Here is a 243,793-nt window from a genome sequence, read left to right on the forward strand (position 1 = left end):
TTATGAAAGAGGAAATGTATCATTACTGTATACATCTTTGTTAATTGACATAATAGCATCTGTCATAAATATAAAGGGAAGGGTAAACCCCTTTGAAATCCCTCCTGGCCAGGGGAAAGCTCCTCTCACCTGTAAAGGGTTAAGAAGCTAAAGGTAACCTCGCTGGCACCAGACCAAAATGACCAATGAGGAGACAAGATACTTTCAAAAGCTGGGAGGAGGGAGAGAAACAAAGGGTCTGTGTCTGTCTGTATGCTGGTCTTTGCCAGGGACAGAACAGGAATGGAGTCTTAGAACTTTTAGTAAGTAATCTAGCTAGGTATGTGTTAGATTATGATTTCTTTAAATGGCTGAGAAAAGAATTGTGCTGAATAGAATAACTATTTCTGTCTGTGCATCTTTTTTGTAACTTAAGGTTTTGCCTAGAGGGGTTCTCTATGTTTTTGAATCTAATTACCCTGTAAGATATCTACCATCCTGATTTTACAGGGGGGATTTCTTTATTTCTATTTACTTCTATTTTTTATTAAAAGTCTTCTTGTAAAAACTGAATGCTTTTTCATTGTTCTCAGATCCAAGGGTTTGGGTCTGTGGTCACCTATGCAAATTGGTGAGGCTTTTTATCCAACATTTCCCAGGAAAGGGGGGGTGCAAGTGTTGGGAGGATTGTTCATTGCCCTTAAGATCCAAGGGTCTGGGTCTGTAGTCACCTAGGCAAATTGGTGAGGCTTTTTACCAAACCTTGTCCAGGAAGTGGGGTGCAAGGTTTTGGGAAGTATTTTGGGGGGAAGGACGCGTCCAAACAGCTCTTCCCCAGTAACCAGTATTAGTTTGGTGGTGGTAGCGGCCATTCCAAGGATAACGGGTGTAATATTTTGTACCTTGGGGAAGTTTTGACCTAAGCTGGTAAAGATAAGCTTAGGAGGTTTTTCATGCAGGTCCCCACATCTGTACCCTAGAGTTCAGAGTGGGGGAGGAACCTTGACAGCATCTCTATTGTTTTGAGAAATAAAATTTTCAGAAATTTTCAAATTTTAAAAATTTTGGCATAGAATTTTTAATTTTTAGTGCAGAATTCTCTCACGAGTACCAGGGTTCTGTGTGGCACAATCTGGGTGCAGGCAGCTCAGTGGGGAGGCCTGGGGGGGGAGGTGATCTGGATGTACAGTGGTTCATTGGGGGATTCTGGGGGTAGGGGGAATGGGACTCTGCAGTGGAGTCTACGTCAGCAGAGCGTTTGGGTGCAGCTGGTGAAGTGGGGGTAAGGGTGCAGATGGTTGGGGGTCTGGGTGTGGGGGGCTCCCAATGCAGGGGGTGAGGCCTCGGTGTTTCAGGGGGCTTGGTGGGGGGTTCTGGGTGCGGAGAGGTGAGGTGAGGCAGGGGGGATAGGTGCGGGGGGTCCACATGGACAGGGGAAACAGCTCCCCATACAGTGACCCCTCCCCCTGTGGCTGAGGAGCAATGGGACCAGGAAGTGGGGGGAAGGGGTCACTATGCAGGGAGCTGCTCCCCTTGTCTGCCCAACCCCTGTGCCTCTGGACCCCCCTCCCACCACCTCACCGCCCCTGCACCCAGAACCCCCACACCAGCAAGCCTCACCCCCTGTACTCAGACCCCTTGTCAAACTTGCTCCATCCACGGTTCAGAGCTTCCTGTAGCCAGGGGAGGTTTCTGGGGATTTCATCACATGATATAATCTTTAATTAAAGATTAAACTTTAATTCCTGGAGACTGCAGGACAATCCTGGAGGGATGGCAATGCTACCAGGTGCCCAGACATGAGTGAGCACTGGTGCAGCTTCTGTTTCCTCATGGAAACCATTTTTCTGCAGGAAAGCAAAGAGAATCTGCGGGGGGATATGTTTCTGCACACATGCAGTGGTGGAAAATTCTTCCAGGAGTAAAATCCAGCTGAAAATCCAGCCTAAAGTAAAAAGCAATCCAGAGACAGACAAAAAGCCAAAAGGCTTAGAGACAAATGTGATGACCCCCAGGGAATAAACTGGAAGTATCCCAGGAAGAGGAGGTTGGCTACATAAGAAAAAGAATCAGTGGGACACCAAGCTATGCCAGTCAGCTGAGGACAAGGGCAGCATGACTGTGGCTGAAGAAACACCAAGTCATCAAGAATCGGAATGTGTAAAAGAGAAGGTAATAGAAAAGCCCTTGCTAACTGGAGACTTCCAAGAGACTGTGCAAAGCCACAGGCAGGACACACAGGCGTGGAAGAGATCTACCTCAAAGAAAAAAATGACTATCCCTGCTGAGCTGAACATCATTCACAAAGTAGTGGAGGTACAAAAGGAACCAAAATGGGGTTGCTGTGTGAGCTACTACCAGCTGTAGGCAACACCATAGAGTCATTAGTCTTTGGGGATCCTGTAAGGAAATGGAACAGAGATAATGACATCCTTAATTCAGAGGGATGCATATTCGTGTGCCTACCAGGGAGATCTTCTCACAAGATCAGAAAGTAGCCTTAAAGTTTAAGCAGGGTGAAATCCTAGTTTTGTTAACTACTGTAGATGTGGCTATAGTACTAGATGGTCTGGAGGCCCTCCACATATTGTAAATTATGATTATGACACTGCACCCCATATTCTTCATAGTCATATTATGGTGATATGGTTATAGCATAATTATGATGCATTTTATACAAGACAGGTTATGTGAGATGTCATTCAAAACGAAAAGGAGTACTTGTGGCACCTTAGAGACTAACCAATTTATTTGAGCATGAGCTTTCGTAAGCTACAGCTCACTTCATCGGATGCAAGCTCATGCTCAAATAAATTGGTTAGTCTCTAAGATGCCACGAGTACTCCTTTTCTTTTTGCGAATACAGACTAACACGGCTGTTGCTCTGAAACCTGTCATTCAAAACGTTATGATTTGCTGAATATGATTATCCTATTTGTATGCATGTATCATTTTTGTAACTGAAGTTATAAATACTATGTATCTATACTTCAAAAAGAAAAGGAGTACTTGTGGCACCTGAGAGACTAACCAATTTATTTGAGCATAAGCTTTCGTGTGCTACAGCTCACTTCATTGGATGCACCCGATGAAGTGATGCTCAAATAAATTGGTTAGTCTCTAAGGTGCCACAAGTACTCCTTTTCTTTTTGCGAATACAGACTAACACAGCTGCTACTCTGAAACCTATACTTGAAATGTAATTACACCTGGATAACACCCACCAAACAAGATGCTTTCTGTCTAAATAGCTGGTTGAAAAAGGCCTATTCAGGGTAATGGGCCATTAGAAAGAACAATAGGCCTCAGGAGAAGCTTATCTCCCACCTGGTGAGCCTTCCTGAGAACGCTACAGACAGCCTATGAGTGATGGCTACTATGACTCTACAAGGACATTTGACCAGGCCACATGATGCTTTACTTAATCTTGGGATGTCTGTATTTTTCCACAGACAGGTCTGGGAACTAAGATTTGGCACAAAGCGTTCCCACAATATGCAACAGCTATATAACATCATTTGGGGTTCTTCACTCCCCACACAAGAAGACTCCTGGAAACGCCTGAGGAACAAAGACTGGACTGGAGGAAGTGCTGACCCGGCTAAAGGGATTTCTACCCTGTGTATGAAATACTTGAGGATTCCAAGCTGTAAAGCAAGTGCAGTTTGCCCCTTAAGAATCTGCAGCCTGCTTGTATCATCTCTTCGGGTGAGAATCTGCTTATTCATATCCAATCTATCTAGTATAACAAGCATAGTTTGCATTTTTATTTATTTGCTAGGTAATCTGCTTTGATCTTCCCTTATAAAACTTAAAATCAATCTTCTGTAGTTTTAATAAATTTGTTTTTGTTTTAATCTAAACCAGTGAGCTTTGACTGGAGTGCTTGGGGAAAATCTCTGCTTGGTTACCACAAGTGTGCATTGTCCTCTTTGCATTGAGGGAGAGGCAAACCGGGTATTAAACCCACATACTAGCCAGATTTGACCAGGAGAGGACAGTACTGCTCTGGAGTCCTCCACTGGGAAGCTGGTGGTTAGACAGCCTGCGTGTAACTGCAGCTGGGTGTGTCCTTACCTGGTGTAAGTGCAGGCTGGAGGGCTTTGCAGCTTGTCACAGCAGTACAGTATGAGAGGGAGCCCAGGCTGCTGGGTCAGGGGGCTCAGTGGTACCCCAGTTCCAGGTGGCACCCCAGAGGGAACCTGTCACAATGGTGTGCCAAGAACTACCTGGGACTATATTCACAGGACTCTGTACTTGCAGTAGAGGAGAACCCAAGGCTTGGTTTTCTCATATTTTTGTGAAAGGCCCAAGAGATATAAATGTTAGGACCTAAGGGGGAATGTGCATAGAGAGGAAGCTGTCCTGGGAATGAATAGTGCTTGGAAGGAAATCCTGTTTCTGCATCTTTAAGGGCCTGGGGCCAGGAGTCTTGAAGAGAGGATAGGGCAAAACTCCCTTAACCTGCAGGTGTTATCTAAAAAAGAAAAGGAGTACTAGTGGCACCTTAGAAACTAACCAATTTATTTGAGCATAAGCTTTTGTGAGCTACAGCTCACTTCATCGGATGCATTCAGTGGAAAATACAGTGAGGAGATTTATATACACACAGAACATGAAAAAATGGTTGTTATCATACACATTTCAAGGAGAGTGATCACTTAAGATGAGCTATTACCAGCAGGAGAGTGGGGTGGGGGGAGAGAAAACCTTTTGAAGTGATAATCAAGGTGGGCCATTTCTAACAGTTAACTAGAACGTCCAAGGAGCAGTGGGATGGGGGGGGAGTCCTTTTCTTTTTGCGAATACAGACTAACACGGCTGCTACTCTGAAAGGTATCATCTAGTTTAACCCCCTACCAAGATGCAGGATTTGTTGTGTGTAAAGAATCCAGGACAGATGGCTATCCAGCCTCCTTTTGACAGCCTCCAGTGAAGAAGCTTCCACAACCTTCCTAGCCCAGCTGTTCCATTGTCCTACTGTTCTTACAATTAGCAAGTTTTTCCTGAAATTTAATCTAAATCTGCTATGCTGTAGTTTGAACCCACTGCCTCTTGTCCTGCCCTGTGTGGCAAAAGACAACAACTTTTGTCCATCTTTTTATGGCAGCTTTCAAGTATTTGAAGACCGCTACCATGTTCCCCCTTAATCTCCTCTTTTCCAAACTAAACATACCTAGTTCCTTCAGCCTTTGCTCATATGGCTTGCATTCCAACTCTTTGATCATCTTTATCTCTCGCCTCTGGATCCTTTCCAGTTTCTCCACATCCTCTCTATACATTAGTAACCACAATTGAACACCATACTCCAGCTGAGGCCTAAGCAGCCCTGAGCAGAGTGATACTGTCACCTCCTGGGACTTGCATACTATGCCTCTGTTAGTGCAACCTAAAACTGCATTTGCGTTTTTGGCTAGTTAAGGGAAAGGGGCTAGCTGAGGGAGAAGCTGGCAGAGGCTCTACAGCATCTGGCTCACCACAATTCAGCTCCAGAGAGGAGAGCAGAGGGCTGCTGCTTAAGAAGGACCAGAGAATCTGATTAATAGAATCCAGCTCCAGTGAGGGGCATTGAGGACTCCTGTTGAAGAGCATACAGGTACATCTACACTGCAATAAATATCCCAAAGCCCTGAGTCTCAGAGCCCCGGTCATCTGTGGTTGTCAGGTACCAGAGCATAGTCTGTCTGGCCTAGCAGTCACAGCTGGGCTGGAGCCCATACATCAAGGACTGAGTCAGTGAGCAGGGCGGGGTCACAGGAATCGTTAGAGCCAGGTTCAATAAGCAAGAGACAGGCCAGAGTCGCAAATCAGGGTTAGTTATGAGGCTGCAGGCAAGAATCAGGATGAGAGACCACAGATCAGAAGACAAGGTGAAGGCTGGAGTCACAGCAGACATAAGTTGTCCAGACAACTTTCCTGGAGCACCCTCCGGGGTTAAATAGTTTGCCTGGCTGCAGGATAGTGTCACTTTTGGTTCTTTGGGTGGTACTTCCTGTGGCACCCAGTCTCCACAGTGCTCTGTGGATGACTATGTAGCACTGTAGGGACATCAGCTATCCTAGACTCTGCTAAACCAGGTTCTAGTCCATATGTGGGGGTGAAAGATTACAGTGAAGATGTTCAGGCTCAAATTTGAGCCTAGACACTGAGACTGTCCCCCATTGTGGGGTCTCAGAGGCTGGGATCTTGCCTGAACATCTATGCTACAATTGTATAGCCCCCAAATCCCCATAAGCCTAAGTCAGCTGACCCAGGCCAGCTGCAGATCTTTTATTTCCTTGTAGACATACTCTGAAGGACTAACTAATACAGCCAAGTTCCAAAGAGGAGAACAGGGGACCCCTGCTTAAGGAAGGATTGAAAAGGATTAATCCAGAGATAGAGCTGGGAAGGGTTCCAGAGACAGACTGTTTCCAAGTGCAAGCAAGAGTCTCTGAAGGAAGGAGCCAGAGATTCTTACTTGAACTGAACCAGAGACAGTGAATGTCCCTGAGTATATCTGAGTAAGCTCCTATTTATGCTGACTGCTGCTGTTAATAAATGAGACCGTTGGAAGGGGAGGGGAGTCCTTTTTGATTAAAGAACAAGGTCTGTCTGGAGTTGTTTAAAACCCAGGGGGAAGCAAAGTGAGGCAGGACTCACTTGCATTGCCACACCTGATGGAAAGGGGGTGCACTGGTGTGATCTTCATGCCATCACAGTGAAGTAAAAATGGCAAGTAGAAGTTTAAAAATATACTTGTAATACAATACTAAGTCACTGAATTTAAATACACAAGTCATAAAAGAGATAAGGTTATTACAGCAACTCAGCCTATCTGGCACATATTGTACACTTCTATCCTTCCTCCAAACCTCCTCTCACCCTTCAAAATGTGTAGCAAAGAACCAGTATCCATATACACTTTTTTTCTTCAATACATCAAAAATATTTATACCACTCAAAATGATAAACCTTTTCAATGTCTGTATTGTCAGAAATGTACAGACTTGCTGAATTCCAGCATTCCCAACTTTGACTGTGCACTCCCTTAAATATCTCTGTGGCTGCCTCTGCCGCAGGGGACACCTGAATTCTGTGTCCTCCCAATGCAACACTGTGGCCAAAAGAGCCCAGAGTCTGCATTCTGTGTGTCCTCATGCTCTGGGCTCGTTTGGCTGAGAGCATTTAAAGGTCTGTCTACACTGGCACTTTACAGCGCTAAAACTTGCAGTGCTCGGGGGGGGGTGTTTTTTCACACCCCTAAGAGAGAAAGTTGCAGCGCTGTAAACTGCAAGTGTAGACAAGCCCCCAGGGACAATGACAGGGTTAAAGAGTGACAAAAGCATTACAGAGAAAACATATCTTAACAGAAACAGTTGATACACATGTCTGGCTTACCACATGTCACCCATCTTCCACGTGTAAACCAGGTTCCAAAGTATTTCATATCCCCTCACGGGGCCTGGGCTGCTTATTCACAATCTCATGTCAGTTCTTGGATCAAGGGTGAGTGACCCAATCTCCTCACATCAGGGTGGTCACAAAGTTCATACAGTTCTTTGTTTCCCAGACTTCTAGAAGCAGCTCAATCCAGTATATGCAATTTCCCCCAGCGGGTGAAACTTCTACTGACTTGTGACCCCTATAAGAAATTTGCATTAAATATCACCAGTGATTTTAGTTCTTCCATAAAGCCAGGAATGCAATCACTAGCCAGCCCATAAAAATTCATGTAACATTTATACATTTGATATAATAGTCATTGAATATTCTGTGTGTCCACAGCATCTCCCATATTTCAACAACAGTCTTTGAATGGTCCATATTTCCAAAGCATTGCATTTGTCACACTCCCACTGACTTGTATGAGAACAAGATCACGCCCTAAATACATCTCAGCTACACCCATAAGAAAGATGGCTACGCTTTGTTTGGCTGCACAATTAGCTTTGATGTCAGATTTGATAAAGAAAAATAAGTCAGCAGCTGTTGCTTACAATGCATCATAAAATTATTATAGCTGAAAGAATTTACAAGCTACAACAACTATTCCGTTCTCAATAACAAACATAAATAAAAAGGAGGGCAAGTTGGTACATGACGTAAAACTTTTTTTATGATGTATTGACCAATGGATAAAGATGATGGCTACAGATCAGAAAAGAGATGCATTCAAAGCTTCTGCCTGCTCCAATGTTGTTTGGGGAAAAACTACTGGAGGAAGAATTTAGTAGAAAACTGATTCAAGAACAAGATAAAATGTAATCAAATCAATTCAGGTTTCTTTAGCAATGGCAATGAAAACAACGGAGCTTTGTACCTCTGATAACAAGAAATATGTGGCAATCAGTATATCCATGAATTATATAATCTCTCAGTCCGTTTCTCTTCTATTGCCCCACTGATATAGTCCACAGACTTCAAAATCAGTCCATCAAACATACAGGGTGTTATCTTATTTAAGGATATCTTATCTTGTCCTGTTCCATCACTTCAGGGTGACAAAATCCCAGGTGTTAACATAAATGTCTAAACTGTGGATGTAAAGGTGCATCTCCTCTGTAGGGGCTCCCAGAAGCATTATGTTGCTGCTTTGCCTATTGCAAGAAAGTAGTAAACCCTCCCCTCTGTGTGCTGGCCACCTGTTTGAGGAGGCTAGTGCCACTGTCACCTTGGAACTGCCATTGCTCTCTCTGAGTGCCAGAGATGGAAATGAACTGGGCTCAGCATGGTGAAGTGGAGGCATGTCCTCCTCCACTCCTGTGCACCTGTTAAAGAGCTGGGCATGATCTAACTCAAAGCATTGGAAAGAAAAATAAAAGTACACAATAAATATACAGCAAAAAGGACACATGACAAAAAAGACCTATAACAAATACAGAAACCATTGAGAAAGACTAACATGTACTTAAAAGATACAAAGAAACTCTGAAAGAGGAGGAGAGAGGTATGAAAATAATCAGAAATAAGAACAGACACTAATAAGAACAGAAAGGAACAATGTGTTTTGAAATATACAGTAGACAAAAGGGACAAGCAGATAAGGTACCTTTGTCCACTTAAAGTCCAACTGGAGAGAAATCCAGTACTAGAAATAGTATTTTGCATTTTTTTTAAAGAAAAAGATTGCACTAAGGAGTGGTAGTCATTATTCTAGGAACTTGAGATGTTAAATAGTGTTCAAGTAATAGAAGAATTGGTTCCTAAAAAAAAGCCTGTATTTATAGAATTATAGATCTATATAAATGTATTTGAAAGGAACTAATTGAGGAAATCAGAAAATTTTAAAGTATTTTTGCCAATTCATTGGCTTTCGGAAAATTTCTGAGTGGAAGGTAGGAGATAACTTAATCCACAATTTATACAGAGTCACAAGAACAACATGGAAACTAGAGACCATTCATTTTTGTATTCAGTTGTCAGGAAAATCTGTGAAGCCATTTTAGAAGATATGGTGTGTGAACAGGTGTAAAAGTGCACATTCATTATTTCTAACCACAACGTATTCAGGCAAGGAGGTCCTGGAGAAAGGGAAGATCAATGGATGCTATATTTTTAGATTCTCACAGGTCTTAGACACGGTTTAGCATTAAAGTGATGGAGAAGAGAGAAAATTATGTAGTGGTGGTTTCAGGGTGTGTGTGAAGGAAATAGGATGTTGGGAGAAAAAATGGATTAAGAGAAGGAGACAAGAGTTGCCATACCCTGAGAGTTTTTAAACTGATTGAGTTAGCTATGTGCTTTGCATACTGTGCTTATCTTACTAAACAAAAGTATTAAAATATAGTCTAGAACTGAAGTTAACTACAACTCCATGACATGCTCTTTTCTTGTTGGCTAGAAATGCCTGGATTTATGCAAATTGAAAATTATTTTCATCCAAAATTCATGTATTAATTTATTAAAGCAAATAAGCACCTGTCTCATAGAAATGTAGGGCAGGGAGGGACCTTGAGAGATCATCTAGTTTACACCCCCACACACACTGAGGTAGGACAAAGTACACATACATCCTGATAGGTGTTTGTCTAACCTGTTCTTTAAAATCTCTGATGATGGTATTTTACAACATCCCTTGGTAACTTATCTCAGTACTTAACTATCTGAATAGTTTAAAAGTATTCCTCATATGTAACCTAAATCTCCCTTGCCACAGGTAAAGCCAATTACATTTTGTCCTATCTTCAATGGACATGGATAACGATTGACTCCAGGCCTCTTTCTAACAACACATTTGAAGACTGTTATCAAGTCCCACCTCAGTCTTTTTTTTTCAAAACTAAACAATACCCAGTTTTTTAAATCTTTCCTCATAGGTAATGTTCTCCAAAGCTTTTATCATTTTTGTCACTCTCCTCTAGTTTCACTCAAATTTCATAGATTCATATATTCCAAGGCCATAAGGGACTACTGTTATCATCTAGCTGACCTCTTGTATAACACAGGGAAGAGAACTTTCCACAAATAATTCATAGAGCAGATCTTTTAGAAAAACATTCAATCTTGATTTTAAAAAGGCAACTGTTGGAGAATCCACCACAACCCTCCCTAAATAGTTCCAGTGGTTAATTATCCTGTCTAAAATGGACACCTTATTTTCAGTCTGAATTTGTCTAGCTTCAGTGTCCAGCCATCTGATCATGTTATGCCTTTCTCTGCTAGACTGAAATCAAATATTTGTTCCCCACATAGATATTTATAGACTAATCAAGCCACCAATTAACCATCTCTTTGTTAAGCTAAATTGAGCTCTTTGAGTCTCTCACTATTAGACAAGTTTTCTAATCCTTTAATCCTTGTTGTGGCTCTTCTCTGAGCCCTCTTCAATTGATCAACACGATTTTTGAATTGTTGGCACCTGAACTGGACACAGTATTTCAACATCAGTCACATCAGTTCCAAATACAGTAATTCCTCACTTAATGTTGTAGTTATGTTCCTGAAAAATGCTACTTTAAGCAAAATGATGGTAAGTGAATCCAATTTCCCCATAAGAATTAAAGTAAATTGGGTTAGGTTCCAGGGAATTTTTTTTTGCCAGACACAAGACTATATATATATATACATACACACAAACATATAAACAGTATAATTTTAAACAAACAATTTAATACTGTACACAGCAATGATGATTGTGAAGCTCGGTTGAGGTGGTGAAGTCAGAGGGTGGAAGAGGGTGGGATATTTCCCAGGGAACACCTTACTGCTAGATGATGAACATGCACTCGGCTGAGCCCTTGAGGGTTAACATGTTGTTAATGTAGCCTCACACTCTACAAGGCAGCACAAATGGAGGGAGGGGAGACAGCATGGCAGAGAGAGAGAGACACACACGAGAGAGACATGCATTGCCCCTTTAAGAAAGCTGACCGCACTCTAAGTACATTGCCTTTTTAAGTAGATCAGCAAGTTGAGACAGCAGCTGCTGCCAGCAAGCTCCCTCCGTCCTGAGCCCTGTCATGTCCCCCACACTGCTCTGTGGACATGGCCCGATGGGGTAAAGGAGTGGGGTGGAGAGGGACACCTGGTTCCAAGCCCCCACCAGCTAGCTCCAACGGGCTGCTCTTTCTGCAAGCAGGGAACAAAGCAGGCAGCTGATGAACAACATTATAAGGGAGCATTGCGCAACTTTAAACGAGCATGTTCTCTAATTGATTAGCAACGTAACAACATTAACCAGGATGACTTTAAGTGAGGAGTTACTGTACAGAGGTAAAATGATCTCTCTGTTTCTACTCAAGACTCCCCTATTTATGGGGATTGCACTAGCTCTTTCGGCCACAGTGTTACATTGAGAGCTCACGTTCAGCTGATTATCTAACACTGGCCCCAAATCTCTTTCAGAATCACTGCTTCTCAGGCTAGAGTTCCCCATCGGGTAAGTCTGACCTAGATTCTTTGTCCACGTTTTTTAAACTGTGTTTCCCCAAAGCCATTCGCAATAAGTCCCAGATACTTGTACACAGTACTACTTGCCTAGCCAGTTATTCCTAATTTTGTATTGGTGCATTTGATTTTTCCTTCCTAAGTATAGTACTTTGCACATGGCTTTATTGAATTTCATCTTGTGGATTTCAGACTAATCCTCTAATTTATCAAGATCCTTTTGAATTATAATCTTGTGCTCCAAAATACTTGTTTTCTTTCCCCTCTTAGTATCCTCTGCAAATTTTATAAGCATACGTGCCACTCCAATATCCGAGTCATTAATGAAAAAATTGGATAGTACTGGGCCCAGGACACACCCTTGTGGGACCCCACTTAGATACGTCCTCCCAGTTTGATAGTGAACCATTGATAACTGCTCTTTGAGTACAGGTTTTCAACCAGTCATGCACCTACTTTATCGTAATCTAATCTAGACCACATTTCCTTCATTTGCTTATGACAACGTCAGGTAGGACTGTGTCAAAAGGTTTACTAAAATCAAAATATATCATGTCTACTGAGTACCCTCTGTCCATTAAGCCAGTAAAAGGGTAAATGGGATGCCAATTATAGGCCTGTCAGCCTGACATTGATCCTGGGCAAGATAATGGAATAGCTGATATGGGACTTGATTAATAATGAATTAAAGAAAGTAATGTAGTTCATGCCAATCAACATGGGCTTGTGGACAATAGATCCTGTCCCACTACCTTGACATCTTTTTTCTTTTTTTTTTTTTGGATGAGTTTACAAGTTTTGTTGATAAAGGTAATGCTGGTGTAATATAGTTAGCTCCTGTAAGGTGTCTGACTTGGTACTGCATGACATTTTGATTAAAATACTAGAATGATATAAAATTAACCTGATACATTAAATTTATTAAAAGTTGGTTAACTGATGGATCTGAAAATGTAACTGTAAATGGGGATTTGAGTGGGTGTGTTTCTAGCGAGGCCTGGCGGGGATCAGTTCTTGGCCATGTGCTATTTAACATTTTTATCACTGACCTGGAAGAAAACATAAAATCACCACAGACAGAGTTTTCAAGTAACACTGAAATTGGGGGAGTGGTAAATAATGAAGAGGAAATATTGCTGATACAGAGAAATCTGGATCACTTGGTAAACTGGGCGCAAGCAAACAATATGCTTTAATACAGCTAAATGTAAATGTATACATCTAGGAATATAAAATGTAGGCCATACTTACAGGATGGGGGACTCTATCCTGAGAAACTGTGACTCTGAGAAAGATGTGGGGGTTAATCAGCTGCATATGTGCTCCCAATGTGATGCTGTGGCCAAAAGGCTAATGCAAGCCTTGGATGCATAAAGAGGAGAATCTTGAATAGGAGTAGAGGTTATTTTATCTCTACATTTGGCATTAGTGTGACCGCTGCTAGAATACTCTCTTCAGTTCTGGTGTCCACAATTCAAGAAGGATGTCGATAAATTGGAGGGGGTTCGGAAAAGAGCCACAAGAATGATTAAAGGATTAGAAAACATACCTTACAGTTCTGTGACGAGTATAATGCAAGACGTCAGACTAGATCTTCAGAATGGTTTCTTCTGTCCTTGGAATCGATGAAAATGTGACCTGAGTGCAACCTAAAAGCTCTGAAAGCAGAAGTCAAAAAGAAAGGAAGTAAAAATGTATTATGTTTTTAAAATCTCATGGATTTTTAAGACAATTATGATTTTGGGATACCTGATTCGCTATTTTGAATGCTTGAGGTTAGGAATACAGGGGGTCAAGTTTTTATTTAAATAGTTTTTTGGCACATTTAAACAAAATCTAAAGAAAGGCACTTGGGTGTTAGAGGTCTCTTTTTACCCAATTGTATACAATTAAAAATCACACCAAATGAACAAAAAAAAATACAGTCATCCAGACCTTGGAGAATCATCCAGCCAAGGAAGCATTTCCCCAGTCAGGAGGGCCCTTTTGATAAATGTTCACCTACTCTCTGAGTCAAAACACAAATATCTCATTTTCTCTTGTGATCTGAGCAAAGGGAGAAAAGCAGTTGTGGCTGCTAAGCCAGTGGCTGGCTAATCCCTTCATTTTTGGGTTTTTATCAACTAAGTCAACAATGTTTCTTTCTAAGAATTTTACAGCATGGGAAGTTAATTTCTCCTATGCCATTTCTAGCAGAGGAATCCAGTTGGTCAAAGAACTCTGTCAGTGCTAAGTAACTTGTTTTCCTTTTTTTTTTTAAACCCTCTTCTCTGTGTTAATTGCACTGGCAAGGTTTTAGTAGTTCTAAGGCTTTCTCTAAAGAGAAGTAACATGTGTGACTATTTTCTTTCCTCTCCTTTCTTCATCTAGAGCTGTGCCCTAGAAGCAAGCTATCTTATGCTGCTATCAGAAACTAATGATGCAATGCAGGTTCTCTCATTCTGGGTAGGAGTGGAGTAGTGGTTGTAAGGAGCTGAGGCACCTTTCTGCGTGTGTGGGGTGGGGAGGAGAGAGAGGAGAGGAGAAGGGGACAGACCGAGACCCTTTTCCCAGTTCATGCTGGGGATGAAGGGGTTGTAAGTGTAAGGGAAATGAGGTTACTCTCCCAGTTCATGTTGTGGGCCAGGGACAGTGGGTGTGAGGGATTGTAACTAAATGCAAAGTGGGTTCTGTTCAGTTTCTAAATTTGTGACATGTCAGATAGAAAGTTCAACTGGTTTTTTTAAGTCAGATTTTTCTTACTACAGTAGAACCTCAGAGTTACAAATACCTTTGGAATGTTGCTTGTTTGTAACTCTGAAATGTTCATAACTCTGAACAAAATGTTATGGTTTCTCTTTCAAAAGTTTACAACTGAACTTCGACTTAATATAGCTTTGAAACTTTACTATCCAGAAGAAAAATGATGCTTTTGACCGTCTTAATGTAAATGAAACAAGCACAGAAACAGTTTTCTTACCTTGTCAAATCTCTTTTTAAAAGCTTTCCCTTTATTTTTTCGGTAGTTTACATTTTACATAATACCAAAAAAAAAAAAAAAAGAAAGAAAGAAAAGAAAAAAAAAGGGCAAATACAGTACAGTATCTGCTACTACCTGATTGTGTATTTTCGGTTCCAAATGAGGTGTGTGGTTGACCAGTCAGTTCCTAATTCTGGTGTTCGTAACTCTGAGGTTCTACTGTACACCAGGTACACCAGGTACAGCATGTACAGAAAGATGGTGCTCACCAACCAATTTGGAGGCCAGTCTGCAGCTCACCCTGACCCACATGGGTTATAAGGCTATATAAAAAAATCACTTTTTAAAAAAAAAAATCTCATTTTACCCTTGTGGTTAGTTACATACCTAACATCATCCAATCACTGTCACCTTTGCAGTCCAGATAGCATTGGTTCCAAGTTTCCAACTTAACGTATGTACAAAGGTACATATATTTTGGCCTGATTAACAAGACAATACTAGGTTATGTAGCTAGCTGCATAATACTTTTTAACCTGAAATAGAACCTCAGAGTTATGGACACCCCAGGAATGGAGATGTTCATAATTCTGAACAAAATGCAGTTTGGGCTCACGCTCCAGCTGCAGCTCCCTCCTCAGGACCAGCAGCTTCCTTGCAGGCAGCTTCTTTCCTGAGGTCAGTCGGACTGAGTTTGCAAGCTTATCCCCCTCCGGGCCAGGGGTGAGGTGGGGGGTGGAAACAGCGTATCCCCCTCTGGGGCAGAGGAGAGCAGGGTGGAAACAATGCATCCCCCTCCGGGCCATGGGGGAAGAGGGGGGGATGGAAACGGCGCCCACGGCTTACAGGAAAGCAGCGCAGACCTGAGTACTGCTCCTGTTCTACTGGCTTGGGCTCTCGTGGTCTGGCAATGCAGTACCTCCTAGCTGTAACTGGCTGCCCCGGGGGGGACAGGCAGCCCAGATGTGCCTACATTTAAGATCCACAATACAGTATTTGTTTTATTTATTTATTTTTTTGGTCTCCACTGCTGCCTGATTGTTTACTTCTGGTTCCAGATGATGCGTGGTTGACCTGTCAGTCCATAACTCTGGTATTTGTATCTTTGAGGTTCTACCGTATCATTTCATGTTGTGCTGAAACATCCTATGCATCATCCATTCTGTAATACAAAGCTCATCTGTTGATACTGTTCCACTATTTCTCTTTGTTGTGGCTTCCATTATCACTTCATAATAATAAATAGCAATAACAGTAGCTTCATATCCCCTTTGCTTATTTAGGCCCCCGTGAATACAGAGCCATGTTGGAGAATAGGGCCCTACTCCGGTGTCACCAGAAAGTCCCCTAAAAAGAGCCAGGTGTGATACAGCTATGTAGACTCCTGCGCTGCTGGGGACGACCATTTCCTCAGCTCATGCACCAGGTAGCACAGTTGATGTCGGGCTGTGGCCCCTTTCCTGGTTCATGCATGCATATGGGGGGGAGGTGTGTGTGTGTGTGTAGAGGGTTCAAGGGAGTTCAGCCCCCTTTCCCAGTTCATCGAGGGGAGCAATGAGTGGAAGGGGACAGAAGTCCCTTTTCTGGTTCCTAGGGGGAGGTTCCAGTTCATGGGAGCGGCAGAGATCAGGTGATCCCAGGGGATCAGGGGATTCCGGGGCTCAGGCCCCTGTCCAGTTCATGGGGGGGTGGGGGGGACCGGGGGTAAGCACTCGCTCCTAAGGCCTAGGAGGGCAGGGCCCGCGGTAGGGCGGGCTCCCGCTTGTGCCTCCGGGCGATTTTCACAAGCTCCCGAAACTGGCACCAGCCCTTCTGCCGGGTGCCGCCCCGCGCCCTGCTAACCCTGGCCGGGACCCAGCGGCGCTGGAGACAAAGCGGAGCGCGGAGCTCAGAGCCGGAGCCAGGTGAGCTGCAGGGATCCTTGAGCGCGGGGGACTCTCGGTCCCGGGGGACACGTGTGGGGACGGGCGGGCTCCACGCGGCGGCTGCTCCCCTGAGGCGAGCGCGCCCAACGCAGCGTGACAGCGGCCCGCGCAGCAGCCGCGGGCTTCCCGTTCCCCCGGCTGCGGCGCAGCCTCTGCCCTGCGCGGCCGCCTCCCTCCGCCTTGTGCCCTGCGCCGTGGTGCGGCTCGCGCCGCTACAGCAGTTCCTTTAGTTTAGTTTGTGCATTTGACAGAAGGGGGCTGAGCCAGGGGCAACAAACAAAACTGACGCTGAGAAGCAGGGGAAGCTTGTGTAGGAAGAGAGGTTGGGAAGATTGGGACTGTTAGAGATGGAGGCAAAAGAGGCGATAGTTTGCTAAGCTTCTGTCAACACGGACACACACAAGTTAGACGTTTATATAAATTCAGGGAACATCTGCAGGAAGATTAGGTAATATTTAAGAAAAATGGAAGTGATCAGCTCTTAGTCTTCAGGGATTAACTAACTTCTAATTGATGGGCACTAGATTACCGGAATGATGGGTGTTCTGTGTAGAGTTTAAAGAGAACAGAATAGGAGCAGGTATTTCATAAATGCCCACTTCAGCGTTTCTTGCATCTTGTAATGGCCACTGACAGAGACAGGTTTCAGAGTAACAGCCTGTTAGTCTGTATTCGCAAAAAGAAAAGGAGGACTTGTGGCACCTTAGAGACTAACCAATTTATTTGAGCATAAGCCTTCGTGAGCTACAGCTCATTTCATCGGATGCATACTGTGGAATTCCACCCAGCCCTTGAGGAATTCCACCATGATTTCAACAATTTCCATCCCACCATCAACCTCAGCCTGGTCCAGTCCACACAAGAGATCCACTTCCTGGACACTACGGTGCTAATAAACGATGGTCACATAAACATCACCCTATACCGGAAACCTACTGACCGCTATTCCTACCTACATGCCTCCAGCTTTCACCCTGACCACACCACACGATCCATTGTCTACAGCCAAGCTCTGTGATACAACCGCATTTGCTCCAACCCCTCAGACAGAGACAAACACCTACAAGATTTCTATCAAGCATTCTACAACTACAATACCCACCTGCAGAAGTGAAGAAACAGATTGATAGAGCCAGAAGAGTTCCCAGAAGTCACCTACTACAGGACAGGCCTAACAAAGAAAATAACAGAATAACGGCCACTACCCGTCACCTTCAGCCCCCCACTAAAACCCCTCCAACGCATTATCAAGGATCTACAAAACTATCCTGAAGGATGACCCAACACTCTCACAAATCTTGGGAGACAGGCCAGTCCTTGCCTACAGACAGCCCCCCAGCCTGAAGCGAATACTCACCAGCAACCACACACCACACAACAGAACCACTAACTCAGGAACCTATCCTTGCAACAAAGCCCGTTGCTAACTGTGCCCACATATCTATTCAGGGGACACCATCACAGTGTTGCCGGCACCCAGTGCCGAGAGGCTAAACAACAGCTTGAGTTGGTTCGTTACCCGGTGTGCTACACCCAATAATCACAACGGGGTGGAGAAGCAGAAAAGTTTATTTGCAGCTGCAAAAAGGTACAGGGAGAATAAAATCTCAAATCCTGCACAACAGAGCAGGAAGTTACCAGCATACTTATCCAATAGCAAGCTGCTCCAAGTATCCATATAGCCAGCCAATCCAGTTCCCAGCTAGTTCCCTGATTCTCTGTATCATTTGTTAAACTATACATAAAGCTGCTTTATTCAGCATTGTTCTTCCATATCTCCCCTGTTTGGCCTTGCTTAGTTTCAGGCAGTCTGACTCTGCAACATACTGTTGCAGATTCTCAGCATAACTGCTGTGTGTGCCTCTAGGCGGGGGGGGCCAAGGACACTTGGGCCTAGCACGCAGAGCTGCTGCGAGTGCCTCCAGGCAGGAGGAGGGGGGCCAAGGACACCGGGGCCTAGTGCGAGGGGGCTTCATCGACACTCGTGGTCTTCCATCCCCTCGAGTTACCTAGTGGCCATGCCCCAGTGTTCCCAACAACTCCCCCCTTTGAGAACACTCAACAGCCTTGGCTCTGAGTTTTCTCACTTGGGCTACTTATTTCTTTACAATATGACTTTGCATAAGCACTTTGTGATAGCCCTGAAGAGAATGACTTATTAACTTTCGCAAAAGGGCCCTAACACATGATACCGCACAGCATAATACCAGTAATACAAGCAATACAGGAAAAAGAAATTTCAATAGCAGGCTAAATAAACCACCAAGCCAAGATGACAAACCCCAACCTGAAAACAAGGTTTGCAACCAATCGTTCTCTGGGGCAGTATAGGCAACCTGTGCTCCGGCTCGGGCATGGGCCTCAGCCTGTACCACCTTTTCATAGATCTCATAACTGCTATCATTTACATATACACAACATCGGGGCCCGATGAGGGCACAAACCCCTCCTTGGGATGCCAAGAGATAGTCCAAAGCCAGCCTGTTTTGGAGGGAAAACGTCCTGAGCTGCTGTACCTCTTTATTTAATGTTTTTACTGCTGACCCTAAATCACTAACCGAGTCCTCTAACTCTAAGGCCACTTTCTCAAGTACCATCTGCAGCCTTACAGTATAGCGGCCTATGCATGCCAGGGCTGGCCCGGTAAACAGTGGCGCTATTCCCAGTACAGAGCACCCTACCAGCTTCTCGGTTGTGAGGGGATTCTTCATATTGCCCTCCAATGCCTTAGTCAGTCGCCGCAGGGTCTTTTCTCGTGACTCAACAGAGGTGTCTCGGGCATTTCTAATCTTTCCTTTGGGCAGTGTGGCAGTTATGGAAAGATGAGGAACTCCATGAGCTATATAACAGCTACCTGTCCAGTTGGCTGGCAGCACCTTGTAAGCCTTTCGGCCACATACAAAAGAGTGACCCTGTAGGGCCCAGTAAGGACTGTTTCTTAAGGGGATTCCTGGGATATTTAAGGCTGCTTTTTCAAACAGGTCATATGCCCCTAGGGGGGCATCCCATCCTCCTGATTGGGTACAAGTGGGGGCATTTCTAATTGTCCCGTTCAAATTACACTCGCCATAGGGACCACTACAAACCCACCATTGGCTTGCTACATTGGAGATATTAACTGTACGGCAAGTTACATTTCCAAACCCCTTTTTTGTGGTAGGATTATTTGTAAGTGTCTCCCTAAAAGGGGAGGAACCACTACACCCACACTGTTGGCCTCCCCTGTTGGTTTTTATCCAATACCCATCAGCCCACTGTGTAATAACACAGGAGCTCTTTCCCACAGGATGCCCATAGGGATCAGATTGGTTTCGGGTAAAACATAACACTCCCTCAGTGAGTACTGCAACTGAATACTCCTGGTCCTGATAGGTGGCTTGCTGTAAAGAGATCTTGTTCCAGAACGGTGAGTTCGTTCTTTCCTGCTTTCTGGTGGTGGCTAATTTTGCTAGGGTCAAGGGCAGCATGTCAAGGGGCATTCCCGTCTTGGGGGATAGTGGAGTTGGAGCACATACCCAGCAATCAGTCTGGTTTGTTAAAGTAGCAACATGGTGCGCAAGCAAAACAAAGGAGTTATGCTCCCGATATGCACAGTTTGGAAATACCAATACAAAGAATAACAATGTTACCCAATTAATTATTACCAAAGTCTTCCCAACCCAAGGTCTCCAATACCTGGGTGGGCCCATTTTAGCATTAAGGTGCCCGCTATTTGTGTCTTTTAAACAGTAGCTTTAGCCCGAGATCGTCACTAGATGAGGAGTCAGCAGGTTGGACGGTCCACTGTTCTGCTGACGAGGGGGCAGGTACTGCCTTCAGACGAGAGTGATGGATCCAGTTCTTGTGGCCCTCGATCTTTGCCGCTGTATGGGAGGTCAGCAGGACGGTATAGGGTCCTTTCCACTTTTCCTGGAGAGGCTCGTCTTTCCAGGTGCGAACAAGCACAGAGTCACCGGGCTGTAAGGAGTGAATGGGAGAGTCCAAGGGGAGAGGCTGGGAATCCTTGGTATACCTGTGAAGAGACAAGAGAACAGCAGACAGGGAACACATATACTGTGACAAAAAAACATTACCCAACTCCCATTCCCCTGACAGAACCAGGGTGCCATTCATAGGCCATGCCCTTCCAAACATAATTTCAAAGGGACTGAGCCCTAATCTACCCTTTGGGAGAACGCGGATACGGAGTAGGACGAGGGGCAAAGCATCAGGCCATCGCAGTGAGGCTTCTTGGCACACTTTTGAGAGATGCCGTTTAAGGGTCTGATTGGTACGCTCCACTACACCACTGGCTTGCGGTCTCCAGGGCGTATGGAGTTTCCAGGGGATCTGTAAGGCATGTGAGATGCTTTGAATGATTTTTGACGTGAAGTGTGTCCCATTGTCAGATTCCATCCACAGGGGGAGTCCAAAGCGAGGAATGAGCTCCTTAACAAACTTGAGGGCCACTATCCTGGCAGTGCAGTTACGGCATGGGAAGGCTTCTGGCCATCCGCTGAACCGATCCACTATAACAAGGAGATATTTGAACCCTTGGGTCCGGGGAAACTCAGTAAAGTCTATTTGCCACACTTGTCCGGGGCCCGGAGTGGGTTCTAGGGCAGCTGGTGGCACAGGATGTCCCGGTCAGGGGTTATTCTTTTGGCAGACTAAGCAGTCCGCTTGTACCTGGGCAGCCAGGGGTCGGAGTCCGGAAGTGATAAAGTATTTTCCCATTAGCTGGATAAGTGTTTCCCTGCCAGCATGAGTGGTTTGATGTAGTTTCTGCAGCACTGGCCGGATTAGGCCCTTTGGTAAGAGGACCTTCCCTTCTGGGGAATGGAGCCATCCCTCCTTTTCCCGGAGACAGAGTTTGTCAGTTAGCTGTCTCTCCTCCCCAGAGTACTGAGGGGTTGGAAGCTCCCCTACTGATGGGATAAGGGCATGCATATGGGCGTTCTCAGCCTGAGGGGATGGCAGGGTGGCAGCATGCTTAGCCTCTCTATCTGCCCGGGCGTTACCTCTGGCCACATCTTGATCCTCCCTTTGATGGGCTTTACAGTGTACCACCGCCACTTCCGAGGGGAGTTGTACGGCTTCTAGGAGCCGGAGGATTTGGGGCCCGTACTTGACTGGGGAGCCTTGGGCTGTCAGCATTCCCCTTTGCTTCCATAGGCCAGCATGAGCATGCAGCACACCAAAAGCATACTTTGAATCAGTAAAAATGTTGACCTGCTTTCCTTTTGACAGTTCAAGTGCGCGGGTCAGGGCTATTAGTTCGGCAAGCTGGGCAGAGGTCCCAGCAGGCAAACCTTCAGCTTCCACAGTGTCATGGAGGGTCACAACAGCATAACCCGCCCTCCTTTGCCCATCTATTACAGTACTGCTACCATCAGTGTACCACTCATGATCTGCATTTGGGAGAGGTACATCCTTTAAATCCGGACGGCTGGAGTACTGGACATCTATGATCTCTAAACAGTCATGTTTCTGTTCCTCTGTTTCTGGCAAGAGAGTGGCTGGGTTAAGGGAGGGGCAAGGCTGTAGGGTGACTTCAGAGTTCTCTAACAGCTTAGCCTGGTACCGAGCAATCCGAGCCTGGGTGAGCCAAAGCCCTCCCTTTGCATCCAATAAGGCTCGGACCATATGGGGAGTATAGATTTGCATAACCCCTCCCAATGTTAGCTTCTCGGCTTCCTCAAGCAATAGGGCAGTAGCTGCGACCGCCCGTAAACATGCCGGCCAACCCTTTGCAACCTGATCCAATTGCTTAGAAAAATAAGCCACAGGACGCTTCCATGCTCCTAACAGCTGTGTAAGCACTCCTAGGGCCACCCCCCTTCGTTCATGTACATACAACTGAAACGGCTTAGAGAGATCTGGCAGGCCCAGAGCCGGGGCTTCCATCAATTTTCTTTTCAGAATTTTAAATGCCCTGTCAGCCTCTGGGGTCCAATAGAAGGGGTCATGATCCGCTCCTTTTACACAGTCGTACAGGGGTTTAGCCCACAGTCCAAACTCTGGGATCCATATCCTGCAAAAGCCTGCCATACCCAGAAATGCCCTGAGCCGCTTACGGTTACTTGGGGTAGGAACTTGACAGATAGCTTCCTTTCTTTTTTTTTCGCTTGAACGCTGACGCTCCCCTTGCCTTAGCTGTAACCTGATCCCTCTCCACCTCAGACAACAGGGTTCTCAGGGGGATATTACAGTCGTCTCAATCGGCTTGTGACTACTGAGGCACCCTCAAAGACTGAAATAAACCTGCTTGCGTTCGTTGAGAATTCCCCAGCCTGTGTTTTAAAAGCTGCTAAGTCTATTGGATTGAATGGCACATGGGTGTAAACTTGCATAGTGGTAGCCTGACGTCCGTCTGCCCCTGGGCAAGCCAAAACCGTCTCGGTAAGCAAAGGATAGAGTACCACCGAGGGGGCAATCTCTGTAACCCGAGGCATCCTACCCTTATACGGTGGGGGTGTGGGGGCCGAAGGGGACACCGGCTCTGCCATTACAGTGGGGGTGGGGGTCTGGGGACTAACATTAGCTGCTACCGAACCAGTCGGAGTCAGATTACAGCGCTGTAAAATATCTGGTCGAGTACATAAAGTCAGAAACAAATGCTCATACATATGTTCATTCCATTTCCTTGTTCTCTGACAGAACAGGAGTAACTGAAGGATCGTGTTGTAATTAATCGACCCTCCTGGTGGCCACCACTCCTGGTCCTCTAGTTGATATTGAGGCCAGTCAACTGTACAGAATCGTTTTAATTGGCTCTTAGTCATCGGATCCACACCAAATACCTTCCAGTTTGCTAGAATGCACTCTAGGGGCGTACACCGTGCCCTAACCTCTGAGCTCTGTCCCTGTCCCATACCTACAGGGTAACTCTGGGCGTCCCCAGGTTCCAACAGAGCATATAATCCGGATTTTAATAGGTTCCTACCTTATCCAAGGGTCCGGTTCTTCACCGTGGCCTGCAGCTGCTCCTCCCCCACGTCTAAGGGACCGGTTCTTCACCGCCGTCCACAACAGCTTCTCCACTATATGAGTGCGTTGCACCGTTGTGCCCTCTGGGGTCGATCAAATCGCGTCTCCTCCAAGGCCCCCGATGAACTCACCGGTGCGCGCTGGGCGTCGGTTCTCGCTGCAATCCTCGACCTCCAGGAGGGGTCCGGGCAAGGCTAAATTGCAGCCTCGTCGCCCACCCAGGGACGCCAAAAGCTGTTGCCGGCACCCAGTGCCGAGAGGCTAAACAACAGCTTGAGTTGGTTCGTTACCCGGTGTGCTACACCCAATAATCACAACGGGGTGGAGAAGCAGAAAAGTTTATTTGCAGCTGCAAAAAGGTACAGGGAGAATAAAATCTCAAATCCTGCACAACAGAGCAGGAAGTTACACAGGCTTTTATACATCCTTTTTCCCAGCATACTTATCCAATAGCAAGCTGCTCCAAGTATCCATATAGCCAGCCAATCCAGTTCCCAGCTAGTTCCCTGATTCTCTGTATCATTTGTTAAACTATACATAAAGCTGCTTTATTCAGCATTGTTCTTCCATATCTCCCCTGTTTGGCCTTGCTTAGTTTCAGGCAGTCTGACTCTGCAACATACTGTTGCAGATTCTCAGCATAACTGCTGTGTGTGCCTCTAGGCGGGGGGGGCCAAGGACACTTGGGCCTAGCACGCAGAGCTGCTGCGAGTGCCTCCAGGCAGGAGGAGGGGGGTCAAGGACACCGGGGCCTAGTGCGAGGGGGCTTCATCGACACTCGTGGTCTTCCATCCCCTCGAGTTACCTAGTGGCCATGCCCCAGTGTTCCCAACAACAGGGCCTAATAACATCAGCCACACTATCAGAGGCTTGTTCACCTGCACATCTACCAATGTGATATATGCCATCATGTGCCAGCAATGCCCCTCTGCCATGTACATTGTTCAAACTGGACAGTCTCTACGTAAGAGAATAAATGGACACAAATCAGATGTCAAGAATTATTCATAAACCAGTCAGAGAACACTTCAATCTCTCTGGTCACTCGATTTCTGATCTCAAAGTGACTATCCTTCAACAAAAAAAACTTCAAAAACAGACTCCAACGAGAGACTGCTGAATTGGAATTAATTTGCAAATTGGATACAATTAACTTGGGCTTGAATAGAGACTGGAAATGGTTGATTCATTATAAAAAGTAACTATTTCCCCTTGTTTATTCCTCCCCCGCCCCCCCACTGTTCCTCAGACATTCTTGTTAAACACTGGATTTGTGCTGGAAATGGCCCACCTTGATTATCATACACATTGTAAGGAGAGTGATCACTTTAGATAAGCTATTACCAACAGGAGAGTGGGGTGGTGGTGGGGGAGAGAAAACCTGGATTTGTGCTGGAAATGGCCTACCTTGATTATCATACACATTGTAAGAGGAGAGATCACTTTAGATAAGCTATTACCAACAGGAGAGTGGGGTTGTGTGTGTGTGTGGGGGGAGAAAACCTGGATTTGTGCTGGAAATGGCCCACCTTGATTATCATACACATTGTAAGGAGAGTGATCACTTTGAATAAGCTATTACCAGCAGGAGAGTGGGTTGGGGGGGATAGAAAACCTTTTGTAGTGATAAACACCCATTTTTTCATGGTTTGTGTGTATAAAAACATCTTCTGTATTTTCCACAGTATGCATCCGATGAAGTGAGCCGTAGCTCACGAAAGCTTATGTTCAAATAAATTGACAGAGACACAACACTGGACCAAATTAAACACTGGCTCCTCTGGCAATTGCTAAGTTCACATGATTGCATGCTGTGTATAGACCATTTCACCAGTTCCCGTGTGCAGCGACTCAGGTTCTCTTGGTTGGGTTTTCTGTGGAGCAAAGGGAAGAAAATATAATTAAAAGAGTAAAATGTGGTTCAGGGGCACAGCTAGGAGCTGAAACTATTTCAAACGCACTATTTTTAAAATTGATTTTATTTAAAGTTGACAGTGTCCATATAAGGATATTTGTCAAATACGATGGCAGGTTTCCAATTTAAGAGTTGTGGGAGTTGCACTTTTATATCGGTTTATTTGGCTTATTTATCTTTCAGTCATTAGCTTCAGGATTTGTAGAAGCTTCTGACCATTGAATATTTGCTTTCCTGTAGTCTTAATTTTAGAAATATTTCCTATGACAAGACTATTAAATATTACCAGTTCAAAATTGCGGGGGGAGTCCTGCTCAGCCATATACGGGAACATGCTCAGTGCAGATATTATATTAGAGGAATTTGGCTCCTAAACTTGAAGTCTCTACTGAGAATGGATGAACTATGATTTTTCAAAGGCTTATAACTTCACCAAATTTGGGCGGATTTTCATGGGGACAGCAAAAGGCACCTTACTGACACAAAGGCCACACCCTGCCAAATTTTAATCCATAGCGCTAAAGTATGGAGGGGGTTGGATCACCAGAATATTTTTTTTATATGGGAAAAACATCTTCCCCTGAACTCATTCTGCCATGGCCGATAAATTGTGTTGGCTGAGATTTTCCCAGAACAATTTAGCCTGAGGCAGATACCTGGCATGGAAAATTTCATCTCAAACTGTTTAAGTCTGGCAAAGTTATAAACAACCTAAAACAGGGTTTTATCATAGGGAGTGTCAGGCAACCTTCATAGGTGATACTGCCAGCCCCACCTTAGTAAACCATAAACACCTGGGGTTCTAATCTGTCTCCACAATCATAGGTGTTTTCTTGAAATGCAGCTGCAAGCCACCTTGTTATTTATCCTATTCTTGTGTGTTACCGGTGTATTGAATTTTGGATAGTACCACTGCTGGCACAGGAGAAGGAGAGCAAAGTATTCAGGAAATTAGCTACCTTTTGGTGTGATAATTACTATAATACAGGGCATGGCTCTGAATCTAGGGTGTTGTTTTTTTTTAGTACCACTTCATATCAAAGTCCTTTGCAAAAATTTGCTAATCGGTCCTCACAATACCTAAAACAATTGTAGAACAACCTGATACCACTGAAAGTTGATGTGTTAAGCAAAGACTCAAAGATAGCTGTATTGATGCTAATATTTATTTCCTTTTATTATAGCAGCACCAAGCACTATAGTTAAGGTTTCATAATGGCTTCCGGTGGGAGGGAGAGAAGCAAGTGGGGAGAGGACCATCTAGGAAGGAGCAGGTTCCTTATTTTGGTATCTTGACCACCTTCCTCTCTGATTGCTAGTTTTCCCTCTGCTTCGATGCAGTCCTCCTTCATACTCTTTGAATACACCTTCCGTGTCCATGTCTCCTCTGACCCATTAGTTGCTGCCTCTTCAGCCTCATTTCCTCAGCCTCCCCTCATTTGTTCATCAGCCCTGGAACAGCTCTTTTGCTCACCAAGATTACCACTACTGAATCTTGTTCTGAATAAAAACTCTTGAATCTCAGGTCTATTCTTTCAGTGCTCCCTCTCTCTAACCATCACCTAATGCCCATCAATGTTGCTCCTTAGCCCCTTGCACGGGCCTTCCATGACACTTCAGTCCATCACTGGCCATTGCCAGGATTCCTCTGCTGCAGTCAGTCCCTTCTTCTGCTGATTTTCCTCTGGCACTACTGCAATGTGTTTAAAAATAGTTCTATCAAAGTCCTACTTCACATGAGAAAAACAGGATATTAAGAACATCATTTAAATACAATGAAAGCATGTCTGCAACTTCTCTGGTAGTAGTAGGAATAAATGAACAATGTGTTCTCTCTTTCTAGGGGCAAGATTAAAAAGCTGCTTTGATTACAAAGAGAGTTTGACTCCGTTTGCCTAATATTTTTAACAGAAGATGTTAAGTAAAAGTGAATCCCTTACTTCATGGCAGGAATCAGTGATGAGTTCGACCTGGCTGACTTACGTATTTGAACAATGGACTGGTGTGGAGTACCACTATTTATACTATATTGCTTTCATCTTGTGGGTGTTAAACATAATATTTTTTGCACCTCTTTTAATTTTCATAAGCGTTAGTTGCTTTTTAAATCTTCTCCTGCACATTTACAAGAGAAAGAATGGCCTAGATGAGGATTTCTCCAGTAAGTCGTGGGACAACGGAAGGTTCATGGTGGCATCCGTACTTAGTATGTGTGGAAAACTGTGGCACGGTAAGACATTTTTCTCTCTGAACACTATTGTACTGTGAGATGCTATCATTGGATTATTAAAAACTGGTATCCTGAACTATACTTACACTCAGATGGGGATCACTGATAGATATGAGAATTTGTTGACATTTCCTGGGCATTTTGAGCCGTCATAGATAATAGGAATGATGGAGGCTTTCAGCGAGGCCATTGGTTCTTCTCCAGCCCAAGTTGGTAGTAACAAAATGTACTTATTGTTTATGTGGTCCCCTTCTCGTAGCAGTGGTGGGAAATTATTAAGAAAAAACCTACTGTAGAAAAGGAACATAAGTACTGGTGTGGGTTTATAAATATTAGAACTGCCAGGCACATGATAGATTGTGGGTTTTTTGCTTAAATTAGAATCATAGGCATAGTGGATGAAGTTAATGCAGTAGATACAGAGCCTGAAAAACTCCCCCAATACAGAAAGTTTTAAATTTCTATGACTTCCCTTATCTAGAGGCTGATATAAAAGATGAAACCCACAAACAGAGACTACAGTCTACAAGCAGACCCAGCAGAAACCTCTGCATCCTCCCCTTTCCCAACAGCTTGGGGTTAGGGGGCCTGGCCTTCTCGGTAACACCTTACCTCTGCATCTCACATGCAGGGATTTAGCTAGTTGTTTATATTTATCTCTGGCTAGTGGGCAGCCAATAAACAATTTCAAGGCCTGCAATAGGTAAATTGGAACTAAATTCTGCAGTGGCAGCCCCTAAATTTGGTGCCAATATTAATAACTTATTCACTATTAGAAAATACTCTTCATTCTCCAGTCTTCCCCTGCTCTCCAAGGGTAGGACTTCACTACCCGCCGGATCAGCAGGTAGTGATCGATCCCTGAACGTGCTCCCTGTCGACTCCGGAAATCCAGCACACGAGAGGTAGAAGCGGAGTCGATGGGGGAAGCGGCAGTGGTCGACTCGCCGCCATCCTCACGGCCAGTTATGCCGACTTCAGCTATGCTATTCTCTTAGCTGAAGTTGCGTATCTTAGGTCAACACCCCACCCCCTTCCCCCCCGTGTAGACCAGGGCCAAGTGACCCAGCTTGATTCCCAGGATTTTGGCTCCTACAATGTTGGCAAGGCAGTCTGAGTCCGAATGTCCCTCTCCCACCCCCAGTGTGTATCAGGGAAAGTGGCGCACATAGCTGGCTTCGTTGGGCCTTGGCAGCCCAGCCCACCATCCTACACTTCTGTCTCCTTCCACTCCTGGGGATAGAAGGAGACAGAGTTCATGGGGCCCTGATTGAGATGAGCAGAGCAGGGATGAGATGAGCAGAGGCGAGAACACCTCTTACGGGTATTGTTTCAGACCCTCTATAGACTCAAGAAGACATTACTGCATTGATTTTCTCACTTCACATTGTCAAGGTTATCTCTGCAAACATAAAGGCTACAAACAATTAAACAAGAGAGCGCTGAGATTCTGGAGTACAATTATGTTACAAGGAGTAAATTCTGCATCAGATTCTCTAATCATGGAATACACTGGACCCTGCTTGGGAGTGAAAGGGGGCAGCATATTTTGGATGTAAGTTTGCGATACAATATGGCAGCACAAAAGACCAATGCATCAGGTCTGAAACAGGGAATTGTTAATATTCCTTTCCTGTATGGTTTGGAGGGACTACTTATCCTACTACTTGCTGCTCAAAGTGCACAGGTTTTGGTGGGGTGAGAGGGGAGTGTTGAAGCTTCCAAGAATTTCCAGACACACATTAATTTTGAGGGGTAAAACTAAGACACACAGGCATCAACACTTGGGCTCGGGCTCAGTGGCTGTTTAATTGCAGTGTAGACATTCGGGTTTGGGCCTAAGCCTGGGCTCTGGGACCCTGCGAGAGGGGAAGCCAGCACTTAGATTCTGTACAAATAGATGGTAAAGCCACTTATTCCTTTTTTCTAGTTTTAGTTTGTGAGTAAGATGCTACTTTTACATTAAAAAGAAAAGGAGTACTTGTGGCACCTTAGAGACTAACAAATTTATTTGAGCATAAGCTTTCGTGAGCTACAGCTCACTTCATCGGATGCATAAAGCTTATGCTCAAATAAATTTGTTAGTCTCTAAGGTGCCATAAGTATTCCTTTTCTTGTTGCGAATACAGACTAACACGGCTGCTACTCTGAAACCTGTATTTGTATAAAGTGGCTGCATCCTCTACTGGCAGTTGGGGTGAACTGCCTACATGTTATGTTATTGGAACTGTGTCTTTGTGGGCTGAGTGTCCCAGTCAGTCTGGGCAAGGCACTGAACCTATTATTATTTATTATGCACAGCCAGCTGGAACAGGATACAGAACAAACCAGATCTCTTATAAGCACCATGTAAAGTATTCAAGCCAGGGGACGCCAAAACAAATTAACAAAACAGATATGTCCTCTTCAAGAAGGTCACAGTGAAGAAGCCAACTTTTAAACAAAGTTCATAAGGCCCTTACCTTAGGGCCCTAATTCAGAGCTCCTAAGATTAGCATCAGACAAAATCTTTGTGCCCAGTCAGGCTAGTTTCCTGGTGCCTGAGAAACCTGCATGACTTCTGGTTTCCTGCTCAGTCTTTTTCCTATTTAAGTAGTCCAGGTCCAGGCCAGGGTAGGGGACTTCCTTGATTACACCTAGAGAATTTTGGTTGTAGGCGCCAGCCTGTTCCTTCAAGGCTGGTACAGTCCTTCAAATACCTTAAGCACTGAGTGATCACTGAATGCTATACTTGACCACCAAGATGATTTCTTTGATGGCAGCAGCAACAGATCCTTTCCAACAGTGCTGAGGAATTTTGGTTCCTTTCCTCCTCCTCCATCAACCCCTATCTTTTCATCCTTTTCCTCTTTCGTCCAGAAGAAAAGAGATCCCCCTGCTCCCAGGCAAGTTCAATAACTTAGCTATTAAAAAATATTGTCCCATTTGGCTGCATGAGTGTATTGTATCCACTCCATCTTGAACATGTCAAAACGCTCTTCTCCACACCTTCCCAAATAGCTTAATTTTGAAGGGGGTTGTCATAACCATATAGCTAAGGATAGTCTAGAATTCCTCCTTACTTGTAAGGGGTTAAGAAGCTCAGACAACCTGGTTGGCACCTGACCAAAAGGACCAATGGGGAAAGAAAATACTTTCAAATCTGGGGTGGCGGTGGGGGGAGGCTTTTTTGTGCTCTTTGTTTGGGTGTTCTCTTGGGAAGCAGAGAAGCACCAGGTCAGAAAACTCCTTCTCCTATAAACCATCCTAAAGTGAGTCTCAATATTGCAGAAAGAGTAAGTAAATAAGGCAGGGTGTGTTAGATTACATTTTGTTTTCAACTTGTGAATTTTCCTGCAGGAAATTAACTACCCTGCCCTCAGACAGAAAAAAAACAAAACTCCAGGTGCTCACAGCTTAAAAAAAAATCCTTAAAAAAACCCCCCAAAACCTCCCTGCTTTCCAAGCAGCCAAAAGGAAAAAAAAATTGTCCTTTTAAAATCCGACTGTGCTTTTGGTTCAAAATGATCCCACCGCTCTGCCACCATGTCAGGGTTCCCTCCCTACTCTGAACTCTAGGGTACAGATCTGGGGACTCGCATGAAAGCCCCCTAGGCTTATTTCTACCAGCTTAGGTAAAAACTTCCCCAAGGCACACATCCTTTGTCCTTGGACGGTATGCTGCCACCACCAAGTGATTTAGACAAAGAATCAGGGAAAAGACCACTTGGAATTCCTATTCCCCCAAAATATCCCCCCAAGCCCTACACCCCCTTCCTGGGAAGGCTTGAGAATAATATACCAACCAAATAGGTAAACCAGATTCTTAAAAAACAGAACTTTATTATAAAGGAAAAAAAGTAAAAGAAGCACCTCTGTAAAATCAGGATGGAAGGTAACTTTACAGGGTAATCAGATTCAAAACACAGAGGATTCCCCTCTAGGCAAAACTTTAAAGTTACAAAAAACACGGATAAACCTCCCTCTTAGCACAGGGAAAATTCACAAGTTGAAAACAAAAGGTAATCTAATGCGCCCTGCCTTATTTACTTACTCTTTCTACAATATTGAGACTCACTTTTGGATGGTTTATAGGAGAAGGAGTTTTCTTACCTGGTGCTTCTCTGCTTCCCAAGAGAACACCCAAACAAAGAGCACAAACAAAGCCTCCCCTACCCCCCAGATTTGAAAGTATCTTCTTTTCCCATTGGTCCTTTTGGTCAGGTACCAACCAGATCATCTGAGCTTCTTAACCCCTTACAAGTAAGGAGGAATTCTAGGCTACCCTTAGCTGTATGGTTACGACAGGGGTCTAAGAAGGTTTTCTCCTATTACAGCATCATTGGAGAAGACGTGGGTTAAATAAATCAAAGATCCATCAACTGAGAGTTACTAACGTGATACCAAGTCCAATAGGACTTGAAGCTTACACATTTTCTGCAGTTTCAAAGACCAACTTTTCCTTCCTACACCTCAGCTGATGTAGCAGGAAGTCTTTTGGAGTTCTCGATTTGTGGCTGTAAAATTTGAACGTGTGCTCACAAATGAGAGTTTGGATCCTCCTCTCTTGCTCTGAGAGCTACCATTGCACACATAGCCATGGTCTGAACTGCCCTCTGTCATTCCTCAGCCCCAGCCCCAGAAGAAGTCATCAGCTAGGAACCCCCACTGCAGAAAAACATCACAAGCCAATCAAAGACAACTCCCAGCATTGTTATACAGCTTGGCCTGTGTTGCTCCCAGTTTCTTGGCTAATTCCTATGCAAAATTCTGGAATCTAAGAACACAGGGCAGGCAGCACCAGATAAAGATCCTACCAGCAGAAACAACCTCATCCAAGCATCCTTTGATGACACTTCATTGTTTGGAGCATCTCTAGAGAGAGCTTTAAATGATTTGGACAGAGCTTTTAATGACTTCTTTGGATCTTAGTCAAAAATTGTCTCCATTTTCATCATCTAGAGCAGTGGTTCCCAAACTTGTTCCGCCGCTTGTGCAGGGAATGCCCCTGGTGGGCCACACCGGTTTGTTTACCTGCCACGTCTACAAGTTCAGCCGATCGGGGCTCCTGGTGGCTGCGGTTCGCTGCTCCAGGCCAATGGGAGCTGCTGGAAGCGGCGCAGGCCGAGGGACATATAGAAAAGGTACCAAGAAGGCTATTGAGGATGATTAGAGGCATAGAAAACTTCAGCATGATGAAAGATTTCTCAGATTATAGAATTCTTCAAGTGGCTCTGTATATTCCCACTTGTGGGTATTGCTCTGCCTAGTGGTATCTAAGTAGGACCCTCTCCTAGCAGTGTACCTTAGAGCACACTCACGTGTCCATCCCCCCCCCTCAACATATCCAAATGTTTTGAAAGTGAGGATATAAGGGGTGGGGTGACCTGAGCTCTTCACCACCTCAGTTCCTTCAAACCGCATGCCTGGATGGAAGTGAACCGCTCCAGTCTCTTTGGATCTGGAGTCCTTTCTGCCTGAAGTGTTCTTTCTTGTAGCTAGTTAGTGTTATATAGGTATAGTCAGTTAGTGCATAGCTCGGTTCCAGGTTATGGCAAAACTGAAGGAGAAGATGGGATTCAAGAGGTCCACTTCATGTCCCACTTCTTCCCTGTGTCTGATGACCACATGTGGTACCTCAAGTGCCTGGGAGAGGGCTTCTCTCCTTCTAGGTGTTCTATTTGCCAGACTTTTAGACTCAGAGTCTGCAAGGACAGACAGACTCAGTTATAGCTCCTTCTTCTCATCCCTCTGGATCTGGACAGTTGTTGGATCCAAAATCCAAGAGGCCAGTCTTGACTCCTGTGGCTTCTGGTAAGTCAAAACTGTTGAAGTGCTCCAGGAACTGGAGCCCCATCAGGTCCAGCTTTGGTTCCCTCTGCTACCTCTGAAGCTACCTATGTCAGAACCGAGGGCCACGTGGTTGGCTTCAGCTGTCTTGCATTCCAAAAAAAAGTCGAGGGCTAAGATGACCACTCTCAGCTGTGCTGTATCCCATGCATCAGACTTCTCGGATCCATCCAATTCCAACGGAGCCTCCACGGCTTCGAAATCCTGATTGTTTCCAGTCTCTTCTTCAGAAACTAGCAGGATGGATTTGAGTCTTGTATTGGATGTGATGCTGTCCATGTCTTTGGCTCTGACTGTTACTGTTATAAGCAAAAGAGGCCTAAGGACAAATCAGCCACTGTTAGCAGTGCCAGATCCCATGCCTCAGATTTATCAGATCCAGCCCATATGACAGAACTACTATGATTCTAAAATCTAGATTTTCACCTTCAGCTCTGGCAGCTAGGGAGATAGATGGTACCAGATCCAATGCAGGATACAAGTCTAAGTCTTTGGCTTTGGCAACAGTTCCATCAGTTTTGATTCCAGGTCCATCTTTGGTTCCAAAAGATTCAGTGATGGTGATAGCTGAAGTTCACTGTTTAGCTTCTGATTGTTCCTTGGATCCAACTGTGAAACAGAAGGTTTCCAGAAAGAGGCAAGAATCACTGGTCTTGAGATCTGCTTCTTCTTCATCTGAAAGAAAGAAAAGAACAGAGGACATTGTTACTGTTTCCCCAGAATGTGGCTAAGAACTCAGGGCTTCCTTTGGTGCCTCGGACTCTGCTGCTAGAACATTGGCTCCTGCTATGAGGAGACATGCTTGGGTTTGCTGCTCTTCTCTGGCCCTGGATACCAGACTTAAACTAGAGGATCTGTCCTTCAAAGGGGATGATCTCAGAGAAAAGACAGATGAGTTGCTGGAATAGCTAAAGGAGGCAAGATCAACAGCCCATTTTCTGGGCTTGATTTCTTCTGAGACGAGGAGACCTTCTACTCCTTCTTTTCGTTATCCTAGACAATTCTGTCCCAAGTCGTCGTTATCCTATTTTTCGCCTAATATAAGATGTCAGCAGTACCACTAATTGACATCCTTCCAGAGCCAACATTAAAAAAGGTCATTTTAGTCAAGGCCTAAATCTCAGCAACCTGCTGCCTCCATGACATCTTTGTCTTGAAACACTGGGCCTCAGAATTGATGGAACGATTGTTGGAATTATTTTTTAGGCAGCGTATTACAACACTAATTTAATCATAAATTCCTTTATTAAATTCAGAGGCCAAATGGTATTGATACAATTGCTCTAAACATGCCTAAAAAGTCTAAATAATAAGCAATTTACTACATCCAAACAGTAACACAACATTTGTAAGCACTTAATCAAGATACTTACAATTGGGCTAAACTCAGGGGTGCTTAGATCCATATTGGTCAGCTTCAACATGGTCAGGCAGGTATTGGCAATGCACCCTTTAAGAATTTACTTTTTTATATCCTTTCACAAACAAGGGATGTCATTGCCAATCACTGACTTAAGCTAAAATCCAGTTTGAGACAGTTCACCCTTATTTCCAGTTTTAATCCAGATAAGATTTACAATTTCCTTTCTCCCCAAAGGCCTTTCTTCCCTATCTCTTCCCCTCCTTCTTCCTGACCAACAGTTTTTCTGTTGCTCCTGGGTTCACATAGGCCCTAATTTCTGAGATAACACTGGTGTGTGGGGTGGGAAGGTCCATGCTGGCTCCTTCTACGACAGATTCTCTCTGTCTTGTTTAAAACCATCTGCAATCACCCCTATTGGTCAGAAGCTTCTTTTTAGAAACTTCCCTTTATTTTATTAGTTATTCTTTGAACCCTACTTCATTCTGTCTGGCCTTCTAACTCATTCTTTTCAAGGCCTTTCTTTTACATGCAAATTAGGGCCCTTCTTTACAAAATATTCCCTTAACCAAACTTAAGATGACTTTAATTTTATATTTATTCTACAGTGATTGAGTGTCAAGATCCAACTAGTCAGAACCATTTCCTCCCTCAGTTTAGAGAAAGGCTAGCCCATTTTATAGACACTTGAAGGCAAATTACATTAAGTTTCACAGACTATGCCCTGCCAACTTTTCATGAGGCTATTTTACTTTCAGAGGTGGAAAAATTGCTTCTGATAGGGGGCAGTCGAGGAGGTGCCCAAATACAAGAGAAATCAGGGGTGTTATTCCCAGTATTTTCTGGTTGTCTGGGCCGGGGCATGGGCACAAAGCTGGCACTAGGCATAAGCAGAGTAAACAATTTCTTAGGGTCTCAAGCAGCTCGAGGGAACCCCCATTTCCTCTTTATTATTAGAATTAGTCTGTTTCAGTATTATGGGGGGATGCCAAAAATATTCCTGCTTAGGGCCTCCAATGGACTAGCACCGGCAATGCATGGGTGACCTGTCCTAGGGGTTAGCATTGGGTGCAGGCCAAAGGTCCAGTGACCAGGAGGAAATTACCAGGAATCAGGCAAGGTTGGAATGCCAAGAGATCAGAACTGAGAAACAAACTGGAGGACAGGGATCAAGAGACAGTTACCAAGACTCAGGCCGAATCAAGATGCCAGGAAGTCAGGATCAGCTGAGAAACCAGAGGGCAGGAAACAGGTGGCAGTTACCAAGAGTCAGGCCAGATCAGGAGGTCAGGATCAGGAGGCAGGAAGAGGTAAATATCAGACCAGCATTCCATGGCAGGGTGAAGCTTAATTGTATGTCCTGTTTCCTTTTCTCCCTCTGAAATAGGGGCTATGGCCCAATCAGGAGCCTTGGAGCTCTCCTCATCAGAGTGTAGAGACGTGGCTTATGCTGCCGTTGGGCTTCATGGACTCCAGTTCCAGCTGTTGTCTGTGAGCTGCTAGGTGGAGGACTGGAGTGAGATAATTCCCAGGACTCCTGGTTTCAATACCCGTGGGGCCTGACACTGGTACAGAAAAAGGATGGGGGATTCTGTCCAATTTTTTATTTAAGGAACCTTAACAAATACATTCAGAAGTTTTGGTTCTGCATGTTAACTTTGGCTTCCATAATTCCTTCACTTTCAGTTATGGATTTGTTGACAGTTCTCCATTTAAAGAACATGTAATTGCATATATTGATTCATCACATTCATCGCAAATACCTTCATTTCATATCCATCAGAGAATTAATTTGCCGATATCTTTTCAAAAGTCACTTTCTAATAAGGAAGAATTTATTTTACATACTTTGGATGTGAGAAAGGCCCTTGCTGATTAGCTAGATAGAACTAAAAGTTTTTGAAAATCATGTATATTATTTGTGTCTTATTCTAAGAATCATATGGGTTTTACGGTTTCTTCTCAGATTATTGCTAGATAAATTAAACAATGTATTGTTGAATGTTACATATTAGCAGAAATTCCTGTACCTACTTCAGTACAATCACATTCCACTAGAGCTGTAGCAACTTCTTTTGCTTGCCATAAGCAGGTCCTTGTTGCTGAAATATGAAGAGCTGCAACCTGGAATTCTGTACACATTTTTACCAGGCATTATACCCTGGATTTGGTCAGTAGGGCTGATGCTACATTCAGGAGAGTCCTGCTTCAGTCACTGTTCAATGGGGATTCTGTTCATGCCCACAGATTATTATCAGCACTGCTTGTAAATTGAAACCATAAGTGAGAACATAGTAGAAATAAAATAGGTCCAAAAAAGGACACTGCAGATGATAAGCCATGGAAAAGCTTTGTGAAAGATATAGAATCATAGACTTTAAGATCAGAAGGGACCATTATGATCATCTAGTCTGACCTCCTGCACAACGCAGGCCACAGAATCTCACCCACCCACTCCTGTTACAAACCCCTAATCTATGTTTGAGCTATTGAAGTCCTCAAATCGTGGTTTAAAGACTTCCAGGTGCAGAGAATCCTCCAGCAAGTGACCTGTGCCCCACGCTGCAGCTGAAGGTGAAAAAGCCCCAGGGCCTCTGCCAGTCTGCCCTGGGGGAAAATTCCTTCCTGATGCCAAATATGGCCATCAGCTAAACTCTGAGCATGTGGGAAAGGCTCACCAGCCAGACACCCAGGAAAAAATGCTCTGTAGTAGCTCAGATCCCACCCCATATAACATCCCATCATGGGCCATTGGGCATATTTACTGCTAATAGTCAAAGATCAATTAGTTGCCAAAATTAGACTGTCCCATCATACCATCCCTTCCATAAATTTATCAAGCTTAATCTTGAAGCCAGATATGTCTTTTGCCCCCACTGCTCCCCTTGGAAGGCTGTTCCAGAACTTCACTCCTCTGATGGTTAGAAACCTTCATCTAATTTCAAGTCTAAACTTCCTGATGGCCAGTTTATATCCATTTGTTCTTGCATCCACATTGGTACTGAGCTTAAATACTTCCTCTCCCTCCCTGGTATTTATCCCTCTGATATATTTATAGAGACAATCATATCTTCCCTCAGCCTCTTTTGGTTAGGCTAAACAAGCCAAGATCTCTGAGTCTCCTTTCAGAAAACAGGTTTTCCATTCCTTGGATTATTCTAGTAGCCCTTCTCTCTACCTGTTCCAGTTTGAATTCATCCTTTTTAAACATGGGAGACAAGAACTGCACACAATATTCCAGATGAGGTCTCACCAGTGCCTTGTATAATGGTACTAACACCTCCTTATCCCTACTGGAAATACCTCACCTGATGTATCCCAAGTCCGCATTAGCTTTTTTCATGGCCATCTCACATTGGCGACTCATAGTCATCCTGTGATCAACCAATACGCCAAGGTCCTTCTCCTCCTCTGTTACTTCCAAGTTATGCGTCCCCAGTTTGTAACAAAAATTCTTGTTATTAATCCCTAAATGCATGACCTTGCACTTTTTGCTATTAAATTTCATACTATTACTATTACTCCAGTTTACAAGGTCATCCAGATCTTTCTGTATGATATCTTCCTGTATGATTTTATGAAAGATTAAAATTATTAAGAGTATATAGTTTAGAGAGAAACTATTGAACAGTATAAAGAAGGTAAATCGTGCTTCTGGGTACATTTTCACCACAATACAAGAAGGGAGACACAAATGAAATTAAAAGCAACAAATTTAAAATAGATAAAGAAAAAATATTTTTAAACAATGCATCATGAAACTGGGGAACTAAGTGGCACAGTATTATGAAAGCAAAAAGGATCAGACAGTTTTATCTGAATAAGTATATCCACAATTCTATGATGCTGAAAATGTGTTAAGCATATAAACTTGTGTGCTTCAGGACACAAGACAACTTTTAACTGCGTGGTTAGACAAAACCCTTTCTCCAGATATGCTTTTTGGTAATGGCTCATTGTGGAGGTTTGGAGCATCTTCTACTGATCACTGTTAGAAACAGGATACCGAACTAGATAGACCATTGGTGTAGTCCCATATGGCATTTTCTATGTTACCACTTTCCAGCAGCTCCACTCTTGGGATTAAGTTGTGCAAAAGGCTTGTGGAGGCCTTCCAAAATGAATTTCCCACTATGGGTACTGACATAAATGGGGCTTTTTATGTTGACTTCAAAGGCTATTGCATTAGGCCCCATGTGTGCAAAATTATCCTAAGAGTCATAATTTAGGAATAATGATCAGCCTAATGCAGCTATACTTCATGTTGCAGCAAGAAAAATAACTAGGATAGTACTTAATAAACTAAAGGATGTAAAAGAAAATCATTTTAGGTTTAGTTGTAAAAGTAAATTATTGGGGGAAAATTAGCCACTTCAGAGTATAGACAAATATAGTTTCAGGCTTCTAATGTGGAAAATACAATATAACTGTTCAACATAACTAATCAAAAAAGATATAGTAGTGAAAGCTAACAGGGAAACAATACCATAGTTTCTTTCTGATGCGGTAGATTTGATAAGCAATTTCCATGACAGCTCATTTTATTGCAACTGATCAGGATTAGCATCTGAGCCATCAACTGTGTTTCACTCAGTGACTGAAATTTATCATGTTAAACCATGATCTACCAAAAGCATTTTTTCCATCTATCCTCTCTATCTCTGAGTGAAGAAGGCCAGTTTCTAACTTGATGGATTTTCTGTTTACATCACACTTGAATAGGCACAAGTGACCAATGAGATTACTGAATTTTTGAAAGCCAATTGAGACTTTGATATCAAGCCTCTTCTTAGCTCTTTATTCTCACATTGCTTTCCAGCGAGTAGAATGTGCAAGTGCTGAGCTCTTCCCCAGTGTTCCAGACCTCCTGTAGTGTATTTTCGTAAGGCTTCTCTGCAGTCATGAAAATGGCTGAGAAACAACTGAGAAGGTTTAGAGGAAAACTATGGTCCTTCACATATCTCTGATTGTCACTGATCTCTAAGCTGTCATCCACCAGTCTGAAGCTGGAGGAAATAACCCAGCATCTCCAAAGCCAATACTTGTGCTGGTGCATTGTTAGGTCAAGTCGAACAGTTAAAGTTAGTTAATAGGACATGGTATTTTTCAGTTCACTAGGCCTTTCTTTGTACTTCCAGCCCTATAGTCATTCTAATTATGTGGTGATTTTTCTATTGTTTTATTACTGTTCTAGTCTTTGACATATCCTTTCAATGAACATTGGCTTCATGGTTATATTTTGTTTTGGGGGTTTGTTTTTACTCATGATTTCACTTTCAAGTTCTAGATATATTTTTTTCCCCACTTTAGATTTTCCTTAAGTGCAATTTTTTTTTTAATCCCATCCATATGTGTCTCATCTAGGTTTGAATTGTTTTTAGTTTTCCAGATTTGTGTATGCTAAAGCTCTAAAAACTAGCAGACCACTTATTCATTTGAATTGATGCTCAACATTCTGTAGTTTCATTGGTTGCTAATAACTATCTGTGATGTTCCCCTCTGGTGTTATCCGGACCGGTGATCTGCTAGGTCACTCCAATCCTTAACTCTGGGAATCAGCCTTACCCTGCTCTTGTTGTGAGAACCCCCACTCCTAGGCTGTTCATGCACAGCTTCTAGCATGTGAGCTGCTCCTTGGATTGTGCAATCGAATGACACTAGCCAATATCTCTGGTCCCAGACAACCCTAGGAACCTCCATCTTGCAATGTCCAATTATGTCCACTGGACATAATTGCAAGCTTATACGAGCTTGACAATTTAACAAAGACATTGATAAGTACCAGGCTTGTTATCTCAAGGGGAGTTTCTGACACACTTCAAACCAAACACACTACTTCAGGTAGAATAAATAAACATTTATTACCTATGAAGATAGATTTTAAGTGATTATAAATCAAAGCATAACAAGTCAGATTTGGTCAAATAAAATAAAAGCAACACTGTCAATGCCTTTACAAACTTAGATGCTTCTCACCACAGGCTGGCTGGTACCAAACCTTCAGCCAGGCTCTCCCCTTTGATCAGCACTTCAGTCACTTGGTGTGATGTCTGTAGATGTAGGTGGAAGGGGGACAGAGAGCGAGAGAGCATGGCAAATGTCTCTCCCTTTTATCCTGTTCTTTCTTCTCCCTTGGCTTTTCCCCCTCCCACTTCAGAGTCAGGTGAGCATTACCTCATCACAGTCCCATACTGACCAAAGGAAGGGAGGGGACTCACTTGAACAGATCCTTTTGTTGCTGCCTAGACCAGTGTCCTTTGTTCATGTGAGGCTGGGCTAGGTTTGTCTCATACCTTTCCTGATGAGGTGTGCACTGCCTCTCTGTTCTTGGACAGTTTTTGCTTGGACTTATTTTAAACCATGAGGATACATTTTCAGCCTCATAACAATTAGATGAAATTAAAACCTATAACATTATTGTAACAATTACTATAACAACAACGCTCAGTGCATCATTAACCTTCTGAAGACACCCAACATGACAAACTTTGCATTGGATACCACACAGTCATTTTACAAGGATGAACATGGGAGTGCTGGGTGTTACCCCGAAGTACAGAGCGTCACATTATCCAAGTGTGACATGAACAAAAAACCCATCAAGAAGGAGAATAGCCTGGATCTTTAGTTGAATACTGTGATGGACTGTACTCCTGTATTTACACTATTATAATAATCTTTGCACAAAGTATGCCTTGTGAGGTATCATTTGAAAACTCATAATTTGCTGGTCATTATTGTCCTGGTAAAATATGTGTGGTGATATTGTATGTGAAGTTATAAGATTCCACTGTACGATGTTACTAAAACATGTTCCAAGTCTGAGGAGTGGTAAAACCAGTTCCTCAGAACAAAGGTCAAGCTAACGCATCAGCCAGGTATAAACAAGGTCAATGGGCCATTACCGGCTAAGTGGCTATTCATTGGCAGTCAAAAGGGCATGGACAGAAAATTTACAGTTTAGCAAAGAAATAGCATGGGGTTCCTGTCTATGCAGTTTGCCTGGCAAAATGCTCCCATGTAAAAATGCTTCTCAAATGGAGGACAGGACTATAAAAAAGAAGGGGGCATACACCCCACAGGAGCCCACCCAACCTCCTCTCTCACCCACTCTGTCCATCAATTCACTGCATCAGAAGGAACAAAGGAAGCAACCATTACACAGAAGAAGGGGTCCTAGCCTTAGGAGTTTGGTCAGTAAGACTGTTAAGAACATGTGGTAACTTTGCTTTGAATTTAACAAAGTTTGTTAAATTAGGAACTATTTGCATTTTATTTTTCTTCTAACCATTTCTGACTGTTATGCCTTATTCCTTGTATTCACTTAAAATCTATCTCTTTGTAGTTAATAAACTTGTTTTATTGTTTTATCTTAACTAGTGTGTTTGAATTGAAGTGTTTGGGAAACTCCACTTGAGAGAACAAGATTTGTGCATATCATTTCTGTTAATAGAATGATGGACTTTCTATAAACCTGTATTGCCCAGAGAAGGGTTGGGCAGTAGAAGACATACATTTCTGGGGAAAATCTGGGACTGGAAGTATGCTGGCGTCACCCTGCAGTTTAATTCAGGCTGGCAAAAGCCTAGGTGTGACTGGGAGACTGCAAGTGCACACATACATCGCTGGGAGTGACTTACATGCTAGAGACTGTGAGCAGTCCTGATGGGAAGCTACAGCAGCAAAACAGTGTAAAGGAGGCTTGAGGGCAGGTGTAGCACAGCTATTCACCACTCTAGATTGTACTCTGGGTATGTCACAAATGCCATTTATAAGTAAGAATTTTTTTCCTTGATTTCTGACTCCTTTTAAATCAAGGTCACAATTACAAAAATAAGAACAATGACTCAAAACTGGACCAATACATTAGGCCTCTGTGGGCTGACATATGGTTCAGTGATGCAGGAAATCAAGAATAGGGTTGCCATTTTCTCACTATATTTTGACTATCAAGTGAAATGTTTGACTGTCAGATCCAAGAGTTAATTGTTATGCTAAAACTTACTCCTAGTGAAGTTTCCCCACATATCATCAAGAGTTTCCACAGCTCTAGTAAGGAGTTTTGTTTTTTTTTTTAAATCAAAGCTTGACTGGTATAAAGTTGGTATTGAAACTATTGTACTTTGTACTCTTGACAGGTTATGAGCTTCATGGTATGGAAAAAATTCCGGAAGGACCAGGGCTTATAGTTTATTACCATGGGGCCATTCCTGTAGACTACGGCTACTTTATCTGTAATCTTTATATACAGACGGGAAGACTCTGTTACTCAGCAGTTGATCGCTTCTTTGCTAAGTTACCAGGTAAAGTATTTTTATTATAAATGAGAGAGTTAGTCATATTTTGAATTCAGAGATTCTAATTCATGCCATGTTACAGATAAATACATTATTACAAATATTAAGACTTAAACAAAATGCTTTCCAGGTATGCACTACAGAAAATAGTATAATTTCAAGCATTTGAGAAACTCTGTGGTCTTTAGAATTTCATTATAGCTAAAGGTTTCTAGATTTCAAAAAACTTTGCATGTAGCTTTAACATAAAAATGAAATATGTTCTTTCTGTTCTCTTATTATTGGTATGATTGACTGTTATAAATTGGAAGAATGCATCATGTAACTAGTTTTATTATTAGCTCTTTTAGAGCCAATCCTAAAATATAAACTATTCTCACAAACTTATTTTCTCAGTGTGGTAAATTGCTGCATTATTCTTAAATAAAAATCCTATGGAGCATCCAATTCTCGTTAAGATTGTCATTAGGATCCAGTAACTTGCGTTGCACAAGCACATTTGGACTTGGAAGGCAAAATCTATCCTTGATGTAATTCTATTGAAGTTAATGAAGTTGTACCAAGGGTGAATTTTGCCTATAGTCTTCCAGGATGTTTTCTTAATAATTTTGTTTTCCTGTCTTCTTCCAATGGATGTTCTGAAAATGAAGACTGGTTACTTATAACTGAGATTCTTCAAGATGGACTCTGCATATTCACAGTCATGGGATGTGTGATAAATAGGGTAATTTCCTGAAATATCCTAGATGAACTTTACTGAATTAAGTTTTAAAATCTGTGGACTCTATTGTATTAAATGAATTGTTTATGTATCCTCGCTGGGCAGGGATTGCGTGTATTTCCATGGAAAGCGTAAATATAGCTCCCCCCAGAACTAAGAAAAATATGGAGTGATTAGTCAAAGTCACACAGGTTCCAAAATCTCTAGAGAAGCACCACCCGCAGGAGAGATTTGCCTAAACTAGTTCAAACTGAATTCTTCAGGGACCAAGAGACAAAGAAAGGGTTTTTGGTTAAATAGTCTGGTGGTAAACTGACTCAGGGCCTTCTTTCTGATCCAGCTGACGGACAGGATCTGTGGTCCACGGAAGGTCCCAATCCTTAGGGAAGGGTTGGAAGGACTTTGGCCTACTTAGGCCCCAAAAGACTCGGTTTTTGTTCTGAGCAAAGGGTGTTATGAACTTGAAACCATAGGGAAACTCCTGTGTGCGGTTTGAAGGACTGCTCCTTGCAGAGCCCTTATTGGATTTGGAGTGATGTCCAGTAAGCTTATAAGCACGTATGTAGGTCTTTTTCTGTTTTTAATGTGTTTTTTCTGTATCGCTTTTATGTTAAGACTAAAACAAGCTTGTTTAAAAAGGGATGTTTGGTAGATTAATAGTGGTAATTATGTAAGCGGGGAAATAGTCCCGCTATTGTGGGGAACTTTCCTGGCTTCTGCACTATCCCAGTGAAGTGGGCTAGCGAAAGGATCTGAGTCCTCGCTCCCACTTCCTTTACCCAGAGGCCTCCCTGCCCTTGAGGACTCACCTTCCACTCTCCTCTCTGGCAGAGTCCTCGTAACCCCAACAAGGCTGGGCCCAGGATTCCTAGGGGGCTCAACCCCCAACCCTGCTGTCGTCACCTAGGACAGGGGCTAGGGTGTTCCCACTCTCAGGTACTCTCTCTGCACTGGGCACTTCTCTGACCCACTGACCATTACATACAAGTTAAAAGAAAAGGAGTACTTGTGGCACCTTGAAGTGAGCTGTAGCTCACGAAAGCTTATGCTCAATTAAATTGGTTAGTCTCTAAGGTGCCACAAGTACTCCTTTTCTTTTTGCGAATACAGACTAACATGGCTGTTACTCTGATACAAGTTAAAGCAAATGCAAGTTATTTAATCAACAATTAATTTTAAAAAGAATAAGGAAAAATGGGAAAGGTTAAAGGAAACACATCAACCCGCTCTGTGGCAGGGAACATCACAAACAGTGTCTCTGGAACATCAGGGCAGTTCACAGTCTGTTCCTTGTAAGTCCCAGGCCGCCTTCTCAGGCCCTGGCTGTGCTGTAGGGATGCTGTGGGTTGGACACTTGCTCTGGTGGTGGCCACACGCTCTCAGGCTCTAAGTGGTAGGACCCTTCTTCCCAGTGTCGCCCCTGCCCTGTCGGGGTTATGATCCAAGCCTGGCCTGCAGAGCCTCTTGGTTGATGCGTCTCCCTGTGCTGGGCCTGCTGCCCAGGGTCCCCCCCCGGTCTCCCCAGCTGCTCACCGCACCCAGCTCCGGACTGCTCCAGCCCCAGCTCCACCACTCTGTCTCTGCCCTGCTGCTGCTGCTCTGCCTCCAGCTCCCTGGGCTGCTTCTCTGGCCCCTCTGGCTCTGGTTGCTGCAGCTCTGCTCCCAGGACAGGTCTGCTCTGCTGGCTGCTTCTGTGACTCTACTCCCAGCACTGACCTGCTTCCTGGGCTGCTTTTCTGGCCCCTCTGGCTCTGGTTGCTGCAGCTTTCTTCCCAGGGCAAGTCTGCTCTCTCTGGGCTGTGCCTCTGGCTTTGGGGCTGCAGCTCTGCTCCCAGCACAGGGTCTGCTCTCTCTGGGCTGCTTTTCTGGTCCCTCTGTATCTGGCACAGCTCTGCTCCCCAGCTTAGCTTGAGCCCCTGCTTTCTCCTTAGCTCGGCCCCACTCTGTCTGACCCAGGCAAATCCAGCTAACACTGAGGATGGGACCCCCTGGCCTCCTGACTCTCTGATTAGCCTGCCCACCCTGTCATTCATGCTGACTTGGAGCATTGGCCTCTCCCCATTGTTCCTGGGGACTATCAGTCTCAGGGTCCTGGTTTCCCATAGACCCTTCCCCTTTTTGTACTGGGAGCTAGCCAACCAAAACACCCCCACTGAATGTTAGTAAGGGGGCAACAGTCCCCTTACAATTACACTGTTAACCATCTCTGAAGAGAAGGCAAAACAAGCTGCTTAGGCTGCCTGTGTTTTGTCAGGGGTGATTACAGTAAAGACAAGGAAGGGTTCAGCCTGGAAATAACCTGATCAGAAAGGAGAGAGATGCATGTCTCCACCCAGTGGCTCAATCCAAGGGCAATGGCTGGGGAGCCGGAAGCTTGAGAGTGGGTGCCCTTGCTGGACCACTGAGGGGATATACAGGTGCCCTGAACTGTGACATATATGATGGCAGTGTGTGTGTGGGATCTGTATCAGTGTGCATAAGTTTCCATAGCAGTGGAAGTAGGTACCCTAGAAAGGAGAAGTACAGAGAAAAGTCTCAATCTTTTCAGGAAAGTCTTTGTGAAAAGAGGCAGGGGAAGATGATGATGAATTATGAACAGCTGAAGAGACATCGGCTGGTTGAGCTGTGCACAGAAAGGCAGCTCAGCATTGAGGACCTGATAAAAACACAGCTAGTAGGTTTGCTGTATTCTAATGAACGGAAGAGGAATAATGGTTCAGGTCTGCAGAGAACGTCCAGGCCACTGGCAGAGGGTACAGCTGGCAGGGTAAACCTTGGAGCCAGCTCTTGGAGGGAAGCAGGTAAGAGACTGGCAGAGGCACTACGTCTTTTCTATGCAGTCTGGGAGCATCACTGCAACTGGGATCAGAGACGGATTTACAAATAGATCAGGAGAATCTGCAGCTGGACAGGGAGAAACTGCATTTGGAAATGCAGCAGCTAGCAGCCCAGGAGCAAGAGAGAGAAGACCAGGAGAAACAGCAAAAGTGCAAGAGAGAAGAAAAGGAATAGTACCAGCATGAGGAGAGAGAGAAAGACAAACAGCTTCAAAGTCCTTATCCAGTAGGAAGAACTAGTCCTCAGGTACTTGTCCTGGTGGGTGGTATAGACTCCAAATTACTTCCTCATTTTAGGGAGGGGGATGACATAGATGTGTTTCTAAATGTTTTGGAAAGGGATTGTGAATTAATAGGTCTTAAAATGTAATTGTTAACAGGGATTGTCATTGAGTGGGTGTATTTCTAGTGGGGTCCCACAGGGATCGGATCTTGGTCCTATACTATTTAACATGTTTATCAGTGACCTGGAAGAAAACATAAAATCGTCCGTGATAAAGTTTGCAGATGACACAAATTGTGGGAGTGGTAAATAATGAAGAGGACAGGTCACTGACTGAGAGCAATGAGGACCACTTCATAAACTGGGCAGAAGCAAACAATATGTGTTTTAATATGGGTAAATGTATACTTCTAGGAACAAAGAACATAGGCTGTACTGACAGGATGGGAGATTCCATCCTGGGAAGCAGTGACTCTGAAAAAGATTTGGGGGTCATGGTGGATAATCTTCTGAACATGACCTCCCAGAGTGATGCTCTGGCCGAAAGGACTAATGCGATTCTTGGGTGAATAAACAGGGGAATGTCGAGTAGGAGTAGAGAGGCTATTTTATCTCTGTATTTGGCACTGCTGTGACTGCTGGTGGAGTACTGTGTCCAATTCTGGTGCTCACAATTCAAGAAGGATGTTGATAAATTGGAGAGAGTTCAGAGAAGAGCCACAAGAATGATTAAAGGATTAGACAACATGCCTTATAGTGAGAGACTCATAGCTCAATCTATTTAACTTAACAAAGAGAAGGTTAAGAGGTAACTTGATTATAGTCAATAAAAGTACCTAGATGGGGAACAAACATTTAATAATGGGCTTTTTAGTCTAGCAGAGAGGGGTATAATACAATCCAATAGCTGGAAGATGAACCTAGACAAATTCACACTGGAGATAAGGTGTAAATTTTTAACAATGAAGATAATTAACCATTAAAGCAATTTACCAAGTGTTGCAATGGAGTTTCCATCACTGAGAATTTTCATATCAAGATTGGGTGTTTTTCTATAGTATATGCTCTAGGAATTATTTTCGGGAAGTTTAGTGGTCTGTGACAGCTCGTGATGCCCCCAATATAATAACCTTGCGACCCCCCCAGGGGTCCCGACCCCCAGTTTGAGAGCCTCTGCTCTAGCAATTATTTTGGGGAAGTTAAGTGGTCTGTGTTTGGTGGCCTGGATCTGAATGTCTTGTATCCGAATATGTTCCTCCTCTTCAGACAAAATGTTTGCTGTCACAGAAGGCAACTGAGGGTGATAATTACCTTCCATAGTCAGATCTGAGAACCTCCGATTCAGAAAAGGTAGTTGTAGTGACAGGGGCATGGCCTCCCTCTGAGACTGATGGGAATGAACCACTCTCCATCCCATGGTGGGAAGAGCTAGGTAAGCCATACCCACCCCGCAGGAAGCAGAGGGGCAGTACAGAAAGTTTAAAAGGCAGGTCCTGCAGCTCAGTTGCATGAGAGCTGGAAAAGGAAGCAGACGTTGCTTGCCTGCTGCCGAGCCCTGTGCCTGAGATGGAGCTCTGCTGTGCTGAGGACCCAGAGGACGTACCAGGACTACTGACAGACCAGGACCTGGTGGAGCTACTGGGACTGCCATTGGCTGTGTACCCAGGAGAGATAAAGGAATCCCAGGAGATAGAGGTACACGCCAAAGGGGTAGTAGGAAGTAGCAGAGGGACACCAGATGATAGTCCAGTTTTGTTGGCAGAATTCAGGTCAGCGTGTTTTGGACGGATCCCTGCTGAACCAGTGGCAGAACCATGGCTTAGGACCTGGTGGAGTAGGGTGGGCCCAGGTCCCCCTACCCATGCAGCTGCCTCACCCTGGGGTGGCCGCCTACCCACTTTGGGCCAAGAGGGCAGTGTTTTCTCACTATCCTCCTGAGCCTGAGGGTAGGCAATAGACTACTTAGTGCTCTGCCCTGCCCAGAGGGCCAGAATCCTGAGACTGCTTTTTGCTCTGTCCCGTCCCAATGGCTAAAGCCCTGATACTATTAATTCCCCAATGAGCCTTGCCTTTATAGATATGTGGTAGTGTGGGGGCACATGGCATCCCTCCAAGACTGATGGGGACAGATGGCCACAGACCCCTACAGTAGTTATAGACATCCTTTATGTGGTCTCTTGAGTTACAGGTAATATAGAGCCAAGCAATAGGGCTCACTCAGTCAATGCCATTCTGGCCAGGATTCAGTCATTGGATCTGATTAATACCCTTGACCATAATGCTGAAAGGATTTAGGGTTCTGATATTTCTTGTTACGATCAGGCAGTCGAGAAGGGGATGGAGGTATCTGCTGATCTGCCTCTGATAGCTGTTCCGATTTTGTATCCGATGGTGAGCATAGAGGTGACTGTGGTGGACCTGGTAGAACTGATCATAGAGATAATACATTCAGAGACCTGAAGGGTGTCTTGAGGGGCAGAACCAGTGGTGAAAATAGCTGTTCCTCTCTTCTCTTCTTATCCTCTGGAGGTAAAGAAGGGAGCATTGGAGAAGAGATCCTCTTATTTGCTGTTTATCTTTTGCTGGATCCAAGAGTGATGAGGACTCAAGCAAGATGGATGTAAGCCATTACTGTGGGATAATGAGTAGGGGGGTGGATTCAGAATGTTGCACAAGAGCAGTTCTCATTGGCTGTGGTTGCGCTCCCTAAATCGCAGGTTTAAGAGTCAGTTCCAAAGTATTGGGAACCTGGTTATGCACTGTTCCTGAATGGTCTCATATATGTGTCTTAGCTCTGCTCACAGAACTTCTGTGTGCCATAATCTTATTGAGATTTGTAAGCCCTGGATCTGATAAAGTTCTCATTCTCGGAATGGTTCTGCAGCAGAGGCCATTTCCAAAGCACATTTTTCTCATCTTGATTCAGATCCACAGACTTGGAGAACTTCTTAGCCACATTCTTCCCTTTTTTTTGAAGGTAGCACAGCAGAGGCTGCTGGAGTTGAAGGTACCATCAGAATGGATGGAAGTCCATAAGGTTTCTATTTATCCTGACCCAAAGGACCTAGAACTGAGGATGGTCTCTGCTTATCCCCTGTATCTGATGTCTTTTCAGCTTCTGTGTTAGCTGGCTCTCCTTCTTAGCTCTTGGAGTAAACATGATACAGATTGAGCACTTCGATGAAGGGCATCCCTTCCCAAAGGAAGCAAGGCATCCAGAATGTGCAATTGATGTGGAAAACACCTCCAGACAGGAGACATGTTTGAATCTAGGTTTCCTCTTCAGAGCCACCATTTGAATTCTTCATTAAAGTTCTTACTTTAAAACTAAACTGTCCTAACTGACTACACTATAAATTAACTCCTATCCTTAGCTCCACCTGAAGAACTATGTGAGGGGTTTTAGTATCTGTATCAAATGTCCGGAGAGTCTGTTGTTGCATGTGTTGAAAGGAACTGAGGTGGCTGTGGCTCACCAAGCCCCTTTTATAGCCTGGCCCCTAGATTGTTCAGGAACCAGGGAAAGGAAGGGTAGGAAGGGATAATGTGAGCTGTCCAATGGGCACTGTTAGGGGGCTTATTCCTTCACCCACTTACTTCCCTGGTCCTTCTCGCATGAACAGAGAGCAACAATACCCAAAGTCCAAAGGTGCAAACAATTCGATGTTTATTGGGGTGAACTTCCAGCAAGCATGATTCCAGTTTCCTTCCTTAGTATCCTCCTTCCCAGCTCTGACACCACAAAGCCTTACACCTGTGTCCCTGTTCCCATTCCTGCCCTTAGCCAAACATGATTCCAATTTCCCCGGCCCCATTCCCTGTTCCCATTTCCCCTTTTAGCAAAACATGATTCCAATTTCTTTACCCCCATTTCCTGTTCCCATTTCCCTCACCCGCATGCCCACGCCCACCCCCACCAAAGCAACAATCTGATCCCCCAGAGCCATCCCAAGGCTCAGTGTTCCCATCAGGCACTGCTAGTTATTAAGGCTGGAACTCTGCCACACTTGGAAAGTGCAAGTACATTTCCATTCTACTGTGGGTTGAAGCTGTAACCCCTAATTATATCTGAGTATTTATACCGGATTTATTACTGATGACTTTGACATCTCCAGTTTGATCAGATATGTAATATGTAGACACACTTAAAATTGCTGAAGGGGTGGGTGGGCGTGTGTGTGTTGGAGAGTTTTTGACTGAGTTTTATTCTGAATATGTGTAAGTAATAATTGTGTAATGAGGTCTAATATACCATATTGATCTCTACTGATTATGTTTATTGCAGGAATACAACTGCTTTTTAACCTGTTACCTGCAGTGCATAGTGGAAGAAATGAAAGTGTTGAAATTCTGAAGAAAGGCAACTTATTGGGTGTCTCACCAGGTGGAAGTCGAGAAGCATTCTTTAGTGATGAAAACTACAACCTCCTGTGGGGTAATCGCAAAGGCTTTGCTCAAGTGGCCATAGATGCAAAAGTGGTGAGTGGTTTCTTATGTGTGTATATAAATATGTTTAACTCACTGATCATTGTGTGTTACATGCCCATCTCTGTGCCCAAACCATGAAGAATGTGAGTCTATTACAGCTGCTAGCTACAGAGACTAGCTCTTTAATTGAAGCTTTCAATACTCATGCTTTTCGCTCTAGAAGGAGGCCAGTGGCAGGCCAGGGGGTGAGGAGGCAGGTGCCGGGCCGGGGGTTGAGGAGGCAAGTGGTGGGCGCAGGACTGCGGAGGGATGCAGCGAGCCAGCAGCAGGTGAGGAGGTTTCACAGTGGTCGGGGGCGGGGGGTGTCTGGCAGTGGTCGGGGGAGTGAGGAGGGATGCAGCGAGCCAGCAGCAGGTGAGGAGGTTTCACAGTGGTCGGGGGCGGGGGGTGTCTGGCAGTGGTCGGGGGAGTGAGGAGGGATGCAGCGAGCCAGCAGCAGGTGAGGAGGTTTCACAGTGGTCGGGGGCGGGGGGTGTCTGGCAGTGGTCGGGGGAGTGAGGAGGGATGCAGCGAGCCAGCAGCAGGTGAGGAGGTTTCACAGTGGTCGGTGGGGGGGTCTGGCAGTGGGTGGGAGAGTGAGGAGGGACGCAGCAAGCCAGCAGCAGGTGAGGAGGTTTCACAGTGGTCGGTGGGGGTGTCTGGCAGTGGATGGGAGAGTGAGGAGGGACGCAGCGAGCCAGCAGCAGGTGAGGAGGTTTCACAGTGGTCAGGAAGGGTGTGTGTCTGGCGGTGGGTGGTAGTTGAGGAGGGATGTGGTGAGCGACAGGTGGGAGGGTGAGGAGGGACGGTGCAAGCGGCAGCAGGGGAGCCGGGCCTGGGGTCGAATAGCAGTGGGGCCTGGGGTGGAATGGGGGTGGAGTGTAGGCGTGGGTGAAGGTGGAAGAGGCAGGATAGACAGGTAGCGTTCCCCAGGAGAAGCTTCAGCCGCCACCAATGATTTTGCTGTGGTGTTAGGAATACCTTTACAAGACCCAAATAAGAGCTCTGTGTGGCTCAAAAGCTTGTCTCTCTCACCAACAGAAGTTGGCCCAATAAAAGATATTACCTCACCCTCCTTGTCTCCCCAATGGAATAAAACAGTTTGTTAATCTTCCCTTAGGTCTGGTCTACACTACTGACTTACATTAGTATAACTGTGTTGCTCAGGGGTGTGGAAAAATCCATCCTAACTCCCAGTGTAGACAGCGCTTTGTCAGTAGGAGAGCCTCTCCTGTCGACATAGCTACTGCCTCTTGGGCAGGTAGATTAACTATGCTGTCTCCCATTGGCATAGACTGTCTTCATTAAAGTGCTACCGTGGTGCAGCTGGCTTCACCAATGCAGCATTTTAATTGTTGACTTGCCCTTAGATCCTTACCCATGTGTAGTTTTTGATAGGGGTCTATAATTGGGTCCTTGAACTAAAGATAGCTTAACTATTTTTAAAAAGAATTAGAGAAATATGAAAAAGAATATGCAAAAGCTAGCACTAAACTGCAATTAATGATGTTATGGTTCAAGCTACATTCTAGAGAGAGATTATAATTTTACTCAAATAGTCTGTATTCATGCTCCAGAACAGAGTTTATGTATACAAACCATAAGAGCAAGTGTGTGCATTCTGTGTATAAAAATATGATGAATAAAGTTGGTATTGACAATATTATTGTATCAAAACATGCCCTTATGTGGGCTGTTGTAGAAGCAGTACAGATCTCCAATTTTGAGAATACTTGTTTTTCTATCTCAAAAATTTAAAGGGTTAGTACTAACAAATTTTTTAGTGGAAGGGACTAAAAAATAATTTCTTAAAGGGCCCATTTTTAATTAATTTCTCATTTTATAAATGATCAGATTGGGTTTTCTGAGTTTTCAAGTCAATCTTTAGTCACAGTTACATGCTGTAAATTTGGGAGTTCTTCCTACAAATCAAACAGGTTGAATCCTTGCTTTAAGTGGAAAACTGAGCAGATGTCCTAGTGTCTGTGTCTCCATAACATAGATTCTATCATGCCCCTACAGGACTGTTGTCCCTAAAATTACTGCCACATAAGTAGTGCAGTGTGGAAGGAGACTTTGAAAATATAATTTGGCATTATCTGAAAATACAGAATTATTGACAGAAAATTGTAAATGATACCAAAAACATTAATGGACCGAGAAAGGTAAGTTCTCCTTGCAGGAGGCAGTTTTAGGAATAAACAGTAACAACCTAAACGCAAAATCTCAAAACCTTTCTTAAAAATTTTGGCCCAGATCTTGGGCTGTATCTGATCTTTGCTCAGTGGATCTCAACATGGGAGGTGCAAAGGTAGATTTGTCACCTTTGCACTCTCCTGATCCTGGGGCTACAGGGCCTCAGTGTTGGTGAAGTTTTGAGGATACTCTATTTTAAGTAGGCTGCCCTTGGCCTCAAGGGACCAAAATGGCAACCATGGATCTCCAGGGTGTAGACACCCCTTGGTCATGCTTCCTTTTCCCCAGCTACCTCCCCCCTGCCCCCAGCGCCCCCATGCTGGGGGTTGGAGAAGAAGGTGTAATGAGAGCTAACTGTTGCAAAAGAGGATTGGGCCTGTTCTTTCTAGCAGGCAAATATACTATAGTAAGAACGTGGAAGTCGTGAGTCTCCCCACACCTTGTAGTGACTGGTTATGCAGTCCAGTTATGTGATGGAAATGGAGATCGGACTTCTAACTTTAAATTTTTGAAAAGATTGTAGATTCCATTCCCAAAAGAGCAAAGGGGACAGAGTGACTAAATTAGTCCAATTTCCAGTTTAAATAAATTCAATATTATATCAGTGGAGTAGAATGAAGAATTCTTTGGGTGCATAGTTGTACAATAGTAGGTTGTCACAAGGTGCCTCTTCAGCTACCCAGTGGGCAGTGCTGCCCAGCCCGTTTTCATGGTCTCTGTCAGAAACTCACTCATGCTGTTTCCCTTTCACCATGTGTACATTTATTATTCAGTTCCCAAGCAAAACAGAACATGACACAGGTATACAGCAGGAGGAGACTAACACACAGCCTTCTCTTCTCCCCACAGTCACCCTCTGAGCTCCCAGGCTTCCTGTTCCTCCCAGTTACTGAGCCAGTTGTCTCATCAGCCCAACAGTTAGCACCTGGGTGTCGTTAATCCTCCCACCAGAAACGAGTTATTTGCTTCCAGTTAAGTCAGAAGCCTTCTCTGTGCTGCAGAAACCTCCGTGGTCAGGGTGCTTCAGTAGCTTTTTGTCCCAAAGGTGTTACCGTATTCAGCAAATGGTATTCTGGCTTATATTTTTTACTGCAGCTTTGTTTGACCAATGAAGAGTAGAGCTGTTATGACAGAAGAAAGGCGAAGAGCAAGATTAATGCACAAATTCAATCTGTCTTGGAAATATGAAATGTGGTCCAGGGAACATCATCCTTCCCCTCTGTTTATTAGTCAAATTTCTATAAAGCTGTATAGATATGACTTGAAAGAGATACATTTTAAAGAAATAAAAGCAGAAGAAAAGAAGGAGAAGTCATCTTAGCTGTCTCCACTATGGGCTGCTGCTTCAGAAGAAGAGGAGAGGAAATGGGAGCTGCCTTTTGGGACCAGAACTACCAGCAGGAGTGGAACTGCTGGCAGGAGAGGACCTGGAAGCTGATAAATAGGAGTCCAGCCATCAGTGGTAGAACAGAGCCAAGCAATATTTGCAGGAGAGAGGGTGACAAGATGTTCCACAGTGTGAGAAAAGAAGGTGACCTAATGGCAGAAAAGCCTAATCAGGATAAGCGAGAGATTTGGAACAGATGGCATGATGATGAGATTAAATGAAAAGTTCAGATAGTGTGACTTTAAAAAAAATTAAATAGTTTAAATATAACTAATTTCCTGATGTTACTTTTCCCTCTGAACAGTTGTTGTAGGGATGTTGCACAAGAAATACACTCTCTGTTAAGATGTGGTCTACACTATAAAAAAATGTAAGAACCCTGCTCTAATTCATATCTCTGATAAACCTCTTGGCATGAGAACTAAAGGGGAAGCAAAATTCTGTGCCACGCCATGTACATGGTTGGCACTCGATCTATAATATCAATAATGAAGACACTGTCACAACATAAGGTTTAGGAAGAACCTCTACTGTGACTTGATGTGACCTATACTAGCTCAATATGTGCTTCAGAGAGACGATGATCTGTATCATATTTGAAGGAAAATAATTTTCTGAGAAATTACAGCTTCTTAAAGCTATTTAGTATTAAAGGCATAAGAAAGGAAACATTCAGTTATGCATGATCATCCTTTCTTGTCCTCTGCCCCAACATTTGCAGGCGTTTCATAGTAAAAGTGGGATTCTTAAATTGCATAGTCTGTTTTCTATAGGACTTTTGCAAGATTTTGTTACCAAAATAATACGTGTGGATAATTTTTTTGACTAATTCACTAGTACTCTGACTTCTTAGGCACTGAAAAAAATTGCTGAACAAACTCATGAAACTGATAATTCTGATATCTGTAGAATTATTTTTTCTGCTTCTAAATGTGATCCTGTCAGTGTTGTTTTGGTGTTCATCGTGATAACAGCAACATGTGATAGAGGTTCTAAGAGATCTCAGAAAATTGAGCCTCACCTGGTACATAACTAGCTGTAGGTTTTCCTGACAAACATGCAGCTCCTTTGGAGTTTCTAGTCATGATAACTTGTCAGTCCCATTTTTATTTAATGGGATGGTAAAGTGGACTATAACCATGTAATATTGATGCAGAAGGTCCCTCTACAGAGATGATGAAATATTTAAAACAAAAACGGAGGCTGAACTTAAAGTCTTTCCACTTCTTTTTCCTCATTTCTTAGCCCATCATCCCTTTGTTCACACAGAATATTCGGGAAGGATATAGGATGCTTGGAAAAATAGGTAAGATTTACTTCATATGCATCTTTTCAAATTCTTGGAGTTTTTCTTTTATTTATATTTTCAAAATCAGCTGTTTCTGGGAAATACTAGTCTTGTGAATTTCTTTCGAATCTGTTGTTCTCTTTTAACTCTAGTAACTGTTTCTTTGTCATGTAAACCAAAGTGCACATGGGTTATCTAATCTAAATATGCATTTATTGAACTAAGCATTAATTGTTCTGTACATGGTGAGCCATTTAACCTGATATTGAATATGCAAGAGGTAATGTAAGAGTAGATAATTATTTTCAAGATTATGTGTGCTGCATATTGTTTGACCTACTTCATGTAGCCTTTTATCAAACACCCATATCATTTAAAATTTGTTTGTTGCAATCCAGACACCATTGTGATTCAGGGACTCTGCTGACTTCTAAAGGTTCTCTCTCAAAATGTAAACCTCCCCTCCTCTTTTTCTAATTCACAGGGTTTTTTAGGTGGTTCTATGAATGTTCTCGATTGTTACTCGTTCCTGGATATGGAGGGTTCCCAGTCAAACTTCGCACATATATTGGAGATCCCATTCCATATGATCCAAATATAACAGCTACGGAACTAGTTGAAAAGGTAAGTTGGATGTTCTTTTTGTAATTTCAGGGAGTCTACGGTCTTAATTTAAATGATGTTAGTTAGGTCTGAAGTATTTGACATTAAATTCCATGTCTATTGTTTCTTATGAAGTAAAGCTTTCTTACAGTACATTGGCCATCTTACATAGTGTACTGTTATTCAATAACGTATCTCCGGCTGAAATATCATTTTATCCTGATAACATTATCTTATACTGTTAGATTCCTCCACAGATTTGTGCATTGTTCTAATCTCATCGCCATCCTCCCTGGCCTTCTCCGTCAATACTTTATACCAGAGGTTTCTGAACTGTGTTCTGTGGAGCACTTGCTGTTGGTCGGTGAAGAGTTGGCTAATCACAAGGTCCTGGCTGTGCTCCTTGTTTCCAGATGGGAAACTGTCTTAAAAGAAGCTAAAATACATTGCATTACATTACATTATTTAAACTGATGTAAATTAATAACTTTTATAAATGCCCACACAAGGCTCTGGTGCCTAACACATACTTAATATTACAACAAAACCCCAGCAGCATTAACACAATCTTTCAGAGAAGAACTCTCCCAGCCAGCCACCCACAGAAGAGCTTCTTTCGACACATTCCTAGTTTCAGACGGTATACTTCAGCCCCCTCCAAAAACCCATCTAACAGATGTCTGGCAGCTATTTAGAGCAAGTTCTAAAATCTTAGAGCTCTCACAGAGAGTGCCCGGCTATCCACTACTCTCTCCTTTCTAGTGAAGGGGATTCAGCTTGAGTGCCTCTGGTGACCACAGCTGTGGCATTATGGCACGGGAAGAGAGGCAATTTCTCAGGTAGGCAGGTCACAGGCTATTTAAGGCTTCCTAAGTCATAGCCAACACCTTAAATTCCACACAGAGACCATTACACAAATGCCAGAGCACTGATGTCATGTGTTCCAAGAATGATGCCTTACTCAACCAGAGTTCCACTGTTTTCTGCCCTAGTGTTCCTCTCTGAATGCTTTTAATGTGTAGCTCTAAAGAAAGCACATTGCAACAGTCTACTCTTGGATAATAAGGGTTCAAATGGCAGAGGTGCGTCTTTAAAGGATACAAGGTCCTAATCAGACAAAGAAGGTAAAAAGCTGACTGGGTTACTGCTGTCATATTATTGTCCAACAGCAGCTGAGTGTCTGCAATCACTCCTGAGTTGTGAACCCTGTGAAGATGCACTCCCTCAGTTAAAGAGATGGAAATACTTCTGTGAAGTTACTTTTGGATGTAAGCAATCAGCTGTGTTGCTAGTGGGATATTTTCTCAATCATCCCTGAAGGGGAAATGGTTTATGAAAAAAATTCTCTGCTAAGGTGTGTGTCCTATCTTAGGGAAAAGATTGGGAACCTATGTCTTGAATAAAAAAAAAAAAAAGTCCTGGGTGGCACAAAGTAGGTTGAATTTAGGTATCTTGATTATAATACGTCTCATTTTATTTTGATCTGAATGAAAGTACTTCTTAGGTTCTGTCAGGGTTCCCTCCCCACTCTGAACTCTAGGGTACAGATGTGGGGACCTGCATGAAAGACCCCCTAAGCTTATTCTTACCAGCTTAGGTTAAAAACTTTCCCAAGGCACAAACTCTGCCTTGTCCTTGAACAGTATGTTGCCACCACCAAGTGATTTAGACAAAGAACAGGGAAAGGACCACTTTGAGTTCCTATTTCCCCAAAATATCCCCCCAAGCCCTTACACCCCCTTTCCTGGGGAGGCTTGAGAATAAACAAGATGAGCACAAACCAGCCTTGGATTTTTCAGACCCAAAAAAACAAATCAGATTCTTAAAAAACAGAACTTTTATTAGAAGAACAAAAAAAGATAAGAGAACAACTCTGTAAGATCAGAACGGAAGATAATCTTACAGGCAGTCAGATTCAAAACAGAGAATCCCTCTAGGCAAAACCTTAAGTTACAAAAAGACACAAAACCAGGAATACACATTTCCTCCAGCACAGCAAATTTCACAAGCCAAATCAAAGAAAACCTAATGCATTTTCTAGCTAGATTACTTACTAACTTTACAGGCGTTGGAGGGCTTGCATCCTTGATCTGTTCCCGGCAAAGGTATCACACAGACAGACAAAAGCCTTTTCCCCCCCCTCCAGATTTGAAAGTATCTTGATCCCTCATTGGTCATTTTGGGTCAGGTGTCAGCCAGGTTACCTGAGTTTCTTAACCCTTTACAGGTAAAAGGACTTTGCCTCTGGCAGGAGGGATTTTATAGCACTGTATACAGAAAGATGGTTACCCTTCCCTTTATATTTACGACAGGTTCCAATATCAGACCCCAGTCCAAACACATCTATAGTCATCTGAGTTGTGCCGCTCCTGAACGACTGTGGGTCTGAACAACCCAGGAGAGACTCATCAAGTTAGGATGAAGTTCTTCCTCTGGGAGATCCAAAGGAGAGAAGAGAAAAGGATCTACTGCTGCAGACTGTGGAACACAGTGGGCAGTGGAGAGCTAACACAGGCTTCTTATCTCTAACCACCTGCTCTTACTCCCATTCAACTCCTCACCTCTGCTCTGCCACACACAGTGCTTCATCTCCAAATAGGAACAGCACGACTGTGTGGTCAGGGATAGGTAGACAAGCTCAGCAGATGGGTTTTAGTTTTGTGGTGATGTTAATATAAAAAACGCCTTACAGTGCTTTGGGGCATGAGAAAGGGCATAATTAATATGTGATTTATTTCTTTATTTTTTGGTTGCAAGTGGTTAAACTTGGAGGTCAGATACAGTTCCCTCACTGCACTTTCTTGGCTAGTCACTCATTCAGGAAGTCGTTTAGGACAAACATTAAGCATGATGTCCCCAGCAGTACTAAAGGGGTTTTTAATGGTCCATGGCTGCCAAGTCTCCTCTTTAACAGCTTAGAGAATGAGTGTAGAAGCCTGAAAAGAACAGTGCTCCTGTATTCTTCCCTCCCAGACTTTGCCTCTTCCAGCCCCCACCCCCGCCCAAATTATAATCCGTACAATAGGGAAGAAAAGACTAATCTGTTGGGTTGTCTGGAATCTGTAAACTATGTGGCAAGTGTATTAATGCAAGGAGGCAGTGTAGAATAGCTATATAGGCATTCCACAGCCATCAAGAAGGGATAAGCTTCCCTGTAGCCTACACCCCAAATCACAGATTACCTTGCAAAGGCTTTGTCTGCTTAGCTTCATCAGAGAGGCAGGTCCTCATCCACAAAGCATGGAGGCAGCAGAAGTGTTGTTTCAGGATGTCTTGCATCATAGCTCCTTGCCTTCAGGCAGCCTCTGTAATCTTTTTCTGTGGGGGCTAGAAGGACTGTACAATTATTGCCTCTTTCCTCCTAGTTTTTTTATTCCTTTTCTATTTTGTGGTATCTTTTTGATTCTATAGTGATAAGTGAAGCGTAAATGCTTATCTGGATAGAAGATGATTGAGGAACTTCACAAAGCCGTTTCTAAAACCAAAAATGACTTCAAATGCAGGGAAGCCTGACTTCCTGAAGGAGCAAAATACCTTTTTCTGCTCCCAGGAGCCATTCATTTGGATCTGGGAATACAGGAACAGTTAGATTCCCACACCAGCATAAACATGATTTCGACCACTTACAAATTCAGAGAAGCATTTGTTTTCCCTTAGATTCAGATCATCAACGTCCTGTCTCCCCTTTCCCCTCACCACCACCACAGAGGGGAAGGGCATCCTGAGTGTACAATGGGAAAATCCAGGGATAAGGGAAAAACACACATTTTGCGCTTTTAAAAATTTTCAAAGAACAAATAATCTAATCATCACCTTGTTCTGTTCTGTAAAATAGATCCAGAAGATCCAAAGAGAAGGTCTGAAAAGGAAAGGTGACTTCTTTTCAAAGGAACAAGGGGAAAGGGTAGAAGCCTTACTTAGACAAAATGACAAATCAGCCCCTGGACTTTAGGAGGTTTCCATGTTCTCCTCCTATATTTGCTTGGTAAAGGGGGACTCCTGCAGAAAGCTGAAGCAGCAGGCTTTCAGTGGTCTCTTCTTTGACGACAATGGGATTGCAAAGGTGTATCTGAGGGCATAATTTGACCTGCAAAATCTTTCATAGAATCTCAAGGTTGGAAGGGACCTCAGGAGGTCATCTAGTCCAACCCCCTGCTCAAAGCAGAGCCATAATGAGGATGCCTGAAAAAGGGACAGAGCTTGACTCTAAATCCAGGAGTTTGCAGGAGTGGCTATTAGTGAAATTTCATGCCATTTGTGACATGGGATTACTATTTATCCCAGATTAAGTTGTCCTGTGAATTTAAATTGCTGATGAATAGCTGACAGTACTATTTGATAAACATCACTTTGAACACGTAAGATCCTGCAGGCTCCTAATATTTGTAATACTTTAAGATTGGGCAGTGGCAGAGGAATATCTTAAAGGTTCTCTGCAGAGCAAAGGCAACTATTTGTTTTGCCCTGTACTTATTCCTCCTGCCTTGGAGGGATTACCTCACCGTTTTTTTCCAAAGATGCTTTTCAGTGGCTGTTAAATTTGTTTTGCAATAGAAATGACAATTGTCTATAGTCTTCTCTTCCCTTTTTTTGGTATAGGAACTGACTAATGATATCTCACAAGGCTGTATCCTAAACTGAAACTCTTCAGACACAATCCCTATTTATCTAAGAAAAAATCTAGCCTTTGTTTGATTTATGGGAGAGAGGAACAGAGGGAACAACAATTTGTGGGTAGTCTCAGGGACTGTTTGGAGGGAAAACAGAAATTTAGCTCAGGATATCACTTAAGGCTGCAATACTAATTTAATCTTCTAGTGATTTTATCAAAGTTCTCCTGTAAAGAATGGAAAAGTCTATTTCCAATGAAAAATATATGGAAATAAAATCCCAGAGTCTGGTTTATTTACTTATCATAGAGGAGCAATGTGTTAGGGCAATGCTCTGTTCCCATCCTGTGCTACCCCAGAAACTCTCACACCCACTTTCTTTTAGAGTTCACTCTGTATTTTATTACAAACCATTCTCCCAACACCAGTGTAGTGCAACATCACCGTTTTTAATTCCTACAGTTTTTAGTCCCTCTTTACCAGGACATTAGGAAATGAGATATCCCTTTTTGGGAACTGTTTCAATCTGGCTCAGCTAGTCCAGTCGTCTCCTCTTACAACACTTCCTTCCTGGTTTATCAGGTTAGCCATCTGAGGCCTAATTAGTTCCTTACCTCCCCAGCATCACTTTCTGATTAGCTGCTTACTCAATCAGCCATCAATGGGAAACAAATTCAGGCTACAGTGATCAGAGTGCTGATCCACCTGTCAGGCCTCAGCACTCTCTCACAAGAAACTAATAGCAAAAAGGTCTCGCTTTGCAGGTCATCTTGAAATATGTAAACTCAGAGGCAGTTTCTCTTGATTTTCCATTTAAAAAAAATCAAGAAAATATATTAATACAACATGAAATTAAAGACAGAAAAATCAGGAAAAGGTGAATGTTTTCACAGTGACTTGGGGAGATCTTCCAAGAGATAAAAGGGAATTAGATGCCAGTTCCCATTGACTTGCATTGACTGCCCTTTGTGCATTTTGAAAGTCTGCCCTGATCCTGTACTACTATTATAGTCAAATCCTACTCTTCAGCCTCCTAAACATGAAATACCTCGCAGAGCCCTTCAAAATGTGTAAGAAGGAACCACATTCCAGTCACTTTTTCCCTTGCATGGACACATGCAAGATAGCAACAAGGTGGGTGAGGTAATATCTTTTATTGGACCAACCTCTGCTGGTGAAAGAGACAAACTTTTGAGCTACACACAGCTCTTATTCAGGTCTGAGAAAGGTACTCAGAGTGTCACTGCCTAATAAAAGGTGGAGCAGATTGTTAAGCATAAGAAGTTAACATATGTTGCAAGAGACCATTGAAGATGAAGTGGACAGTTACCACATCTGCAGTCTTAGGACAAAGGAGAGTTAGTGGGTCATAGATTGTGGTAATGAGACATAAAACCAGCATCTCTATTGAGTCCACGATGTTTAGTGTCTAGCAAGGTTATGAATTTAAGCTCCATGTCTTGTCTTTTGATGATGTTATTCAGGTTTTCCTTTTATTACAAGGACAGAGAGGTCAGATATGGAGTTGATCATTTCAGGAAAAGTGTTTGTCCATGGGTGATAGGGTATTTTTGTCTTTTATTATTAGGACCAACACAGTTACAGCAACACTACATACAAGATATATAGTTAGACATCTGCAAATGATAAATGTTATGAGACAGATCCTCAATTGGCATGAATTGGCTGAGGTTCTGGCCTTACTGGAGCACAGTGGGGGTTAATGCCACTATCAGAAATGTTTTTCATTTCCTGACTCTCATCCATTTAAATAATTTAGAAAATTTTGGCCAATATATGTGCCTAATCTTAGGCTCACTAATCCATAGTTAGGTGCCTAAATAAATAGTCTGATTTTTTTCCACAAGTGTGGAGCACCCAAGAGCTCCCATTGACTTCTTTAACTAAAACATTTTTTTGATGCTGAGGGGAAGCCGTTGTATCACTTTGGGTGGAATAAATGGGCCCAGAGAACAGGAGGTGTTAACATGATTGTTGTTGTACAATATGAACCATTTTAAACAAGGTTTGGGGTCTTGAGTACAGAGACCTTAGGCTGCTTAGTTATTGTGGCAAACATAACGAGAAAATTCCTGGCAAAGGCTGAAATATATTGATTGATATACATGAAAGGAAAAGAATCAAAACAAGGCGAAAAGCATTGGAATTAAGTGATTATGCAAAACAAACAGTCCCTTTTTCAGAGATAGCAGATATGAGTTAGAGTCTCTTGGTCTGTCAAGCAGCCCATCTTGGTGGGGAAGAGTTAGTTTTGCTGTTCAGTTTTCAGTCCTGCTTTTGACAAAAACAGACACAGGAGAAGAGATGGAATAGTATAAGTAGGGGGAAATACAGCTTTTGTTGATGTGCTCAGGATACAAAGAGGCTAGTCAGGGATATCATCTGATTGGTCTGTTTGTTTCCAGGGGTTCTTTCAACCCAAAGCTCTTGGTAACTTTTACTCTGTGCAAGGTGGTGTCAGGAAATAAATCAGGGGAGACACAGCTGTCCGACCGATAGATGGCTGGCACAAACAGGACAACACAAGAGTGCTTTCACTTAAAGCTAAACTTTACTTAGTCTCAAGCACTTACACACGTCTGCAACAGGTTAGTAAAACACCCCCAACCCTTGATAATTACCAAAGCTGAGTGTGGCTCTCGAGTGGCACAAAGGCAGCCCGTCTGCCAGTGGGGAACACAAGATGCATTCAGAGGGAGAGTCCAGTCCTGGAGAGTCCCTCTACCTCAAACTTTTCCCCCTTATTTATATATTAGTAATAGAATGACATGTCCCGTAAAGCAAACTTGTTAAGTGTAAGCAGAGTCAGGATGAGCTCCACCCTGACATCTGGTGGTGAGCTGTGGCAAGTTGTGGAAAAATAAGATCAGGGGCCGATCTTTTCGCATAGGCACACCCACCCCGCCTAGAAATAGGCCATAGCTGCCCAAATGGTCACTTTGGCTGCTGTGGGATCCCCAGTGTCTCTGTTATTGGGGCAGGAAGAATAAATGGTTATTACCCTGATTATGGGAATCAAGGACAGTGGAACTGTACTTGGCCTTTTGTTATGATGGAGGGACTCGCCATCAACTAAGTAGCACTCGCAAGGCAAGGGACATGGGTTCCAAAACTCTGTGAATGGAGAGAAGCTGGGGACAGGTATTAATACTTGGTGGCATAGGCCCCCTGGTGAGGGCCTTACATGCTAATTGCACTTCCTCCTCTCTCCACTGTGGAATATCAGAGCTAATTTTGATTCCATTAGGAGTCTAGTTACAGGCTGCTGAGCTGAATTCACTTTGGGCTAATGGTGCACCAGCACTGAGGCTCCCCTACTACAAGCTGAAATCACAAAAGAGTGAAACTTACTAAGAGCTGAAATCACTGAGTGTTGTGTTAAGTAGTGGGGGAGCCTGAAGATATATGGTGGAGCAGTTTGCGGGACGGCGAGCAGAGCAGCTGGTAGAGCAGAGCAGTTTGTTGGATGCCTAGAGCAGCTCATGGGGCGGCTGGCAGAGTGGAGCCCCATGGAGAGGTGGGGCCATCAGCTTTGGACCACGTAAGGTGCCCCTTAACCCTCCCCTCTCCAATCTCTACCCAGGTTGGGAGGTAAAACTCTGCAGATAAACTTTCGAACTCTGGGGTTGCCCTGACCAGGGACAGAGACTTTTGGGTCGTTGGACTTTTGGGACTTTGGGTGATTTTGGGTTGATGGACTCAAGAACCAAAGGGAAAGGACATGCCCCAATTTGCTTGGGGTGGGTTTTTTGCTCATGGGTTGTGTTATGAATCCTGTTGGTGGTGTTTCCCCAACATAATGACACATTGTTTCTCTCTGTTATTAAAAGGCTTTTTGCTACACTCAGACTACGTGCTTGCGAGAGGGGAAGTATTGCCTCTTGGAGGCGCCCAGCGGGGGTGGTATATATTTGTCCCAGGTCACTGGGTGGGGGCTCAAGCCAGTTTTGCATTGTGTTATTGGAATGGAACCCCTAGATACTGAACCTGGCCCTTGTTGCTGCCAACTCTGACAGGCAGAAGGGTTACATGAGTAAGCAGTTTTAGTGGTCAAGCGAGAGGTTCCTTCTGATGATGGATTAACCAGGTGTGGGTTTTTCCAGAGTTCGCAGCCTTGAGGCCCCAATAGACATTCCTGGGGCACATTCTGCTCTTCTAAAATGCATGTATCAGCAACTTCTACACAATTCTTATCAGGAAGGACATGGGGTCAAGCTGCCCTCTCTGTGGCACCCAACCCCCCCCTCCCCTCCTGCCTTGGTTAAACTGAGACTGCTGAATGGCCAATTTACAGCCTGCTGACTTGGCTGCTTTTAGCAATAAGCCATAGTGGTTTCAGGCACTTTACTGGTTTGCCAAAGTCTCCTTGTACAGGTTCAGGTCCCTTGCCTTTGCCAGTCGTTCTCTGACTGGCAGAGTTGGATGGATCATCTCACCTTGTTATGCTGGGACCATGTGATGCTTTTGGTCTTCAGATTAGGCAGAAAGCTGAGAGAGGACAGGAGGTAGATGGTGAGGGACAGGAAGGGGGACACGAGAGAGGAGGACAGAGTTGGACCTCATGTATCAAGTTGGGGTCCTTGCTGGGGCAGTGGTGATGGTTAGGCACAGGGCCGTCCTTAGGGTTTATGGGGCCCTATGCAATATTATTAAACTGGTGCCCCTATGCCCGACCACAGCCCGGGCTCGCAGCCCGGGGGGGAAGGTGGAGGGATGAGGCAGCAAAGGATACCAAGCCGCCTAGCCCACCTCATGGCAGCAGACAGTCACAGTTCACAGCAGAGACCCCTGTATCCTCTCCGTCATGCAGAATGCACCATGCTGATACATTCAGCTCTGTGAATACGGCCCCTGCGCACTGTATGTGGGAGCCGACCTGCTCTTATCTGCTGTCATGGGTGGTGAGCGAAGCTGCCGCTTGGTGAGGCTAGCTCCCCAGCCTTCCAGTGGCCCCGCCCATACTCCACCCCTGCTCTGCTCCAGGCCCCACCCCACTCTGCTCAGGCCCTGCCCTCTCCCCACTGTCTCTCTCCTCTTCCCTCCCCCTCCCTGATCACCCCCTTCCAGCCAAATCCCTGAACCCAAATGAAGCAAATGACATTTGAAAAAAAACACCCTTCTCCAATTTCTTTGTAAAAAAGGTGGAGCATGTTTTCCACTGTATGCCAGAAGGTGAAGATTGGACATGCAGAAGGGACCTAATTAAAAGCACTAAATTTGGGAATAAAAAATGTCAGTCATGGGTTTTTTGATATACACTGAAGTTTGTCAGAGATTTATTTGCAAAAACTGTGTAGTAAGAGCAAGTCAGCTGTTGTGCTGAATACAACTTTAAATATTATGGAATATATGATGCAGCTCTTCTCTGCTTTATATTTTCTTAATCAGTATTTCTAAGATGATTTTATATTTTAAGTGTACTCTTAAGCCTTCATAAGGTAATAATTCCAAATTACTACATATTTAACTCACTAAAACAAAGACATGATTTTAAATTAATCAGTCATAGGGGGTTAGTGTGTTCATAGCAATGTTCATTGCTTTTAGAAAAAGGGAACACTAATTTACTTTGTGTGATCTCCATAACAATAGACATGTTTATGAAATTTCACCAACTTTAAAAAATATGTTTCTAAAGATGTTAGGCATAACAAAGGATTTTATGACAGGTTTCAGAGTAACAGCCGTGTTAGTCTGTATTCGCAAAAAGAAAAGGAGTACTTGTGGCACCTTAGAGACTAACCAATTTATTTGAGCATAAGCTTTCGTGAGCTACAGCTCACTTCATCGGATGCATACTGTGGAAAATACAGATGATGTTTGTTTTTATACCCACAAATCATGAAAAAATGGGTGTTTATCACTACAAAAGGTTTTCTCTCCCCCCACCCCACTCTCCTGCTGGTAATAAACACCCATTTTTTCATGATTTGTGTGTATAAAAACAAACATCTTCTGTATTTTCCACAGTATGCATCCGATGAAGTGAGCTGTAGCTCACGAAAGGTTATGCTCAAATAAATTGGTTAGTCTCTAAGGTGCCACAAGTACTCCTTTTCTTAAATGATTTTATATCTTACTTAGGTACTGATTTTGCTAGAGGGTTCTCTTAAAACTAGTTCCTCAAATAGTCAGAAGTAAAGAAAGGTAAACTTGTTTGTCCAGGTATCTCTCAGGAAAGGGGTGTTGTCCCTTGGGCTCTCTTCAACAGGGGTGTGAAGGGAGAAAGGGGTGGACAGAAAGGATAGGAAGACTTTGGAAGCAAGTTTTTTGTATTATAGTAATTAAAATTAAAATGTGTATTTTATATAAGGGTGATCCTTTGAAGGATTTATTTAAAACTATATTTATTTAAAACTACATCTGAAGATCCAAGCATTTAAGGCTAAAGATGAATACTCAGATAGTGCATGTAAAAATCTATGCAAGGATTTTTTTAGAGATGTGATTTTATCATCTTTAGCAACACACGAATGAAATATTTTTAAAGCAAATTTTAAACTAAGGTCCTGTAGACTAACACGTTCTGAGTAAATATGACAGTAATGCACAACTGTTTTTGTCAGTAAATTCAGAAACTGACAGTATATATCTGGGGGTTGGCAAATGCCTGTTAAATGGCTTCATTACCACTTGAATGGCTCTTTAACCATTTCAGTGTTGTGCTAATTGGTCTGGCAGGCTGGAAGTCTTTGTTACTAGATCCCCTCCAGAGTAAGAGTCATCAGGCTGCAGCATCTAGCTGTGGGAGCCTACAGGGAGGCTCAGAACAGGGATAGGAAGAGGCAGGTGGGTGGACTGTAAGTGAGCTTTCAGAGGAACAGCCGTGTTAGTCTGTATTCGCAAAAAGAAAAGGAGTACTTGTGGCACCTTAGAGACTAACCAATTTATCTGAGCATGAGCTTTCGTGAGCTACAGCTCACTTCATCAGATGTTTACCGTGGAAACTGTTTCCACGGTAAACATCTGATGAAGTGAGCTGTAGCTCACGAAAGCTCATGCTCAGATAAATTGGTTAGTCTCTAAGGTGCCACAAGTACTCCTTTTCTTTTTGTAAGTGAGCTGTAGCTCACGAAAGCTCATGCTCAAATAAATTGGTTAGTCTCTAAGGTGCCACAAGTACTCCTTTTCTTTTTGCGAATACAGACTAACACGGCTGTTCCTCTGAAACCTGTAAGACCCAGGGGTGCCCAAAATTTTCGGGTGCGCAGCCACATATGTCTAAGGACAGCCCTGGTTAGGCATCCCCACGGGTGTGCCAAGGTCCATGTGTCAGATGAAAATCCCCCAGCAGCAGCTGCAGTAGTGCTAATGGTTTTTCCTTTCTCTCACAAAGTCTCTAAAGGATCCCAAAAGGGGGTGATGGGCAGAATAGCCCATCCTTTATTTTGTCCACCAGTTAGGACTAATTTCTGAAGAACCAATTTTGGTCCATTGAGTTCCAGTCCCATACTTCTCTTGTTTACCAGACATGATGTTAAGTACAGCCCTTGGGTGCTATCAGTACATCCTCTCTGTTTAATTCAATCTCCTTTTTCCTTTTCTTAAATAATGTTCTACAACAAGGGATTGTGACAATTATGAACTTTTACCCACTTTCCACACATTAAGCTCATAATCAGAGAAGGCCCTCTGGGCCCTAATCATTACAACAGAGCAAGGGAAAGGGTCGAGGCTGAATATTCATCAGATTTTAGTCTGAGCAAAATTATTCAGTAGATGAGATTTAACATGTCTGAAAAACCAGGGTTTGTAAACTGCTTAAGAAACTATCTTTTTACATCCTACACCTCTCTCTTTATTTGATGCATATGTTTATGAATGGTAAACATTTAAAATAGGGATTGAAAAGGTAGTAGCTGTTTTTGAAGGGGAAAACTGCCTTCTACACCTTGCATCAGAGGTTTTACATCTGAATAGGATTTCCGCAGTGATAGCTTTGTTAAAAGATCTTTATAACAACTCCAATTGAAAAACTGTGAAACTTAAATATGAAATTATATCGAGTCACACAGTTTAAGGGCTCAAACCTGCAAATACAGGTGAATAATTTCACTTACAGCTATAGTCCTATTGAAGCTAATAAAATTAATCTCCTGAGTTATGCATATGCCTGAGGGTTTGCAAGATGGAGTAGTAGTGAGCTAATATTTTCATGTCACTTTTGGATATGTAGATCTGGCTGTTTAGTATGCTTGGTTATCACAGGGGAAAATACACAGGTGTGTGGGAATGAGACTATCCCTCAGCATGGGCTTCATGGGATCTTGTGAAGAATTTACCCTTCCTGCCTTCTCCTCCCCCAACATTTTCCACAGAGTTTTATGTACATCTTTAGCATCCTTGGGAAAACTAGAAGAGAATGATGATTGAAGTGGTGATTCTTGAAATATAAAAGGTTTCCCCCTCTTTCTTTCTTTTAACAGACAAAGATTGCCATTGAAACGCTAAGAGACAGACACCAAAAACTACCAGGAAGTATACTAAGAGCTCTGTTGGAACGATTTGATAAACATCAGAAAGAAGACTAGTGTATTTAAATATATATGTTGTTGTTAAGTATTAAAAACTGTTAGTGTAACTTGTGGGAAGAAAAATTGTAGTTTTCTTAAAAGGACAAGAGAATGCAAACTACATGGATCAAGCATTCAGTCATATCACTGCCTTAAAATCTCTCTCTCTCTCTCATCTGGTCTGGCAACTTCAATCCAAATAATAAAAGAAAAGGAAATTAAGAGGATCATTATACTTAGAGAAATTGATTAGAGATTCTTAAACCACATGAGAGCAGACATTATTCTGACATAAAAGTTAGAGCTTGTGTAGCATTAGGAGCACATTGTGGGAAGTCAATTATACAGGGAATTGACATCAGAAAACTTTTGTGTTTGGTCTGTTTCCAATTGTTGATAGGAGAATACAGCCCATGTACAGACCAGATGAGAGAGAGAGAGACAGAGAGATATTTTGAGACATTCTGAGTATAACACACTTGTAACTATATTTTAATATTTAATAAAGGTGCACATAAATGTATGAAAGGTAAAAAAGTTACGATTTATCAATGTTGCCTTTGCATTAATGTTGAGTGTTTCCCTTACAGTTTTTTCCTTTGAACAAAAAGCCTTTGATTAATTTTTAAAAATTGCAATTGAATTATTGATTGAGGTAAACTATATGTACATATATTTCTATTGGAGGTCCTTATGCGCTCTCCAAAAAAATGTTGGTACTCTCGTTAACAGCCAACCATAATAATTAAATAGTGTGATACCACTGTGACACTACACCCCACTACACCCCATATTCATCATAGTTGTATGATTGTGATATGTCTTATGAGCTGTCTATGGAAAAGTTATGATTTGCTGAATATTATTATCCTATTTGTGTGCATGTATCATTTTTGTATCTAAAGTTATGAGTATTGACTATGTATCTGTATTTCAAATGTGCTTACTCTGGGTAACAACTAGCCTTTCGGGTATAACAATGAAGAAGCTATACAGTGCTGGTGTGGCTCATCAACAAAGACAATGGAAGAACTTAGGCTTCCTGTGACTGTTTCAGCCAGGCTATGAGTAATGGCTGCTATGACTCAGCAAGGCATGAAAGGGCATGTGACCAGACCACATGACACTAAACTCCATTTTGGTACCTGTATTTTTTCACACAAACTGGGCTGGGACCTTAGCTTGGAACAAAGGGTTTCCACCATACGGAGAAACTATATAAGGTGGGGAGTGACATCATGATTTGTCTTCAGTCTCCTGCAACTCAACACCTGAAAGAAGCTCTGAAAGACAAAGGGTTCGTAATGGGGGAGGGGAACCCAAGCTGCACAGCAATTGTGATCTGTGCTTTAAGAATCTGCAAGCCTGCTTTTATCATCAGTCAGGGTGAGAAATTGCTAATCTGCATCCTATCTATCTAATACATTAGGTTTAGTTTGTATTTTTGTTTATTTGCTCGGTAATCTGTTTGCTATAACTTATAATCACTTAAAATCTATCTTTCTGTAATTGATAAAATTGTTTTATGCTCTATCTTAACCAGTATGTTTTGAGTGAAGTGTCTGGGAAAATCTCAGCTCTGTGAACAAAGGCTGTTGCATATCTTTCCCACATTGAGGGAGAAGCAAATATATTAATAAGCTTACATTGTACAAATCCCTGTGCAGTGCAAGATGGTACAATTCTGGGTTTATACTCCAGCTAGAGTGCAAGGCTGGGGAACTGGGAAATTGGCTGTCTGTCCTTGAGTGGTTTAAGTAAAGCACTCAGGTAGCTCAGTTGGGTGTGTGGTGTTACCTGCTGTCATGTTGGGTGACAACAGGGCCTGAAGAGGCTGGCTGAATCACCAGCAAAGCAGTGTAAGAGAAACCTGCCCAGCTGGGGAGTTAGGGGGCACAGTGGTTTCCATAGCTCCCAGACTGCACCCCAGAGGTGATAACCTGTCACAACCACTCTTGTTAAAAATAAATTATAATTGAATATAAAACCTCCGAACATCTGAAGAAGAAAAGATAAAGTGTGTTGTACATAACAGACCAGTCAACTATACTTCAGCCTACCGTATATGGACAATTGAGTATGCAATTGACTAGAAAGACATTATAAAGACCATTAGCCTGGCCAGGTCTAACTAACTTTGTATTAAGTATGTACCTGTGGTTTTAAATCTCTCATTGGAATATAGCTGAATTTGGTTGGTGTGAAAGAGCAAATGTATCATTACTGTATACAACTTTCTTAATTAACATGATAGCATCTTATCAGGAATGTGCAGAAGACTCAATGACTGGGCAAAAAAAGTATTCCCCAGTCTGGTACCTTTCAAAATAGGAGACTCCAAAGTCTAGATGGAATTATTGGTTACATTTCAGAATTATTTGGAACTGGAATGTCTATTCAGAAAATGGGTCAGATGAAAAATATATTTAAAAAACCCCCTGTTATCTATTTTGAGCACCAGGCAGTGGAAACCATCTCTAAATGCCTAATTCATGGTATTGAGGGCTAGCTACTAAAAAAAACCAATAGCATATTGTGTATAATATGTATAACATTGCTAAACTGTTTAACCAAACACTAGCAAAACTTGAATAAATTAATTGCAACAAATAAAAAGGTAATGGAAAATCAGGAAGGGAAAGCAATTATTTGTACCATTTATGGGAGTTACATGTTAACTACTATAACGAACTCATTAGGAAACACTGAAAAGGGAAAATTGCTTGACCTTATTAGTGATAAACAATCAGCTAAATGTTGTCCTCTGTGCATAACAAAAACTGTGTTAAATTGGCAATGTGTTAAATTGTGTGGACAGATCTCCTTTGTACCATTCATCCGAATCGGGGCACATTTTATTCAAAACAGTCTTGCTCAGTGTCTGGTCCCAGGTAAATTTGTTTATGGTATCACTACCAATATTGGATCCTTGACAAAGTGGTTACTGGCCATTCAGTAGGTTATCTGGAAGACAGCATCCACACAAAATAACTGGACTGAGGTCAACTACTGGTGTGTCACGCACCAATGCACACCTGAATACCTCTTCACATAGCTTCTTGTGCCAGGTTTGTTTTTGACATCACAACTCTAGTGTGTGGCCATGATGGCTCAGACCTGTACCATCAGATAGAGAAGCTAGCCACTGCTGTCTCTTACCTGATGAAGCTTACCAAATGATGACAACCAGAAGTAAGGGTAACCTATAGTATGAGTGGACTGTACTGTGTAATAACTACTTACAAGAAATTTATATATGGAGACCTCACTTGTAATGTCGCTACTCCAAATTTCTGTTTTACTCCTCATGTATGTAGCACTGTAGGACATGCTATAATAATGCCTATCCCTGTTTTTCAGAATAAGTCTATTATCCAAAATGAGCCCCAATATCAGGAGACGGTTGAAATTTACCTACTAGTTATTAACATGCATATTAATCCTCTGACTTTATATTTAAAAACAGTACTAGATCGGAAAGACACACACATTATTCAAATTGGAAATGAGGTGCATAAGGCAAAACAAGCCTTGAATGACCTTATCCATGATGGGGATCTTGAAATACTGGTTTCCTACACTTAAAGCAAAGTTGCATGTAAAGCTGTGTATTGATATTAGGTGTGTTAATTATGTATTGTCACTTACACGTTTGGTAAAACACTTAAAATCACGTATAACACCCCCCCCATTCATATATTAATTTGGCAAAGGTGTCGTCTTAACTACAACATTACCAAGGCAACAAGTGGGGATTTGTTGACCAATATGCTGGTGAGCATACATACGTATGTTTATATGTATTATCCTTACCATTACACATTAGCATTTATTAAGCAAAATAGTATAGCAGTTATAAAACCTAAATTGTCCTATACCTTTACTATAATCCCATTCTCTTATGCTAAGTGTCTCATAACATCTTGCATTACCTGACATAAGCTTTGGCTTAAGAAGCTTTGGCTTAATCTCAGGGTCAGGACACATGATTATTTTACCATAAGAACAGGTAGGGAGTTATTTTCACATGCCAGCATTGGAATGTCCTAAGGAAGAGGTCAGGATTTAGGATAGTTCTACCTAGGAGGTGCTTTCACACCCGGAATGCATATGTTCATGGGTACACTATGGTACCACAAAAACAAGATAGAAAGCTGATTGGTTAAATCTCATTTCAGATGACATGTACATGAACTTGTAGAAAGGTAGGATATGAAAAGATGGCTTTAGGGTAACTCTGGAAGCACAAGTTCTACATAAGGTGAATGTAATAACTCTGCATGAGATGGCTTCCCAGAGACTGATTCATATAGAATTTTTTTGGTACTATATTATTTTTGGCTTAAAGCAGTAAGCCTGACTGACAATGGTTATTTGGTCTCTTAAGTATATTTCACAACAAACCAAAGTGTGGTCAAGAAACTGACTACGCAATTTATTAACAGTTTGAGAACCCAAACCACCAATATTCTATATTTTAATTGTTACTTTTCAAAGGTAAAAGGCAAAAATAAATTATGTCTATTAATTTCTTATAAAGTAAAACTTTCTTACAGTAGCTCAGTCATCTCTTATATAGTTAATTGTTGCCCACTAACAGAGAGCTGGAGCTTTCTGTCATTGACTTATGACCTCCTTGTCTTAAATTCTCACAATTGTTTTAATTAGAACTGGTTGAAAATTTTTTGATGGAATAGTTTTCTATTGGAAAATGCTGATTCAATGAAATCCACACCTTTTGCAAGAAGAACTGATTGTGTTGCAATGTTTGATGAAACACTATTGAAGTTCTGCATTTTAATGTTATTTTGACTTTTTATTATAATATATGTAAAATGTTTTGACAAATTTGTTTCAAAATTGGCAAAAAAAATTGGAAATTTTTTTCAGGAAATTTTGAATTTTTTTACTTTTTTCGTTCAGATTCAGAACAAAGGAAAAATTTAAAACATTGTCATTTCCTGGAGAATTATAATTTAATTTCAACCAGATATAGTTTTATTCTAATAACCCTACTCTCTGCTACCGTCCCTCAGTAATTTACATCTGAGGTTTCCAAACAGTGGTGCAAGGAGTAACTTGTTTATTATGTATGGAGAGCTGGTTGAGTACAGGCGCTGGTTTGACTTGTTACCAGCTAGTAAATTGCACTGAAAGAATATTAAAAGCTTTCTCAATTTCTTTTACATGAAAGGAATCAGTTGAATCATCACAGGGATATTATCTGCTTGCAAAAGGGAAGGAGTTGAGTCGTATAATTATGTCTCAGAGGGGAACTTCTACCTGAGGCATTCATCATCAAAAGAAGGTTTGGGAAAACTATCTTGTACTATATTTTGTGGGGAAAGTGTGATGCAAAGGAGGTCAGTTTTAGGCATCCTGAATACAATGACCCCATTCTGGGTTGCCTGAAGCACTCTGGAAACACTCACTTGAGAATTCCCAACAGAAGGAGATTAATTGGGGGGTGTATGAGGCCCCACACCATGCTCTCAGCTCCCAGCCTTTATGGGTATGCCCAAGGTGTGGCTGAGATAAAGGTATGGCTGGAGATCTGCCATGCTGTGGTTATTTCATTACCAAAAAACCCTCTGAAGCAGTTGTGTCCAGGGTCTAAATCAGAGTAGCTGAGAACCAGATCATTCCTTAGCTGACCCTAGAATCTGTGTGTAATGGGTAGTCTGCCCTTAAGGTTTGTAGGGCTTAGTGGTCAGCCCACCCTGCCATGTGGCATGACCTTTTAAGGATTTGAAAGGCCCAAAAGATATATATTTATACAAGTACCTATAGGGGATATGGACAGAGAGGAAGCAATCCTGTGAATGACTGGTGCTTGGGAAGATATCCAAATCACTGTATCTTAAAGGACTTGGGGCCAGGTGCTTTGCAGAGCGGGTGGAGCAAGCTCCCTTCATCCCTCAACCACTTGGAGATGAACTGGGTGAAGATTCATAGAATCATAGAATATCAGGGTTGGAAGGGACCTCAGGGGATCATCTAGTCCAACCCCCTGCTCAAGGCAGGACCAATCCCCAACTAAATCATCCCAACCAGGGCTTTGTCAAGCCTGACCTTAAAAACTTCTAAGGAAGGAGATTCCACCACCTCCCTAGGTAACGCATTCCAGTGTTTCACCACCCTCATAGTGAAAAAGTTTTTCCTAATATCCAACCTAAACCTCCCCCACTGCAACTTGAGACCATTACTCCTTGTTCTGTCATCTGCTACCACTGAGAACAGTCTAGATCTTTGGAACCACCTTTTAGGTAGTTGAAAGCAGCTATCAAATCCCCCCTCATTCTTCTCTTCTGCAGACTAAACAATCCCAGTTCCCTCAGCCTCTCCTCATAAGTCATGTGTTCCAGTCCCCTAATCATTTTTGTTGCCCTCCGCTGGACGTTTTCCAATTTTTCCACATCCTTCTTGTAGTGTGGGGCCCAAAACTGGACACAGTACTCCAGATGAGGCCTTACCAATGTCGAATTGAGGAGAATGATCACGTCCCTCATTCTGCTGGCAATGCCCCTACTTATACACCCCAAAATGCCATTGGCCTTCTTGGCAACAATGGCACACTGTTGACTCATATCCAGCTTCTCATCCACTGTAACCCTAAGTCCTAAGATTGCCTGCACAAAGGCTGCCTCCTCTCTCTGTAGCAGGGAAGACAACAGGAGTTATCAGCAGGAAAAGGCTGACTTGCTGAACACCCTGAACTGATGCCTAGTTAAGGAAAAGGGACAGGTGAGGGAGAAGCTGGCAAAGGCTCTACAGCTGGCTAACCCACTACTCAGGTCCAGAGAGATCTGGGAGGAATCCTCTTTCAGAAAAGAGTGAGGGACTAACTAACGCAGCCCTACTTCCAAAGATGAGCTGGGGCAGAGGTGGGCAAACTACTGACCACAGGCCACATCTGGCCCGCAGGACCATCCTGCCTGGCCCTTGAGCTCCTGGCCAGGGAAGCTAGCCCCTGGCCTCTCCCCTGCTGTTCCCCCTCAGCTACACCACCGCGCAGGCAGTGCGGCAGGTTCCAGCGGGGCTGCGAGCTCCTGGCGCTCTGAGCAGCATGGTAAGGGAATGGGGGGGGGGGGGTTGGAAAAGGGGAAGGAGGTCCTGGGGGCAGTCAGGGGACATGGAGCAGGGGGTGGTTGGATAGGGGGTGGGGTTCCAGGGGAAAGTTAGGGGCAGGGGGTCCTGGGAGGGGGCAGTCAGGGGACAAGGAGCAGAGGGGGTCGGATGGGTGGGGAGTTCTGAGGGGGGCAGTCAGGGGGTGAGGAGTGGGAGGATAGGGGGCGGGAGCCAGGCTGTTTGGGGAGGAACAGCCTTCCCTACCTGGCCCTCTATACAGTTTCACACCCCAATGTGGCCTTCGGGTCAAAAAGTTTGCCCACCTCTGAGCTGGGAACTTCTGCTTTAGGGAGGATTGTAAAGGCACAAAAAGGAGTAATGCAGAGAAAGAACAGGTAAGTGTTCCAGAAAAAGAGATTGTTTCCCGGTGCAGAAAAGAAAAGTCTCCTGAAGGAAGGAGCCAGAGATTGCTAGTTGGACTAAACCAGAGACAATGAATGTCCCTGGGTGTATCTAAGTTTCTACTTATGCCTATGGCTCTTGTTAATAAATAAGATCCTTGGAAGGTGGGGAGCAAGGTCTGGATTTGTTTATAATCTGGATCAAGGGAACTGAGGCAGGGAGCACCTGCGGTGCCACGCTTGACCAAAAGCGGGTGAACCTGGGTAACTTCCAGCCATCACAATATGGTTCCAGGGCTGGGGTGCAAGATTTCTTCCCATCAAGGAGGGATAGCTGAGCAGCAAGACACAAACACCTTCCCAGGGAGTAAGACATTTACCCTCCTAAGTTTGCGTTTGGAGGGCTAGCTCCCGCTTTTTGCAGGCATCATGCAATGGGAATGAGACAGTCATTGAAAACATTGAAAAAAAAGAAGGCATGGGCTCATGCAACTGTGTGCACTGACTGCAGGTAAACAGGGCATGTAAAATGGATTGGTCTTCATGGGAACAATGCCTCTGTGGCATACCCATTTGACCAGAGTACTGAGAGAACTGGGAAGTTCCAACTAATAGAGAGGCTGGGCCCCAAAGTAGTAGAACTCAGACTACTAGAGTCTAAATCAAAGTGTGAGGATGCAGTTTGGGGTAAGAAAGTGTGAGGCCCTAGTGGCCACATGTTTTGGGAGAGGTAGGCCTGAGGTTTTGAACTCCCCATTGCTCATGGGAGGTACCTTGACTTCATCCTCGCCCCAGTGGGTAAAAACTTCGGGACTTGAGCTACCTGATTATAGGAACCAGATCAGATGCAGGAACTGGGAGGGGCTCAATGCAAGATGGGGATGGCCAACTGTTATAAAGGAAAGCAGGATTACAGGGCTGGGGGCACCTCAAAGGTGAGTGACTCCAAGGTTCTAAAGAGCCAGGGAATTGCTGGCAGAAAGATTATGAAATTGTTCAACAACACTAAATTGCAGGTCCAGAAGAAGCATTTCTACCTAGATTTGGATGGTTGGATAAAAAGGTGCAGGAAGTCCAAATCCAAGAGTTAAAGGAGAAACTCCTGGGCACTCCTGAAGGGGCTGACTGAACAGCACCAACAAACAAAGCAGATAGAAGCAGATCTGGAAAGGGCAAGACAGACATGAGAGAACAACTATTCTATGCTAGTCAATTAAGTGAAGATGATTCTACATGGCAAAGGAAACATTTTTCATATATGGGGACAAGTAACAGAATTGCTACTCAGTTTGAAAAGGAGCTCAGGAAGGCCAAACCAGGAGAAGAGCAAAACTTTCACCCACAGACATTGTGGGGACCCAGCTACAGAGAGTTCATGAATAGTTACAAGAAAAGATGCACCAGAAACTAACTCTCAGGACCCAGATGGAGTGGGTAGTGGCTAAGAAGAACCACTTCAAAGAGAAGCTATGTGAAGGGGCTGAACTGAAAAGAGACTGTGAGAAGATCATCCATCAACAGACAGGAGATGGAATATCTGTTAGTTTTGGAGAGGAGCTGCTCTTCTCACCACACAAAGAAGTGGGAACATGCTGTAGCTGAAGTTTAGGAACTAGAGATGCTCATTCTGATCCTGGAGTAGCAGGTCACCAAACTGGAGACTAAGACCGGTGAGCTTTGGGGGTTGTCCAACAAAGCAGTACTACTGCACCCCTTGGCAGAAGAAACTGGGTTCAGGGGAAAGTGAGTCTGGAACCTTATAAGAATGCGGGTACCAGGGCACTAGAACATTTGTAAAGACATGTGATAAGGTGCTGGGCACAAAGGTGACGTTCTGAGAGGCTGGTGTTCATTCAGAAGAGCTGATTAACATTTCATATCTTGAGGAAGACTATTCTGATGGGAGAGGTGATGGTTCAGCAAAAGACTGCATATTCCCAAGGTTCAAACACCAATATGGTATTCAAGTTAGAAGCTGCAGTATTGGCAGTAGCTTCTACAACTACACAGCAGACCTGTACAATAATGGACTGGGGTGAATTAGAAGAGAAGGCAACTTCTGCAGATAGTCTCCAGGCTGAAACCTTATGCTACAATCCCAGATCCGGGAGTTCCAGTGGTAGCTACAGAAGACCTGTTTGTCTCTTGGAAAGATCCTAGTACAAGCTGTCCAGATATGTCAACAATGATTCTTTCTAAGAATTTTACAGCATGGGAAGTTAAGTTCTCCTATGACACTTCCAGCTAAGGAATCCAGTTGGTCAAAGAACCCTGTCAATGCTGAGTCGCTTGTTTCCCTTTTTTTTAAACCCTCTTCTCTGTGTTAATTGCACTGGCAAGGTTTTAGCAATTCTTAAGCGCTCTCTAGAAAGAAGTAATATTTGTGACTATATTCTTTCCTCTCCTTGCTCTACAGAGCTGTATCCTAGAAGCAAGATACTTCACGCTACTATCAGAAGCTAATGACTCTCAATCCAGGTTCTCTCATTCTGGGTGGGAGTGGAGTAGTGGTTGTAAGGAGCTAAGACACCTTTCTACATGTGTGGGGTGGGGAGGAGAGGAAAGGAAAGGAAAGAAAAGGGGGACAGACTGAGACCCTTTTCTCAGTTCATGTTGGGGATGGAGGGGTTGTAAGTGTAAGGGAGCTGAGGTTACTCTCCCAGTTCATCTGCGGGCAGGGGCTGTAAATAAATGCATAATGGGTTCTGTTCAGTTTCTAAATCTGTGACACATCAAATAGTAAGTTCAACTTGGTTTATTCAGTCAGATTCTTCTTACTACAGTAGAACCTCAGAGTTACGAACACCTTGGGAATGGAGCTTATTTGTAACTCTGAAATGTTCGTAACTCTGAACAAAATGTTGCGGTGTTCTTTCAAAAGTTTACAACTGACCATTGACTTATTACAGCTTTGAAACTTTACTATACAGAAGAAAATGCTGCTTTTGACTATCTTAATTTAAACGAAACAAGCACAGAAACACTTTCCTTATCTTGTCAAATCTTTTTTTTAAACTTCGCCTTTTTTTTTTTAGTAGTTTACGTTTAACATAATACTGTAAAATATTTGCCTTTTTTGGTCTCTGCTGCTGTCTGATTATGTAGTTCTGATTCCAAATGAGGTTTGTGGTTGACCAGTCAGTTCTTAATTCTGGTGTTCGTAACTCTGAGGTTCTACTGTACACCAAGTACAGCATGTACAGACAGGTGGTGATGACCACACAATCTGGAGGCCAGTCTGCAGCTCACCCTTACCCACATGGGTTACAAAGCTTTTATAAAAAGAAAAGGAGTACTTGTGGCACCTTAGAGACTAACCAATTTATTTGAGCATGAGCTTTCGTGAGCTACAGCTCATTGTGAGCTGTAGCTCACAAAAGCTCATGCTCAAATAAATTGGTTAGTCTCTAAGGTGCCACAAGTACTCCTTTTCTTTTTGCAAATACAGACTAACACGGCTGTTACTCTGAAAGCTTTTATAGACCACTTTTTAAAATCTCATTTTATACTTTGTGGTTAGTTACACACCTAACAGCATTGAATCACCATCAAATGCCACCCTTGCAGTCCAGATAGCATTGGTTCCAAGTTTCCACCTTTATATGCAAAAGGTAGGTATATATGTATGCTTTGGCCTGATTAACAAGACAGTACTAGGTTATGTAATTAGCTGTGTAACACTTTTTAACCTATCGTTTCATTTTGTCCTTTACTGCTGGAACATCTTATTCATCATCCATTCTGTAATACAAAGTTCATCTGTTGACAATGTTCTGTTTCTCTTTGTTAGGGCTTCCATTACCACTTCATAATTTGTTATTCAAGGAGAACCAATCAGATTTTAACAAGCACATAGGCTTAAAAATACTGTTTGCAATTATGAAAATAGGTTATGAAAATAGATCACACGTTTCCATTCTATAAGCAGTATAAGCTTAATATACCCAAAGTCATATTTGCTTTTAGTTTCTTGCAATAACTGTGTACGATGCTGGGAAATGGAGGCTTATATGACAATAGTCCCTTAGAACAACTTCATAACTTTTTATGGACCTTTGGCCTAACATGGCTGAACCATCTTTCCTGGTTCAGAGGGTAGGGTGTGTGTGTGTTGTAGGTGTAAAGGGCTGAGGACCCTTTTCTAATTCATGGAGAGGGGAGAGGAGAGAGGAGGGAGGTCTAAAGGGCGTAGCCCTCTTTCCCATTTGTGTACCTTGTACTACTATCAAAGACATGGCTCCTTGTGCTAGGTTTTATAACTGAAAAAAGTCTCAACTTTGGTTTATGGAATTCTCAGAGCTCCCTCATTCCCATCTCTAGTATTTGCAATATCAAGGAGCAGTTGTCTTAGACCACACTCACCCAAACACACCTTCATTAGACACCATAGGTACATATATAACCATCTGTGGACTTTGTACTTGGAGAGGGGCTTCTGTGTAAGCTTCTGGCATGTAAATCATCATGAGCCTGTACCAGAAACCTTTTAGTGACCCTTCTGCGAGTACTGCTCTGGGGGAGTTCCCAGTGTCCAGAAGAATGCAGAAGAAATAGGAAACTTTATATGCCACTCCTTTCGTTTCATCTGTTCCCCTATTAGTTCAGTTTTGTCACTCATTCTGTGTGTAAATGCTGAGAGGGCACAGTATTGCTTTTACATGAGGTTTGTTTAAAACAAGCCAACAATTCTTGCATTGTATGATCTGTTTTATCTATGATCTCTGAGTGCAATAAAAAATGAACCTATAATTTCACCACTTCACCTCCTCCCTGAAGTGCTTAAGGCAAAATAGATCATAAACACAATTCAGAATACACTTCCGATAATTAAATTACAAGACTACCGTATAAGCCTCACCAGTAGCTAGCCTCTTTTTAAAGCTTCCATAAGTACCATTTACCATAAATTGTTTTGGTTTTAAGAATAGCTGAGTCTCACCTTTTATATAAAGGAGGAGAGAAACAGGCAGTCACATTGTAACTGCACTGGTTATGCTTTTTGATAACTAAATCATACTCAACTTGATAAATTCACTTCATGACTGAGAATTGGTTTAAATACAGTTTTGTTAATACACCTGGATCCTAACAGAATATGCATGAAGAACACCAACTATGTAACAAGTAAATCAGACATGTTTTTAACTGTTGCTTATGAATTAGTAGTAATTACGTACTGAAAAGCAGAACCAGGGTGCTAACACTCACTTCAATGTAATTTCACTGATTACAGTTGCTTATAAGGTGTGGTGCATTTTAAAACATTCTTTTTGGCTAATCTTTAAAATGGCTTTCAGTTCAATTAATTGAAACATTAGGAATATATTACTGAATCACTCTAAATTTCCTATTAAGATACTTATAGAAAGCATTTTTCATGGGTAATAGATGGATCACAGTGTTTCAGACTACTGAGGGCCAGATCCTGCTCCCTTCAAAATACAGGGGAGATTTGCCACTGACTTAACCCAGGGGAAAAAAATGAATTTTGAGCTGGTGGTTCCAGGCTTAAATTCATGGTGCTCTATATGCAGAGCAAGACAATGTGCTGTCTTTTCTGACATGTCTAGCGCAATAATTACACTTTTTTATAATGCAATTTCACAATATCTCAGGTCTGATTCTTATCTTGATGCCTGTAAAAGACACACTTTTGAAACAAAAAGAAAAGGAGTACTTGTGGCACCTTAGAGACTAGCAAATGTATTTGAGCTTAAGCTTTTGTGAGCTACAGCTCATTTCATCAGATGCATTCAGTGGAAAATACAATGGGAGATTTATATACATAGAGAACAGGAAACAATCGGTGTTACCATACACACTGAAACGAGAGCGATCACATAAGATGAGCTATTACCAGCGGGGAAAGGGAGAAACCTTTTGTAGTGATAATCAAGGTGGGCCAGTTCCAGCAGTTGACAAGAACGTCTGAGGAACAGGGGAGGGGGAGCGGGAATAAACATGGCGAAATAGTTTTACTTTGTGTAATAACCCACCCACTCCCAGTCTCTATTAGTTAATTGTATCCAATTTGAAAATTAATTCCAATTCAGCAGTCTCTCGTTGGAGTCTGTTTTTGAAGGGTTTTTTTTTTTGAAGAATTGCAACTTGCAAAGGTTTCAGAGGAACAGCCGTGTTAGTCTGTATTCGCAAAAAGAAAAGGAGTACTTGTGGCACCTTAGAGACTAACCAATTTATTTGAGCATGAGCTTTCGTGAGCTACAGCTCACTTCATCAGATCTGATAGATTTCCACTCCATACGGCTAAATGCAGTGCCTTGCATAATGACAGGTTTCAGAGGAACAGCCGTGTTAGTCTGTATTCGCAAAAAGAAAAGGAGTACTTGTGGCACCTTAGAGACTAACCAATTTATTTGAGCATGAGCTTTCGTGAGCTACAGCTCAAAGTGAGCTGTAGCTCACGAAAGCTCATGCTCAAATAAATTGGTTAGTCTCTAAGGTGCCACAAGTACTCCTTTTCTTCAACTTGCAAAGGCTTTCCTGCTGGTAATAGCTCATCTTAAGTGATCACTCTCATTACAGTGTGTATGGTAACACCGATTGTTTCCTGTTCTCTAGGTGCCACAAGTACTCCTTTTCTTTTTGCGAATACAGACTAACACGGCTGCTACTCTGAAACTTTTCAAACACTTACTGGATTTTTTGCTACAGGGTGTTTTAATTAGCTTGTAAGGTGGGGTGTGAAATTCTTACTGCTTAGGAAGTTTGTTGTAAGGGCTTCCTTATTTGGAAGCTGGATACTACTGTGTAACAGCCTACCTAGTTGGTCATACAGGTGTCACATTTTGTGTTTTGTGTTTTTCTTAAAGCCCCTGTACCTGGACTCCTGTGACTGAGAGTCTGTTTTCATTTTTTTAAAATAGTAAATCTCTAACCCCCAGGGTTGCGGAGAGAACCTTAACAAGGTGACCTAGACATACCCTGAAATCTCAAAACACAAAAGGCAAATAAAATGTTCACAAAACATTTAGTGTTTAAACTCTCATTATTTTTAAGTCAGTGGCATGATTCTTAACACTTTAGTCAAGATTTTTGAACATGAGGTGATAATAATATTACAGATCGCTCAGAGAACAGTAGCTTGATATCCCCTTTGCTTATTTGGGCCCCAGTGAACAGGGAGCCATGGTGGAGAATGGGGCCCTACTCTGGACCGGTGTCACCAGAAAGTCCCCTAAAAAGAGCCAGGTGTAATACAGCTATGTAGACTCCTGTGCTGCTGGGAAAGGCCATTTCCCCAGCTTAGGCACTAGACAGCACAGTGCATGTGAAGAGCTGTGGCCCCTTTCCTGGTTCATTCATAGGGTGGGGGTGGGGCACAGAGGGTTCAAGCCCCTTTCCCAGTTCATGGAGGGGAGCAATGAGTATAAGAGGCCCTTTCCCAGTTCATGCGAGAGGCAGAGGTCAGGGGGTTCCCTGGGGCTCCGGCCTCTTTCTCGGTTCATGCTGTGGGGAGGGCTCAGGCCCCTGTCCGGTTCATGGGGGGGGACCGGGGGTAAGCACTCGCTCCCAAGGCCTAGGAGGGCAGGGCCCGCGGTAGGGCGGGCTCCCGCTTGTGCCTCCGGGCGATTTTCACAAGCTCCCGAAACTGGCACCAGCCCTTCTGCCGGGTGCCGCCCCGCGCCCTGCTAACCCTGGCCGGGACCCAGCGGCGCTGGAGACAAAGCGGAGCGCGGAGCTCAGAGCCGGAGCCAGGTGAGCTGCAGGGATCCTTGAGCGCGGGGGACTCTCGGTCCCGGGGGACACGTGTGGGGACGGGCGGGCTCCACGCGGCGGCTGCTCCCCTGAGGCGAGCGCGCCCAACGCAGCGTGACAGCGGCCCGCGCAGCAGCCGCGGGCTTCCCGTTCCCCCGGCTGCGGCGCAGCCTCTGCCCTGCGCGGCCGCCTCCCTCCGCCTTGTGCCCTGCGCCGTGGTGCGGCTCGCGCCGCTACAGCAGTTCTCCCCCCCCCCCATGTTCCGGTTTAACTTGGATTTAAACTTGGAGAGTGGTCAGTTTAGATGAGCTATTACCAGCAGGAGAGTGAGTTTGTGTGTGTATGGGGGTGGGGGGGATGTGAGAAAACCTGGATCTATGCAGGAAATAGCCCGACTTGATTATGTAAAGAGTTGTCACTTTGGATGGGCTAGCACCAGCAGGAGAGTGAATTTGTGTGGGGGGGTGGAGGGTGAGAAAACCTGGATTTGTGCTGGAAATGGCCCACCTGATGATCACTTTAGATAAGCTATTACCAGCAGGACAGTGGGGTGGGAGGAGGTATTGTTTCATATTCTCTGTGTGTATATAAAGTCTGCTGCAGTTTCCACGTATACATCTGATGAAGTGAGCTGTAGCTCATGAAAGCTCATGCTCAAATAAATTGGTTAGTCTCTAAGGTGCCACAAGTACTCCTTTTCTTTTTGCGAATACAGACTAACACGGCTGTTCCTCTGAAACCTTAGTTTAGTTTGTGCATTTGACAGAAGGGGGCTGAGCCAGGGGCAACAAACAAAACTGACGCTGAGAAGCAGGGGAAGCTTGTGTAGGAAGAGAGGTTGGGAAGATTGGGACTGTTAGAGATGGAGGCAAAATAGGCGTTAGTTTGCTTCTCTCAACCCTATCCTCTCTCATAAGGCAACAGTGGGATTTTTCAAGGAAATTAAAAGGCTCACGTTTGAAACGAACAAAAGGATCTTTTACCTAATGCATAATTAGCACGTGCAAACTCTTTGCCACAATATATCATTTAGGGCAAGAGTTTAGCAGGATAAAAAATAGTTTGACATTCATGTGGATTCAGAGAACATCTGCAGTAAATGTAGGTAATACTTAAGAAAAATGGAAGTGATCAACTCTTAGTCTTCAGGGATTAACTAATTTCTAATTGATGGGTTTTAGATTACCGGAATGATGGGTTTTCTGTGTAGAGTATAAAGAGAACAGAATAGGAGCAGGTATTTCATAAATGCCCACTTCAGCGTTTCTTGCATCTTCCTTGAAGCATCTTGTAGTTGGCTAGTGTTGGAGACAAACCACAGGACCAGATGCAACACGGGTCAATCTGGTAGTTCCTGTGATTGCACTCTGTGTATAGACAGTGTCATCAGCTCCCTTACACAGCTAGTCAGGGTTCCTTGTTTTGTTTTTTTACGGAGCAAGATGGGAGAGAGAAAACTATAATAGTAAACTGTGATTGTAAACGCACAAAAACTGGTATGGGGCACATCTGAGAGCTGAAACTATTTCAAACTCTTAAAAATTGATTTAATGTCGACAGTGTCCATTTAAGGATATTTGTCAGATACAATGGCAGGTTCCCAATTTAGAGTTGTGGGAGTTGCAGTTTCATATCAGTTGGTTGTGGTTTATTTGGCTTATTTATCTTTCATTCATCAGCCTCAGCGTTTGTAGAAGCTTCTGAGCATTGAATCTTAGCTTTCCTGTAGTCTTAATTTTGGTAATATTTCCTCTGATGAGATTATTAAAGATAACTGACCCAAAATACCAAATGGCTTAATAATTGTGTATTTACTTTATTATTTTACTGGTTTTAATAATATAGCACACAGAGGCTGAAGTCAATGGAACCACTCAGTACAAAAAAATAAAAACATTCTTAAGACTTGATCTTGAAAAGACTTGTATAACACAATCCTTTCAATTCTGGAATCTCTTCTTTTCCCCTCTTCTCCCCTCTCAAAATATCTGAGGTTTTGCACTGCATTAGATTGTAAACATTTTTTTAAAAAAGAGCGAGAAATGTTTAATATCATGTTAAAAGAACATTATTAAAGATGATAAATCAAGCATTCAAAAGTTAGGAAATGCTAGAATTAAGGTTTCGTATGCAAACTTAGTTTGGCCTCCTTGTGTGTATGCATTATGATAAAGTCTTTAATTACATGATCACATACTTTTTTTCCTCAGGACCCCTACCTCATTCAGTGCAGAGGATGGGTGATTCTCACTTAATGGGCAGCTGTTCAATATTTTATTTTATCCTTATTGTTCAGTGTGTGCCCCATGCCTTATTTACTGCACACTATTCAAACACTACTCAGAAGACAGAATGATTAATTTCCTTATGGGTTTATCTGTGGTGTTCAACACTATAGTATATGAGTGCTTCACAAATGTTAATTTTCACAACATCCCTGTGAGATGAGGGCATAGTATTATCCCCATTCTAAAGATGGAGAACTGAGGCCCAGAGAGATTAAGGTAAAAAATTCCATTAATTTTGGGTTGTCAATTTGAGACACCCTGATTCATCCTCAGAACAGGTCTATCCTATTCACTGAATGAGGCAGGTGACTTATGGAAAAAAATTGCATATGGTCATGTAACTAAAGACTGCACCATAATGCATATACACAAAGGGGCTGAATTAAGGTGACACAGGCACCTTAATTCTGGCATTTCCTTACTTTTGAGTGGTTGAATTTGTAACCTTAATATTGTTCTTTTAATAGTTCGTGCATGTGGCATCGTACTGATGCCCACATGAGTCATCAGCAGGGTTGCAACCTACAGGTTACATCTACTCTTGGAGCTAGAAAAGGAATACTTGTGGCACCTTAGAGACTAACAAATTTATTAAAGCATAAGCTTTCATGAGCTACAGCTCACTTCATCGGATGCATACAGTGGAAAATATAGTGGAGAGATTTTATATACACAGAGAACATGAAACAATGGGTGTTACCATACAGACTGTAACAAGAGTGATCAGGAAAGGTGAGCTATTACCAGCAGGAGAGTGGGGGGTCATGGGGGGGGGGGGACCTTTTGTAGTGATAATCAAAGTGGGCCATTTCCAGCACTTTACAAGAACAGTAGGAGGGGAAATAAACAAGGGGAAATAGTTTTACTTTGTGTAATGATCCATCCACTCCCAGTCTTTATTCAAGCCTAAGTTAATTGTATCCAGTTTGCAAATTAATTCCAATTCAGCAGTCTCTCGTTGGAGTCTGTTTTTGAAGTTTTTTTGTTGAAGAATTGCCACTTTTAGGTCTGTAATCGAGTGACCAAAGAGATTGAAGTGTTCTCTGTCTGGTTTTTGAATGTTATAATTCTTGACGTCTGATTTGTGTCCATTTATTCTTTTACGTAGAGACTGTCCAGTTTGACCCATGTACATGGCAGAGGGGCATTGCTGGCACATGATGGCATATATCACATTGGTAGATGTGCAGGTGAACGAGCCTCTGATAGTGTGGCTGATGTGGTTAGGCCCTATGATGGTGTCCCCTGAATAGATATGTGGACACAGTTGGCAACCATCTTTGTTGCAAGGATAGGTTCCTGGGTTAGCATTTTTGTTGTGTGGTGTGTGGTTGCTGGTGAGTATTTGCTTCAGGTTGGGGGGCTGTCTGTAAGGAAGGACTGGCCTGTCTCCCAAGATCTGTGAGAGTGATGGGTCGTCCTTCAGGATAGATTGTAGATCCTTGATGATGCGATGGAGAGGTTTTAGTTGGGGGCTGAAGGTGACAGCTCGTGGCGTTCTGTTATTTTCTTTGTTGGGCCTGTCCTGTAGTAGGTAACTTCTGGGTACTCTTCTGGCTCCGTCAATCTGTTTCTTCACTTCAGCAGGTGGGTATAGTAGTTGTAAGAACAGGATCTAATTCCCAGCTTGTGCAGATATACGACCACTAGTTTTCTTTGAGCTAGTGCACTAAAGATAGTAGTATAGTCATTAGGGTTGCCAGGTGTCCCGTTTTTGACCAGCAAGTCTGTTGAAAAGGGGACCCAACAGTGTCCGGTGAGTACTACTCACTGGACACTAAAAGTCTGGTCACTTGAGTAACTGTCCACAATTGGCTTCCATTCTGCCACCAGGAGGGTGGGAAGAGCAGCTGCTGCTGGAGCTGGAAGAGCATTCAGGAACTGCCGGCTCTGGCGCAGAGAGGTATGGCGGCCAGCGCTCTCGGGGAGGTATCCTGAAGCATGCGGCGTTTGAGGAGTGGGCCAGTGACTGGGTTTACTACCCAGACCTCCTTCTCAGCCTCATTTGTGCTGGTCCCTGTCCTGACCCAGTCACCCCTCCACCTCCGGAGCGTGGCTCTAACTCCTCCATCCTGCCCCAGTCATCCCCCACCACCTCTGGTGCGTAGCTCTCCCTCCCCCGTCTTGCCCCAGTCATTCCCCACCTCCAGAGTGCGGCTCTCCCTCCCCAGTCCTGCCCCAGTCACCCCTCACCCCTGGAGCATGGCTCTCCCTCCCCAGTCCTGCCCCAGTTATCCCCCAGAGCATGGCTCTCCCTTCCGCATCCTGCCCCAGTCACCCCCCAGAGCACGGCTCTCCCTGCCCCAGTCACCCCCATCCCTGGAGCGCACCCCCATCCCTGGAGCATCCCTCCCCCATCCTACCCCAGTCACCCCCCAGAGCACGGCTCTCCCTTCCCCATCCTGCCCCAGTCACCCTCACTCCCACCCCCAGAGTGTGGCTCTTCCTCCCCTGTCCTGCCCCAGTCACCCCTCCACCCCCAAGTGTGGCTCTCCATCCCCTGTGCTGCCCCAATCACTTACCCCAGAGCAAGGCTCTCCCTTGAACGTCCTGCCCCAGTCACCCCTCCACCCCTAAATCCCTGCTCAGCTGGTAGGGGGAGGGAGGTGGAGAGAGCAGCAAGCGATGGGGGTGAAGAGGTGGAGCAGGGGGAGGGCTTTAGGGGGAAGAAACAGAGTGGGCAGGGCCTTAGGAGGGAAGAGTCAGAGCACGGGTGGGGCTTCGGGGGGGAAGAGGTGGAGTAGGGGGCGGGAGAGGTTCCAGCACTCAGTGTCCATTTTTCACAAATTAGAAAGTTGGCCACCCTAGTAGTCCTGATAGCATGGGCAGAGGCTATTGGTGGCATGAGTTCGCCATCCTGAGCACATACCCACAGGGTCCAGGAGGGTTTGTACTCTGGGCAGCTAGCTGTTTGCTGCTGCCTGCGCGACAGTGGCTATACTACTATTTTTAGCACGCTAGCTTGACGAGAGCTAGTGTGAGTATGTCTACGTGAGTTGGAAATCGCACCCCTAGCTACAAGTATAGACATACCCTTAGATCCACCACGCAGACCTCTGCCATTTTGAGCTAATGGACTAACTGATAGAGGATGATAACCAGTGTCTGCTATGTGGACCAGCACCAGAGCAGAATGGGACACTTGCTAATGGGTTTCACAGACATTTGCTGACAGCAGAGGAATGGTGGGACTCAGAAATCTTGGATTTCACTCTAGTGGGCACAGATTCTTCTGACCATTCCCCAAGGTGTGACCCTTTCTGCCCTGTCCTCTCCAACTATCTCTTCCCCAGTTCCATATTTTCTGGCATGGAAAATTTCAGCCCACAAAGTTAAAGTCTGGCAAAATTATAAATAGCTGAAACAGACTCTTACAAGGGTGAGTGTCAGGCAACCTGGGTGCTACCAGTCCCACCTTTAATGAACCATAAACCTCTGGGGTTCTAATCTGTCTCCACAATTGTAGGTGTATTCTCGCAATGCAACTGCAAGCCACCTTGTTATTTGTTCTATTCTTGTTTGTTACAAGTGTATTGAATTTTGCTGACACAGGAGAAGGCGGGCAAAGTACCTGGCAAATTAGCCTCCTTTTAGTTTTATAATTACTATTATACAGATAGATATTACTATTATACAGAGCATAGTTCTTAATGTTGTTTTTTTTTAAGTAGAACTTCATATCAAAGTCCGTCGCAAAAATTTGCTAATCAGTCCTCGCAATACTGGTGAGGTTAAGAAATATTATATAAAACAAAAAGAAAAGGAGTACTTGTGGCACCTTAGAGACTAACCAATTTATTTGAGCATGAGCTTTCGTGAGCCACAGCTCACAAAAGCTCATCCTCAAATAAATTGGTTAGTCTCTAAGGTGCCACAAGTACTCCTTTTCTTTTTGCGAATACAGACTAACACGGCTGTTACTCTGAAACCTTATATAAAACAATTATAGAACAAAGGCATACCACTAAACATTGGTATGTTAAGCAAGACTCAAAGATGGCTGTACTGACCATTATTTATTTCACTTCATTATAGCAGGACCAAGCACTATAATTAAGGTTTCATAATGGCTTCTGGTGGAAGGGAGAGAAGCAAGTGGGGAGAAGATCATCTAGGAAGGAGCAAGTTCCTTTCTTATTTTGTTACCTTGACCATTCCATGTTCCTCTATGATTCTTAGTTTTCCTTCTGCCTCTACTCACAGTCCTCCTCTTTCACACTCTTTGATTTAATCTTCCACATTGATGTCTCTTCTGACCCATTAGTTGCTGCCTCCTCAGCTTCATTTCCTCATCCTCCCCTCTGCAGTTGATCTTCAGCCCTAGAAAGCTCCTTCACTCACCACGATGGCCACTCATTAAATCTTGTTCTGGATAAAAACTCTTTCTTCTCTGATCTATCAATTTCAGTTCTCCCTCTCTGATCAACACCGAATCTCCATCAGTGTTGCCCCTAGCCCCATTGCACAGGTATTTCACGACACTTCAGTCCATCACTGGTCAGGGATTCCTCTGCTGCTGTCCGTCCCCTCTTCTGCTGATGCTCTTCTGGCACTACTGCAATGTGTTTAAAAATAGTTGTGTGTGTATCCATAACCATATGTCAAAGTCCTACTTCACATGAGAAAAACAGGATACAGTAGATGCTTGTTTGCAGCAACACCTTGTAAGCGCAACATTTCCCCAGGAAACACGTTTCCTACTATAAATTGTCAACACTCCCCATAACAGCAACAGCTGCTTAGAAGCAACATAGCAAAAGGGCACCGATACAATGAAATTAATTACATACAATGAAAGCATGTGTGTAACTTCTCTGGTGGTAGTAGTAGGAATAAATGACACAGTGTGTTCTCTCTTTCTAGGGGCAAAGTTAAGAAGCTGCTTTGACTATGAAGAGAGCTTGACTCAGTTTGTCTAATTCTTTTTTAAACAGAAGATGATAAGTAAAAGTGAATCCTATACTTCAGGGCAGGAATCTGTGATCAACTCAACCTGGCTGATTTACGTATTAAAAGAATGGATTGGTCTGGACTACCACTATCCAAACTATATGGGCTCCTTCTTGTGTGTGTCACTCACAATATTCTTTTTTCCTTATTTACTCTGGTTTATCGTTTGCATCTTTTGTAATATTTGCCTTCACATTTACAAGAGAAAGAACGGCCTAGATGATGATTTTTCCAATAAACTATGGGACAATGGAAGGCTAATGGTGTCACGCATAATTAGTATGTATGGAAAGCTATGGCACGGTAAGAGATTTTTTTCCCCTTTAAACACTAAATATGTATTACTGCAACAGGTGACTACATGGCAGGGGTTCCTAAACATCGTTCATGGCTTGTCCAGGGTAAGCCCCTGGCAGACCGCGAGACGCTTTGTTTACCTGAGCGTCTGCAGGTACGGCCGCTCACAGCTCCCAGTGGCCACAGTTTGCCGTTCCCAGTCGATGGGAGCTGCGGGAAGTGGTGCGTTGGCCCGCGCCGCTTCCCGCAGCTCCCATTGGCTGGGAATGGCGAATTGCGGCCACTGGGAGCTGCGAGCGGCCACATCTGCAGATGCTCAGGTAAACAAAGCATCTTGTGACCTGCCAGGGGCTTACCCTGAACAAGCCATGAACCAAGTTTGGGAACCCCTGCTATATGAACATTTTGAAGACTGATAGGACCAAAGTTTGACCTACCTTTTCTTTTATCTGTTTAAAAATTCCATTCCATGTACTTTTTTTGTGCATTCCTTTTTCAAAGCAAATTTTATAGGGGAGTAAAAAAAATATTCCAATAGCTCAGCAATGAAAGAAGGAGGAAAATTCAGTTAGGAAACAAATTTCAGTTTTCAGGCTGAAGCAAAAGATAGTTTATGAATATTTTTGAAAGGGGTCTTTAAAATGCTGTTAACAATCATTTTTTATTGTGTATTGTGAGGTGCTATCATTTTATTATTAAAAATTGGTATTCTGAACATTTTGGGGCTGAACTATAGTTACACTCAAATGGGGTTCACTGATAGCTATGAGAATTGGTTGATATTTCCGAGGCATTTTGAGCCATCAAAGATAATACGAATGATGTAGGTTTTCAGCTCTAGCCCAGTGGTTCCCAACCTTTTCTCTTCTGCAACATACCTTGAATTATTTTGAGGAACACCATCATATAGTCTCCAAATGAGCTTCCCTTCTTACCGCCTCGGTTTAAGCTGTTTACCACCCTTGTCACAGTCTGTAGTTTCCAAATCAGTTCTGCGCCCAGCCCCCATCAGTTCTGTCTTCACCATCCACCAGTTCAGCCCCCACCTCACCCCAATTCTGCCACACCCCACCCAGCCCCCACCGTTCTGCCTCTCCAGCTCCCCTCAGCCCCCACTAATTCCATCCCCCCACCATGGGCGGCAGTTGAAGCTTCCCCTTGGGGAGGCTAGCCCCTTCCCCGCCTCTTTCAGCCGAGGCCCCACTCCTTCCACATGTGGCCCCCCCCATGGCCCCTCCGCACCTTCCCTCATGACCCTACCCCCATTCTGCCACCACTCCGCTTCTTTCCCCTGAGGCCCCACCCCCAACTTGTTCCTTTCTACCTTTGCCCCCCACACCCCAGCTACAGCCCTAAGACTGGAAAAGCTCTGTGCCCCCACTGCGGCCCTGGGCTGCAGCAGGGAGCAAGAGCTCCTCCAGCCCAGGGGCTGTGGTGTGGGGAGATTTTTCCAGGGGCTCCAAACTGGCCAGGGTCCCTGGGCATGGGCCCCGGGGCCCATGGGTAATCTGCTTCTGCCCTCCCTCCCCCCCACCCAGTGGTGTGAGGTTTGGGGAGGCTTAGCTTCCCTCAGCCTCTGTTACGCACTACCCATACCCCTTGCCTCACCTCTGCTTCTCCTAGGGTTCTTCCCCACCTCCCAATGGTGGGGGGTTGCACTAGGGTCCCACTCCACTTCCCGGCTGCAGCGGGGAGGAGCAGAGGACCCAACCCATTGCTCACACAGGATATGGGGGTGGGGAGAGGGAAATTGAGTTCTGATTGGTTGCTCTGCCCATGGAGGCGGTGAAGCAATGAGGAAGATAGCCAGGCAGAAGGTGGCTTTCCCCCCATTTCTTCCCTCTCTCCTTCCCCCACTCCACAGAACTCAAATTTGCTATCTTAACCTTGGTTTGGGGAATGGAATGTGATGCATGCATAATATTTAAAAGGGGCCTTGCCCTGGAAAGCAAAAGTACAGAATGCGATCTGGCTCTGACACTAAAATACAAGGGAAGATATTTTTGTTCTCATGTGTAGTTTTTCAAAAAATTCCACAGCACACCTGTTGGGAAACACTGCTCTGAGCTATTGGTTCTTATGCAGCCCAAGTTGGTAGTAATGAGCTCTTGACAGCTGATGCTGTTTTACTTCTGGGCTGTCTACACTTGCTTTTATGTAAAAATGTCTCACTGTTCTTATCTCTGATGTGGCTTCACCTATAGTACCAATGGTGGGAAATTTTCAAAGAAAAAGTGTACTGTAGAGAAGGAACATAAGTACTGGTGTGGTCTTATAAATTTTAGAATTGCCAGACACGTGATGGATTGTGAGTTTTTTGTTTAAATTGGAATTACAAGCATAGTAGATGAAGTTAATGTAGTAGACATAGGCGCTGACTCCGTGGATGCTCAGGTAAACATTTTGAAATTCTACAGTATGTGCAATGGAACTAAATTCTGAAGGGAACAACCCCTAAATTCTGTTCCAATGTTAACGTATTATTGCTAGGAAATACTCTTCATTTTCCATGTCTCCTGTCCGTTCCCCCTGTACGTACGTACACACACACATTTTGGCTCCTATGATGTTGTCAAGGTGGCCTGAGTCAGAACGTCCACCCTCATGAAAGTGGAGCATGAAGCTGGCTTCATTGGATCTTGGCTGCAGTGCCTTGGCAGCCCAGCTCACACTTCTGGCTCCTTTCACTCAGAATCCTAGAATCATACAGATGTAGAGCTGGAAGGGACCTCAAGAAGTCATCTAGTCCAGTCCCTGGCACTGAGGCAGCAGTCCTTGGCTCTCATGGGGAGGGAAGGAGGCAGAGTTCATGGGGTCCTGATTGAGATGAGCAGAGCAGTTTACACCTCTTACAGGTATTGTTTCAGACTCTCTGTAGACTCTTGAAGACATTACTGCATTGATTTACTCACATCAAATTTCAAGGTTTTCTCTGCAACCATATAGGCTAGAAACAATTTAAAAAAAGAGAGTGCTGGGATTCTGGAGCAGAATTGTGTGCAGAGGAGTAAATTCTGCATCAGATTCTCCAGGCGTGAAATACACTTGACCCTGCTTGGGAGTGTGTCAAGGTTCCTCCCCCACTCTGAACTCTAGGATACAGATGTGGGGACCTGCATGAAAAACCTCCTAAGCTTATCTTTACCAGCTTAGGTCAAAACTTCCCCAAGGTACAAAATATTCCACCCTTTGTCCTTGGATTGGCCGCTACCACCACCAAACTAATACTGGTTACTGGGGAAGAGCTGTTTGGACGCGTCTTTCCCCCCAAAATACTTCCCAGAACCTTGCACCCCACTTCCTGGACAAGGTTTGGTAAAAAGCCTCACCAATTTGCCTAGGTGACTACAGACCCAGACCCTTGGATCTTAAGAACAATGAACAATCCTCCCAACACTTGCACCCCCCCTTTCCTGGGAAATGTTGGATAAAATGCCTCACCAATTTGCATAGGTGACCACAGACCCAAACCCTTGGATCTGAGAACAATGAAAAAGCATTCAGTTTTCTTACAAGAAGACTTTTAATAAAAATAGAAGTAAATAGAAATAAAGAAATCCCCCCTGTAAAATCAGGATGGTAGATACCTTACGGGGTAATTAGATTCAAAAACATAGAGAACCCCTCTAGGCAAAACCTTAAGTTACAAAAAAGATACATAGACAGAAATAGTTATTCTATTCAGCACAGTTCTTTTCTCAGCCATTTAAAGAAATCATAATCTAACACGTACCTAGCTAGATTACTTACTAAAAGTTCTAAGACTCCATTCCTGGTCTATCCCCGGCCAAGACGGAATATAGACAGACACATAGACCCTTTGTTTCTCTCCCTCCTCCCAGCTTTTGAAAGTATCTTGTCTCCTCATTGGTCATTTTGGTCAGGTGCCAGCGAGGTTACCTTTAGCTTCTTAACCCTTTACAGGTGAGAGGAGCTTTCCCCTGGCCAGGAGGGATTTCAAAGGGGTTTACCCTTCCCTTTATATTTATGACAGAGTGAAAGTAGGCAACGTATTTTGGATGTAAGTTTGCGATACAATGTGGCAGCACAAAAGGCCAGTGCATCACATCTGAAATGGAATTGTTAATAATACATCTCCTGTATAGTTTGGTGAGACTATTTATCCTACTTGTTGCCAAAGTGCACAAAATTTGGAGTGGATAAGAGGGGAGAGCTGAAGCGTCCCAGAATTTCCAGACATACATTAGTTATGAAGGGTAAAACTCAGACACACAGAAGCGAGAGGCATAATTAAATAAAGTGTTTCATTCCTTTGGCCTTGAATGTCACCCCACCCACGACTGTCTAAGACCTTTGTCGCAGAATGTACTTCAGCTTCTCAATGGTGGGGTAGGTTTGGGGAACCTATGGAGTGGATAAGAAGTGGAACTGCCATATCTAATTACTTATCTAATCCAGTAGCCCATCTCTGATAGGGGCAACTACCAATTGTTTCAGAGGAAGGTGCTATAATGGATAATTATGAAATAACCTGCCCAGAGGGAAAACTTCTTCCTAAGATCATCAGTTAATGGTTGCCTTATTCCCTTAAGTATATATCGGTCTATATCCCTTACTGGGGAATAATAAACTATCTTGTATAATAATACTGTAAGCTGTTCTCTTTATGCAGATGCATGTTGTCATAAATATAAAGGGAAGGGTAAACACCTTTAAATCTCTCCTGGCCAGAGGCAAAACCCTTTCACCTGTAAAGGGTTAAGAAGCTAAGATAACCTCACTGGCACCTGTCCAAAATGACCAATGAGGAGACAAGATACTTTCAAAGCTGGATGGAGGGGAAACAAAGGCTCTGTCTGTGTGATGTTTTTAGCTGGAACTAGAGCAGGAATGCAGGTCAGAACTCCTGTAAAAAGTCAGTAAGCAATCTAGTTAGAGATGCGTTCGATTCTGTTTTGTTTAAATGGCTGATAAAATAAGTTGTGCTGAATGGAATGTATATTCCTGTTTTTGTATCTTTTTGTAACTTAAGGTTTTGCCTAGAGGGAGTCTCTATGTTTTGAAATTGATTACCGTGTAAGGTATTTACCATCCTGATTTTACAGAGGTGATTCTTTTACTTTTTCTTTAATTAAAATTCTTCTTTTAAGAACCTGATTGTTTTTTTCATTGTTCTTAAGATCCAAGGGTTTGGGTGTGTGTTCACCTATGCAAATTGGTGAGGATTTTTATCAAGCCTTCCCCAGGAAAGGGGGTGTAGGGCTTGGGGGGGATATTCTGGGGGGAGATGTTTCCAAGTGGGCACTTCCCCTGTTCTTTATGTAACACTTTGGTGGTGGCAGCTTTTCACTTAAGCTGGTAAGAATAAGCTTAGGGGGTTCTTTCATGCAGGTCCTCACATCTGTACCCTAGAGTTCAGAGTGGGGAAAGAACCGTGACACATGTCCAATATTTTTTATTCCTATTAAGCTCTTGATCAAAATTCTCTTCCAGTGAATTCCATGGGCTAATTATGCACAGTCTTTAAAAAATGTCTATTTTCAGTTTCACTGTCTGTCTCTTTGAAAAGGTAAATAGAAGATTTACCTTCCCTATACAATTAATTATTTTGTATATCTTTGTTGTGTACCCTATTATACAATTCAGTCTCTTCTTCATGGAGGAGGGGTTAAGAAGTAGTTTTTTTTTTTTAGGTCTTCAGATACTTTTGCCATCTATTTCTGGATCTTTTCTCTTTCTGGTATATCCTCTTTTGTTAGGACGACCAAATTTGAACATAGTATTTTAGGTGAATGTACCATTGATCTACAGTGGAATTATAATATTCTCAGTATAATTTTCTATTTATTCTTTATGCAGCCTAATGTTTTCTTTTTTCACTATTGAGCTTTGAACGGAGGTTTTCATTGAGCTGTCCATATGATACTCAGGTCTCTTATCTGAGTGGTCACAGTTTACTTAGAACCTGGCAATATGTATGAGTAGTTGAAATAACATGCAACATTTGCAAGACATGGGGGCCAATTAGGGACTTGCTTCTACACAGCAGTAACTGGGGAAGTAGGGCTGAATATCAGCTGCGATGAAGATCTACAGATCATTCCACCCCACACAGAGTAGGCATAGTTGGAGAAATATAACTCCAACCTTGAGGCTTCAGCAACAGCTAGAGAGAAGCTTTGCTGCCTCAGGAAGATCTGATGGAGGTGAAAGGATGATTTCTTCCCCTCACTTCTCAATCTATGAGGACCTTCCTTGTAAATTTACCATGTTATTTATATATAGTTGTGGCTAGGGCCAGGATTTGGACTTTTGACAGTTAATGCCTATTACTTCACGTTGTTTGTCTACAGATTTGGGAATATAACACTTGTCATGTTATTTGCAACAATAAGTGCCAGAATATTTTCTTTTGTAAATGAAAATGTAGGGCTGGTTTACACACAAAGTTGCACTAAAATATCAAACTTGGCTTTTATTATTTTTGTTGCAAATCTGTGTGTGGATGCTCTTATTCTGGAATAAGGGTATCCACATAGGAACTTGCACAAAAACAACAAAAGGTGTGAAATGAAGCAGATTTAATTATTTTGATTTAACTTTGTGTATAGACCAGCACTTAGATTATTAATAAACAGACTGGAAAACCCCTGAGTCACTTATTCCTTATTTCTACTTTGAATTTACGAGTTAGAAGCTGCCATTTTTATATAGTTTTTTTTGGGCTAGAATGGCACTTTAGGATGAACGGAGATGCTTTTTTTTATTTATCAAATCCAAGGGAATAGTTGAGATTCTAAACCAATAACTAAATATATGCAAATACAATGTAAATTAACATAGCTGAAAAATCACTTCTTATTCCATATACCCATCTGGAACTCAGCTCAATGTTGTGTATTTCTTCTGCAGTGTTTGTAACATTGCAAACACCTACAGCAGAAAAGGGAACTGAAATATTTAAAGAACTCTTGAGGTGCTGTCTGCTTTTGCAGGAGAAATGCAGGACTTTGAACCTACTCTTGGTATGTTAAAACAAGCAAAACTTCCAGCGTAGAGTGTGTTCCTTTATTAGGCAACCTCCTGTCTCAAGAAAACAGCCCTAAAATATCCCCACCCTTGGAGTATTTCTTTTATTAAAAGGCCATCTTTTGTTAAACCAACCAGCTTTTGGCAGATACTTGACTGATCACTATATTTTAGGGCTGTCAATTAATTGCAGTTAATTAATCAAGCGATTAGCTCAGAACAAATTAACTTGATTAAAAAAAGTAATCGCAATTAATCACAGTTTTAATTGCACTGTTTTACAATAGAATACCAATTTAAATTTATTATAAATATTTTTGGATGTTTTCTACATTTTCAAATATATTGATTTCAATTACAACACAGAAGACAAAGTGTACAGTGCTCACTTTATATTATTATTTTTATTATCTTTTTAATGTAAATATGTGCCAAAAATATTATTTTTCAATTCACCTTATACAAGTCCTGTAGTGCAATCTCTTGATTGTGAAAGTGCAACTTTCACATGTAGATTTTTTTTGTTACATAACTGCACTCAAAAACAAACAATGTAAAACTTTAGCGCCTACAAGTCCACCCAGTCTTACGTCTTGTTCAGCCAATCGCTAAGACAAAAATGTTTGTTTACATTTATGGGAGATAATGCTGCCTGCTTCTTATTTACAATGTCACCTGATGGCGTTCACATGGCACTGTTGTAGCTGTTGATGGGTTCTGCTCAATAACGATCCAAAGCAGTGTGGACTGACACACGTTCATTTTCATCATCTGAGTCAGATGCCAGCAACAGAAAGTTGATTTTCTTTTTTGTGATTCAGGTTCTGTAGTTTCCGACATGGAGTGTTGGTCTTTTAAGACTTCTGACACCATGGTCCACAAGAAGGACTTGTTGGCTCTAAAGTTTTATACTATTTTATTTTTTAGTGCAGTTATGTTAAAAAAAAATCTATATTTGTAAGTTTTATTTTCACAATAAAGAGATTGCACTACAGAACTTGTATTGGGTGAATTGAAAAATACTATTTCTTTTGTTTTTTATGGTGCAAATATTTGTCAAAAAATAAATAGAAAGTGAGCACTGTACACTTTGTATTCTGTGTTGTAACTGAAATCAATATATTTTAAAATGTAGAAAACATTCAAAAATATATAAATAAATGGTATTCTGTTATTGTTTAATTGTGTGATTAAAACTGTGATTCATCATGATTTTTTAAATCTTGAGATTAATCACGATTGATTTTTTAATCGTTTGACAGCCCTACTATATTTTAAAACATGTACTTTTTGTAAATTTAAAGTGGTATGTCTATTCTGTTAGTAATTTAAATCCTTAAATATTATTTTGTATTAATAAAATCACAGAGTCACAGAAGATTAGGATTGGAAGAGACCTCACGAGGTCATCTAGTCCAACCCCCTGCTCAAAGCAGGACCAACACCAACTAAATCATCCCAGCCAGGGCTTTGTCAAGCCAGGCCTTAAAAACCTCTAAGGATGGAGATTCCACCACCTCCATAGGTAACGCATTCCAGTGCTTCACCACCCTTCTAGTGAAATAGTGTTTCCTAATATCCAACCTAGACCTCCCGCACTGCAATTTGAGACCATTGTTCCTTGTTCTGTCATCTGCCACCACTGAGAATAGCTGAGTTCCATCCTCTTTGGAACCCCCCTTCAGGTAGTTGAAGGCTGCTATCAAATCCCCCCTCACTCTTCTCTTCTGCAGACTAAACAAGCCCAGTTCCCTCAGCCTCTCCTCATAAGTCATGTGCCCCAGCCCCCTGATCATTTTCGCTGTCCTCTGCTGGACTCTCTCCAATTTGTCCACAGTTTATCTGTAGTGGGGGGCCCAAAACTGGATGCCATACTCCAGATGTGGCCTCACCAGTGCCGAATAGAGGGAAATAATCACATCCCTCGATCTGCTGGCAATACTCCTACTAATGCAGCCCAATATGCCGTTGGCCTTCTTGGCAACAAGGGCACACTGCTGACTCATATCCAGCTTCTCATCCACTGTAATCTCAGGTTCTTTTCTGCAGAACTGCTGCATAGCCAGTCGCTCCCCAGCCTGTAGTGGTGCATGGGATTCTTCCGTCCTAAGAGCAGGACTCTACACTTGTCCTTGTTGAACCTCATCAGATTTCTTTTGGCCCAGTCCTCCCATTTGTATAGGTCACTTTGGATCCTATCCTCTCCCCTCAGCTTAGTGTCCTCTGCAAACTTGCTGAGGGTGCAATCCATCCCATCATCCAGATCATTAATAAAGATGTTGAACAAAACTGGCCCCAGGACTGACCCCTGGGGCACTTTGCTTGATACCGGCTGCCAACTAGACATCAAGCCATTGATCACTACCCGTTGAGCCCGACAATCTAGCCAGCTTTCTATCCACCTTATAGTCCATTCATCCAATCCATGCTTTTTTAACTTGCTGGCAAGAATACTGTGGGAGACAGTATCAAAAACTTTGCTAAAGTCAAGATATATCACGTCCACTGCTTTCCCCATATCCACAGAGCCAGTTATCTCATCATAGAAGGCAATCAGGTTGGTCAGGCATGACTTGCCCTTGGTGAATCCATGTTTACTGTTCCTGATCACCTTCCTCTCCTCCAAGTGCTTCAAAATGGTTTCCTGGAGGACCTGCTCCATGATTTTCCAGGGACTTAGGTGAGGCTGATCGGTCTGTAGTTCCCCGGGTTCTTCTTCTTCCCTTTTTTAAAGATGGACACTATATTTGCCTTTTTCCAATCGTCCGGGACCGCCCCCGATCGCCATGAGTTTTCAAAGATAATGGCCAATGGCTCTGCAATCACATCAGCCAATTCCCTCAGCACCCTCAGTGCATTAGATCTGGACCCATGGATTTCTGCATGTCCAGTTTTTCTAAATAGTCCTTAACCTGTTCTTTCACCACTGAGGGCTGCTTACCTCCTCCACATGCTGTGTTGCCCAGGACAGCAGTGTGGGAGCTGCCCTTCTCTGTGAAGGCCGAGGTGAAAAAAGCATTGAGCATTCAATATTTTTTTTAAAAAAACCTTGGTTAATCTTTTTTTAAAGTAAAAATCACTAATGAAAGGAGGTATCCCTGGTCTCTTTGTTTGGAATAAAATAGGAAGAGATGCTCCTTGAAAAACAGCATTTCTCATACACAAAGATCTACTACTCCGGCCATTATAGCTGGGTTATCCTGCCTGCTCCCCACTGTTGGGAGGCTGCTACCAAATGTTCCTCTAGCATATTTATTTTTGTGAATTGGCTATACCTTCTGCTGGCACTTGGAGTGAATTGCCTACACGATGTGGTGTTGGAACTGTCTTTCCAAACAGAGTCTGGGTAGGACACTGTGAAACTCATCTGCAGCCAGTTGGAATAGGACACAGAACAGACCAGATCTTTTATAAGCTACTGCGTAAAGGATTCAAGACAGGGGAAGTCAAAACAAATTAATAAAACACATATGTCTTCTTCAAGAAGATCAGGGAAGTAACAGTCTTTTTAACAAAGTTCATAATGGGGGACCTCAGGGCCCTACCTCAGAGTTCCCCAAATTAGAGTCAACAAACAAAGCCCCTGGGCCCAGTCAGGCCAGTCCCCTGGAGCCTGAGGGAAACCAAAAGCTTTCTTTTCCTGTCTAAATAACCCAGAAGACTTGGGTTAACTAAATCAAAGGTCCATCAACTGAACTTTACTAAAGTGATACCAAGTGCAATAGGACTTGATGCTTATGCATTTTCTGCAGTTTCAAAGACCAACTTTTCCTTCCTACACCTCAGCTGATGCAGCAGGAAGTCTACTGGAGTTCATGAGTCAATGGCTGAAAATTTGAAAGTGTGTTCTCAGATGACATTTTTGGATCCTCCTTTCTTGTTCTGAGAGCTGCCTTTGTACGCATAGCCATAGTCTGCACTGCCCTCTATCTCATTCCTCATCCAACCCCAGAAGAAGTAATCAGCTAGGAACCTCCACCCCAGAAAAATGACAGAAGGCAATCAAAGAGAACTCCCAGCGTTGTTATACAGCTTGGCCTGTGCTGTTTCCAGATTCGTGGCTGATTGTCTCCAAAGTAAAATTCTGGAATCTAAAAGCACATGGTGGGCAGTACCAGATAAAGATCCTACAATGAGGAGCATCCTCATCCAAGCACACTTTGATGATACCTTATTGTTTGGAGCATCTCTAGACAGAGCTTTAAATGACTTCTTGGATCTCAGCAAAATATTCTCTCCACATCCGTCATCCAGAAAGTCAAGAAGGACGTACAGACCCTTACCAAAACAATGAAAATTAGTGTGTATAACTAAAGGTTTTTTCTTTGCAGATTTTTAAATTTTGAGATATGAGGGCTTTTAGTTAGGATTGTTTTTGTGTGCAGACCTCTTTTTTCCTCCTTTCTCTGAATTTACAGTTGATTTATTATTTGATATCTTCCTTCTGTGCAATTCTTGCTCCTGATCCCTGCATATGCTAAACAAACAATTTAATTTGAATATATTTGTATTATTTAATATAATATATATGTGATCCAACCCTTCCTGCTGCTCCTTTATGCCAATTCTATAAGGTATTGAGTCCACCAACACCATTTCTTGTCCCCCTACCTGAGCCATTACCACAGTCACTTAAGCACTAGCCCATGTAAGACCAGAATGGAGAGTTCTGCATAAACAAATGCAGAAGTTGAACTACATGAAAGATTTCTAAATAAACTGTAACTAGTGAAGAAAAAGGTGTCACTCTGGACATCTGGACAGAAATAGATGTGCAATGTTCCCACACTGGATGGCATACTCTCATTTTGAATATGAAGTTCAATTCCATCCACTGCTTCTTCTCAAAAATAATAAAGCAGAAACAGAATAGGCCCAAAGAAGGACACCGCAGATGACTAAAGCCATGGAAAAGCTTCCATATGATGAAATATTAAAATTATTAAGACTCCTCCACACTGAGGGAGGTTTCAGGAGCTTAAGCTGTACAGTTCCCTGTGCAGCACAAGATGGTATAATTTTGGGTTTACCCTCCAAAGGGAGGTGCCTGCCTTAGGAACTGGGATGTGCGCTAGCTGTTTAGCCTTTCTATGCAGGAGCTGGTCAGAGAGCCTGTTTGCATGTTACTACAGTTGGGTGTGTCCCTCCCTACCTGTGTGTATGCTGATTGAAAGAGCACGCTTGGAAAGCTTAGCAACTTGTCACAGCAGCACAGCGTGAGAGGGAGCCCAGGCTGGTGGATCAGGGGGGCTCAGTGGTACCCCAATTCCAGGTGGCTCCCCAAGGGAGCGGGAACCCATCACAGAAAACAACACTGTAGATTCTTTCTGATGGGGTAGATTTGATAAGCAGTTTTCAAATCAGCTCACTTTTATTGTGCTGATCAGGATTTGCATCTGAGCTATTATTGACTGTGTTTCACTCAGTCACTGAAATTTATCATTTTAAAATCTGATTTACCAAGAATATTCTTCCCTATAGCCTCGCTGTCTCTGAGTGAACAAGGGCAGTCTCTAACTCGATGGGTTTTGTGTTAGGTCATACTGGACATGACCAATGAGATTACTGAATTTTTGAAAGCCAGTTGAGTCTAGATGATCTCAAGCCCCTTCTTAGCTCTGCATTCTCACTCTGCCTTCCAGTGAGTAGACTACAAAAATACTGAGCTCCTCCACACTGTACCAGACCTCCTCTAATGTAGCTCCCTACACTAGGCCTGTCTGGACTCACAAAAATGGCTGAGAAACAACTGAGAAGGTTTAGAGGAAAACCATGGCCCTTCACATATCTCTGATTGTCACACTGACCTCTCAGCTATCAGACTGAGGCAGGAGGAAATAACCCAGCATCTCCAAAGTCAATATTTGAGATAGTACATTGTTAAGTCAAGTTAAACTGTTTAAAGTTAGTTCACAAAAAATTGTATTTTTCAATTAACTAGGCCTTTCTTTGCATTTCTGACCCTACAGATCATTCTAATTATTTGGTGATTTTTCTATTGTTTTATTACTGTTTCAGTCCTTAACATACTCTTCAATGAGCAGTGGCTTCATGGTTTTATATTGGGTTTTGAGGTTCCTTTCACTCATGGATTTCACCTCCAAATTCTAGATAATTTCCCCCCTCCCCACTTCAGATTTTTTTAATCCCATCTATGGGCTTGTCTACGCTACACATCTTTTAGAGACAAGGCTGTGAATGCTCTTTTGTGGTATTTTGTCGGCACTTTTGCTGACAAAATACTTCCAGCCCTGCGAGCGGCATAAGCTTTGCCAGCAGAAGCCATGTTCACACTGCCGCTTGCGTCAGCAAAACATTTGTCTTTTGTGGGGGAGCTTTTTTAAGTACCCACGAAAGACAAAAGTTTTGGTGACAACTGTGCAGTGTAGACATACCATATATATGTGTCTTTCCCTAACTATTCCCTTGTTTGAAAGTATTTTTAGTTTTTAGTTTTTAGGACTTTTAACATATAAAAGCCTGGAAAATGAACAGACGGTCATTCCGCTGACCTGGTGCTCAAACTTCTGTAGATTGATTGGTTGTTAACTACCCAACTGTGACAAACAAAAAACCCATCAAGCTAGACAAACCCTCCCCCCTCGCAATTCCTGACTTCTTTTAAATCATGGCCACAATTACAAAAATAATAAATAATAACACTGACTCAAAACTGCACCAGTACTTTAGGCCTCTGTGAGCTGACGTATGATGCAGTGATGCATGAGATCAAAAATAAGGCTGCCATTTTCTCACTGCATTTTTAACTGTGAAGTGAAATGTTTGACTGTCAGAGCCAAGAGCTAATTGTTATGCTAATCACTTCTTGACTAACATTGGATGTCCTAAAATTGACTCCTAGAACATCTTCCCCATATACAGGAAGGAGTTTCCTGTAGTGAGTAGCTTTATGTTAAATCACAGCATGACTTATAAAAAGCTAATATTGAAACTATTTTACTTTGTATTCTTGACAGGTTATGAAGTTCATGGCATAGAAAAAATACCAGAAGGACCGGGGCTTATTGTTTATTACCATGGAGCCACTTCTGTAGACTACCACTTCTTTGTCTGTAATCTCTATATACAGAAGGGCAGAGTCTCCTATTCAGTAGTTGAACGTCTCTTGTATATGATACCAGGTAAAGTACTTTTATTGTAAATGAGAGGGTTAGAAATACCTTAAATTCAGAGACACAAGTCTATACCACAATACTAGACATAAGTAGCTTATTACAAATATTAAGACTCAAACAAAATGCTTTCCAAGTATGCACTACAGAAAATAGTATAATTTCAAGCATTTGAGAAACTCTAAGGCAGGGGTGGGCAAACTTTTTGGCCCGAGAGCCACATCGGGGTGCGAAACTCTATGGAGGGCTGGGTAAAGAAGGCTGTGCTTCCCCAAACAGCCTAGTCCCCGCCCCCTATCCGACCCCCCCCCACTTCCTGCCCCTTGACTGCCCCCCTGAGAACCCCTCACCCATCCAACCCCCCCCTTGTCCCCTGACCGCCTCTTCCCGGGACCCCCGCCCCTAACCGCCCTCTGGGACCCCATCCAACTGCCCCACCCCAAACCTCCGCCCCATCCAACTGCCCCCTGCTCCCTGTCTCCTGAAACCCCTGCCCCTTATCCAACCCCCTGGCCCCAGCCCCCTTACCATGCTGCTCAGAGCAGCATGTCTGGCAGCTGTGCTGCCCGGTCAGAGCTAGACACGATGCCGCTCTGCCCTGCAGGAGTGCACAACCCCGCCGCCCAGAGCACTGCCTGCACGGCGGCATAGCTGTGTGGGAGGGGTGACAGCAGGGGAGGGGCTGGGGACTAGCTTCTCCGCCTAGGAGCTCAGGGGCTGGGCAGGATGGTCCTCCCGCAGACCGTAGTTTGCCCACTTCTGCTCTAAAGCCTTCTGAAGTTCATTATATCTAAAAGTTCTTTGAGCTCCTGGCCATGTGGATCCCACATATGGTGCACTTGCGCCCTCTGCATAGGAGTTTGGAAAGCTTTTCTCTAGCAATGTCCAGCAATGGGTTGCAGAGACACCCTGTATGCTCTCATGGTCCCTCATAAATCCCTTTTTAGCCACCTATGAAGAAAACCTTTTTCAATTTAACAGATAGTATTAGAAGTCTGCTTGGGCCTAATTTTAAAGCCAAACCCAGACCTGAACCTGACCCCGTCACAGCTGACCTGAATGCAACCTGAGAGCATCAACTTGTTTTCAGACCCAACCTGGACACAACACTCACCCCCGAACCTGTGTCAATGCCACCGCCGCTGCCTCATCCTTGGGTCTCAGTCTCGTGGTGCTCCCTGCATCCTGTGCCCATGATCAATCTCCAGCCTCCTCCTGCTTGTGGGGTTGGGGAGCAGAGGTGGCGTGCCTCACTCCTACTGGTCACTGCAGCCTCACTGTGCTGTGTGTGCAGCGATTTGTCATCATACTCACTCCACTGCACACTGAGACAGGGGGGTGATGGCGGCTGGCAGGAGTGGGGCATGCAGCCGCCACTGTGCTGACATCACAGGCAGGCGGAGGTGATAAGAGCTTACCTGACCTGAGTCCTAGAGGACTGGGTTGTTTTCTGACCTGACCTAAACTCAACCGCTGTAGTTGGGTCCTGTTGGGTTGCAAGCCTATGGACAGCATTTACTAGTTGTCTTCTTTTCTAGAGTTCATTAAAACAAGGTGCACATTTGTCGAGAGAGACAATTCCAAGTCACTTAAATCATAGAATCATAGAATATCAGGGTTGGAAGGGACCCCAGAAGGTCATCTAGTCCAACCCCCTGCTCGAAGCAGGACCAATTCCCAGTTAAATCATCCCAGCCAGGGCTTTGTCAAGCCTGACCTTAAAAACCTCTAAGGAAGGAGATTCTACCACCTCCCTAGGTAACGCATTCCAGTGTTTCACCACCCTCTTAGTGAAAAAGTTTTTCCTAATATCCAATCTAAACCTCCCCCACTGCAACTTGAGACCATTACTCCTCGTTCTGTCATCTGCTACCATTGAGAACAGTCTAGAGCCATCCTCTTTGGAACCCCCTTTCAGGTAGTTGAAAGCAGCTATCAAATCCCCCCTCATTCTTCTCTTCTGCAGGCTAAACAATCCCAGCTCCCTCAGCCTCTCCTCATAACTCATGTGTTCTAGACCCCGAATCATTTTTGTTGCCCTTCGCTGGACTCTCTCTTCCGTCCTAAGTGCAGGACCCTGCACTTATCCTTATTGAACCTCATCAGATTTCTTTTGGCCCAATCCTCCAATTTGTCTAGGTCCCTCTGTATCCTATCCCTGCCCTCCAGCGTATCTACCACTCCTCCCAATTTAGTATCATCCGCAAATTTGCTGAGAGTGCAAACCACACCATCCTCCAGATCATTTATGAAGATATTGAACAAAACCGTCCCCAGGACCTACCCTTGGGGCACTCCACTTGATACCGGCTGCCAACTAGATATGGAGCCATTGATCACTACCCGTTGAGCCCGACAATCTAGCCAGCTTTCTACCCACCTTATAGTGCATTCATCCAGCCCATACTTCCTTAACTTGCTGACAAGAATACTGTGGGAGACCGTGTCAAAAGCTTTGCTAAAGTCAAGAAACAATACATCCACTGCTTTCCCTTCATCCACAGAACCAGTAATCTCATCATAAAAGGCGATTAGATTAGTCAGGCATGACCTTCCCTTGGTGAATCCATGCTGGCTGTTCCTGATCACTTTCCTCTCATGCAAGTGCTTCAGGATTGATTCTTTGAGGACCTGCTCCATGATTTTTCCAGGGACTGAGGTGAGGCTGACTGGCCTGTAGTTCCCAGGATCCTCCTTCTTCCCTTTTTTAAAGATTGGCACTACATTAGCCTTTTTCCAGTCATCCGGGACTTCCCCGGTTCGCCACGAGTTTTCAAAGATAATGGCCAATGGCTCTGCAATCACAGCCGCCAATTCCTTCAGCACTCTCGGATGCAACACGTCCGGCCCCATGGACTTGTGCACGTCCAGCTTTTCTAAATAGTCCCTAACCACCTCTATCTCCACAGAGGGCTGGCCATCTCTTCCCCATTTTGTGATGCCCAGCGCAGCAGTCTGGGAGCTGACCTTGTTAGTGAAAACAGAGGCAAAAAAAGCATTGAGTACATTAGCTTTTTCCACATCCTCTGTCACTAGGTTGCCTCCCTCATTCAGTAAGGGGCCCACACTTTCCTTGGCTTTCTTCTTGTTGCCAACATACCTGAAGAAACCCTTCTTGTTACTCTTGACATCTCTTGCTAGCTGCAGCTCCAGGTGCGATTTGGCCCTCCTGATATGATTCCTACATGCCCGAGCAATATTTTTATACTCTTCCCTGGTCATATGTCCAACCTTCCACTTCTTGTAAGCTTCTTTTTTATGTTTAAGATCCGCTAGGATTTCACCATTAAGCCAAGCTGGTCGCCTGCCATATTTACTATTCTTTCGACTCATTGGGATGGTTTGTCCCTGTAACCTCAACAGGGATTCCTTGAAATACAGCCAGCTCTCCTGGACTCCTTTCCCCTTCAAGTTAGTCCCCCAGGGGATCCCGGCCATCCGTTCCCTGAGGGAGTCGAAGTCTGCTTTCCTGAAGTCCAGGGTCCGTATCCTGCTGCTTACCTTTCTTCCCTGCATCAGGATCCTGAACTCGACCATCTCATGGTCACTACCTCCCAGATTCCCATCCACTTTTGCTTCCCCCACTAATTCTACCCGGTTTGTGAGCAGCAGGTCAAGAAAAGCGTCCCCCCTAGTTGGCTCCTCTAGCACTTGCACCAGGAAATTGTCCCCTACGCTTTAAAAATCTATTGTCCATGCTGTTAGGTGAAGGAAGCTTGGGTCTGGGTGGTAAATCCAGCCATTCTGCTGGGTTAATGAATCTAGAGAGACAGGAAGGGTCTTGAAATTTCTTGCTGAGAAGCGGAGCATAATTGGGAACCACTGTTGCTGGAGCCATGCCAGGGTGAGCAGAATAATCCTTGCCTTTTCCTGCTTTATCTGGATACCATTTTCTACACAAGTGGAAAAGAAGGAAATTTTTACAGTAGCCCTTGAGTCCACAGTATCAAGAATGCATCTGAAATTAAGAAACAATCCTTTCCTGCTCTTAACCATTACCTTTGGCATTTTGTGTTTTTCCTGGTGGCAAATAAATATACGTGCAGGTGACCCCATTGAAGAAAAATATCTCACGCCACTGACATTTTTGGGACCATTCATGTGAGTCTATATTAATCCTGCTTAGATGATCCACTAAGAGTTTGTCCTTTCCTGCTAAATGAATTGCAATTGGGGTTTTGTTGTGTGTTATACACCATTCCTGTAACATAGTCGCTTCCTTGCGCAGCTGGTAAGAATGAACTCCTCCCTGCTTCTTTATAAAATAATCTGCTGTGGTATTGCCTAATACTATTTCAGCTTTTCAGGCCCATTCGGCTTCTCAGGCCCATTGAATTGCCCTGAGCTCTAGAAGATTTATATGAAATTTTGTCTTTTTCTGTGACCAGAGACCCTGTGCTGTGAGTGGAAGACAGAGAGCTCCCTATCCAGTATTGCATGTATCTGTTGTGAACACCACTGGTGGAACTGGATATCTGAATGATACTCTCATCAGAATATTCTGTGGCTGAGTTCAGAAGAGTAAATCTGACAGAACCTTCACAGATTTCGATACATGGAGTGTTTTCCCTGTTTGTAGTTTGTTGACAACAGTGCTGGAAGAGGGTTCTCATTTTTAGACAGGTGTGCACAGTTACATAGGCCATAGACACTAGGAGACTCATCAACCTGAGGCAGAATAAATTTTTTTTATGAGACTGATGACTTTTTAGTCTCTGTGGTCTTCTTGATATTCAGGAACCTATCTCACAGAAGCATAGCTTGTCCCAGACTGGAGTCCAATCGAGCTCCTATGAAGAATATGGTGTTGGTGGGTTCCAAATGGGACTTTTGATTTATGAGGAATCCCAAACTCCTGAAAAGAGTACATGTGTAGATAACAGCTTCACAAAGAAGATCTTGCAACTGTGCCTTAGTAACCAATAGTCTAAATATGGATACACACTTATCCCTTTCTTTCTCAAGAGAGCTGCCACCACTGATAGGTACTTTGTGCAAACTTTGGGAGTGGTAGCTAGGGGTCAAAATGAAGGACCATTACCATTTCTTATTACAAATCTGAGGTTTTTGCGAAAGTATCTATGTGGAAGTAAGCGTCTTTTAGATCAAGAACTGAAAACCAATCAGTCAACTAAATGGAAGGTAGATTGGAGGCCAAGATTAACGTGAAACCAGAACTTCCTGATGAAGGTATTTAGAATCCTCAGATCTGATATGGGACATAAACCACCATCTTTTTTGACAATCATGAAATATTGTGAGTAAAACCCTTTCTCCCTGAATATTTTTGGGACTTCATCTACTGGTCTCATCTCTGAAAGTTTGAACTTCTGATCTTAGAAGACTTGCATGGGAGAGGTCCCTGACTAGGCGTGAGTGAAGTAAAGTAGAGTCTCAAACTATATGGCATACCTGCTGTGAAACATTTCCAATATCCACTTGTCCATAGTTATCAAACCCCAATGGCAGGAAAAACTGCACAGCTGGTTTTCAAACAGTTGATTTCACTTTTGTTGAACAGTCAGACTGCAGCTGCCTAGCAAATTGTCAAATTTTACATTTAGAACTAGTCTTGAAAAGAAGGTGGTTTCTCTCTTGATTTAGGCTTAAAATTTCCTCTACAATGTTGAGACAAATGTTGGGATGGGTATTGAGGATAATATTGTCTCCTCTCTGAAGAGTGTGACAAAAAAGAAGAAAAGGGATACTGCTGTCTTTGATATCTGAGAAAAGACATTCCAGTTCTCTTCCTCTGCTGTTGCTGGTAAAATCCCAGAGACCTTGCAGTACATCTTGTCTCCTTCATTCTTTTTAATACCTCATCAGGCTTAATACTAAAAAAGACCTCACCCCTCCAAGGGGAGATCTTCAGCCCTTTCTTTAGTCTCTGGTTGGAGACAAGAAGATTTCAACTAAGCAAAGCATTTTAAGAAAATTACAAATGAAACTGCTGTTGTTGGAAAATCTGAAGAGTCATAGCATGCCCTGAAAACATATTTAACAATCTGTTGGCCATGTGAAGCAATAATATTTGCTAACTTTCTCTCATCTTCTGATAAAAATTTGATGAACAGCTCTAATTTTTCCCATGAATGATATTGTTAGCGGCAATGACTGATAATTTGGGGCCCAAAGTAGATGACCAAAATAGTTTTCTCGTTAATATATCAATTTTCTTATGCTCTTTATGAGAAGGAATAGAATGAGTGGTGTTGCAATTCCTCTCAAGACCTTAACCTCTCAGTTCCCAGAAACTCAGCTCTATTCTGGACTCATCACTCAGGTTTTTACTGTATGCCAATAAAGAACTGTAATGAGTAGATCAGGCTCAAGCTTAGAGGGTGGGTACAGGGTATATCACTGTCATCACAACCACAAATCCCCAGAGAATACAGTCACTGATTACTTTATATACAATTTTAACCATACACTGACACATATCTTCCAGCTGCAGCGGCACAGGAGCCAGCAAACAGAGCTGTAAACAGGGGAGTCTGAGTGGGAGTTCTGCTGGAGGAGAAGGTAGTTACGAACAGGACTTAGGTGAGAAGGCGATGACAGACACAGAGGCAGCAGTGGTAGTGACCCAAGCAGTGGAAGACACAATGAAGGTGACTGGATGTGGAAGCTGTGGCATGTACGTGATCCTGGAGGGGGTACCTGAAAAGAGTCTCATCTGCATGAAGTGCCGCCTGATAGAGCTGATGGAAGAAAAGATCCAAGAATTGGAGATGCTGGTGGAAACTTTGCTTGAGTTTAGAAGGGGGTTCGAGCAGATCATGGAGCAAAGACATGAGGAGGCTGAAGGGAAAAGCTCAGACTTGCAGATGGAAGCAGGGTCAAAGAACTCTGAGAGGAGACTGCTGGGTGAGGAAAGTGGACAGTGGAAGCATATGACTAAGAGAACCAGGCAGAGGATAAGACGGGCAAGTGAAGGAGAAATAGAGCTCAGGAACAAGTCTGCAGAGTTTGAAAATGAAGAAGGGGCACAGCAGGTGGTCACTGAAGGTGAAAGGGCAAGGAAGAAGAGAAGAGCAGCTAATCCTATAGAAAGAGGGGAAGAGTCAATGGAGATAACAACACCAAATATGAGCCCCAGGTGGATACAGAATGGGTTGCAGAGGATTGGAAGGGACAATAGGAATTGAGAGGACCTGCAGCCAGAGGGAACAGGGGATAGACAGGAGAATTGCACGATCACCAGGAAAAGGCAGGTCTACATGACTGGGGACTCCTTACTGAGAAGAATAGACAGGCCTGTAACCAGAGCTGATCCAGAGAACAGAAGGGTGTGCTGTCTGTCAGATGCTAAGATTCGGGATGTGGACCTGAGGCTGAAGAGGATCCTAATGGGAGTGGGAAAGAATCCACTGATTGTCCTTCATGTGGGAACAAATCATATGGCTAGATTCTCGCTGGAATGTATCAAGGGAGACTATGCCAGGCTGGGGAAGATGCTTAAGGAAATCGAGGCTCAGGTGATCTTCAGTGGGATTCTGCCTGTTCCTAGAGAAGGGCAACAAAGGCATGACAAGATTATGATGATCAACAGATGGTTCAGGCAGTGGTGCTATAAGGAGGGCTTTGGGATGTATGACCACTGGGAAGCATTCATGGACAGAGGACTGTTCTCTTGGGATGCACTTCACCTGAATAGGGAGGGAAATAGACTTCTAGGATGGAGGCTAGCACAACGGATTAAGAGAGCTTTAAACTAGGAATTTGGGGGAGATGGTTGGGAGATGTCCAGGTAATCTCCATGCCGGATTTTAACATTGAGAGGGAAGAAAACGAAGTAAGAAAGGATACAGCCATGGGTAGGAGAATGGACAAAAGGAGGAAGGGTAGTGTAGATACCAGTCTAATAGGTGATACTGGCAGTAGAATGTCTGTGCCTAACGGGTAAAGAATGTGAGTTAGGCCAAACAGCAAAAATTAAGATGTTTGTACACCAATGCGAGGAGCCTAGGTAACAAAATGGAGGAACTAGAGCTATTGGTGCAGGAAGTGAAACCAGATATTATAGGGATAACAGAAACATGGTGGAATAGTAGTCATGACTGGAGTACAGGTATTGAAGGGTATGTGCTGTTTAGGAAAGACAGAAATAAAGGCAAAGGTGGTGGAGCAGCATTATATATCAGGTAGACTGTAAAGAAATAAGAAGCGATGGAATGGATAAAACAGTCTGTCTGGGCAAAAATCACATTGGGGAAAAAAGCTACTTGAGCCTCCCCTGGGACAGTGCTTGGGGTGTGGTATAGACCGCCGGGATCCGATATGGATAGTGACCTCTTTAATGTTTTTAATGAAGTAAATACTAATGGGAATTGTGTGATCATGGGTGACTTTAACTTCCCAGATATAGACTGGAGGACAAGTGCTAGTAATAATAACAGGGTTCAGATTTTCCTGGATGCGATAGCTGACGGATTCCTTCACCAAGTAGTTGCTGAACCGACAAGAGGGGATGCCATTTTAGATTTGGTTTTGGTGAGTAGTGAGGACCTCATAGAAGAAATGGTTGTAGGGGACAACCTTCGTTTGAGCAATCATGAGCTAATTCAGTTCAAACTAAATGGAAGGATAAACAAAAATAGATCTGTGACTAGGGTTTTTGATTTCAAAAGGGCTGACTTTAAAAAATTAAGGAAATTAGTTAGGGAAGTGGATTGGACTGAAGAACTTGTGGATCTAAAGGTGGAAGAGGCCTGGAATTACTTCAAGTCAAGGTTGCAGAAACTATCAGAAGCCTGCATCCCAAGAAAGGGGAAAAAATTCATAGGCAGGAGTTGTAGACCAAGCTGGATGAGCAAGCATCTCAGAGAGGTGATTAAGAAAAAGCAGAAAGCCTACAAGGAGTGGAAGATGGGAGGAATCAGCAAGGAAAGCTACCTTATTGAGGTCAGAACATGTAGGGATAAAGTGAGAAAGGCCAAAAGCCATGTAGAGTTGGACTTTGCAAAGGGAATTGAAACCAACAGTAAAAGGTTCTATAGCCATATAAATAAGAAGAAAATAAACAAATAAGAAGTGGGACCGCTAAACACTGAGGATGGAGTGGAGGTTAAGGATAATCTAGGCATGGCCCAATATCTAAACAAATACTTTCCCTCAGTCTTTAATGAGGCTAATGAGGAGCTTAGGGATAATGGTAGGATGACAAATGGGAATGAGGATATGGAGGTAGATATTACCACATCGGAGGTAGAAACCAAACTCGAACAGCTTAATGGGACTAAATTGGGAGACCCAGATAATCGTCATCCAAGAATATTAAAGGAACTGGCACATGAAATTGCAAGCCCATTAGCAAGAATTTTTAATGAATCTGTAAACTCAGGGGTTGTACCGTATGACTAGAGAATTGCTAACATAGTTCCTATTTTTAAGAAAGGGAAAAAAGTGATCTGGGTAACTACAGGCCTGTTAGTTTGACATCTGTAGTATGCAAGGTCTTGGAAAAAAATTTTGAAGGAGAAAGTAGTTAAGGACATTGAGGTCAGTGGTAACTGGGACAAAATATAACATGGTTTTACAAAAGGTAGATCGTGCCAAACCAACCTGATCTCCTTCTTTGAGAAGGTAACAAATGTTTTGGACAAAGGAAACACAATGGATCTAATTTACCTCCATTTCAGTAAGGCATTGGATACAGTTCCACATGGGGAATTATTAGCTAAATTGGAAAAGATGGGGATCAATATGAAAATTGAAAGGTGGATAAGGAATTGGTTAAAGGGGAAACTACAATGGCTCATACTGAAAGGTGAACTGTCAGGCTGGAGGGAGGTTACTAGTGGAGTTCCTCAGGGATCGGTGTTGGGACCAATCTTATTTAATCTTTTTATTACTGACCTTGGCACAAAAAGTACTAAACCTGATTGATTTTTCATTGTTCTTAAGATCCAAGGGTTTGGGTCTATGTTCACCTGAACCAATTGGTGAGGATTATTATCAAGCCTTCCCCAGGAAAGGGCGTGTAGGGCTTGGGGGGATATTTTGGGGAAAGACATCTCCAAGTGGTCTCTTTCCCTGTTCTTTGTTTAAAACGCTTGGTGGTGGCAGCATACTGTTCAAGGACAAGGCAAAGTTTCTACCTTGGAAGTTTTTAACCTAAGCTGGTAAGAATAAGCTCAGGGGGTCTTTCATGCAGGTCCCCACATCTGTACCCTAGAGTTCAGAGTGGGGAAGGAACCTTAACATGGTGGCAGAGTGGTGGGATCATTTTGAACCAGAAGCACAGCAGGATTTTAAAAGGTTTTGTAAAAGGTGATTGCAGCTGTTGATTCTGTCTCTCTGCCTGGGGGACAGAGCATCAGGCATAACAAAAAGATTTTTCTGTAGGCTGAGAACAGCTATCAGAGACAAAAGGTATCAGGTTACAGGACAGCAAAATTTTACAAGCCAGGATTTTTTTTGTTTTCTTTCTAACTCTCGGGTGTAAAGTTAGTTAAAAACAGAGAGGTTAGGATGATAGAATGCAATGTTCAACAGAAGCTGGAATTAGCCAGATTTGAGGCTGACGAAAGACAAAAGGAACATGAAAGACGGGTAGAACTCAAACAGATGAAAATGGAGGCAAAAGAAATGGAGGCTGCCCACAGGAGAGAAATGGAGGCAAAGGAAAAAGAAATGGAGGAGAAGGAAAAAGAGAGGAAGCATGCACTGGAGATGGAGAAGGCAAAGGCTCAGCAGAATATACCTAATAACCCTAACAATTCTTCCCCAACAATCCACAAATGGGAGCGACTATGTCCACAGTATGATGAATCCAGTGATATTGCTGAATATTTTCTCACCTTTGAGAGACTGTGCACACTCCATCAAATTCCTGAAGCTCACAAGATGACCACATTGGTTGCAAAATTGACTGGAAGAGCTCTGGACATATTCAATAAGATGCCTATTGGGGAGGCTTCTGACTATAATACACTCAAGGATATGGTTTTTAAAAAATTTCAAGTTATACCTGAAACTTACAGAGTAAAATTTAGAGCCCTTAAGAGAGGACCTGGATGAAGTAATGTGGCTTATGTAAACCAGATGACAGATCTGTTTGATAAATGGCTCAACGGACAGGATGTAACTAGCTTTGGAGGAATACGGAATTTGATGATACAGGAGCAATTCCTGAATATGTCCAAGGATGATATAAAACAGTGTTTATGGGATAAGAAAATGGACTCAGCAGGAAGTCTTGCTTCTTATGCTGATAAATACGAGCAGTCCCAGACCACCAGAGAGACGGGGCAAGCCAGAACAAAATGGGTGGAGGGAGGAGAGAGGAACAACCCTGGTCACAGTTGGAGTGGATACCAGAAGGGACACCCTCAGACCACACCCTACTACGGGGGGGCAGCCCAAGGCCCCAACTACACCCCAAGAAACACTCCAGACACTTTATTGTCCCCCCACACCATTCTCCAGCAACCCACCTCACCCCAGTGACCAGTCAACTGGGTGATGTTTTAAATGTAACAAGCCGGGGCATGTAAAGGCCAACTGCCCCAAGAACCCCAACAGACTACAGATCATTGCACCAGAATCACACCAGAGGCCCTCAGGCCCAGATGCCTCCCAGATACCCTCAGAGCAGAGGGAAACTGTGAGTGTGTGCGGGAAGAAGGTCACAGCATGGAGGGACAGCGGAGCACAAGTGTCTGCTATCCATGCTTCCTTAGTGGACCCCAATTTAATCGACCCAGAGGTACAAGTGACGATTCAACCCTTCAAGTCAAAGTCTTTTGACTTGCCTAGCCAAGTTGCCGGTCCAGTACAAGGGCTGGTCAGGAACGTGGACTTTTGCAGTCTATGATGATTATCCCATCCCCATGCTGTTGGGGGAAGACTTGGCCAATCATGTAAACCTAGCCAAGAGAATGGGAATGGTCACCCGCAGCCAGGCTAAGCAAGCTGTCACAACTAGCTCTGTTCCGGAAACTTCTACCAGGACCTGGTCAGAGGTGATGGAACCGGACCCCATGCCAACGTCTGCAACAGCAGTAGCGGATCCAGTCCCAGAGACCCAGATAGAGCCAGTCCCAGAACCGGTGGAACAACGAGCACCAGAACCATTGCCAGCACTGAATCCAGTACTTGCAACCCCAACACCAGAGGACCCCACCGAACCTGCACTGGCAGCAGCAGATAACCCTACACAAGAGGCTCAGCCGGAGCCTGAAACCCAACATAGTGCACCAGCGGAGAGCGGTTCAACGGAAACAGTCAACGGAAACAGCCCCATCACCTGCATCGCTTCCAGAAGGACCAAGCCCACGTCCACAATCCAGTGAGGAACTGATGTCTCCAACATCAAGGGAACAGTTCCAGACTGAACAGGAAGCAGATGAAAGCCTCCAGAGAGCTTGGACGGCGGCACAGAGCAACCCACCACCTCTCAGCTTTTCTAACTGATCCAGGTTTGTTGTAGAAAGAGGACTTTTATACCAGGAAACTCTTTCTGGTGGACACCAGGAAGACTGGCATCCTCAGAGACAGTTGGTAGTTCCAACTAAGTACCAGGTAAAGCTATTAAGCTTAGCCCACGATCATCCTAGTGGCCATGCTGGGGTGAACAGAACCAAAGACCATTTGGGAAAGTCGTTCTACTGGGAGGGAATGGGCAAGGATGTTTCTACCTATGTCCAGTTTTGTGAGGTGTGCCAAAGGGTGGGAAAACCCCAAGACCAGGTCAAAGCCCCTCTCCAGCCACTCCCCATCATTGAGGTTCCATTTCAGCGAGTAGCTGTGGATATTCTGGGTCCTTTTCCGAAAAAGACACCCAGAGGAAAGCAGTACATACTGACTTTCATGGATTTTGCCACCCGATGGCCGGAAGCAGTAGCTCTAAGCAACAGCAGGCTAAAAGTGTGTGCCAGGCACTAAAAGATATTTTTGCCAGGGTAGTTTGGCCCTCTGACATCCTCACAGATGCAGGAACTAATTTCCTGGCAGGAACTATGGAAAGCCTTTGGGAAGCTCATGGGGTGAATCACTTGGTTGCCATCCCTTACCACCATCAAACAAATGGCCTGGTGGAGAAGTTTAATGGAACTTTGGGGGCCATGATATGTAAATTCATAAATGAGCACTCCAATGATTGGGACCTAGTGTTGCAGCAGTTGCTCTTTGCCTACAGAGCTGTACCACATCCCAGTTTAGAATTTTCACCATTTGAACTTGTATGTGGCTGCGAGGTTAAGGGGCCATTACAGTTGGTGAAGTAGCAATGGGAGGGGTTTACACCTTCTCCAGGAACTAACATTCTGGACTTTGTAACCAACCTACAAAACACCCTTTGAACCTCTTTAGCCCTTGCTTAAAAAAAACCTACAGGATGCTGAAAAAGAGCAAAAAGCCTGGTATGATAAACATGCCAGAGAGCGTTCCTTCAAAGTAGGGGACCAGGTCATGGTCTTAAAGGCACTCCAGGCCCATAAAATGGAAGTGTCGTGGGAAGGGCCATTCACGGTCCAAGAGCACCTGGGAGCTGTTAATTATCTCATAGTATTCCCCACCCAACCGAAAGCCTAAGGTGTACCATATTAATTCTCTAAAGCCCTTTTATTCCAGAGAATTAAAGGTTTGTCAGTTTACAGCCCAGGGAGGAGATGACGCTGAGTGGCCTGAAGGTGTCTACTACGAAGGGAAAAGGGATGGTAGCGTGGAAGAGGTGAACCTCTCCATGACCCTTGGGCGTATGCGGCAACAGCAGATCAAGGAGCTGTGCACTATGCACCAACGTTCTCAGACTCCCCAGGACTGACTGAACGGGTATACCACTCCATTGACACAGGTAATGCTTGCCCAATTAGAGCCCAACCTTAACGGGTGTCTCCTCAAGCTAAAACTGCTATAGAACGGGAGATATACTACAGATGGGTGTAATCTGCCCCTCTGGCAGTGCATGGGCATCTCCAGTGGTTCTAGTTCCCAAACCAGATGGGGAGATACCGTGGACTTAATGCAAGAAGGACCGAATCAAGAGTTCCATCCTGTCGTGTTTCTCAGACAGAAGCTGTCTGAGAGGGAAAGCCACTGCTCAATCACTGAAAAGGAATATTACACCATTGTCTACGCTCTGGAAAAGCTACACCCATATGTTTGAGGACGGCGTTTCCACCTGGAAACTGACCATGCTGTGGTACAGTGGCTTCGTACCACCAAGGGAAATAACAAAAAACTTATCGGTGGAGTTTAGCTCTCCAAGATTTTGATTTTGACATACAACACATTTCAGGAGCTTCTAATAAAGTGGCTGATGCACTCTCCCTTGAAAGTTTCCCAGAATCAACTGGTTAAAATCGTCCTTAAGATGTGGAAAATATTGTTAGTCTTTATACAGTTAGTAGTATATTTTAGAGGTGCATGTGTCTTATTAACTCTGTTTTCTCCTAGAGCTCCAGGAAGAAATCACAGCCAGTGTTTCACCCTATCTGTGATTTGGGGGGCATGTCATAAATATAAAGGAAAGGGTAACTACCTTTCTGTATACAGTGCTATAAAATCCCTCCTGGCCAAAGGCAAAACCCTTTCACCTGTAAAGGGTTAAGAAGCTAAGGTAACCTCGCCGGCACCTGACCCAAAATGACCAATGAGGGGACAATATACTTTCAAATCTAGAGGGGGGCGGGGAACAAAGGGTTCTGTCTGTCTCTGTAATGCTTTTGCTGGGAACAGATCAGAAATGCAAGCCTTCCAACTCCTGTTAAGTTAATAAGTAATCTAGCTAGAAAATGCGTTCGATTTTCTTTTGTTTAATGGCTGGTAAAATAAGCTGTGCTGGAGGGATTGTATATTCCTGTTTTTGTGTCTTTTTGTAACTTAAGGTTTTGCCTAGAGGGATTGTCTATGTTTTGAATCTGATTACCCTGTAAGGTATTTACCATTCTGATTTTACAGAGGTGATTCTTTTACCTTTTCTTTAATTAAAATTCTTCTTTTAAGAACCTGATTGATTTTTCATTGTTCTTAAGATCCAAGGGTTTGGGTCTATGTTCACCTGTACCAATTGGTGAGGATTATTATCAAGCCTTCCCCAGGAAAGGGGGTGTAGGGCTTGGGGGAATATTTTGGGGGAAGACATCTCCAAGTGGTCTCTTTCCCTGTTCTTTGTTTAAAACGCTTGGTGGTGGCAGCATACTGTTCAAGAACAAGGCAAAGTTTCTACCTTGGGGAAGTTTTTAACCTAAGCTGGTAAGAATAAGCTCAGGGAGTCTTTCATGCAGGTCCCCACATCTGTACCCTAGAGTTCAGAGTGGGGAAAGAACCTTGACATGCCCAATGGCCTGTGATGGGATGCTAGATAGGGTGGGATCTGAGTTACTACAGAGAATTCTTTCCTGGGTGTCTAGCTGGTGAGTCTTGCCCACATGCTCAGCGTTTAGCTGATGGCCATATTTGGGGTCGGGAAGGAATTTCCTCCAGGGCAGATTGGCAGAGGCCCTGGGGGTGTTTTGCCTTCCTCTGCAGCGTGGGGCACGGGTCACTTCCTGGAGGATTCTCTGCTCCTTGAAGTCTTTAAGCCACAGTTTGAGGTCTTCAATAGCTCAGACATAGGTCAGGGGTTTGTTACAGGAGTGGGTGGGTGAGATTCTGTGGCCTGCGTTGTGCAGGAGGTCAGACTAGATGATCATAATGGTCCCTTCTGACCTTAAAGTCTATGATTCTATATCAAGTGTGTGACTGACTTATTAATTTATAGGAACCAATCTCCATACAGATCATGTGCTATCCATGTGCCACACATCTGTCATCCATTACATATCATTCACTTCCCTTCTATTCCCTTATCTACTAGCTACATATTTACAAGGCTACTGTGACTATTGCTGTGAATTCATGTCTTGTTCAGTGTTTCATTTCCTTGTTTGGAATAGGCTGACACATGGTGCCTCGTGTTGTTCTTTGAATGGCTGCTCCGACCAGCAAGCAATTAGCGATAGGATGGGTGAAAGTAGGAGAAACCTTCCTGAGGAAGAGGATACAGTTTGCCTATGTTTTTAGATATTGACTGAACTGATGTTGGGTTGGACCAAATAAGTTTTGCAGGTTGTGGTAAACCAATCAACAAAGGTAGAGGAACTCTGGAGGACAAGTGGGAACCAAGAATATTCAATAGTGAAGGAGAAATTTTGAAGTCAAGGTTTGTAACTTTAAAATAGCCGCCATCCTTTCAATCAATTCTTGGAAGCTACTGCTTCCACAGATGGAGAGTAAGTAGTAGTTTTTTAAGTCCTTTACTTGGTCTCATGTGTTCTCAGTAAGATGCATAATACAGATCCAGTCAATAAAGCCAATGTGACCAAGGCCATTCTGGCCAGGATTCAGTCATCAGATCCGATTCATACCCTTGACAGGATCTTGAGTCCCAATATCTCTTGTTATGATCAGGCAGATGAGAAGGAGCCAGTGGTACCAGCTGATCTGAACTGGATATTACTCAGATAATGGTTCTGATCCTGGATCTGATAGTGAGAGTAGAGGTGACAGCAGTGGATCTTATAGAAAGGATCATAGAGATAATATATGTGGAGATCCCAAATGTGTCTTGGGAAGTGGAACTGGAGGTGAAATCACCATTCCTCTCTTCTCTTATTCTCTGGAGGTAAGGAAAGGCATGCTGAAGAAGAGCTCCTCTTATTTGTTCTTGATCTTTTTTGTGCATCTGAGATTGCTAAGGACTCAAGAGGGCTGGATCTGAGCCATTTCTGTGAGAGAATAAATAGGAGGATTGGAACCAGAATGTTGCACAAGAGTGGTTCTCACTGCCTATGGTTGCACTCTGTAAGCCGCAGGCTTAAGGGTAGCTTCCCAAGTACTTGAAACTGGCAAAGTACCTTGATTACACACTGATTCCAAAGACTTTGATGCCTGTATCTTAGCTCTGCTCACAGAATTTTTATGTGCCATAATCTTATTCAGATTCATAGACTCTGGATCTGATGAATTTTCCATTCTTGGAATAGTTCTACTAACAGAGGTGGTTTCCATAGGTAGATTTCTCTCATCTTGTCTCAGATCTGCAGACCTGGAGACCTTCTTAGCCTCATTCTTCCCTTTCTCTGAAGGTGGCACAGCCGATGCTGCTGGAGTTGAAGGTGCCCTCAGAATGGACAGAGGTCATTATGTTTCTGTTTATCTTTCTGATCTGAAGGACCTAGAGCTAAAGATGGTCTGGACTTATCCCCTGGATCTGATGTCTTCTCAGATCCCTATGAGCTGACAAATGCCTCCTGAAGGAGTACATGCAATCTATTCTGTCTCCCCTTCTTAGCTCTCAGAGTAAACATGATGCAGATTGAGCACCTTGATGGAGAATGTCTCTCTCTGAAATAAGCACGGCATCAGGAATGTGCGTCTGAGGCCAGAAACATCTTGGGTAGGAGACACAATGTTTGAATCCAGGGTTCTTCTTCAGCTCCACTGTTTGAATTTTTCCATTAAAATGTGTACTGTAAAACTAAACTACCCTACCTATGTAAACTAGAAACTAACTACAATCCTTAACTCTAACTTCATAACTACTAGAGGGCTTTTAAAGGATCAGAGCAAAAGTCCAGAAAGGTTCAGAGTCCATCATTGCAGGCCGCAGGAAGGAATTGGAGTGGCTATGGATCACTGTGGCCCTTTGTATAGCCTGGCCCCTAGAATTTTCAGGACAACTGAAGCGGGCTCTGAGCACTGCTAGCTAGGTTTCATTGTCAGAGTGGCTTGGCTGATACATTTCACAAGTGGTAATATGCAGAGGCCACTGGGAGGAGAACTGTTTTCTTTCTTTCTTTCTTTCTTTCTTTCTGAGATTGGCTTCTTACTTCACTGTACTACTTTGGTGTATAAGGAATTATTTTATATAGTATATTTCTTTATTACTGTAAATTTATGGGTGAATGACCATACCTTTTAAAGTTTAATGCTTCAAAAAAATTTCTGGTCATTTTCCACCGTAATTAGGCTACCATTATTCCACTGATAGCTGGAGGTTTGTTAATGCAATTCAAATTTACCTAGGAGCTAGTGGTTTGTTTGTCTATGCTATTCTCCTTAGAGGCTGTTTCAAAGTATAATCCCCACTTCCCATACTGCTCAGCATAATGTGGATGATTCAGTTTTTGTATTCATTTAAAGTTAAACATCTTTGTAAGAAGTTTCTTTAAACCAACTGAAAATAGTTTGAGGAACTGAACTTTAGTAATCTTTATTTCATTTGCAACCCAAAATCTCAGAGCTACATTTGTGAACTCAGAAAGAAAAAAGGTAATAAAATTTCCTAATATACATCTGTAGTGTCAAAAATTCTTACTATCCTTAACATAATTTTGTTATTGGAGCAATTTGGATCATTTTTAATCTTGGTATTGGTCTCTTGGTATTCTGATATATACCATGTTTCCCTGTGTTGTGACTTTTTGCCCCTGTCTTCAGACTACAAGAAGTTATAGTTTATAACCCACTCAAAAGTTCTTAGCTTCTCAATAGGGTAATGGTAAGTTAGGCTTATTTTCAGGTGTTGTGTATATATTCTGGGTAAGCAACTGTGACTTTTTTTAACTCATTCAAATTAAGTGAGGGTGTTACCCAGGATTCTCTCAAACCAAAGCTCGGAGTAACTGTACTCTTTCGAGATAGTGTCAAGAACAAATCAATGGGTGACACACTGCATCCGTCTGATTAAAGTTTGGCACAAACCCAAAGTGCTTTCATCCAAAATTACTATTTTATTAGATCTCAAGCACAAAGATATGCAAAATGTTAAAGCGCCCCCAAATAATAGTTACCCACGGTCTGAAGGGGTCTCGAGTGGTCAGATGACAAAGTTCAAGTGGCCAGTTGAATGCCTGTCACTTTGGATTCCAAGAGATGTCCAGAAGGTCAAATCCAAATTCCTCAGACCTGTCTACTCCTTTTAGATTAGTAACTACTACAATTATATCAACAACATGTCAATCAAAGAAAAACCATTAAGCAAGCACGTTTTAAGCTGTTAGTCCTGCAGCTGTCTTTCACACAACAACAGTCCAAAGATATCTCTAGACTTCCTGTTTTTTTAAAAGATACAATTTCAGCACTTTCAAAGAAAGCTTAAACAGGAAGGCAAGCAGGGTCATGCCCAACTCCCATGGTCACTCAGCTCCCACCTTCCAGCTCATTTAGTTATGCTAAGGCTGCTACAAAGGCCTACTGGCTAGCTTAGCTACTTTTAGCAATGAGCACATTAATTGATATTCCAGTTACTGGCAATTGCCTAAAAACATTAGGCATTCTGCTGGTTGTCAAAATGTCTTCTAACAAAAGGAGCACACAAGAAAGGGCTGTTTAGTTTCAAGCTGTAAATTTATAAAACAATTCTGATTTCCAAGTGAGCCTCAGGCAAAGTCTCCAAAGTTTTTAATGTAAAAGTGAGAAAAACTATGGACCAAATTCTGCAACCACTAAAGTCAGAATTTGGCCTTAAATTTGTATCCATCAACAGATGCGGTAGTAGTGACTGAAAAATACAAAGACCATTCAGCACAGTCATGTCACCCTGCAGTAACTTCCCTGGTTTTATTCTATCTACTTTGTCTGTTCTATGTCTGGATAACTCCATTTATTGTGAGGCTGTTGAAGTAGGGTGACCTTGAGCCTGGGATGGTTGGGGGGGGGGGGAATAGAAAAGAAAAGAAAAAACAAGAGGGGAAGAGCAGGTGGCAGTTTCCTTCCTGAGTGCTGCTGCAAGCAGGCTAAAGAGACAGTGGTAGAAACAGCTGGTGAAGTCTGGAGGGAGGTTGGCCAGCACTGGGAGAGAGGCAAGTAGTGAGCAAGGCAGCAACCAGGACAGGAAAGAAGGGATGCAGTAAGTGGAGAGCCAGGGTGTACGGGGAGACTTTGGCAAAGCAGTAAAGTGCCTGAAACCACTATGGCTTATTGCTAAAAGCAGCCAAGTCAGCAGGCTGTAAATTGGCCATTCAGCAGTCTCAGTTTAACCCAGGCAGGAGGGGAGGGGTTTTTTTTGGGTGCCACAGAGAGGGCAGCTTGACCCCGTGTCCTTCCTGATAAGAATTGTGTTGAAGTTGCTGATACATGCATTTTAGAAGAGCAGGATGTGCCCCAGGAATGTCTATTGGGGCCTCAAGGCCGCAAACGCTGGGAAAACCCACACCTGGTTAATCGATAATCAGAAGGAGCCTCTTGCTTGCTCATTGGAACTGCTTGCTTAACAAGTTTTCTTTAAGGGACACGTCATTCTATTATTAATGTATAAATAAGTAGGAAAAGTTTGAGGTAGTGGGACTCTTCAGGACTGGACTCTCCCTCTGGATGCATCTTGTGTTCCCCACTGGCAGACTGGCTGCTGCTGTGCCACTCGAGAGCCACACTCAGCTTTGGTAATTATCAAGGGTTGGGGGTGTTTTACTAACCTGTTGCATATGTGTGTATAAGTGCTTGAGACTAAGTAAAGTTAAGCTTTAAGTGAAAGCACTCTTGTGTTGTCCTGTTTGTGCCAGCCATCTATCGGTCGGACGGCTGTGTCTCCCCTGATTTATTTCCTGACACCACCTCGCACAGAGTAAAAGTTACCAAGAGCTTTGGGTTGAAAGAACCCTGGGTAACAAGTGTATGGGACTCCAGTGGCTCAGGTGTGTCATTGAAGCGGTCCTAGGAACAGAGCTGAAATGGAATAAGGCCCGTTCAGGAGGGACAGGAAAGACAGAGATACTAGGAAAGTAGGGATAATCACAAAAGGGACAGGACCTGGGAAAAGGAAAGACAGTGGTATAAGGGGAAAAGAGGAAATGTTAAAAGAAGAACAGTATAGCTAAATGCGGAAAAATAGCTAAAGAGTCTCTAAGTAATCTAAGAAATTATTAGAAAAACATTGTTAGAAAACTCTGAGAAAAGTAAAGCAAGAATGAAATGTGAACGAAATAAGATGTAATAAAAGAGAAACTGTAATTAAAGAGAAACAGACTTAAGAAATATGGAAAAAGTGAGCTGTAGCAAAAGTAAGAAAGTAGTAAGGACTTTAAAACAAAACATCCAGACAGAATCTTAAGGTGATGTGACAGGAATAGAGAAATTGCCAGAGAGGAAAGGAACTATAAGCCAGAAAGTAACAGAGGAATAATCAACCTTCTTCAATCAAGAAGCCAACACATCACATCAAGGAACAGAACCCTTTATTTAAGCTGGAACTCAAAACAGTAAACAAAGATTGCACAAGAGGATTGCTAAGGATATAACTAAACATCCTAAGAACTCTTCCTTCATATGCTGGGCTTCCAGAGGCTGAAAACTGAGAAACTGAAAAGTGAACTTATAACAGTGGGGTTTATGTTCTAGTGCATTGTATTTTCTAATTCAAAATTCCGCTATTTCATAAATGTAAATTATTACCTATACATTTAATTATGTTTAATTAAGATAATAGTAGTTACTATACAGGTAGATAACAGTAATAGTTTATGGTGTAATCCCAAGTAGTTCCTGCTAAAACAACTAACTCTGATTTACTAGTGATTATTTCCCACTTAACTGATTTCTCCTTTTTCCCAGCTGATTGAGATAAAACATAATTTGGCCTCTGCCTCTCTTTATTGCTCTGTTTCAGAACTCTACTCCATTGAGCTCATTATACTGATTATGACATCTCCAGTTTTTTCAGATATGTAATATGTAGCCACAATTAAAAAATGCTGAAGATATGTGTGTGTGTTTGATTGGGTTTAATTTTCAAAATATGAATTACGTAATGAGTTTAATGTACCATAATGATCTGTACTGGTTATGTTTATTGCAGGCCTACAACTATATCTTAAACTGCTTACTGCAGTGAATGGGGGGAGAGAACAATGTGTTGAAATTCTGAAGAAAGGCAACTTACTGGGTGTTGCACCAGGTGGAGCTCGAGAATCATTCTTTAGTGATGAAAACTACGGTGTCTTGTGGGGTAATCGTAAAGGTTTTGCTCAAGTGGCCATAGATGCAAAAGTGGTGAGTGGTCTCCTGTGTGTGTGATGTAAATGTGTAACCCATTGATTGTTTTGTGTTATATGACCCTCTCTGTGCCTGAGTCATAAAGGATGCAAGACTAGCTACAGGACCTGGTCTGACACTTTCTCAGGATGCCTAGGAATATGAGTCACCTTGTTACCTCCCTGTCTCCAGCTAGAGAAAGAATTGCTTGTGCTTAACTGGGTTTCAGATCCCTGACACCACCAGTCTGTCAGTCACCCAAACAGTCTTCTTGAGGCAATGGGAGCCCTCACTATGGTTTGCAGGCTAATAGTAGGTGCATGCCAGTTCCCAAGCTGTTTTGAAGCATTCCCGTGTGATATCCAGCCCCTGTAACTAACCATTAACAGCAATACCTGGTTTGCTGTCTTCAAGAGGACAGCGTACATGCCAACTTGTTTGATTCATGTGAGGATCGGCTCCCATATAATATCACAGCACCGAGATATATTTATAGTGAAAACAATCATACATTTACTATCAAAGGCTAAGATTTCAGGGAGAGTGAGTAAGGATAATGATGGAAACAGAAAGGTTACATATAAAAGAAAATCCCTATGTGCTTTCTAGAGACTAAACTTAACTTTAACAGGCTAACCATCTGTCTAAAAGCAGTCATTTCTCACCTAAATGTCCTTTACAGTGTTCCCAACCAGGGCAGGTTGGGATCTCATTTTCATGAATGTAATCATACTGCCCAATTACATCCTCAGATGCAGGAAAAAGTGGTGTCCTTTTTCCTTCTCCTTATATCCCTCCAAATCCATTGTTTGTCCCCCAAGTATGGATGACCTCTCTTTTCCTCCAAGGTTTATTCCCTGGTGTGCTGACTTCATGTTAACGTCACATCCTTATGTTGACTTGGTATGCAAACAGGGATTCCATTGTGTTGCTTCTAGAGATGTAAATTAATTGCAGTTAACTGACGCAATTAAAAAAAAATTAATCGCGATTAATTGCAGTTTTAATCGTACTGTTAAACAATAGAATACCAACTGACATTTATTAAATATTTTTGGATGTTTTTCTACATTTTCAGATATACTGATTTCGTTTACAAAGTGTACAGTGCTCACTTTATATTATTATTACAAATATTTGAATTGTAAAAAACAAAATAAATAATATTTTTCAATTCACCTCATACAAATACCATAGTGCAATCTCTCTATTGTGAAAGTGCAATTTACAGATGTAGATTTTTTTTTTGGTTACATAAGTGCACTCAAAAGCAAAATAATGTAAAACTTCAGAGCCTACAAGTCCACTCAGTTGTACTTATTGGTCAGCCACTTGCTAAGACAAACAAGTTGTTTACATTTATGGGAGATAAAGCTGTGTCCTTCTCATTTACAATGTCACCTGAAAGTGAGAACAGGCATTTGCATGGCACTTTTGTAGCTGGCGTTGCAAGGTATTTATGTGCCAGATATGCTGAACAGTCATATGCCTCTTCATGCTTTGGCCACCATTCCAGAGGACATGCTTCCGTGCTGATGATGCTCATTAAAAAAAAATGCATTAATTAAATTCATTATTGAACTCCTCGGGGGAGAACTGAATGTCTCCTGCTCTGTGTTTTACGGACATTCTGCCATATATTTCATGTTATAGCAGTCTCAGATGATGACTCAGCACATGTTGTTACTTTTAAGAACACTTTCACTGCAGATTTGACAAGCCTCAAAGAAGGTACCAATGTGAGATTTCTAGAGATAGCTACTGCACTCAACCCAAGGTTTAAGAATCTGAAATGTCTGCCAAACTCTGAGAGGGACGAGGTGTGGAGCATGCTTTTAGAAGTCTTAAAAGAGCAACACTCTGATGTGAAAACTACAGAACCTGAGCCACCAAAAAAGAAAATCAACTTTCTGCTGGTAGCATCTGACTCAGATGATTAAAATTAATGTGCGTCAGTCTGCACTGCTTTGAATCGTTATTGAGCAGAACCCGTCATCAGCATGGATGCATGTCCTCTGGACTGGTGCTTGAAGCATGAAGGGACATATGATTCTTTAGTGCAGGGGTGGCCAAACTGTGGCTCGTGAGCCACATGTGGCTCTTTTACCATTAAAGTGCAGCTCGCAAGCCCGCCATGCAACCCCCCCTTGTGCACCTACCAGATTGGGAGGGGGGAGCTCAGGACCTCTTCCTTGCAGTGGGGTGGTGGAGTAAGCGCTTCTGTCCAGCAGGAAGGCGGGGCCTCGGAGCTTCAGCCCTGTGGGGTGCACCATCTCCTGGCAGATGTGCCCGGGCTCTCAAACTCCTGAAGCTTGTCTTATGCAGCTCGGAGAGCCAGTAAGTTTAGCCATCCCTGCTTTAGCACATCTGGCACATAAATATCTCACGACGCCGGCTACAGGAGTGCCATGTGAACACCTGTTTCATTTCTGACGCTAAACTGGGAGGAGTGGTAGATTCGCTGGAGGGTAGGGATAGGATACACAGGGACCTAGACAAATTGGAGGATTGGGCCAAAAGAAATCTGATGAGGTTCAACAAGGACAAGTGCAGAGTCCTGCACTTTGGACGGAAGAATCCAATTCATCGCTACAGACTAGGGACCGAATGGCTCGGCAGCAGTTTTGCAGAAAAGGACCTAGGGGTTACAGTGGACGAGAAGTTGGATATGAGTCAACAGTGTGCCCTTGTTGCCAAGAAGGCCAATGGCATTTTGGGATGTATAAGTAGGGGTACTGCCAGCAGATCGAGGGATGTGATCGTTCCCCTCTATTCGACATTGGTGAGGCCTCATTTGGAGTACTGTGTCCAGTTTTGGGCCCCACACTACAAGAAGGATGTGGAAAAATTGAAAAGAGTCCAGCGGAGGGCAACAAAAATGATTAGGGGACTGGAACACATGAGTTATGAGGAGAGGCTGAGGGAACTGGGAATGTTTAGTCTTCAGAAGAGAAGAATGAGGGGGGATTTGATAGCTGCTTTCAACTACCTGAAAGAGGGTTCCAAAGAGGATGGCTCTAGACTGTTCTCAGTGGTAGCAGATGACAGAACAAGGAGTAATGGTCTCAAGTTGCAGTGGGGGAGATTTAGGTTGGATATGAGGAAAAAATTTTTCACTATGAGGGTGGTGAAACACTGGAATGCGTTACCTAGGGAGGTGGTGGAATCTCCTTCCCTAGAAGTTTTTAAGGTCAGACTTGACAAAGCCCTGGCTGGGATGATTTAGTCGGGGATCAGTACTGCTTTGAGCAGGTGGTTGGACTAGATGACCTCCTGAGGTCCCTTCCAACCCTGATATTCTATGATTCTGTGATTTCGAGGTGACATTGTAAACAAGAAGCTGGCAGCATTATCTCCTGCAAATGTAAACAAACTAGTTTGTCTGAGCGATTGGCTGAACAAGAAGTAGGACTGATCAGACTTGTAGGCTCTAAAGTTTCACATTGCTTTATTTTTGAGTGCAGTTTTTTGTATACAATTTTACATTTGTAAGTTCAACTTTCATAATAAAGAGATTGCGCTACAGTATTTGTATTAGGTGAACTGAAAAATACTATTTCTTTTGTGTTTTACAGTGCAAATTTTTATAATAAAAAATAAAGTGAGCACTGTACACTTTGTATTCTGTGTTGTAATTGAAATCAATATATTTGAAAATGTAGAAAACATTCAAAATATTTAAATAAATGCTATTCTATTGTTTAATAGTGCTATTAATGTGATTAATCATGATTAATTTTTTTAATCGTGCGGTTAATCACAATTAATTTTTTAATCACTTGACAGCCCTAATCAGAACCCTTTTAAATAAAAACCTACATTAAAACATTTACTCTATTGTAATCCCACAACCGTGTGAAGCTTTAGTAGAAGATATATTTTGTAAACCAGATTATTGTATATAAAAGAAATAGAATGGATCTCCCCCTAGAAAAGGAACAGTATTGAGGAGAGACTTAATTTGTATGCTTCAAACAGTGTTCCTCCAAGATTTCAGTTTAGGACGTAGCTAAGCCATTAAACAGTTTCAATGTATGCCCGGGGGGCCCTATGTGATCCCAAATGGAGTATCTGATTCTGCAGTGGTCTGTGTGTTTGAACTGTTGTCTACATCAGAGTTTCCTATACCACATTTCACAGGTCAGAGACAAACTGTACCTGCCAATAGCGTCGGGGGATGGAGTGAGGGTGGCAGCTTCAGCAGATGTTACTGAGCATGCTCAGTCTGTGTGAACATGCTCAGTACAAGCCAAGCAGCAACTCTGGTGGGGCATATGACCCCGCATGCCTCCTCACTCATCACCTCTGGCACACAGAACTGGTAAAGTGGGTGAGGTATCATCTTTTATTGGACCAACTTCTGTTGGTGAGACAAGCTTTTGAGCTATACAGACTTCTTCCTCAGGTCTGGGAAAGGTACTTAGAGAGTCATAGCTAAATTAGAAGAGAACATGGTCATGCTAAACTAAGGGACCATTCAAGGTGAAGTGGCCCATTAACATCCTTGTAGTCAGTTGACAAAAAGGGGGCTAGTGGATTACAGATTGTTATAAACCATAAATCCAGTGTCTTTATTAAGACCATGATTTTTAGCGTCAAGCAAAGTTATGAATTTAAATTCAATATTATGAAAAACAAAGAGTTTGAATCAAATGTCAGCGGAGTAGAATGAAGAATTCTTCAAATGAATGTTTGTTTTACAATGTACAATAGTAGGCTGTTACAGGGATGTTGCACAAGAACTACATTCTCTGTTAAAGTGTGGTCTACACAATAACAAAATTTCAGAACCTCTGGTCTAATTTATGTCTCTGATAAACCTCTTGGGATAGGAACTGATGGGGAAAAAAAGTTCTGTACCATCCCAGGTGCGTGGTTGGTGCTCAATCTGTAATAATAATAATGAAGGAGCTGTCACAACATAAGGTTTAGGAAGGATATTTGCTTTGAGGTGATATGATCTCAATGTGTGCTTCTGAGAGACGATAACTTGCATCATAATTTGAAAGAAAAATAATTTTCTGAAAAATTACAACTTCTTAAAACCTATTTTAAATATTAAAGGCATTAGAAAGCAAACATTCAATTAGGCAAGGTCATCCTTTCTTCTTGCCCCCTCTCCTAATATTTGCAAGAGTTTCATAATACAGATGAGACTCTTAAATTGCATAATCTGTGTATGTTTTATATAGGACTTTTGCTGCATTTTTAGAATCTGCTTGCAAGATTTTGTTACCAAAATAATATCTATATCTGGATTCTTTTTTATCTAACTCACTAGTATTCTAACTTCTTAGGCACTGAAAAAAAACTGCTGAACAGGACTCCTGAAACTGATAATTCCAATATCTGTGGAATTATTTTTTCTTGTTCTAAGTACTAATCTGTCAGTGTTGTTTTGGTGTTCATCGTGATGATAATGGAAACATGTGATTTAGGTTCAAAGAACCCTCAGAAAATGGAGCCTCACCTGGTACATAAGTAGCTGTAGTTTCTCCTGACAAACACGTGACTCCTTTTGAGTTTCTAGTCATGATAAATTAACAGTTTCATTTTGATTTAATGGGATGGTAAAGTGGCCTGTAACCACATGATATAGATGCAGAATGACTCTATTCAAAGATGATGCAAGGTTTAAAAGAAAAAACTAAGGCTGAACTATTGTCCATAGTCTTACCACTTCTTTTCCTTATTTCTTAGCCCATCATCCCTTTGTTTACTCAGAATATTCGGGAAGGCTATAGAACACTTGGAAAAACATGTAAGATTTACTTCATATGCATCTTTTCAAATTCGTTCGTAGAGGTTTTTTTATTTATATTTTCAAAATCAACTGTTTCTGGGAAGTACTCAGCTTGTGAATTTCTTTCTAATCTTGCATGCATCCAGCGAAGTGGGTATTCACCCACGAAAGCTTATGCTCCAATACGTCTGTTAGTCTATAAAGTGCCACAGGACTCTTTGCCACTTTCTAATCTTTTGTTCTCTTTTAACTCTGGTAACTTTCTTGTGATGTAAATTCTTCTGGATTATCTAATCTTAATATGTACTTATTGGAGTAGGTATTAATTGTGCTTTACATGGTGACACATCTTAAACTGGTAATTGGTATGCATGAGGTAATGGAAGAGTAGATTATTATTTTCAAGATTATGGGCCCTGAATATTGTTTGACCTTCATGTTGCCTTTAACCAAATCACTTAAGATTTGTTAGTTACAATCCAGACACCATTTTGATTCAGGTTTCAGAGTAGCAGCCGTGTTAGTCTGTATCCACAAAAAGAAAAGGAGTACTTGTGGCACCTTAGAGACTAACAAATTTATTTGAGCATAAGCTTTCGTGAGCTACAGCTCACTTCATTGGATGCATTCAGGGACTCTGCTAGCTTCTAAGCTTATCTACTATGTCTCAAAATGTAATCTCCCCCCTTTTTTTATAATTCACAGGGTTTATTAGGTGGTTGGATGAACGTTTTCGATTGCCATTCGTTCCTCAATATGGAGGGTTCCCAGTCAAACTTCGCACATATATTGGAGATCCCATTCCCTATGATCCAAATATAACAGCTACAGAACTAGTTGAAAAGGTAAGTTGGCTCTTCTCTTTGAAACTTCAAGGAACCTACAGTCTTAGTTTAAATGATGTTAGTTAGGTGTGAAATATTTAACATCAAATTCCATGACTACTGGTTTCTCATGAAGTAAAACTTTCTTACAGTACATTGGCCATCTTAAATAGTATACTGTTATTCAATAACATATCTCTGTCTGAAATATCATTTTCTCCAGTCCAGACAACATTATTTTGCACTGTTAGATTCCTCCGCAGATTCGTGCATTGTTCTGTCTCATTACTATCCTCCCCGGCCCTCTCCCTCGATACTTTACACCAGAGGTTTCTGGACTGTGTTCTGTGGATCACTTGTTAGTCTGTGAAGAGTTGGATGATCACAAGGTCCTGGCTGTGATAAAATACATTATTTAAATGGAAGTAAATAAATAACTTTTACAAATGTGCATGCAAGGCTCTAGTGCCCTAACACATAATTAATATTACAACAAACCCTCAGCAGCATTAAAACAATCATTCAGAGAGAAAATCTGCCTTCCACCACCCACAAAAGAGATTTCCACACATTCATAGTTCTAGACAGTATATTTCAGCCAGCCCTCTCCAAAAACCCCATCTAACAGATGTCTGGCAGTATGCCTAGGTCACCAAATCTGTGCTATTTTTGACTGATGGAGAACAAGTTCTAGAGTCTTAGAGCCCTCACAAAGAGCATCCTGTTATCCACAACTCTCTGCCTTATGGTGAAGGGGATTCAGCTTGTGTGCCTCTGGAGAGAGGCAATCCCTCAGCTAGGTAGGTCACAGGCTATTTAAGGCTTCCTAAGTCATAACCGAAATCTTAAACTCGACCTGGAGTTAGATAGCACTATTACACAGCCAGTGCAGATCCCAGAGCATTTATGTCATGAGTTCCCAGAAAAATGCTTCACTGAGACAGCTGCTGTGTTCTGCCCCAGTGTTACTCTCTAAATGCCTTAAATGCATAACTCTATTTAGAGCACATTGCTATAGTTTAATATTAAGGTAACAAATGTGTAAATGATGGTGGAGAGGTCTGCAAAGGACAAGTTTCTAGCCAGACAAAAAAGGTAAAAAGTTGACTGGATTACTGCTGGGTTCACCTGAGGGTGAACACTTTTTACAAAGGTTTCAGAGTAGCAGCTGTGTTAGTCTGTATCCGCAAAAAGAAAAGGAGGACTTATGGCACCTTAGAGACTAACAAATTTATTTGAGCATAAGCTTTCGTGAGCTACAGCTCACTTCATCGGATGCATTCAGTGGAAAATACAGTGGGGAGATTTATATACACAGAACATGAAACAATGGGTGTTACCATACACACTGTAACGAGAGTGATCAGGTAAGGTGAGCTATTACCAGCAGGAGAGCGGGGGGTGGGGAGGAACCTTTTGTAGTGATAATCAAGGTGGGCCATTTCCGCAGTTGACAAGAATGTCTGAGGAACAGTGGTGGGGGGGAATAAACATGAGGAAATAGATTTACTTTGTGTAATGACCCATCCACTCCCAGTCTTTATTCATGCCTAAGTTAATTGTATCCAGTTTGCAAATTAATTCCAATTCAGCTATAATTCTTGACATCTGATTTGTGTTCATTTATTCTTTTACGTAGAGACTGTCCAGTTTGACCAATGTACATGGCAGAGGGGCATTGCTGGCACATGATGGCATATATCACATTGGTAGATGTGCAGGTGAATGAGCCTCTGATAGTGTGGCTGATGTGATACTCATCTGGAGTACTGTGTCCAGTTTTGGGCCCCACACTTCAAGAAGGATGTGGATAAATTGGAGAGAGTCCAGCGAAGGGCAACAAAAATGATTAGGGGTCTGGAACATATGAGTTATGAGGAGAGGCTGAGGGAGCTGGGATTGTTTAGCCTGCAGAAGAGAAGAATGAGGGGGGATTTGATAGCTGTTTTCAACTACCTGAAAGGGGGTTCCAAAGAGGATGGCTCTAGACTGTTCTCAATGGTATCAGATGACAGAACGAGGAGTAATGGTCTCAAGTTACAGTGGGGGAGGTTTAGATTGGATATTAGGAAAAACTTTTTCACTATGAGGGTGGTGAAACACTGGAATGCGTTACCTAGGGAGGTGGTAGAATCTCCTTCCTTAGAGGTTTTTAAGGTCAGGCTTGACAAAGCCCTGGCTGGGATGATTTAACTGGGAATTGGTCCTGCTTTGAGCAGGGGGTTGGACTAGATGACCTTCTGGGGTCCCTTCCAACCCTTATATTCTATGATTCTATGATTCTATGATTAGGCCCTATGATGGTGTCCCCTGAATAGATATGTGGACACAGTTGGCAACGGGCTTTGTTGCAAGGATAGGTCGCCACGTAAAAGAATAAATGGACACAAATCAGATGTCAAGAATTATAACATTCAAAAACCAGTCGGAGAACACTTCAATCTCTTTGGTCACTCGATTACCAAAAGTGGCAATTCTATAACAAAAAAACTTCAAAAACAGACTCCAACGAGAGACTGCTGAATTGGAATTAATTTGCAAACTGGATACAATTAACTTAGGCTTGAATAAAGACTGGGAGTGGATGGGTCATTACACAAAGTAAATTATTTCCTCATGTTTATTCCCTCTCCCCACTGTTCCTCGGACGTTCTTGTCAAGTGCGGAAATGGCACACCTTGATTATCACTACAAAAGGTACCTCCCCACCTCGCCGCTCTACTGCTGGTAATAGCTCACCTTACCTGATCACTCTTGTTACAGTGTGTATGGTAACACCCATTGTTTCATGTTCTCTGTGTATATAAATCTTCCCACTGTATTTTCCATTGAATGCATCCAATGAAGTGAGCTGTAGCTCACGAAAGCTTATGCTCAAATAAATTTGTTAATCTCTAATGTGCCACAAGTCCTCCTTTACTTTTTACAGAGTGATCCCTCTATATTTGACCTATTAGTCCTCATTCTCAAAGGAAGCCTGCACAATACTTTCAAAAGACAAGGCTGGGAGCTTCAGTTCATAACTTTGCTAGACACTAAAAATCATGGATTGATTAGAAAGATTGTTGTAATGAGCCATAAATCCAATCTATAACACACTAATAACTCCCCACCCTCAGCTGCTTTCCCCCCTCATCCTTCCTTTCCTCCCTATGACTAGAGGGCTGTTAATGGACCACTTCACCTTGAATGGTCCCTTGAAATATGTGTTTACTACTTTTGTTAAATGATCTGTTCCACCCTGTTTTTAGCTGTGACACTCTGATTAAGTTTCCCAGACTGGAAGAAGAGCTCTGTATAAGTGTGATAGCTTGTCTCTCACAAAAAGAAGTTGGGTCAATAAAAGATATGTCACCGATCTCGTCTCTCTGGGTTACTGCTGTCATATGATGTCCAACAGCAGCTGAGTTTATAGAATCACTCCTAAATTGTGAAGACTGCTAACTCAGGGCAAATACACTCCCTCAAAGAGGCTGAAATACCTCCCTGAAGTTACTTTTTGCATGTAAGTAATCAGGTTAGTTGCCACAGGGATAGTATTTGGATCATCGCAGAAGGGGAAGGTGGTCCATAAAACAAATTCTCTATTAAGATGTCACTTACCTTATGAATAACTTTGGGGACCCTAGTCTTTTACCATATTTATGGTGGAAAAGTTGTTGTGTGGCACAGAGGATCTTGATTTTAGGTATCTTGAATATGTTTCCTTTTATTTTGATCTAAGTGAAAATATCTGTCTTAGGTTCTGTGGTGGAACAGCTTCCCACCCCAGTCAGGAAGGGGTTAACGAGGGCTTATGGGCACAATCAGGTCCAATCCAGCGTACCTGTGAGATCTGCTGCACCTGGAGAACGGCAGCTCCTTAAAAAGAAGGAGCCTGTAATAGAAGTCTTTAAATCATGATTTGATGACTTCAGTAACTCAGCCAGAGTTTGTGGGTCTATTACAGGAGTGGGTGGGCGAGGTTCTGTGGCCTGCAGTGTGCAGGCGGCCAGACTAGATGATCATAATGGTCCCCTCTGACCTTAATCTCTGTGAATCTATGAGCCAATCTCAGTGATAGGCAGCACTCAGAGGGACACAGAGCTAGATCACAGAGCTCCTTGACTCCACACAATACAGGGATTGTTGGCTAGGAAAGCTGGTGAAGATACTCTGCCTATGGATAAGTAGGGGGACCTTCTTTACTTTGTTTTTGTACAGCCCAAGAAGCTTAGCCTGGGTCCAATATCCTGACAAGAGACTAGAGAACCCAGCCCTAGCTCAGGAGTTGTTGACCTGTTTGCTTCACAAGAAGAGGGAGGTCAACCCTGTCTGTTTTTGGGCTGTAAGACTGTTCAACTTTACCTTTTTCACTTGGACTACTGTTAACCCCAAAATGGGGGGCAGGGAACTGTCTCCCTGATACTTGTAGCCAGAGAAACACAGCACATCTTCAGACCAACTCTATAGTAACTCCTGCTGAAAGAGAGCCACTGGGGACAAAGGAAGCACCTTAAGCTCCCCTCCTATGACAAATAGGAGAACATGGGCAGTTGCTCTCTGATACAACGATAAATTAGAATGAACTGGTAAAACCCCACAAGCGTGAGTGACACTTAACCCAAGTAGTATGGATCCAGAACAATGGTGCAAGTGACTGCTGAAGAGCAGCAACAGTGGGCAACCCAGCAAGAGCAGTTTCAGCAAAATAATTTGCAACAGTTGGCCACACAGCAACAGCTACAGGGGGTCAACAGCAACAGCTATTGCATGAAATGGCAACACAGCAGAAAGAATTACAACAGAACCTTGACCAAGAGTTGCTGATGAATCTACAGCCTCTTGGGATATCAAGTGGTCTGGTAGCAGGAGCTGTGAGCCTAGGGCCTCTGCCCACACCTGTATCTGTAAAACTGGCTAAAACAGGGCCTGACAGCCACTCTGAAGCCTTACTGACTACTTTTGAACAGGTGGCAGTAGCCTCAGTGGTTTCTGATGTTGGCCCCTTACCAGCCTGGCCCAGTCCAGGCAGTCTACTGAGGGCTTGACCCTGTGTCTGCAATGAATTACAAACTGTTTAAAGCAGCCATCCTGAATTATCTGCCACCACTTCTAGATGGAAACATATCTCCAGGGAGCCTGACCATGGGTGATGACCCAAAGACAGAAGGAATATTGGTGATTACAGCCATGGCAGCAGATGGGAACCCAGCTGGCTAAGTTAATATTGACAAAGCAGTTCATACAAATACTTCCTCCTGGAGACCCATGTGGATTCTGAGGCACAGCCCAAGGTGGTGGTGCAGCTGATGGAGAACTTTATGGCTGATGAAGAGCCCCCAGAGACAGGAGAAGGGAGACAACTTGTGGCTAAAAAGCTGACCCATACCTGAACCTCTGCCACTCAAGGATGAGTACCCTAGTTACCAGCCGCTCAACTGTCAGGACAACCACCCTAACTCTGGGCAAGCCATAGTAACCAGGCAGGAAGAGCCTGGATAAAACCTCACCAGGTCTTTAGAACCTTGGCCCCATCACCAGACTAAGCTAACACAGACGTGGATGCCAGACCCCTACAACAGCCAGGACCAACATTGTGTGAGAGAAGAGGCTCAGACCACAATATGGTGACCTGCTACTTATGTGGGTAACTGAGGCACGTCATAGAATCATAGAATATCAGGGTTGGAAGGGACCTCAGGAGGTCATCTGGTCCAACCCCCCTGCTCAAAGGAAACACCCCCCTTATGATATGCCAATATGCCTGGTGTGGACAGCAGAAAGCAGGGGCTTCCAAAATAACCATCCCCATGTGGATCTGGGGGATGAAAGTACAAAATCTGTTGGACTCTAGGTGCAGTCAGGCCTTGGTGCAAACGCCATTGGCCAGGACAGGAGGGACCCCCCCCCCCCCCAGGGAGACAGTCTTCCCCTAGTGCATCCACAGGGATGTAAAGGCCTACCCTAGCAGACAACTGAAGTTTACCATGGGACGACATATAGAGACTCTTCCAGTAGTTCTATCCCCAAAGCTAGCCTATCCCATTATTATTGGTCAGGATTGGCAAGACTTCCAAGAAAATATCAGTGAGTTGGGAAAACCAGAGACTGTAGTCACTAACCAGATTCCAACACCTGGGGAAATCCTGGACTGATTTGAAGTAGCTGGATGAGGAGAACCTGATGAATCTCTTGAGGGGGATTTGAAGACTATAAGACATTCACCTGGGTTGCAAATGGGAAGAGTATCTAGGAGGCTGCCGTTAGCTGATTTAGAAGCTGTGACCTAGAATTTGTCCATGAACAAAGGCAGGACCCTGTGCTGAGTGGAGTCCACAACCAATTTGCTGTTGTAAATGAAGAGGTGGCAGAATCCCGATGCCTGAAACAGTCACTCCACTTTATACTCAGGGGAGAGAGCTATATCACACTGAATGCAACAAACCAACCAGTGAGGTAAGGACACAATTACAGATACCCTGGTTGTCCTATGGCTAAAACATGGTATCCCTTGTGCTGGCCACTTAGGCCAAGAAAATACCTTGTCCTTCGTATCTGCCAGCCTTCACTAGCGTGGTATCCACCAGGAGGTCAGAGAATACTGTGGGCATGTCTAAACTTACCTCCGGAGCGATCGATCCAGTGGGGGTCGATTTATCACGTTTAGCGAAGACGCGATAAATTGACCACCAAGTGCTCTCCCGTCGACTCCTGTACTCCACCAGAGTGATAAGCATAGGCGGAGTTGACGGGGGAGCGTCAGCAGTCGACCTACCACAGTGAAGACACGGCAGTAAGTAGCTCTCAGTACGTCAACTTCAACTATGCTATTTCCATAGCTGAAAAGTTGCGTAACTTAGACCAACTTAGCTTGCCGCCGCCACCCTCACCCCCCCAGTGTAGACCAGGCCATGTGTCTCTTGTCAGCATACCAATTAACCAACACAAAAGTTGTCTCAAAGGCCCTTCCCTCCAATTGAGACTCCCTTCCAGAGGATTGAGCTAGATATTGTGGGACCTGTGGAGAAAAGAGCTGCACGATATTAATATATTCTAGTAGTTGCAGACTATGCAACCTGATACCTAGAGTCTATTTCACTGAGCTCCACAAAGGCAACACCAGTTGCTCCACAGCTCCTGGAACTTTTCTTAGGTGGGGATCCTGTGGGACATTTTGTTCAGGCAGTACACTTGTAGCTACTCGCTACAGTAAAAGGCAGACTGTGCCCATGCTTGCACTGACAGAGCCTTTCCCTGCTGCTGGAGCCTTTCATATTGCTAAAAATAGCAGTGTAAACGTGGGAGGCACTGCTTGGGCATGTAGAGAGCCCATGTATGTAGTCTGAGGGTTCTGGCATGTAGGACACTCTACTCTATCCACCCAAGCTGTGCCTCACTGTCTACACTGCTGTTTATCTCCATGCTAGCTGGGTGTGCAGTGTCTGAGTTATAGGCAATACTTTCCCCACTCCTGGGTACTAAGTCTGTGTATAATGAGAAAAAACTTTTAAGAACAGAAGGGAACAAGACCACAACAATTATTCAAAAGCATGCAAACCATAAGTAAACCCTTACCCTACAGTATCTTGGACAGCAGTCCTTTGCCTCAGTTTTGGTATGAAATTCCAACTGACAAATGTCCCTTTTACACATCACTCCCCTTTCCCTCTGCTGCACCCTACTCACTGGTTGTCTGAGGTCAACCAAGTCCCAGAATTCAGGGGTGCGTTCCTGTGGGTTCACCTCCCTCCTCTGGGAGCAGAGTTGGGGGTCAAGCAATGCCTCTGCTTCTGCTCACCTTACCACTGTCACTTCCACCTTTGCTGCTGTTCACCGCTGTCTCACCGCTGCTGCTTGTCGCTCACTGCCACTAGCTGCAATGCCATGTTCTGAGATTTTACCACATAGCCCAGTTCTTCCTGATTTTAGATCTTAGTGATTTCACTGGGTAGTGAGGAACTCTGCTGCTGCATCCTCTGGTGTTCACTGCAATCTGTCCCTATGTCATGTCTAAGATTTACCCTCCTAGAAGTGCACATCATTGATTTCAGCTCTAGTGATCACTGAGGAGGAACAAGGACTCTAAGGCTATGTCTACGCATCAAACTTTGATTTACATATTATGTTGGTGTAAAGCCACCACAGTTAATATATCGCTTGTGCATACACACTAGGCTGCTTGTGGCAGCACTTTGTGTACTCACCAGGGGGTTCTTGTGTCAATGCAAACTGTGGTGCACAGTGGGTAGGTATCTGAGTGTGCCACACCACCACCCTCTGGCACAATGCTTTTTGTGAATTTTGGAAATGCGTCGTGGGGCATACATGAGTGTGATCAGGATCCCAAGGGGGCCATGCTGTGATTGCTCAATCAGGGCAAACTTCAAAGAATGGGGCAGACGATCCGCAAAACTGGTGGTTACTCTACTACTTAGATTTACCAAACCAGCAACAAAACAGCGTCTACAATACCTTACTGGTTACCCAGAAGCCAAAACACAGTTCCCTTAAAGCAACCCAGCCTTGAGCTCTCACACAGACAGCCAAGTCAAGTATGATGAGGATTACTGAAAATCTTGATCATCATACTAAAAGCTCTACCACTCCCAAAGGATCAGGCACATTACCCCCTAGGTCAATGAATATTTCAGATCTTACCCAAATATACACTTACAGCCAATTCTTATTAACTAAACTAAAATGTATTTAGAAAGAAAAAAAGAGTATTGGTTTAAAGATCATTATACATACAGACATGAATAGAGTTCTTAGGTCAGTTTCACAGTAGAGATAGAGAGCTTGAGAGTTGCAAAGAGTCCTTTTCAGAATCTGTTTATCAGGTTAATAGTCCAATGTCCATATTCAATATCAGGGTGATGCAGAATAGCACTGGAGACCACAGTTTTGTGACCCAAACTTCCGCTGATGAAGCTTAAGCAGATTTGAGACTGGCTAGCTTTCAGTGGAGTCTCTAAATTATCCTCGCTCACTGGATAACTGGACGCCCCACTCTCTTGCCACATGTCACTCCTCGTCCGTGCTGTTAATGGCAGGGGTCTGTTTATTGCGTGCATTGGAGATATCCACAGTGGTTTGCAGGGTCCTGGTAGGGTCCCCTCCAAGAATGGCATGTGGCTCATTGTAAAAGCAGCAGGTCTGTAGCTCAGCACCAAATTGACTGTTGGCCTCCCCAGCCTTGTGGTATGCCTGCTGCAATTGCTTCACTTTCCACCTTCACGTGGCTGCTGGTCCACGTTGTACCCCTTCACCTGCATCCACTGTGCAATCTACTCTAATATGCCCATGTTTCTATGGCTGGTTCATAGCTGTTCCTGCACAGTCTTTTCTCCTCAAGGCCAGGAGATCCAATATCTCCTGTCTATTCCAGGCAGGAGCACGTCTAGAGCATGTAGCTGGTATGTTTGGTTGGGCAGTTGCACAGAATGAGGAAGACCTGTTAGGTGTGCTTACCAAGTTGGACAATCAGGAAAAGGCATTTCAAAAATATGCAGGGGTTTAAAGTTGAGGGGGAGGGGAGGGCAGGGCTATGCCTTCCAGTCTCTATGAGCCCCTGGGCAGTGGAATTCACAATTGTGACCAGAGTGGTCACTGTTGGGCATTATGGGATAGCTCCAGGAGGACAGTTAAGTTCAACATAGCTCACGCACTCTTTACACTTGCACTGTGTCAACCACAGCTCACCATAACAGGGTGCTTATACTCAAATTTGTATCCCACTGATGTAGACACATGAACAAATAGGTTGACACAAAGCAACTTACATCAACCTAACTTTGTAGTGTAAACCAGGCCTAAAGTGAGTCTGCTCTGCTCTGTTTTTAAACATGGAGGGCATGAGGGGCGGTGAAGGCCAAATGGTACCTAAGGCTCTTTAAACAGAGTCCTCACCATCAGACAAAAACACCTAACCCCCTTCCAACTTGCACTTGGATTTGACATCACTATCTCCTGCTTAGTGAGTGAGGTTCAGGTTAGGATAACCCCCTCAATTAGGGGATACTAAGTACAGTTCTGCTGCCCTTTGGACATGCATCTGATGAAGTGACCTGTAGCTCACAAAAGCTTATGCTCAAATAAATTTGTTAGTCTCTAAGGTGCCACAAGTACTCCTTTTCTTTTTGCCGATACAGACTAACACGGTTGCTACTCTGAAACCTGTCACTTGGATGTGGGAATATCGGAGTGGGAATTCCTCCACCAACATAAACTTAATTTCAGTCACTTAAAAGTTCAGAATTATTTGCTTTCCCTTAGATTCAGATCACTAATATCCTGTCTCCTCTTCCTCTTCACCACCACCACCACCAAGGAGAAGGACCTCCTGAATGTACAATGGGAAAAGCCAGGGAGAGGAAAGAAACAGAACTACATTAGAATCTCCCCTCTCTCTGCAGTACCTGCCCTTCCTCAAAACACATTAACTTTCCAAAGTCCCTCAGGTCTGAGCCCCCAGAGCCCCCTTGACATGCTGAGAAATCTGACTCAGGTGACCCAAGTATGGCTTTTGGCTCCATTACACAAAAGAGTCATTGCTCCACTACAGTGGGAGACATGTAGCCAAAAAGAATATGTTCATCCATTCATAGAATCATAGAATATCAGGGTTGGAAGGGACCTCAGGAGGTCATCTAGTCCAACCCCCTGCTCAAAAGCAGGACCAATCCCCGACTAAATCATCCCAGCCAGGGCTTTGTCAAGTCTGACCTTAAAAACTTCTAGGGAAGGAGATTCCACCACCTCCCTAGGTAACGCATTCCAGTGTTTCACCACCCTCATAGTGAAAAAGTTTTTCCTAATATCCAACCTAAACCTCCCCCACTGCAACTTGAGACCATTACTCCTTGTCCTGTCCTCTTCTACCACTGAGAATAGTCTAGAACCATCCTCTTTGGAACCACCTCTCAGGTAGTTGAAAGCAGCTATCAAATCCCCCCTCATTCTTCTCTTCTGAAGACTAAATATCCCCAGTTCCCTCAGCCTCTCCTCATAAGTCATGTGTTCCAGACCCCTAATCATTTTTGTTGCCCTCCGCTGGACTCTTTCCAATTTATCCACATCCTTCTTGTAGCGTGGGGCCCAAAACTGGACACAGTACTCCAGATGAGGCCTCACCAATGTCGAATAGAGGGGGACGATCACGTCCCTCGATCTGCTCTCTATGCCCCTACTTATACATCCCAAAATGCCATTGGCCTTCTTGGCAACAAGGACACACTGCTGACTCATATCCAGTTTCTCGTCCACTGTCACCCCTAGGTCCTTTTCCGCAGAACTGCTGCCTAGCCATTCGGTCCCTAGTCTGTAGCTGTGCATTGGGTTCTTCCGTCCTAAGTGCAGGACCCTGCACTTATCCTTATTGAACCTCATCAGATTTCTTTTGGCCCAATCCTCCAATTTGTCTAGGTCCCTGTGTATCCTATCCCTGCCCTCCAGCGTATCTACCACTCCTCCCAGTTTAGTATCATCCGCAAATTTGCTGAGAGTGCAATCCACACCATCCTCCAGATCATTTATGAAGATATTGAACAAAACCGGCCCCAGGACCGACCCCTGGGGCATTCCACTTGACACCGTCTGCCAACTAGACATGGAGCCATTGATCACTACCCCTTGAGCCCGACAATCTAGCCAACTTTCTATCCACCTTATAGTGCATTCATCCAGCCCATACTTCTTTAACTTGCTGACAAGAATACTGTGGGAGACCGTGTCAAAAGCTTTGCTAAAGTCAAGAAACAATACATCCACTGCTTTCCCTTCATCCCCAGAACCAGTAATCTCATCATAGAAGGTGATTAGATTAGTCAGGCATGACCTTCCCTTGGTGAATCCATGCTGACTGTTCCTGATAACTTTCCTCTCATATAAGTGCTTCAGGATTGATTCTTTGAGGACCTGCTCCATGATTTTTCTGGGGAGTGACGTGAGGCTGACTGGCCTGTAGTTCCCAGGATCCTCCTTCTTCCCTTTTTTAAAGATTGGCACTACATTAGCCTTTTTCCAGTCATCCGGGACTTCCCCCGTTCGCCACGAGTTTTCAAAGATAATAGCCAATGGCTCTGCAATCACAGCCGCCAATTCCTTTAGCACTCTCGGATGCAACTCGTCCGGCCCCATGGACTTGTGCACGTCCAGCTTTTCTAAATAGTCCCTAACCACCTCTTTCTCCACAGAGGGCTGGCCATCTATTCCCCATGTTGTGATGCCCAGCGCAGCAGTCTGGGAGCTGACCTTGTTAGTGAAGAAAGAGGCAAAAAAAGCATTGAGTACATTAGCTTTTTCCACATCCTCTGTCACTAGGTTGCCTCCCTCATTCAGTAAGGGGCCCACACTTTCCTTGGCTTTCTTCTTGTTGTCAACATACCTGAAGAAACCCTTCTTGTTACTCTTAACATCTCTCGCTAGCTGCAGCTCCAGGTGCGATTTGGCCCTCCTGATATGATTCCTACATGACCGAGCAATATTTTTATACTCTTCCCCGGACATATGTCCAACCTTCCACTTCTTGTAAGCTTCTTTTTTATGTTTAAGATCCGCTAGGATTTCACTGTTAAGCCAAGCTGGTCGCCTGCCATATTTACTATTCTTTCAACACATCGGGATGGTTTGTCCCTGTAACCTCAACAGGGATTCCTTGAAATACAGCCAGCTCTCCTGGACTCCTTTCCCCTTCATGTTAGTCCCCCAGGGGATCCTACCCATCCGTTCCCTGAGGGAGTCCAAGTCTGCTTTCCTGAAGTCCAGGGTCCGTATCCTGCTGCTTACCTTTCTTCCCTGTGTCAGGATCCTGAACTCAACCAACTCATGGTCACTGCCTCTGAGATTCCCATCCACTTTTGCTTCCCCTACTAATTCTTCCCGGTTTGTGAGCAGCAGGCCAAGAAAAGCTCCCCCCCAGTTGGCTCCTCTAGCACTTGCACCAGGAAATTGTCCCCTACACTTTCCAAAAACTTCCTGGATTGTCTATGCACCGCTGTATTGCTCTCCCAGCAGTTATCAGGAAAATTAAAGTCACCCATGAGAACCAGGGCGTGCGATCTAGTAGCTACCGCGAGCTGCCGGAAGAAAGCCTCATCCACCTCATCCCCCTGGTCCGGTGGTCTATAGCAGACTCCCACCACTACATCACTCTTGTTGCTCACCACTTCTAAACTTAATCCATTCATCCACAGGAAGACACTTCCAAAAAGAAGGAGAAAGGAAACACAACTTACCCTAATCCAAGGAGAGGAATTAATTAAAGAGGACTGAAAATTAACAGTAATGTGAAAAAACACATTGTGCTTTTATAAATTTCCAAAGAACAAATCCAACCTTGTTTTATCATCTAAGAGAGATGCAGAGGCCAAAGAGAACGTCCACAAAGGAAAGGGTGACGACTTTTCAAAGGAACAAGTGGATAGGGTAGAAGCCTTGCTCAGGCAAAATGACAAAACAGCCCCTGGACTTTAGGAGGTTTCCATTTTCTCCTCCTATATTTGCTGGTAAAGGATCATTCACCAGCTTCAAAGGCTGTAAGGACACAAAGCTGAACCAGCAAGATTTCAGTAGTCTCCTCTTTGAGGACAATGGGATTGCACAGGAGTAAATGAAGGTAACTTGATCTGCAGAATATTTTAGTACTGAGGATGCCTGAGAAAGAAACACAGCTTGACTCCAAACCCAGAAATTCACAGGTGTGGCTGTTAGTGACACTTCATTTGTGACGCGAGAGAACTTAATCTGGGATAAAAGGTACTCCTGTGAATTTAAATTGCTAATGAATAGCTGACAGTGCTATTTGATGAACATCACTTTCAATACATAAAAGCCTGCAAGCTCCTACAGTTTGGAGAGGAATATTTTAAAGGTGCACTGCAAGCAAATGCAACTGTTTGTGTCCTCCATTGGTTCTTCCTGATGTAGGATGTGGATATGTAGGATGTAGCATATTTTTTTCATGACATATTTATCTCTGGCATGTTTGGGGTGGTTGTTTTTTTAAAAAAAAATAGAAATGATGAGTGGCTATAGTCTTTCCTTTCCTGGCTTTGCTAGCAGCCCTGACTAGTGATCTTTTACAAGGATGTATTCTAAGTTGCATCTCTCCACACACAATCCCTTTCTCTCTAAGAAATAGAATCCACACTTTGCTTCATTTATGGTGGAGAGGGACAGAGAGAGTAAACAATAAATAGTGTTAAAAAAAAAAAGTCTTGCTTTGCAGGTCATGTCTAAATACCAAAACTCAGAGGCAGTTTCTCTTGTTTTTTTAAAATGGAAATTAAATCCAAGAAAATACATGACAACAACATTAATTTAAATACATAAATTCTAGGGAAAGGTTAATGTTTCCATAGTAACCCGGGGAGATCTTCAAAAACATAAAAGGGAATTAGATGCCCAACTCCCATTGACTGCTCTTTGTGCCTTTTGAAAATCTGTCCCTGGACCCATATTGTACACATTATAGTTCAAGTCCTACCTCTCAGCCTCCTAAATACATAAAAGAGCCCTATGTGAAACAAGGAACCAGACTCCACAGTCCCTTTTTGCCTCACATACATACAAAACATAGTTACACCTCTGAAATTGATAAATATAAGTCAGATCCTTAGTTGCTATAAACTGGCTGAGGTTTGGGCCCTGTTGGAGCACTATGGATGTTAATGTTAGTATGAGAAACATTTTTAATTTCCTGACTCCAATGCATTTATATGTATTAGCCAAGATTTTCAAAATTATGTGCCTAAATTTAGGCTTATTATTCCATCTTTAGGCATCTACAAAAATAGTCTGATTTTTCCCCCCAAGAGTTTGAGCACCAAAGAGTTCCCACTAAATTTAATTTTAAATTTAAATTTAATTTAATTTTTAACGAAATTAAAGTTGACCTGGTTTATAAACAAATTCTTTAGCGTTGGTGAGGTGTAGAGGAAAGCATCTTGGCTGATTACCATATTTTAGCTGGAGCAAAATTACTAGTATATAGTGGATGAGATTTAATAGACCTGAAGAAACATGATTTATTGGGAAGAGTACATTTGAATGCTGAAGGAATTGCCCTTTTACATCCTAAACCTCCCTTTTTATTTAGTCATGTCATGAATATTTTATGACTAGTAAACATTTAAAATAGAGTTTGAAAAGTTTATAGCTGGTTTTGAAGGGAAACTGCCTCTTGAACCTTGTGGCAAAGGATTTTACGCTGAATAGGTTTTCCTCAGTGCTGGCTTAGTTTAGAGATTATTACAATTGGGGCTTTAGTGCATAGCTAGATATAATTGTTTAGTGTGCTTAGTTATCACAGGAAAATACACTAGCATCTGGAAATGAGACTCTGCCTTAGCAAGGGTTTGATGGGATCTTGCGAGGAATTTCCCTTTTCTGCTCCCTCTGCCCGCACCCTTACCGCTTTCCACAGAGTTTTAGACTTTTTGTATATATTTTGCAACATTGGGAAAACTTGAAGAAAACGATGACTCATCATTCCTGTAATATAAAACGTTTCCCCCTCTTTCTTTCCTTCTTTCTTTCAGACAAAGATTGCTATCGAAGCGCTAAGAGACAGACACCAAAAGCTACCAGGAAATATATTAAGGGCTCTATTGGAACGATTTGATAAACATCAGAAAGATGACTAGTGTGTTTTACATATGTGTTTAAAATGTACATACCTTGTTGTAAAAGTATTAAAAGCTACGTTACTGTACTTTAAACTTTTTTTTAAAATTACAGTTTCTCCCAACAAGGGCTGTCTCTCTTATGTCTCTGATCAGCAAGTAGAAATGGGCCAAAACTCAAATTCTTAAAAGATAAAATTGGCTTACAAAGGATTTTGAAAAATTTAGGCTTGTGCTCCTTTTACTAGTTTATGGTACATGAAGATGGCCTTAATTTTCCACCCCACTCAGGCTTTGATCCTGGTACCACTGAAGGCCATGAACCTGATCCAAAGCCCATTTTAAGTCAGTGGGAATAAGAATAGGCCAATAATAAATGTCTAGTCTGGTTTTGCTGGAGAACCCCTTGGGATGTCTCAGATATTTCAATTAAAGTGAGCCTACAATGACTGACAAGATGTTGTTTAAAACATAACTTTTAAGGGAGGTGCTTACAAAAACAAATGATAAGCCAGAGTTTAACAGTCTAAGAATTCTTTGACTGCTCACTAGCACAGCTCCCATTGTGCTAGTTCTCCAGTCATCACAGATTCTTCCAAGGTGGACAACACCTAAAATTTTCTAATATAAAAAAGAAAGAAGAAACCCAAACTCTGACAAGGAGAAAAACTCATCAGGCCTTCTTGATGCACCAGAAAGAATAAATAAATAAATAAATAAAAAAGCACAAACCCATCTTTTCTCCTCTGCAGGTTACGTTTACATTTTTGGGGTTTCACCAAGTTTAACAGTAATTTGCTTGGCATAGATGCTCTGATACAGAACATCATATTAATTCTTTCACAGCAGAATTACTAACCTATTCAGACATTGTAAAAAGTTGAAGCACGGTCTAATGTTTGAATTGTTTAGATTGTAAACATAAGGATTGAAAATCCTGACCCCGCTTAGGGTGACCAGATGTCCCGTTTTTATAGGGACAGTCCCATTTTTTGGGACTTTTTCTTATATAAGTGCCTATTACCCCCACCTCCTGTCCTGTTTTTTCACAGTTGCTATCTGGTCACCTTAACCCCACTATACTCAATAGTAAAATTCCTTTGACTTTAATTGGACCAATGTTTTAGCCAAGAATGTTAGAAATGAACTCCCAGTTGGTAGCGTCAGAAAACTTTCCACTCAAAGATGCATTTTTTCCTTTTATTTCACACAATTATTACACTTATAGTATTTGCTCTTTAATGACTCCAAAAGACTGAGCAAACATTTATCCTTTTGTGCTTTAATCCTCTTGCAATAGCCACTTGTCTACTATTACAAGAGGAAAATCAGAGGAAAATTTGATCTGAAGAAACAACTCCAGTTGGTCTTTTTGTACAGCATCATGGTCTCCTTGATTTGGTATTAAAATGTGTAGTGTACAAATGTTGGAATTAAATCTATGTACATAAAAACAAGTGCACTGAAGCATTTAGATTTCTTGTCTTCTTGAAAGCTCAATTTTAAAAGTAAAGTATATTGAGTACAGAAAAGAATCAAAACTAAATGCCCTGTTGCTTCTCTCTACATATTCATGTATTTAGTAACTTAAATCTATATTTTAATTTGGTGTATGAAATCCTGGAAACAAATAAAATTGGAAGTTATACTTCCCACTCACTTTTAAAACTGACAAACTTCTGTGTGTGGATTCCTTCTTCAAACACTCTTTCATAATGGTATTTTACCAAATACGTTGCCACCAGTGCTCATACTCATGTTTTCCAGTTGTGTGCACTTCTGAACCTCCTCCCATACCAGTAAGTGGCCAAATTTCAGCTGTTTTGACAAAAAGAAACCAGAAGTGAGTCTTGTAGCCTCTCTCCCTTTTCTTTAGAGCTCCCAGCCCAAATGGAGATCAGTGATTTTCCCCTTGTGGCTAATACAGTATAGCAGGTTCTCATCTAGTACCCTCAAGGAATCCAATAAATTAAAAACTCAAACTCTTCACTTCTATCCAAGCTCACTTCTCTGCACTCTTCTTTGGCTCTGCAGCATTGTCCTACTGCCCTTGTACAGAGCAACACCCTGTCTTCCTGGAGGCCTGTTTCCAAACTCAGTAGTCCTGCTCACCCTTGTCAGGTTGTTTATGCACCACCTTTTCCGGTGGCCAGACCCTCCCATGCCACTGGGTTCTAGTCCAGGATCCCAAAAATGAGTAGACGAAGTTGGCTCCATCTGACCCCTTGTTGCCATATCCCTGGACTCCTTCCCACCATAGCAGCCCCTTCCTGGGCTCTTTGTACCAGGCAAAAGCCTTCCTGTTCCCTTCAGGAATCTCCACTCTCTAAAACCCAGAGAATGACTACATAATTCTTCTCCTTCTCCTCCTATAGGCCCCTCCTTTTTTTTAATGGCAAAGCAAACAAGGACTGAATAGTCTATAGCAGTAATACTCAGACCTCACTGGTTCAGGAACCAAATTAGTAATCAACACTACCCAAAAGAGCCACAGTAGTGTGAATTCATTGTTTCACATATGAATAAAATAAAATAGTCTCACAGCAAAATGACTAAGTATTATTTTATCAACTGCAATTGGATAATAACTTAATAAAAGCATCCTGAGTGTGTGATTTAATTATTAACCAGGTTTTTAATGTCAGGGGCTACAAAGAACCATAGGAAACACATTAAAGAGCTACTTGTGACTCCAGAGCCTCACTCTGAATATCACTGGTCCGTAGCCACCACCAACTATAATTCCTAAATGCTGAGTGGTTTATATGCTCTTGCTCTGCCCTATCTTCCAAGTAATGTAATAACACCATTCTAAGAATGCTCCATTTCCCTGATACTTTTACTAAATAGCAGTGTAGCTTTTGTTACCTTAAGATATTTGAATTCCTCAGAAATCTTTTCCCTTTCTTTAGCAAAGGCTTACATACCCATAAAAAGCAATCAATTGTTTCTTCCACCTTACAGAACACAGTTTGTCTTTATTTATTCTAAAAAAATTTTTAAGTTATAATAGCCAGTTAGTATTCTAAACAAAATCACTTCATTTCTTCTATCCAGGGCCTGCTACATAGCATTATCTTCAACTCTAACAGTCCCCTTCTTTGTCTGAGTTTTAGCACAGAAGTCTCATACTACTACCCCTACTGCTTATCTTTATAATAACTATTCAGCTCCTCCCCAGCTGTGTTTCATCTTTCATTAGGCCTGCCAGATGCAACCAGGTGCTTTAATGGAGGCCTCCAGCCCACATTTATCCTTTCCTCACCTATATTGGGCTAGATACTCTATCACATTCCTCTAAAAGGATGTCTCCCATTTCTATTCGGTTGTGTGATCAATGAGAAGGAAATAGGTGGCAGATACTCCACCTGGACAGAAGAATGATGCAGAACCTGGTCTGTTGGTGAATAACCAAGGGCTGGTGAGTGACTAAGGGTTATTGTGGTAACCTGCTTTAATCTTTCATTGCCACAGTATCAGTAGCCTTGAGAAGATAGCTTCACATTGTTGGGTGAAAAGCACAATCCACACCAATACTAAGCTTAACTAATTTAAAGCTTTAATAGTAATATATTGTCCCAAAATTTTCTTATCTTAATTAAGCAAAAAGCATAAGTCCAGCAGATAGAGCAGACAACATAATATAGCATAGACCTGAACAACAAATCTCAAAGAACAACAGTAATGAAAGGTGAGTAACCGTTTCTTAACTTTTTCTGGAGTGCAGGTAGGATGTTTGCCAGTGTTTAGATGAATGCTGCTCCACTCTGGTGAAGGTCCTGCATTGCTCCGCCTCCCTCTGTTAAATACATGTTCTTTATGTCTTGTTTCATAACATTATGCAGGTGCACATTAAAATTCTCATTTATAACTATTTTATTCTAAATATAACCCCATCATAACCCAAAATCCTTTTAACTGATACATTTTTACTTATCCTGCTAAAATTGGTGCCTTTTTATTTATCTATTTTTAGCCATTGCTACCATCCTCAGTCCAACTGTCCTTTCATGTATTCCATTTTTTAAAATGTATTTATTTATTTATTTTACAACACTAAATTATTACAACAATTATTCTTACTTCTTATGGCCTTGGAGTTGCAGGTTGGCTAGTTTTGTCCAGTCAGTATCCATTCTCTCTAGTCTGTTTCACTAGGGAGATTTGTACCTGGCTAGTAAATTCAGGGGTGAAAGTAAAATTGAAAACTTACTGGTATGGGGGCTGGGGCAGAAGGGGCAGGGCTGGGGGCAGCATCTCCCAGCCAGCCCTTCCACGCTGCCCGGCCAGCGCTGCCCAGGACTCCAGCGGCGATTTAACTTCCATATGTAGGAAATCTGCTATTGTCCATCATGGGTAGTATGAATGAACCCCACAGACAAGTCCCTGTGTATTGCATCTTGGTTGTCCAGTGAGGCCTTCTGGCTTCTTAATGGTGTGGAGATTGTGTAGCAGCTTCAAATAAATTTAAATATGGAAGTTTTAATTTTCACATTTGTCAGTAAACAGTATCACTATGCTATTCCTTGGCCTATTTTGATATCGAATTCCCATTTATTAGTTATGCATTGCCAAGTCATAACTGCATAGTAGAAATTTTTTAGTGTGAGAGAAGAGCTTGAGTTTTAATAGCTGGGTAAGGAGACATGTGGGGCCTTTTTGGCAGCCAGAAAGGTGATGGAGGCAGCTCAGGCTCCTGGCATCCCGGAGGCAGTTGTGGCTTTTGGTACTATGGAGGGAATGAATCTCCTCTTTCCTTCTCCTGTAAGCAGGGTTGGAGTGACTTCAGTTTTTTGGGTGGGAGGCTTGGACTCTTAGTCCCCTAAATCAGCTGCTTCACTGCCTTCCGTGTCAATATCTCTACTTCATCCATCAGAGGGGAATAAGCAAGCATGCTTGTTGAATGTTTCTACTAAAATGGTCTGCAGTGAAATGGGTAACCATACCAACATTTATCATTAGGCTTTACAGTAAACACCCAAGGAGATGATTGGGGAAGCAAACACTGCTGGTACACTATTATTTCAAATGAGCAATCTGCAAATCCACTTGCTGCTGGTATAAACAACAGCAAAACTGACACATTTACCCATTGTATGAAGTCTCACAAATAGGCTCATTTGAAGAGAAGAGGTTCTTTAGTTAGCAACAGAGAAGGACTATTTTTTGTGTAATAGGTCTACAGGTTGCAAAGTAATCTAAGGGGATTACATTTATTGGGACAGGTTCCCGCATAGAACTTGTGATGGAAAGCAGGAAGTGTTACTACTGAATCAGGGTCAGTCTCAGGCTTTGCTAACCGGGCATACAGTACTACGTCTCAGTACAAGAGCAGTTGAGAAGGAATCAAATGAAGTGTCTCTTTGCTTTCAAGAAAGATGTGCTGACCTGGACTAAATCAAATTAAACAAGACTCCTGAGCAGACTGATGACAAAGAAGTCCAGGTAGCTGCATAAATGAATCCCCTTTGACCAAATGAACACTGCCACCACTTGCAGAATGTTAGTAATTAATTCCTTCCAGGGAATTCAAAGTCCTTCTGGACCTGCTGTCTAGCTGGTGTCTCCAGTGCCCTTGCCAGTAGATAGCAAGGGAACCCAAGCCAGCCCTCTTCACTTGGTTCCAGCCCAGGGACCCTATAATAAGCAGCCACGGTCTCTGCGCAGTCTGACCCCCCTTGCTGCTGTTTCCCTGGGCTTCTTCCTACTCCTCTGACTCCCCCCCCCCCGCCGCCTTTGCCAGTCTCAAACTCCCTCCACTCAGGGAGCAACTACAGCCTGCCTTCCTGCAGTCCCCCTGCTGATCACTGCTCCTGGGCTTTATACTGGCCCCGCCTTCTGTTCAGATGACCCTATTTCTAATTAGTGGCATACTCCCTGGTTCCTCCTCCAGGTGCACCAACTGGAATTAATGGGCCTGCCTGACCACCTTAACCCCAATTAGCCCTGTGTGAGGCACATGCCCCACCACAGAAACTTAAATTAAAATAAATCCAGTCCAATCTTCAACTTATTCTGATATTATGGAAACACTCATGCTGTCCTGAGAAGCAGTACATCTAGAATGACACTCTCCAAACACTGGACAAAAACTGCCTTTTAAAAATGCTTGTGTAAAACAAATGAAAACAGGAGAGGTGTGCATGTACATATCCTTATTTAAAAAATCCCCAACACAATAGTTAAAACATTGAATGATGGAAAAGTTGTCTGTTTAGAATGCATGCTTTTTGGGGTCCATGACTTGTCATATGCATGTACAGCTCCCAGCACATTTTTATACAGCATATAAATTATTGTAAACCACAGAATAATCTAAAAGGGACATTAAGGTTGCAAAGCAAAATACTCAAAAGTCACGATATGACAAAGTTAGGGTGGCTGCTGCAACACTAACTGCTCCCTTGTGTATATGCATTACAACACAGATTTCAATTAAATGAACAAACACTATCCCTTCCCCACACAACATCTGCAGTGCACAGGTTCCACAGTACATAGTGACTGACACCTGTTTGATACTTATTTTTATCCTCATTGTTTAGTGTGATCCTTGCCTCATTCCCTATGCAAAATTCAATTTCTGCAGTGACACATTCTCTATATATCCCCGCCTCACTTTCCATCTAATCTGTGCACTACAGTCCTGATTTAGAGCCCTTCAATGAGTTTTGGATTAGGCCCTGAATGAGAAATGCCACACAGCTTTCATATGCACGTGTCCAGTGCCAACAGTAAGAGATTATTTGCTGAATGAGAATTAATGCTCTCCTAACATACAAACCTGTAGTGCCAGTAGAATATTGGAAGATCTTTAGTTTTTAAAAAAAGACCATCATATGATAAAAATGTGTACATGCTCAAAATTTCTTTTAAAAATCCTTATAATTCAGGCAAATCTACATGGATTTTCATTAGACCAAGGAAAACACACTAGTAATCTAGATGCTATCTCCCTGGTAAATTTTGAATCTTCTTTTCTCAAACCCCAGATGTGTTAAAGCTATTTTTTTTTTAAAAGTCTCTTTTTTTTCCGAATGACACGAATATATATTTAATACTTTATTATTGAAAATGGCTTACCTGGTTTTGCTCAATCTTTTTTAAAAAAAAAAAAAAAAAAAAAAAAAAAAGAAGGAAAAAAAAGAAGTCAGGCTGTAACTAATGGAATTTTTAAGCCTGAAAGATAAAAAATGTGAGGAAAATTTTAAATTTTTGAAAAAGACTATATAGAATGGAACCAGTTACAGATGTTGCTCTACCTATGATAATTAAAAAATAACATTTTCCCATCTGGGTGGAGATATGGAATGAGGTGGTAGTTTTGCACAATTTTGATTAATGTATTTCTTTACCTAATTGCAGTTCAAGCCTATAGTGCATACTCGGGTGAAAATCCTGTTGGCTTCAGTGGTGGTTTGGCCGAGTAGGGGTTTCAGTCTGGGACCCTAGATTTTAGTTCAATTAATGATTTGCTCTCTCACTCTCTTACCCCAATGATTCTGAGATCGTGTGCTTCAGGCCAAATTCCAGAAGAAGCAGACTGTCCAGGACACATTCACACTTCTGTTAGGGGGCTTTGCAGCCACACCCTATTATTGGGGGGGGCATTTCTGACAGTGCCTTTAATTAGCATATATGTATACTACATTTCTGAAGAAGGCCTCAAAGCCACAGCACAACCTAACTGAATAGACTTGTCAACAATTACTGTCCAGTGTTGAGGAACACTTTTAAGAGTGCCCTTAAATAATAAACAAATATATGTATTTGTATTTATTTTGATTCATATACCCTTTCATAAAAAGGACCCTCTATCCTTTTCTCTAAACATTCCTTGCCACAATTATAGAAAAATAATTACCACCTTCTTCACCCAATAATTAGAATATATAATAACCCAATCTTTAGATCTTTCTAATGTCCTACCGGAGTCCTCTTACCCTTGAAATAAACAAATGGGCTTTTGCTGAGCAGAGATCCTCTGAAAAATCAATAAACTAGGACTATTTCAGACTTATGACATACACCACATCAAGGATGTAATTGCCCTGAGAACAAGCAAGGTCTCAAGATTCTAATATATATAACTTAAAATGGTTAAGGTAGTTAGACAAATGTATATTTAAACTGCATATATTTGATAGTCTCCTTTTCTGCCTCCCTCTGTATGTCACTTGTGTCAGTGTAAAAGGCACACATATTAGAGGGGGAAAAAAGGCCCCTTTATAATGCCAGAGAGGTGTATAGTGGCTCTATTGTAAATTCAAAGTCCTTGAATTTGATCAATTACTAAATAGCTGTCTGATGTCGGAACAAGCACTACACATTGTGTATGTTGAACTGAGTTGATTAGTCAGTGCTGCAGTGTATCAATGTACTTAGTCTGCTTTTGTCCTGAAAAGTGTCTACTCAAAAATGACACCTCTTACCGAGCAGAGATCCTCTATCTATTCAGAGTCACCAGTGCTTAATTTAGTGACAAAAATAATTTGCACTAATATTTATTCCTGTTAAAACTGCAAAGTCAACACACCAAAGACAGTGATCTTGACTCTATCTCCTCTTATATGTCAACAGAATTCTTTTTGAGCTCCAATCAATTACACCTGTGCAACCCTCTTGCCTTCAGTTTTGTTGCATAGATATTAACAGTACAACCTGATAGTAATGGGTTTGAACAGGTGAAGGCCACTAATTGTGAAAATCTGTCAATTGAATGAAGATCATAGAGTGTAACTCAAAAAGAAAAGGAGAACTTGTGGCACCTTAGAGACAATAACACATTTATTTGAGCATAAGCTTTCGTGAGCTACAGCTCACTTCATCAGATGCATTCAGTGCAAAATACAGTGGGGAGATTTATATACACAGAGAACATGAAACAATGGGTGTTACCATACACACTGTAACAAGAGTGATCAAGTAAGGTGAGCTATTACCAGCAAGAGAGCTGGGGGGGAGGGAAACCTTTGTAGTGATAATCAAAGTGGGCCATTTCCAGCAGTTGACAAGAACATCTGAGGAACAGTCAGGGGCGGGGGGGAGAGGAAATAAACATGGGGAAATAGTTTTACTTTGTGTAATGACCCATCCACTCCCAGTCTTTATTCAAGCCTAAAGTTAATTGTATCCAGTTTGCAAATTAATTCCAATTCAGCAGTCTCTCGTTGGAGTTTGTTTTTGAAGTTTGTTTGTTGAAGAATTGCCACTTTTAGGTCTGTAATCGAGTGACCAAAGAGACTGAAGTGTTCTCCGACTGGTTTTTGAACGTTATAATTCTTGATGTCTGATTTGTGTCCATTTATTCTTTTACGTAGAGACTGTCCAGTTTGGCCAATGTACATGGCAGAGGGGCTTTGCTGGCACATGATGGCATATATCACATTGGTAGATGTGCAGGTGAACGAGCCTCTGATAGTGTGGCTGATGTGATTAGGCCCTATGATGGTGTCCCCTGAATAGATATGTGGACACAGTTGGCTTTGTTGCAAGGATAGGTTCCTGGGTTAGTGGTTCTCTTGTGTGGTGTGTGGTTGTTGGTGAGTATTTGATTCAGGTTGGGGGGCTGTCTGTAAGCAAGGACTGGCCTGTCTCCCAAGGTCTGTGAGAGTAATGGGTCGTCCTTCAGGATAGGTTGTAGATCCTTGATGATGTGTTGGAGAGGTTTTAGTTGGGGGCTGTACATGATGGCTAGTGGCGTTCTGTTATTTTCTTTGTTGGGCCTGTCCTGTAGTAGGTAACTTCTGGGTACTCTTCTGGCTCTGTCAATGTGTTTCTTCACTTCAGCAGGTGGGTATTGTAGTTTGTCTCTGTCTGAGGGTTTGGAGCAAATGCAGTTGTATCCTAGAGCTTGGCTGTAGACAATGGATCGTGTGGTGTGGTCTGGATGAAAGCTGGAGGCATATAGGTAGGCATTGCGATCAGTAGGTTTCCGGTATAGGGTGGTGTTTGTGACCATCGCTTATTAGCACCGTAGTGTCCAGGAAGTGGATCTCTTGTGTGGACTGGTCCAGGCTGAGGTTGATGGTGGGATGGAAATTGTTGAAATCATGGTGGAATTCCTCAAGGGCTTCTTTTCCAAGGGTCTAGATGAAGATGTCATCAATATAGCACAAGTAGAGTAGGGGCATAAAGGGATGAGAGCTGAGGAAGCGCTGTTCTAAGTCAGCCATAAAAATGTTCGCATACTGTGGGGCCATGCGGGTACCCATAGCAGTGCTGCTGATTTAAAGGTATACATTGTCCCCAAATGTGAAATTGCTATGGGTGAGGACAAAGTCACAAAGTTCAGCCACCAGGTTTGCCGTGACATTATCGGGGATAGTGTTCCTGAAGGCTTGTAGTCCATCTTTATGTGGAATGTTGGTGTAGAGGACTTCTACATCCATAGTGGCTAGGATGGTGTTTTCAGGAAGATCATTGGTGGACTGTAGTTTCCTCAGGAAGTCAGTGGTGTCTCGAAGATAGCTGGGAGTGCTGGTAGCGTAGGGTCTGAGGAGGGAGTCTACATAGCCAGATAATCCTGCTGTCAGGGTGCCAATGCCTGTGATGATGGGGCATCCAGGATTTCCAGGTTTATGGATCTTGGGTAGCAGATAGAATATCCCAGGTTGGGGTTCTAGGGGTTTGTCTGTGCGGATTTGACCTTGTGCTTTTTCAGGGAGTTTCTTGAGCAAATGGTGTAGTTTCTTTTTGTAACCCTCAGTGGGATCAGTTTGAGACACCTAGCTATTTTTTCTAAAGAAATAGAGGATTTGAAGATATGATTAAAAGGAAAGATGGGATTGAGGTTAGACCAAAATGGGCAAGCATTTTGTGTTGGATTGTTACTATTCCTAATATAGTTTATATTCTAAATATAATATTGTCTATACATTTCTTTCCAGCTCCTTTTTCAGATTCTTTTGTCTCCATGTCAATGTCATACTATTACTGTGTAATAGCATGTGGGACCTACTATTGTTTTTATCAACAAAGATTACATCCTACTGGCTGCTCCTTAATCACCCTAAGTTAAATATTCTTTCATATGTCAAAAATTTAAAACTGTGGCACGGCAACTACACATATAAATGTGATCACTAATCATTTTAAAAAAAACCAGTTTTTCATCCGCTCCTCTTCCAAATTTTGTTTTAAAATACACTTCTTTAATACTTTGCTATCTGTATGTTTCACAGAAGTGCTGTAACAAAATAAATGATAATCCTGTAGTGCTGTGTGATTAAAAACCATACTCTGGGAAACTGTTGTTGGATCATTCCCTCCATTTCCATATGTGGAAGGGGCTCATATAGTGCATTTTCTTGTGGGAAAAGGAGCACCAAATGGGAGATCCACCATGCCCCTCCCCCTTCTTATGCCCCTCTCTAGATGCTTTATGTGAATTGGGTTGTGAGTTGTAAAGGGATTTAGATTTGGTAGATTAAAGATTGCAAACCCAAACTGCTAATGAAATGGAGCTAAAGGAGGGGGTAAGGGTCTGCTGATATTAACTAAGGCTAGACAGAGAGGAGCGTGCGTATACAGTATATTTTTCAAATGTTTTAGTGATAGTGGGTCAGATATCTGTTACACGGGTGTAAATCTGAAGTAATCCATTTATGCCATTGTAAGTATTACCCGAGTAAGAGTGTGCTGTTACAGTTCTTAAAGAGTCTGATCCAAAGTCACTGAAGTCTATTTTCAAAAAAAAAAAAAAACTTCCATTGACTTCAGTGGCCTCTGAATCAACCTAGAAGTGAATCATAGCTTGGAGTTTTTGTTTGTTTGTTAACAACAGTGTCAAGGTTCCCTCCCCACTCTGAACTCTAGGGTGCAGATGTGGGGACCCACATGAAAGACCCCCTAAGCTTATTTCTACCAGCTTAGGTTAAAAACTTCCCCAAAGTACAAATCCTTCCTTACCCTTGTATGGGTACTGCTGCCACCACCAAGTGAGTTAGACAAAGATTCAGGAAAAGGACCATTTGGAGTTCATGTTTCCCTACAGTATCCCCCCAAACCCCTTCACCCCTTTCCTGGGGGGGCTTGAGAATAATCTACCAACCAAATAGGTAAACCAGGTGAGCACAGACTAGGACACTAAAACCAATCAGATTCTTAAAAAACCAGAACTTTATTACAAAAAAAAAAAAGTAGAAGAAACACCTCTGTAAAATTACCTTCCATCCTGATTTTACAGGGTAATAAGATTCAAAACACAGAAGATTCCCCTCTAGGCAAAACTTTAAAGTTACAAAAAACAAGGATAAACCTCCCTCTTAGCACAGGGAAAATTCACAAGCTAAAACAAAAGATACTCTAATGCATTTCCTTGCTATTACTTACTATTTCTGTAAGTTAGATGTATCGTTCAGTAGGAGCTAGATTATTTGCTTGGTCTTTCTCCTTGTCTCTGAGAGAACACACACAAAGAGACAAAGCAAAAACCTTCCCCCCACAGATTTGAAATCATCTTCTCCCCTTTTTGGTCCTTTTGGTCAAATGACAACCAGCTTATCTGAGCTTCTGAACCCTTTACAGGTAAAAGAGGGATTTTATGTTACCCTTTGCTGTATGTTTGACACCCCCCCCCCCAAATCACAGACAGTGCTGGACAGCCTGCTTCACACTGGCTGTGTTTTCTTCCTGGAGCTCTAGGAGAAAACAGAATTAATAAGACACATACACCTCTAGATATACTACTGATTATATAAAAACTAACAATATTTTCCACATTTCAAGGACTATTTTAACCAGCTGATTCTGGGAAACTTTCAAGGGAGAATGCATCAGCCACCTTGTTAGAAGCTCCTGAAATGTGTGGTATTTCAAAATCAAAATCTTGGAGAGCTAAACTCCACTGAATAAGTTTTTTGTTGATGTCCTTGACGGTATGAAGCCACTTCAGCATGGTCACTTTGCAGGTGGAAACACTGTCCCCAAACGTATGGGGGTAGCTATTCCAGAGCGTAGACAATGGCGTAACATTCCTTTTTGCTGATTGACCAGTGGTTTCCCTCTCAGACAGCTTCTTGCTAAGAAACACTACAGGATGGAATTCTTGATCTGGTCCTTCCTGCATTAAAACTGCTCCCACACCACGCTCGGTCACATCTGTGGTTACTAGGAAAGGTTTGTCAAAGTCTGGGGCCCTTAGCACAGGGTCAGACATGAGTGTCACTTTAAGCTGGTTAAAGGCCTTCTGACATTCTTCAGTCCACCGAACTGCATTTGGCTGTTTCTTTTTGGTTAGGTCTGTCAGTGGGGCAGCGATTTGGCTGTAGTGTGGTACAAATCACCTGTAATATCCGGCCAAGCCTAAGATGGATTGGACCTGTTTCTTTGACTTTGGGACAGGCCACTTTTGGATAGCATTTACTTTGGCCTGTAGGGGGTTGATAGTTCCTTGACCCACCTGGTGTCCGAGGTAAGTCACTCTGTTGAGGCCTATTTGAAACTTTTTAGCCTTAACAGTTAATCCTGCTTCCCTTATGCGCTCAAAGACTTTTTGCAGATGCTCCAGGTGTTCTGCCCATGAATCAGAAAAGATGGTCACATCAAGGTAGGTGACTGCAGATTCTCCCAGTCCCGCTAGGAGACTATCTACAAGTTTCTGGAAGGTGGCAGGTGCATTTTGCAGCCCGAAAGGGAGCACATTATATTCATATAGCCTTACATGGGTGATGAAAGCTGACTTTTCCTTGGCGGATTCATCCCGCAGTACTTGCCAGTACCCCTTGGTTAAGTCTAAGATAGAGATGAACTGGGCCCATCCCAGTTTCTCCAATAGCTCATCTGTGCGTGGCATTGGATAGTTGTCTGGGTGAGTCCCAGCATTTAGCTTATAGTAGTCCATGCAAAAGTGTATTTCCCCATCTGGTTTGGGAACTAGAACCACTGCAGATGCCCATGCACTTTTAGAGGGGCGGATTACCCCCATATGTAGCATGTCCTGGATCTCCCGTTCTATAGCAGTTTTGGTTTAAGGAGCCACCTGGTAAGGTTGGGATCTAATTGGGCGAGCATTACCTATGTCAATGGAGTGGTATGTCTGTTCTGGGGTGGCTGAGAACATCGGTGCAAAGCTAGTGCACAGCTCCTTGATCTGCTGTAGCTGCATACGTCTGAGGGTCATGGAGAGGTTCACCTCTTCTACACCACCATCACTTTTTTCTTCATAGTAGACACCTTCAGGCCACTCAGTGTCATCTCCTTCCTGGGCTGTAAACTGACAAACCTTTAATTCTCTTCAATAAAAGGGCTTTAGAGAATTAACATGGTACACTTTAGGGTTGAGGTGGGGGATGCTATGAGATAGCTAACAGCTCCCAGGCACACTCGGACCGTAAATGGCCCGTCCCATGTCACTTCCATCTTATGGGCCTGGAGTGCCTTCAAGACCATGACCTAGTCCCCTACTTTGAAGGAATGCTCTCTGGCATGTTTATCATACCAGGCCTTTTGCTCTTCCTGAGCATCTTTTAGGTTTTCTCTAGCAAGGGCTAAAGAGTTTCGGAGGGTGTTTTGTAGGTTGGTTACAAAGTCCAGAATGTTAGTTCCTTGAGAAGTGTAAACCCCTCCATTCCTGCTTCACCAACTGTAATGGCCCCTTAACCTCACAGCCATACACGTTTTCAAATGGTGAAAGCCCTAAACTGGGATGTGGTATAGCCCTGTAGGCAAACAGCAACTGCTGCAACACTAGGTCCCAATCATTGGAGTGCTCATTTACGTATTTATGTATCATGGCCCCAAAAGTTCCATTAAACTTCTGCACCAGGCCATTTGTTTGGTGGTGGTAAGGGTGGCTCACCCCATGAGCTTCCCAAAGGCTTTTCATGGTCCTTGCCAGGAAATTAGTTCCCAAATCCATAAGGATTCTGGAGGGTCAACCTACCCTGGCAAAAATGTCTGCTACTGCCTGGCACACACTTTTAGCCCTGGTGTTGCTTAGAGCTACTGCTTCCAGCCATCGCGTGGCAAAATCCATGAAAGTGACATTTCTGACAAAAATAACTCCTGAGAGAAGAAGGGATGTGAAAAAGGTTAGGTAAAGGGAAAAGACAGTGATTGACAGGATAAACTATGTGGGAAGAGTTATAGTAGAAAGTGGACGAAGTGGAAGAAGAGAGGGGAAAGAATAAGAGGCTTGAGGAAGTCATTGTAGAACAAGAGAATGGGAGAAGAGCTATAACACAGTAGAAGATTAGAAAGAAATCTTAAGAGAAGCAAGATACAAAAGGAGATTGAAATACCAATATCTGACCAGGACTTTACTGCTGGACCTCACTGGAGCCTAAATAGAAGCAACTCCTATGGTCAAACCCTCCCCCCCCCACCCATTTAATGTGTGCAGCTAAAGATCCCACATTCACAAAACTTATCACTGCTCCTGCTTGCCTCCTCCTGTGTTAGCTACCCTAACTGGCTCCATCATCTCTTTCTTGTCTGCCTGCCATTTGCCCACCTCTCCAGCTTCTGCTGTCTCTTCCTCCAGCCACCTGGATTACCAACTACAAACTGTTCCGATCCCTAGTTCTTTTTCCCATTGATCTTTTATGCTTACATATGTACCTATTTGGTGACTCAGCCCATCATCTTCTAGACCATTTAGCATTTGAGAGAGTTTTTAATGTAAGACTTTTTTAAAAATGAGGCGGTATCTGCTGATACTTTTAAAAGTGTTTTGCCTCCAGTGTCGCTTCCTGCTGCTGTTGTGAAGTGTCCCAGTTATCAGGCCAGCTGCCATCCATCACCCCAGTAGTGGGAATTTTCTGCCTAGTGCACTTTGTCCTGCTGTGATTCTCTGTGCATCTGCTTAATAGCTCCTGCATCAGGAGCATTATCTTCTCTTCTGCAATGCTGCGCCGCCTGCAGCAGTGAACCACTAGACTCTTGTTACCACAATCCAGTTCTTTCAAGGAAACTGGTCAGATTTCAATGGAGAGAGTGCTTTGGCCAGAAGAGATTCTTGCATGTTTGGATTACTTGTTTCAGCCAGTGTTAAAGCACAGACAGCGCTAATCTATTTTCCAGTTGTGTGATTCAGTGACTGGAGCTTCAAGAACATAAGAATGGCCATACAGGGTCAGACCAAAGGTCCACCTAGCCCAATATCCTGTCTTCTGACAGATTTCAGAGTGGTAGCCGTGTTAGTCTGTATCAGCAAAAGAACGAGGAGTACTTGTGGCACTTTAGAGACTAACAAATTTATCTGAGCATAAGCTTTCTTGGCTAAAACCCACTTCATCGGATGCATGCAGTGGAAAATACAGTAGGAAGATTGTGTGTATGTATATATATATATATATATAAATAATATAAAAAATACACACAGAGAACATGAAAAAATGGGTATTGCCATACAACAATAACTAGAGTGATCCGTTAAGGTGAGCTATTAAAAGCAGGAGGATAAAAAACCTTTTGTAGTGATAATCAGGATGGCCCATTTCCAACAGTTGACAAGAAGGTATGAGTAACAGCAAGGGGAAAAATAAGCATGGGGAAATAGTTTTATTTTGTGTAATGACCCATCCACTCCCAGTCTTTACTCAAGCCTAATTTAATGGAGTCCAGTTTGCAAATTAATTCCAATTCAGCAGTTTCTTGTTGGAGTCTGTTTTTGAAGGTTTTTTTGTTGTAGTGCGACTTTTAGGTCTGTAATTGAGTGACCAGGGAGATTGAAGTGTTCTCCGACTAGTTTTTGAATGTTATAATTCTTGACGTCTACCAATGTGATATATGCCATCATGTGCCAGCGACGCCCCCTGCCATGTAAGTTAGCCAAACTGGACAGTCTCTATGTAAAAGAATAATTCTTGACATCTGATCTGTGTCCATTTATAACTCTGGCAAGGAGTTCCACAGGTTGACTGTGCATTTGTGTGAAAAATACTTCCTTTTGTTTGTTTTAAACCTGTTGCCTATTAATTTCATTTGATGACCCCTAGTTCTTGTGTTATGAGAAGGAGTAAATAACACTTTATCTATTTTCTCCATACCAGTTATGATTTTATAGACCTCAATCATATCCCCCCTTAGTCGTCTCTTTTCCAAGCTGAAAAGTCCTAGTCTTATTATTCTCTCCTCATATGGCAGCCATTCTATAACCCTAATCATTTTTGTTGCTCTTTTTCTGAACCTTTTCCAATTGCAATATATCTTTTTTTGAGATGGGACGACCACGTCTGCACGCAATATTCAAGATGTGGGCGTACCATGGATCTATACAGAGGCAATATGATATTTTCTGTCTTATTATCTATCCCTTTCTTAATGATGCCCATCGTTCTGTTCACTTTTTTGACTGCCGCTGCACATTGAGTGGATGTTTTCAGAGAATTATCCACAACGACTCCAAGATCTTTCTTGAGTGAGAACAGCTAATTTAGACCCCACCATTTTATATGTATAGTTGGGATTATGTTTTCCAATGTGCATTACTTTGTATTTATCAACATTGAATTTCATTTGCCATTTTGTTGCCCAGTCACCTAGTTTTGAGAGATCCTTTTGTAGCTCTTAGTTAAATCCCAGGCAGACTGCAATCTTGAGTAGTTTTATATCCTCTGCAAATTTTGCCACCTCACGGTTTACTCCCTTTTCCAGATCATTTATGAATATGTTGAATAGGACTGGGCCCAGTATAGACCCCTGTGGGACACCACTATTTACCTCTCCATTCTGAAAACTGAGCATTTTTTCCCACCTTTGTGTCCTATCTTTTAACCAGTTACCAATCCATGAGAGGACCTTCCCTCTTATCCCAAGACAGCTTACTTTGCTTAAGAGCCTCTAGTGAGGGACCTTGTCAAAGGCTTTCTGAAAATCTAAATATATTATTATATCCACTGGATCCTTCTTGTCCACATGCTTGTTGATCCCCTCAAAGAATTCTAGTAGATTGGTAAGGCATGATTTCCCTTTTACAAAAACCATGTTGTCTCTTCCCCAACAAATTATATTCATCTGTGTCTGACAATTTTGTTCTTACTATAGTTTCAACCAGTTTGCCTGGTACTGAAGTCAGGCTTACTGGCCTGTGTAGCGGGGTGGTCACCCCCTCTGACCCTGAAGGTGTTAAAAGCAGCCTTGGGGAGGGCTGCGGCTGTGAAAGGCTAGGCTGGAGAAGCAGCTACAGCTGTGGCCAGCTCAATCAGGAGCTGAGGGAGTCTCACTCTAGCTGTGGAGTGGGAAGGGCTAGCTGCCTGGGAGCAAGGTACCTGAAGCAGAGCAGAGCAGAACTGGAGAAAAGGGCAAAGGGAACTGGGGAGCTCCAGCCTGGTAAACCTCCAGGCTGCAGGCCTTGGTGAAGGCCTACAAAGGTACTGGGTCTACAGAGGTGCAGCCTGGGAATAGGCAGAGGCAGCTGGTCCAACCTCCTTGCCAATTATAAGTGGCCATGACAGACTGCAGTCTGTCCCAGTGAGTGGGGGCTAGAAGATGACTGAGGCACTGTCAGTAGCCACTGAGGCAAGGTGGGGATAGAAGGTTGGGGGTTCCCTTGTGAGGGGAGACTCAGAGTGTGGGGGCAGGACCCCAAGGTAAAGGGGCACCAGGGTCCAGGAGGGACATGTGGGGCCAGTGGCAGGTGAGACACTGGCCAGGAGGAGGCGCTCTATATGCTGGAGAGCTAATTCCTGAGATTACCAGCAGGAGGCGCCACACCAGTGAGCTGTCGTTTCGCTACAGCTTGTAATTGCCGGGGTCACTTCTGCAGCCCTTTTTAAAAATGGGCATCACCTTAGCTATCCTCCAGTCATCTGGTACAGAAATGGATTTAAATGATAGGTTTACAGATTCCAGTTAGTAGTCCTGCAATTTCACATTTGAGCTCCTTCAGAACTCTTGGGTGAATACCATCTAGTCCTGGTGACTTATTACTGTTTAATTTTATCAACTTGTTCCAAAACCTCCTCTAATGACACCTCAATCTGGCATAGTTCCTCAGAGTTGTCACCTAAAAAGAATGGCTCAGGTTTGGGCATCTACCTCACATCCTCAACCATGAAGACCGATGCAAAGAACTCATTTCTCCACAATGGCCTTTATCGTCCCTAAGTGCTCCTTTAGCATCTCGATTGTCCAGGGGCCCCACTGGTTGTTTAGCAGGCTTCCTGCTTCTGATGTACTTTGAAAAAGTGATAGCAAATTTTTTCAGTCTTTGGCAATTTGTTTTTCAAATTATTTTTTGGCCTTCCTAATTCTATTTTTACACTTTATGTTCTGTTTCCCAAAAAATGGTGAGATGCCAGAGTTTTGTTCCTATGTAGGATAGGCAATTAGCAGATGTTAAAGATCATTACTTATGAACCTTTTAACAGACTCCAAAAAACAACTGCAATCCAAGTGCCTGGGTAGTCTCTTAGAGATTACTACCCAAATATAGTCAGCTGGTGGAATTCAACCAGTAATTGCCAGACAACACAAAATAGACATAGGTGCTTGAAGAGTAGAGTTGTCCCTCTTATTGCACCCCAAAATGACTGAAAACAAACTTTATTTTGCTGTTCGTCAAAGTCAAAAAGGGGCTTTTTTAAAAAAAAAATAGCCTAAAAAATGTTAGGCCCAGATTCACAAAGGTACTTCGGTATTTAGGTACCTAAATATCTTTATGAATCTGGGCTTTAGTGCCTATAACAAATAATTCAATATAAAGTGGCAGTGAGAATTTATAATCCTAAAACTCAATCCAGCCATCAGATTGGTGTGGGCAGACCCCATTTGACTTCAGCGGGCTCCCTGCAGGTGTAAGGGTTTGCCCACATGGATCCAGTTGCAGAATTGAGACCAAGATCATATTTTAGATTTTTTTTTTTTTTTTTTAAAAAAGAGTATCTAGTTGGCAATGGCATTAAACTGATGTGGGTTACATTTTTTAGGCCTTAGATGAAAACAGCATGCAGTACTCTCTAGTCGGAAGTGACGACATGCAATATCATCTTGTTTTATTCCTGAATATTAACCTTTACTTGTACATTACTCAAGTTTGAACAAAAATGGCGTCCTTCTCCTCTTCAATTTTCTAGTACAAAAAGCTGATAAAAACTGGAATAAAATACTGAGAAATATCCATACTGTGGTGAAATTAATCAATAAAAATAAAGTTTATTCTGTGACAGAATGGGGTATATCAGCTCGTGTTGTAGTGTAAACGCCATGTATGTGCTGAGCACGTCTAACCTTGCTCAAGACAATTATTGTAATGTATTCCAGACACATGCCCTACCCAGGAAAGATGCTTGCTGTCCTGATGAAGGACCCCATAACTGAGCAGCTATCAACTCGGTTTCTCAACTGGAGGCCCAATTCCATGGAACAATGGCATTTCTATACAGGGGAGCCAGCCTGGTTAGCTGAACTGCAATTTCTCAGTTTAGGCACTTGGCAAAAGAAGACAGACTGCATTGTCAAGGGGGAGGATGCAGAGGGGTAGATGTAAGCAAGACTGGCTGGAGAGAGATTAGACAGGAGGGATTCTGCCTAGTCTGAAATGCTGAGAAGCCATGGACTCAAGGAGGGGTGAGGTCAGACAACGGGAAGCTGCGTCTCCGGAATTTTTTTTTTCAAATAATTAGCACTTTTAAAGAGTAAACTGTTAATAAATTCCCTAGCTAAGCCTGTGTTCCTTGCTTTCCTGCACTGTTTTCCACAAAAGGGTTAACTATAAGCCCAGTGTGATTGCACCTGAGGTGGGACTCTTAGGGAGCATTTGTAAGCAAGGTGGCTCAGAAGGTTTGAGGGACTATTTTTCAGGGAGCAGGGCTTCTAGACGGCAGTCCTATGCCACAATGAAGAGTTCAGACAGAATTCTGCCCAGACCCCACTGGTTTGGAGGCCTGTGGATCCTGCAGTTAGGTCCATTTGCAATAGACTGCTGATACAGAGAGGTACTGGGAATATAGTTAATGGGAGAAGAATAAGGATAATGGAAAGTTAAGTAGCAATATGTTGGGTAAGACAGGCCTGGAAGTGGACAAGATGTTTTTATTAGATTGGACTCCATTATCCTGATAGCAGCACTTCTGGTCCTTAACCAGTAAACCAATGGCACAAGTAACATGAATGCTGGCTGAGTGGGAGAATCCTAGGCTGTAATAACCTCTCTAGTAAGCCATTAAAAGAACCTGGAAATGTAACTCATTAAACAGAGTACCAAGGAAGGTAATTGTCCAGTTTGAGCAATTGCTAATGGATCACCCACTCACAGGAAACATTACAGATGGGGTGAGAAAGCAAAGTAACGCTAGCTCAGACCACAAAAATGCCAGGGTAGGGTGAAAATTTTTAGCATAATATGGAACTGCAGAATGAAAACTTCTTCAGAGTGTCCCTGTAGGTGCTTCACTTCTGGTGAATGTGTGCCCATGTGTTTCATCAGAGAATTTCAGCATCAGTGCTTGCCTGGGTCACGCATGCGCTGTCCCCATCGCACATCATTGTCTGCATCTATCTACCATGCCTGACCAGTTGAGAAGGAACTGAGTGGCATCTGTTCTCGCCCTGAGAAGGTACTTCCAGCAGTGTGAAAAATAAATAGCTTTCTTCAGTGCTTAAAATAGTTTTTAGAGTGGTTTTAGAATACTAGTTAGATTTACTTACACTTTTTCAGTTTATTTTTTTTGTTGAAAAGAAATTAATACATATTTTCCTATCCCTCAGAATAGTTCGTGTTCACCCTTGGGCTGAACCGCCATAATTTGATCCATGCCCAGTTCACCGGGCTTCAAGTGGTGCCCTTCCTTGTAGGAGGCAATCTTGGTATTGGATGGACACTCGCAATACATCCGATGCTTAGGTAAGACACACATCCCACAAAAGTGTTCTCACTGCAGCAAGTTGATTTAAAGGCTCACGCCAGAAAGGACAGAGACTTGCATTTCAAACTTACACTTATGGAGAAGTATAGCATCGAATCCCGGCCAACAGACCGCCTCTGGACAACAATCTCCAGAGACTTTACCCTCTTCACAGAGGAAGGCTCACTTCACCAAAAAGGTAGCGAGGAAAAAAGCATCAACTTCCCCCCCGAAAAGGCTCATTCTGTATCCTCAGTACTGACCACACCACAGCTGAATACATATGAGGCACCAGGAGCCGCTGGTACCACGCGTATTGTGAAAGCCAGTGACCACAAGCAGGCAGGCTTGGAGTCAAGAGGCAAACGGAAGCCCACCTCCTTTGCTACGACATTGAGGGACCCGCCCAAAGATGCAGCACCAAGGTGCTCCCCACAGGCTCCCCACCATCTGCTCCAGTAGCACAGAGCAATCAGATGTCCACACCGATGCTTGTAACTGCAACGGCGTCATCAGCTCTGACCATTTCGGCGCTAAAACCACTGGATCTCTTGAGATAAACTTATGTGTAGTGCTGGGGAGGAGCTGGTGGTTGTGGTACATATAGGTACCAGTGACATAGGAAAAGTCCTGGAGGCCAAATTTAGGCTGCTGGTGAGAGATTGAAGTCCAGGACCTCCATGGTAGCATTCTCTGAAATGCTTCCAGTTCCACATGCAGGGCCAGCTAGGTAGGCAGAACTGTAGGGGGTCTCAATGCGTGGATGAGACAATGGTGTAGGAAGGAGAGGTTTAGATTTATTAGGAACTGGGGAACCTTTTGGGAGAGGGGGAGCCCATACAGGAAGGATGGGCTCTGCCTAAGCCAAAATGGAACGAGATGGCTGGTGTGTAAAATTAAAAAAACAGCTCTGACCTTTAAATTAAGGGCTGGGGGAAAGCCGACAGGTGCGGAGGAGCACGTGATTTAGACAGAGACATCCCCGAGGGGAGGATCTATTAATGGAGATTCTCTGTTCTAGTAAGGAGGAAAGGATGGAAAATAAAATACAGGTAGGATCTGATGAGACAGTCAAATGAAAGAATCCCATTTAATTACATCAGGTAATGGCAGCTTAAAAAAGACACATATAAATGCTAGAAGTCTAAATAATAAGATGAGTGAACTAGAGTGCCTCATATTAAATGAGGATATTGATGGAATGAGGACAATCAATAGGACACAGTAATACCAGGGCACAAAATATATCCGAAGGACAGTACAGGTAATGCTGGTGGAGGAGTGGCACAATATGTGAAAGAAAGCATAGAATCAAATGAAGTAAAAAATCTTAAATGAACCAAACTGTACCATAGAATCTCTATGGATAGTAATTCCATGTTTGAATAATAAAATATTAGTAGGGATATACTACTGACCACCTGACCAGGATGGTGATAGTGACTGTGAAATGCTCAAGGCATATCAGAGAGGCTATAAAATAAACTCAATAATGGGGATTTCAACTATCCCTATATTGACTGAGTACGTCACCTCAGGATGGGATGCACAAATAAAGTTTCTTGACACCTTAAATGACTGCCTCTTGGAGCAGCTAGTCCTGGAAGCCACAAAAGGAAAGGCAATTCTTGATTTAGTCTTAAGTGGAGCACAGGATCTGGTTCAACAGGTAAATATAGCTGAGCTACTTGGTAATAGTGACCATAATACAATTAAATTTAACATCCCTGTGGTGGGAAAAACACCATAGTAGCATTTTATTTCAGAAAGCAGCACTACACAAAAATGAGGAAGTTAGCTAAACAGAAATTAAAAAGATACAGTGCCAAAAATGAAATCCCTGCAAGCTTCATGGAAACTTGTAAAAGATGACATAACAGAGGCTCAACTTAAACGTATACCCACAAATTAAAAAACACAGAAAACCAAAAAAACCCACTGTAGCTAAACAACAAAGTAAAAAGCAGTGGAAAGGCAAAAAGGCATCCTTTAAAAAGTGGAAGTTAAATTGTACTGAAAAAAAATATAAAGGAGCTCTTGGCCATGACTGCCTTTTTTCATTTGCACCTCACTACACTATCCACTAGCTCACCCTTGTCCATATGCTTATTGACATCCTCCAAGAATTCTAGTAGATTGGCGAGGAATGATTTCCTTTTACAAAAACCACTGACTCTTTTCCTCAACAAATTGTGTTCATCTATGTGTCTGACAATTCTGTTCTTTACTATGGTTTCAACCAGTTTGCCTGGTACAGAAGACAGATTTAGCAGCCTGTAATTGCCAGGCTCACGGTTAGAGCCCTTTTTAAAAATTGGCATCACCTTAGCTATCCTCCAGTCATCTGGTACAGAAACTGATTTAAATGATAAGTTACATACCACAGTTAGTAGTCCTGCAATTTCACATTTGAGTTCCTTCAGAACTCTTGGACGAATACCATCTCGTCCTGGTGACTTATTGCTGTTTAATTTTATCAATTTGTTCCAAAACCTCCTCTAATGCCACCTCAATCTTAGACAGTTCTTCAGAGTTGTCACCTACAAAGAATGGCTCAACTTGGGAAATCTTCCCTCACAGCCTTAGCTGTGCAGACAGGTGCAAAGACTGTAGATAGTTTCTCCCCACTGGCCTTATCACCTCCCTTGAGTACTCTGTTAGCACCTTGACCGGCCAGCTGCCCCACTGGCTGCTTCGCCCGCTTTTCTGCTCCTTGGGCACAGAGCTGAGAAACCGGGCCACCTGGCGGCTGGTCGGGGCCTCGGGAGCGGAGCTGCGCACCGCGCGCCAGGGAACGCAGCGGTCCAGCCTCGTGCGCGGGGCTCGGGGGCGCCCCGGAGCAACCGCGATCGGCTCCGCCCTGCGCCGGCCACGCCCTGCAGCACCGCCGCGTTCCTTCCGCCGGAAGCGCCGCCCGCCGCGTGTCGCACCCAATGGGGTCCGGAGGATTTTGCCTCGGAGACCAGGTGGCGCTGATACTACCCTGATCCGGCCCCCGGGGCGGGGGAGCCGCCCTGGCGGGACCCGGCCTCCGCGGGGGCGGCAGGTGGAGGAGAAACCCCGAAGCTCGGGACAGAAGCAGGGCTAGAGTCGGAGCCGCTGCCGGAGCGAGGTGAGGAGGCGCCCGCGACCCGCGGCTGGGGGGGCCGCCGTTGGGTCTCTCCAGGGGGAGCCGGTGCTGCAGCCCGATGCGGGGGGGCTCATCCCCCGCTTCGCCAGGCTGTGCGGCCGCTGCCTCCCCGGGCAGCGGCCCCCAGGCTGCCGTGTCCCGGCCTCCTCCACCCTCAGCCGGCTGCAGCCAGCCTGGGAACGGCCGCGGCTTGGAGGGAGCCCAGCCAACCAGGGCCCGGGGCACACGTTCCCTCCGGGTTGGGGAGAGAGACAGGTGGAGGGTCATCGTCGGCTTCTCCCCACTCAGGCACTATTGACCTCGACCCTCCTCCTCCGCACACAACGGAGCGGTGAGGTGGGATTTCCCCCTTCCCTCCTTTCTTCAGTGTATGTGTGAAGAAGCCCAACCTGTGTCATGTTCCCTGGTGCTGCGAGGCCGGGCCTGTGGCCCGTACCAAAATCAACGGTAACCCCCCTAACCAATTAAATGACCCCAGCACAACCTATGTAAGCCTTAAAATCTGGACATAATGCAATATTGAAACACAACTGAGTCATCAAAAATACTTCTGTTCGCAAACATAACAGATCATTACACATCACAGGAAAGCCAGATATGGTGTCCTATAAATAGGGTATTTGCTAGGAGAACTGCACAAGACCCCTTGTAGAATATTGTTGAGTCAAATTATTTAAAAAGAAAAGGAGTACTTGTGGCACCTTAGAGACGAACACATTTATTTGAGAATAAGCTTTCATGAGCTACGGCTGACTTCATCGGATGCATCTGATGAAGTGAGCTGTAGCTCACGAAAGCTTATGCTCAAGTAAATTTGTTAGTCTCTAAGGTGCCACAAGTCCTCCTTTTCTTTTTGTGAATACAGACTAACACAGCTGCTACTCTGAAACCTGAAATTATTTAAAGTGTCATTGACTTAAATTCTACAGATCTTAAGGTCATTTCTCTAGATCTGTTTGATTATAGAGTAGTAATCTTTGCAGGTAATTACATTAGACTTATAGCTTCTTAGTATGTTGGCAGAAAGAATAACTTTTTTGATATTTTTCCATACCCCCCTGTGATGCATCTGGCTGCATATAGTAATTTCTTACTTTAAATAATATGGCTCTAGTACCACTGAAACAATTTTCTTCAAACGTGTCTTATTTCTTATAGCTCAAAGTTTACAAAACAACCAAGTTTGAACACAATTGTTTTAGCAATTTAATATATTTGGGGTGTTTGCATACACAGATTTTTTTTTATCAGAATGTAAAGGGAAAAGAGTCCCTTTTTTCTGGATCCCTCTTTTTGGCCAGTGTCACACTGGGAACTCATGTTCAACTGATTATCCTCCAAAAAGAAAAGGAGTACTTGTGGCACCTTAGCGACTAACCAATTTATTTGAGCATAAGCTTTCATGAGCTACAGCTCACTTCATCGGATGCATACTGTGGAAAGTGTAGAAGATCTTTTTATACACACAAAGAATGAAAAAATACCTCACCCCACCCCACTCTCCTGCTGGTAATAGCTTATCTAAAAAGACCACTCTCCTTACAATGTGTATGATAATCAAGGTGGGCCATTTCCAGCACAAATCCAGGGTTTAACAAGAATGTCTGGGGGGGTAGGAAAAAACAAGGGGAAATAGGTTACCTTGCATAATGACTTAGCCACTCCCAGTCTCTATTCAAGCTTAAGTTAATTGTATCCAATTTGCAAATGAATTGCAATTCAACAGAACGCCACTAGCCGTCACCTTCAGCCACTAACTAAAACCCCTCCAACGCATTATTAAGGATCTACAACCTATCCTGAAGGATGACCCAACACTCTCACAAATCTTGGGAGACAGGCCAGTCCTTGCCTACAGACAGCCCCCCAACCTGAAGCAAATACTCACCAGCAACCACATACCACACAACAGAACCACTAACCCAGGAACCTATCCTTGCAACAAAGCCCGTTGCCAACTGTGCCCACATATCTATTCAGGGAACACCATCACAGGGCCTAATAACATCAGCCACACTATCAGAGGCTCGTTCACCTGCACATCCACCAATGTGATATATGCCATCATGTGCCAGCAATGCCCCTCTGCCATATACATTGGTCAGACAGGACAGTCTCTACGTAAAAGAATAAATGGACACAAATCAGATGTCAAGAATTATAACATTCATAAACCAGTTGGAGAACACTTCAATCTCTCTGGTCACACGATTACAGACGTGAAAGTTGAGATATTACAACAAAAAAACTTCAAATCCAGACTCCAGCGAGAAACTGTTGAATTGGAATTCATTTGGAAATTGGATACAATTAACTTAAGCTTGAATAGAGACTGGGAGTGGCTAAGTCATTATGCAAGGTAACCTATTTCCCCTTGTTTTTTCCCCCCCACCCACCCCCCGACTTCTTGTTAAACCCTGGATTTGTGCTGGAAATGGCCCACCTTGATTATCATACACATTGTAAGGAGACAGGTTTCAGAGTAACAGCCGAGTTAGTCTGTATTCGCAAAAAGAAAAGGAGTACTTGTGGCACCTTAGAGACTAACCAATTTATTTGAGCATGAGCTTTCGTGAGCTACAGCTCACTTCATCGGATGCATACCGTGGAAACTGCAGCAGACTTTATATATACACAGAGAATATGAAATAATACCTCCTCCCACCCCACTGTCCTGCTGGTAATAGCTTATCTAAAGTGATCATCAGGTGGGACATTTCCAGCACAAATCCAGGTTTTCTCACCCTCCACCCCCGCACACAAATTCTGCTGGTGCTAGCCCATCCAAAGTGACAACTCTTTACACAATGTGCATGATAATGAAACTGGGCCATTTCCTGCACAAATCCAGGCTCTCTCACATCCCCCCCACCCCCATACACACACAAACTCACACTCCTGCTGGTAATAGCTCATTCAAACTGACCACTCTCCAAGTTTAAATCCAAGTTAAACCAGAACATCGGGGGGGGGGGGGTAGGAAAAAACAAGAGGAAACAGGCTACCTTGCATAATGACTTAGCCACTCCCAGTCTCTATTTAAGCCTAAATTAATAGTATCCAATTTGCAAATGAATTCCAATTCAGCAGTTTCTCGCTGGAGTCTGGATTTGAAGTTTTTTTGTTTTAAGATAGCGACCTTCATGTCTGTGATTGCGTGACCAGAGAGATTGAAGTGTTCTCCGACTGGTTTATGAATGTTATAATTCTTGACATCTGATTTGTGTCCATTTATTCTTTTACGTAGAGACTGTCCAGTTTGACCAATGTACATGGCAGAGGGGCATTGCTGGCACATGATGGCATATATCACATTGGTGGATGTGCAGGTGAACGAGCCTCTGATAGTGTGGCTGATGTTATTAGGCCCTGTGATGGTGTCCCCTGAATAGATATGTGGGCACAATTGGCAACGGGCTTTGTTGCAAGGATAAGTTCCTGGGTTAGTGGTTCTGTTGTGTGGTATGTGGTTGTTGGTGAGTATTTGCTTCAGGTTGGGGGGCTGTCTGTAGGCAAGGACTGGCCTGTCTCCCAAGATTTGTGAGAGTGTTGGGTCATCCTTTAGGATAAGTTGTAGATCCTTAATAATGCGTTGGAGGGGTTTTAGTTGGGGACTGAAGGTGACGGCTAGTGGCGTTCTGTTATTTTCTTTGTTAGGCCTGTCCTGTAGTAGGTAACTTCTGGGAACTCTTCTGGCTCTATCAATCTGTTTCTTTACTTCTGCAGGTGGGTATTGTAGTTGTAAGAAAGCTTGACAGAGATCTTGTAGGTGTTTGTCTCTGTCTGAGGGGTTGGAGCAAATGCGGTTGTATCGCAGAGCTTGGCTGTAGACGATGGATCGTGTGGTGTGGTCAGGGTGAAAGCTGGAGGCATGCAGGTAGGAATAGCGGTCAGTAGGTTTCCGGTATAGGGTGGTGTTTATGTGGCCATTGTTTATTAGCACTGTAGTGTTCAGGAAGTGGATCTCTTGTGTGGACTGGACCAGGCTGAGGTTGGTGGTGGGATGGAAATAGTTGAAATCATGGTGGAATTCCTCAAGGGCTTCTTTTCCATGGGTCCAGATGATGAAGATGTCATCAATATAGCGCAAGTAGAGTAGGGGCTTTCAATCACTGCTTCCCAGTGTGGAGTCCCCCAGTCTGCAAGTATGGCTTGCACTCTTTGTTCTTGGATGTTTACATTAACATATAGGGGACGAGAGCTGAGGAAGCGTTGTTCTAAATCAGCCATAAAAATGTTGGCATACTGTGGGGCCATGCGGGTACCCATAGCAGTGCCGCTGATCTGAAGGTATACATTGTCCCCAAATGTGAAATAGTTATGGGTAAGGACAAAGTCACAAAGTTCAGCCACCAGGTTAGCCGTGACATTATCGGGGATAGTGTTCTTGACGGCTTGTAGTCCATCTTTGTGTGGAATGTTGGTGTAGAGGGCTTCTACATCCATAGTGGCCAGGATGGTGTTATCAGGAAGATCACCAATGGATTGAAGTTTCCTCAGGAAGTCAGTGGTGTCTCGAAGGTAGCTGGGAGCGCTGGTAGCGTAGGGCCTGAGGAGGGAGTCTACATAGCCAGACAATCCTGCTGTCAGGGTGCCAATGCCTGAGATGATGGGGCGCCCAGGATTTCCAGGTTTATGGATCTTGGGTAGTAGATAGAATATCCCAGGTCGGGGTTTCAGGGGTGTGTCTGTGCAGATTTCATCTTGTGCTTTTTCAGGAAGTTTCTTGAGCAAATGCTGTAGTTGCTTTTGGTAACTCTCAGTGGGATCATAGGGTAATGGCTTATAGAAACTCGTGTTGGAGAGCTGCCGAGCAGCCTCTTGTTCATATTCCGACCTATTCATGATGACAACAGCACCTCCTTTGTCAGCCTTTTTGATTATGATGTCAGAGTTGTCTCTGAGGCTGTGGATGGCATTGCGTTCCGCATGGCTGAGGTTATGGGGCAAGTGATGCTGCTTTTCCACAATTTCAGCCCGTGCACGTCGGCGGAAGCACTCTATGTAGAAGTCCAGTCTGCTGTGTCGACCTTCAGGAGGAGTCCACCTAGAATCCCTCTTTCTGTGGTGTTGGTAGGGAGACCTCTGTGGATTAGTATGCTGAATTGGAATTCATTTGCAAATTGGATACTATTAATTTAGTATCCAGGGTGAGAAAACCTGGATTTGTGCTGGAAATGGCCCACCTGATGATCACTTTAGATAAGCTATTACCAGCAGGACAGTGGGGTGGGAGGAGGTATTATTTCATATTCTCTGTGTATATATAAAGTCTGCTGCAGTTTCCACGGTATGCATCCGATGAAGTGAGCTGTAGCTCACGAAAGCTCATGCTCAAATAAATTGGTTAGTCTCTAAGGTGCCACAAGTACTCCTTTTCTTATTGTAAGGAGAGTGGTCACTTTAGATAAGCTATTACCAGCAGGAGAGTGGGGTGGGGTGAGGTATTTTTTCATTCTTTGTGTGTATAAAAAGATCTTCTACACTTTCCACAGTATGCATCCGATGAAGTGAGCTGTAACTCATGAAAGCTTATGCTCAAATAAATTGGTTAGTCTAAGGTGCCACAAGTACTCCTTTTCTTTTTGTGAATACAGACTAACAGGGCTGTTAGTCTGAAACCTGATTATCCACCATGACTCCCAAATCTTTTTCAATCACTGCTTCCCAGTGTGGAGTCCCCCAGTCTGCAAGTATGGCTTGCACTCTTTGTTCTTGGATGTTTACATTAACATATAGCCATATTGAAATGCACATTGTTTGCTTGTGCCAAGTTTATCAGGCAATCTGGATTGCTCTGAATCAGGTGACTTATCCTCTTCATTATTTACCATTCCCTCAGTTTTGTGTCATCTGCAAACTTTTATCAGCATCAATGATGATTTATGTTTTCTTCCATGTCATTGATAAAAATGTAAAAAATAGCATAGGACCGAGAACAGATCCCGGCAGGATGCCACTGGAAACACACCTGCTTGATGATTCCTCATTTACAGTTGCAATTTGAGACCAGTTAGCCAGATTTTAATCCATTTAATATGTGCCGTGTTAGTTTTAGATCATTCTAGTGTATTAATCAAAATGTTGTGCAGTATCAAGTGAAATGCTGTACAGAAGTTTAAATGTCACTTATGTCTAATCAACCACATTTGTAATCTCATCAAAAAAAATATCAAATTAGTTTGACATGGATTCCATAAACCCATGTTGATTTGCATTATTACATCACCCTCCTTTAATTTTTTGATAATTGGGTCCCATATCAGCCACTCCATTATCTTGCCTGGGATACATGTCAGGCTGACAGGCCTAATTTTTTTTTTTTTTTCCCCCACCTTGCCTCAGCCTATGGGCTACTGCCAGTCACCATCTAGCCCCCTTTCACTGTGGCTGACTGCAGTCTGTACAAGCCAGTCGTCGTAGGCAAGGGAGGTTTTGACCTGCTGCCTTCCCCTGCAACCCAGTACCTCCAGGGGCCTTGTACAAGGCCCTGCAGCCTGGGGAATTGCTGGCCCGGCGCTCCGGAGCTCCTCTGGCCTTTCCCCAGCCCCCCTTTTCTCCAGTACCCCCGTCATCCTGTTTACCCTTTTTACCCAGTGCTCCAAGTATTATTGAAAATTTTGTAATACTCCTGGATGCAAGTTATCTGGACTGTCCGATTTAAAAATGTATAATTTTGGTAGTTTGTGTTGAACATCCTCCAGAAATACTAGTGCAGGGAAAGAGTATTATCATCCGCATATGATGAGACTATATGTACTGTTTTTTCTCCATATACAGAATGGAAATAGGTTTCAGAGTAACAGCCGTGTTAGTCTGTATTTGCAAAAAGAAAAGGAGTACTTGTGGCACCTTAGTCTCTAAGGTGCCACAAGTACTCCTTTTCTTGTTGAGAATGGAAATATTTATTAAACACTTCTGTCTTTTCTACATTATTTTTGCTAATTCTACCATTTCCTTCTAGTAATGGACCAATACCATTGTCAGGATTCTTTCTAGTCCTAATATATTTTAAAAACTCCTTCTTGTCCTTAACTCTGGTAGCCATAGATTTTTCCTTGTGCTGGGATGGCACTAATTGCACTGATGGATTTTGCCCATGGCCACGCTAATTTTGCTTGAAATATCAGATGCAGCTGATGACATCGTAGACAGCAAAATGCTGCTCTTTGCAGGTGTGGCTCTGAATATGTTAAGCTGTTTTAGCTAACTTCTCAGATTGATTCTGGAGATTTGTGAGGAGCATCTGCTGCTTCTCCTCTCCAAAGAGGAAATCTTAATCCTAACCTTAATCTTGTCACCAGTCTTATTCAACATCAATTAAAGTAATTTAGAAAGATTGTAAAAAGACAATGTGCAACACCATTATTGTGCAGATGACCCGCAGCTATGTGTATCTTTCTCCTCCAATGCAGACAATGAGCTCTTCAAACTATTCCACTATATGAAGGAAATTGGAATCTGAATGAAAAACATGTGTCTGAGGTTAAATGTGGGAAATATGCAGATGATTCTAGTTAGAAGTGGAAAGCACTTCAAGGACATAATAGCTCTGTCGAGGAAACTTGCCCACAAATAATCAAGGTGCATCATCTCAAGGTCAGTTTGGACTCATTGTTGCAACCTGGTCAGAGGTAGCTGGCACTGTGCAACCTTTGAGTTTGCTATGGCTGGTGACCACAGGATGAAGTTTTTAGGATGGGATGTAGAGCATTCTCAGTGGAATGCTCTGGGCTTTGGAACTCTGACACTCATGGTCAAGACAGATCCTAGACTTGTTAGAGTGAAAAACAAGACTGTCGTTAATCAGGCTCTCTCAAAAAAATGAAGTTGCAGAAGGGCCTGAGAATATGCTCCTGGATAACAGAAAACAACCCTGCTGGGTTTGGAGTTGGGTTTCTGCAGGGAGAAGTCTATGCCAGAGACCCAGTAGCCCCATGTACTAGTGATGAAGGGAGTGGGGCTTAGGCACCAGGAGGGAAGGTAACAGTAAGGCATTTGGGTTCTGATATGAACAGAATTGGCAGCAATCCATAGTTTTGTAAGTAGCACCTAGCAAATTTGTGGTTGCAGCAGAAATATTACATATTATGTGTGACAAGGTAGCCAGATTTTGCAAGGGTCATACATGCAGACAAGTCTTTCAGCTCAACCCATAAGAAATTGGGTTTGAAAATGCTGAGTAACTGAAAGAGAGGTGTTGTAATGGAAGTTAGACCTCAACTCTTAAATAGACTTTGAATGGCTGTAGCCACAGATAGGCTTTGACAGGACTTCCAGACCACTACAAGCCAGAGATGGATATGAAAGATGAGTTTGGGAGGGAGCATCAATGAAGTCCAGGGGTAAAACTCTGGTGTGCAGCTTGACCATCTTGTGGTAGGGACTGTCTGTGGACACTGCTGTGGTTCATAAACTTAATCTCAAACTAGATGCAGGCTGACAGATATGTGATGGATACTGAAACCCTGCTTTGGCTGTTGGAAAGGAAAAGGAACTCTCTCTCCTCCTCTACCAGGGCCTCTGATCCCTTCAGTAAGGAGGTCTACAGCTACAAGCACAATTCCAGTGCTTCGGTGCATGATAGCCTAAACCTCAGCTTGTTTAGCTGCACCATCTCTTTAGAATTCTGCTTTCTTAGTGGCTTGTGGTTGGTGACATGTTCTCTGAAATAACCGTGATTTTAACTGTTTGGGGCCTTGCTAAATTAGGATTACAATTTTGAATTCAATCTAAAAGCAAACATGGAGTTAATGGAGTATGCAGACCACTGGGGTGATGTGTTCACAATTTGTTGCATAAGAGGCCACATGTGTTCACATACTCAGGAACTCCATGAAGAGTGGGTTGCAGTAGTCTCACTTCAAGGTGACAGGCCTGGATCACAGTGGTAAGGTCCTTTGCAGAAGAAACAACACATGGTAGAAAGCTGTCCTTTGCCACTGTTGTTCTACCTCTTCCCTGTAGCACAGCAGTTTTCAAACTTTTTTTGAAAAAAAAAGCTGAGCCCCCCCTTTGAGTTACAATTTTTGGTTGTGCCCCCAGCCCAGACAAAAATAGACACTTGCAAAAGTATGCTTGATAGCCTACTCATAAACCTAACGAGACCTTAATATAACTTTAATTAAATTACCTACAACTGTAAGTGTCAAATACACAGACCTTTAATGGAACAGCCCAGATTTCCTCAGCTGCAGATTGCTTCTACCTTGCAGCCAGGCTGCACCGCTAGGACAGGGCCAGTACCTTCCCCTTCGGGTTTTCAGAGTGGGGGAAAGCATGTGCGATTAGTCTCTGGGTCCGGAGGCTGCCGGAAGTGGAAAAAGGTGTGGCCACAGTGGGTGTTGACACTGATTCTCAGGCTGGGTGGCCTGCTGAAATGAGTCAGGGGTGGAGGTGGTGCTCCCTTCCCACCTCTCCACCCCCCACCCCCATGAGGGCTGGCCCATATCCCGCAGCACTGGCATGAGCCGCCTGGTGTCGCCACTCCCCTCCTTCTGAATGTTCCTCCATGCTCCCCAGGAGGGCATGCCTCACAGTTTGAAAACTCTGCTCTAGCTTCTAGATACAGAAATGGGGAGTTGCTGCTACTTCACTTATTCTCCAGTCTCTTATTTATTTTTTTAAATGGTCTTCTGTAGAAAATAGTTTCAGTACCTGCCTCAGATGTTCACAGCTGTGCCAAGCAAAAGCTGAATGAAAGTGACTTGTATTTTTTGGCTCTCAGGATTCTGAATAGCAACCATGAAACTAGCTAGTATGTTATAATTTCAGTCTGTCACTTGGGAAAAGCGTGAGCAGCAGTGGAGAAAGGTTGGATTGATGTCTCTTCAGGCTTACTAATTATTGTACATTGTAACTGTATGTGCTGTAAACTACTTTAGTAAAAGCATACATTCTTTCAGAACTGGTGGATCAGGAACAATCTCTCCCCCACTGTATCTACATTTTACATGACAGAAACAGTTTCTTACTTGCCACTGTCGCGTAGATTTTTTTTATTTTCCAAGCTGTTGTCACTTATGGTTTGTCTAGACTTGGATAAAAGGTATATTTTTAAAGATGCTAGCTAACGTGTTTTAAAACGCTAGTTGAGATGAGGCAAGTTGTATTTTAGCATGTGCTGGCTGAATGAAGTGAACCCTAGTCTTCCCCTTATATACACTAAAAAAATTAGGGCTGTGGTCTCCAACCTTTTTAAGACCATCACTTTTTGAATTTAAGTGCAACCCAGGACATACCTCAAAGAAAATGTAGAAATAAGTTTGTTATATAAAGCTGTGATCAAGTGCATAATATGCATAATTATACATTTTCCCTACTTACCGAGTCTCAGTATGACACTTGACTGCACATTATCTGCCAGTGTCTTGAAATTTGGATTGTAATTTGAAATAGCTTGTCAGATGCAGTCCTGCAGATGAGCATCTGTGAGGTGGGTACGATACTTGATCATTTTCATTTGTGAGAATGCAGTCTCACACAGATAGGTGGAACCAAAACAAGCTTTCACTTTTAAAGCACAGCACAGTAGAAGGGGGTTGTGATGAGTTGGGTCACAGAAACTCCCTCAAGACTGTCACTAGATGTGCTGGGATACCACTGAGAACAAACCCCCCTGCCAGAAAAGGCTTCCCTCCACTCCTGTCTTGCTGAGTGGGTCACAGCTGTCGGCTTCAGCATAGACCCAGAGGTTGGACCACGCCCCACAGTTCACAGAAATTAAGATTCACTTAGCCCAGTGGCTTCTCAGTTAACAGGGGCTTTCCCTGCACCCAGTATTCAGTCTTTCTGGGAGCCTAAACCCCAAATAAATCCACACTGTCTGCAAAGTCCCCAAAAAGTGCTGGAGTTTGAGACAGCAACTCTAGCACTGTTTAGCTGCCGCTTAACCCTGTAAGTGCCTAAACTCACTCATTGCTTAAGTTTTTGTGGTAAAAGTAACTTGCCTCTGAACATGTCCACTGCTGTCTCGCGGTAGGTGTCCAGGCACTTGTCTCTTGCCTATGCCCCCAAGCAATCTGTGAACCAGAGGAAGATAAATGTTCCTGTACCTAACTCAGGTGCTGGGTCTGATCCAGTAGACATGCTCAGAGGTCACCTGACTCCACGCACAACAGCTGGGCGATGGGAGAAGAGGACCTCTCTTATAACTTCTAGCCTAGTGGTTAGGGTACACACCTGGGATGTGGGAGACTACCCATTCAATTCCCCTCTTCTGCCTATTGGGAGGGGATTTGAACAGAGAGCTGCTACCTGTCAGGTGAGTGCTCTAAATGCTGGACTGTGGGATATTCTGAGGTGGGTCTCCCCCATCTCTCCTATTGAAGTTGCACTTTTTAGTTAAATATTGGGCCAGAGAGAATGAGAATCATTCTAGAGCTCAGCAGTTGGCGCTCTCACCTGAAATGTAGCAGATCCCTTGTCAAATCCCTTCTCTTCAGGGTGGGGAGGTGAGAATTGAGCCAATGGCTCCCACATCCCAGGTGAGTACCCTAATCACTGGGCTAAAAGATCTAATTGGGGTGGTTCCATATCTCCCTAGGTGGGGCTTTTCTGTGGAGTTAGGTAGTCTCTGAGCACATCTTTTTAGACCAGGCCCAGTGCACCTATCTTCCTCCAGTTCATGGATCACAAACAGATAAGCACCTCTCTGTAGATCAGATATAGGTGCATATCTCTGTGAAAGAAGCAAGGGCTTAGGACACACAGCTTCCAATAAGAAAAGGAGTACTTGTGGCACCTTAGAGACTAACCAATTCGGATGCATCCAATGAAGTGAGCTGTAGCTCACAAAAGCTTATGCTCAAATAAATTGGTTAGTCTCTAAGATGCCACATGTACTCCTTTTCTTTTTGCGAATACAGACTAACACGGCTGTTACTCTGAAACATCTCCCAATGGCTACCTTAGGCAGCTCCCTGCCTAACATGCTGGGTTTTGTAGATTGCATTCTAAGGTGCCCATCTTTGCCCATTCATTGTATGGGGAGATAAGGCACTTAACTCAGGCTTTGTGTATCTTGCTGTTCCTGTGACCTTTTTTCCTAGGCAGCAAAAAGTTAGGTTTTACAATGCTGAGTATTGCAACACTGAAGTATCTTTGTAGATCCAGGCCTTTGTTCCTATTTCTTGGAGAGATCCCAGTGGCTAGTTTTGGGCAAATGCTCTTCTGCCCCAGGATTCTCTCATGTTTCCACTGGGTTCCATTGTGGTTGTTCCCCCCACCCCCGCCCCAAATTTTGTTTATAGTTTATATGGGGCTGGTAGGAAGATTTGTATGCAGACATGAGTTGCAATGTCTTCAGTATGCTGACGATATCCTCTCTGCCTCAGTTTCATAGGACCTTGCTTGTCCTTAACCAATTTTTGAAACCTTTTATGTGATGTAAATGATGGATTGCCAGCTGAGGCTCTGTCCAGTTAACATTAAAGCAATGGTGTAGGATGGGGGAAGCAACTGAAAGATATGAAAATATTTCCCTCTTTAATTTAGGGTGTGTATCTGCCATTTGTTACTCAAGTTGGCAGGCTGGGATTACTGTTGGATCTCCAGTTCTGTATAACTATAGAAGCTCTGACAAGGATGGCCTTTTATTTCCATCAGTATTTGACTATGAGGTTGCAACCAGTTGTTTCTGATACATGCACATTGTTACCATCATTCCTGCTTTTGTAACATCAAGGTTGTAGTATGCAATGCATTCTGTATGGGGCTATGCCATAAATCAACTGGGAATCTAAAGTTAGTACAAAAAGCAGAGCTCAGTTGTTGGATGGAGTTTCTCGCAAACTGTTTTTTGTGACTTGGTGGTATTGGTTATCTGTAGGTTTCCAGGTGGACTTAATGGTTCCTAAAAAACTTTTTAGTCCCGTGTCATACTGCTGTAACTGTGGTCAGTAGATTATTTGTGAGCTTCAAAGTAAGCATTTGGGTAATTTGAAAGAAATTAAGAAACTTCATTTTTGGTCATTTTGTCGCACTTTGTGGCTGGTCGGTTTAATTGTTTTTGTTTTCAAATAGTGTAGTTTTCTGTTTGAAAAGACCCTTTATAAATGTTAACAGGGAAATAAAATTATCTTCAAAAAAGGAATTAAAACAAAACTAATATTACATAAATTGTGGATTTTTTTTTAAAAATAGTCTATTTCAAATAACTGAAGATGAGTGTCCCTTTTAAGTTCTTGCCACTGTGTCAGTTTTGTTACAACCTCTGTCCACACTGGGTGCAATGTTATGCCAGCAAATTTCAATTCTTAGTTTTCATTTGCTTTATTAATTCTTTTGTGCTATGTTGCATGGAATTTTACATGTCCATCATCCTAATCATATATCCATTCTGCTTTCCATGAGGACAATTGGGGGATATTATGAATATCATTTAAATGAAATTTTTAAGTTTTATTTTGTCTGATAAATTAACACTCCCCCTCCCCCACCCTAGTTTAAGAAGCTTCCATGACCTGGAGACAGTTTGACTTGTTTTGTTCTCTCTTTTAAATAGGAGATGATACATAGAAATGAATCCTGTACTTCAGGGCAGGTACCTATGAGCTACTTATGCTGCCTGATTTACATATTGGAAGAATGGACTGGTGTGGAGTACCTTGAGGACTATCTGAATTATGTGGCATACCTTTTATGGGTGTTTACTCCACTCATAATAGTTTTTATACTTCCTGGTCTTATCCTCCTCCTCCTCTACATTTCCATTATTTTTCTTTATGTTTATAAGAGGAAGAATGAACTAAAGGAGGCTTATTCCAATGATATCTGGGATGGTGCAAGGCAAATGGTGGCAACTTTATGGGATGGACATGCAAGAATATGGCATGGTAAGCAAGATTTGATTGTTTTGTAAGTGCTGAAACTATTGTCACTGTAGTTTAATGACTTAGGCCTGTCAGGCTTCTTTTTCTTATTTGTTTGGAAATTTCATGTAACTCTTATTTGCTCAGAAAATAAACGTGTGCTTAGGATTGACAGTGTGCTGTGTTGTAGCTGTGTTGGTCCCAGGATATTAGAGACAGAAGGTGGGTGAGCTAATATATTTTATTGGACCAACTTTTGTTGGTGAGAGAGAAGCTTTTGCGCTTAAACAGAGCTCCTCTTCAGGCCACCTTGTGTCTCTAATGATTGACAAGACAGAGGATAAAATTAAGAGCCTAAGCAGCACCTTAGTTTGCTTTCTGCATGACTGTCTCCATCTCCCCCACCCTTAAACCATGTTTGGAGGAGGGATTGACTCCCCCACTTCCCAGCTGCAAGGCAGTACCAGATCCTGGTTGCATTGATTAGGCCAGACAGGTTTCCATCCATACTTGGGTGTAACTCTGTGTCCTCTTCAGTCCTTAAGACTGCCATTGCAGCAAAGAGCCTAGCAACTTCTCTACCCTTCTTCCCTTTCTGACCCACCCAGCTTTCTTACAGCTAATGTTGGATGAGGTCCCTGCTGACAGAGAGGCCTTATATTCCATAGAGAATGTGCAAATGGACTAGTGATTTCCTTCCAGGTGAGATGGGGAACTAAGAACTTCAGTGAACACTCAAACAAAAGAAAACCGTTACTTCAATCACTACAGAGAATCTTTCTGCAGTCTGACAGCCTTTACTCTAACTGACCCATACCAACCTGCAGCAGTTTAAACAGCTGTATTTGTCTTTGAGAAAACAGAAAGCATTTGTGCCAATGGAGATATCATTTCCTTTCCTGCCCAATTAAATCTCAAACTGACATCAGACTAGTAAGTGTCTCAAATATTATATGTAATAAACAGGGACTCTGATTTGAATAATGCCTCGTGGCCCAGGTGGTGCTTAGCTCAGGATGCAGATGCCCAAACCTGTAACTGTGGGTGGATTGTTTTTTCTTGGTTTTTGTAAGGATTAGTTCTTCGAGTAGTGTCCCTGTGGGTGCTCCACTCTAGGTGCATCCATGTTCATGCGCCTCAAGTCGGAGATTTTAGGTAGCAGTGTTGATTTGGCCCACACATGTGCATTATTCTCTGTCTCATGCCCTACTTTGAGGCTGTCTAGCATTGCGTGTGTGAACCGCCCTCAGTTCCTTCTCAACCACCCTTGGACTGAGATGAAGCACGAGCAGAGTCCGATAGATGATTCGTTCTCAATCTTGTTTTAGTATATAGAGTAGCTACTAGAGTTTCTGTTATTTAGATGTTTACTACTCCCTTCCCCTTTTAAAATATATACTATAAAAACTTTAGTTTAGTTTTAGCTGGCTTCAAAAACAGTTAATCTCCCTGTCTTTATTGATTTTTTTTTTTGGGTTATCTTCTCTCCTTGTAGGGAAAGAACCCCAAGAAGGGGCATTTTTGGCTCTCCCAGGTTTAAATGCTGTCTCTCCTAAAGAGAGACGATTCCGGTCAGCGATGGCCATTCGCTGCTCAGGAGAATCCCATATATCAGAAGTGTCCTCATCTTCAATTTTTGAGAGACGGTATGAGAAAGAGCTGTGAATTAACACTCAGACTTCTGATGATAGAGAGCTCTCTGAGACCAGCTTCCAACTCCTGGTCCTGGGACTCCCCCAGAGCAACAATCCCTATCAACATCCACGGGACATCAAACTCTGGTAGCGCCAAAGAGGAAATCTACGGATTCCTCTCACAAAAGCACAAAAAAGATGGCTACAAGTCCCCAAACCAAACAGTTGACTGGAAAAAAGAGATCCCTGGAAAAGTCAGCCACCTTGGTACCAACGGAGCTGCAGTGCAGTACCCCTGAGGCGTTTGGTTCCACAGATACTGGCACTGTGCCTAAAGACCCGAGGGGCAAGGCTCAGAGTGTCGGTACTATCTGATGAGCGGCAGTAGAGACTAGACCACCTCCTCTAAAACAGCGCCACTGGAGACGAGGAGAACCGTGGTACTGAGCACTTCCACGCAGCAGCATGCGTCTCCTTTCCGGGGACGTGCACTGCTTGAACACACGAGCGTGACCAGGGACAGCTGCCGGTGAGCCTGGTGCCTGCCCAGTGGGTGGGGCTGCAGACAGTACAGCCGTGCCACAGGAGCTGCTGGTACGGGGCACTGGCTTCTGGGAGTAGCTGCCCCACGTGCTTCTCCTTTCGCTACTGTGGTTCCCCGTACAGCCCTGCAGCTCCACAGATACCAATTTATATCTGCGGATATCTGCATCCGTGGATATAAATTTGTATCCATGCCGGGCTCTACCCCGACTCCCAGGAGACCTTTGAGAAGCAGGGGGCAAGTCTGGATAAGGAAATTACTCCAGCAAAAAACATTTAGTCATCCTCTCCAGCTGAAGCTGTGGATGACTTAAAACAATTTCAGGATCTCACCAAGAGAGTGATGGATACGCTTCAGATCTCCCTCGAAGAAGTAAAGGAGTTGCAACACAAGCTGCTGGACATCCTCCACATGTGCTCATCGGTGTGTATTGCACTCCCAATTAACAAGGCCCTAGTAGACCCAGCCAAGATCATCTGGCAAACGCTGGCCTCGATAACGCCCAAGTGTAAAAGACGTAGACTTTCTTTTTTCCCCCTCACCCATCACCAAATTCCCTTGTGGTAGATGCTGTAAATGAACATGGCAGACAGCACCATGCTAAATCAACACCCTGCCACAAGGACTGGAAAAGATTGGACTTATTTGGCAGGAAATCTTACTCCTCAGCATCCCTGCAATTTAGGAATTATCAGGCCCTGATGGCAAAATATAATCATATCAATTATGGGAATCTCATTGCCTTTATTGAACATCTCCCAAATGATCAAAGGGAACAGTTCCAAGCCATTGTTGACAAGCGCCAATTTCTCGCAAAGGTAGCACTACAGACTTCATTAGACACTGTGGACACAGCTGCCTGCTCCATATCAACGGCGGTAATGATGAGGAGATCTTGGTGGCTTCACCTTTCTGACAGGTTTCAGAGTAACAGCCGTGTTAGTCTGTATTCGCAAAAAGAAAAGGAGTACTTGTGGCACCTTAGAGACTAATAAATAACAAATAAATTTGTTAGTCTCTAAGGTGCCACAAGTACTCCTTTTCTTTTCACCTTTCTGGTCTCCCAAGGGAAGACCATACAACTGTGGAGGACCTTCCATTCGAAGGATCCAAGCTCTTTGCAGAGAAGACAGACATTTCACTCCAGACACTAAAGGACTCGAGCCATGCTACGCTGCTTGGGGGAATCTGCATGCTTGCACAGAAAAGAAAGTATAGTAAATCGCATATGTCACAAAGATCCCGACCCTGTTCCCTCCATCCCAGACACTAAGAACCTCAGTGGAAGAGACAGCGTGGCCAAGACAAACATGGTTCCCATGCATTGCTCAATTAGTGGTATGCCCACCAATCACTCTTTAGCTCCTTCATCTCTCAGAACACTAGACAGATCTACCATCTCAACATACAGATACTCCGACTCAAGGCATGGCTCCTTGATGGTTCGAAAGCATAGAAATGTCCTGTTGCAGAGGTGCTGTTGCAGAAAAATGATGACTTGTCAGACACGTGCAGAAGTGGAAAAGATGCCAAATCTGATGTGACTCAAAACACATTACCCCTATATCCTCTCTCCCCCCACTAGTACTGAACTACATCCTAGATCTAAAAAAAGTCAGGATTATCTCTAAGATACATCTCGCAGCCATAGCCGCATTTCATCATAAGATAGATGACTACTAAGTATTAACTCATCCTACAACGAAAAGATTCCTTAAGGGTATTGGTAACCTCTTCTCATAAATCAGACATCCTACACCAACATGGGACCTTAACCTGGTTCTCAAGAGCCTTACAGTGACCCCTTTTGAACCCATAGCCACATGCTCACTTATGCATCTATGAAAACATCATTCCTAGTAGCCATCACCTCAAGCTCAGAGAATTGGAGAAATGGGGGGGATCTAATGGTATACCCAGTCTTCACAATTTTTTTAGGGATAAGATCACACTGAGACCTTATCCCTAAAAAGTTCCTCCTGAAAGTATCCCATGCCTTCCATATGGATCAATTTATTTACTTCCCAACTTTCTTCCCAAAGCCACACCTTGACAATAGAGAATCAATATTACATACACTCGATGTCAGGAGAACTTTGGCGTTCCATTTGGATAGAACAAAGGACTTCAGAAAATCTCCTAAACTATTTCTTTCGATCGCAAAGGATCCCCCATCTCAAAACAAAGACTCTGTAGATGGATATTGAACTGCATTAACTATTGCTATCATACCTGCAATCTTCAATCTCCGTCTAGAGTTCGAACTCATTCCACCAGATCAGTTTCCACTTCCGTAGACTTCAACAAAGACATTCACATTACAGAAATATGCAGAGCAGCAACTTGGGCATCTGCTCATACTTTTGTGGAACACTATGCAATCACCCATGATTCAGCGTCAAGATGCCATGTTTGGCTCCACTGTATTATCATCAATATTAGACTCTACTCCGAAGTCCCACCCCTCCATCAGGGGTACTGCTGTAGAGTTCCCTACAGTAGAGCACCCACAGGGACACGACTCGAAGAAGAAGCAGTTATTCACTTTGTACACTAATTGTGGTTCTTTGAGATGTGTGTCCCCATGGATGCTCCATGACCTATCTTCCTCACCTCTATTTCAGAGTTCTTAATAATGGGTTCTGCAGTAGAGAAGGAAATGAGGGATGTTTCCCTGCGCAGTGCTAGATAGCCTTGAGACAGGGAGAGTATATGTGTGGGCTGAATGGACGCCGTACCTAAAATCTCTCATCGGAGGCACGGGGACATGGATGCACCTACAGTGGAGCATCCATAGGGGGACACCTCTCAGAGAACCACAGTAACTACACAAGGTGAGTAACCACTTCTTTCCCCAGCAGTTTGGATGTATGGTTGGTGGAAGGCAGAGAATCTCTCAAATGATTCTCATCAGTCCTCTTTCCCATTTGATTTCAGTGGGAGGTGGGGTATTTAGCATACTTGAAAATCTGTTTGTTTGGTTGAGTTTATTCCGTGATTACTCCTGGTGGAATTCTGCGCCACTGCGCATGTGCAGTTTTCTTTGCTTCCCTGTCAGAAAGTCATTTTTCTGCTGGGAAGCAAAAGTCATGCACTACTCCCTAGCAGCGCAGGTACATCGTTTCAGGCACCTGGAGCAGCCTCTGGAGAAGTAAATCACTGCGGGGCTGGGGACACCCCAGCCAATGGCTCTTACCCTGAGCCAGATCAGCTGCTAGACCTGGCTGGACTGGAGGCAGCAGAGGACGGGACTTCCTCTTCCCCTGTAAGGAGTGGCTGGGGCTGTCATATCCGCCCTCATAAACCTCCCCCAGCTGCAGGAAGCTCAGCATCCTTCCTTGCTTCCTGCCCCCGTCACTCCTCAGCTGTGGTGGGGAGCTGTCACTGTATGGGGAGTTGCTCCCTCATCCGCTGAACCTGTATGCATCTGGACCTCCCATATCCAGAAACCCCTGCCAAGCCTTACCTGGTACATCCAGAAACCCCCTAGCCCTCCAGACCTGAACCCCACCTCACTGAATCTCAACCCCTGCATCTGGAGCCACCCTGCACCGAGACCCCTGCCTCTGGACCCCTATCCCTCCACCCCCACTGAGCTCCCTGCACTGAAACCCCCACCCTGATGTCCCACCCTCTGCACCATCCTGAGCCCCCACATCCAGACCCCTATGCCACTGACCCCCAACTAGCTGCATCCAGACCCCTTGTCCTCGCTGAGCCCCAACCACCCTCACCTGGATGCCCCTGCAGAGTCCCATTGTTCCTGCACCTGGAACGCCTCAATGAGCCTCTGTGCATCCATATCCCCCACACACATAACCCCCCCACACACACACACTGAGCTGCCTGCACCCAGATTGTCCACACAGAATCCTCTCACCCCACACCTGGATCCCCTCCATGCTTGAATCCTGTCTGGTTGAGCCTGCCTGCCCCGCACCTGGTGCAGAGGGGCAGGGTCGCAGGCACAGTTGTCAACTTTCACATGGTAAATAAGCACCCCGACTTTCACAATAAGCCAAAAATCAAGGTAATCCCATTTCAAAAGAAGGCCAAGCCAATCCCTAAGAACCCCAACACCCTATGTGACTAGATACCCCATCGTGCAGTCTGGGACTGTGGGGGGGGCCCGTTGTGCACCCCGATTCTCTTCCTCCCCCTCCTCCTGACCCTGTTTGCCAGAAGCCGATTAAAAAGAAGCAACAAGCTGCAAGCCAAAAACTAGCCCACAAGCGAATTACGCTAAAAACAAGCCCAATTTCTGTTGGTTTTTTTGTGGGTTTGGCATGTCAGGGTGTTTCAGCCCCAGGCCTTGTGCTGCATCAGGGTCAGGTGCAACCTCACCGCTGAGTCCATATTCCGGGGGCGGAGGGTGGGGGGCTGCACGATGATCTCCCACCTTTGTGCAGCCAGTGGCCTGTGCACCCCAATGCCATGCTGGAGCCTCTGCATTTATTTATTGACAAATGAAACTTTCAGAATTTTAAAATACTGTGCACAGAATTATTAATATTTTGGCACAGAAAGCCCTCAGGAGTACATGATGTATAAAATCCTAGCACTGATGATCAAATAAGCATATTGGATCAAACTAAAATGCTGCTTTCAATTCCTTCCCTTTTGTATTATCATTGAGGCTAACTGCCATTTCCCTGAAAGTTAACCACTCAGGATTTGTTAGTACAATTTTTTCAGACAGAACATGTCATGTCTCTTCTAAGCCTCATGTTAAGAGATTCTTAAAATCAGCACTTAACTTCAGTCTAATTCACTTTTCCCACCCGTTACCTTAACTTGAGCTTGGAGCCATTAAGAAGTCATAGGTCACCTTGTTTTTTCCATTAAAGAAGTATTTTTGACAGCTATCAATTCTGCTAGGAGAATGTCAAAACTATGGTCTCAATCCATGGCCCCTTTACTACTACTCCTATAAATATAAAGAAATTTAAAGAAATTATCTGCTCTTTATACATAAGAAAATCACCTATTTCTGAGCCTTTTTCATAACCACCCTGTCTAGATCCAGCCAAAGCAAAAAAGGATGTTTGAAGAGCAATTTACATAAAGAACAGAATCCTTCCTGAAAATCATCTGCACTTGTTCTCTGCCATTCAGTCAAAGGGAAGTGAGTTTCTAAGGCATTGATAACTAGATAGTGCAAAGCCTGCATCGAAAAGCTTACAGAGCCAAAAATGCAACTTTAAATCTATTAAAGCATATTGGACCAAAACCATCAGCTCTATCAAAGAGCAGAAAAAGGATGTGCATGTATACGTAATTGCTTTTTTTTGTAAAGAAAATGATCATTCTCCGAGACGCTTGCTCTTCCTTCCTCATACCATATCTAAGGTTTGACAGTTCTGTGTGCACAGCTAAAACTCTCTCCAGGTCTACGGTCTGAAGTTACTGTAAACTCATCCTCCCTGGTCTTTCCGACACCTCTCTCCCCTGTGCATACCTTTAGTTATTTCAAAATGCAACTGTACAAAGAATCTTCTTTCCACTTAAGTAAGATGCACAATTTCCCAGTGTTTCTCTGTTCATCTGAGAGGTCTTATAATATCATGAAAGTAATAAAGTTATTTGTGCATGACGATAGCCTAATTCTGTGAACATTATTGTCTTAGTGTTTGTATGGGTTTTAGGATTGGGACTGGCAGCAGAAGGGATTTCTCTTTTTTACAGTTAAATCTTGTATGTAGAATAAAGGAGTTAGAGGACTATAGTCTTTGATAAGTGACTTCATTTCCTCTTTCTAGCTTTGAGAGCATTTCATCAAATAGACAAGATCAGCATGCCAGGAAACCAGATCATCCTTTCTTTACATGTGATGTTAAAGCTCCTCAAATTTTGAAAGGAAAAGCTAATCAAGAGATGAGGCAAGAGTATAGATATAATCAAAGAGAGTGGGAGGCATGGAAAAGAAAAAAAAAATGCAGAAGAAAAATAAAATGAAAGCATGTAACTAAACTACAGCTGAGCATTTTACACATTTAACATGGATGGGAAGAAAATTACCATTAGAAATGGCTACCCAATAAAAGAAAGGCAAGAGTGAGAGAGAGAGAGAGAGAGAGAGTGTGTGTGTAAAACATATTTCAACAAAGCATTTAAATAAACATGTTTCAAACTTCCGCACAAGTCCCAAAATTGTTTTTAGTACTTTCCTCTGCCACCACCATCTCATTAGTTCTGCAGATACGTTTTTCCTAAGAAGAGATTTTGTTTTTTCTTTTTAATAGAATGCCTGTAAATGAAAAAACTGAAGGGGACATTGTCAAGTCAAAACTTTTTCCTGTCCCCGTTTACATAAGGTGGTAGTTCTTGATCACTGATTTGTCACTGTTTCAAACTGTGGTTTACCTACCAATCCTCCCCACCCCATCTGTTCCTTGTTTTAAGTACTTTTTAAATAATCACAATTACATAGGTGATATGAATGAGCCGTAAGACTTGAGCAATATCATAGATTTCTTTGGGTAAAACATACGTTAAAATGATACAATAGTTCAAGATAGTAAGGTAGCTTTTGTATTACTGTAAACTTTGTTTTTAGTTTTCAGAGTAGCAGCCGTGTGAGTCTGTATCCGATGAAGTGAGCTGTAGCTGACGAAAGCTTATGCTCAAATAAATTTGTTAGTCTCTAAGGTGCCACAAGTCTTCCTTTTCTTTTTGTGTTTAGTGAAATTCTTCTCACTCTTTCAGAATAAATAGTTAATTGCTGTGAAATCAGATTTTGTCGTCTTTGAAGTCACCAAGTATTGAATGGCAGCAGCTCTTGTGTTCATTGTTCTCTATAACATGTTAACTTTTCTCAAGGTGGTTGTTATATTGGAGTTTGAGTGGTATAAAACATTGACACCATTGTACCTTGTACTTCTAACAGGTTATGAGGTTCATGGTCTGGAAAAAATACCAGAAGGACCTGGGCTTGTTGTTTTTTATCATGGCGCAACTCCTATAGACTATTTCTACTTCTTGGCTAAACTCCTTATACTGAAGAACAGAATGTGCTATACGGTAGCTGATCACTTCGTCTTTAAATTACCAGGTAAGAGTCTTTCATTGCAAATAGTGAGCTTTTAGTTGGAGACACACTTTTTTTAGTGATATAATACCATAATATTACTGACACACATTAATTAGCACAAGTATTCAGACCGTATCTGCCAATAGTCCTATGTTGGACAGGACTTCCTTTGGTCTGTAGTAGTCCAAGGCCAACATTGTCCCAGTTTATAAATACCATTGTATGGATTGGATAGATTGTTTGGTGACCATTCCTACCTCATCTGTCACATCGAGTCTGAAAGCAAAGCAGAGGAGATCACGGCACGAAGTAGCAGTCTTGATTAACCACAGCAGCAGCTTCCTTGCCTCCTTCCATTTAATAATGCAGTCAGTGATTTGGGTGACTGACTGGGGCGGAAGGGTATGAAGTGACATTCCATAGTTGGGGGGATGCCCCTGAAGTTGCCAGAGGCAATAAAAATGTCTTTAATATCCTCTCCCTGAAAAGAATGCGTAATGTAACTGGGCCTCAACCCAAGAATACAACTACAAGTAGGATTGAGCCTCTTTGACAGAAGTACTTAGAGGTGATCGAGGTAGGGATCCATTGGTTTAGATAAATATATATATGAACTCTAAATGTTAAGGTCCTCCTGAGCACTGGTATAGAAAAAGTTAAAGAGGGTAAATATGGAAGCTTGTGCTAATTCATTAAACTAACTTTTTATATTTAAGTAACCTAAAATTTACCTAAATGCTGATGAGGAACAAATTCCACCAGATGCCATCTTTTGTCTTGTCCTTGAATAAATGGTGTAATTTTCTATAAGATGTCCCTTCTTCCTTCCTCCCATCTTTTCTTTCAGAGATGTCCTATTGAATAAATGTTTGAATAAAAAGTTCAGCATATTTTAAGGTGCATAGATTTCAAAATATTTGTACATATTTAAATAGATGAGGCAGTGTTCTCTTCTGAAGAACTTAGGTTTTTGGTTCTTAAATGGAAAGAACTGCCATGCAGTGTTAGAGTTGTTCAGTTAAGATAAAACAACCTTAAGTCAGCCACCCTGCCTATCCTGTATATTGTACGGATTGGATTTAACAAACAATAATACATTAAACTACACATTTATAAAAATAAATACAAAACAACATGTGCAGTATAGCTGAGTTCATGGTACTGTAAGAACCTTGCCTCTTCCATTTCCCCTCATTTTACTTGTACATTAATTTTTCATAAACATAGGTTCTTTGCATGTAATTTTAAGATTTAAGAAAAACAATTGTAAGTCTTAGGCAACTGAGTGGAGTCCATTTTGGTTGACATGTGCCTCTTAACAGTTGTGGGAAAATGAGCAATTTGGTGTTCGTTTGTGCTGCACATACACATATATTATGGGCCAGATCCTCCGCTAGTATAAATTAGCATAGTCTCATTGAATTCCTGCTGAGAATCTGCATGTTTGTGGACTTAAATTATTTTTTCACTGCTTCAAACTGCATTTTGAAAGAGTCCTTTTTATGAACTCAGAACGCAGTGCTCCTTAGCAAAGGCTAACTATGTAAAAAGTTTGAACTTTCAAAGTTAGACTATGCTTGAGATTATTACATGGGAAGTGGGAGAGAATCAGTTTTATTTTTTTCATCAAACCCAGGAAAATCCGTTGCCCAAATTTAAACTTCAAAAGTAGGATGAAGCCTGGGGCTGAAGGAAAAATTTTCTTAAAAAAAATTAGACAAATATTCCACACGGCCAGCCATAATATTGCCCTGGCTAACCTCAACACTAATTACAGCAACTTTGCAAAATGTGCTCTGAAAAAGCAGCTGATTGTGCATGTTAAATTGTATCAGATAGAAATATATTCTATTTTTTAGCTTCTAGAACAGAGATGGGCAAACTACAGCCCGGGGACCACATCCGACCCGCAGGACTGTCCTGCCCAGACCCTGAGCTCCTGGCCTGGGAGTTTTGCCCTCGCCCCCTCCCCTGCTGTTCTCTCTCCCCTGTAGCTATGCCGCCGCGCAGGCAGTGGGGCTGCAAGCTCCTGGCACTCTGAGCGGCATGGTAAGGGGGCAGCGCATGCGCGGCGGTGGGGGGCTTGGGTAGAGGGTACCGGGGGGGCAGTCAGGGGACAGGAAGCAAGGGGGCAGTTGGATGAGGCGGAGGTTCTGGGGCAGTCAGGGGTCAGGGAACAAGGGGTTGGATAGGGTGTGGGAGTCCTGGGGGGGCCTGTCAGGGGGTGGGGTGTGGACAGGGTTTGGCAGTCAGGGGACAGGGAGAAGGGGGGGGGGGTTGTTTGGGGGGGGTGGGATCTCGGGGGGGGCAGTTTGGGGCAGGGGGTCCCAGGAGGGGGCAATCGGGACAAGGAGCAGGGGGGTTGGATGGTTCTGAGGGGGACAGTCAGGGGGCCGGAAGTGGGGGGGGTGAATGGGGGCAGGGGTGGGGGCCAGGGTGTTTGGGGAGGCACAGCCTTCCCTACACGGCCCTCCACACAGTTTCGCACCCCGATGTGGCCCTCGAGCCAAAAAGTTTGTTCACCCCTGTTCTAGAAGATATAATTAACTTCTGTGTTCTTCTCCAAAACTTTAATTTTAAAATAAAATTCTTAATCCCTGCACTCCTATTGTTCCTTTGTTTTATTTTTTAAAAATCTGAATTTAAAAAATAAAATCAGATGGCCTAAAAACAGTGTTTCTCTTCACTCAGTTTGCTTAGGTCAGGTGTGCACCAGGAGTGTCTTGCTATGTCAGTTAAAAAGAGTAAGCTGCGTTCTTAGTGCTATACCTTAAACCACCCTGTACCGCCCCTCCCCCATCCCGTGAAATGACTGTGCAAGTATAAAACACAGCTTTGCTAGTACAGCTGTGCCCACAGCAGTGCTGTCAGCATAGTATGCTGGCATTCCCGTACCAGTAAACACTCCTCATGTGGACGTGGTCTCAGCTTTCATTTGAAAATACAGCAAGTTGCTAGTTGTTATGCTTGGGTGGGGGAAACCCCCAAAAATATGAGTTGAGTGTAATCAGTGAAGAGAGAGGTATGTAAATCTGCAAAGAGGCTGGAATAATAGCTCTGAGAGGTGCCTCATTCATATCAGTGAGGAGGCTAACTATGATGCCTAGTGCTGATCATTTAAATGTAGTCATTGTTAATTCATTCTCGTGTAAGAAAAGAGGGGATCACAGATCTGCACAGTTTTCTGTGAGCGATGTCGCATTTTGGTGAATTCTACCACTCCCAACTCCCCCCTTCCCCTCCATCCCTCTTAAAAGAGCTAAGCCCAAGGTACATAGCAGAGCCCGTGGACATATTCAAGCCCCACCAAGGGGAGCTAAGCTCAAGGAGCCCAAAGAACACATATGATCATGTTTTGAACATCTGTATGATCTCCTGTGACTGGCAATTCATTTTGGCAACTCACATGGGTGAAGCTTATTTTGTGAGCAGAGCTTGGAAGAATACCACTACTTCATCTCCCCTGTCCTTCCCTATTTGACCCCTAGATAAAAGTACTGAAAGGTTGTCAATTTGAAAAATGAATAATTAAATTAAACCAACTTTTGTAATTCTAAACTAAAATGTAAGTTGTTCCATTGGTCTGTCGGAATGTTTAGCTTTCAGCCTTCTCCTCCTTTAAGGTATATTCCTTCCAAGTATAAAAAACTGGAAATACAATCCTGCCTACATGAGGAAGTCTATTATATAAATGCCCCAGAACTTCATTAACACAGAGTTAAGGTTGCCTGCTGGTGCCTTGTGCCCTTTCAGAATGTGGAGAATGGCTCAACGTAAACTTCTGAAAACCAGGAAATACAAAGTTAAGGTACGTGCCCCCAACTCCTGCAAGACAACCTTAACTCTGCCCTCTGCCAAGCATGCCAATAACACACATACTAGCATTCTGACAGGTTTCAGAGTAGCAGCCGTGTTAGTCTGTATCCGCAAAAAGAAAAGGAGGACTTGTGGCACTAACATTTATTTGAGCATAAGCTTTATGCTAAGCTTTTTTGTGTAGCTCACGAAAGCTTATGCTCAAATAAATGTGTTAGTCTCTAAGGTGCCACAAGTCCTCCTTTTCTTTATACTAGCATTCTGTCACTTACAGAGAACATGTTAGGAACAGAGCACATGAGCATTGTAGAACAAAATCCAACAGTTCTTTTTGCTAAGACAAAACTCGTGTTTAGGTCTGGCATAGCTAACAGGAACTATCTACACTTAAACATCGAGTCTGTTTCACACAAACCATTTTAAACTTGCTAAATTTAAGCACTCTTAGGATTCCTTACCTTGAGGATTCCTTCTAAGGCATTGCCTTGTCCCTCACTAAGCCCCAGAGACTGCTGTCACATAGATCACCTGGCAATCCACACAGCAAGAACATGCCTGCGCACTTCTGCTGACGCAACCTATGGAATTCTGTGCTGAAATGATGCAGACTTGGACACTTAAGGTATGCATGCACCACTTGTCCTATCACAGTGCCAAGCTGCTCTAGCTAATCTCTCCACCATTCAGCACAGCGACACCTAACACAGTGAATGCAATAAATGCTGTAAATCGATTTGTGGAATGCAGCACAAAAATGGTGTATTCCATTAGTCCTTCCTCAGTCTGTCTGTTATAGATTGACGATTTAGGGCTAGAAAGGATTATTAGATCATCCAGTTTGTCCTCCAGTACATCACAGGCAATAGAACTTCATCCAGTTACTCCTGTGTTGAAGCTAATAACTTCCAGAAAGGCATCTTGTCTTGATTTGAAGACTTCAAGAGATGGAGAATCCACCACTTTCCTTTGGTAGCTTGTTAACCGTTGCACTCCCTTACTAGATGTTTCCCAGAGGCTACTGTCCACTCCAGAAGGGGTGGAGTTAAGGTTACATTGCAAGGGTGGGGTGGGAGTGGTAAAGTTTGACTTGTATCATGTGGTGTTGTGTGGCTTTCTGGTTAGATCGGAATCTGACTTAAATCGTTTGAAATTCAAGGATGATGCAAGACAGGAAAGGCTGGCATAATTTTAATTTATAAAACATGTCCGATACCAAATTGAATCTAATGTGAACAAAATTAGGCTCACCATATTTTTCTTTCACAGTAAAAATTTAGTCAGTATTTTAGTTACTGTTACTGAAAATGTTGAGGGTCTTTTTTAGTTTCTTCATCCATATCAACATGCTCTTTGACCATTGAAGGGAAAGAGCTTTAAACAATTCCCATCCATTGCGCTGATGGATTTGGTCAGACTCAAGCCACGTTTGGAAAGTATGGCTTGGTAAGGAGGTGATGCTGCTGTTAAATCATCTCCATCATACTTGATTAACCTGGTCAAAGGCATCATTGTGTATTTTTGTTTGTTTGTTATGATTGAAGTTGTTACTACTGATTACGAGGTAGCACCTAATTTGATTAGGTGTGATGTACAGAGCCATTAAAAACAATCCTTTAAAGTTTAGATTTTATTGGCCAGGATTTTCAAAATCTACTGGTGATTTTTTGGGGGGGTGCCCCATTTGGAATGCTTCTAAAGGGGCTGACTTTCAGAAAATGGGTGCTCTATACCTTCTGAAAACCAGACTCCTTTAGAGGTATCTCAAATTGGGTACTCAAAATCACTACTGTTTTGAAAATCTTGACCAATATATTTTGTTTTGAGAATGTGTGAAATCAATAGCTATGTAACACATCTTAAATGTTCTGTGTTTGATAACTTATTTTTTACATCTTGCAGGTTTTAAACTTTTACTTGATGTGTTTGGTGTTATGCATGGACCAAAGGAAGAATGTGTTAAAGCTCTGAAGAATGGCCGCTTGGTGGCTATCTCGCCAGGTGGAGTTAGAGAAGCACTCTTTAGTGATGAAACCTATGTTCTTGTATGGGGTAATCGTACGGGCTTTGCTCAGGTGGCCATTGATGCAAAAGTGGTGAGTGTGTGTGGAGGATCACAGAACAGAAGCAAAGAAGGTTAGATTTTTAGGTCTTTCTCTGGGGCTAAAGCTGTTTTTCTCAGCACTGTAAAGCAAATGTTTATAAGTTATAGACATATCATAAATATGCTCTTACAAAAGTTAGGAACTAAATTATATGATTCTATCTCCTCTCCTGTTTCTCAAAGAAATACTTAATGCATGCTTAGTTGTATACTTTTTTAATTTCTTTTTTGTCTGATATTGAAATTCAGCTGACTTTCATTTTCCACACGCTGATGTCACAAACTTTTAATAGTTCGATAGTGTATGTAGGATTGGAGTATCTTTCCTTAAAATGCTAAAAAACTATTGGTGATATCATCCTAGCATTTGTTTAATTGCTAAGTGTCAGAGTCCAGTAACCAAAATCTGAGTGCTTCTGTGGCTCAAAATTATTAGTGTGACTTAACTAAATGACTTCCATCTTCCATACAGTACTAAACTGTTCTACAAGATGTTACAGATGTTTATCTAAATTCTTAGGAAATGTGAGACAAAATAGTTTGTCTCACATGTGAGAAATATGCTCATGTAACTAATGCTGGTGTAATGATGAGGGGTATAGTAGTCACATGTGGCTACAAATGCTAGCTAATGGTGTGTGTGTGTGTGTGTATTTATGATGTGGGTATATGATAAGAGAGACCAATTTGAGATTAAATAACCTGTAACAATAAAGGTGTCCAAAAGCTTTTGTCATTTGACAGCCTTATATCAGTTTCTACAGCATCATTAACAATGTATGGATAGCAAAAAATGTTAAATGTTAACATAACACGGCTGCTACTCTGAAAAATAACTCCCCATAGTTTGCCCCAGCAAATGATTCCTTATATCCCTAGTCATGATGCTCTACCCGATTTCATTTAGGTCTGAGACAGTAACAATGCCTACACATATATTAATCAAATCTGCAAATATTGCACATGTGTAATTGCTAATTTAAGTCCAGAAGGCTACTCAAATGAGTAAACTCACACATGTGCAAATGCTTGCAGTATCCCTTTCTAAGTGCTGCAGGGGTTCTAAAGCAATATGTGATTTTAAGAAGATTGACCGACTAACTCTACATTAGCAGGTGGTATCTTCCAATTTGGACCTTTCAGTACTATGGTAAAATAACAGGTAGAACATTGTGTTGCTCACTGAAAAATCAGCTGTCTGCCAAATGTATTCATCAAACAAGTTGCACATTTGTTTTCAAATAAACACTATGTAAAACAGCCTTCCACATATTTACATTAAATTCTTACCTTTCTTTTTTCTCATAGCCCATCATTCCTCTGTTCACACAAAATGTTCGGGAAGGAATTAGGACATTAGGAGGAATAAGTAAGATATAAAATATCTATTTTTCTATTTTTAATTTCCTGTATATGTTCAATCTCCTTACCTCCGTAGAAATACTCTTTTTAAAATCTGTGTTTAGATATGTCATATGGTCTGATTTCTCGGGGGGGGAGAGAAGTCACTATGCTTTAGTGGTATAAACTGAGGTGGAATTGTATTGTCAAATCTTAATATTGGTGGTGGATCAGATGATCTACATTATTCTTTGCATAGTGACAGGTGTTGATAAAGGAACCTGCTGCTGAATTTGCATGTAGAAGAACAAGTTTTTAGAATAATACATTTCTCCTGCATTAACATGTCTGCTATGCCTACTGTGAGTTTTCTGTTCTCTGCTGGGAGGTAGACCAGATCTAATGGTTGTCACCAGACCTCCTGTTCCTCTAGAACATTTGCAAAAAAAAAGTTTTTAATGCTGCCTACATTTATTTAGAGGTGGAGAAAAAAATCTAAACAGTTCAACTTAATTTTAATACATATCTAGTTTCTAATCAGGCAGAAAACGTGTGTGAAAATACATATGCGTTCTGCCTCTCTCTTTTCACTTACCCCTCCCCCTTCAGTTGTTCCAAAACACACACGGAGTCTGAACAGTCTCCTCTTAGGACAGCTAGATGACAGGGTCCCTGCTGAGCCACTAGTGCAGGTTGCATTAGACACACCTCTCTTCCAGGCTCCTCCATATTTGTCTGTGTAGTTCCTTCGGCCTCAACCACAGCTGCTCCTTCTCCTGTTTCACAGTACTACAGGCAAAAAGCAATATTTCCTCCTGACATTGTCCCTGATCATGACTGAAAGCAGAATTCTGGGCAGAGAGAGCATGGGCATCAAATGGAGAAATGCAAGGTAGCCACATGTTCTCCATGCACTATAAAATAGACATACAACCATTAACTGATGCAGTATTCAAGATTCATAGGCCAGAAGGGACCATTATAATCATCTAGTCTGACCTCCTCCTGTAAAAATGGCATATGGTAGAGGTGGGATTCAAACCCACCTCCCCAAAAAGACTGGAGCCTCTATCCAGTGCCTTAGGCCAGGCTACCAGCATAGGAGAGAGGCCAGCTCCGGAAGGCATCACTGGGAATGAAACCCAGGAGCTCCTTTTCACTAGAAACGCGCTAGCTAAGCCATGGTGCTACCCTCTGTAATTCTAAAGATACAGGCCCAAACTTGGCTTTTGCAAAAAGCTCCATCCCTGGAAGTGCTACAATCTGTAGTGCCTTGGGAGTTTGCTTCTATTCTAGGAAGAAATGGGTTGGTTTCAATCTAATATCTTTCCTGCTATTTGCAGTAGGATTAGTAGATATCTTAGAGAAATTTAGTTAACTTATTATTGGTGTATTTTGTCCTTTTATGTCTACCAGTCGTTGCTTTCATTACATTTGGACTTTCTTAGGTCTTAATGCTCTGTACACAAAACTTAATAATCCAGTCACTGATGATTTTCTTATCCCTTTACACTGTGTTAAACTAAATTCTAGTCTAAGGTCACAGGTCTAGTACTGTCACAGCTTTGAGACGACTCCACTCTGGTGCCCTTGAGATAAGTGCTTTAAAAAAAAAAAAGTAAAATAAATAAGCATATGATGGAGGTCACTTAATGCTGTCTACTGCATCTGATTTTGTCTCCTAAAAATCAAAATATAATATGCCATATATACTCTCACTAGTGCAGGATAGCTCTTTGATCTTCCACATGGTGGGGACCAGAGCAGTAGGTTTTTTGTGTGTGCAACTCTCCTCTCTCACCCAGGCCTCTTCCGATTGAGGGATTCCTTTCCCTTCCTTTCAGACCCTAAATACCTGAAATTCAGGTAGCTAGTTCTATTCTAAATTTTAGTCTTCTATAGGTTCTTATATTGCCCTTATTACCCTATTATCTTTCAGTAGTGTGTTATGCAATGTGATTAACATCTATCATGTGTGGTTCATTCTCTCCTTCTCCTATTTTGGGGGCCAGGGAGAAGAGGTAGGGGTGTGTGTGTGCACGTGTGCATTTTAGTTTGGTAGGGAGTTGTTTTGAAGATTTTTAAAAATAAATATTTTACATCCCCCCAATACGAATCGATTGAGGAGGGTCTCCTAGGGGTGCCTGTTTCCTTTTCTCCTGTTAGATATTTCAGGGGAAGGATTGCTGTCCTGTCTGCACCCTTTCTTCCCTCCAGTCATACCCCCCCTCCACAGGATTTTGAGGAGGCTATCTACTAATCTGAACTCCCATCTAAAGTAGCTCTCCTTGTCCTTACAGTGGCAGTCACTGGATTACCTTCTGCTGTTGGCAGAAGAGAACTGTAAAAAACTCCCTTCCAGGCATCATAGCAGAGGGTTGAGATTATTCTTGTTTTGGCTGTGACTCTTCCATTTTTACAAAGTGAAGATCAAGGGTAGAATAGCACTTCAAAGATACTGTTATTCATTTGGGAACCTGAGATCAGAGGCCTGGGTTCTTCTTCGAGTGATTGCTCATGTGTATTCCACAATAGGTGTGTGCCACGTGCACCGGTGCTGGAAGTTTTTCCTCTAGCAGTACCCGTAGGAGGGAGCGCCCCCCCCCCCGTGACCCCTGGAGCGGCGCCTGCCTGGCGAGGTATAAGGGCGGCTGCGCTCCCCCCACCCTCAGTTCCTTCTTGCCGCCAATGAAGGTGCGTCGGAACTGCTCAGCTCCAGCTTTGCTGCAGCTTGTCCCCCGAACTCATTTGTTCAGTAGTACCTGTAGTCAGTTAGCTAATTCAGTTAGTTTAGTTAGTCATTTGAGCCTGGGCCAGGGCATGCACCGTGCCCCAGGCTTTAAGTCGTGCAGCTCTTGTAGGCGCTCTGTGCCAAGGAGCGATCCACACACGGATTGTCTGCGCTGCTTGGGAGAAACCCATATCAGCGAAAGGTGCAAGATCTGCAAGTCTTTCAAGCCCCGGACTAAAAAAAGAAAGGGACATAAGGCTCCGGGCCATCCTGATGGAGTTGATGCTGGCCCCGACCCCAGCACGCCACTCCGAACTGGTACCCGGCACAGCGGCGTCAGTACGTGGAGACCTTCTGGTACCATCATCCAGTCGGCACCACTCCCCAACCATGGGGCACACCAAGAGGACTGGAAAGACTCCCTCTTCGCAGTGGCACCAAGGGAAGTCTGGGACAGAGGCTAGGCCCATGTCGGATAGTCCTCTATGCTCATTGGGCCCTAGGCCTCTGACTCACGTTGAGCGGAGTAGCCCTGCCGGAGCAGGCCTCTCCTGATGTCCAGATGCCATCTACGCCCGAAGCCCTCTAAGCAGCCAGGGATGTCATGTCCATGCCGGTGCCTGGAGCTCCGCCGATGTCAGCCCGACACTCCAGAGGCAAGCCGCTGCTGGGATCACTGCAGTCGCCACCGGCCCGGTACCAGTCTCAGTCAAGGGAATGTTCCCGACACCACTCACTGCCCAGACTGTCCAGATGAGTGCTGTCCGACCGGGACTCCCAGCACTGCTCATATTCGCAAAGCAAATATCAACGGGACCATGGCAGACGCCGCCAACGGTCCTCGTCTCGCAGGAGATACTGCAGTCGGTCGCGGCACGATCATCGACGCCTTTCCTGCTCAGACTCCCATTCCATGTCTCCGCCAAGGAACCGTAGCCCCAGGTGTCGATCGCCGGCGTCTCTCCGACGCAGGTCCACCCGTTGAGGCCGTTCGCGGAGCAGCTACTACCATCGGTGCCACTCCTCTGCTTCAAGATCACGGTCCCATGGCTGATGTAGATCCCAGCACTGGTCCAGAGGCAGTAGCGGATCATACGCCAACCCAGCCTCCCCTCACAGCCGCCCGTCTACAGGCCAAGCTAGCTAGCCCGAATAGCTGGCCCCGCCAGTGCCTCAGCAAGTGCAAGTGCACCAAGTGTCGTGGCCGGCCCAGTGGTATCAGTGGGCACCGTGGCCTCCGGCGCAGCCTCTGGTGGGGGCTCGCTTGGTGGCAGGGGCCTCGGAAGCACTGTCAGCATCCATCTTTTAGACCGCCAGAAAAATGGTTGGTGGGACCTGTGTCTTCGGTACCGTGCCCGGAGTCTGACCAGGTGTTGGATCCTCTGGTGCTGGACGACACCCAAAGCACTGCACCGGCCTCGCCTCGTCCGGAGGAGCTGATTGCAGCCCTGCCCTCCTCCGTCCCACAGGAGGACTACCAGACTCACCAAGACCTCCTAAAAAGGGTGGCAGCGAGCCTCCGCCTCCAGGCTGAGGAGATGGAAGAGCCCTTAGACTCCCTGTTCAATGGGCTGTCCTCTTCAGCACTGGGCAGGGTGGCCTTGCCACTCCATGAAGGGGTGGCAAGAATTTCAAATGCCCTGTGGCAAACTCCAGCCTCATTGGTTCCCATCTCTAAAAAGGCGGCGCGCAAGTACTTTGTACCCACGAAGGGACACGAGTATCCGTATACCCACCCGACGCCCAACTCCTTGGTGGTTGAGTCAGTCAACCACAGGGAGCAGCAGGGGCAACCAGCCCTGATCCCCAAGAACAAAGACTGTTGGAGGCTGGATACTTTTGGGAGCAAAGTTTATTCATTGTCAAGCTTTCAGCTACGAGTAGCAAACCATCAGGCTCTCCTGGATCGCTATGAGTTTAACCTCTGGGAATCCCTCCCCAAGTTTGAGGGCTCCCTCCAGGAGCGCGATAAGAACGAGTTTAAGGTGCTCGTGGAGGAAGGGGTGGCAGTCACAAGGGCATCCCTGCAGGCCGTTTCGGATGCAGCGGACATGGCTGCATGGTCCATGGCCTCAGTGGTGTCCATGAGATGGGCATCATGGCTTCTGCTCTCTGGGCTCTCCAGCGAAGCGCAGTTGTCAATGCAGGATCTCCCTTTCGACAGGAAGGCTCTGTTTGCTGAGGAAACAGACACAAGGCAGCATGGCATGAAAGACTCCCGATAACCCTCCAGACCTTGGGCATCTATGTCCCTCCTCCGGCAAAACCGAAGCTGCAGCAGGCTCCCACCCAGGCCGCCCTCCTGAAGTACGAGGCCGCCCACGAAAAGCAGCGGGACTGTAGAAAGCACCTGCAATGGCAATCCTGGCCCTGGGTCTTCTAAGGTCAAGCAGGTGGGCAAAAGGTGTTTTTGACGGGACGCTCGGGGGTACCCCGCCAGTTCTCAGCATGGACCTACCCCCAATAAAGCTCCCTTTCTCCAATCGGTTGTGTGCTTTCCTCCTGGAATGGTCGCGGCTCACCTCGGACTGATAGGTCCTCAACACCATCTCCCGAGGTTACACCCTTCAGTTTACCTCCTCCCTGCCCAACCGCCTCTGCCCCCATTCCTCTTGGGGGACCCCTCTCACGAGGCTCTGCTTGAGCAGGAGGTGGGGTGGTTCCTGGACCTAAAAGCTATAGAGGCGGTGCCCAAGGAGTTCCTGGGCAAGGGGTATTACTCCCGGTATTTCCTTATCCCGAAGGCCAAAGGGGGCTCAGGCCCATCATGGTCCTGCAAGGCCTGAACCACTATATGGTGAAACTCAAGTTCCGCATGGTTTTCCTGGCCTCCATTATCCCCTCCCTGGATGCCGGGGACTGGTACGCTGCTCTCAGTCTACAAGACGTGTACTTCCACATCCATGTATTCGAGGGGCACAGACGCTTCCTCCGTTCGTGGTGGGATAGAGTCACTACCAATTCACGGTCCTACCGTTTGGTCTGTCCGCTGTCCCCAGGGTCTTTAAAAGGTGTATAGCGGTGGTAGCGGCCTACCTCAGACGCTAGGGGGTCCAAATATTCCCATATCTGGACGACTGGCTAGTCAAAGGCACCTCCCGGTTGCAGGTGAGGGATCATGTGGCTCTCCTCCTGTCCACATATACTGCCCTGGGCCTGTTTGATAAACAACGCCAAGTCCACATTAGTCCCGGTCCAACGCATAGGGTTTCAGGACGCTACTGGATGCAACGTCGGCCAGGGCCTCTCTCCCACCAGACAGGTTCGAGACCCTGAAAGGGCTCATTGACTCGGTCACAAGGTTCCCGGTGACGACAGCCAGGGCTTGCCTGCAACTGCTGGGTCACATGTCTGTGTGCACAGATGTGGTCCGTCACGCCAGACTCAGAATGAGGCCCCTCCAGCTCTGGCTGGCCTCGCAGTTCTCCCAGCCATGGACAGAATGGACAAAGTCCTCACCGTGCTGAACTCGGTGATCACCTCCCTGCAGTGATGGTCCGCCCCAAACAACATGCTCCAAGGGGTCCCATTCAGGGACAGGGCCCCGTTGTTGGAGCTGGTGTCTGACGTGTCAGACCTGGGTTGGGGGGCCCATGTGGGGAACTTTCAGACCCAAGGCCTGTGGTCTCTACAAGACCTACCCCTTCATATAAACGTCAAGGAACTCAGGGCGGTGCAACTGGCGTTGTATGGCCTTCCGCTCGCACCTGGAGGGCAAGGTAGTCAGGGTCCTCACAGACAACACGGCCTTGATGTTCTATATCGGGGTCGGCAACCTATAGCACGCTTGCCGATTTTTAATGGCACGCTGCTGCCTGCCAGGTCCCAGCCACCGGCCCCGCTCAGCCTGCTGCCGAACCCAGGCCGGGACCCCGGCAGGCAGCAGCGTGCCATTAAAAATCCTGCCCACCCTGGCCCGCTCTTCTCCGCCACCCCCCGTCTCCGCCCCCGCGGGGGCAGGGTGAAGAAGGTTGGTCCTGCTGGCTGCTGCTGCAGGGCAGGCAAGGTGTCCCCCCCCCCCCCCCCGCCTCTTCCCCCAGCATGCTGGGGTCCTGCCCCTCCTCCTCTCTCTCCCTGCCACCGGTTAGCTGATGGCCCTTGCGAGGGAGGGGGAGAAGCGGAGCCGCAGCGCGCTTGCTGCTTCGGGGAGGAGGTGGAGAAGAGGTGGGGACGGGGCCTTGGGGAAAGGGGGTGGAATCGGGGCATATCCCTTCCAGCCCCCTGCCGTGAGCCGCTCTGGGCAGGGGGCTGGGAGCACCCCCACAACCCTAGCCCTCTGCCTTGACCCCTGCATCCCCCTCACACACCCCAGCCTCCTGCCCTGACCCCTGCACCTCCCCATGACCCCAGCCCTGAGTCCAGCACTCCCCCCACATACCCAGCCCCCCCCACCCCATGCCCTGCCTCTTGCACCCCCCACATTCCCAGCCCGAGCATCAAACAGGAGCTCCTGCACCACCCCCACATTCCCATCTGTACCCCTCGCACCAAATGGGAGCTGCCCTGGTAACCACTTCACACCCAAACCTCCTGTCCCAACCCTGAGCCCCTTCCCTCATTCTAGCTCCTGGCCAGACCCTGCACCCCAACCTCCCAGCCTGCTCACGCCAGACTCAGAATGAGGCCCCTCCAGCTCTGGCTGGCCTCGCAGTTCTCCCAGGCATGGACAGAATGGACAAAGTCCAGTTGCACCGCCCTGAGTTCCTTGACGTTTATATGAAGGGGTAGGTCTTGTAGAGACCACCGGCCTTGGGTCTGAAAGTTCCCCACATGGGCCCCCCAACCCAAGTCGTCCTCATTGCCCCGGCATGGCCCAGGCAGCACTGGTACAGGACCCTCTCGAGGCTGGCGGTAGCTCTGCCATGGCAGTTGCTGCTCCACCCAGACCTGCTCTCTCAGGACCAGGGCCGTCTCTTCCATCCCAACCTAGCAACGCTTCATCTTATGGTGTGGCTGCTCAGTGGCTAGGAAAGGACATTCTCGGAACAGGTTCAGCGCGTCCTCCTTGAAAGTAGACGGCCCTCCACTTGCCGCTTCTATGTGGCGAAGTAGGCTCGGTTTTTGAGGTGGGCGGCAGGCCAGGGTGTTTCCCCGATGGCCGTCCCGATCCAGCTTATCCTTCATAACCTCCTGCACCTGAGGGCTCAGGGACTGGCGCCCTCGTCAGTTAGGGTACACTTGGCGACCACATCAGCCTTTCATCCCCCAGTGCAAGGACACACAGTGTTTTCCCATGCTATGACCGGCCGGTTCCTTAAGGGTTTGGACCATGTCTACCCATATTCCAAGGCCCTGGTTCCACAGTGGGACCTAAACCTGGTGCTGGCTCGTCTCATGGGGGCTCCGTTTGAACCACTGGCCACATGTTCCTGGTCTCACCTCTCATGGAAGGTGGCCTTCCTGGTAGCTTTCACGTTGGAAAGGCAGGTCTCTGAGCTCAGGGCCCTAACCTCTGAAGCGCCATATACGGCTTTTCATAAGGACAAGGTCCAGCTCCACCCACACCCCGCGTTCCTCCGAAGGTGGTCTCCGCCTATCACATGGGTCAGGACATTTTTCTGAGTCTCCTCTGCCCCAAGCCTCACGCAACTAGTGAGGAACGCAGTCTCCACATGCTCGACATGAGGCAAGCTCTGACTTTCTACCTCAAGCAGACCAAGCCGTTCAGAAAGTCTTTGCAACTGTTCGTCACCTGGGCTGAGCATGTGAAGGCTCAGCCGATTTCCACTCAGCGGCTTTCTAAAGCGGATCACTTCGTGCATCCGTTCCTGTTATGAGCTGGCGGGGGTTCCTCTGCCTCCCATTGTGAGGGCATAGGCCTCATCGGCTGCCTTCGTGGCCCACATCCCCATCCAGGACATTTGTAGGGCCGCCACTTGGTCTTCGGTTCACACGTTCACCTTGCACTATGTGATCGTCTCCCAGGCCAGGGATGATGCCGGGTTCGGCAGGGTGGTACTCTGTCCTGAGAACTTGTGAACTCCTACCTGCCTCCAACAGATATAGCTTGGAATCACCTATTGTGGAATACACATGAGCAATCACTCAAAGAAGAAAAGACAGTTATCTTTTTCGTAACTGGAGTTCTTTGAGATGTGTTGCTCATGTCTATTCTACATCCCACCCTCCTTCCCTTCTGTCAGAGTGGTCTGGCAAGAAGGAACTGAGGGTGTGGGGAGCGCAGCCCCCCTTATACTGTGCCAGGGGTTGCGGGGGGTGCTCCCCCCTACGGCTACTGCTAGGGGAAAAACTTCCGGCACCGGTGCATTTGGCGAGCGCACACACCTGTTGTGGAATAGACATGAGCAACACATCTCGAAGAACACCAGTTATGGAAAAGGTAACTGTCTTGTACTTTACAAGTTAATTTATCTACTGCCTCCCAAAATGCAAATTAATATTTTTTTTAAACTAAAAAACAGGATTATTTAGGTTGATATATGAACGTCTTCGATTGCCACTCGTTCCTCTATATGGAGATTTTCCAGTCAAATTTCGTACATACATTGGAGATCCTATTCCATATGATCCAAATATAAATGCTGCAGAACTGTCTGGAAAGGTAAGGTTTGGGGTTTATTTTCTACTTGCAATATTGAAACCGTTAAGATTTAAAATACTAGTAGCTGAAAGTCCTTGCTGTCATGAAGCCACGAGTGTTTAAAAAAATAAATGAGAACTCACAAATTTGACAGTAAGAGATTGTGAATCACAGTGATGATTGGACCTAGTGAACTGTGGTTTTTGGACCAAGAGATCCACCATCTATGCAGTATCCCTCAGACAGCCTATGAAATTATTGTATGCAAATTACCTGTAGAGTAAGGGTGGTGATATCACAGCGGCAGAGGATTCTTGGCAAGGCTATCACATGGGTGTAATTCATAAATTCAAAATGGCTGAGAACTTAAAAATTGGACAGTAATGGACCACAAATCCCAGTGAGGATTGAAACTGGTGATATTCTAAACAAAGAGATCCATCCACCATGCTTGTAGCTGTTTCTATCCCTTCACACTGACTCAGCAGAAACTCTAGGCTTCAGAGCGACATAAGGAGAGAGTGACAATCCTGGAAGCTTATTACAATAAAAGCTGTTTTATCCAACATGTTGGGAGAATTGGGGGGGTGGGGGGGTAAATGAAAAATGCCGGTTAACTAAGAAGGAGGGAGTTTGGGTGGGGTATTGGGGAGAGGGTGGGGGTGCGGGGCCTGGGCTCTGGGAGGGAATTTGGGTGTGGTGGGGTGGGAGGGAGTGTGGGGTGCTGGATCCTGGGGGCGCGCAGTTCGGGCGGCTCCCTGCAAGTGACGACCTGTCCCAGCTACTCCTAGTTGGAGTCACGGCAGGTGGCTCTGTGTGCTGCCTCCGCCCACAGGCGCGTCCCCTGCAGTTCCCATTGGCTGCAATTTTCAGCCAATGGGAGCTGCGGATCCAGCGCGCAGAGCCACCTGCCGCGCCTCTGCCTAGGTGGGCGCCCCCTTGATCCAGCACCCTGAGCCTCCTCCTGTGCCCCAACCCTGTGCCTTGAGCCCCCTCCCACACCCAAACTCCCTTCCAGAGCCTGCGCTTCACATCCCTCCTATGCCCCAAGAGACTGCTGGCCCTGTGCCAACTGGAGTATAAACCGGACTTTCAATGAAGATCAGAAATTCTGGTTTATAGAGCTTTCTGGTTGGTGAAGTGCTGGATAAAACAGCTTTTGCTGTATATATAGGTACTGGAAGTACTTGTTTTCAAGTTAGTGATTTTTATCGTAGAGTATGCTAATCAAGTGTTACATAGTGCAGCGAGGCCCTCTAACACACATCTATAATTGTTACATCCCTGTCTTATGTTGTCAGAATTCATGATAGATTTCTTCATTGTTTGATTCTTGGTACCGCTTCTGTCCTATGCTGATAGCTATAATATATGAAATGGATGTAAGGAAGTTCTGGCACAGAAATAGGTTCTAGGCCCCTTGAAACAGTGTGTGGTGTTTATTTGGATCAGAATGACAGCTTTTCTTAAGTTCCAGTGTGAATTCTAGTCTGATGAAAATAGCTGTAGTTACCTGTTCATGAACGTCATTACATTTGTCCCAAAGGAGAGGTCCCTCTATTTCTTGGCTTATGTAAAAGAAAGCTGCTAAAAAACGTTAAACGCACCAGATCTGCTACTGAGAATTATGGATGTTAACAGGAAGTAAAATCACATTAAAGCGAAGTGATCTCTTCGCCTCCAGCTACACATTCTAGTTCTTTGTCATCTTAAGTGTCTGACCTACAACCACACAACATGCACAAGCTCTTCAAATTTAGTATGTTCATAGATGACTAGTTCAGTCATCTTTTTCTGTTTTATGGTCTATTATGTTCACATAATTATGACTAGCTTTTGTGAGTGCAGAGTACAAGAGGCCCTCAGATCTTTGGTGGACTGGGAGGTATGAATGGTGCAGGCAATGGCAATTTTAGGTCAATAATCAGAAGTTCTTCAAATATGTACTTATAAAATAAGCATTCTGAAAGGAGATCATTCACTATCTCATGAAAGTTTTTGACCGTGTCAGTATCAAATTGGTTGGTCTCATTAGCTGGTTTGCTCTCCTTGAACATATTTATTGAAAGATGACATAGCTGATAAATGTTTGACTGTGTTACTTGAATCCCATCTAACTAAAGCTCAGATATTTTTCCCCCTATGGTTTGCCTAAAGCACTAGTCCTGTAAAGCTGAAAAGCTAGTGGGATTTGGAAAGGGAGGCTTGCTATTTGTCATTTAAGGGAGTTGTACGTCAGACTTCGATATCTTTTTACTTAGTGCCTGCCCATATTTCCTCCAATCCTAAATGGAGCCTTCAAAACCTGTTGGACTGTCTCCCATGACAACTTGACCAGTTAATCAAAAGGGTTTGGATATCGCCTGAAATCTTCAGATAAACAATGTACTATAGGTGTACTTTCCCATTATGATAGCTATGAGACATCATTAGCTTAATTTCTTTATATTTTTATGGAAACTTTACATGTTTAGACACTTCGGTGAGTGAGCATGTACTTTTCACTGGTGCTTTGCCATTTATACTTCGTATATTTACTTATCAAAGGTAGATACATCAAGGATCATTGGCATCTGTAAAGGAATAAATTGTAAGTGGTTTCTTTGTAAAAGATCCCACGCACGTTTCCCCTGGTTTTAATTTAAAAGTAGGTATTGCACCCTGGATTCTGGAATCTTTAGTAGGATGAAAATTTATTCTATGAATTACTGTATTCCAACTAGTGTAATATAAAAAGAACAGTTAATTTCCTTGCAATTTCTTTTTCTCTTAACAGGCAAAGGCTGCAATCCAGTCTTTAATAGACAGACATCAGAAAATACCAGGAAACGTATTTAGGGCTTTAATGGAACGATTTGAGACACAGCAGAAAGAAGACTAGTGTATGGTGTATAACAAACTACACATTTACTTGTAATATTTTCAAAACTGTTTGTAACATATTATTATCCTCAAAATTAATTATTAAATGCATTGTCTTAATGATATTTCTTTTTTAATGCAGATGTTTTCGGTATAGTTTAACGAGCTGTGAGCAATGATTTTTTTTTCTTCCCCCAGTGATCAATATCAAACTTGAGCCCAAACTTGCAATCTTACTCACGTAAAAATTTCACTAAAGTAATTAGCTTTCAAGTGCAATCCTATACTGAAAAATAACTTCGTAAAAATGACGTTGGAGGCTTCCATATTCATAGTCTTTTGATAATTTCCATCTCAAATTTGCAGGTAAAACAAATGTTTTGTCTAACTGCCAAGCCTGCAAACTCATGGCGGATTCTGACATGCAAGCTAGATTCTTTCTATCTAAATACCATTACCAGTAATAGAGGTTCTTCTAGCCAAATAAAGCCCTGAACTACACCTATGAAAACCCATTTTCTTTAGATTATGTCCTTGGTTACACCTGTACAAACTTAAATTACATAAGAATGGCTATACTGGGTCAGACCAAAGGTCCATCCAGCCCAGGATCCTGTCTACCAACAGTGGCCAATACCAGATGCCCCAGAGGGAGTGAACCTAACAGGTAATGATCTAGTGATCTCTCTCCTGCCATCCATCTCTATCCTCTGACAAACAGAGGCTAGGGACTCCATTCCTTGCCCATCCTGGCTACATTCAAAGCCATAGACAGGTGTAACTAGTCACTTAGCTTTCTTTACATGCAGAACCTGTAGTCCTGGTGGTAATGCTTCAGCTGGAAGGTATCCAGCTTTATTGTTGGAGCCCAGAAAGAGTTTGTGGGGCTGGAGCTTTATTAGAAGAGAGAGAGAAAGAAAGAAAGAAAGAACGAACCCCCAAGAAACTGAGCAAACTTCTTACAGAAACCAGTAAGACACAATACATATAGAATCCCATAATGATATTTTTTATGAAGTAATTTTTCAGGGTAAAACCACATGGCTTTTTTTGTCCCTGACTAAAGACTGTAGGCCTATAAATCTGTGAACAGAAAACCAGATCTTGTTTTGGCACAGTGAACTGAATGCCTAATCTTTTAGAAAGAAGGATTGAGTAATATTCAAAACTGCAACAGTCAGAATTTTTAATTATATTACAAAATAGAATGCAACTTGTAATGTTCTGTTTTCAGAGTTTCTCCATATTCAACAGTATAAACAGCCTTTATAATTTTTGTATATATATATCTCACTAAACTATTTTTGTAGAAAACTATCTACATTTTTTTTTTTTACACATCAGAATTACAAATTGACTCGCCCCCAATTATGCAACTCAGCTAATACCCTCATTGAAATGAGTGAGGGGATTTGCCTGAAGAAGGAGTTGCTGGATTGGGCTAGTTTTGTTCATTAACAATAAACTGAATTTTTATCTGAATTGAATCACTGACTAATGCATGAATTGTCTGAATAGCAAAATACCTTAAATATTTCCTGTAGATAAGTACTCAAACTGTAAGTGACTGTAAGATCAATGTCTGGAAGTATTCTTTAGTTGTAGGAGGCCATCATCTCCTGGTAGGCCTTTTAAAAAACAAAACACTTTTAAAGAGGTGAAGAGCAAATCCCTTTCACTTAACTGTAACAGTTTGGTTAATTCCTGCAAACACTTATATGCACATGCCTTACTTTACACACAACTTAGTCACATTGATTTAAATGGGACTTATGTGCATATGTTTGCAGTATCAGGGTTTTATATTAAGTGTAGTGTCATTGTATGGGGGAAACAAACATCATCTGTACATTATAAGATCTGCATAAACAATTCATCTCTGTGTACACTGTAGTGTTCTGTTTGATTTAACATGTTTAGTTAAAATGTTTAAGCTTGAAAAAAATCATGTCATGTGAAAACAAATGCCCTTTCCAAAGTCTGTTGATTTGTGATCTCCTTGAAAACTTAAGGGGACACTATCATGATCTAAGAATAAATTTAATGTCTTGTTCTGTTTAATGCATTAGACCATTAAAGCTGAGAATTTTTACTAAAACTTATTTTTGTGTAAGTTAGAGATTTTATTTTTGCATTTTTCTCAAGGTGGACAATGAAAACAGACTAGCTAATTCGTAGCTACCTTTCAGAATGCACTAGGGCAGTGTTGCACTGTTGGGATTGCACACAGTGTCGGGGAACACTTAATAATTTTTTTTCATGGGAATTAAATGAGAGAGGGGGAGAGAGAGAGAGACCTATTCTCTTGATCTTAGATTTTGAAAAACTTGCTTTTACTTTACATGGGGCCAAATTTGACCCGCCTTTGTCCCTTTAATTTAAGAAGTATTCAAACCTGAGTGTCAAATCAAATGCAGTATCAGTACTTTTTAGATATTAAATAAACTTTTTGTTTATTTAGGCTTTTCATATTTAATTCTCTATTTGTGATATGTACTGTATAAACATACCCTACAGACAAATAAAACTGAAATTACAGCTGGAGTAAACTCTTGAAATTACTTTATGCTCACTGTATATGGATTAAGTGTGAGAGTATGTGTAACCTGGCCCTCTGAAACTACCAGTGGATCTGAGCAGCAGAGTAGAAAGTGCCCAGTTGTGGGGGAGGAAAAAAGAAATTACTAAATTAAAGGAATAAGAGAAGATTGAAAGAATGGATGGGAAAAACATTGCTAATTCTTCTGGGACTGTGCAGTAGGTATTGCCAGGGGTGACTAGTGATAAGTAGCTATTGTGTGTCAGGAGCAAGTTATTAAAAGAATGCTTTAGTTGCCTTCAGGCTGGATGGCTAATAACTACAAATATTAATTGCATAATCTGCTGAACAGAAGGTAGTGGGTTTTTTTCCCCTCTTTATTTCAACTGTAATTTCAATTTATAAAAAAGACAGGAATTTTCATACAGGTAGAAATGTAGTACTGTCACAGTAAAATGGAATTAGCACTCTTTCCCCTGAAAATCCAAAACCTTTCACTGGCCAGTTTATTGGCTGCTTTTTACTGGCAGTTAATACTCATCCAATAGCAGATTTAGTGACACCAAGGTTACTGTAATTTTAATATTGAATCTCTAAACTGAAATCATTTATATTTTGACAGAAGATGGAAGCTGGAGCAGTTCATCATGCTACCAATGTAGATCCTGTTTAAATAATGAATTATGCAATAGATTTTGTGTTGGGTTTGCTGTACAGTATGCCAAGGTGGCAGTTTATACCACTATACTCTGTGAAAGATTTGCTAGGGCTAAAGTGGGGTTTTTCCCATTGCAATGATAAATTTTACACAGTTGATTATTGCTAACCTCTATAAACTTGTCGTAAGCAGTTAGCTTGAAAGACGAAAAGTACACAAGTGATGAAGTAGGTGAGGACGGACAGCTCCTCGCAGAGGAGTATAGAACAAACCATACTTAAGTAGGGGTTGGGATTTTCTTTTCAATTGCTGCAACAAATACAGTTCTTTGAATGTGTGTCAGTGTGGAATCCACTGTAGGTGCACATGCACCTCATCCATACAAGACTGGATTTTTTTGATTAGCAGTGTCTGTTGTGTCCGCACATACATCCTGTGCTACCTCATGCTGTCATACAAGAGCATAAAGGGGGACCTGGCCATCTCTCGATTCCCTCTTAGTACCCATGGGAGCGAGACAATCTGGGGAGTGTCCAACCTGCTAGTTCTTAGCTCAGGCTGAAATTCAAAATCTTCTGTAAATCTGCAAAACCCCTTCCCATCTCTGTCTGTTCAGCAACCATCTGGACTGAACTTTGTTGGTCAGACTCCCCTTTACAACCTCCCCCATACAGAATCCCTCCTAAACAGGGTTTATCAAATGGCCAATTTGAAACCTGCGGCCTTCAAGCCCAGTCCTTCCTGTAATGGACTAATCCTCCTGAAAGATGGGCACAGTAGGTATTTCTTCTGCCTGGGGGAATCGTACACTCCAAGCAGATGTTGTGTATGCTTATCCTTCTCCACGACGACATAGAAGTCCTGAGATATGAGGCTGAAATTCCACCTTCTGGAACAGTCCATGAAGCTCTCATCAGAACCAGAAGAAATTAGGTCCAGAATCCTACTAATAGTCAAGCCAGAATCATCTAGTGCCCCATGGAGCAGACAGGCAATGCCTAAGATTACAGTGGAGAAGAAGGCACCAAGGAAAGACTTGACATTGGCACTAACAGCGGTAACAGCACAAAAGCTGAACTCCGCTTCGACACCAAAGCCAGCACCAACAGCTCAGGTGATGAAGTCAGACACCGAAAGGGTCCACTCCGAGCACTGAGGCAGAAACCAAGGTCCGTAATAAAAGTGTTAGATAAAATTGGTCCCAAGAGTGATGCCTGAGGAGCTCCCCTAGTAACCTCCCTCCTGCCTGACAAAGAGAAGTCCTGCAAGCTTCATACCCACCCAGGGATGGAGAGAGAGAGAGAGCAGGCTGCAAAACAGCAGCTTTGGGAGATGAGATTCAAGCAGAACCAGGTCCAGCATTGGTATTCCCACATCCATTGGCACTGATTCAGATTCCAGTACTGAAAGCACCTTTATACATCAGTGCTGCTCCTAGAGGACAACCCTGGTATTCTATGACACTTACTCCTCACCATCACTGCAATATGCATTCTCCCTATCATCAAGCAGAGAACCTTCCCCTTGGAGATCTTTCTACTCTGGGAAGTGTGCCAGATGTGTACTTGGCAACTGCAACCTAGCAATATGAGTTTTCTGCTAGATGTACTTCTAATGCAGAATCTGTCATGCCTTTCTGGTGCAGGAATGATGTGTTCTGCAACGCCATCCCATATACAAGAAAAAGAGGCCCTGATCTTAGTTTTGGCCTTCTGCGCTACGTGCTCTGCATAAATATAAGAAACAGTCCCTGTCCTGCTAATCTTACAATCTAAACAGACAACTCAGAGAGAGAAAGATAGTATTCTGATTTTACAGATGAGGCTCAGAGATTTTAAGTGACTTACCCAAGGACACATGAGATACCTATGGCAGAGCCATGTATTCAGTCCAGTTTTACAGACTTCTAATCCAATGCTTTAATGATAAGATGAGGCTTCATTTTATAGCATTCGCAGAGAGAGAGGGCTTGATTCTGCTGAGATACCACTGCAGGGTATATCAGGGCACTGCACCTTTAATCCTCCTTCCCCTCTGCTCAAGAAATGCCTATTCAGGTCTTGGGCCTGTAGCAGGCCCCTCACTCTGGGCAGGGCCCCATGTCCCTTTCCCTCAAGACAGGAGTTTTAGGTGCAGTCTCCTTGCACTCGCTGTGATTCTCCCCAAACATTTTTGACTGTCTCACCCCTGCTCTATGCTTTCTCTCCATGGGCTATGACCAGGGTGTGCCAGTGGTTACAAGTGACCCAAACAGCTCTTTCAGAAGAGGTCATTTGTTTAAGGATAAAAGCATACAGAGAAAACAAACAGGATCTAAACGCTTTATCAGTAGCTCCCAGTCAGTCCTGTGGAGACTCTAGCAGGTTCCAGTCTTTCCAAACCTTCATCAGGCTTCGGTCCTCCCTTAGAAAAAAGGTCATGTCTGTTTACTGAATCAAAAAGAAGGCCCTGAATCTCTTTAAGCTCAGTCTTTATATCCCAAAGCCTTTGTCTCCTAGCCTCCTGAAAACAGGCAGCCATTGCCCCCTTCCCCAGGGAGTAAGGCTTAAAAGGCTGGGTATCTGCATTAATTACCCCTCCGGTCATTCCAGATTCTACAGGAAATCCCAACCCCCCCTCAGTGAGCCAAGACCACACAAATACATATCACATTTATTGATCCAAAGGGTTATAATTATTCCACAGACTCAGTACCAATATGGACACAAGAACAAATGGGTATAAACTGGCCACCGGGAAGTTTAGACTTGAAATTAGACAAAGGTTTCTAACTATCAGAGGAGCAAAGTTCTGGAACAGTCTTCCAAGGGAAGCATTGGGGGCAAAAGACCTATCTGGCTTCAAGATTAAGCTCAATAAGTTTATGGAGGAGATGGTATGATGAGAGAACATGATTTTGGCAATTAATTGATCTTTGATTATTAGTGGTAAATAGGCCCAATGGCCTATGATGGGATGTTAGATGAGGTGGGATCTGAGTTACTACAGAGAATTCTTGCCTGGGTGTCTGGCTGGTGAGTCTTGACCCACATGCTCAGTGTTCAGCCGCTCGCCATATTTGGAAGGAATTTTCCTCCAGGGCAGATTGGCAGAAGCCATGGGGGTTTTTCGCCTTCCCCTGCAGTGTGGGGCACAGGTTATTTGCTGGAGGATTCTCTGCTCCTTGAAGTCTTTAAACCATGATTTGAGGACTTCAATAGCTCAGACATAGGTGAGAGGTTTATTGCAGGAGTGGGTGGGTGAGATTCTGTGGCCTGCGTTGTGCAGGAGGTCAGACTAGATGATCATAATGGTCCCTTCTGACCTTTAAAGTCTATGAGTCTATCTGGCTCATCTCAGTATAATGGCCACTGAAGTTTACATGCTTTGGCTCAATTATTTGGATAATATTCATAATGCTAAATACAATAGTCTCAAGAGAAAAACATATCTGTCACAATCACCACTCAGATCTTTCAGGACCAGAGCAGATGTTGAGTTACACTTCTTCCTATTCATCACTGAGTTTGGCCAGTAGAGTTTCCAGAGTGTGTGCATGTAATTTTCTTTTGGCCAGTGTTTGAAGAAGAAATTGCCAGTCAGAGCTCTCAAGAACAATTCAGTACTCTACACCCACTAACTATTCATTTCTTGTAGTATCTTGTCCAAGCGATAACACTATGTTCCTATGTGGCATAAAGCATTATAATGGGTAATTGCAGAAGCACACATTTGTTTTTGGCAGATACCACTAGTAAATTCCAAAAATATCAGGTGCTTTGCAGATGTAACCATGCCTTTGTGGGTCACAACCTAGAATACCAAATTCAGGACAAACTGCAGCAAAGTAGGGTTATTCTGGAGGTTATTCTCCCACAAAATATACCAAACCAGCAACAAAAGTAAATTTCTGTTTCACCACACTGGCTACCAAGAAGTTATAAAAGCAGTTTCCTTAGGCATTCCAGTCTTTGTATCACTACCAAAAACACTAGACTTGGAGAGGAGTGGTTCTTTAAAACCAATCTCCAATAAAAGGTGCTTCTGATCCCCAAGGACCAGCCACGTACCCAGGTCAATATACAACTCAGATCTTACCCAAAAGTCACGCTGATGCCAATCCTTTAGTATCTAATATCTAAAGGTTTATTTATAAAATCAAAGGTGAGAGTTCAAATTGGTTAAAGGAGTCAAATACATGCAATAAATGCAAAGTTATTGGTTCAGGCTTGTAGCAGTGATGTAATAAACAGCTGGCTTGATAAGTCTCTGGTTGCTTCCAAATCACTGGAAGGTCCTTAATCCATTGGTTAGAATGTTCCCATTAGTATAAGTTCATAGTCCAGAGGCCTGAGCAGGAAAGAGGCAAAATGGAGGTGTTTTTAGGGCCTTTTGTAGCTTTTGCAATGTGGAGAGAATCCCATTGTTCTTACTGTGGAAAATTACAGTAACAAGATGGTGTTTGGAGTCACATGGACAAGTCACATGTTCATGCATGATTTTGCTTAGTCACAGAAGGAAATCATTACCTATATCTCAAACAGCACGTTCACAGGAAAGTCCCTTCAGGATAGGTGGGTGTCTTCCATAGTGAGTTAAATGTTCTTTTGATGAGCCACTCAATTTGAATAGTCCATCCAAGATGTGCTGGCTAACTACCTTGTGGGTATTACCCCAGGAGCAAATATTTGAAATCCAGGTACAGAGCCAATACTCATAACTTCAAATACCAAAATGATGCATGCATACAAATAGCAGAATTATATTCAGCCAATCATAATCTTACCTTACGTGACCACCTTTGTACAAGATTTGTTGCAAATATATAACAGTGGTTGCAACAATGATTTATATGGTCATATTTTAATCAGATAACGTCACAGCAGGTTCATACAATTACCATAAATATTAATTCAGATGAACAGAGGGAAAATTTGTTTTGGCTTTTCTTTTGCTTTTTTTTTTTTTAGATTTTTGGGAAATTGTTGCTTGACACCTAATAAGCAAATGAGTGATTTTAGCAAAGTTGGTACCCCATGATCAATGTTCCCTCTAATTTTTGACAGGCCATGTGCGCAAAAAATGTATGAAGAATTGTCTACTACTATGATTGAGTTTGTGAAAGTCATTAATGTTGACTTTTACAGTCATTCTGTTTTGAATAAAAGCATCTGAGGTAGGGTCTTTTTTATTTGTTGTTGTTGTTTTTTTGCAAAAATAAAGTTGAAGGAAATAAACATCTGTATCTGCCACAATTAGATAAACAGATTCTGTCCAATCCTGCTTCAGAGGGAAAGAAGCCCCAGAAAAGCTAGCTAGCAACCTGCTGGATAATAGAGGCCTGACAGTGGGAAGGGATGCTAGTGTGAGGTGGGAATCTGATATCTTCCTCTCAGCAAACTTGGGGGACCTTATGCTGCTTCACTCTTGTCAATGACAGTGTTCCAACTAACTTCAGTGGGATTTGGCCCCAACTTTTCTTGTCAAATGCCAGCAGCTGGAGCATGTGCATGCTAGGTTGTAGTAATCTGTCCCATAAGCCTTTAAAACCATCTGTGTCATTAAGAGGCTGAGCACCCATAACTCCCAGCAGTGGTTCTGGCTACTCCATCCTCAGTGGGACACTAACTCAGCCTTGCAAAATTCTAATAATCTGTTCACCTAGAGGGAGTACAACTTGACAGGAGCATAAAGTAGTATATTTGCTTTCACAGTTACCTAGAGGAAGGTGAGTAAGGAGGATTTAGTGCATGTACTGCTAGTTTTTTATGAATATTTTGCCATGCTGCCCAGAGAACACTACAGACAACACTGGGACAACCACAAGGCTGGACCAGAAAACAGGGCAGAGTGGTGACTTCCAAGAGAAGGACAAAGATGACCTACTTTGCTGGTGAGTTAATGTCTGCAAGACCAAATATACACTGATTTGTATATGTGGTTCTATTTCTTCTATGTGGGTCTAGTTAATAGAAGTAGAGCACCTAGCACAATGGGACTCCCTTTAGATGCTAATGCAATACCAGTCGTCTTCTTTGATTCCTGTCTGTTAGGATATAGATATTCAGGCCTGTCTGTAAAGGCCTATACTCTTAAGAATTTAGGTGTATTCTTATCACTTAGCTAGTTATAGAAGTATAAAAGAAAGAATCAAAATCACTGTCTGCCGCTGTAAAAGCCTTCTCTAACTGTGACAGTCTGAGGCTCTGTTCTTAAGCTAAGATCTCTGGCTAAGCAGCAGAGACAGCCATAAGCTGGGAAGCGAACGGTCACATCCTCATTCCAAACTAGTCACATTGAAATAAGGCAATCTGGGGCTGTTAGGTGATCTGATCTATCACCTCCAGAGAACGGGTGTAAAAGGAAGTTTAGTTTGATAGTTTTCTGTTCAGTAAGAACTCACTTATCAATAGACACAGCTGGGAAACCCTTATGTCTTTATAGATGTAGTTGTGAAATCCTCACTTCTGTATTGTTTTGTCATTATAGTGCTCACTTTGCCATTGTTTATTTGCATGGTCTCTGGTTCTGTGATTGTTTCTGTCTGCTGTATAATTAATTTTGCTGGGTGTAAACTAATTAAGGTGGTGAGATATAATTGGTTAAATAATTATGTTACAATATGTTAGGATTGGTTAGTTAAATTTCAGTAAAATTATTGGTTAAGGTATAGCTAAGCAGAACTCAAGTTTTACTATATAGTCTGCAGTCAATCAGGAAGTGTTTGGGAAGTGGGGGGGGGGGGAGAATGAGAACAGGGAATAGGGGTGGGGAAATTGGAATCATGTCCTGCTAAGGTCAGGAATGGGAACAGGGACACAGGTAAGGCTCTGTGGTGTCAGAGCTGGGAAGCGGGATACTGAGGAAGGAAACTGGAATCATTCTTGCTGGAAGTTCACCCCAATAAACATTGAATTGTTTGCACCTTTGAACTTCGGGTATTGCTCTCTGTTCATGCGAGAAGGAACAGGGAAGTGAGTGGGTGAAAGAATAAGCCCCCAACACCATCCATCATCTTAGCAGCGACAATAGGACTGAATGAAGTCTCCACTATTCTGTCTTGTAACAAATTCATGGCTTTGTTCATCTTTAAACCTTTTTGTTCTAGGTCATGCTTCAGTGTGTCTATCCAATGCATCATCAGTCTTCCTCTGTTTCTAGTTCCTTGCAATCTGGTATTTATCGCCATACATGCTATCCTTTCTGGGTCCATTCTTGACACAGGTCCAAACCATCTGTCATTTTTCTTAGATCTTCTGTAACAGCATTGTTTCTTGCCCTAGCAGTTTTCTTGTCACTTCATTTCTTAATATTTTTTACAGTCTTGAAACTTTCCGTATTCCCCTCAGTCAGTTCAATTCTGCAGTCAATGTCTTTTGTTCGATGGCTTTCCTCATACTCTGACATTCTGACGTGTACAACAGTAGCAACACAACAATTGTCTTTTATGTGCTGATTTTCATTTGTATCTAGAGGTCTGTAGCCTTCGAGATCTTACAGAGTTTTCCAAATTAATAGCAGTTAAGGTGATTCTTCTTTTTATGTCATCTTCAGAATTTCCATTCTTCAATATTACTCCTCTAAAGAACACACATTTTTCCACTTACTCTAGTTCTCTGACTCCAAGTTTGATCTTGACCTCTTCCTGTTGCCTTCCAGTCACCATAATTTTTGTGGTCTTTGTGCTGATCTTCAATCTGAATTTTCTGCTTTCCCAATCTATCTTGTTAGTTATTCTCTGCAAATTCTTCTTGGTCAATGCATTTGAGGACAATATTGTCTGCAAATCTAAGGTGTCCTTTCACATATCATAAGTCCTCTTATTCAATCTCTCAGTGCTATGGCCATTACTGCTACCAGTACCAACTTGAACAAATCTGGTGATATGTTGCATTCTTGTCTCACTCCTACATTTGTCCTGAACCAATCTGTCAGTTTCTTATCTACTCCCACCACACACAGATGGTAGTAATAATTCACCCTGTTTATAGATTTGAGGCTATGGAGTTTTATCTTTTGTGCTAATTATTTTTGTTATCATTAATAACATTGTGAAATTGATTCCAATTAAACTATAAATTTTCCTAAGCAATTTCTGTATCTGCCCTACTGATTATCTTATAGACTCTTCAAGTCTCCTGAATTGCAAAAGAACAAAGATTTAAGATTGTCTCTGTCTAAATAAAACAAATGCCTTTCATTTCCCACCTGCCTAATTCTCAGAAACCAGGTAGAGTGGAAACAGGAAACATTTGATTGATCTATTTACAGCAATGAAAACAGGTATGTCCAAAGGTATGTGCTGCAGATGTTGCTTTGCTCTCATGCAAAAGAAATTTAATTTTGTACCATCTTATGTTGTCTCTTTGAAACCAGTGTTGTTTCTTTGGTGCCTTTCCTGGTCTGACACTGGCTCCACCCTTATGTGCAGGTTACATGTCATGGCCTAGAGGATAGTCAGCCAAAAGAAAATTACTAAGTATAAAACTGTTTTTTTGAAGATCCCATTTAAGGTGAGAATCTGCTACAGCTTACAGCCTAAAGCAGGCTTCACTTTTAAATTCTGGAAATAGAGCCCATTGTGGATTTTGCCAAATACAATTGTTGTTTGGTGACCTGTTGTGGTTATTGCCTAACTCAGACCTTTTGACGGAAAAAGGCATACTCAGTGGCCCTTACATCTCTTCCTTCTGGAAGTTGGTGAAGGTATTACCTATTTCTCCTCAGCATGTGTCTATCTGGGGTGACAACATCTAGATCTGCTCTAGGAATTATTTTTGGGAAGCTCTATGGCCTGTGTTTATATGAGATGTCTGACTAGATGATCAGTGTTGCCATCTGGCATTGGAATCTATGAATCTATGAAAAACCTCATAAGACCGTGAGACAGTGCTTAATTTGTTCCCTGGCACCTCTAGGCTTGGCAGTACATAGCCCCAGCACTTCTGGGCTTGCCACGTCAGTTATGAAAGTAAAAATAATTGCTTGAGTCCCAACACCTCATTCATTAAAAATTAAGCACTGCTGTGAGGCAACCCCATATGACACCACTGCTGTTTGTGCCCCTTGATTTCCATCATAAATGTACACTGCATCAATTTCATGAAGTGGCTGCCCTGAAGATGTCAAATCACATGGATTTTTTTTGTTAGCTGTTTCCGTCTCTTTATGTCTCTGCAAATCCCCAGACATCAGCTTTTGCCATTACAGATATTTTGTTCTGTTTTCTGTTAAATAGTATGTCTGCAGGTGACAAACTATGTTTCATTGCTGCTGTCCTGTAATTTAACAGTGCTAAGTCTGATCCGACCACCTTTTGCAGCAGGTGCTTTATTATTTTAACACCGTTTTCCCACCAACAAGTTGGACTGAGGGTAATGGGGACTAGCAGTTAAATGTCTAAACCCAAAGTTCACTGCAAACTGCTTCACTGCAAACTCATACCCACTTAACTGTGGCTCATTGTCAGACATTACTATGTCAAGCAAAAATAGTTTTGACATGCACAATCACCTATTTAACTAGTATCTTCTAGTAAAAACTATCTCAGGAAAGTAAGAATAATAGGCGAGACCGAGTACATAGTGTGTTCCAGTCAACTTAAACAAATCTACGTCTACTTTGCTCCGGGAGGCTATTTTGTTTTCTTGTGCCACTAACATGGGCTCTTCTTTTCTTGACTTGGTCTGTATTTTGGCATATGTGATGCACCTTGACAGCTTCCTCAATGTTGCTGTTCATTTGAGGCCAGTATAAAATGTCGCTGGCCTTTCTCTTAGATTTTTCAATCCCCAAATGACCATCATGTATCCTTTAAACATATTTGCATATTTCTCTGAAACACCTTAGGGATCCACTGGTTTCTGTAAACAAAATTGCATCTAGGACTGAGAGCTACCCCCTAAAATGATGATAGGGGCTGGGAACTTGCTATCCTATCCACCCTGTACTAATAAATTTACTCACTTTCTGCAGGGTCTCATCCAGCTCTGGCAATCAGGGCCCACATTTTGTCTGAAACCGATTTTTTTTTTTAATGAAATCAGCCTACAAAATCTAGCTTTGGATTTTGCTCCACTGTACTTTTATCAAATCCTCTAAAGAGTGTGTGTCTCTCTGCAACGATCAAATCTCTCCCAGATTTGGATTTCATTTGCAAACTGTACATTTGTAACTGAAAAAAAACCTTTATATCCTTGGGAGGCTGTCTGCAAGGTGCCTTATGGCAATTGTAATAAGTAATGTATGGTCAGTTTCAGCTAACACCCATGGACTAAGGCCAAAGAATCCTGCTTAAGCATACTTACACTCAGTTTTTTGTTAGTGCTACGTGATGCATAAACCATTTGTCTCCAGTTTTGAGCATAATGTGGTAAGAGAACTGCGCCAATACCCTCTTTGGAGGTGTCCATGGAACCTTTGTTGCAGGCTTACTGTCATAGTACCTCAGGACTAGGGCCTCTATAATTAACTCCTTTGGTTTCTCAAACTATTTATTAAGATTTGCATCTCATGGCCCTTATGCATCTTTGCATAATAATACTATCATGTGGGGGGTTTGGGCAGCTGGATTAGGCACAAATTTCTGTACATAGTTCATCAAGTTCATCTATTAATGGAGATTTTCTATATCCTAGAAAAGAAGAGAGGATAGAAGTTGATAAACTACAGATAACTGCCGAAGAGAAACTGTCAAATGAAAGAGTCTCATTCAATTACATCACATGAAAGCAAACAACTGCATTTTGATAAATGTTGTAAGTGCTTGGTTACAAATGCTAGATGGCTAAATGCTAAGGTGAGTGAACTGGAGTGCCTGGCATTAAATGAGGATATTGATATGAAAGGCATCACAGAAATTTGGTGGAATGATGATAATGAGACCTGGTAATACCAGGGTACAACATATATAGGAATGACAGAGTAGGTTTGCTGGTGGGGGAATGGCCCTATATGTGATAGAAAGCATAGAGTCAAATATAGTGAAAATCTAAAATGACTCAAACTGTACCATAGACTCTCCATGCACAGAAATTCCGTGCTTGAATAATAAGAATATAGCAGTAGGAATATACTTCCAACCACCTGACTAGGATGGTGATTGTGAAATGTTCAGGGAGATTAGAGAGGCTACAAAAATAGAAAATTCGCTTACCAGTTCTTTGTTTATTAAAGTCTATTTTAAAAACATAAGAATGGCCCTATTGGGTCAGACCAAAGGTCCATCTAGCCCAGTATCCTGTCTTCCAACAGTGACCAATGTCAGATGCCCCAGAGGGAATGAACAGAACTGGTAATCAATCAAGAGAACCCTGTCACTCATTCCCAGCTTCTGGCAAACAGAGGCTAGGGACACCATAGTATCATAGTAGTATTTTGAAGTCCACTGTCCTTATTCTGTTGTTCTTACTCCCTCCTCTCCTTGGAATCAGGAAATCTATCATTTCATGATCACTTTCACCCAAATTGCCTTCCACCTTCAGATTCACAGCCAGTTCCTGTTAGTCAGAATCAAGTCTAAAATAGCTGTCCCCCGGATACTTCCTCCACCTTCCGAAACAAAAAGTTGTGCCCATTACATCCAGGAACTTATTGGGCATTTTGTGTTTGGCTGTATTACTTTTCCAACAGATGTCCGGGTAGTTAAAGTTCCCCATTATTACCAGGCCTTGTGTTCGGGATATTTCTGTTATTCTAGAAATGCCTCATCCACCTTCTCTTCCTGATTTATAGTTCTATCGTAGACCCTTATCATGACATTGCCCCTGTTATTTTTCTCCTTTTAACTTCACCCACAGACTTTCAACTGGTCTGCCTCTCACCTCCTTCTGGACCTCAAAAAAAGCAGATATATTCTTGATGTATAATGCAATACCTCACTCCCTTTTTTCCCTGCCTATACCAAAATTCCAGTCATGAGATTTATCCCACCAAGTTGCTGTGATGTCAATGGAGTCCTAATTTAGCTGATGTACTAATATGTCCAGTTCTTCCTGTTTATTCCCCATACTCTTTGCATTTGTGTATAAACATCTGAGACGTGGCGCAGATTCCCACACTGTATTCCCTCTTGTTGCTCCTTGACCCTATTGTAACGTTCCGTTTCTCCTCCCTTAACTTAGTCTTTTGTTAAGGTCACCTAGTTTTATTCCTAGCTGTGGGCTTTTGTCACCTTCCCTCTTTGAACCTAGTTTAAAATCCTCCTCCTAGGTTTGCAAGTTGGTGTGTAGAGATGCTCTTCCCCTTATTTACGGTGAACCTCGGCCACTGGGAGCTGCGGGGGGCTGTGCCTGCAGATGGTCAACATAAACAAAACGTCTCATGGCCCGCCAATGAATTACCGTGATGGGTCACGTGCCAAAGGTTTCAGATCCCTGATTTGGATGATGAGATGGATTGCAGCCTCAGCAAGTTCGCGGCTGACACTAAGCTGGGGGGAGAGGTAGAAACTCTGGAGAGTAGGGATAGGGTACAGAATGACCTAGAGAAATTGGAGGATTGGGACAAAAGAAATCTGATGAGGTTCAAGAAGGACAAATGGAGAGTCCTGCATTTACGTTACCTATCAGCTCTGTGTTCTTGGGGAACCAGGGCACAGTACCCAGCCTGTCTGACTCATGAAAGACCTTTCCCCTCCCCCACAGCATCTGCTTGAACCAAAGCCGATCAGAAGAAAGACTTACAAAAAGCAATGAAAAGGCAGTGGGAGACTCACCTAAACCCCTCTGGACAAGGGAGGCAGGATTAAGGCAATTCTCCGAGCCTCATTTGCATCAAAGATGGGACAGGGAGGCATTTCCATTAGCATACAGAATGGAGAACAGAGCTCCCCAGGCAAGAACTGCACTGAACTCTGGGACCAGAAAAGTGGAAAAGCACTGCATGATGGGGAAGCTCTGCTCCAGATGTTAATGAACCCACACCTGCACACACCCGACTTAGTAGTTATCAGACCAATTCTAGTAATAAATCCTTTATTGGTATCCAGAATACTGAAGCTGCCTAATTGCATTGTGAGCTCCCATGAAGCAACACTGCCCATAGCCAGGAATAACCCATTCCTATTGTCTAGTCTGAACAAAACAACTTTGGTATATACTTCCTTGAGCCATCAGTTTACTCACAAACAGATCTAGTGTTCTCCCTCGGACCATTGTTCTTTCCTTACAAAAACCCCTACCCATGCTCAAGCAAGTGCTCTGATGCCTGGATCCAAAATCTGCATCAGTTCCATTGGGACTTCATCTTCTCCTGACTGATCATGCTGGGAGCTCTGTCTGTCTCCAGCTCTCCGGACCCTCAGCTACCACCACCACCTGGGAACCCCGATCGATTCAAGCTTCACGGAGTGGTGAGAACCCATCTCTCTCAGAATAGCCTTCTGACCCTGACTTGTGTGATCAGTTATAGTTTTCTAAATCTGACTTTTATAATCAAATTTAAGTTAGATTTAATATTATAACTGTTTTGTTTGTTTGGCTCCCCTTGTATGGTTATTGTGTAGACTGCATAGACGGTCGGTCCTTCATCAGTTGAGACTGAGCCGATCACAACACGTCTTCCAATCTTCTTTTGCTCTGTCCATCCTTCGCCATGCTTGTCCATATCTTCTTGTTAGGAAATCATCCCACCTCTTTGGAGGCCGATCGTGTGGCTGTTCCAGTTCTCGCGGATAGCACTCGGATATAGCTGCAGTCCATCTGTTGTCGCTGAGTCGGGCCATATCTCCCGCCCACCGCATTTTGCTGAGCCTGCTTTCAACAACAACGTCTCGCACTCCAGACTTCTGCCTAATTATTTTGCTGGAGATGTGATCGTGGAGCGAAATGCCCAAAAATGTATGTTCCATCGCCCTCTGTGTGACAGACGGTTGATGTTCTTCAATCTTTGTCAGTGACCATGTTTCCCTGCCATATAACATCGCTGGAAACACAGTTGAGTTAAAAAAATTCGCACGAGTTGTTTTACTGATCTTTCATTGGAGGATGTCCTTGATGTCATTGAATGCGCACCATCCAGCTTTTTTTCTGCGCGACAGTTCGCCTTTCTGATCGTGGCGCATGTTGACTTCCTGGTCCAAATAAACGTATTGGGTCTACTCTCCTCCAAGAGTTATTTGGATTCTTGGCAGAACATCTGATCTCTTGTATTTTGTTTTCTACCAGTTCATTTTTAATCCAACTTGACTACTTTTCATGTTTGGGTCTTTAAGCATTCTCTCAAGCTGGGCTGTATTTTCGGCTATCAGCACTATAATATCTGCAAACCTGAGATGGTTTAGCCGCTCACTGTTGATATTAATCCTGCCTTTCATTACTGTTTGTCAAAAAACCAATTCAAGACAGCCTGAGAATAATTTTGATGAAACTGTATCTCCTTGTTTCACACCTTTCTCGATGGGGATTTGGAGGGGAGTATCGAACAGCGATATGTCCGTGCTGCAGCCAGAGTTCGCTTCTTTTAGTAATGTGATATATTTCGCGCTGATGCCCTGTTCTGAAAGAGCTTCAAGAACGGCGTTCGTCTCTATGCTGTCGAACGCCTTCTCGTAGTCCATGAAGGCAATGCATAAAGGGAACTTGTATTCCCTTGAATGCTCTAGTAGCTGGTTTAGAGTGAAGATGTGGTCTATCGTGCTGTAATTCCTTCAAAAGCCGGCCTTCTCTCTTGGTTGCTGTTCATCCAGGTTTCACGACAGTCGATTTGTTATTATTTTAGTAAACAATTTATAGATATGCAAAAGCAGGCAGATCGGGGGATAGTTCTTTAGATTTTCTCGATCGCCTTTCTTATGCAGCAAGATGGTATTGGACTCTTTCCAACTGGACGGTATCTTCTGGATTTCCAGGTAGTGGCTGAACCTTTGGGTGAGAGCTTTCCAAAGTTCCTGACCTCCTGCCTTAAGCACTTCTGCTATCAGACCGTCCTTGCCTGCAGCCTTCCCCTCTTTCATTTGATGGACTGCGTTACTGACTTCGCTGATGAGAAATGGGAGTATTTGTTCATCGGTTTGTTGAAGTGATGGCATTGGGACATCTATATGGGATGCAAACAGCTGGATATAGAAATCCCTACAGATTGCCTCCATCTCTGTTCGATCGGCTACTGATTCTCCGTCCCTGTTCTTCAAAGCCGATAATGATGACTTGTACAATGCCAGTTCCCATTTGCATTTTTTGAGACTTTTACGATCTTCAGCAGCCTTTAGGAGCTTTTTGGTTAGAAATTTCTTGAAGTCTTCCTTCAACTTCATTCATATGAGCTTGCATAGAAGGGAGTACTCAAGCCTGTCGCTGCCATTTTTTTCATTGTCCTCTTCTCCAATAAAGTCTTTGTATTCTCCGAGATTCTTCCGCTAGCTCTTCTTGGTCTTTCACGCTTAGCTGATTTCACACACCGTTTCAGTCTCTTACTGAAGTTCTCATAATTGTCATTGCAGTCGTTCAGGAGGCTCCAATCTTCCCTAGAAATATTTTCCTTCATGATTGCCTAGTCGAAAGCTGAAGGTTGTATGGTTATTATCTGGCAATAAATAACTTTTATGGTTAAGCTGGTTGCTTCTCTCTCTCTCTCTCCCTCTCCCCCCTCGTGGGTGTTTTTTGGCTTCCCCATTCACTCTGCAGTAACGGTCCTCATACCTAAGCTAAAGATCCCTGCAGTGCCCAAAAATCCTGTGGGGTTTGCTCATCAAGTGGGTTACTACCAGAACAATTGTAACGTGAAAGTGGGGATAGAGACTTACTGAATCTGGAGCATATGAGGATGGCAGCTTGAAAGTGCTGCTCAACCCAGCCTGCTCAGGTGTACTCTATTCCAGTGCGGTGCCCAGGGCATATGGGGGTGGCAGCTTGGAGGTGCTGTTCGACCCAGCCTGCTGAGTCCAGGGACATATAAGGGAGTGCGGATTAACCCGGTCCTCTCAGACGCACTCTGCGTGTGTGTGTGTTCGTTCATCTGATTCTGGGGCTGGAAGAACCCAGCCCTGGGGAGCCTAGGTCCTGCAGGATAGCTCCATTGGGAGGGTGTGACAGTGCACCCATAAAGCTCTAGGGAAATATGCTTATGAATGTATATATATGACATAACTGGAGTATGTTTTATGCTACATATGCCATGTAACATATCTCTGTAAAGGTTATGATCTACTGAATCTATTCCTCCTATTTGTATGCCTGTATCATTTTTGTAGTTGAAGTTATGAATATTGGCTGCATATTTGCTGGATTTCTAAAAAGCCTTAGTAAGAAGCATTTGCTCAGCTTCTTGAGAAAGGAATGTACAAGTTAAGTGCCCAATCAAGAAGCACTTATCAGACAATAGAACTTGGAGACACCAATCCACGTCTGAGCTTTCCCAGGAATGTGGCTTGACTGGTAAGGAACTCAGTCTTGCAGGGACATGTGACTTTCCCATGTGACTTCAAAACTCCATTTTGTAGCTGGACTTTGCATAGAAGAGAGGACGGGGTCTCCACCCACAAGAGAAAGTCTATTTAAACCCCTGGGAGACTCCTCCATTTTGTCTTCAGCCGGCTAAGGAGATAGCCTCTCCATCCCCAAGGATACTTGAAAGAAACTGGGACAAACGACAGTAACTACAGGGGGCGTCAGTGATTGCTGGACTAAAAGGAGATTAGTCTGTAAAAGGAAGCTAACGGGAACTGGTGAGGTTTTGTCTGTATTCAGTTTTATTAGACATAGACTTGCGGGTTTTATTTTATTTTGCTTGGTAATTCACTTTGTCCTGTCTGTCACTACTTGGAACCACTTAAATCCTACTTTCTGTATTTAATAAAATCACTTTTTACTTATTAATTAACCCAGAGTATGTATTAATACTTGGGGGGGGGGGCAAACAGCTGTGCATATCGCTCTATCAGTGTTATAGAGAGAGAACAATTTATGAGTTTGCCCTGTATAAGCTTTAGACAGGGTAAAACAGATTTATTTAGGGTTTGGACCCCATTGGGAGTTGGGCATCTGAGTGTTAAAGACAGGCACACTTCTGTAAGCTGCTTTCAGTTAAGCCTACAGCTTGTAGGGGACATGGTTCAGACTTGGGTCTGGGTTTGCAGCAGGCTAGCGGGTCTGGCTCAAACCAGGCAGGGTGCTGAAGTCCTAAGCTGTCTAGGCAGGAAAACAGGGGCAGAAGTAGCCTTGGCACCTCAGGTGGCAGCTCCCAGGGGGTTTCTGTGATCCAACCCATCACAGAGGGAACTTGCAGCAGGGAGAAGTAGAGCTCCGTATGAGAACACAAGTGACACAAGCACTACGTTGACAGAAGTACAGACGCCTCCCCAGAAGAGTAACCCTAATAAATGAGTGTACCCCAAAGTAACAGGCAAATCTGGTAACACTTAGGATGGAATAATCCCTGGCACTGATACAGGCTGGGGACTGACTAGCTAAGCGGTACTTCTGCAGAAAAGGACCTGGGGATTACAGTAGATGAGAAACTGGATATGAGTCAGCAGTGTGCCCTTATTGCCAAGAAGGCTAACGGCATATTGGGCTGCATTAGTAGGAGCATTGCCAGCAGATCGAGGAAGTGATTATTTAGCACTGGTGAGGCCACATCTGGAGTATTGCGTCCAGTTTTGGGCCCCCCTCCACAGAAAGGATGGGGGCAAATTGGAGAGAGTCCAGCAGAGGGCAACGAAAATTATTAGGGGGCTGGGGCACATGATTTATGAGGCGAGGCTGAGGGACCTGGGCTTATTCAGTCTGCAGAAGAGAAGAGTGAGGGGGGATTTGATAGCAGCCTTCAACTACCTGAAGGGGGGTTCCAAAGAGGATGGAACTCAGCTGTTCTCAGCGGTGGCAGATGACAGAACAAGGAACAATCATCTCAAGTTGCAGTGGGGGAGGTTTAGGTTGGATATTAGGAAATACTCTTTCACTAGGAGGGTGGTGAAGCACTGGAATGGGTTGCCTAGGGAGAGGGTGGAATCTCCATCCTTAGAGGTTTTTAAGGCCTGGCTTGACAAAGCCCTGGCTGGGATGAGTGGAAAGCCCAGCGCTTCCATGAGTGGAAATACCGGGACAGCAAACCGCCGAGATCCCAGCTATTTGATTTAATCCACCTTTCCCGGAAGTGGCTCCACCCTGAGACCCATGGGCCAGAGAAGATAATGGAAGTCCTCATGTTGGACAGGTACATGAGGGACTTAGCACCGGACATACGGGGGTGGGTCTGCCAAAATGATCCCTCCTCCTATGATGAACTAGTTGCCCTAGTAGAGAGACACCAAGCAGCCCAAGAACTTTCGCGGACCACCGGGGAAGGAAGGTGCCAGAACCAGAGACAAGTCTCTGCGCCGAGACCCCGGTTTGCCCTAGCACCAGGCCGGACTATGGAGGGGAGGAAGGAGGCCGAAGAGCAGCCATAGGTCCCAGAGAGACTTGAGGACGGAGGGAGAAAGGCTCAGGGGATAAAGCCCAGTAGCCCAAAAAATTGGGGGCTGCCCCAAGCTGGGTACCGATGTTATGCATGTGGCGAATTGGGGCATATCGCTGCCCAATGCCCATATCTAGAAAAGCCCATGCAATGCGAACTGGGAGATATAGGGGGACCATGTGATCTAATAAGTCTAGTGGGGGTTGCGATGGTCCCTCATAGATACTCTAGACCCTTTAAGATGAATGGTATAGAGACCACCGCGTTAGTAGACTCGGGAAGTGCAATCATGCCTGTCTCGGGAAAGCTGGTCGGGCAGGACTAACAATCCTGGGCCAAATGCTCAGGAATATCCTGTGTGCATGGGGATGTCAGTTACTACCCGACCATCCCCGTAAAAATAGAAGTTCTCGGAAACCCCACTAAGATGACGGTGGGAGTAGTTCTGAAACTCCCCTACCCAGTTCTTATCAGACAAGACTTCCCAGGGTTTGATAGCCTACTCCCTGGGGAGAAGGTGGAAGAAAATAATGAATCCGGGATCCAGGGGATGGCCCAGATAGATAACCCTCCCCCTCCTTGCCCCGGCCTTCCACGAATTTGGCCAGGATTTGTTCTCCCTGCTGGGAAAGTCCCGGAAGACTCGGAGGGAACAGAGGGTGGATAAAAGGAGGGGAACAAGGATCTTGACCCAGTACCAGAAATCTATGCTTGTAGGGGAAAGAGGTGGCTCAACAGACAGCAGGGTGGGGCAGGAGATCAACGACCCAAAAGCCGGACCTTGTTCCCTGGGGGTTTTCCCCGAGGGGGAAACAAAGCGGTAGATCCCCCTGAGTTAGGACAAATGGGACCTCACTCGGTAATTTTGGTCAGGATCAGGCCAATGATCCAATATAAAGCAATATTCGTAAAGAAGTAGTTGGGTTAAATGCGGTCCCCATGGAGGGGAGAGTCAAGGGCCCAGGGCCATATTATGTGATTAAGGGTGATCTGCTATACAGAGTAGTCCAGGTCCAAGAACAAGTCATAGAACAACTCTTGGTCCCACAGAAGCATCAGAGAGGCGTGATGGATCTGGCCCACAGCCATCTGTTTGGGGGCCATCTAGGGGTAAATAAGACCCTTGATCAGATTCTGCAGAGGTTTTTTTGGCCCGGCATTTATGTGGCTGTCTGGCGATATTGTACCTCCTGTCCAGAATGTCAGTTACAGGGGCCCCGACAACACCTAAGGGCCCCTTTGGTACCTCTACCAATTATTGAAATCCCATTCAAGCGAATAGCTATGGATCTAGTAGGGACATTGGAGAAGTCAGCCTGGGGTCATCAGGTCAGGTCATTACCCTTGTCACGGACCATGCTCTTCTGCAGTGGATGCACCAAAATAAAGACAAAAATGCCAGAGTGATGAGTTGGTTCCTGTACATTCTGGTAGTACTAGATTGTGCCACCCGATATCCCGAGGCCGTACCCCTACGGAACACCATGTCCAAGACCATAGCCAAAGAATTAGTCTGGATTTTTTCCAAATTAGGGATACCTAAAGAGATCCTGATGGACCAAGGGACCCCCTTTGTGTCTAAGTTAATGAAGGACCTATGTACAATGCTCCTCAGGACGTCAGACTATCATCCCCAGACTGATGGTCTTGTCGAACGCTTCAAAAGAACATTGAAGAACATGCTACAGAAAGTGGTTAATCGTGACGGGAAAGATTGGGATGCCCTGCTGCCTTACTTGCTGTTTGCTGTATGGGAGGTTCCCCAAGCTTCCACTGGATTCTCCCCATTTGAACTGTTATATGGTCGCCACCCCAGGGGCATATTGGACATGGCCAGATTGGGCTGGGAAGAACAGCTGAACACCGGGAGAAACATCCCGGTGAACATGTATTGCAAATGAAAGATAGGATAGCCCAAGTCGCCCCCCTTGTGCGCAAACACATGGAGAAGGCCCAAGGGGCCCAATGGACATACTACAATCGCCAAGCAATGACCCGGAAGTTCCAGGTGGGAGACCGGGTAATGGTGCTCATACCCACGGCAGAGAGCAAGCTCCTGGGCACATGAGATAATAGAAGCCATAGGAGAAGTCGACTATAAGGTCCGAAAGCTGGGTTGCCGGAAGCTGGAGCAGATCTACCACATAAACCTGCTGAAACCATGACAGGATAGAGAAGCGCATGTGGTTGCACTAGGGGCACCATCCCCTAAAAGCAACCAGCCCGATCAAGTGGGAATATCCCCGGAGTTGACTCCGGAGCAACGATCTGAAGTGATCAGCCTGATTAAAAGCAACCAGGATGTGTTCTCAGAAAAGCCAGGCAGGACTACTGAGGTTCACCATCACATTCTCACAGAGCCTGGAGCGAAGGTGAACGTCAAGCCATACCAGATCCCGGACGCCAAAAGAGAGGAGATCAGGACAGAGGTCAGGAAATGCTGGCCTGAGAAGTCATTGAAGAATCTCATTGCCAATGTTCAAGTCCAGTGGTTTTAGTGCCTAAGCCGGATGGCAGCGTGAGGTTCTGCAACAACTTCCAAAAGCTGAATGAGGTGTCCAAGTTTGATGCGTACCCTATAACCCGGATAGATGAGCTAATTGACAGATTGGGAAAAGCACAGTTTATGTCTACCCTTGACCTGACCAAGGGCTATTGGCAGATCCCCCTGGCCAAGGCTGACAAAGAGAAGATGGCCTTTGCAACCCCAGAGGGACTATATCAGTACACCGTCCTCCCCTTTGGGTTGCATGGAGCGCCCACTACTTTCCAAAGGCTCATGGACAAACTGTTGCGACCACATGGCAAGTACGCAGCAGCCTAGCTTGACGATGTTATCATATATAGCCCCGACTGGGAGACACACTTGGAGAAGGTGGAGGCAGCTGGATACCCTGAGGAAGGCGGGGCTGACGACAAACCCCTCCAAGTGTTCGCTCGGGCTAGCTGAAGCCAAATACCTCAGGTATATAGTGGGGAGGGGCGTGGTGAGTCCCCAACTCAACAAGTTAGAAGCTATATAGAAGTGGCCCCAACCACTCCGAAAAAAACAGGTCAGGGCATTCCTGGGACTAGTGGGGTACTATAGACGGTTCATTCCCCCAGTTTGCCACCAGGACATGCCCATTAACGGACCTAGCGAAAGCTCGGAGCCCAGACATAGTAAGATGGACGACCGTGGCTGAAGACGCTTTTTCAGATCTACAGACAGCCCTCTGCACTGACCCCATACTTGTGGCCACAGACTGCGGGAAGGAGTTTATCCTACAAACCAACGCCTCTGATGTAGGGTTGGGGGCGGTACTTTCACAATTGGTTGGGGATGATGAACACCCTGTCCTCTTCCTCAGTAGGAAGCTTCTGCCTAGGGAATGGAAATACACTGTTGTCGAAAAAGAATGCCTGGTGGTAAAATGGGCTGTAGAAAACCTCCGCTACTATCTACGGGGATGGAGGTTTACCCTTGTCACGAACCATGCCCTTCTGCAGTGGATACACCAAAATAAAGACAAAAATGCCAGAGTGACGAGATGGTTCCTGTCGCTTCAACTCTTCCACTTCAGAGTACAGCATAGGTCTGGAATCCAACATGGCAATGCGGATGGCCTGTCAAGAGTGCACTGTTTGCCAACTCAAGTAGCCCAACCTCATAGTGTTGAGCGGGCGGGGGGAAGGATAAGTGGTAAACCCAGGACAAACAGCTACAAAAGGGGGGTAGTAATT

The 243,793-nt window shown here is 43.5% G+C and overlaps 4 protein-coding genes and 1 long non-coding RNA gene across 16 annotated transcripts; 3 read left to right on the plus strand and 2 right to left on the minus strand.

Annotated features, from left to right (window-relative positions):
- The first annotated feature begins 16,561 nt into the window (after positions 1 to 16,561).
- On the plus strand, positions 16,562 to 72,779 carry LOC125632460 (DGAT1/2-independent enzyme synthesizing storage lipids-like). Its single transcript, XM_048840691.2, has 7 exons — positions 16,562 to 16,710; positions 27,459 to 27,845; positions 43,173 to 43,337; positions 51,398 to 51,591; positions 56,408 to 56,468; positions 56,935 to 57,074; positions 70,111 to 72,779. The coding sequence occupies exons 2-7, from the start codon at positions 27,530 to 27,532 to the stop codon at positions 70,213 to 70,215; spliced, it is 981 nt and encodes a 326-aa protein (XP_048696648.1). The 5' UTR covers positions 16,562 to 16,710; positions 27,459 to 27,529; the 3' UTR covers positions 70,216 to 72,779.
- Positions 18,283 to 24,413, minus strand: LOC125632457 (uncharacterized). The gene is made up of 2 exons (XM_048840680.2): positions 23,657 to 24,413; positions 18,283 to 20,743 (listed from the first exon to the last, which is right to left on the minus strand). Exon 2 carries the CDS (start codon positions 20,418 to 20,420, stop codon positions 18,828 to 18,830), a length of 1,593 nt encoding a protein of 530 aa, XP_048696637.1. The 5' UTR covers positions 20,421 to 20,743; positions 23,657 to 24,413; the 3' UTR covers positions 18,283 to 18,827.
- A 12,286-nt stretch (positions 72,780 to 85,065) lies between the features above and the next one.
- LOC125632461 (DGAT1/2-independent enzyme synthesizing storage lipids) lies at positions 85,066 to 152,464 on the plus strand. Its single transcript, XM_048840692.2, has 7 exons — positions 85,066 to 85,382; positions 92,534 to 92,923; positions 106,885 to 107,049; positions 128,822 to 129,015; positions 134,698 to 134,758; positions 135,446 to 135,585; positions 151,086 to 152,464. The coding sequence occupies exons 2-7, from the start codon at positions 92,608 to 92,610 to the stop codon at positions 151,188 to 151,190; spliced, it is 981 nt and encodes a 326-aa protein (XP_048696649.1). The 5' UTR covers positions 85,066 to 85,382; positions 92,534 to 92,607; the 3' UTR covers positions 151,191 to 152,464.
- Positions 135,595 to 175,829, minus strand: LOC125632462 (uncharacterized). Of its 2 annotated transcripts, XR_012666980.1 has the most exons (5): positions 175,339 to 175,829; positions 155,383 to 155,624; positions 154,881 to 154,968; positions 152,830 to 152,987; positions 135,595 to 135,960 (listed from the first exon to the last, which is right to left on the minus strand). It is a non-coding gene; the product is annotated as an uncharacterized LOC125632462 (long non-coding RNA). The 2 variants fall into 2 exon arrangements; XR_007355317.2 differs by lacking the exon at positions 135,595 to 135,960 and having other exon boundaries at positions 152,743 to 152,987.
- A 49-nt stretch (positions 175,830 to 175,878) lies between these two features.
- LOC125632459 (DGAT1/2-independent enzyme synthesizing storage lipids) lies at positions 175,879 to 238,488 on the plus strand. 11 transcript variants are annotated; one of them, XM_048840686.2, is made up of 9 exons: positions 175,892 to 176,069; positions 183,503 to 183,686; positions 189,592 to 189,630; positions 189,823 to 189,922; positions 198,963 to 199,127; positions 204,822 to 205,015; positions 206,332 to 206,392; positions 215,518 to 215,657; positions 218,413 to 220,600. In XM_048840686.2, the coding sequence occupies exons 3-9, from the start codon at positions 189,595 to 189,597 to the stop codon at positions 218,515 to 218,517; spliced, it is 801 nt and encodes a 266-aa protein (XP_048696643.1). In that variant the 5' UTR covers positions 175,892 to 176,069; positions 183,503 to 183,686; positions 189,592 to 189,594; the 3' UTR covers positions 218,518 to 220,600. The 11 variants fall into 11 exon arrangements, with proteins under 11 accessions (XP_048696647.2, XP_074981319.1, XP_074981318.1 ...); XM_048840683.2 differs by having other exon boundaries at positions 175,891 to 176,069; positions 189,592 to 189,922; XM_048840685.2 differs by lacking the exon at positions 183,503 to 183,686.
- Positions 238,489 to 243,793: the final 5,305 nt, after the last annotated feature.

Source organism: Caretta caretta, chromosome 2 (genome assembly GCF_965140235.1).
Source record: "Caretta caretta isolate rCarCar2 chromosome 2, rCarCar1.hap1, whole genome shotgun sequence".
Lineage (NCBI taxonomy): Eukaryota > Metazoa > Chordata > Testudines > Cheloniidae > Caretta > Caretta caretta.

Bases quoted from the DNA above. Each gene is read 5' to 3' on its own strand.
- LOC125632460 (XM_048840691.2), top strand. From the start codon at position 27,530: ATGTTAAGTAAAAGTGAATCCCTTACTTCATGGCAGGAATCAGTGATG. The intron at 56,469-56,934 runs GTAAGATTTACT...TCTAATTCACAG, and splicing joins TAGGATGCTTGGAAAAATAG to GGTTTTTTAGGTGGTTCTAT. The intron at 57,075-70,110 runs GTAAGTTGGATG...TTCTTTTAACAG, and splicing joins CTACGGAACTAGTTGAAAAG to ACAAAGATTGCCATTGAAAC.
- LOC125632461 (XM_048840692.2), top strand. From the start codon at position 92,608: ATGATAAGTAAAAGTGAATCCTATACTTCAGGGCAGGAATCTGTGATC. The intron at 92,924-106,884 runs GTAAGAGATTTT...TATTCTTGACAG, and splicing joins GTATGGAAAGCTATGGCACG to GTTATGAAGTTCATGGCATA. The intron at 134,759-135,445 runs GTAAGATTTACT...TATAATTCACAG, and splicing joins TAGAACACTTGGAAAAACAT to GGTTTATTAGGTGGTTGGAT.
- LOC125632457 (XM_048840680.2), bottom strand. From the start codon at position 20,420: ATGGGCCCACCCAGGTATTGGAGACCTTGGGTTGGGAAGACTTTGGTA.
- LOC125632459 (XM_048840683.2), top strand. From the start codon at position 189,595: ATGATACATAGAAATGAATCCTGTACTTCAGGGCAGGTACCTATGAGC. The intron at 199,128-204,821 runs GTAAGAGTCTTT...TACATCTTGCAG, and splicing joins CTTCGTCTTTAAATTACCAG to GTTTTAAACTTTTACTTGAT. The intron at 205,016-206,331 runs GTGAGTGTGTGT...TTTTTCTCATAG, and splicing joins TGGCCATTGATGCAAAAGTG to CCCATCATTCCTCTGTTCAC.